The sequence below is a fragment of the Budorcas taxicolor genome, chromosome 9, assembly GCF_023091745.1.
Source record: "Budorcas taxicolor isolate Tak-1 chromosome 9, Takin1.1, whole genome shotgun sequence".
NCBI classification, from domain to species: Eukaryota; Metazoa; Chordata; class Mammalia; order Artiodactyla; family Bovidae; genus Budorcas; species Budorcas taxicolor.
Genome location: NC_068918.1, coordinates 53,765,974 through 54,054,331, shown reverse-complemented (window position 1 = coordinate 54,054,331; position 288,358 = coordinate 53,765,974). Strand labels below are relative to the sequence as shown.

The 288,358-nt window shown below is 38.9% G+C and overlaps 5 protein-coding genes and 1 non-coding gene across 7 annotated transcripts; 3 read left to right on the top strand and 3 right to left on the bottom strand.

Annotated features, from left to right (window-relative positions):
• Positions 1-29,920: 29,920 nt before the first annotated feature.
• CFAP206 (cilia and flagella associated protein 206) lies at positions 29,921-64,268 on the top strand. Its single transcript, XM_052646032.1, has 12 exons — positions 29,921-30,028; positions 30,675-30,758; positions 33,510-33,600; positions 35,216-35,404; positions 36,199-36,357; positions 37,854-38,062; positions 47,655-47,774; positions 52,162-52,360; positions 54,315-54,455; positions 57,143-57,336; positions 59,430-59,573; positions 64,038-64,268. The coding sequence occupies exons 1-12, from the start codon at positions 29,921-29,923 to the stop codon at positions 64,266-64,268; spliced, it is 1,869 nt and encodes a 622-aa protein (XP_052501992.1).
• A 12,785-nt stretch (positions 64,269-77,053) lies between these two features.
• On the top strand, positions 77,054-106,121 carry SLC35A1 (solute carrier family 35 member A1). Its single transcript, XM_052645884.1, has 8 exons — positions 77,054-77,124; positions 81,245-81,422; positions 92,395-92,554; positions 92,732-92,884; positions 100,586-100,652; positions 102,541-102,717; positions 103,199-103,333; positions 105,321-106,121. Exons 1-8 carry the CDS (start codon positions 77,109-77,111, stop codon positions 105,446-105,448), a joined length of 1,014 nt encoding a protein of 337 aa, XP_052501844.1. The 5' UTR covers positions 77,054-77,108; the 3' UTR covers positions 105,449-106,121.
• Positions 106,122-109,524: 3,403 nt separating this feature from the next.
• RARS2 (arginyl-tRNA synthetase 2, mitochondrial) lies at positions 109,525-182,073 on the bottom strand. The gene is made up of 20 exons (XM_052645784.1): positions 181,997-182,073; positions 163,311-163,384; positions 158,282-158,384; positions 156,764-156,847; positions 149,960-150,057; positions 140,227-140,282; positions 137,523-137,606; positions 134,540-134,616; positions 125,585-125,743; positions 124,413-124,519; positions 123,157-123,252; positions 116,914-116,974; positions 115,172-115,248; positions 114,387-114,511; positions 113,515-113,582; positions 113,319-113,428; positions 112,769-112,864; positions 111,745-111,819; positions 110,130-110,193; positions 109,525-109,664 (listed from the first exon to the last, which is right to left on the bottom strand). The coding sequence occupies exons 1-20, from the start codon at positions 182,030-182,032 to the stop codon at positions 109,578-109,580; spliced, it is 1,737 nt and encodes a 578-aa protein (XP_052501744.1). The 5' UTR covers positions 182,033-182,073; the 3' UTR covers positions 109,525-109,577.
• Positions 182,074-182,214: 141 nt separating this feature from the next.
• ORC3 (origin recognition complex subunit 3) lies at positions 182,215-252,786 on the top strand. Of its 2 annotated transcripts, none has more exons than XM_052645846.1 (20): positions 182,215-182,269; positions 184,962-185,016; positions 189,667-189,764; positions 191,541-191,685; positions 198,800-198,904; positions 200,017-200,168; positions 202,205-202,338; positions 203,982-204,141; positions 205,383-205,496; positions 213,646-213,779; positions 214,208-214,271; positions 227,658-227,774; positions 228,636-228,715; positions 241,475-241,608; positions 244,223-244,299; positions 245,217-245,317; positions 249,111-249,252; positions 250,847-250,963; positions 251,895-251,974; positions 252,488-252,786. In XM_052645846.1, exons 1-20 carry the CDS (start codon positions 182,246-182,248, stop codon positions 252,591-252,593), a joined length of 2,139 nt encoding a protein of 712 aa, XP_052501806.1. In that variant the 5' UTR covers positions 182,215-182,245; the 3' UTR covers positions 252,594-252,786. The 2 variants fall into 2 exon arrangements, with proteins under 2 accessions (XP_052501806.1, XP_052501805.1); XM_052645845.1 differs by having other exon boundaries at positions 244,220-244,299.
• TRNAC-ACA (transfer RNA cysteine (anticodon ACA)) lies at positions 185,618-185,690 on the bottom strand. Its single transcript has one exon. It is a non-coding gene; the product is annotated as a tRNA-Cys (tRNA).
• Positions 252,787-258,633: 5,847 nt separating the features above from the next.
• AKIRIN2 (akirin 2) lies at positions 258,634-283,347 on the bottom strand. The gene is made up of 5 exons (XM_052645602.1): positions 282,570-283,347; positions 264,187-264,330; positions 262,178-262,327; positions 259,597-259,668; positions 258,634-259,336 (listed from the first exon to the last, which is right to left on the bottom strand). The coding sequence occupies exons 1-5, from the start codon at positions 282,802-282,804 to the stop codon at positions 259,326-259,328; spliced, it is 612 nt and encodes a 203-aa protein (XP_052501562.1). The 5' UTR covers positions 282,805-283,347; the 3' UTR covers positions 258,634-259,325.
• Between the last annotated feature and the right edge of the window lie 5,011 nt (positions 283,348-288,358).

Below are 288,358 nucleotides of genomic sequence, written 5' to 3'. Positions count from 1 at the left end.
CCAATTACTCTGAGTATGGTGCCTGGAGAGGCCACGCTAGACCTTTGATACTAAGACCCACATAAGTTATTAAGGCTGGTAGGATCCTACTTACCCAACCAAGGATGGAACCCGTTCTCCCCATGCAGTGGAATCTCAGAGTCTTAACCACCGGACTGTCAGGGAATTCCCTAGAGTTACTTTAAAAAGCGCATAAAGAACGCCTTTTTCTTTGTTGTCTTAGACGCTCCCCGTACAGTAGGAGTCTATGTGGTGTCTATGTGGTTCCTATGGTTTTTTTTAAACTTTTTATTTTGCATTGGGATATATCCAGCTAACAATGTTGTGATAATTTTAGGTGAACAGTGAAGGAACTCAGCCATGTACATGCATCCATTCTCCCCCAAACTCCCCTCCCATCCAGACTGCCACATAACGTTGAGCAGAGTTCCCTGTGCTGTATAGTAGGTCCTTGTCGGTTATCCTTTTTTTTTTTTTACTTTTTTATTTAATACTTTTTAAAAAATTTATTTTTGGCGTGCTGGATCTTTATTGCTGCTCAGGCTACTCTGTAGTTGTAGTGTGCAGGCTTCTCACTGCAGTGGCTTCTCTTGTTGCCAGGCACAGGTTCTGAGGTGTGCAGGTTTCAGTAGCTGCAGCTCCTGGGCCAGGATCTAGAGCACAGGCTTAACAGTTGCAGTACATGGGCTTAGTTGCTCCGTGGCACATGGGACCTTCCCAGATCAGGCATCAAACCCATGCCTCCTGCATTGGCAAGTGGATTCTTTACCACTGAGCCCCCAGGGAAGCCCTGGTTATCCATTTTAAATATAGCAGTGTGTACATGTCCATCCCCAACTACTTATCTCCTCCCCTCACCTTCCCCCTGCCACACCTTTGCAACCATAAGCTCATTCTCAAAATCTGTAAGTCTGTTTCTGTGTTGTTGTTTAGTTCTCTCTCTTTTAAAGCAAATTTTATTTATTTATTTATTTATTGGCTGCATCCTGCACGTGGATCTAGCTCCCAGATCAGAGATCGAATGCACATCCCCTGCATTGGAAGCAGTAGTCTTAACCAATGGACCACCAGGGAAGTCCAGCTTCCATGGTTTCTAATACTTAGGAAGGTATGTTAATTCCTAGAGACCATCTGAAAACTTAATATGAAGACCCTTAGAAACTGTAGTTTAATTACTGTAGTTTAATTTTATAGAAGTTATTCCACCAAGGCAAGAACCTAGTTTTTAGAGGCAATAACCCTGTGAGCTGGGAAACAGGTGCCTAGCATCCCTAGGAGAGATGAAGAAGCTGCTGCTACTGCTGCTGCTGCCAAGTCGCGTCAGTTGTGTCCGACTCTGTGCGACCCCATAGACGGCAGCCCACCAGGCTCCCCCGTCCCTGGGATTCTCCAGGCAAGAACACTGGAGTGGGTTGCCATGTCCTTCTCCAATGCATGAAAGTGAAAAGTGAAAGTGAAGTCGCTCAGTCGTGTCTGACCCTGAGCAACCCCATGGACTGCAGCCTACCAGGCTCCTCCATCCATGGGATTTTCCAGGCAAGAGTACTGGAGTGGGGTGCCATTGCCTTCTCCAGATGAAGCTACCCACACCCATAACAGTCACAAAACACTGAGATCGGACTGTATAGTATCCCTCGGCTTTTATGTGACCAAGAAGTCACTCTGATATTGTCTTTCTCTAACTTTGGTTTCCATTTGACCTATTAAAGCCTGCATAGCCTAGCTTCGGGGGCCTTATTTCCACTGAAGCCATAGTAGAATAGTAGGCACTATTTGGCACAACTCCAGTTTGTTTACAGAACAGAGGATTTTGACATTCTGCTACCTCTAATAAGCTCTCCTTTCTGCTTGACTGCTTGGCTGAAATCACTCAGAAGAAAAAAGAAGAAACCATTGGCATTTGCTGTCCAGTATCAGAAGTCAGGCCATGCATGAGTGCTTCACCTGTATTATTCAACTTTTGCCTCACAATAACCAGGTAAAGAAATTTAAGCACATTGAGGTTGGGTATTCTGCATCAAGTCACTCCATTTGAAAAGTACAAATGCATTAAGCTCATTGCCATCTGATTCCAAATAGCAGGATTGAAAACAAATGATTTTACTCTCAGTCAGTTTAGTTCAGTTCAGTTCAGTCGCTCAGTTGTGTCTGACTCTTTGTGACCCCATGAATCGCAGCACGCCAGGCCTCTCTGTCCATCACCAACTCCCGGAGTCCACCCAAACTCATGTGTATTGAGTCAGTCATGCCATCCAGCCATCTCATCCTCTGTCGTCCCCTTCTCCTCCTGCCCACAATCCCTCCCAGCATCAGAATCTTTTCCAATGAGTCAACTCTTCGCATGAGGTGGCCAAAGTATTGGAGTTTCAGCCTCAGCATTAGTCCTTCCAATGAACACCCAGGACTGATCTCCTTTAGGATGGACTGGTTGGATCTCCTTGCAGTCCAAGGGACTCTCAAGAGTCTTCTCCAACATCACAGTTTAAAAGCAACAATTCTTTAGCGCTCAGCTTTCTTCACAGTCCAACTCTCACATCCATACATGACTACTGACTAGACGGACCTTTGTTGGCAAAGTAATGTCTCTGCTTTTGAATATGCTATCTAGGTTGGTCATAACTTTTCTTCCAAGGAGGAAGCGTCTTTTAATTTCATGGCTGCAGTCACCATCTGCAGTGATTTTGGAGCCCAGAAAAATAAAGTCTGACACTGTTTCCACTGTTTCCCCATCTATTTGCCATGAAGTGAGGGGACCAGATGCCGTGATCTTCATTTTCTGAATGTTGAGCTTTAAGCCAACTTTTTCACTCTCCTCTTTCACTTTCATCAAGAGGCTTTTTAGTTCCTCTTCACTTTCTGCCATAAGGGTGGTGTCATCTGCATATCTGAGGTTACTGATATTTTTCCCGGTAATCTTGATTCCAGCTTGTGCTTCTTCCAGCCCAGCGTTTCTCAGGATGTACTCTGCATAAAAGTTAAATAAGCAGGGTGACAATATACAGCCTTGACGTACTCCTTTTCCTATTTGGAACCAGTCTGTTGTTCCATGTCCAGTTCTCACTGTTGCTTCCTGACCTACATATAGGTTTCTCAAGAGGCAGGTCAGGTGGTCTGGTATTCCCATCTCTTGAAGAATGTTCCACAGTTTATTGTGATGCACACAGTCAAAGGCTTTGGCATAGTCAATAAAGCAGAAACAGATGTTTTTCTAGAACTCTCCTGCTTTTTCGATGATCCAGCGGATGTTGGCAGTTTGATCTCTGGTTCCTCTGCCATTTCTAAAACCACCTTGAACATTTGGAAGTGCACGGCTCACATATTGCTGAAGCCTGGCTTGGAGAATTTTGAGCATTACTTGACTAGCGTGTGAGATGAGTGCAATTGTGCGGTAGTTTGAGCATTCCTTGGCATTGCCTTTCTTTGGAATTGGAATGAAAACTGACCTTTTCCAGTCCTGTGGCCACTGCTGGGTTTTCCAAATTTGCTGGCATATTGAGTGCAGCACTTTCACAGCATCATCTTTCAGGATTTGAAATAGCTCAACTGGAATTCCATCACCTCCACTAGCTTTTTCATAGTGATGCTTTCTAAGGCCCACTTGACTTCACATTCCAGGTAGTTAGTTCTAAATACAAATACTTTAATGTTGAATTGAACAAAGTTCAAATTTTTCTTTAATACTTAGCAACTGCATGCTAGGCCTTAAAATTGGCAGGGATCCAAGTTCATTGGTCTGCCTTTCCCTGTTTGTAACTATATGTGATACTTACTGTTTCTCATAGCACTCTTTCCATCTCACCTGCTTTGGGTGTCTATTTCCTACGGCTGAACCTTAAAATTCACTGGCCAGACAGTGTCCTTGACATATCACTCTATGCACAAGTATTTTTCATCTCCTCACTGCACACCGCCCCCCCCCCCCCCCCACACACACACACTCAGTGTTCCCAAGAAAGGTTATTTCTATTATTGGTCCATTTGAAGGATTATCACTTAATTACATAATAGGATATATCCACAGAGTTGTGCATTTTAACTAGAAATATACTTATCTTTAGAAGCTCTACAATCTGTTTTAAAGAATCTATATCTTTAGAAAGCATAGAGATGTATGTGATATTAGTGACTGACTTTGTTTATTCAACATGCAGTAGGGAGCAACCTACTGTATCAGGTACTGTGTTAGATGCTCAGGTTCTTGGTATAAGAAGTAAGGGTGGTCCTTAGTCTTAGGGAAATCAGTTAAGTAGGTACAAGGATATTGAATACATGTATTATAACATTGTTGAAGGTTGAAGAAGTAGCAATAACGTGCTCACAGCTCACTTCCTAACTCATGTCATGTTGTACTGCCAAGGGGTTAATATCTACCATCAGTAGCCTTCTAGCCAAATTGGTAGTCTTGCTTTGTGCTAAGTCCTGTCCACAATAGTGACAAAATGGCTTGATTTTTAAATGTTCAGAGTCTTAGAAAAGTTCAATCTTCCAAGACTGAACCAGGAAGAAATAGAAATTATGAACAACCCAATTACAAGCACTGAAATTGAAGCTGTGATTAAAAAAAAAAAATCTCCCCAAAACAAAAGCCCAGATGGCTTCACAGGAGAATTCTATCAAACATTTAGAGAAGAGCTAATGCCTATCCTTCTAAAACTCTTTCAAAAAATTGTACAGGAAGGGATACTTCCATATTCATTCTACAAGACCACCATCACCCTGATACCAAAATCAGACAAAGACAACACAAAAAAAGAAAACTATAGGCCAATATCACTGATGAACATAGATGCAAAAATCTTCAACAAAATTTTAGCAAACAGAATTCAGCAACACATCAAAAAGCTCACCCACCATGATCAAGTTGGGTTTATTTTAGGGAGGCAAGGATTCTTCTATATATGGAAATCAATCAATGTGATACACCATTTTAACAAATTGAAAGATAAAAACCATATGATCATCTCAATAGATGCAGAAAAAGTCTTTGACAAAATTCAGCACCTATTTATAATTAAAACTCTTTAAAAAATGGGCATAGAAGGAAACTACCTCAACATAGTAAAGGCCATATATGATAAGCGTATAGCAAACATTATTCTCAATGGTGCAAAAGTGAAAGCATTCCCCCTGAGATAATTTGCTGCTATTATTCAACATCGTTCAAGAAATTCTAACTTCAGCAATCAGAGAAGAAAAAGAAATAAAAGAAACCCAGATCAGAAAACAAGAAGTAAAGCTTTCACTATTTGCAGATGACATGATACTGTACATAGAAAACCTTAAAGATAGTATCAGAAAATTATTAGAGCTAATCAGTCAGTGAATTTAGCAAAGTTGCAGGATACAAAATCAATACACAGAAATCACTTGTATTTCTATATACTAACAATGAAAAATCAGAAACAGTAATTAAGGAATCAATCCCATTCACCATTGCAACAAAAAATTAAATATCTAGGAATAAACTTACCAAAGGAGATGAAAGAACTGTACACAGAAAATTATAAGACAATAATGAAAGAAATCAAAGATGACATAAACAGATGGAGGGATATTCCATGTTCCTGAGTAGGAAGAATCAATATTGTGAAAATGACTAATCTACTGAATGCAATCTATGATTCAATGTGATCCCTATCAAATTACCAAAGGCATTTTTCACAGAACTAGAACAAAAAATTTCACAATTCATATGGAAACACAAAAGACCCCGAATAGCCAAAGCAGTCTTGAGAAAGAAGAATGGAGCTGGAGGAATTAAGCTTCCTGACTTCAGATCATACTACAAAGCTACAGTCATCAAGACAGTATGGTACTGGCACAAAAGCAGAAATATAGACAAATGGAACAAGATCGAAAGCCCAGAAATAAACCCATTCACCTATGGGTACCTTATCTTTGACAAAGGAGGCAAGAATATACAATGGGGCAAAGATAGCCTCTTCAATAAATGGTGCTGGGAAAACTGGACAGCTACATGAGAAAGAATGAAATCAGAACACTTCCTAACACCATACACAAAGATAAACTCAAAATGGATTAAAGATCTAAATGTAAGACCAGAGACTATAAAACTCTTAGAGGAGAACATAGGCAGAACGTTCAATGACATAAATCAAAGCAAGATCCTCTATGACCCACCTCCTAGAGTAACAGAAATAAAAACAAAAGTAAACAAGTGGTACCTGATTAAATATAAAAGCTTTTGCATAGCAAAGGAAACTATAAGCAAAGTGAAAAGAAAACCCTCAAAATGGGAGAAAATAGCAAATTTTTGAAATTTTGAAAGAACTGACAAAAGATTAATTTCCAAATTATACAAGCATCTCATACAACTCAATACCAGAAAAATAAACAACTCAATCAAAAAGTGGGAAAAATACCTAAACAGACATTTCTCCAAAGAAGACATACAGATGGCTGACAAACACATGAAAAGATACTCAACATCACTCATTAGTAGAGAAGTGCCAATCAAAACTACAGTGAGGTATGACCTCACACTGGTCAGAATGGCCCTCATCATAAAGTGTACAAACAAAAAGTGCTGGAGAGGGTGTGGAGAAAAGGGAACACTCTTGCACTGTTGGTGGGGATGTAAATTGATACAGCCACTATGAAAGACAGTATGGAGATTCCTTAAAAACTAGAAACAAAACCACCATATGACCCAGCAATTCTACTCTTAGGCATATAACCTGAGGAAACTGAAATTGAAAGAGATACATGTAGCCATTGTTCATTGCAGCACTATTTACAATAGCTAGAATGTGGAAGCAACCTAGATGTCCCTGGACATCCACCCATGTCCATGAATGGATACAGAAGTTGTGGTATATATACACAACGGAATATTACTCAGCCATAAAAAGGAATGCATTTGAGTCCGTTCTGATGAGGTGGATGAACCTAGAACCTATTATACAGAGTGAAGTGAGTCAGAAACAGAAAGATAAATACCATATTCTAACACATATATACAGAATCCAGAAAAATGGTACTAAAGAATTTATTTACAGAGCAGCAATGGAGAAACAGAGTATAGACTTATGGACATGGGAGAGGGGAGGAGAGGGTGAGATGTATGGAAAGAATAACATGGAAACTTACATTACCATATGTAAAATAGATAGCCAAAGAGAATTTACTGTATGGCTCAGGAAATTCAAACAGGGGCTCTGTATCAACCTAGAGGAGTGGGATGGGGAGGGAGATGGGAGGGAGTTTCAAAAGGGAGGGGATATATGTATACCCATGGCTGATTCATGTTGAGGTTTGACAGAAAACAGCAAAATTCTGTAAAGCAATTATCCTTCAATAAAAAATTAATTGAAAACAATAGTGCTCCTTCATTCTTTCTTTTAAACATTTAATTTTATATTGGAGTATAACTGATTATACCCCAATACAAACCAGAGATCAAGTTGCCAACATCTGTTGGATCACAGAAAAAGCAAGAGAATTTCAGAAAAACATCTGCTTTATTGACTATGCCAAAGCCTTTGACTGTGTGGATCATAACAAACTGTGAAACATTCTTAAAAAGATGGGAATACGCACCACCAGACCTGCCTCCTGAGAAATCTGTATGTAGGTCAAGAAACAACAGTTAGAACTGGACATGGAACAACAGACTGGGTCCAGATCAGGAAAGGAGTACGTCAAGGCTATATATTGTCACCCTGCTTATTTAACTTGTATGTAGAGTACATCATGAGAAATGCTGGACTGAATGAAGCACGAGCTGGAATCAAGATTGCTGGGAGAAATATCAATAATCTCAGATACACAGATGACACCACATTTATGGCAGAAAGCGAAGAAGATCTAAAGAGCCTCTTGATCAAAGTGAAAGAAGAGAGTGAAAAAGTTGGCTTAAAACTCCGCACTCAAAAAACGAAGATCATGGCATCTGGTCCCATCACTTCATGGCCAATAGATGGGGAAACAATGGAAACCATGGCCGAATTTATTTTGGGAGGCTCCAAAATCACTGCACATAGTGATTAAATTAAACGATGCTTGCTCCTTGGAAGAAAAGCTATGACCAACCTAGACAGCATATTAAAAAGCAGAGACATTACTTTGTCAAAGGTCCACCTAGTCAACGCTATGGTTTTTCCAGTAGTCATGTATGGATGTGAGAGTTGGACCATAAAGAAAGCTGAGCGCCAAAGAATTGATGCTTTTGAGCTGTAGTGTTGGAGAAGACTCTTGAGAGTCCCTTGGACTGCAAGGAGATCCAACCAGTCCATCCTAAAGGAAATCAGTCCTGAATATTTATCAGAAAGACAGATGCTGAAGCTGAAATTCCAATACCTTGGCCACCTGATTTGAAGAACTGACTCATTTGAAAAGACCCTGATGCTGGGAAAGATTGAAGGCCAGAGGAGAAGGGGACGACAGAGGATGAGATGGTTGAATGGCTTCATGACTCAATGGACATGAGTTGGGGTAAGCTCCAGGAGTTGATGATGGACAGGGAAGCCTGGAGTGCTGCAGACCATGGGGTTGCAAGGCGTCGGACACGACTGAGCAACTGAATTGAACTGATTACTGATTAACAATATTATGGTAGTTTCAGGTGAACAGTGAAGGGAATCAGCCATATATATACATGTATCCATTCTTCCCCAAACTCCCCTCCCATCTAGGCTGAGGAATGGCTTGATTTAAATTTGGTTTGCTGCAAAGCGGAGTCTACAATCTCAAAGTTAAATTTTTCTAGTTCTCATATGGTTTTGTTCATCTCGAGGTGGTCAGTTGGCCAAGAGAAGATGGTTTTTTCCTTCACTGGTTCAGGCTGACAGATTCTTACTTAACCAAATACCATCTCTGGTTCTTCAGAATACAAGGGAATTCCCGCATCTCTGGGAGAGGCCTCAGGAAGACACAAAAGACAATGCTGCAACTGCTGTCACCCATTCCAGAGAGTCCGGGACATGGTCTGGCTTCATACTCTCTGGTCTCACAGATACACTCAGTGGACTTTTACCAGCGAGCCCCCTCCACGTAATGAGAGCGTTGCAGGAATAAACCCCACTGTTCTTTTGCTGAATGATTTAGATAAGTTGCCCAGGGAGAGTGCCACTTTAGAAGGGTATGACCAAGTCACTCCTTGGGTCTTATCTCCAGGCCGTTCTCTGCCTCTTCTAGTCATCAACATAAGGAAACATGCCTAAAAAGACTCCTTGACAAACAAGTAGTATTTGGTAACTGTTAGTTATTATTTTTCATCCCTACAAATATAAGCCCACAAGTCATATATGACTCGTCATCTCTCATGCAGATCCTATAGCCACTGATTCTAATTTTTAAAATGTAACAATTTTATTAGTCTTGCTTCTTCAGTCTTTTATGGAACTAGATGGGTGTGAATTATCGTTTATCTACTGTTTGAAAATTCTAAAGTCTATTTAGTCAATGTAATATAACTTTATTTTAGCTTTAAAAATTTAATCTTATGAGGTGCCTGCTGACATTTAAAATTGTTCTATTCAGTTCCTTTATCTCTGTACCCTGTGGAGTCTGTTTATTGACTGTAGATGTTAAGCACTTTGTTAAGGAACAGACAGCTGCAAGATGAAATGTGTACTTCACCTGAGTGGTGGCATAGAAACCAGCATGTGTCTGAATCTATAAGAACTCAAATGGAAAGTATGTTTACAAGTTTAAAGGGCATAATCACAACCTACAGATTGGATTGGAATGACTGCAAGATTGTTTCAGGTTGTAAGATTTCCAAGTAAAAGAAGTTAATAAAAGGCATATTAAGGTAAGTCCCTTATAATTGTGATTTTGAACAAGCTACTTTAAATTATACAATAGCATGAACTGACAAGAAAAAAATAAATAGAGGGACATCAGGATTGTTGGGGCTCAGAGCCCAAAACAACTTTGCAAGGCAGTCATAAAGATGAAACTGTGCATGTCCCTGAAACCAGAAGTCCAGCAAGAATTAGCTCAGAGACAAAACCGAAAAAGCCTGTTTTTCATTGATTTCAATACACTAAAGGCAATAGCTAAAACTGGACATGGAGAGTGTGAATGTAATAGAAACCCACCGAAATACCACAGGGTTGCTGTTGTTACTGTTGTTTTGAGCTCAGTCTTGGTATTGTTTGAGACATAATAGATAAGCTGATTCCAAATTTTAGGTGGAAAAATAAGCTCAAGTCTTTTAAGGGAAATTCTGACAATAAATGCAATGATGGGCCACTCACCTTTTCACTCTGTGCCATTAGAATCTGAAACAGTAGTCCTGGGGCATGAACAGAGAATAAATGTCACAGATTAGGATCTGAGAATAAAGTGTAAAGGTATAGGAGAAACTTAGGGATGCTGCCCCAAATTATGCAATATTCCATTCTGAATCTCCTTAATATCGCTTATTAATTCAGCACATGACAAAAATGGCATTTTGAAGAAGTGAAAAAAAGATGCCTTATTTAATTAATTGTTTGGAGGTAACCAGGTAGTCTTTGAGGGCAGAAATGATTGAATCCTATTTTTCAGTTCATCAGAGTATATTCAGTTGGAAGAAGTGAAAAAGTGAAAATATTAGTCGCTCAGTTGTGTCTGACTCTTTGCGACTCCATGGACTGTAACCCAGCAGGATCCCCTGTCCTTGGAATTAACCAGGCAAGAATACTGGACTGGGTTGCCATTCCCTTCTCCAGGAGATTTTCCCCACCCAGGGAGCAAACCCATGCCTCTGGCATTGCAGGTGGATTCTTTGCCTTCTGAGCCACCAGGGAAGCCCACTCTAGGTGGATCAAAGGTTTAAAAGTAAAATCAAAGCTGTAAAAATATTAGAAGAAGCCATTTGAGAACGTTTATTTCAGACTGAGGAGAGCCTTTTAGGTTTGACATAAAGCCTAGAAGAAAAAAGTATTAATAAAAATGATAAATTTAACTTAATAAAAATTTAAAAAATATGCTAGGTCAAAATCATAAGCAAGGACAAAAGACAAACCATAAATAAGAGGAAAATATTTGCATTTCCTATTAAGGCAAAGGGATAATTTCTTTATATATCTAGGAATGAATAAGGAATGGATCAACAATCCAATATAAAAATAGATTAAAAATATAAGTGGAAAATGGAAAAAGTCAAACATCATTTAAACTTATGAAAAAATGTTATAATCAAAATAAGAGGAATGTGAATTAAAATTACATTAAAAATTTATTTCCTACCTATTAGACTGGAAAAGATAAGAAATTATAAAACTGTGCTGGTTAAAGTGTGAGAAAAACACTCTCATGCATTGCTGGAAGGAACATAAATTATACAGTTCTATGAGATTCAATTTGGCAATACCTGTTGAAATTATTAAGCATATATTGTTTGACCCAGCAATTCCACTTCTAGGAGTTTATCCTACAGATATTCTTATATATGTAAAATAATATATGGACCAGATGGTCATTACAGTATTATTTGTAAAAGCGAAAGACTAGAAACAATAGAACTGGTTATGTCAATTATGGTACATCTTTCCAATGATGCAGTTCCAATGAAATAATAAGCTTCTGTAAGAAAGGAGGAAAAAAAACATATGTGCTGATTAAAAAAAACTTCCAAGACTTCTAAGACTATTTGTTGAATGAATGTCATTAAGTGTAAAGTCAAGGTGTGAATGATATGCACAGTCTAATCTACGTATATGTTCATCTATTAGGCAAATACCGTTGAGCATCTGCTGTGTATCAGGCATCATGCTCCACACTTCGGATGTGCTGTAGCCACACAGGCAAAGATCTCACCCATAGTGGAGCTTACATTCTGGTAAAGGGGACAGAGCTCTGGGAGCCATGGAGGCAGTGATCCGGTCAAGGGGTGGTTGGCCACCATCTGGGAGACAGTAGAGGAGAGGCAAGCAGAGACCAGATTCCAGAAACATTTTCCAAGTAGTCAGCAGGCTTTTCTGAGAGACTGGATGTAGCCCATGAAAGAGAGGAGTCAGGGATGGCTGAGCAGCTTGAAGGCTGGGGTCGTGATGGGCCGGGGTCATGATGGGCTAGACGAACACAGGCCGGCAGGGACAGGATAGGAAAGCTGCAGGAGGAGTTTTTCTGGGGCGAAGAGTAGGAATTCAGCTTGAACAAGTTGAATCTGAAACATCAGTAGACATCCAAACAAGTGTTTAATCAATGTCATCTCTAGATGGCACATAGAGCCAAGAGTACAAGTATGCTACTGTACTCTTGAATTTGAACCTATGAATTTGTGTATCTGGCCCCACAACTTGGTGTACAACTACAGTAATTTCAGGCAGAGTTCCTCCAAGAAACTAATTAGAATAGCCTCAAAAATCTGTCTACTTCATTGATAAAATAGGGAACACCTGAAAGGAATAGTTTAGTGTTTTAAATCTCTGGCAAACTGCCTAAGATAGTATCTAAATTGTTTTCTGGCAGTTTTCTGGCAGCCCGGTGGTTAAAACTGTGCTTCCAATGCAGGAGGCCTGAGTCTGATTCCTGGTCAGGGAACTAAGATCCCACATGGTATGTGGTGTGGTCACAACACATACACACACACACACACACACACACACACAGAGAGAAAATGCTTCAAATAAATGTTTTTCACCAAAAATGCCCCTCAGCCTATGCTAAACCTTAAATGTGCATGTAGTTATTTATTTGTACCAGAAGTAGGGCAAGCATTGGGAGAGGGTCAGAGGGGAAACGTTGAAGAAAAGCAAGATTTTGGGCATGGTTTTTAATGATTAACAAATCAGCCAGATTTTACTCATAAGCCCTATTTCTGAAGATTTAACCTATAAGTCATTCCTTCCAAGAAACCAGGAACTCGGCTTGGGGAATATTATGGAATACTTAAGACCCATTTCATCCCAAAGGATGCCTTCAGGGACCTTGGTTTAGGAATGCTTGCATTCCTGCTTACTACCACTAGGGGCGCTGTCAGGGACACTCAGGTCTCCTGCAGAGGGAGAAGGTGACTGAGAAGACAGGAACGATGGCAATGACTTTCTCCTCCATCACAGATTCATCACACCCTCTGTAATCCCAGGGCCAAGTCCACCTCCCTTGGTTTTCTGGTTCCTATTTTACATAAAGTCAATATAGTGTTGCTGCCCCGTATGGCAGAAAGTGAAGAGGAACTAAAAAGCCTCTTGATGAAAGTAAAAGAGGAGAGTGAAAAAGCTGGCTTAAAGCTCAACATTCAGAAAACGATGATCATGGCATCCGGTCATGGGAAATAGATGGGATAACAGTGGAAACAGTGTCAGACTTTATTTTTGGGGGCTCCAAAATCACTGCAGATGGTGATTGCAGCCATGAAATTAAAAGACGCTTACTCCTTGGAAGAAAAGTTATAACCAACCTAGATAGTATATTAAAAAGCAGAGACATTACTTTGCCAACAAAGTTCCGTTTAGTCAAGGCTATGGTTTTTCCAGTAGTCATGTATGGATGTGAGAGTTGGACTGTGAAGAAGGCTGAGCGCCGAAGAATTGATGCGTTTGAACTGTGGTGTTGGAGAAGACTCTTGAGAGTCCCTTGGACTGCAAGGAGATCCAACCAGTCCATTCTGAAGATCAGCCCTGGGATTTCTTTGGAAGGAATGATGCTAAAGCTGAAACTCCAGTACTCTGGCCACCTCATGCGAAGAGTTGACTCATTGGAAAAGACTTTGATGCTGGGAGGGATTGGGGGCAGGAGGAGAAGGGGACGACAGAGGACAAGATGGCTGGATGGCATCACTGACTCGATGGACATGAATCTGAGTGAACTCCGGGAGTTGGTGATGGACAGGGAGGCCTGGTGTGCTGCGATTCATGGGGTCGAAAAGAGTCGGACACAACTGAGCGACTGAACTGAACTGAACTGATACGTTTATTTCTATTTAGATAGAAAGAACCTTGTAAAAGAAAAAAAGCCAGGGGGTGGGGATGGAGGATGGCTTCCCTGGTGGCTCAGACAGTAAAGAATCTGCCTGCAATGCAAGAGACCTGGGTTCAATTCCTGGGTTGAGAAGATCACCTGGCAGAGGGAACAGCTACTCACTCCAGTATTCTTGTCTGGAGAATTCTATGGACAGAGGAATTTGACGGGCTACAGTCTATGGGTCACAAAGAGTCCAACACAACTGAATGTCTAACAAGAGAAAAAAAGAGTTTTTACTTCTAAAATGTCATGGAAAAGGCTTGGTTTGGGAGGAAATTGCTGAACTTGAAAAGAGAAAAAAACAGCAGATTTTAGAATAACTTTTTATTTTAACAAAATTAATTTATGTTGCTAAGAAATCTGAGACAAAAATATATTGCTTTTGCTTTGTGAGTAAATGATATACATCTCTCAAAGGACCATCTCTGGTCATTATGATGTCACCTTGGCAGAAACTTCAGAACATTAGTGGATCAGATGTCTTGAGTCTTAATAAAGCACCAATAACATTTGAAAACAAATGAATATATAATTTATTCTTACTTTCTTTGTAGAGAGGGGCACTTCCAAAAAATACCATCAACCTTATTGTCTTTCAATTATAAATGGATTCAAACGTAATTTTTTCCAGGATGTTAACGTCACATTTTAAGATCCATTACAGAGAAATAAATAATTCAGAATGTTTTCTGGATTACTGGAATTTAGAAGTAAAGCCAGCTTTGAGGTCATGTAATAGTTTTGCCAAACCTAAAGCCGTCCTAAAGGTCACAATCAGATTCATAGTCATGTTTTTCCAATCTGTGATTATGGCGCTTGAATAAGTACCAATGGCAGATGTTTTTATTTTTCCCAGAACTAAGATTTTAGGTAGAGAACCACCTAGCAGTGGCATACCAAGCTCATTTCAAAAATACTAATGTAAAATCTGGTATTATATAAGGATTTGACTCCTAAATGGAATGAAAATAAAAAATGAAAACATTTTTAATTAAAATTTTTTTCAGATCTTAAATAAGGAATCTAGGTTGGAGATGGTAGGTTGTTCTTTCTTTAAGCATTCACAGAAAACCTACTGTGTGCTGTCATTGTGTAAGTTCGTAGGGATCATAGAGATAGATCAGAGAGTAGTGGGAGAGGATGCATTCATAAACAATGATAGAAACAACACAATTCCAAATCTGGGGACTGCCCCAATGGAGGAGTTAATAAAGGGGTACAGGAGTTCAGGGCCTTCCCAGGTGGTGCTAGTGGTAAAGAACCTGCCTGCCAATGCAGGAGCCAGAAGAGATGTGGGTTCAGTCCCTGGGTGGGGAAGATCCCCTGGAGGATGGCATAGCAACACACTCCAGTATTCTTGTCTGGAGAACCCTGTGTACAGAGGAGCCTGGTGAGCTACAGTCCATAAGGTCGTAGAGAGTCAGACGCGACAGAAGTGACAGCATGCACACAGGAGTTCAGAGAAATACAATGGCTAGTTTTGATCTGGGCTGAAAGACCAGTTCAATCTCAGTTGGCAGATTTGGTGAAAGAAGGTAGGGTATTCCAAGCAGAGAGAAACTGAGGAGGAAAGGCACAGTCAGGAAAAGTCACCTGATGTGGTACATAAAGTGAAGGTTGTGAGAAATAAGGCTAGACAGTGAAGTCAAGGTTAACCAGAGACCCTCTCCCACACCATCCTGGAGAATTCAGAATTTATTTGCTAGGCAATGGCATTAGTATGAACACCTTCAAAATGGATCAGAGAAAGATGTCCACAATAAAATGCAAAAATGAAGAGCTAAATTAACCAAATGATACTCCAAGTTCACAATGCAGGAAGCTCTTTTGTTGTCAAGAGACACTTTCCTATTTAGGAAAAAAAATAGAGTGAAAGCTATCAATAATCACTTTTGTAACTTGGAACACTATTTTCCAATAGGGATTTGAGAGAAACTATTATTAACAAAACAACATATTTGCAAACAATAAAGTCCTATTTATTTAATTTTTATTTCTTAAGTAACAAGAACAATAATTTACATGACAGGAAGAATAATATAACATTAAGGACATGGAATAGTGTTTTATCCTACAAAAAGTAATAATAAATAACATTTTTCAGACAAAGTGAGAAAGAAGGAGAGGCAGGATGGAGTGGGGGAAGAGAGACAGAAGAAGGAAACAGGGAAGACAGGAGGAGAAAGAAAGATGAGGAAGAAAGGAAGGTGGATTGATGGAGATAACGAGAGTCCTTAGGAGAGAGACATGGGGTGGGTAGTTGAGTAATGGTTAGGTACACAGATAGCAAGAAGCTTAAAAAAATCCCTGATCTTTTCACTTCCCTCTGCTGACAACTTCCTCTCTTTTTCACTGGCACCCTTTCCAAAGTTCTGCTTGTGTTTGCTATGTGCTAAGTCGCTTCAGTCATGTCTGACTCTGTGCAACCCCATGGACTGTAGCCCACCAGGTTTCTCTCTCCATGGGATTCTCCAGGCAGGAATACTGGAGTGGGTTGCCATTTCCTTCTCCAAAAGTTCTGCTTGCTCCTCTCCAAATCAAGAAATAAAGAAAACCTAAGGGTTATATTTCGGAGAAGGCAATGGCACCCCACTCCAGTACTCTTGCCTGGAAAATCCCATGGGCGGAGGAGCCTGGTAGGTTGCAGTCCATGGGGTCGCTAAGAGTCAGATACGGCTGAGTGACTTCACTTTGACTTTTCACTTTCATGCGTTGGAGAAGGAAATGGCAACCCACTCCAGTGTTCTTGCCTGGAGAATCCCAGGGACGGTGGAGCCTGGTGGGCTGCCGTCTATGGGGTCGCACAGAGTCAAACACGACTGAAGCGATTTAGCACAAACAAGGGTTATATTTAGGTCATAGTTCACATGATGACAAGCCTCCTGATGGCCAATAAAAGGATAACGATTTTAGGAATTGCCTACTTTTGCAAAAGACATCATAGATGTATAGTTTTACTGTGCCTTCCTGTCTCTCATCTCCTTTGAGCTTTCAGTTATGTAAAACAAGCATTCTCCTCCTTTTACAGATCAGAAAAGGTAAAATGGTCCTAGGATCTTCCTGAGTCAGTGATATCCATCTCCCCACAAGCCATCTGTAGCCATTATGATGTCACCTTGGTAGAAACTTGAGCACATGAGTGGATTAGATGTCTGGAGAATGAGTGGAAACTATCTAGGGTCTTGATAAAACACAACATTTTAAAGCCAATAATTGTATAACCTGGTTTTTTTGAGTTTATGATAATGAAAATGGTACTGAAGCAGAAGAGCTGAGTTTTAATAGTAATAAGGATATTATTAACTAATAAAGATAGCTCTGTTTATTAAGCCCTGATGCACAGACACTGTGCTAACCCTCATATATATGCACTATTTCCTTCCACCTCCACCCCAGCTGTATGAGGTCAATGCTATTTTTTAATAAGTGATGCAACTAAGGTTTAGAGAATTTAAATGATTTGGCCAAATGTTTTATTAAAGCTTTAGATCATTTTGTTTATAACCTCTTTGGGCCTCTTCTTTGTCTGTAAAATAAAGCCACTAAGGTAATTTGAAAAAGAATGAAGATGTAGTTTACGCATCAAAGGAAAAGTGTCTTTCACACTGTCAGGAGTTGCTAAACTTTTTCTGTTAAGCATCAAATATGGACTATTTCAGCTTTGCAGACCCTATCATCTCTGTTGCAGCTATTCAACTCTGCCCTTGTGGAGCAAAAGCGGCCTTAAACTTAGGATGAACGTGGCTGTGTCCCAATCAAACTTTATTAGGGACATCAACATTTGAATTTCACATGTCAGAAAATATCGTTCTTTGTTTTTTTTTCCCCCAACTGTTTAAGAAAGTATAAAAATCCTCCTTAGCCATACATAAACAGGCAGGGGGATGGATTTGCTGTCATCCTGTCATTTGCAGACCTTCCTTTAAGTGAAGTAAGGCTGTCATTTGCAGACTTTACTTTATGTGAAGGTATCACAAATGTCTGTGTCCACAGAAGCTTTTCTTAGAAGACTGGTGACATTATTTCTAAGTAATCAGGAAGGAAATTTTTTTCAAGTGAAAGAAACCGTTCAATCTATTCTCATCAGTAACTGCTGGCTCTGCAGTGTCTTCTACTTGTGGTGTTCCTGTATTAGAAGGAATTGCTGGACCACTTGAGTGTCTATCTTTATGTTATCCTGACCTAGACGGGGTGCATTGGAGAGGCAAAAAGCAAATTAATCCCAGATTTAAGCTCCAGAGGAAGAAACTGCAAAGTAAAGCATTGTTGCTGGATTCAGAAATAGTTGGTTTTAAAAGATAAATTGCATCACGTCAGCATTCAGTAAAACTAGCGAATAGCTTTTTGAGCATCAACAATTACAGGTCTGGTTCTTCTCAAAGCAGTCAGGCTCCTGGCAGCTTAGGAGGCAGTATTACCAGGTGTGATCAGAGACGCACTGTCCTTGATCTGTCTCCACATGCAGCCTTCTTGGTGGTCTCTCATTCATTAGCACCTGAAATTAGTGTATCTGGAAACAAACCGTGTATCCCCGGCCCCTAGACTGTGTTCACAGGCGCATGCGCAGATGTACCCTGGAGGGTCCGGCTGTGTGCCTATGCGTTTCGCTGGTTTCTCCAATCTTTCAGCCGTCCTAGTGTGAGCATTCCTTTCATCTCTTACCAAAGGAGTTGGTGTGTGACCACCTACCACGTGTAAATATCTTATACAGACGTTGGACTTGTCCTGCTGAGGCCTAAGATTAGGTCTCCTTTCTGGGGGAGTGGCTGAAGGGGAGGCATCTCCCAAGAGGGCACTCATCTCCCGTGTCCATCGTCTGTGGGAAAGGCAGACCCTTGTCCAGGAAACAGGAATTGTGAATTCTGTCTCAACCCACGGGAGAGCCCCACCTTGCCCTGGACCCAGCCTCTAATAGCCTGAGTTTGAAGAGGACAGGTGCCAGGTTAGTGTTTTTCAGTGGTAGACATAAGGATGGAGCCTCAGCAGGAAGGAACCTCAAGAGTTTCCACTTTGTTCAAGCCTTAGAGAGAGGGCCACACCTTGTAACCAGGTTGTGGTACTTTTTGCTATGCTTTCTTTACTTTGTGTTACTACCCTTTGTGTTAGTGTTAATCACTCAGTCGTGTCCAAATCTTTGTGACCCCATGGACTGTACCCTGCCAGGTTCCTCTGTCCATGGAATTCTCCAGGCAAGAATACTGGAGTGGATTGCCATTTCTTTCTCCAGGGAATCTTCCCAACGCAAAGATCAAACCCAGGTCTCAGTTAATACCCTTGACTGTGGTAAATTCTGATTTAAATGTCCCAGCCTTGCTTCAGGATTGCCACTGTTTAAAAGCAAGCATGTAAAAACTGAGGTGTTAAAAGGGAAGCAGTGCCCCCCTGAGGCCAGTTTAGTGCTGCCAGCAATAACCAGAGGAATCCCTAAAGACCTGTGCAAACCTACTGAGAGATTGGGATTAAGAGTTGGTGTTCAATGGGGAAAGCCATCTTTATCACTGTGTGTTCTCCACAATTTCTAAATCCATTGCAAATAAACATCCTTTTACAGTAAGTGTGTAATGCTGATAGATAGCATACAGGTTAGGCTTAGGCTGGAGTCTGTGTGACCTCAAGCAAGTTATTTCATCTCTCTGTGCTTCAGTTTCCTTATTGATAGAATATGTGTAATACGACCTCTCTGAAATGATTTATTAATAGGATTAAATAGGTTACTATATAAAATTACTCAGCACAGCGCCAGGCTTACAGTACGTCCTCAGTTCCAGTCCTCTGTTATTACTGTAGTCTCTCCCCAGACTTGTTTTATATCATGCTGATTAACAGGACCAAACCATCTTCTTCCATGGGTCTTCTGACTTCTTGGAAACTTAACAAACTGTAGTAAAACTATAAACATCAGCTCCTAAGATTCCAGCACCAGCCTACGCACTGTGAGAACTCAAAAAAAATTTATAACACAGTTCTTGTCCTCTGGGGCCTTACAAACAAGTTGGAAAGGTAGATACATGGGTTTAATTGTGGCTCCATTGCTTAATAACCTTGATGATGTTGGACAAGATCTTTTTTTAATCTCTCTAGAACTCAGTTTCCCCTTTTGAAAAATGTGGATTATAATAGTGACTATGTCATAGGGTTAATGTGAGAAGTAAATAAGTTCATAAAGGTAAAATGCTTACAACAGTGCTGGCATATGGTAAATGTTAGTTTCCTGGCATATAGCACCCTGAAGCAGTGCATGTATGATGAAGTACCAATAAGAGGGGTGTCTCGGGGATAGAGCAGGGGTTCATGCAGCTTCATGAAGCCTCATGGAAGAGATAAGACTCAAGCTGAGGTTGTAGGTTGGATAGCACTGGGATAGGCAAGACAAGTTCATAGTATTCCCCAAAACACTGAGAAGGAAATTGGCAGGGACATTTGTTATTTGTATTTGTTAAAATACAGACTGCTTCATTATTTCCTACATGCCAGAAACTTGAGAATTTCAATGTGTTAATAAATGGATATAGATGCTTAACAAATATTTTCTGACTTGCAAAAGAGACAGGGAAGGTACTGTGTGTTACTTATCCCTAAAAGTTATGTTGGTTTCTTAAATTCTATAAAATATTTGGTCTGAATTACTGGAGCTAAACTTACGCAGTTTATGTAGTTCGGAAAAAAAAAGGAAGAAATTGTAGCTATAGGATCCTATTTCAACAGCAGGTGGCTCCCTCACAGACAGGTAACAAAAGTGGCCCTGTGGTCTACACAGGGATCATTTAAGTCATCTGAGCAGTTGTATGTCATTGAGGCTGGATTTGGAAATAGTTTTTTGCACTGATTTTTTTTTTTGAATTGATTTTTGTCTGAAAGATGACATTCATACTGCAAGAAGGAATGTCTTCTTTCTTGGGAGCTATGCTTACCTCTGAGGATCACAATCTGATTACTGTTCTTTCTGTGAATGAAAGTCATACTTGGCAGTACATGTTCCCTTATTTCTATCATTGAAGGACTTTAGTAGTACTTCACTTATACCTGCTGGGAGCATCACAAATTTGGACTTCCAACTTTCAACACTAGAATACAATTTTTGTAACAGCACCAATGGCGTACCAATCACCTTTCATTTAATCACTTCTTGATATTTCAGTTCCACAGACCTCAACTTCATTTCATTTGGCATGAGAAGGAACAGTTTTCTGCCAATTGGGCCTCCTGACACCCACCGGGGTAATCATAGTTCCACCCTGATCAGCTCAGCCCCTGTCTGGTATCGTTTCTCCACCTCAGCTTAAGCTTTGCTACAGATCTCTGTTTTAGGATGCTGCTGGAGAAAGTCCACAGATAGAGCAAATATAGGCCACTGTAGATTTAAAATAACATAATTACAGAGCTGAGAGGTTACTTAGGGCTCCTGTGGTTCATACAGAAACCTTCTATGGTTTCCTAAAATGAGGAAGTCAGGGAAGTTACTTTGTCTATACACACACAAATATGTCCATATATAAATGTACATATACATATATATATGATCACTCTGCTGTTCACTCCAAACTAGCATGACATTGTAAATTAACTATACATCAATAAAAATTTTTAAACACGAAAAGACTGTGCCACAGTGGCAAAAGTGGGATTGGTTTCCTCATATATTCTTTTTCAGATTCTTTTCCACCATAGGTTATTCCAAGTCCAAGAATAAAGGGGAAGAGGACAGAGGAAGTTGTGGGAGGGGAACCAGAGAGGGACTTACAGATCTTGGCGGTGTCCTTCAGCAGCAATGAGGGACATCTCTGTCAGAGAGTCCTGAAGGGCAGTGTTATGACCTGAATGTTTTGTCCTCCCCAAATTATTATGTTGAAGCCCACCATGAAGCAGTGCATGTATGATGAAGTACCAGTAAGAGGGGTGTGGGGATAGAGCAGGGGTTCATGCAGCTTAGTGAAGCCTCATGGAAGAGATAGGACTTGAGCTGAGGTTGCAGGTTGGATAGCAATATAATGGTATTGGGAAGTTCTGCCTTTGGGAGGTGTTAGGTTTAGTTAAACTCATGAGGGTGGAGCTCCTGTGATGGAATTAGTGTGTTTATAAGAGACACCAAAGGACTTGCTGCCCCGCTCCACCCTCAGTGTGTGGATATGTCTTTCATACCCATGAGAAATGGGTTGGAGAAATGTCTGTTTAGGTCTTCTGTCCATTTTCTGATTGGGTTGTGTTGGGAATTTTTTTTTTTTTTTGTCCCAACAAACTATTTTTATACTAGGCACTTAATAAATATTAAAACACTAGCCAAATTTTCATGCTTTTAATATTACAGGTGTGTATCTAATAATTGTTGAAACCAGAATTGCTTCCTTGTACAGTTAGTCTCACCTTGCTATACCTGTCAAAATACTTCAATTACCTGCTCAAGGATTAATTTTAAATGAAATGCATCTCTAGCATAAGACTGTGATTTAAGAGAGGATATACAGTATTTTGATGACCTGACTGACAACATATTTCTTCTTCCAGATTTTTACCTTTCAGTGAAGGATTTAAATTGGAATGTTAGCCATTTATGAAGACTCTTGACCTTTTGAATATTTATTTGTAATATGTATTCACTCACAAAAAATTGAGTGTGTATTATATGTCAGGCTTTGGTCTAGGAGCTAGGAATACAAAGATAAGTATGATCGGGCCCATTCCCCCACCGAGCAAGCTCACACCATAGTAAAGGGAATCAGATATGAACACCAGTAGGTGACAAGGAGGTTAGGAGGGCCAGGGTAGAGGTCTGCATAGAGTGCAATGGAGGCCCAAAGGGGGAATCAGCCAACCATATGAGGGTGGGAGATTTGGTTGGGAATGACTCCACCAAATAGGGTGACATTTGAGCTTTGTCTTGAAAAGCTCAGTTGGGTAGGGCAAGTAATCTGATTAAAGGAAGTTGCTTTAGCCAAAGCATAGAATGCTCAAGGGTGTGAGTCATTTGGAAGTTTGAGTTCAGGTTCAGCAGGCATGGGCTTCCCTTATGGCTCAGTGGTAAAGAACATGCCTGCCAAGGGAGGAGATGAGGGTTCAATCCCTGGGTTGGGAAGATCCCCTGGAGAGAAAATGACAACTTGTTCTAGTTTTCTTGCCTGGGAAATCCCATGGACAGAAAAGCCTGGCAGGCTACAGTCCGTGGGGTCGCAAAAGAGTCGGATATGACTTAGTGACTAAACAACAACAGCAGGCATAAGTGCCCAGTAGAACTTTCTGCAATGATGGAAAAATTCTATTACCTTCACTGTCAAATATGGTAGCCACTAACTGAATGTGGCTCATGCAACTGAGGAATTAAGTTTTAAATTTCATGTAATTTTGACTAATTGATATAGATTCTTATGGTTGATGGCTACCATATTAGACAGTGCAGGTAGAGAGACAAGAGGTCAGATCGGGGAAGAACTTATATCTCATTCTAGTAGGACTGACTGTTTTCTTGTAGGTAGTGGGAAGTCTTCAAAGAGTTGCACATAGGAAATCATTTGATCAGCTTTGCATTTAGGAGGGGCTGCAGACAAGAAGCAGAAGAAACATTTAAAAGCCCTCAGAACACAGTAACTAGGAAAGTAATTAGGGAAGGGAATGGACTTTAGACATGGTCAGCAGGAAGAAGAGCCTGGCTTGGTGACAAGTCTGCATGTGAAGGGTGATGGAGAGAGAGAATTATCTGAAGCAGGTTTGGGCTGCTTCAGTCTTTCTTCAGTCATTGTGTCTGCTTCTAATTACTGACAATTCATCCCAATAAAGAATGTCGAGTGGGATGGGTTTTGAGAGAAGATTCAAATTAGAGATAATGAGTTGGATCATGTTAGAGATAATGAGCTTGGAATGCGTCAGGCATTCGGCTGAATTGTTACTGTCTTCCTTCTTGTAGTGAGCCGGGAGGGACTGGCAGTCCAGAGCTCACCACTGGAGGAACAACTGTATTAAAATAAACTGATGGACTCTTTGACCATTATCTAGCCACAACAAAATAGTTCCTGAAAGTGGAGTGCAGCTCTATTATAATTTCAGCAAACTGGTCAAAAAAATTCCTCCTCAAAAAAATGAAGACTCACGGACTACAGAGTCAGGTGAGTTCTTTGATAACTGAGAAAAAAATCATTTCATTTTTAAAGATTAAAGTATCGTTGACTTATAGTTGGGTTAGTTTCAGGTATACAGGAAAGGGAGTTGTACAGATTGTTCTTTTTCAGATTCTTTTCCATTGTAGGTTATTACAAGATATTGGATATAGTTGCCTGTGCTATACAGTAGGTGCCAGTTGTTTCCCTATTTAATATATAGTAGCATGTATCTATTAATCCCAAACTCCTAATTTATTCCTTTTCCCTTTGGTAACCATAAGTTTATTTTCTATGTCTGTGATCCTGAAAAAAAAATTTTTTTAAATAAGAGTTAAGACTTTACAAAATTAAAGTTTGTCCTTGGGAGCCAATAAGCTATATTGTCCTTCACAGAGGAAGAGAAGCACAAAGATGATATCAGTCTGGATCCCAATCACCAGGCACCATCCCCACCTCCAGCACCTGCTATTCCAAGAAACCTGTAAGCCTAGAGGTCCCACCCTTCTAAAGCCCAGGCACCACTGGAAACCGTAGACTCTAGTTTGAGGCATGGTCAAAAGGAGCAAACCTGAGAGCAACCTTTCTTTCTTCCTGGGGACACAGAAAAGGGTGCTTAGAGGTGGGTAGGAGATTCTAAAGCACGAGAGTCAAAAGTGGAGTCAGAGGAAGATCTTCTGAAAACCTGTCATTTAAATGCCTCCTTTTTCCCCTCCACAATTATAACTCCCTCCAAAATCACCCTAACTTTTCAGTAAAGATAGTAGAGAATCTAAAATTTCTCTCTCTCTCTCTTGTTTTTTTTTTTTTTTTTTCACTCTCCCACTGCTAAACTCGCGTCCCTAACCCAGACTGTCTTGCACGACTCTTATATCCCAGGCTGTTCTTAGGTGCTGGGGATTCTGCAGAATATGTTCCCTGCCTTCAAGGAGTTTGTGGTCTAGTTGGGGGACAGAAAAGAAAACAGACTCCCTGAGAGTACTGAGAACCCTGTTGGGTGTATGTACTGGGGGACAGGCATGGGGAGTGACTGCTTAGTGACTGTGGACATTCTTCTTGGGGTAGGTGGAAATATTTTGGAATCAGATGAAGGTGAAGGTTTAGGACCCTAACCCCAATTGACAGGTCAAAGAAAGTCTCATAGGAGACATGGCTTCTGACAACATGGAGGAATTAACCAGATGAAGAGGGAAGAAGGACATTCAGATAGAGGAAGTGACCTCTGCAGAGATCTGGAGGCCAGTGAGTAATGCAGCATGGCCAGTGAGCAGAAGGAGTGTGGTCTGGAGCCGGGGGAAGTAGTTGTGAGAGCTGATGTTGGGTGGGTGAGCTGAGAGCAGGTCGTGGGTGTCTTATATGCCACGCCAAGAAGTTTGCACTTTGCCGCAAAGCCACTGAGAAGCCTTCATACGCTTTTAGGCAGGGAAACGACTTGATCAGATTTTCATTGTTTAAGTATCATTTTGGGATAGGCAAGGATTTGGAGGGGTCTCTGGCTGGAGAGGGGAGCTCATTTAGTTGGCTGTTGTTGTAGTCCAGGCCAAAAAAAACAAAGAAAAAGTAGTTGCTTTAATCAGTTCAGAAGTGGGAATGGAGAGACTTGCATTGATTCAAGAGACAATAATGAAGACTGGGTTGTTAATTTAAGGATTGAGGAGATGAGTGTGGGAGTGAATGGGTGAAAGACAGGGAGAAACTCACCTTTTAAAAAGCTATCTAGTAACATTATCTGCATATACAAAGTAGGTAAATAGATCTCAGAATTCATCACGGGGGGACTCCCAAGGAATTTCTGATATGCTATTTCTCACTCTCTAGTGTTGAGAATCACTGTCACAGAGGCTATAATGTAAAGGGTTTTATGCTTTAGATCCTGTTTTATTCATTAGGACTATGTATATGAAATTTACCTCATTTGAGGGGAAAATACATTTAAGAAAGAACCACTAGCCTCCACCCTTTTTTAGAGGTTTGGTTTTGATTGTAACAGAATTTGCTGATTTAATTTTTCTCATTTTGTGTTCTTGTAATTTCATTTCTCTTTTAACACTTGAAAGAACAGGACCCCATGCTTGGGGAGCTGCAGTATGTGTTTCAAGTCACCCCCTAGCCCCACCCCCACCTAGGTTATGAAAATCTGACCCTAAGCTTTGCTGTTTCCCCGAGGGCTGAGGCATGTGATGGAGAAAAAGATGGGAAACCAATAAGCTCATCCTTCTTCTCACCTTTAAAGGTAATTGACAACCATAAAGAAAGGCCAATTTTTAGCGGTAAGTCTAATGAACTTGGGCTTCCCAGGTGGTGCCAGTGGTAAAGAACCTTCCTGCCATTGCAGGAGATGTAAGAGACATGGGTTTGATCCCTGGGTTGGGAGGATCACCTGGAGAAGGGTATAGCAATCCACTCCAGTATTCTTGCCTGGAGAATCCCATGGACAGAGGAGCCTAACAGGCTACAGTCCATAGGGTCATACAGAGTCAGACACAACTGAAGCAACTTAGCATGCATGCACACTAATGAACTTAAGAAGCTTGCTGTTTTTGTGTCAGGAAACTCAAATTTTGCTTTTTTTCTGGCTCTTCATATCTGTGCCCATGTAACTAACTCTAAAGAGGAATCTCTCTAAGGAAGATGATTAAGAAATGATCTTGTGAATCTTGACTGAAAGGATGTGGGAAAGCAGACTAAAAATAGTTAATGCTTTTTCTAAGGGAAACTTCAGTAAGAATGACTTGCATTGTCTTCCTTGGGCAATGGTTTCTTTTTCATCATTACTCTGAAAATTCAGCTACCCACTCCATCATCAAGCATTTCTGTGGAGAAGGAAGGTTAAACTGGAAAAGTAAATTGTCAGCTAATTCTTAGACTATGGCTTCCTCCATTTCAAAACTGGTAAACCACACATATTACATAGACTAACATGATGGTTTGTGTTTTGAAAAAAACAAAGCCAACTGTTGCATAGTGCATGGATAATAATAGAGAACATGAGTGAGGTAGGTGAAAAGCACGAGATCTGAATTTTTACCTTAACTTTGAGGATTTCTGGAAACCAGGATGCAGCTCTATTTTAATGATCTATATAGCCCAAAAGCATAACCCAAAGTGGAGAATTCTCCATTATTGTGCCTTTTCTTTACTTTTTATTATGAGATATATACAGAAAAGGTTAAGGTAACATATGCACCATTGAATAGTTATAAAGTGAACATCCATATAAATACTGTTCAGATGCATTAGAGATTCTTAATCATGAGTCTACTGATACTTGCAGAGAATTTGCCCATATCTCCTTTTTTTTTTTTTAACACTGCATAGGTTTCCACGCTGCTAAGTTAATACGGTTGTTTAAGAAATCTAGTTTTTGACATCCTTTAGTTCACCGAGGTGTAGTGAACCTGTCTTCTTCTGTCTGGGCTTTGGGTCTCTCTATATCTCGTCTTTTTTTTTTTTTTTTAAGTTATCCTCGCCCGTCCCTTCCAGTAAAGGCTCTTTTGGACCCAGCCACGCCTCCCCACCTTGGCTCTACCCACGCCCAGGTCCCGCCCCTTTCGGGCCCTAGAGTTTGGTCTCCATGGTTACGCCGAGTGCTGGGCTGCCGTGAAAGCCCCAGGGAAGAATTGGGTAGACCCGGCTCAGGCTCTTCACTACAGCCAAGGTCAGCCCAGCCCGGGCTCCGCGCCCTTGATCCCGGAGTGTACCTCGCGAGGAGGCGAGCATGGGTCAGCGGACGGAGCCTGGGCCGCGGGAGCATGTCTTCTAAACTGGTTCAGGCGAAACTGACAGTAAGGACTCTTCAGGCCCCGCCGCTGAGCGTAAAGAGCTGTCGCTTCCGGTCGGAGGCTCACAGGTCCCCAGGTCAGATCGCTAACCCGTGCTGCTCACCGCTGTTCGGCACCGCTCGCTGCCCCGCCGGCCGGAACTCGGGAGGTTTAGGCTGAAGCGGTGGGTGTGGGGAGGGTCGGGAGGCGGGGACTGAGGAGAACCGGGAGAGACCTGTACCGGGTGCCCGACGGCGCACGCGCACACGCGCGGCTTCTATTCATTGAGTCGGCGTTCGTTAGTTACCAGCTGCTGTTTGATGCTCTTACTTTCTGCCAACACTATGTTAACCACTAAGTATATAGACTGGGAAAGGAGTACGTCAAGGCTGTGTATTGTCACCCTGCTTATTTAACGTATATGCGGAGTACATCTTGCGAAATGCCCGGCTGGATAAAGCACAAGCTGGAATCAGGATTGCTGGGAGAAATATCAATAACCACAGACACACAAATGACACCACCCTAATGGCGGAAAGTGAAGAGGAACTAAAGAGCCTCTTGATGAAAGTGAGAGAGGAGACTGAAAAAGTTGGTTTAAAACTCAACATTCAGAAAACTGAGATCTTGGCATCTGGTCCCCTCACTTCATGGCAAATAGATGGGGAAACAATGGAAACAGTGACAGACTATATTCTTGGGCTCCAAAATCACTGCAGATGGTGACTGCAGCCATGAAATTAAAATATGCTTGCTCCTTGGAAGAAAAGCAATGACCAATCTAGACAGCATATTGAAAAGCAGAGACATTACTTTGCCAGCAAAGGTCTGTCTAGTCAAAGCTATGGTTTTTCCAGTAGTCATGTATGGATGTGAGAGTTGGACTATAAAGAAAGCTAAGCGCCGAAGAATTGATGCTTTTGAAATGTGGTGTTGGCAAAGGTTCTTGAGAGTTCCTTGGACTGAAAGGAAATCAAACCAGTCAATCCTAAGGGAAATCAACCCAGAATATCCATTGGAAGGACTGATGTTGAAGCTGAAACTCCAATACTTTGGCCACCTGATGAAAAGACCTTGATGCAGGGAAAGATTGAAGGCGGGAGGGAAAGGGGAGGACAGAGGATGAGATGGTTGGATGCCATCACCGACTCAATGGACATGAGTTTGAGTAAACTCCGGGAGTTAGTGATGGACAGGGAGGCTTGGTGTGCTGTAGTCCATGGGGCCGCAAAGAATGGGACACGACTGAGCTGAACTGAATTGATATAGAACTCAGTCCTCAGGACAGCTCCAGGGAGAGAGTAGTAGTCGGATTTATACTTTTCAGATGAGAAAATCACTTCAAAGAGAAGTTAGAGAAATGGCCAAGGTTTCAGCTAGAAAACGGGGCACGATGGAAACCAGGCTCTCCGGTTCTCCTGGACTAGATGCCAGGTGTTGTTAACCTTACCTGAACCCTAATATGCTGAAAGTGATCTTTACCTACCTGGGATTGCCTTTGTTATTCTCTGCATGCTAATTTCCCCTGTGCTTAGATCGGAAAACCTGATCACTATTAAAACCTACCACCTTTTCACCAGGAATTCTTTTTTTTCCCCGTGATCCATGACTTGTTATATATTTTGCTTTTTTTGCTTTTATGCTTTTAATCAAGAGTATAAACCTTCACTTGGATGTGCAAGAAATAGAATTTTGATGATCCGAGCAAGAATTGTGTTCCAAGAGTCTCTGATAATTATGAAAGGTCATTTAGTGAATGTGATGAAATAAGCATGTCCTGTTTCAAGCTGACTTTGCCACCTACATAGTGGAATTTCTCACTAATTCTACTCCTACACCCATCCTCCATCTCTAATACTGGTTAACATTTTTTTTTAATTAAAAAAATCATGTTATAGGGGTACTTTTGATGACCACCATCATTTAAATAAAGAGGAAATGTTTCAGTCATTAAATCCCAATTGCTCTCACTGTTATCATTAGTCCTTCATTTTTATAAATATGAAACCAACTAATGAAAAACAAGAGGGGCCTATATACTAGTAAATATTATTAAGTTAATAAATAATATGACTCTTTACACATATATTAGTGGTGAAATCTCAAAAGGAAAAAATAATATATAAATACAATTAAAAAAAAATCTTTTTATTTAGAATGCCTCCCACTCAGGCTGAAAGTGTTATAAAGAATATCATTAGAGAAATAGGACAAGAATGTGCAGCCCATGGAGAGATTGTTCCTGAAACTCTGGTTGCTTTTATGGTAAGAATAAATATTTTTGTGAATTACTGCTTTATTAAAAAATTTTTTTCAGCAGTGCCTATCTTGCTCTTAGAATTCTGTGATGTTCTCTTAACTTGTTGCATTGAAAACCTATGGCGATTGGTAGACAAATTGTGTCTGTGTGTGCTCAGTCGCGTCTAACTGCATGGACTGTAGCCTGCGAGGCTCCTCTGTCCATGGGATTTTTCCAGGCAAAAATACTGTTTGTTTGTTTTTTAAGTCTATAAAGCATGTTAGTTCTAGATTTAAGAGACTGATCTAGAAGATCTCAAAGAATCTAAGAAACATCAATTATGTTTTTCCTGTGTTGTAAGTTTTTTTCTTTTTAACATGTGTTGTTCACTGCTGTAAAAATTACTCATTTCCTTGATATCTCTCTATTCTTGCTTTTGGTATAATAATACACAATAAAAATATGGTAAAAATATTCAAATTAGTTTCCCAAGGTAAAATTGCTCCCTTTCTCCAGTTTCTGATGAAGATGCTGAGGAACTGGGTTGTAAGAAACTCAGCTGAATGATCCACCCCTGGGTAATCAAGAGGGAGTTATTTAAAAAATGGAAAAATATTAAACTAATGTTGTAGTAATATGAAATAAATGTAATGGACTTTTTCCTACTCTCAGGTGAAAGCTGTTGTTCTGGATCCGAGTAATGGCTTTAACACGGATAGAACGCTCACAAAAAGTGATGTGCAGAAATTGGTGAAGGTGATTATCCAACATTTCTCAAATTTTGAATGATTTACTCACAATTCTAAATATTTGATTTGTGTTGCTCAATAGTGCCTTCAGCTCCATGAAATAAAACCCCACCAAACAGTGGTGCAAACAAATGAGAGATTAAATTTTTTCTCATAGAATGAAGTCTAGAGGTTCATAGGTTGTTTTTCCTGACTTCCTAGGTCACTATCATGCATGTATTTTCACCCCAGGGTCACAAGAAAGCTCTTCCACCTTTGGGCAGGTATAAGGTGAGAGGACAAAGGTCAACATGTGTGTGCAATTGGATCTGTCACTTTGTTTTTGGAAAATAATGGGCTTTCCCAGAATCCCTCCCATCTCTTTCCATTTGTGGCCTGCCTGCATGCTCAGTCGTGTCTGACTCTTTGCCAGCCCATGCACTGTGGCCTACCAGGCTCCTCTGTCTGTGGAATTTTCCAGGCAAGAATACTGGAGTGGGCTGTCATTTCCTTCTCTAGGGGACCTTCCCAACCCAGGGACTGAACCGTATCTCCTGTGTCTCCTGCATTGGCAGGTGGATTCTTTATCACTGTGCCTCCTGGGAAGCCCTTGCATTTATTGAATAGAATGATATTTCAAGTGAGCCTAGGATATTGATTGTTTTCCTCTTTCCTTTTTTAGCTGAAAGAAAATCTCTGCCTTAATCCAGATTGAGGCTTTGTTAGTAAGGAAGGAGGGGCATGGATGCTGGCAGGTAGCAGTGTCTGCCAGTATTTTAGAGACATCTTATTCATCTAATGAGACATTGAGAAAATTAACTGACTTATATACAGTTAAGTTATATACAAATTCATATTCATATAATTTTTGATTCAACACAATTTGTGTTTTCTAAAAGGAAAATTGAACCTAAGAGCAAAATGATTCATAGGATAGTTTGGGAATTTGAGATTGGCATCTATACACTGCTGTATTTAAAACAGATGAAGAGCTAACCGTAAAGGATCTACTATAAAATAAAGAAAAAAAAGAAATCAAGTAAATGTGCCTGAAAAGCAGTTGTAAGAACTAAAGAAGGCAGGAATTTTAGATACTATTAATTTTTCCATATGTTTTAAGTTTGACTCACTGGGTTTAGATGCTTAAATGTTTATTTTCTAAATATTTGTGAGTGGATTTCCTAAAATTTCAACATTATTTTTTCCCCTGGGCTTAATGATTTGAATTCCCTCCTTCACACAAAAGACTTGAAACAAGCTTTCCCAAACTCTTATGTGGATATTTTCTGAGCTCAAACAAATGGCGGAGAAAATTTTCATCATCTCAATCTTCTCTCTCAGCTAGCAATTTGCATAGTGAAACACAGGTCTGTCCGCAGATGTTAGAGGGTCAAGAAGAGCTTTGGAAGCTTGAAACTAGGGAATATTTTGTTAGGATAACCATGCAGAAGAAATGCCATGATTCTCTATGGCAGCTGAGAGCTGGGTCTTTTTGTGCTGAAACTGAGAATGTGCTATAAAGCCTGTTCTTAGCAATAGGGGAAATGACTAATGGTCAGTCAGAAATTTTGTTGGAAAGCCGTGGAGAAGAACCAAGGAGGGGCAGAAAGTGTTTTTCTCCTTTTCATGGCTCAAGAAGCAATTTCCCCCCCACCAACTCAACTAAGTTGGCAGGAGTTTGATATATTTTTTGAATCTTATTTTTCTTATTGAAGTGTAGTTGATTTACAATATTGTATTAATTTCCGCTGCACAGCAAAGTGAATCAGTTATACACACATATATAAATTCTTTTTTATATTCTTTTCCATTATGGTTTATCCCAGGATATTGAATATAGTTCCCTATGCTCAGTGTACTTTTAATGTGACAGGGACATTAATTGTCAATTTATATCATAATTCAAGTGATAAAAAGTGTGTTTCCTTTTTCTCAATTAAGAACCATGTGGATGAGCTAAGTTTTGCATTTGTAAAGTCTGTGCTTGGACCGGCACCTCTCCACCTGGAACAGTCCAGGTGTCCCATCTTCACTCCTGCTTTCTCCTCTCCCTTCTCCCAGGAAAGCAGTGTTGGTGCCCTGGGAGGTGGGCTGAGGGAAGCTGTTGATGTGCCTGCCAGGTACAGACATAAAGTCTAACATGAGATAGGGAAGAGTGGGGTTGGGGGATGGAGAAGAGAGGAGAAAAGAAAAATTCAGGTTAACTGTCTATCATAAGCTATCTACGTGTGTGTCGGTGCGGGGAGGGGGCAGGGGAGGGCAGACAGGAGAAAATGGACCAGAGGAAGAAATTTTGAAACAGAAGGCAGGGTCAGAGATTGTCCGTGAGCAGAGGATGGTAGCCACAGCAGCTTCTTATAAAATGGACATGACCTTCAGCATCAGCTAAAAAAAAAGGAGCATGAAGGTTCAAATAAATGGTAATGAGGAACTCAAGAAGAGCTCCAGACATGAGCATAAGCTTCATGCAGTGTCCACCCACATTCAGAGACTAACCTTGTCGAGGTCCTTGCCTCCAACTAGACTATTAGCCACCTGGGTATGGTAATATTGGCTAATTCAGGGGAAATCGCTTATTACTTAATAAATGTTATTGGTTAAATGATCTATAAAGCATGAAGTTCTGAGGAAAAAAAAAAAATAAAAGGGCTTATTGGTAGATAAATATCAGAAGCTATTGCTTTGATGTTTCTCTTTGATTTTAAAAATAACATTGGAAAATACTTCTAATTGCTTCAGAAAATATAACTAGAAGCATTTATGGGATATTCTCTTTTAGCTTTGTGTGAATCGGCTATTGGACAGCAAAAATCCTTCCCTGGACACCATTAAGATGCAAGTCTATTTTGATATGAATTATACAAGTCGAGGTAATGTCTATCTACCTATACCGATACCCTTTAAAAGAAGATTCATATTGTATTTCAGGTTATAGGGCTTCATTTGGTTGATGAAGAACAATTTAACTTTTTTGTCTGTCTTTTGAAATTTTTTCCAACTTTGAAGAATGTAATAATATTGGAGATGCTAAATGAGACCATTGGCCTTAATGAGTGTCAAAAGTTTCTGAGTCTATTGTGCTTTAACTGTTATATGACTAATACATAATACAGTAAAGCAGCCAGCCTAAAAATTTTAATTTGCTGATTTTTTGGTTCCTGGTTTATATTGTTATCTCATAATGCTTTCCTAAATTAAATAACTTACCTAAAAATGAAGTTAATGATGGGAAATATAAGCTCAGAACATATTTTGTATGTAAATCGTTTATTACATACATCCAAGATAACTTGGAAATAAGATAAAAAGGAAAATAAAGATTGCCTCTGCTGACTGTAATGATATAATTATTAACCATTTGGTTATTTTAACTGTCTTTTTTCCCTCTATGTATTAAACTTTTAGTTATGCTATATGTGTAAAATCATGTATCTTGCTTTTTTGATTAATAATAATGACATTTTAGGGCTTCCCTCGTAGCTCAGTTGGTAAAGAATCTGCCTGCAATGCAGAAGACCTGGGTTTGCTTCCTGGGTTGGGAAGATCCCCTGGAGAAGGAGCTGCCAACCCACTCCAGTATTCTTGCCTAGAGAATCCACATGGACAGAGGAGCCTGGCAGGCTACAGTACATGGGGTCACAAGCTGGACACAACTTAGTGACTAAACCATCACAATGACATTATAAAATAATAGTCATGAATTGATGTAATTTAGATTTTTCTTAATTTCAAAGTTTGAGGTTTTGTGTAAAGTTATAGCTATGAATTGTGTATGGTTGATATTTTAATTATTGCCCTTGTTAAAGGGTGTCTAATTGACTTAGTTGCAAAAATTATAGTGCTGGTGAAGTGTGGCTCCTGCCACAATTAAGCTTAAACCTCATTGTATCACAGGAAGAAGGGTGGGGGATACAGTTCTTGATGCTACATTGTATTACAGTAATGCCATTCAAAGGAAATTTATCTAGAACTAAAATGGAAACACACATAGTTGAAGAGGAAAATTTATACTATCTTTATGGGTATTCATATTTGCTTACATACAGTATACTATATGTGCTTACCAATAGCATATAGATAGTACATATAATTTATACTGTATATGTTTATAATGTGTATACATACATAATGTATGTATATAATGTTTATAATGTATATTATAAAATGTCTTGTATACTTCCTGTTTAACTAGGAGGTTTTAGCCCTATCTATTATGGTTTGGATTGTCTGTTTAAAAATCTTACGTGTTTTGACAAAGTATGCCATTTAAATCACTGTAGTACATCTTTGCCACCAGATTTTTGTCTTGAAGTTACTTGCTGGCCACTATTTATTTTTTTGTTTTGATGACTATATCCTAAGAAAATACTTGTTTTCATGCAGTAGAATTGCCATACCATGCCATTTCCCCCTCTGGTCCTATTTTCTTGTTGGAGAAGAATTCTAAGTATCAATATATGGAACATTGTCTATTGCCATTTTTAGAGGAATTTCTTGAAGAACATCACCGGGTCATAGAGTCTAGATTAAGTTCTGTTAGCAGAGAGATTACAGACAGTCGAGCATGTGTCCGAGAGGAGCTGGAAAGCCTCTACCGCAAGATCGTCAGCTACGTGTTACTGCGTTCTGGGCTGGGGTCCCCAACAGACATCAAGATTGTCAGAGAGGCAACAGGTAAAAAATGTACACCATTTCCATTCCATGTGTGAACATACATGAACATCATATCTTATAAAACATGGTGAATTACATGTGTTGAACATTGAAGTTTTCTCCTTTGGTCTGAAAAAAAAATAGCACAAATAAGAGGTTAAAATTTACCCACATCCCTCTTACACAATGTAGCATCACTAAAACTCAAGTAGCACCTCTGGGAAGTGAATATGTTCATCTTCTTAGAGCTATATGTACCTAGGGACCTATTATTCCTCACTAGAGAAGCACTGGCAGTATGATTAAGAGTACCAGGCTGGCTGAGGAGTGGGAAATGTTGGGAGAGTAAATTTCATACTGGTGAAAGGAGTTGAGTCTGTCATCTAGGATGGATGAAGGTAAACAACACTATTTTATCCTTAGGAAATACTTGCCCAGTTTCATATATAAGATAAGGAATAGGCCATATCTCTAATCTTCCCACAGCTTTCTTCCATAATGCTTTTAAAGCATCATTTTTTTTTCTACTCAGAATCCTACTTAGAAAGCTTGTTTTAATGCCCATTGCCAAAAAATTACTGATGGATGCATAATTGTAGAAAAAGATGTGAGGCAATGGCATTATTTTTAGCAGCTTAGCTTTGATGTATGCTAAATTTTGCCAAGTATTCTGGAATCAGGTATCAGACAGTTAAAGAATCATCTAAGTAACTCTATAAAGACAAGCCCCTTAGCTTTCTGCTGAAAGAGACTCATTATTTAAGTTTTGGTGTCTTTATTCTATCATTTTGTTGTCCTTTTTGTGGTTTGTTTAGCTGCCCTACAGAGTGTATTTCCTCAAACTGAACTTGGGACATTTCTAACCCTTTCTAAGAAGGACAAAGAACGCCAGCTGAAAGAACTCACCATGATTGTGACTGGGATTCGTTTATTTAACCGAGACTGTGGAAAGGGAGGAGAAGGCATTGATGACTGTAGGTATATCATTAGGTTAATTCTATAGGTTACACAGGGTTAAATTTTAATGGGAACAGAGGAAAATAAAACACAGTACACCACTGGCATTCTTAGATTTAACATTTGTAGTTTTGACTATACCTTAGGTACTGCTACTGTTCATAATGTACAGTAATCTTTCATTTTATTGGGGCAAGACCATACATTTTTAAGTATCATGAAGCTAGGGGCTTTGATCCCTGCATTGGGAAGGTCCCCTGGAGTAGGAAATGACAACCCACTCCAGTATTCTTACCTGGAAATTCCATGGACAAAGGAGCTTGGTGGGCTACAGTCCATTAGGTTGCAAAGAGTCAGACACGACTGAGCACACCCCGCACACGAAGCTGGTATGGGATGTGAATCAGTACAAGGATTGAGAGGGCCTCCTGGAGTCCAGCCTCCCCAATTCAATGGACCTCTATGTTCTTTGCATGCATATATGCTCAGTTATGTCTGACTCTTTGCGATCCCGTGGACTGTAGCCCACCAGGCTCTTCTGTCCATGGGATTTTCCAGGCAAGAAAACCAGAGTGATTGCTATTTCCTACTCTAGGGGATCTTCCCAAACCAGAGATCGAACTTGCACCTCTTGCATCTCCTGCATTGGCAGGTGGATTTTTTACTGTTGGTACCACCTGGGAAGCCCTCCAAGCCAAATAACCAAAATGGAATAAAATTCAGTGATTCAAAAAGAGAAAATCACCCTGAAAACTTGCTGAGGTGGTTAATGGAATGAAATAGAATAAGAGGAGAATATTTGCAAGTCTATAAATCCAGAGCCTCTACTATGCTGTTACATACTTAATGCATTCATTATCTAAGTTTGAAAGTGTTTGTTCAAACATTTGCTCAAAGACCAACCAGTAGGAGTAAATTCCTTGTGTACGTGGTGCACATGTAGGCCCACTGAGAAGGTGTTAGTGTCTATTACCAGATCACTGATCTAGTACAATAGGGTAATTGTTTTTGCAATTTAAAAAGTATTCTAAAAAGTCCAATTCCCATTCCTCATACATTTCCCTGCTTTGCTAGATGATTCTATTGTTTTTCTGTATCCCAGTGAGCTTCTTAAGTGGTACTCTTTTATTTCCTTTTTTACAAACAGTAAAGAAGATTCACAGAAGAGATACAGTGGCTTTTCTAGAAGCACGTAATTAATAGCACAAAACACCAAAGCCTGTCTGTTCTTTAGACTCTTCTATATTTTATTGACAAAAGGTGATCTGCTTTAACTTTTGGTTCTTATTCTGGCAGTGTGGTGTTTTGCTTTATTTGTTTTTTGATAGGTTTTTCTTTTTTGTTCTTTTCCTCCTGATATAGAAGTGATGAAACACCTGCCTCTTTATTATTAATTTGGTTAAAAAAAAAAACTGACTCAACCTACTGGTTTAAATATGACTACTTTCTAGGCTTTTTTTCCTGAATTCTTTTAGCTTGCCTCATGTTTGTTTTATTATACCTTTCAAACCAGTGCCAGCTATTCTACAGGAAGCAATCCCAGCCACCACTCAGCATGTTGATTCCCAGCTTGAGGCGGTTCAGGACCAGGCACACCGCTACACAGCCATCCTGGAGAAGGTAGCAACGAATCCCCTCATGAGTCAAGAACTTCAGCCCTATATGTTAAGAGAAGCCCTATATAATGTGCGGCAATGCGAGATCTTCCTTCAGGTCATTTTGGTGAGTTATTGTCTTAAGAGCTGGCCATTTCCACAGAATGCAGCCTCATATATGTATATATGTGTATATATGTACATATATACACTTGCTTTGAATTAAATGTTTAGCTTAATTTAAAAAAAGCCACTGATTAAATAGGGGTTTTTTTTTAGCACTTTCTATGATCCAGGTTCCAACTTTTTCACTTACTGTGATCCAGGTTCCAACTTTTTAAACATTCTTTTCCATAATGGTTTATCATAGGATATTGAATATAGTTCCTCATGCTATATAGTAGGGCCTTGTTTGTTGTTTATCACAACCTCCTTATATATTATAGGGTGACCAGGTCATTGATAAAGAAAGCAACCTTAATAAGTGTTCAGCATATATTGCATCTGTAGGATCAAGGACTAAAATAGAAATGGGAGAGTTGGATGCTGATTTTAATGAAGGTGTGTTGAGAGGGTTTTTGATGGTTGATTCTCTTTGGTCCTCGGTAATATGATTGTTGCATGGTTGCTATGGTAATACAGCTATATGTCTGCGTATAAGACATGTTGCATTGTTTGCTTTCATTCAGAACAAGTGTCTAACATATAGTTTGGCAGGTTGTTGGCATTCAAATCACTTTTATATAATTACTTGTTCTAATTGTAAAATTTGGTGGAGAAGATTTTTTTCCCTGCTTCTCTAGATCTAATAAACAAACCTATCGGGAGCCAGCACAGGAGATCCCACCTATGACAAGGTCATGTGGGAGAGCCTGACAGGGCAAGGCGGATCAGGTCTCAAGGGGTCCTCTGCCTGAGCATCTACCCCGAAACCAGAATCTGTCTGTTTTATTATTTTATGTCTCTCACCAACACCTCTGACATTAATGGGGGGCTATCCCCGACCACCTTTCTCTAAAGAAAATTAACTTAGAGCTCTAGTTAATAAGTCTCCTGGGAGTAATTGGAGTGTTTCAATTCAAACCCTTCTGATAGCTTTCTAACTTTTACAACTGCACATATGATTGTTTACAGCCTCCCAACTTTGAGAGGCACAGGAAGCTTAAAAATTCTAGGAATGTAGAGCCTTTTGAGGAGTTAAAAATCATTAGAATAGAACTGATTAAGGGTTTCATTGTTGAGCCAATACTTGCTGCCAAGTTTTCATATCCTTTATTTGTTGTGTACCCGGGAGTGCATTAATTAATATAGTTGGTATATAGAAAAAACAAGTAGCAACATAGATCTTTGAGTTAAGTACTTTCTTTCTTGTAACCCACTGCACCTTTGTTCTATAAGGATGTAACTTTATTTAGTACTTTGAGGGTGATGCAGATTAAAGAAAAACACTTCAGGGAAAATGAGATTAACATTCATCAAGGAAGAGAGCCATAAAATGTTAACAGGCCTCTTGGTCAGAAGATAATGTAAATCACCTGAGACCTTTTGTATACAGAAAGATATGCAAAAAGAAAGCCTGGTATCGATAAGGGTTAGGACTGCTGCCCCTGCATGACTCTGCATCTTCCATTATGTACAACGTAGGGTATATAAGCACCTTTTGAAAATAAAGTTATGGGGTTTTTACACAAGTTTGGCCTCCCCCATGTCAACTCTCTCTCTCTCTTTCTCCCTCTCCCTCCCTCTCTTTCTCAGGTTGATCCCTTGGAACACAGAGGCTCTCTGCATTCACTTTTCTGCCCGGGCTTCTAAGACCCACGCGAGAGGGAGCCCAAGGTGGGGCACTCTCCGCTATTCAAGCAGGTGCCTGTGGCCTACGTGAACAGAGCAAGTCTCTTGTCTTGAGACTTTATTAGCTTTCTGTGTAAACCAAGGAATATCATCCTCTTTTCTCCTCTATTTTTTTCACTACATTATTCTTTCCTAATCTCTCTTTATATCTCTAAATAAATAAATCGCTCCTCGCCGACGCTGTCTCCCCTTCGAATTCCCTGGATCCACAGGGGCTGGACCCCGGCACAAACCAAACACTCTCCCTGCAAAGAGTTGGAAAATATGGTATGGTAAAGTGGTGGTTTTCAACTTTTTTAAAAAAAGCATCAGAGCCCTTTCTGACAGAAACTTACTCAGAAGAAATTTACTTACTCCTAAAAATATAAAACAAGTATCTAGACCAAAGGATCAGAGGCCCTTTTCTTCAAGGAGCATTCCCAAGCCATCCTAAGATTCCAGGAAACACAGTTTCTTAACTGTGTCACGGCAGCAAACTAAGTTTCTACCAGTTACTGTTTTGTTTTCTGGCTTTTTCCTCCTAGCTATACTGGAGAAGAAAATGGCAACCCACTCCAGTGTTCTTGCCTGGAGAATCCCAGGGACAGAGGAGCTGGGTGGGCTGCCGTCTATGGGGTTGCACAGAGTCGGACATGACTGAAGCGACTTAGCAGCAGTAGCAGCAGCATACTGAGGTGTAATTGACAAAGTTGTAGGATATTTAAATTGTACAACGTTTTGATTTAATATACCTCTATATTCCCCCACTGAATTAACACATCCATCCCCCTGGTCACTGTTTACCTTCACACAGCCTCTCATAAGACCACAGGATTGGTGGAACTGTCTTTTGTGCAAGCAAATACTAATGTCTTGGATACAACAGGCTGTGTTCTGCCCCCCTTTTTGTTTTCACTTGTATTTTGATTGCTAAATAGTACTTTGTTTGTTTTGGTATGGCTGTGTCAGGTCTTTGTTGCGGCACTCCTGATCCTCATTGTGCCATGTGAAATCTTTCATTGCGATGCATGGACTCTCTACTTGTGGCTTGCAGGCACAGTAGTTGCAGCATGCATGCTCCAGAGCACACGGGCTTCAGTAGTTGTGGCACACGGGGTCTCTCTTTGTGGCGTACCAGCTGAGTTGCTCCACAGCACGTGGCATCCTAGTTCCTGACCAGGGATTGAACCCACGTCCCCCACCTTGCAAGATGGGTTCCCAACCACTGGACCACCAGGGAAATCCCTTCATACTACTCTTGGATGCCCTAGGTCTGTCTTCTCTCCTTACCTCTGCTACAGAGGAGAGAAGGATAACATCCAAAGACATGAATGCATGGCAACAAACTAGGAGGGTTCCTCACAGCTGGCCTACTATCTGTTTGCCTTCAGAAGGGAGGACTCTAAATCAACTCTGTGAAACCAAACCATTCTTTAGGGTAGGTGTTCCCCTGATGTGGACTTGCGGCTAGTAGCCTCATGTAACTAGTCAGATACTAAGAGGATTTCACAGTCAGTTTGAGTGTGTAGGGGTCCACAGGAGCAGAATCTCAAATTTACTTTTGTCCTTTATGCTCAAAAGGGATATTATAAGAAAGAACTTTGGGAAACTGTCACATATACTCTAAGGATGTTGTGGAGGATGTGTTCATTCTATAGTATCTTCTCACAGCTTTTGCTCATGAATCATATTCAGCCAACTGACAGTCTTAAAATCTTTTTGGTGCTGTGCCTTTCAATGCGATCTTATCTCCTCGATCAAGGATTGAACCTGTGCCCCCTGCTTTGGAAACAAGGAGTCTTAGCCACTGTACCACCAGGAAAGTCTTAAATTCCCTGACAGTCTTGAATTCTCATTGGAGTTCTCACTCTTACATCTCTTACTAGAGAGATGGTGAGTAGAGGGTTGAAGTGCTAAGTGTGGGTCTTGCAGCCAGACTTCCTAGGTTCTAATCCTGCCATTGCTACTTACTAAATCTGTGTCCTTGATGAAGTTGCTTGACTTCTCTGTGCCTTAGTCCTCACATCTGTAAAAAGGGGTTACTGATAGTCCCCACTAGGTAAATAAAGTAGAGCAGTGTTATCAGACAGATGAAGATGACGACAACAAACACAGTGTTTACCATCATCATTGTCAGGGCATTAGCAGAGCAGTTCTAACTTCATTTCAGTAGGGGCACAAGCTAAAGGGCTCTTACCTTTCTTGGAATATCTCATTTCCAAACCCTTTGTTGCTCATGTTATTGAGAAAGTTCACATTCTGATCTTAGCACTCTTCACGACCTTTCGTACTCCCTTTAGTCAGAGTCAGAATGAGTGTTCTTTAAGTTTCTGACTTTCTTGCTGCTTAATCACTGTTTCTTTTTGTTGTTATTGTTTTTACTTTTATTGAAACATACTTGAATTACAATGTTAGTTTCAGGTGTACAACATAGTCATTCAAAATTTTTAAAGATAGTACTCTATTTTTAGTTATTATAGAATATTGGCTATGTTCCTTGTGCTATAAAAATGTATCCCTGTAGCTTATTTATTTTCTACATTGTAGTTTTTATCTCTTAATCCCCTATCCCTATTTTGCCCTTCCCTCTTCTCCACTAGTAGCTACTAGATTGTTCTCTATATCTGTGAGTCTTTTTTTTAAATATTCACTAGTCTGTTTTATTGGAGAAGGCAATGGCACCCCACTCCAGCACTCTTGCCTGGAAAATCCCATGGACAGAGGAGCCTGGTGGGCTGCAGTCCATGGGGTTGCTAAGAGTCGGACACAACTGAGTGACTTCACTTTCACTTTTCACTTTCATGCATTAGAGAAGGGAAATGGCAACCCACTCCAGTGTTCTTGCCTGGAGAATCTCAGGGATGGGGGAGCCTGGTGGGCTGCCATCTATGGAGTCGTACAGAGTTGGACACGGCTGAAGCGACTTAGCAGCAGCAGCAGCAGCAGTCTGTTTTATTTTGTGAATTCCACATATAAGCAGTAACATACTTTTCTTTTTCTATCTGACTTATTTCACTAAGCATGATACCTTCCAGGTCCATCCATGCCACTGTAGATGGCAAAATTTCTTTTTATGGCTGACTAGGGTATGGTAGTTTTTGATACTCCAGCCTTCCATCATCAATCTGCCTTAGTTACAGTTTAAGGTTGATTGTTACAGAATGGATACAATTTAATGAGCATTGGTGGCTCAGAGGTTAAAGTGTCTGCCTGCAATGCAGGAGACCCGGGTTCGATCCCTGGGTCGGGAAGATCCTCTGGAGAAGGAAATGGCAGCCCACTCCAGTATTCTTGCCTGGAGAATCCCATGGATGGAAGAGCCTGGTAGGCTACAGTCCACGGGGTCGCGAAGAGTCGGACACGACTGAGTAACTTCACTTTCACTTTCATAAAATACCTCAGTTTATATTTAGCTGAAACTTTTTCCTATCCATGAAATCTATGAATACTCTTTTTTAAAGTTACATTATTTGAACAAATATTAATAAGATTTTTTGAAATATTGATTTTGATTCAAAAATTTTTCTTTTGCCAATGCTACATTCAGTTTATGTAGACATTTGGAAAATCCAGTTATATCCTGGGTAAGATGGTGAGTTATTGTCTTTTGATCAGGACTTTATCTGCAATAGTGAACAAATTCAAATATTCTGGAAGAGAAAGGAAGGGGTGATTGCAGTCTTGCTGACTGTCTTAGCTGAGAGAACAGAATTCCACCCTCTGTGGGCTTTTGATGAGCACGGCAGTTACCAAAGAGAGAAAGCCACTTATTGTTATTGTACCAGTAAAAGCTGCATGACACATAACATTTCTTAAAATATATAAGTCAAGACTTTTGTATGCTTCTTCTGCCCAAGCTGTGTTTGCAGGGCCATTCACAGAATAGATTGCACAGGGATTCTTGATTTTTCTGAAAATGCAAGTAAAATGTCTGTTAGGTGGAATTTGTGCTTGTTTTAGATTTGTTGAAAAATGGTCATAGAAGAAAGTATGAGAAACTTATAATTTAAAAAGTGGGGGAGAGGAAGAATAATGCTAGGTACACATGCTTTCCCCAAGCATTTTTTGGACTGCACTATGAAAGAAGGTTTGTGACTTAATCCTTTTTTTTTTTGCCTCCAACAGTCTCATTAGAAATAGCTTTGTGTTAGGATGCTGTCAAATTTGTGGTGGCAGATATAAGTTTTTCAAAATGTGAATTTCATCATGGGTAACAAAAACCATCCTTTTCATAAAATGATGGACTCATTTCATTGACTCTGAGGAAACTATCTGCCAATAGATAAGGCTCAAAAATCATAGGTTGTCTGCCAGTTGTCCTTTTCATATAAAAGTGCTTTTCTGCTAGAGAAGGGAGAAAAAGGCTAGTTCAGCTTGCAACCCAGTCATGTAAGAGAACTGTGTGCAGGATAGCTTGACTGGTTAAGAATCTGCCTGCAACACAGGAGACCCTGGTTCGATTCTTGGGTCGGGAAGGGATAGGCTACCTGCTAGAGAAGGGATAGGCTACTTACTCCAATATTCTTGGGCTTCCCTTGTGGCTCAGCTGGTAAAGAATCTACCTTCAATGCGGGAGACCTGGGTTCGATCCCTGGGTTGGGAAGATCCCCTGGAGAGGGAAAGGCTACCCACTCCAGTATTCTGGCCTAGAGAATTCCATGGAGTCCATGGGGTCACAGTGAGTTGGACATGGTTGAGCAACTTTCACTTCCACTTTCACAGAAGTGTTTTATGTATATTTTCTATTTGATCTGATTGTTAAAAAAATATGCACATAAAGATCAAAATTCAATAAAATTAATACTTGTTACTGCAATATCAAGGATAGTGAAAGGATAGTGAAAATAGCTTTTTTATTGAGATACTATTGATATATAAGATTATAATTGTTTCAGATATATAACATAAATGATTCCATATATGTGTATACTGCAAAATGGTGACCACAATAAATCTAGTTAAACTTTTCAGCACATATAGTTTCAGTTTTTTTTTCTTGTGATGAGAACTTTTAAGATCTCCTCTCTTAACAACTTTCAATTGTACAATACAGTATTATGCACTACAGTCATAGTCAGCATGCTGTGTGTTACATCCCCATGACATATATCTTATAAGTGGAAATGTGTACCTTTTGATCCCCTTCACCCATTTTGCCCACCTCATCCCCCACCAATGGTAATTACCAATCTGTTCTCTGTATCTATGAGCTCAGTTTTTAAAAAAAGATTCCACATATAACAACAAGGTCCTATTATAGAGCACAGGGAACAATATCCAATACATAGTAATAATCTATCATGGAAAAAGACCTGAAAAAGTTGTATATGTGCAACTGGATCACTTTCGGTATATGAAAAATTAACACAAAATTGTGAATCAACTATCCTTCAATTTTTAAAAAATTCCTCATAGAAGTGAGATCATATGATATTTGTCTTTGTCAGACTTACTTCCCTTAGTAAAATTCCTGCAAGTTTCATTCATGTTGCTGCAAATGGCAGGATTTCCTTGTAAATGATGCTGCAATGAATATGGGGGCACATGTATCTTTTTGAGTTAGTGTATTCATTTTCTTCAGGTAAATACCCAGAAATGGAATTGTTGGGTCATATGGTGGGTCTATTTTAATTTTTTGAGGAACCTCTCTACAAATTTTCCATACTGGCTGCACTGAGTTACATTCCCACCAGCAGTGCACAAGTGTTCCCTTCCCCCCACCCCCATATCGTTGCCAATGCTTGTTCTTTCTTGTCATTTTGATAGTAGCCATTCTGTCAGATGTGAAGTGATACATCATTCTGGTTTTGATTTGCATTTTCCTGGTGATTAGTGATGCTGAGCAATTTTTCATGTATTTGTTGTCCATCTATATGTCTTCTTTGGAAAAATGTCTATTCAGATTCTTTGGCCATTTTAAAATTTTATTGTTTTTGCTAGAGTTGAATGGGTTCTTTATATGTTTTTGATCAGATACATGATTTGTGAATATTTTCTCCCGTCCCATTGGTTGCCTTTTTATTTTATTGATGGTTTCCTTTTACTGTGCAGCTTTTTAATTTGATACAGTTCTACCTGTTGATTTTTGCTTTTGTTGCCTTTGTTTCTGGTGTCAGAAAAAAAAAAAGTCACCAAGACTGAGGTCAAGACTTTACTGCTTATGTTTTCTTCTAGGAGTTTTATGTTTTCAGGTCTGACATTCAAGTCCTTGATTCACTTTGAATTGCTTTTTGTGTGTGGTGTAAAATAGTGGTGCAGTTTCATTCTTCGCAGGTGGCTGAACAGTTTCCCCAGCACCATTTATTGAAGAGACTATCCTCTCTCCATTGAATATTCTTGATGCTTTGTGGTAAATTAATTGACTGTATATGTGTGGGTTATTTCTGCACTCTCTGTTCTGTTTTATGGGTCTATGTGTCTGTTTTGATGCCAACACCATGTTGTTTCGGTTACTGTGACTTTGTGACTTTGCAGTAGTTTGAAACCAGTTAGCATGATGCCTTCTGCTTTATTCTTCTTTCTTAAGATGCTTTGGCTATTTGAAGTCTTTTGTGATTCCATACAAATGTGAGGATTGTTCATTCTATCTCTTTGAAAATGCCATTGGAATCTTGATAGGGATCATATTGAATCTGTAGGTAGCTTTGGGTAGTACGGTCATTTTAACAGTATTAATTATTCTAATCCCGGAGCATGGAATCCCTTTATTTATGAGAACTTGCTTTGCAATTAAAATTCTACATAGTTGTGAAAAAGTTCTTTTCGGTAAAATGTTAACAGTGTGATTGTTCTAGGACACTGTCAGGAAAAATCAAGAAGTTCTGTGTGTCTAATCTGTAGATGGAGCCTACAGGCACAGCTTGCGGGAGTAGCTCTGGAGTAGCTTTACTTAATACATCACACCTCTTAAAACCTGTAGTAAAGCTACTCCAGACCTACTGGAGTAGACAGATTTATTTGTTTCTGGTTCTTTGTATATAAATCTAAGTAAGTTAAGTACTGCATTTTCATATTTTGATTTCTAAAACAAAAGTAGCAGTCAAGGGGGAAAAACAGAAGGGTAGACGAGAGACTTATTAGATAGGATAAATTATATGTAAATTATATATAATTTTGAGAAAATATTTATAAAATTATAATAAATAAATAATGGGAGAATGAGGAAAGAGGAGGGGAGATGTTTAAAGAATAGTACAGGTAAAATTAAAACAGGATACATATTACAGAAGTGAATGAAAAAATTCATTAGTTGAAATGCAGGGCTAATTGATATTTCTTATAATTATTTTTTGTCATTTAAAAATAGTCTAGTAAAGCATGTCATTAGTCTACAGATATCTGAGAACTCAAATGCAGCTTTTTTTCTCTTCCTGTAATTGTTACTCTTGAACACTGTTTGTACTAATAAACCTATACACTGCCATTTCTGGTCACAGCTTGGGGTAGGAGCCAGGGGCTCAGGTGATCTGGTGTAGAACCATGATTCTATCCCTCATTCACTGTGTATCCTTGGGCAGTTTACTTACCTTTCTGTGCCTTACTTTTCTTATTTGTACTTGCCTCTTTTTGTACTTCTAAATACTTATTGTGGGGCTAATGTGTCACAGGATTCACTGCTTAGAGATGCAGTTATGCTGAATATCAAAGAGTACCTGTATGCATTTGAGAAAAATTATAGCCACTGTACTTCAAAGGGTTTATCAGTCCATCAGATGTTTCTGGAGCCCCATTCATATGTTAGTACTCTTCTTGGTGTTCAGGATACCCCAGAGGGCAGAATCCTTGCCCTCACTGAGCTCACCTTCAGGAGATGTGGGGAGCAAGTAGGGCTTAAGACATGTATAATTGTGTAAAGCAAAATATTAATGCAAATTATGTTGTCTTCACAGTCAGATATAATTACCTGTGCTCAAGAAGTGGAAATGATGATAAAGCAGTTAGAAGCCCAGCTGGAACAATTAAAATTGACTGTAAAGTCAAAGACGGCTATCCCGACATCACAAGTCTTTGTAAGCATTTGTCATCAGCTTTGAAACTTGTTTAAGGGTAAAGGAGCTTTGAAGTCCCATAAAATTGGATGAAAAGTAATTTTAATTGTATTTAATATGGAAAATATAATATTAGTTTTATACAAGTTGATCCTGTTCTTTTTGCTTATTTTGTAGTTAATAATCATAGAACTGGGTTGTTTTAAGTTGAATGAGAGGATTCTCTTAGTAGGCAATTGCTACCAAAGTACATGATACCAGCATTGTCTGTCAGTTCAGTTGCTCAGTCTTGTCTGACTCTCTGCAACCCCATGGACGGAAGCATGCTAGGCTTCCCTGTCCATCACTAATTCCCAGAGCTTGCTCAAACTCCTGTCCAACAAGTCGGTGATGCCATCCAACCGTCTCATCCCCTGTCATCCCCATTTCTCCTGATTCAATCTTTCCCAGCATCAGCGATCTTTCCCTGATTCAACTGACTCTTTTACAGTGAGTCAGTTCTTCATATCAGGTGGCCAAAATATTGGAGTCTCAGCTTCAGCATCAGTCCTTCCAATAAATATTCAGAATAGGGCTGATTTCCTTTAGGATGGACTGGTTTGATATCCTTACAGTCCAAGGGATTCTCAAGAGTATTCTCCAACACCACAGTTTAAAAGCATCAATTCTTCAGTGCTCAGCTTTCATGGTCCAACTCTCACATCCATGACTACTGGAAAAACCATAGCTTTGACTAGACAGACCTTTGTTGGCAAAGTAACATCTCTGCTTTTGTTGGTCATAGCTTTTCTTGACTTTTAACTTCATGGCTGCAGTCACCATCTACAGTGATTTTGAAGCCAAAAAAAAAAAAAAAAAAAAAAGTCTGTCACTGTTTCTACTGTTTCCCCATCTATTTTCCATGAAGTGATAGGACTGGATGCCATCATCTTCGATTTTGAGTGCTGAGTGTTAAGCCAAGTTTTTCACTCTCCTCTTTCACTTTCATCAAGAAGCTCTTTAGTTCTTCACTTTTTGCCATAAGTGTGGTGTCATCTGTGTGTCTGAGATTGATATTTCTCCCAGCAGTCTTGATTTCACCTTGTGCTTCATCCAGCCTGGCATTTTGCATGATGTACTCTGCGTATAAGTTAAATAAGCAGGGTGACAATATACAGCTTTCATGTACTCCTTTCCCAATTTGGAACCAGTCTGCTGTTCCGTTTCCAGTTCTAACTGTTGCTTCTTGACCTGCATACAGATTTCTCAGGAGGCAGGTCAGGTGATCTGGTATTCCCTTCTCTTGAAGAATTTTCCACAATTTGTTGTGATCCACACAGTAAAAGGCTTTGGCATAGTCAAAAAGCAGAAGTAGATGTTTTTCTGGAGCTCTCTTGCTTTTTCCATGATCCAACAGATGTTGGCAATTTGATCTCTGGTTTCTCTGCCTTTTCTAAAACCAGCTTGAACATCTGGAAGTTCACGGTTCATGTACCTGGCTTGGAGAATTTTGAGCATTACTTTGCTATCATGTGAGATGAGTGCAGTTATGCAGTAGTTTGAACATTCTTTGGCATCGCTTTCTTTGGAGTTGATAAACTGACCTTTTCCAGTCCTGTGGCCACTGCTGAGTTTTCCAAATTTACTGGCATAATGAGTGCAGCACTTTCACAGCATCATCTTTCAGGATATGAAGTAGCTCAACTGGAATTCCATCATCTCCACTAGCTTTGTTCATAGTGATGCTTCCTAAGCCCCATTTGACTTCACATTCCAGGATGTCTGGCTCTAGGTGAGTGATCACACCATCATGGTTATCTGGGCTATGAAGATCTTTTTTGTGTGGTTCTTCTGTGTTTTCTTGCCACCTCTTCTTAATATCTTCTGCTTCTGTTAAGTCCATACCATTTCTGTCCTTTACCGTGCCCATCTTTGCATGAAATGTTCCCTTGGTATCTCTAATTTTCTTGAAGAGATCTCTAATCATTCCCATTCTATTGTTTTTCTCTATTTCTTTGCACTGATCACTGAGGAAGGTTTTCTTAGCTCTCCTTGCTATTCTTTGGAACTCTGCATTCAAATGGGTATATCTTTCCTTTTCTCCTTTGCCTTTCACTTCTCTTTCTCTTCTCAACTATTTGTAAGGCCTCCTCAGACAACCATTTTGCCTTTTTGCATTTCTTTTTCTTTGAGGTGGTCTTGATCACCACCTCCTGTGCAATGTCACGAACCTCCGTCCATAGTTCTTCAGGCACTCTATCAGATCTAATCCCTGGAATCTGTTTGTCACTTCTACTGTATAATCGTAAGGGTTTTGATTTAAGTTATACCTGAATGGTCTAGTGGTTTTCCCTACTTTCTTCAATTTAAGTCTTTATTTTGCAATAAGGAGTTCATGATCTGAGCCACAGTCAGCTCCTGGTCTTGTTTTCATTGACTGTATAGAGCTTCTCCATCTTTGGATGCAAAGAATTTAATCAGTCTGATTTCAGTGTTGACCATCTGGTGATGTTCATGTGTAGAGTCTTCTCTTGGGTTTTGAAAGAGGGTGTTTGCTATGACCAGTGTGTTCTCTTGGAAATACTCTGTTAGTTTTTGCCCTGCTTCATTCTGTACTCCAAGGCTAAATTTGCCTGTTATTCCAGATATTTCTGGACTTTCTACTTTTGCATTCCAGTCCCCTATAATGAAAAGGGCGTCTTTTTTGGGTGTTAGTTCTAGAAGGTCTTGTAGGTATTCATAGAACTGTTCAACTTCAGCTTATTCAGCATTACTGGTTGGTTTATAGACTTGGATCATTGCAATATTGAATGGTTTGCCTTGAAAACGAACAGAGATCATTCTGTCATTTTTGGAATTGCACCCAAGAACTGCATTTTGGACGCTTTGGACTATAAGGGCTATGCCATTTCTTCTAAGGGATTCTTTCCCACAGTAGTAGATATAATGATCATCTGAGTTAAGTTCGCCCATTCCAGTCCATTTTAGTTCACTGGGTCCTAAAATATCGATGTTCATTCTTGCCATCTCCTGTTTGATCACTTCCAGTTTGCCTTGATTCATGGACCTAACATTCCAGGTTCCTATGCAATATTGGTCTTTACAGCATCAGACTTTACTTCCATCATCAGTCACGTCCACAACTGGGTGTTATTTTGCTTTGGCTCCATCTCTTCATTCTTTCTGGAGTTATTTCTCCACTCTTTTCCAGTAGCATTTTGGGCACCTACCAACCTGAGGAGTTCATCTTTCAGTATCATATCTTTTTGCCTTTTCATGCTGTTCATGGGGTTCTCAAGGCAAGGATACAGAAGTGGTTTGCCATTCCCTTCTCCAGTGGAACACATTTTGTCAGAACTCTTCACCATGACCCATCTGTCTTGGTTGGCCCTACGCAGCATGGCTCATAGCTTCATTGAGTTAGGTAAGGCTGTGGTCCATACTATTGTCTGTGGCAACAGAAATAATCCATAGTGCAGTGTTGAAAGCATGTTTACAGTAGCTAGTTAGAAATTGCCTCCAGCAAAGAAGTGATGTAACTTGTGACCTTTCTGAAAAGATAGATAAAATCACTTTGTTTACAAGACCTGCATGTATTCCGACTTTCTGATTATCTGTATCACCTTTTAGGCAAATCTGGGAGTGAGCACTGGGTTGGGAAGATCCCCTGGAGGAGGCCATGGTAACCCACTCCAGTGTTCTTGCCTAAAGAATCCCCATGGACAGAGGAGCCTGGAGGGTTACAGTCCATGGGGTCACAAAGAGTCAGACATGAGTGAGCAATTAAGGACAGGGAGCCCCAAAGACATACAAGATGCATTTACAATATTTCATGGAGCATTTTGATTTTCTGATAATTTTCTGTAATCATTCCCAATATTTGATTTTAAAAACCAAGGAACAAAAGCCTAAGTTATTTCACTTATAATTAGGGCCTGACTAATTTTTTGTTATATGAATATGAAAAAGAAATATTTTATCTCATTACCACAAAATCTCTAACTTATAGCTTACAAGAAAATGCCCCAAGATGTATCCCTGACTTTCCAAGTTCTTTTGAATCATAATTGAGTCAGATAAATCTAAATGAGTCATATTTAGCTATTTTTTTAAAAAAAGATTTTTTTCCTCTAGACCTTTTGAGGTGAAGTGTCCGTGAATGTTTCTCACATAATCATATGTCTTTGGTTCTTTTGAATAAACTAACTTTCTAACAATTATACCAAAATAATATACTTTGAAATACAAGCTTATTTTCTAGTTTGTGAATCCAATTTCTACTGATTCTATTGTCTAACTTCATGAGACTTTCAGTTGTCTTACGAGAGAATTAATCTCTTTATCACAACATAAATTTGTACTGATTTTTAAGAGTGATTTATAATTTTATTAAACAGTAACATTTTGAACATTTTTGTCTCTTGTGCAGCCTATCTTCATTGCCCTTTCCAACCTGTGGACTAGCTTTCAAGATGAAACTGTCTTGATTAGCATCCTTAGTAATTTAACTACTCATCTTGAGCCATTCCTGGGGGCTCATGACCTGTTCTTTCCTGAGAAAGTGATGCAAGTTCTTCTCGATGGAGTGACTGTGAAAACTGACGTGTGTAGAATAAAAGAGCACATAGGTAATAGAAATCATCTATTATTTCCTCTTCCTGTTAAAATTACCTCTAGAATAAAGTCACTCTTTTGTTTTAAAATTTTCATCTTTTATCTTTCTGATAAAGTTTGGAATATCTTTCTTGATTATAAGACTACTAATGTTCATTATAGAAAATGTAGAAAACTGTAAATATATAAACTGAAGAGTCTGCTATCCAGCAATAACCACTGGACCATAAAGAAGGCTGATGCTGAAGAATTAATGCTTTCAAACTGTGGTGTTGGAGAAGACTCTTGAGAGTCCCTTGGACTGCAAGGAGATTCAACCAGTCCATCCTAAAGGAAATCAGTCCTGAATATTCACTGGAAGGACTGATGCTGAAGCTGAAGCTCCAATACTTTGGTCACCTGAAGCAAAGAGCCGACCCATTGGAAAAGACCCTGATGCTGAGAAAGAGTGAAGGCAAAAGGAGAAGGGGGGAGTAGAGGATGAGATGGTTAGATTTCATCACCAACTCAATGTACATAAATTTGAGCAAACTCCAGAAGATAGTGAAGGACATGGAAGCCTGGCATGCTGCAGTCCATGGGGTCACAGAGTCAGACATGACTTAGCGACCGAACAACAATAATCATTCCTGATGTTATTATTGGTGTTTTGGTTAAGAGTGATTTCATGTGCTTATGGGTTTCAGTTGTAATCTTAGTGATTTTGTTAATTGGTTTGTAGTAGAAAAGGATGTTAATCCTTGCTCTATTTGTGCAAACAAAGCTCCACTTTTTCAGGGTGCTGTTTCCCATATATCTACCCCAGATTCAAATGGAAACTTATGAATCAATAAATGTTACTCCTGTAAAATTGAGCTTATTTTAGACCCTTTAAGAGATGCACTGATTCTTATATAAAGGCTGTCTTTACCAATAAACTTCTTTTTATGTTTGTAGCCCCTTCTATAATTTGAGTTAAATACAACTCAAAATTCATAAGAAATGTCAAAATAGAGTTTGGGAATTGAATTGTTGTCTAAAATGGAAAGTTTTTTAAGAAAATGAAATTAAATAGTTTACTCTTTAAATTTTCTTTTCAAATTCTATTTTTTTGAAAGTGAAAAATAAAATATAGTGGTAACACTCACTCTTAAACTGCTAGAATATGTAAAACCTGAACACTAAATCAGAAAGACTTTAAAAACATCCTCCCAGTTAGTTTTTCCTACTCATGTCATTTTGTTAAAACAGCATATCTATGCAAATACTAAATAAAATTGAAAAGTTAAAGCCACTTCAGCAGTAGATATTAAAGTCAACCATATTGGCAAGGTGTGTCATCTCCTACTATAAATCAGAATTGTTTATGCACTAGAACACAATTTATCAAGTCACTGCTCCAGTGAATTGGGAGACCCAGTGTTCTTCTTAAAAAATTTAATTTATACTTGCCACATCTCATCACTGTTTGAAGCTTTCAGGCACATCAGGAAAGAAGAGGGAAGAAGGTTTGTTTTTTTCTAAAGTATGCATTTACTTCCAGCTGTAGCCACAGGGTCATTTATAGTGTCTACTGTTTGGATACAGAGCCAGAAACAGAAGTGTAGGTAGCATTGCAAAAGCAAAGAAGCTCAGGCATCAGTGCTTTGTAAATGCTCATTTTTATTTGTGTAAAAAAAAAAAGTAGCAACATGAAGAAGACTTTTTATAAGTGTGAAGAACAAAAATTGCATTCCTTGTATCAAAATTAAGTTACTGAAAGATGTTTTTGTGACTCTTTCTGCTCATTCTCAACCATTTCAAGAAGGGACAGTCCTAGTATATAAGCATCATATTCAGAGTATTTTGTCACCTCACATGTTATGTTTCTAAGAGCTATGCTGTCTTGAATGAAGTTAATTTATTTCTGTTTTAGTCACATAGCAGTCAGTCTCTTCTGCTCATTTACCCAATGAATAAGGTTTCTCTTGTACTCCTCTTTCATTTTAGAAGATAAAGTAAATGTGGCAGATTTCAAAAAACTGGAGTGGCTTTTCCCAGAAACAACAGCCAATTTTGATAAATTATTGATTCAGTATCGGGGATTTTGTGCTTACACTTTTGCTACAACAGATGGTCTTCTCCTTCCAGGTACGTCATTGGAAATAATACTGTTCTCCCTTCTCCAATTTTTTTGATTTAAATGAAGTGTGCTTATTGTCACTCATTCACTTTGTAAAACTTTATGGAATCTAATGTTGAACTAGGAAAGGAGCTACAAATGTGATCCAAATGAAGTATTTATCTTTGAAGCGCTTGCAGCATAACCTGATAAACTGACACAAATAAGTTACAATACAAGTGATAAGTGATGGAACGTATATAATGAAATATAAGCGCTGCAATGTCATAAGAGGGGGATGACTCATATTTCAGTGAAGGATTCCAGAAACATTTTATGGCATTCCTAAAATATGTCATTTTCCAAAGTGATTACTTGAAAGAGCAACACTAGTGTGACTGATATATTTATTAAAAAATATTTTTTGTCATTTTATGGCTCTATTCCATTAACATAGATCAGTATTTCTATATAAGTCAGATCCCAGTAAAGAAATGGCCAGTATTTTATCAAGTCAAATTCCCCTATGAGCTATACATATATATTACTGGAGCTTCTTCAGAACAAAGTAAATCAGAAATTGAGAGGAAAATAAATGATTATTCAAAAAGTGCCATGTGAATTAGAAATAGAATCATTACAAAGAATTATTGGGATTGTATATATGCAGGGTAGAGAACATACACACTGACTCATTTTTTTATGGTAGTAGATATTTTTATTATGGGGGTAATAAAAGGTTTACCTTGGGGAACTGAGAGAATAGTATTCTGAGGTCCCATGAGGGTCACTGATCGTGGAGAGAAACCAAACAAGAGCCATGAGGAAGTGAAAGCAATGGAATGGAGGTGGTTTCTTTCTTCTCTGTTCTGTTTTTTCCTTCCCTTTCCTCCCCCTCCCCAATTTCTCTCTCTCTCTCTGTTCACAAATACAAAAGGAAGGGAGTCATGAGATAAAGACAACAGAGAAACATGGATGCGGACTGAAGAGAGCAGTACCACCATGTGGCTGGAAACCTATGGATGGAGGAGCCTGGTAGGCTCAGTCCATGGGGTCGCAAAGAGTAAGACATGACTGAGCGACTTCACTTTCATTTTTCACTTTCATGCATTGGAGAAGGAAATGGCAACCCACTCCAGTGTTCTTGCCTGAAGAATCCCAGGGACGGGGGAGCCTGGTGGGCTGCCATCTGTGGGGTCGCACAGAGTCGGACACGACTGAAGCGACTTAGCAGCAGCAGCAGCAGCAGCACTTGGAGAGCCTTGTTTCTAGTCCCCATTGTCTGTTGGTAAACAGGGTAACTTTGAGCAAATCTTGTGCTTTGGACCTCAGTTTCCAGGTCCAGAAAAGGAGAAGGACCAATTAGGAAATCTCTTTGTTCCCTTCCAGCTCCCATCGACTATGATGCTAAGAAAGGGGGAGAATGAGAAAAGTAGACAGACTTATGGGGCGGTGCGTTTTAGCATCTTTTCTGAATCAGCTAGTCTGGAGGCTTTATTTCTGCTTATTCAATGTAGGCTTTATTTCTACATTGTTTTCTGGGCAGTAGCCACCTACACTGCCTGGGAGAAATGCTCTAGGAGTCCCTCCTTCCTCATGACTGCAGATCACAGGGCTTGAGTCCCCAGGTGATGCTGGGGCTTACCTGATAGAGTCCTTTCAGATGACATCGTTGACTTTATTGTCTGCCCCTTCTTCCCCTGCACACTGCTTCAGCCCCACTGGCCTTCTTGCTATTCCCGAACATTCCAAGCCCATTTCTCACCTCAGAGCTTTTGCACTGACTATTCCCTCTACTTGGACCACTCTCCCCCCAACCCCCACATAGCTACATACCTTGCTCCCTCATCTTATTCAGCCTTCTCTGTTCACCTACTTTAAAATATCAATCCCACCCTCCTTCCTTTGACTGTTCAAACTGCTTTACTTTAACTTTAACCTGTTTACTTATTTGTTTTCTGTAGCACTGATCACTCTCTTGCCTATGTTATATTTATTGATTTGTTTTCACTGTATTCTCAGTGCCAAGAACAGGGTCAATAAATATTTGTGAATAAGTGAAAGAATGAATAATTAAGAGTGTTACTGTTTCCCACATAATTCCCACAAACTGTGGATACTTATAACCCATATTTTATGTAGTATCTTTTCATAGTGGGAAATACTTCCTAACATGCAAATGTACATCTTGGGAAAAATGTCTCATTTTTGTAGTTCTTACCAAATTATTTTTAAAACAATGCTTCTAGTAGTTGGTTTGGTTTAAGAGATTTGAAAAACCTGCTAGATGACTAAGTGGCTTCCCATAGAAGATTTTTAAGCAACTTATATCTGGATAGTGAACTATATTTAGATAAAATCATAATTTAAAGCTTAACAATATGGTACGTCCCTAGCAGTCCAGTGGTTAAGACTCCATGCTTCCAATGCAGGAGGCATAGTTTCAATCCCTAGTCAGGGAACGAAGATCCTGTATGTGGCATGGTGTGGTCCCTCCCCCCAAAATTAAAAATATAAAATAAATTTCTTTTGAATTTTACATAAATATAATTTAACAAAATGTGTAACTTCAAACTGCTAGTTGTAACATTTTAGTTAAATAAAGACATGTGATGTGTTAAAAATGGAGTATGAGGGAAGGGTTCTATGAGTGTATTATAAACATAGAATCACTGAATATTTCCTATCTAATTTAGTTCCTTTTCTTAATTTTCAGGAAATCCATCAATTGGAATTTTGAAATATAAAGATAAGTATTATACTTTCAATACCAGAGATGCTGCATATTCATTTGCAGAAAATCCTGAAAATTACATTGATATAATTAGAGAAAAAGCCAAAAAAAATGCAGAATTGATTCAGCTACTGGAACTTCATCAACAGTTTGAAACCTTTATTCAGTATTCTCAGGTAAGCAGGGTCATCATTTTAAGAATTTATGACATTTAAAAATGTAGTTAATAAAAAGGTTACATTTTGTTGTAGAATGCTCCCCAAGTCCAGGCAGGAGACATGGTCAGATGAGGGCCTTTGCAGATGAGGGCCTTTCCAAAGATGGAAACTAAGGAAATCCACAAAGAATAAATGAAAACAAGATAAGGAGTCAAACTGGTGAATTAGACTGGAAAAAATCTGGAAGGACAAGACTGCTGCTGTTGCTGCTAAGTCGCCTCAGTCGTGTCTGACTCTGTGTGACCCCATAGACAGCAGCCTACCAGGCTCCTCCGTCCATGGGATTTTCCAGGCAAGAGTACTGGAGTGGGGGGCCAATTGAGATAAATCACTGAAACTACAGTATTTCCTTGTGTAAAACTGAAGGAGCTCAGTACAGGTAATACAGGTGATAACTCATGCTCAGAGGTGTGAAATCATTTAACAAGTTTAAATGGCAGTAGTCTGAAAGGCCGCAGAATGAATCTGAAGGTGTGTTTCTGTGTGAATTGGTGCCTATCCCCTAATTCATTCAACAGATATTTCCTGAACTGCTTGCCATGTGCCAGGCACGATTCTTGGCACAGTGAACAAAGCAGGTAACAATCCCTGCCTGCAGGAGTTCCATTCTGCTGTTGTAGATCCTTGTTTTCTTCTTGCCTCTCATTTTCACTGTTCCAACTTTTAATTGCTCTGTCATCCTCTCTGGTTTAATTTACCCCTTTTAAACTCACTAAAGTAAAACCCTGCAATACACAATTTATGAATTTTTTAATATGCATCAACATTCCAATGATCAAGCAGGTGGGTTTGGGCTGGGCTAACTGGGTTGGCAAGGACCCCAGCAGTAACTGGTAGGGGGAAGATGGGGCTGGTAACTGTGAGCACAGAGGGTGGTCTGAACGCTTGGGAAAGGAGACTGAGAACTAGCCAGGGATGACATGGTTGAAAGGGATCTGCTGCTGGCACTCTTGTTCTGACACCCCTCTGCCAGTCTGTTGATGTGACGCTGCAGCTGTCCTCTTAAGGTAGCAGGAAGACAGGGAAAGACTAGACTCAGATAATCAGAAAGGTATGCAGCTGTCCTCTTAAGGTAGCAGGAAGACAGGGAAAGGCTAGACTCAGATAATCAGAAAGGTATGCTTAGTGTGGATATCTTTTCTATTAACGGACAATTTCCCCCTATATTCCTGGTTTTCCCTTTCTGTGTATTTAATCCTTCACTAACTTTCACTGCCCTTAGAAGTGAGTATTCCCTCTACATATTTCAATACTGTATTCATAATTTTTACTTGCCATTTACTTGTATTGATATAATATTGTTATCTTTCAGCATCTTTTAATCTACCTAATTATATCATAAGGTCATTTTGAAGGCAGAAATTATATCTTATGCTAAATAGTAAGCATTTAGTAAATCATCTGTTTCTTGATTTGGAGAAAGAAGTTAATCTATTTGCCCTCCTCTTCTCTAGGACTGGAGTTTCTTAAGCCTCTCCACCTGCTCCAGCAGCCTCATTTCCAGCATAATCATAACTTGTTTAGCCTGGAATTATTGAATACTCAATATTTTAATACTGTAGTGAGCTTCTGGGTGCTTTGGCAGAAAAATAAATCTATTTAAAATGTATAATAATCTGCTGTGTATACATTGTTTAAGATATATTCTAAAGGTGTTCTGATACCTTAAACATGGTTTATACCTAATACTTAATAGCTATTCTAAGCTTCAATCCATTTCCCATAAGGTATTCACTTCTTCAATTGTGAAAATTAGAGAGGGGCATTTGATTTGGGAATGAGTGATGTTATGTTTTCTCCTTTCAAAATATACCTCCTACATTAAGGAGGTACAAAATAAAATTGAGCACAAATCCACAATGCCCAGGAAATTAATTACATTTGGCTTACTTTAATTATGAAGTTTTCTTTTTTTTTCTTTGCTGATATTTACAAGTAAGTTTCATATTCTTCTTTTCTAATGTTTTGTTAATTTTAGCTAAATATTTTAGTTATCTGTAAAATAATGTTTATTTTTGTAGAAATATTAATTATAAACTCTACTTCTTTAGATGAAAGAGGTTGACAAACGTTATATAAAACCAATTACAAAATGTGAAACTGGCACTCAGACGGATACGCACTTGTTGCCACCAACAATTGTGAGATCGTATGAGTGGAATGAATGGGAATTAAGAAGAAAAGCTATAAAATTGGTTTGTAACAATATTATCTTCTAAATTATTTATAGTTGGAGAATTTTGAAGAATTTTAATCTGTTATTCATAGAGTTGGTATGCTAAATTATTTACATGAAAAAGTGAGTTGTACAGTTTTTTTGCTAAAATAAAAATAATTAGCATAATTTATAATTTTTTAGCTTTACAACGTTAGCTTCTAGTATTAAGCATATGTAGAAATATAAAAGCCTGAAGCTGCTCTCAAATTTTATCAGTCAGTAACTTTAACAGTAATAGTTGCTATCCTTCTGTCTCTCTATTGATCTATATAATGGTTTTAATCTATCGTGCCAACCTATGGGGTGCTAGTATTTAAAGCCCTCCAGCTTCTTCTAATCATTTAAAGCATGCTCTTCTCCTTTTTGGACTTTCTTGAGAAGCAGAATGCTACCTCTATTATATCACAGATACATTCTCCTCTTATTGTCTACTTGTTCTTTCCAGACACTTGACACACCTGTCCTTCTGATTCTTAGTCATCTTGATCACAGCAGATACCTACCCTTGAGGGCTTCCCAGGTGATGCTAGTGCTAAAGAACCTGCCTGCCAATGCAGGAGACATAAGAGATGCAAGTTCAATCCCTGGGTCGGAAAGATCCCCTGGAGGAGGGCATGGTAATCCACTTCAGTATTCTTGCCTGAAGAATCCTTTGGACAGAGGATCCTGGAGAGCTATAGTCCATGGGGTTGCAAAGAGTTGGACGTGACTGAAGTAACTTAGCACTCAGGCATGCACCTACCCTTGAAGTCTGTCTTTAAAACTTTCATCCTTATCTGACTCAGTGGAATTCCTTCCACTCATCCTTTTTATAGCACCTTGTCATTTTAAACAGCAAATACAGTGTGAAGGAACAGACTCTCTTTTATCTGTAGCCTTTTCTTAGTATATTTTACCCATCTCTTTAACTGAAATAAGGTATGGAAATAAACGAAGACTACTCATGTGAGAACAGAGGCTATTTATTTAAAGATTGCTGTATCCAGGGAGTCAGTCACCATCACTTGCGTTGGGCAGGGACTCAGAGTTGGGGAGAGGAGTGAAAAAGTTTTATAGTGAAAAAGGGGGAGGCTTGGGTATTCCTCTGGAGGAAGTTGACAGGAAACTCAGTTCAGTTCAGTCCCTCAATCATGTCTGACGCTTTGCAACCCCATGGACTGCAGCACACCAGGCTTCCCTGTCCATCATCAACTCCCAGAGCTTGCTCAACTCATGTCCATCAAGTCAGTGATGTCATCCAGCCATCTCATCCTCTGTCGTCCCCTTCTCTTCCTGCCTTCAATCTTTCCCAGCTTCAGGGTTTTTTCCAGTGAGTCAGTTCTTTGCATCAGGTGGCCAAAGACCTTGAGTTTCAGCTTCAGCATCTGTCCTTCCAATGAATATTCAGGACTGATTTCCTTTAGGATTGACTGGTTTGATCTTCTTGCAGTCCAAGGGACAGGAAACAAGAGGCAGGCTAACTAGAGGTGGACTAATTAGCAGCAGGGCATCTTATGTGATTGGCTTAGTGAGCATTAGGCTTTCTCTGATTGGTTCAGAGTTGGAAGGGGAGGCAGCCAAAAAAAAAAAAAATAGGGCTGTTCTGAGCAGATTGCTACAGCTACTGAGGTTGTAGTTTATCTTCTGAGACTGGTTGCTGCAGAGGTTGTAGGTTAGAGTACTATTTCATATAAAGTGAAAGTGAAGTCGTTCAGTCATGTCTGACTCTTTGCGACCCGTGGACTGTAGCCCACCAAGCTCCTCCATCCATGGGATTCTCCAGGCAAGAATACTGGAGTGGGCTGCCATTTTCTTCTCCAGGGGTTAGGGTCAGGGTTAGGGTCCAGCCTATGTCTGTTTGTATATTCAGTCTCTCTTGTCACTAACCATATCAATTCCCTTGTTATCCTCTCTGGTGGCAACTTTTCAGCCCCTGATTTCTTGAGATGAGAAAGCTGCAGCTTCCTGGTGTGTCTTCCAATCATCATCCCATTAGCATTCTCACCAGTTACTCTTTGTAGTTCTTGAAGCTCCCATTCCCTGTATTCTTTTCTATCATCTGCTAGACTGGCACGAAGTCATCAGATGTGTACTGGGTAGCTTACATACCCTGCTGCTTTGTTCTTCAGGAACTAATAGTCTAGCAGGTGACGTTGATACATTTCTGTTAAGTGGTTTAACAGAAGTGAAATAAAAATTCTAGCCCATTGACATAGGTGATTTATTAAGTTGACCTCGAGGTACAGATAGGCAATGGAGAAGAGAGGAGTGATGGTTAGACAGACTGTGAGAAGTAAATGTTAGATCTGGGCTGGAAATTTTAAGAAGAGAATGGAGTGTTCAGTGGGGCAGAACTTTGTGCTAACTGGACTCTCTGTTCTCATTCTTCAACTTCATTCTGATCCCCACCTTAGACCAAATTACCCCTAGATTTGCAGCATGTTGAAGGCCAGCTCCCCATATATTACCCAGTACAACTTGTTAATAAGACAAAACTGAGTATATCGCTTACAGTGATAAGGGAAACCACCCCGTCAGCAGAGCTTTGCAGTGTCTCGGAGTGGGGAAGAGTAAGGTCAGGATTTATTGAGACTTCGAAGTTTAGTTGAAGGTAGGTGTTCCAATGCCTGGGATCAACTGGGGGATGGGTTGGGGGCTTGAATTGGGTTGGGTAAAATCATGAACAAGCAGTCCAGGATTGATGGAAATAAGCAAGGTGAATCTGAAGGCAACTGATACAAAGAGTCCTAGGGTTTCTTCTCTGTGTTAATGCTTACAACTGAAGAGTTGATGCATCTTTCAGGATGCTCTATAATGAAGTCAAGTGATTTGCTTTGGCAAGAGACTCTCCGAATAGTAAAATTATGCTAATGAAGACATAGGAATAGTAAAGCCCTACTAATGTAGACAATAAGTTGTGGGCAGAAGTGGTTCTTCATCATCTGCAGTTTCTCAAACTCTGAAATGTTTCCTCTAATTCTAGGTCTCTCTTTCTTAACTCACATGTTCTAATCCCTTCTGAGTTTTTTCCTGGGGCTTCACCACAGCTTCAGTAAAACCCTTATTCTCCTTTATATAAACTCTTCCTTGCTTCCCAGCTGGAGTAATCTGTTTAACCTCATGTTTACTAGTAATCTTTAAAAGGAGCAAGCAAAATATAGAATAATATAAAATATTATCTGGAAACATCTGAGCATTTCAAATTAAGTGCTGGGTGAAGCCCATTTAAGTAAGACAATGGAAATCTTAAATTTTTTGTCTTTTAAACAAATAAACCAAGAATGGTAGAGAAAAAAAAATCCAAGTGGTATGACTCTCGAAGTATAATAATGAATTGAGCTCACTGTACATTTGAATCTGTATGTTTTCTCTTTAGGTTTTTATGTCCATTTTCATTTATCTATTTTCCTACTTCTCAGCAAAGGGTATTTATTTTCTAATATGCTCTAAATTGTCTAATATTTTAATGTTTTGTAGAAACATGCTGTGTTGTAGGACTAATTTCTTTGTGGATGGAGAGGAGGAAAAAGAAAAGGCAGATATTAGCTATTCAGTTCAGTTCAGTTCAGTCGCTCAGTCGTGTCTGACTCTTTGAGACTCCGTGAATTGCAGCATGCCAGGCCTCCCTGTCCATCACCAACTCCTGGAGTCTACTCAAACTCATGTCCATTGAGTCGGTGATGCCATCCAGCCATCTCATCCTCTGTTGTCCCCTCCTCCTCCTGCCCCCAATCCCTCCCAGCATCAGGGGCTTTTCCAGTGAGTCAACTCTTTGCATGAGGTGGCCAAAGTACTGGAGTTTCAGCTTTAGCATCAGTCCTTCCACTGAACACCCAGGACCGACCTCCTTTAGAATGGACTGGTTTGATCTCCTTGCAGTCCAGGGGACTCTCAAGAGTCTTCTCCAACACCACAGTTCAAAAGCATCAATTCTTCCGTGCTCAGCTTTCTTCACAGTCCGACTCTCACATCCATACATGACCACTGGAAAAACCATAGCCTTGACTAGATGGACCTTTGTTGGCAAAGTAATATATCTGCTTTTTAATATGCTATCTAGGTTGGTCATTGGAGAAGGCAATAGCAACCCACTCCAGTACTCCTGCCTGGAAAATCCCATGGACGGAGGAGCCTGGTAGGCTGCAGTCCATGGGGTCGCTAAGAGTTGGACACGACTGAGCGACTTCACTTTCACGCATTGGAGAAGGAAATGGCAACCCACTCCAGTGTTCTTGCCTGGAGAATCCCAGGGACGGCGGAGCCTGGTGGGCTGCCATCTATGGGGTCGCACAGAGTCGGACACAACTGAAGCGACTTAGCAGCAGCAGCAGCAGGTTGGTCATAACTTTGCTTTTATTAGCTTTTACCTTAGAGTAAAAAGCAGATATTAACTAATATCTTAGAGTATTTTATTTGTTCTTTAGAGGAATGTTCATTCCAGTGTAATTCTCTTTCTGCTTAGGCCAATTTGCGTCGGAAAGTTACTCACTCGGTACAGACTGATCATAGTCACATGAGAAGAGAAAACTATTCCCAGGTGTACCCTTCAAAGGATGTTGGTACTCAGTCCATGAGGGAGGGCAGCAGCCGAGTGCCCCGGCCCCAGATTTACATAGCTGGTCTCCGCGGGGGCCAAACTAAGACCACCTATGGAGTCAAGGTGAACTTAACTAGAGCGGTTGATGAAACCTAGTTAGAGACTGGGTTTTTAATGTGGATGCCACAACTGATGAACAGTGGCAAGTATTTAAGAGTATGTTTGCATCTGTGAAAATTCACTGATTTTGGGGGGGGCTGGTACATTCATTGGTGGTATGAATGTCTTTGGATTCTCATTTATATGCACTGTCAAACTCCAACAATAAAGGAAACATTGTTTTCTGTAATACATTTTTCATTCTATTAAAATTGAAAAGTAAAACTCTGTCCATTCCTCTTTGACTTCTTAGAAAACGTTTGGCAGCATCAAGACTGAAATTATTAGATATTAATATATTAACATATGATTAGATATTTATATATATAATATTATTATGCTTGGGATGGAATTTTATTTAGATAACTTTTTATACATTAATATCAGATTATTATGCCTGGGACAGAAGTTTATCTCTAAAATCAGTTAATGTTGAACATTAAAAATTTAAAATGTAGTTAACATTTTCAGCTTCATTAGCTATCCAATGTAACATGAATTAAATTGGTATAAGACTTCATTAATTTGGAACAGTTAGAACAAAGGGCCACATAATGTTTTTATTTTTATTTATTTATCCCAATTGAGGCCTTGATTTTAATACTTCAGTATTCCTTCACTCAGATTATTTTTCTGTTTATCTTTTATCTAGCACAAATTTGTTGAACACTTCTTCATTATTTTAACCTCTCATTTCTCTTTTCTACTTGTAATAGTACTTAAAATGTAATCCTAAATCATAGTTGTGATCACATGATGTCTTTTAAAATCTGAAAATTTTATATGGAGTCTGGCTTATGGCTCCTTGAAAAGACTGGAATATCTGGCAGCACTCGGTCAGCCTTCCGTAAGTAGTGGCTCTGCCCTTTTGTAGGGCAGGTGCATCTGGTTGCAATGTAAGGCAGCAGGGGCAACTCCTGCTGCCTTACGGGGCTCCCACTTCACTCCTTTGCCCTGTTTGCCTGACTCCACGGCAGCTGTGTTTCAGGTCCCTGTGAATTACTGATAGCTGAATTTTAGAGCCATTGTTTTGTTACTGTCTTACGTACTCCCAATACACATGGATGGGTAATGAAAACTCTCAGATGGACGGGCTGTTCAAACTTGCCTCGGCAGCTGGGGGTTCATTTATATTTAATACATTTTTTTGACTTAGGTGACTCTTACACCTAAGTTTGTATAGTTTGTTTTCTATATAGGTTAAATATTACTTATATTAATAGCATGATATGCTTCAAAATCCATTTTACACATATATTATAGAGGTAAACTTCAAAAAACAGATCTACTTCTAAGTTGTCATTATTTTCACACCTATAGTTTAATTTTTTAATTGATGTATAGTTGATTTACAATGTTAAGCAAAGGGATTAATTTATATCTTTTTTATATTCTTTTCCATTATGGTTTATCACAAGATACTGAATTTAGTTCCCTCTGTTATACAGTAGGACATTGCTGTTTATCATACCTGTAATTTAAAAGTGATGTTAAAGATAGGTTGGCTAGCTGTTGAGGCAAAACCCTGGGGGTGAGAGTCGGGGTGAGAGGGCTCTGTCCCTGAAGACGGTGGATGGTTAAAGGTAGTACTAAACTTTACAAATTCAGGAATTTGATTTTACCTATTCTAATCAACCCTCTTTTGATCTTACAAGATTCCTAAACACAGAAAAGAATGACCGATAAACCACAATTTGGGGTTCTGAAGTTAGGGCTGAAAGTAGAATTGCCAAGTAAATAAAAACACGAAATACGATTTGAAAAGCTAATATCAGAAAGTCATCTGGTAAGAATAAAAGAATCAGAATAAAGGGAGCTATGTCACATGGTCAACTCATCTTCTCCCAGGACCTCTCTAAAGAGTTCTAACTGCATGTTGGACCCAGTGTCAGTTGGTCAACACCATTTCAGAAGGTCATAGCCCAAATTCATTTTCTCTACCAAACTTGTTTCTCCCTCTGTATTTCCTTCTGTGGTCAAAGGTATCACCACCTACTCAGTAGCATAGATTAAAAACTTCTGGACTGTCTCCCACAGCCCCTACATTTAACTAGTCATTGCACCCCATTGATTTGGCTTTAGCTGCCTTCAAGATCCATGTCTTCCTATTCTTACTGCTGTTGTCATGATTTAGATTTAGAACTATTGCCTGATTCACTAGCATAATTTTTGTAACATATAAATCTGATCAGATCACCTGGCTCTCTCCCCGCCAACTCTCACTTCCCTTACTTAAAAAGACACTTTTTTCATTATCTAGGGGATAAAGTAAAAATTGCTTAACACATGTGAGACTTTACAAAATATATCCCTTTATCTTTTAGTCACATATTCTGCCTCCATGCTCTCTGTACATATTATATACATAGTAGGCAGAGTCCAAACAGTCGGAATATATTAGAGTCTTTAATATACTTTTGTCCCCTGGAATAGACTCCACAGACAGCCCTAGGAAATGTTTGTCCCCATAAAATCTGTTCATTAGTTCAGTTCAGTTGCTCAGTTGTGTCCAACTCTTTGCGACCCCATGGACTGCAGCACGCCAAGCCTCCCTGTTCATCACCAACTCCCGGAGTTTACTCAAACTCATGTCCATTGAGTCAGTGATGCCATCCAACCATCTCATCCTCTGTCATCCCCTTCACCTCTTGACTTCAATCTTTCCCAGCATCAGGATCTTTTCCATTGAGTCAGTTCTTTGCATTAGGTGGCCAAAGTATTGGAGTTTCAGCTTCAGCATCAGTCCTTCCAATGAATATTCAGGACTGATTTCCTTTAGGATCTCCTTGCTGTCCAAGGGACTCTCAAGAGTCTTCTCCAACACTACAGTTCAAAAGCATCAATTCTTGGGCACTCAGCTTTCTTTATAGTCCAACTCTGACATCCATATCTGACTACTGGAAAAACCATAGTTTTGATTAGACGGACCTTTGTAGGCAAAGTAATGTCTCTGCTTTTTAATATTCTGTCTAGGTTGGTCATTAAAGCTCAACATTCAGAAAACAAAGATCATGGCATCGGTCCCATCACTTCATGGGAAATAGATGGGGAAACAGTTGAAACAGTGTCAGACTTTATTTTTTTGGGCTCCAAAACCACTGCAGATGGTGACTGCAGCCATGAAATTAAAAGATGCTTACTCCTTGGAAGAAAAGTGATGACCAACCTAGATAGCATATTCAAAAGCAGAGACATTACTTTGCTGACTAAGGTCTGTCTAGTCAAGGCTATGGTTTTTCCAGTGGTCATGTATGGATGTGAGAGTTGGACTGTGAAGAAAGCTGAGTGCTGAAGAATTGATGCTTTTGAACTGTGGTGTTGGAGAAGACTCTTGAGAGTCCCTTGGACTGCAAGGAGATCCAACCAGTCCATTCTGAAGGAGATCAGCCCTAGGATTTCTTTGGAAGGACTGATGCTAAAGCTGAAACTCCAGTACTTTGGCCACCTCATGTGAAGAGTTGACTCATTGGAAAAGACTCTGATGCTGGGAGGGATTGGGGGCAGGAGGAGAAGGGGACAACAGAGGATGAGATGGCTGGATGGCATCACGGACTCGATGGACATGAATCTGAGTGAACTCTGGGAGTTGGTGATGGACAGGGAAGCCTGGCGTGCTGTGATTCATGGGGTCGCAAAGAGTCGGACACAACTGAGTGACTGAACTGAACTGAACTGAACTGAGGTTGGTCATAACTTTTCTTCCAAGGAGCAAGCGTCTTTTAATTTCACGGCTTCAGTCACCATATGCAGTGATTTTGGAGCACAAAAAAATAAAGTCTGCCATCTATTTGCCCCATCTATGAAGTGATGGGGTCAGCTGCCATGATCTTAGTTTTCTGAATGTTGAATTTTAAGCCAACTTTTCACTCTCCTCTTTCACTTTCATCAAGAGGCTTTTTAGTTCTTCTTCACTTTCTGCCATAAGGGTGGTGTCATCTGCATATCTGAGGTTATTGATAGTTCCCCCAGCAATCTTGATTCCAGCTTGTGCTTCATCCAGTCCAGCATTTCTCATGATGTACTCTGCATAGAAGTTAAATAAGCAGGGTGACAATATACAGCCTTGATGTACTTCTTTCCTGATTTGGAACCAGTCTGTTGTTCCATGTCCAGTTCTAACTGTTGTTTCTTGACCTGCATACAGATTTCTCAGGAGGCAGGTTAGGTGGTCTGGTATTCCCATCTCTTTAAGAATTTTCCATGGTTTGTTGTGATCCACACAGTCAAAGGCTCTGAGTGCTGCCAGATATTCCAGTCAATAAAGCAGAAATAGATATTTTTCTGGAACTCTCTTGCTTTTTTGATGATCCAGTGGATGTTGGCAATTTGATCTCTGGTTCCTCTGCCTTTTCTAAATCCAGCTTGAGCATCTATTTATCAGATTTCATTTTTTCAGTGAAGGTTTTCCCCATCACCTTTGAGATAATTTTTTTTCCCTTGGGTTTTCACAGGAATTTATACATACTTTTACTATAATAGCACTTGAAGTAAAAAGGTTTATATGTGTCCCTCTGTGTTCTCCCTGTTAGACCATGCATTTCTTGAGATCTAAGTTGTATTTTAGCCATTTTTACATCCCTAGTATTGTTACTGTATCTTGTTGGATGAATGAGTGTTTTCAAAAAGGAATGAAAGAAAGGACAGACTGGAAGCAGCATATTGGTTGAGTGATTATTTTAATAGTCAAGGTGGTAGTTCAGTGGCAAAGTAGTTATTGGAAAATAAAAGGAAGAAACAGAGAGGAAAAAGGAAATCATCTTTGGGGAAGTTGGTGGAAAATAAAGCTGGATGAGGAGGGTTGGCATAGATTTTGGAGAACTCTGAAAGACAGAGGAATGTGTTGCCTTTCTGTAGTATGATATTAAAAAAACACACACAAAAAAAAAACTGTGGCTGATCCTGGAACAGAAGATCCACTGAGGGAGAGAGATGCTGGAATTGGTGAGATGGAGAAAAGTGAAAGTGAGAGTCACTCAGTCGTGTCCGACTCTTTGTGACCCCATAGACTATATAGTCCATAGAATTCTCTAGGCCAGAATACTGGAATGGGTACCCTTTCCCTTCTGCAGGGCATCTTCCCAACCCAGGGATCAAACCCAGGTCTCCCGCATTGCAGGTGGATTCTTTACCAGTTAAGCCACAAGGGTGAGATGGAGAAGAAGCTGTTAACAAGGGTTAAGGCATCATGGTTTTGGATGACAGGAAGGGACAAATGTGAGATTTAAGGAAGGAGATATAACAGCCCAGGACAGAGAAGAGAAAATCAGAGTTTCTACCCTGAGAAACAGAGGATGATGTGAGAAGGGGAAGTGGTTGGTCAAAAAAGATAATGTGTGCAGTACTAGAAATTTTGAATTTAAGAAATGACAAAGAAAACCAGAGGTGACTAGAATTTGATCTGGAGAAGGGTAGTTTGGGGGATCATCACCAATGAATGGGGATGGAATGAGGAGGAAGAGAGAAGACAGAGAAGCAGTCAGAAGAGTAGGAAAAAATCTAAAGTAATCTCTGTGATCACGGAAGTATGGTCTAGGTCTTCTACTTATTGTTAGCTGTGTTATCTGGTCTCTCCCTGATGAGTTTCTTCATCATCAAAATTGGGATAATGGTTCCCAACTCATTGGCTTGTCTGAGAGGATTAAACCAGTTCAGTTCAGTCGCTCAGTCATGTCCAACCCTTTGTGACCCCATGGACTGCTACACTCCAGGCCTCCCTGTGCATCACCAGCTCCTGGAGTTTACTTAAACTCATGTCCATTGAGTCGGTGATGCCATCCAGCCTTCTCATCCTATGTTGTTCTCTTCTCCTCCCGCCTTTAATCTTTCCCAGCATCAGGGTCTTTTCCATTGAGTCAGTTCTTCACATCAGGTGGCCAAAGTATTGGAGTTTCAGCTTCAACATGAGTCCTTCCAATGAATATTTAGAACTGATTTCCTTTAGGATGACTGGTTGGATCTCCCTGCTATCCAAGGCACCCTCAAGAGTCTTCTCCAACACCGCAGTTCAAAAGCATCAGTTCTTCAGCACCCAACTTTCTTTACAGTCCAACTCTCACATCCATAGATGACTATTGGAAAATCCATAGCTTTGACTAGATGGACCTTTGTTGGCAAAGTAATGTCTCACTTTTTAATATGCTGTCTACATTGGTCATATCTTTTCTTCCAAGAAGAAAGTGACTGTTAATTTCATGGCTGCAGTCACCATCTGCAGTGATTTTGGAGCCCCCCAAAATAAGGTATGTCGCTGGTTTCCATTATTTCTCTATCTTTTGTCATGATGTGATGGGACCATGATCTTAGTTTTCTGACCAGTTAGCTAACATGTGTGAAGCATTTGTCTGGTAAGTGCCTTGTTAATATCAGCCAAGAGAGGAAGGATCCCCCAGTGTTTTGTTTCTGCTGCACCCCATCCTCATTTTTCCTGATTTTTTTTTCTAGATCTCAGTACTTAGAATAATGTTTGGCACATTAGGACTTTCCTTAAATGTCTGATGAACAAACACAAGAGGATGAAGAATGGAGTTGGCAACTGCCAGGCTGTTTTAACAGTGTTGGCCTGAGTTGAAATAAGATTGCAGCCAGCAAAGCAGAAAATTGTAGAACTAAGTACAGACTACTTATCAGTGACTGTTTGGCAGGAAAGGAGAAATGAGATTATGGTAACTAAAAATGGCAGCAGAGGGAAGGGAGAGTTAAGCTCAAATAAGAAATGTTTAACCTGGAGTGAGGGGAGGAGGGGATGAGGGGTTAGGGTGAGAGACAGAGGTCCAAGAGGGAGGGGATCTATGTAGACATATGGCCGATTTACTTCATTGTGCAGCAGAAACTAAGACAACATTGTAAAACCATTATATTCTAATAAAAAGAAAAAATAAAATTTATTAACTTAAATAAATATTTAGATACTGACGATTATTACTCATTTAACTCTTTCAGTTCAGACACTGAATTTTACATTGTGTCTTTGTATTTTTAAAACAAATTTTCTCAGTTCTAAAATGCAACAATCCTTCTGATTTGTCTTTGGTAATTTTTATACCACAGGAAAGAGTTGTTTTAAAATCACAGTGAAAGTGAAAGTCATTCAGTTGTGTCTGACTCTTTGCAACCCCATGGACTATACAGTCCATGGAATTCTCCAGGCCAGAATACTGAAGTGGGTAGCCTTTCCCTTCTCCAGAGGATCTTCCCAACCCAGGAAGGGAACCCAGGTTTCAGATTAGTTTGGGATTTTTTTTCAAATAGGAGAATGAGAGTAATATGCTTAATCTGCATTTGTCTACACAGTTCTTTAATGGTTTACTATACTTTAAACCTTGCCACTTTTAATAATCTATCGTACAAATACCATACTTGAATTGAGCTACAATCCCCTTAAGCCTTTTGGTATTTGCTTTCTGCACAGTCTTTTTGTTTAAAGAAGTTCATACTTTTACTTTGTTACTAATGGAGATAGTAGTGGGCTTCCTTTCATACAATTCATTGAGACTAGGGTAGCTCTCAGAGAAGGCAATGGTACCCCACTCCAGTACTCTTGCCTGGAAAATCCCATGGACGGAGGGCCTGGTGGGCTGCAGTCTATGGGGTCGCTAAGAGTCAGACACGACTGAGCGACTTCACTTTCACTTTTCACTTTCATGCATTGGAGAAGGAAATGGCAACCCACTCCAGTGTTCTTGCCTGGAGAATCCCAGGGACGGCGGAGCCTGGTGGGCTGCTGTCTATGGGGTCACACAGAGTCAGACATGCCTGAAGCAACTTAGCAGCAGCAGCAGCAGCAGCAGCAGGGTAGCTCTGATACCTAAGCAGAGATAGAAGTGACAGGGTATCGAGACAAATACTTCAATGTGATAGTGACAATCAGAAAAATCATTGGGGTCTCAGATGGAAAGAGCAACAGCTGCTGTAAGGTTATTTCATCATCAGGCAAATGATCTCATGGCTCACATGACGGAGATGTCTGTTCCTTGCTCTAACCAAGGTTTGTACAGAAAACTAGACATACATAAAAGAAACACATTGAACTGATACTTGTCTTGGAAGACTTAGGATAATTCGAAATGAGAAAGTAAAAATTACCTTAAACTAAGAATGTAAATATCTGCTTGGCCATTCACTGGGCTGGGATGAGAAATAAAAAAATTCCAGCTTCAAAGTTAACAGGAAATAATATATCTCTCAAGAATATGCTACAGTTGTAAAGTATAATAACACCCCCCTTTTTTGAGTGTCTACTTTCTAATTCACTGAAAAGTTTTGTTCTCTAAAATCACACACTACTAGGAACACTGCTGTGAAAATTGTATCAGTAACAATGAAACACTCTATTCTTGCTTGAAGGATTTAAGTCACTTTGATCCAACGACGCAGCTTTAGTTTCCAACCTAGTTCCAAAGCCTTCATTTAGGGGACTCCTGAGTGTAACAGTCCACATATATAGTAACTTTGGAGTTTCCAAGAAACAGGATCCTGAGACTATTCGGGTCTGATGTTGAGTTTTTCACACACAGCCCTTCTTTGAATCTAACAAAGTACTGCTTTTTAAATTTCACCCACTCTAATATTCATGTCTAGAAAATCCCACGGACAGAGGAGCCTGATGGGCTACAGTCCATGTGGTCGCAAAGAGTTGGACATGATTGAGCAAACATACACAGTAAGTCCATCCTTCCCTCAGATTCTGTAACTGTCTTTTCCTTTGTTTCCCGAGACCTCCTACAGTTATTCTGATATGCAGTCTCCTTCACTGGAATGGACCAATCATCCTGACGTGATCTGACTATAGGTTTGTCCCTGGTGGGTTTTGGGCTGATCATGTTAGGACAAAAGGCATCAGAATCTAGTCAAGGCTCATGGTAATGGAGCCTTTGCAGGCAATGAAAATTTTAAGAAGGAAAATTTACATTATGTGAACCAGAAATGCCACAAACTAGCTCTAAAACATTTTACCCACCACCCTAATTATGATCAATGTGTATGTGTGTAATACTGTTCTCCCCCAGAAGGAACCATAGTTTCTTGAAGTGCAGTTGATCCCATGGCTTAGAAGAGGGAAAAATCAAGATTAGCCTGGAACCTGGGACCTTGTTGTCAGAAATCAAAAATGTTTCAAAAAGTTTCTGCAGATTTAAAGAAAGGAGTGGACCTATAGGGTCCATATTGCAGCAATTTGAGTGTCCAAAGAATAATTATAGTTAATTGAAGTAAGTTGAGACTATAATGATGCTCCAAAATAGGAGAGAAATAAACCATATAAAACAATATAGAACAAAATAAATGTATGATAGAATATTTTTAATTTTTACAATTAATTTCAAGTACAGATATGAGTTTTTAAGTGTATATGAGTACGTATAAGAACATACAGCAGGGAACTGAATAATTGCATAAGTGAGAACTGTACCAGTTACAAGAAGAGGTGATCAGCACCAGTCAGCACATATACAACCAGGCAGAGGGAAGGAAGATTCAACATTGCTCTGAACTGAGATTAATCAAATGTCTCACTATATAAACTATGGTCTCCTGCTGTGAGTTCCTTCTGATATTGTTGTTTAGTTGCTAAGTCATGTTTATTTGCCAAGTCCTACTCTTTTGATACTCCATGGACTGTAGCCCACCAGGCTACTCTGTCCATGGGGTTTCCTAGGCAAGAATACTGGAGTGGGTTGCCATTTCCTTCTCCAGGGGATCTTCCCCACCTAGGGATAGAACCTGCCTTCTTTACACTGAGCTATCTGGGAAGCCCCACTCCCCCCTATTAATGTGATGCTAATAAGGAATGAAAAATTTTGCAATAATGTTAATAGGATATATATATAAAATGATCTTAGGTTCAATTCAGTCGCTTAGTCGTGTCCAACCTTTTGCAACCCCATGGAGTGCAGCATGCCAAGCCTCCCTGTCCATCACCAACTCCTGGAGTTTACTCAAACTCATGTCCATTGAGTCGGTGATGCCACCCAACCATCTTATCTTCTGTTGTCCCCTTTTCCTCCTGCAATCAATCTTTCCCAGCATCAGGGTCTTTTCAAGTGAGTCAGTTCTTCACATCAGGTGGCCAAAGTATTGGAGTTTCAGCTTCAGCATTAGTCCTTCCAATGAACATTCAGGACTGATTTCCTTTAGGATGGACTGGTTGGATCTCCTTGTTCTCCAAGGGACCCTTAAGAGTCTTCTGCAACACCACAGTTCAAAAGCATCAGTTCTTTGGTGCTCAGCTTTCTTTATAGTCTTTATTTCTTTATAGAGAAATATCCATATATGCCTACTGGAAAAACCATAGCTTTGACTAGACGGACCTTTGTTGGTATAGTAATGTCTCTGCTTTTTAATATGCTGTCTAGGTTGGTCATAGCTTTTCTTTGAAGGAGCAAGTGTCTTTTAATTTCCTGGCTGCAGTCACCTTCTGCAGTGATTTTGGAGCAAAAAAAAAAAAAAAAAAAAAAAGTCTGTCACTGTTTTCACTGTTTCCCCATCTACTTGCCATGAAATGATGGCATCAGATGCCATGATCTTAGTTTTCTGAATGTTGAGTTTTAAACCAACTTTTTCACTCTCCTCTTTCACTTTCATTAGGAAAGTTTAGTTCTTCTTCACTTTCTGCCATAAGCATGGTGTCATCTGCATATCTGAGGTTATTGATATTTCCCCCAGCAATCTTGATTCCAGCTTGTGCTTCATCCAGCCCAGCATTTCTCATGATGTACTCTGCATAGAAGTTAAATAAGCAGGGTGACAATATACAGCCTTGATGTACTCCTTTCCCTATTTGGAACCAGTCTGTTTTTTCATGTCCAGTTCTAACTGTTGTTTCTTGACCTGCATACAGATTTCTCAGGAGGCAGGTCAGGTGGTCTGGTATTCCTGTCTCTTTAAGAATTTTCCACAGTTTGTTGTGATCCACATAGTCAAAGGCTTTGGCATAGTCAATAAAGCAAAAATAAATGTTTTTCTGGAACTCTCTTGCTTTTTCCATGACCCAGCAGATGTTGGCAATTTGATCTCTGGTTCCTCTGCTTTTTCTAAAACCAGCTTGAACATCTGGAAGTTCATGGTTCATGTACTGTTGAAGCCTGGCTTGGAGAATTTTGAGCATCACTTTGCTAGTGTGTGAGATGAGTGCAATTGTGCGGTAGTTTGAGCATTCTTTGGCAATGCCTTTCTTTGGAGTTGAAATGAAAACTGACCTTTTCCAGTCCTGTGGCCACAGCTGAATTTTCCAAATTTGCTGGCATATTGAGTGTAGCACTTTCACAGCATCATCTTTTAGGATTTGAAATAGCTCAACTGGAATTCTGTCACTTCCACTAGCTTTGTTTGTACTGATGCTTCCTAAGGCCCACTTGACTTTGAATTCCAGGATGTTTGGCTCTAGGTGAGTGATCACACCATAGTGGTCATGATGGGTCATGAAGATCTTTTTTTGTACAGTTCTTCTGTGTATTCTTGCCACCTCTTCTCAATATCTTCTGCTTCTGTTAGGTTCATACCATTTCTGTCGTTTATTGTGCCCATCTTTATGTGAAATGTTCCCTTGGTATCTCTAATTTTCTTGAAGAGATCTCTAGTCTTTCCCATTTTATTGTTTTCCTCTATTTCTTTGCATTGATCACTGAGGAAGGTTTCTTCTCTTTCCTTGCTAGTCTTTGGAACTCTGAATTTAGATGGGTATATCTTTCTTTTTCCCCTTGCCTTTCACGTCTCTCCTTTTCACAGCTGTTTGTAAGGTCTCCTCAGACAACCATTTTGCCTTTTTGCATTTCTTTTTCTTGGGAATGGTCTTGATCACTGCCTCCTGTACAATGTCATGAACCTCGGTCCATTTAGTTCTCAGGCACTCTGTCTATCAGATCTAATCCATTGAATCTTATCTGTTGCTTCTAGTCTGTATAAGGGATTTGATTTAGGTCATACCTGAATGGTCTAGTGGTTTTCCCTACTTTCTTCAATTAAGTCTGAAAGTCATGTAGGGGAAAGATCATGCTACAGAAGGTGTAGGCTGCTGGGCATCTCAGACTATTGTACCCATGTTCCTGTAAGAATGGAGGTACTTATATACAACAGTATTTTTAGCCAATCCACATATCTTGAAAACCATTTGACAGTGAATTATTTCTAATATCGCTTATGCCAATTAACATGCTTCAGTGATCATGGAGATTATAGCGGTTGAAGTCAGTGCCTGTTGATATGCCTAAGGTTTTGAAGCAAAGATTGTGCAATTAGAATGTCTGGTAAGGTAAATATAATCAAAGATGATGCTGACGATGAGGACACAGCCACAGACTTTGAACAATATATAATATCAACTATAAGCTTAAATAAGAGGTAACAACAGAAGTTAACGAGTGAGGAAGTTAATGCAAGTTACAGAAGTTGTCTAGTTTCTGTTACTTTCCGGGTTTTGGGAGGATCTACAACAGCTTTGCCAGAATCCTTAAATCGAAGACCAATTCCTATTTGCCGCCGAATCACCTGGTGAGGACTACAGCTCCCAGAAGGCAACGCTCGGCTCTCGCGACTCAGCCTTCTTAGCCGGCCGGGAGTTGTAGTTTTACAAAAGAGCGCTGTGGAACCTAAGTTTTACGCGCTTGTCAACAGAAACTGGGCGGTACCGGTCTCTTCTCTATCCGGGTCCGCCCCTTTTCTGCAGCGGTCGAATTCGTGAACCTAGTCCAGGTGCTTGGCTGGGCGGGAAGCCGCGGCCTGTCGGCTGGCGGGGCGCTCTAGGCCGCGCGGGTTCGTCTCTATGACCCCAGGAGGCGGTCCCCGATGCCCTCAGCGCGCGCGGAGCGGGTGCGGGTCAGTTCCGCGCGGCGCTGTCGGGGAACCATGGCAGCCCCAAGAGGTGAGGCCGGGGCCCGGCGGGACTGGGGAACCCGGGTCGGGGGCGCTATGCAGAGCGAGCCTCAGCGCTTGTCTGCATCTGTCTGAGGGCGAGCATCCTCCGCGCCTGCGGGGCTCAGGTCTCCGAGGGGTAGGCCCGGGCGTCGGGGATCAGGGGTTTGTGTTGAGCTGCTCCCGGGCTTGAGCGCGCGCTGTCACGGGTCAGGGCAGCGCTGGGCAGCTAGCCTCCCACTGCGGCTGCCTTCCCGGCGGGCGGACTCAGGGCCAGCTGGTTTGGCGTCCGGAGACCGCAGCTGCCTGGGCAAGTAGGTGGGAACAGAATCTAGACAGGCCTGGGCTGTAGCAGACCGGGTGAGGGGTCGGTGCGCCGGGACCGGGCTGGAGCCGCATCACCCAGCGGGAGGCAGGACAGGTCTCAGTGCGGGCCGGGGTCACCGCGGTTGCGGTCTCCGCGGTGACTTCTACACTGGGATGCTCAGAGCCTTAAGGGTATGCTCCGGGTGCAAAACCTAAGCAGCGGCTAGTCCACCTAACAGACACTGAAAACATCCTTGGGGCAGGAGAACAGCCTTGCAATGTGACGAGACGGAGAAAGCTGTTGTTAACAGTTACTCTCCAGAATGTTACGTGGTTAGAAAGAACACTTGAATGTGGGAAGGGCGATATCCATCCTCCGCCCCTGCCCTTGCCCCTTCCCCAGGGATAGCTCATTAGAGTAATAATGTTTAATGACTAATTGCCTTTTCCTGAGTGTAAGTATCATTAACTCTGCAGCTCGTTTGCTTTGCTGAATGGGATAAGTTAAAACCGGAGTTGAGTTTCTGGATGGTGAAGCTACGAGAGATTGGGCAACACCCGGATTCTTCTGCACATTTCCTCCATAGAGCTGTTGGCTTCACCCCTGAATATACGTTGAACAAATATTTGAACAATACCTTTTTGCGTGGGTGGCGAATTATTTTCCTGGTTGGAGAGGCCACGTTTTCCTTCAAGCCCTGCTCAGGGGCGTTGTCTGCAATTGCATATGCTTCTCGCATTTCAAATAAGCCCACCCTTAAGAGTCTTTTATAGCAGTACCCGAAATAAAGGAAAAAAGTAGAATTATTTTGATAATTGACATAAAATGAAAATAGCAAGGTGAATGGTGAAGGCAATTGTAGAATTACCTAAGTCAAATAATCTGAAATAGTTGCTCAATTTACAGATTTAGGTTTATTGCCAATACATATTTGTTGTGCCTGGGTCGTGTGATAAATCTTACATGTCCGCTAGAACTGTGTAATACAAAATTGCAATCCTGAACTTCCTGATATTCGCAAAGGGTTTATTTATCTGGGACTTCCTAATTTCCACCTTCTCAGGTGTTACAAATAATGTCTCCTCTAAAATATAGTAAACTATAACTGAGAAATGGCACCCCACTCCAGTATTCTTGCCTGGAAAATCCCATGGACAGAGGAGCCTGGTAGGCTGCAGTCTATAGGGTCGCTAAGAGTCGGACACGACTGAGCGACTTCACCTTCACTTTTCACTTTCATGCATTGGAGAAGGAAATGGCAACCCACTCCAGTGTTCTTGCCTGGAGAATCCCAGGGACGGGGGAGCCTGGTGGGCTGCCGTCTATGGGGTCGCACAGAGTCAGACACGACTGAAGCGACTTAGCAGCAGCAGCGTAACTGAGAAAAATATACAACTCCAGGTTGTAAATTTCTTTTGCCGGGCGGGGTGGTGGGATTCTCCACATAGAAACAGAGGTTGTGTGGGAGCTAATGGGAGCTTTGAGAGAAGGAGAAAACAGTGCTGATGTGCCACTGCGCCCACTCACAATGCAGGTGAGCTGTGGACTTTTTGCCACCGCATGGATCTTAGTCCCCGTCTAACGATTGAACCTTTGCTCCCTGCAGTGAAGCTCAGGAGTCTTAACCATTGCACCCTCAGGGAAGTCCCTGTATGGACTTGTGATATTACCTTGAAACAAACTGAAATTGCTAATAATTGCACTTTCATTATACAGATATCTAAACTTATTTGCCTGCTCTTCTATTTAATCGGTATTTTCAGGAATATCATATATATTCCCATTTAATCACTATGCTAATAGGTGTATTTTCAAAATTTTAACCATTCATTGTGTTGTTTTGGAATCAGGAACCTATATAATCGCTGACATAGTTTTTAGTTTAGCAGTCCTAACCTCTCTTATTTATGAAAGTATTGATAATCTAGGACATGTGGGTTGGTAAACTTTTTCTGATGGCTGATGGTCTCTGTCATAACTACTCACTCAGCTGTTGCAGGGCAAAAATAGCCATACATAATTTGGAAACAAAGGATATAAGTATGTTCTAATAAAACTTTTTTTTGTGACACTGTGATTTGAATTTCATATAATGTTCATACATCACAAAAGGTTATTTAAAAACTTTTTTCCAACCATTTAAAAATGTAAACCTATTCTCAGCTTTCAGATCATAGAAAAATGAGAGGAAATGTACTTTGTTCACCCCTGATCAAGAAGATGGGAAATGCTTTCTCCTGTACTGCTGTTTATTTTTTGTCTTACATTTCCTCTTTGTGTAGGAGAGTTTTAGGGCAAGTGAAGTATTACAGTGATGCCCTTCAATCTCTTTTACATTGACATTGCCTTTTGGGTCCTCAAGATCGATTGAAACTTTAGGCAGAGAAAAGCTCTATCTTTTCTGTTCTGCCTTTTGCAAATAATTCTTTAATTCACCCAGGGAAAAATATTTATATTGAAGAACCTGTTTTCCTAGTAAGTTTCCACCTTACCATAATAAAGATTATTTGTTTGAAACTTTTATTTTCCTGTGCAAGTCACCTTTGAATTGTGGTTAGGCTTCCAAAGTAGTCAAGAAGCATACTTAGATGTAATGTAGTTATAGTAGCAGCCCAGAGCAACCTCTGTCCCCCTGGTTCTTAACCCAGGTTGTCAAAGTATGGCCCATTGGTCAAACCCAGCCTATCACTTGTTTTTTTTATGGCCTGTGAGCTAAGAATGGTTTTTACAGATGAACGTTTGCAGTTGATCTAATGGAACACCAACTTTGAAGACCAGTGAAGCATAATGTTACCTGCCTCCACTTCCACCCCCAGAATTCCCGTCTTCTCAATACAAGAAAGCATTGTACTTAATTATTATTATATTTTGAATTTTTCCAATTAAATATGTTAAATGTGAAAATATGTTTTCTCTCTTGTCACCTAAGTACCTACATGATACCCTTAATTTTGCCTCGTGGCCTAAAAAACCTAAAATATTTACTGTTGGCCCTTACAGAAAAAAACTTGTGGATCCCTGTTTAACATGTGCCTGAAGATTTGAAAGAAGGTTAAATATAGCTGGGGATGAGGGAAGTATGAAGTAGGTAAAAAAGTAGAAGAAATAGTTTGAGTATTAGGTGATGGCTGTCTCATAACAGGGCTGGGAGTACTGAAGGAGACCTGGCTCCCCACTGCTTGTGGTTTTACTGAAGTTGGTGGACCGGCCTTGGTGCCTGAGTGATGGCTGATGCTCAGATATACTTAAAATAAGTACTTAAATTGAGTGTTCATAAGAAGTGTATATTTCCTGGATTTCAGGTTTACAGAACTTCATTCTTAATACTCTTCTTTTGTGTGTGTTATGAGTTATCTTTCATATAATGCTGTGAAATGAGAGGCTGGATGTAATTTATAAAATTATTATTTTATCGTTCACTTATTCCTTTTGTTTTCTTCCTACTGTCTCTCTGTTTAGAATATACATTGCTGTTATTGTTTTTATCCTGCCATCATGTTTTGCTTTCACAAGTATGAGTTATAAAGATACATAAAGTGTGTAATCTATAACATCCTAAATTAGAGTTAGTTAAGCCAGATATCTCGCAATTGAGCCCTCCCCAGGAACAAAATCTGTGCCTAACCAGTTGATATTGAAAGTCAGCTGTGTATTGTGTGTGTGTGTTTGTTTCTTTTCATGTAGTTAGAGAGCACTGTTTTGAAAAAAAAATTTTTAATGTATTTTGTGCTTGAAATTGGAAAGCATCTTGAAGTATAACACTGATTAACTTTTATATACACAATGTTGCCTATTAAATAATATCTTTGCACATATTTTCCAGAAAATGTCAATTTATTATTCAAGTTATACTGCTTGGCAGTGATGACCCTGGTGGCTGCAACTTATACCATAGCTTTAAGATACACAAGGACATCAGACAAAGAACTCTACTTTTCAACCACAGCCGTGTGTATCACAGAAGTTATAAAGTTATTGCTAAGTGTGGGCATTTTAGCTAAGTGAGTATAAATACTTTTTAGTGTATTAAATTATTGCTTTTTACTCAGTTACGTTCTTTGTTAGAAAATTCAAGCTATATCTTCATATGTTTGGTTGCGCTAGAGCAAGCTTTCTCAGCTCAGGTCATTTTTGCTCCCCAGGAGGTATAATTTTGGTTGACCCAACTTGGGGGATGCTACTTACATCAAGCGGGTGGAGGTCAAGGGTGCTGATAAACATCCTGTGATGCCGTGTCCTCCAGGGCAGCAATCCATAACAAAGAAGTCTCCATCCCTAAACATCAGTGGTGCCAAAGTTGAAAGAACCACCGTAAAGCAGGTGGAGTTGGCTAACTATGGCCCACTGGTTAATCCAGTTTTCTGCTTGTTTTTGTTGCAACACAGACTGTATGGCTCACACAGCCTAAACAACCATAGGGTTCTTACAGAAAATGTGCTGACTTCTGTTATAGAGGAATAAAGCGATCATAATAGCTAACATTTCTTTAGTATTTTCTATGTTAATTGTTAGACACTGTACTAAGTGCTTTTCATTAGTTATCTCATTTGGTCTAATACATTCTTTAGGTAAGTATGATAATTACCCTTATTTTACCTGTGCAGTGTCTGAGGTTCCTCACGATCATGCTGTTAATATGTGGTAGCACTGGGGGCTTTGGATCAGAAATATTGGGTGAAAATTGTTTTAGCAAGGCTGAAATATAAGATGGGGTTGAGAATAGTGCCTTTGGAGTGATACAGACCTAATTTTAGTCCTAGACTCATTGGGATTATGACTTTCCATATATCCCTTAGCTTCTCTTCTCCTAAACTTCAGTTTCTCTATTTCTTTTTCTTTTTTTAAAGTTCACGTTTTAAGTCTTCAGTGCTGCCCATAAGCCCAGCAGTTTTTTACTTGTCTATTTTCATTTCCCACATTATATTCATAGACTGGAATATTTTAAGTTTAATAAAAATCAGGTGACTTTCTCACCACCAGTGAAGAAAAGTGGGAAATATATGCAAAGGGAAGTTCTGGACACTGTGTCTATAAAACCAGGGGTAAGAGTCCATTCAAGATAGAGGAAAATAGCCATAGGCTGTGGATCAGAGAAAACAGTAACAAAAGTCAAAAGAAATGAGACAAACAAAAGAAGGCAAGCTTCGAGTTACATTGTATAGTTTCTCTTCAGTTTGTAACTGGAAAAAACAGAGTTGTGAGAATTAAAATCTGGTAGGAAATTACTTGAAAAGTTTTTTTAACCTTTTTTTTTTTTTAAAATTTACTTTTTTGGCTCTGCCGGGTCTTAGTTGTGGCACGTGGGATCTAGTTCCCTGATCAGCGATCGACCAGGCCCCCTGCACTGGGAGCCCAGAGTCTTAACCACTGGACCACCAGGCCCCATACTTGGGAAAGATGTATGAGATGGGGACTCACCTGGGTCATGTGGACAAGTGAATTCATATAGGTTTCAAGATGTAGGCTGGTGAACGTAAGAAGCAGTGAAGAATAGGATGTGTATAGGTTTAAATTACATTTAAACACTTTAAATTTCATTTAACAAATATTTATTAAGTGATTTCTGTGTGACAGTCTTATAATAGGTGCTGGATATAGAAATAGACTGGAGAAGGAAATGGCAACCCACTCCAGTATTCTTGCCTGGGAAATCCCATGGACAGAGGAGCCTGGTGGGCTATACATTTCATGGGGTCGCAAAGAGTTGGACAGGACTGAGCGACTAAACAGAGAAGGCAATGGCAACCCACTCCAGTGTTCTTGCCTGGAGAATCCCAGGGACGGGGGAGCCTGGTGGGCTGCCGTCTACGGGGTCACACAGAGTCGGGCACGACTGACGTGACTTAGCAGCTTAGCAGCAGCAGGGCTCCCTGTCGGCTAATTTGTTAAAGTACATATCATTTTACACTGTGTGGAGATGGGGGCAGAGACTCAGGACAGTTGTTAAAAGGTCTTAACGTCTTGCTTATAATTAAGTTCACTTAAAGAGAAATGTGTCAGTGCCATGTCCAAATAATCTGTGTCTCACTACCTTCAAACATTTTTTTCTAAATTTTTTTTAGATGTGGACTATTTTTAAAGTCTTTATTGAATTTTTTTACAATATTGCTTCTGTTTTATGTTTCGTTTTTTTTTAAAGTTGAATTTGTTACAGTATTGCCTCTGTTTTATGTGTGTGTGTGTGTTGTTTTTTTTTTTTTGGTCTGTTTCTATGTTTTATGCTTTGGCGATGCATGTGGGGTCTTAGCTCCCTGACCAGGGATGCAACCCTTGGCCCCTGCATTGGAAGGCAAAGTCCCAAGCACTGGACCAGTAGGGAAGTCCTAAACAAACATTTTAAATAGTCATGCTTTGTTTCAATATATTGCTAAAAAGATGTAGTGTGATAGTCAGATTCATTCATTTATCAAGCCTCAGCTATTTGCTCAGCACTTCTCAGGATGTAAGAAATAGAGCTGCAAATTAAAAAGATCTATTCTGTTCTCATGGAGCTTGAGTCTGGTGGAGAACTGGATATTAAGCAAATGAATAGTCAGTGGGTGGTGTTAAGAGGATAAGTAGTTGGTTGCATAGTCGCTCAGTCGTGTCTAACTCTTTTGCAACCCAATGGACTGTGGCCCACCTGGCTCTTCTGTCCATGGGATTTCTCAGGCAAGAATACTGGAGTGGGTTGCCATTTCCTTCTCCAGGGAATCTTCCTGACAGGGATGGAACCCATGTCTCCTGCTTGGCAGGTGGATTCTTCACTGCTGAGTCACCAGAGGATAAATAGAGGATGCTGTAAATAAGTAAGAGGGGGGGGTCTCCATTTGAATATGAGGAGGTTATATTTAACATAGACCTGAAGATCAAGCAGAAGATGGGCAAGAAAAGAGCAGAGAGAAGGTAAAGAGATCAGTGTGTTAAAGAACAACAGCAGATCACTGGAGTGCTGTGAGAGTGGAGTGGTACTAACATGAAGCAGGAAAGGTGGGCAGGGTATCAAGAGGAACTGTGTGCCTGTGAAGGAGTTCAGATTTTATCTCAAGTGCATTAGGAAATCACCAAAAGGATGAAACCAGGGACTAACAAGGCGACCCATATTATGGTGAGTCACTTTGACTCCTTTGAGGAGAATGGGCAAGAAGGGTGTAAGAGTTGGGAGTAAAGAAGCTTATTAGAGCCTGGGGATTGTGGGCATGATGACAGTGTGATGAAGAGAAGTCAATGAAGAGAAGGTTCTGCCTCTCAAAAGTAGAAGCTACAGGACTGGTGATGGCTTTGGATAAACAATTGATTATGACTATCTCAGTAATTCCCACCAACACTGAATTAGTGATTACTGAACTTGCTCCTAGAGGAGCAGGGATAGGTTCCTGTGAGCCTCTGGTCACATTTTCATCAGCTGATCACCAAAGAACCTTGTTTCTGTTTAAAGACATCGCATTTAATATGTATTGTTGACTTACTAGCATTCAACTCAGGGACAGGAGTGCTGTAATTCATGCCTGGACAAAGCTTATCTAATGTGTTTTCTCCATAAGGCACACCACAACTTTCTGGCACTAAGGAACACTAGCCAGCACTTGAGCACTATTGCTGTAATCTATAGTAAGTTGAAATTTGGTTAGAAAAACCAAAGAATAATACTTCTTTGGGTGTCTGTTGAGAAAAAAATTTTTGAAAACCCAATGAGCATATATCTAACTGCTTTTCTTTGGAAAGGAAGTGACCACTCTGTGGAATACTGGCTGTTAATCACTGTCAAAATGTGTTATGTAAAGTGCCAAACATCCTCTTTTAAGATTGCAGCAACTGCTCTTGCTGTCTTCAGACAGTCAGGATTGTTGCTGTTGAGAGTGGCAGGCTGCCAGAGAGTAAAGGTGTTAAGGAAACATTCTCCGCTTAAGAACAGGTGAGGGAGACACACAGGTAAACACAGCTTATTTTCGTTTGATTCTTGTTCCACTGTTTTAGCCTTAGGTATTATTTCATCTTCTGTAATGAGAAATCTGAGGCTGAGGGAAGTTTTAATTTGCCAAAGATCCCTAGAAAGTGACTGGCAGGGACAGCATTAGAAAGTTCCCTGATTTTTGCTTTTCAAATTATTAGTCTTTTAGAACAATGAAATAATTGAGCTGTTATGTGATTAGCCAGGGCAAAGATAAGCATTGTTAGACACCTCAGTAATTTTATTTTTTGTTTTCTTAAGTTTTCATTTCCAAATGTTAACATTTTACCATGTGTGTTTTATCATATTTTTGATTTCTGTGCATTTGTACGTGTGTATAAAGTTTCTATGAACTGTTTGAGAGCAAGTTTTATACAAGATGCCCTTGTCCCTAAATTCTTCAGTGCATGTTTTCTAAAAAGCATAACATTCTCGTACATACTCACATATATCAAATTTGAGGCATTAGTATTGGCGTGATACTGTTACCTAATTCACAGGCCTTAGATAATTTTGCCAGTTGCCCACTGGTGTCCTTTAATAGTAAAATAATCACACTTTAGTTTTATCTCTAGCTGCCTGTAACCTGAGACTGTTCCTCCATCTTTTTTTTTTCTCACGTGTTTGCCACTGTTAAAGAGCATAGTCCATTTGCTTTGTAGAATATCCTTCAGTTTGTTTGTTGAATGCTTTGTTATGATTAGGTTTTTGGTTAGGAATATCACAGAAGTGATACTGCTTCTCAGTGCAGCTTATCAAGAAGCACATAATGTCTATTTGCCCCCATTACTGGTGATTTAACTTTGATTTCTTGATTAAGGTAGTGCCTGCTGTGTTTCTCCAAATAAAGTCACCAATTTTCTCTTTGTAACTAATAAGTATCTTATGGAGAGATATTTTGAAACTAGGTAAATTTCCTCTTTCTCTTCATTTTTTGATTTGATGTTTCCAAGTGGTAATTTCCCAATTCTAACACTCTCTACACATTGATTGGTTGGCCTTCTACTCTGAGGGTTTTCCGTGGTGGCTCAGACAGTAAAAAATCTGCCTGCAATGCAGGAGACCCAGGTTCAATTCTTCGGTCGAAGATCCCCTGGAGGGAGAGCAAGGCAACCCACTGCAGTATTCTTGCCTGGAGATCCCACGGACAGAGGAGCCTGGCGGGCTGCAGCCCACGGGGTTGCATGAGTTGGAAACGATTGAGCAACTAACACATACACATTGTACTCTAAGAAGCTTTTCCTTCTTTCTGTCCTTCACTCCCTCCATCCACCTCTCACTCTCAGTGTAGAGTCATGGATTATTTTATTATGATGGCTGGAATCCATTATTATCACTCTTTATTTCTGTGCTCACGTTGTCCAGATTGGGACAGTGGGATCATCCTCAAGCTTCCCCTTTTTTTGTGTGTGTGTCTTTTTTCCCTTCTTCTGTCTTTCTCATATTCTTACCAATCTTTGAGTAGTTTCTTTTAGCATAACAAAGGGTGCATTCCCTGCCCCAGTCCTGAAATCATACATTTCTCTAGGAAACCTTTCTTTTTTACAAGGATGGTTTCTAGAAACCAGAATCTGGATGCATGATGTGCACATTGGTACTGGAGGGATATCATTACTTCTGGGTCCTTTCAGTAAACAGAGCTGGGTAACATGTGTTAAATGTATCTGTTACTCCATTTCTATATATGTATGTATATAACTATGAGTTATATATTGTTTGATACCTGCAATTCTGACCCACTACCACAGAGTTCATTACAACTTCCCCCTTTTCTGTATTTTTCTTTTCCAATGATGGTAAGTTTGACTTTCATTATCTTAAAGATATTTACTTATTTGCTCAGTCCTAGAATATATAATAAGTAGATTCAGAATTTCTAACACAGCTGTGGAAAAGCAAACCTACTAACTAAAGTTCAGTATTTGTATGTAGTTCTTTTTGCATTTAGTTTTGGAGCATACAGTAAAAAGACTTGTGTTTTAGAATACTTGGGTTAGTTCTGTTTTTCTCCATCAGTGTTATTTTGGTATTCATGAAAAAAACCGACAGGTTTGTTTCTTCTTTTTGATTTGTTTGTTTGTAATTAATTTGGAGTTTTCCACCATCTTTGTTTGATTTTACTTTTAAGTTTCAGTAATTTCTGGAATATGAAATTATACTTGTTTTTATCATAAGTTAGAACTGCAAAAAAAATGGGGACTGGGGGGAAGAATTGATGGAAGGAAATGGCAACCCACTTCAGTACTCTTGCCTGGAGAATCCTATGGAGGGAGGAGCCTGGTAGGCTACCGTCCATGGGGTCGCAAAGAGTCGGACACGACTGAGCGACTTCACTCACTCACTCACTCACTCACTCACTCACTCTACCTTACTTTGATAAATAAGGTTTAAGGTTTACATGGTCTGACGGGAATTTTAGGGCATGTGACTAAAGTGCATGTACATGTATGTATGTACAGTGCTTGTAATTTTGTGTGCATACAAAGTTTACACTGTGCTTTGCTTTTTAACTTTTTTCCACTTAAATGTTTTATCTTAGAGATGGTTCCATGTCCATACATAGAAATCTGTCTTATTTTTAAGAGCTGTGTGGTATTCTGTTATACAGATGTATTATATAGACCAGTTGCTATTGATGGACATTTGGATTGTATCTAGCCTTCTGCAACTATAAAACAAAGATGTAATAATTATTTTTTAATATACACTGTTGTGCATATGTATGAATTATGTCAGACCATTCTCATATGGCAAAGGAAATAAACATCCTATTTTGTGGAGAGGGGAGCAGCTTAGCAGTGGGATGCAAAAGCAAGTATTTGAATGTTAAGCTATTGATTTCTAAGTTATAATCCAGTTGAAACATAACACAAATACATGTAAAAATGTTTTAGGTTCATAAAATAATTACAACAACAATTCACAGGAAAATTGCTAGTTAGCTTTACTAAACTCTGCAATAGCTACTACTAAAATTAACACTTTTGATTTACATCTGTCATTTGTGATATGAAAAAGGAAGTGCAAACACTGTCACATTGTCTTAGAACAAGGTCAGCTTTTTGTTATTTGCTGTCCACCACAGCCTGTAAAGACTAAAGAAACCTGGAAGGATGTGTAAATATACATATTACTTTGGGTGTGTCTAGTAATAAATACATCTTAAATCTTTGAACTACTTATCCATATAAGACTGGAGAAAATTATTTTACTATTTCATAGTATTACCTAGAATAATGAATGAAGGTTAACTTTGCAGATAAGAAATTTGTAAGCAAAACTGAAATTTCTTAAGCTCATGAGTAACTTGTGCTGTATTATTATTCCATTTTGCACAGTGCCTTGGTAACCTAGCCAAGGATTTTAGGTCTCCTAGTAGTTCTCGTCAGATCAGGAGCTGGAAGAATGAGGCCTACTTTTGACCAAACATAGATCAGAAAGAATTGGTTTCAGCTGGTTGGTAGGAAATTTAGGGGGATAGGCAGCAGCAGAAACTGTCTACAATCAACACGGAGCTTCAGCATTTCTTCAGGTAACAAGAAGTTGAACATAGATTCTTTTCCAGTGATAAAAATCAAACAGTAAATTTAATGGGACAGACTGTTTTTTTTAAATATGCTTTTTGATTTTAGACATGCTTTCTCTTATCTCATAATGTCATTTATATAATTAAATTGAATAAATTTGTTTTTAGCACAATGTACTCATTAAAGTGCATGGGATTTGATTTCCAAGAAAATATCAGGGTGGGAAAATGAAGAAAAAATGGCCTTTGGTTTTTATGTGTTCCTTTCACTAGTATATTCAAGGCTGTAGTATATTTAAAATTGATCATTTATCTTTGTCTGCTTAACAGTAAAACTATGTGTTTTCTGGAAGATTCATTGGTGTGTATATATATATAAACTTTCATGAGTAAAACTGTAAGTTTTAGAGCTGTTTTCTTAATGTTAAAATTAAGCAAGATTTAATCTCATACTGAACTATTTCAGCTCTTCCTTTAAAACTTTCTGTGTGTTAAGATTCCCATATATTCTGTTATACCTCTTAAGTCTCTTTATTCCACTGTTGTTGTTCAGTTGCTAAGTGGTGTCCAACTCTTCACGAACCCATGGAATGCAGCATGCCAGGCTTTCCTGTCCTTCACTATCTCTCGGAGTTTGCTCAGACTCATGTCCATTGAGTCAGTGATGCAATCTATCTCATCCTCTGCCACCCTCTTCTTTTGCTTTCAATCTTACCCAGCATCAGGGTCTTTTTCAGTGAGTTGGCTCTTTGCATCAAGTGGCCAAGGTATTGGAGCTTCAGCATCAGTCCTTCCAATGAATATTCAGGGTTGATTTCCTTTAGGATTGACTGGTTTGATCTCCTTGCAGTCCAGGGGACTAAGAGTCTTCTCCAACACCACAGTTTAAAAGCATCAATCCTTTGGCGCTCAGCCTTCTTTATGGTCCAACTCTCACATCCATACATGACTACTGGAAAAATCATAGCTTTGACTATATGGACCTTTATTTTACTATACAATGTCATTAATTATTCTTGAGCTTTTGTTTTCTTTTACAAGTTCTTCTAGCAATCTCTGCTATTTTTTGTACCTTATTTCCAAATGTCTTGTTATAATTACATAATATTGATATAATCCTATGGTGAAGCTTGAGCTTTCAACTAATAACATTCTGGTAGACCTTGGCTTCTCTAATATCTGAATTAGAGAAGAAACCAGAAAAAGATACTAAAGCCTTCTTGGCAGTGAAGAAGTAGTAATTCCTAAGCATCCAAGAAAAAAGATCCAATAAAAAGGATCTAATAAGGAGCCACAGACCTGAAGGACACAGTACACCATACTCTGCTGGTTTGCCACATTGAAGAAGTGGAGTATTCAGATTGACTGGTGGTGTCTCACAGCCCTTCTTTTGATGTGAAAGCTGACAAGTGTAGAAGTGATAAGAAAAAGTGACATGGAGAAAAGGTGCCACAGCAACCCTGATTATTGTTGCAGGCATGGTGGTTAATAGAAGCAATCAGATCTCTAAGCAGCCCATATTCATGCAGAGCAAGAGAGTCAGTGATAAAGAGACCAACTCTGGTCTCTGGATAGCCAGTAGTTCACTTGATACTCTTGAGGGTTTAGAGTATCTCTATGGAGTGGATGTGAGGTGGCATTGCCCATACATGGGGATTAGAGGAGGGGTAAATAGCCACTAAACTAGAGCTTGAGGAATCATATATGGGAGATAAATAGACATGAAAGGAAGTAGAACATAAAAGATGGGTACAAACTGGTACCTATCTTTCAGGAGTTCCTTAAGGAACCACTCTGAAGACACATCAGTAGAAAAGTAAGTATTCTGGAAGGACATAAAGTAATGGTTCAGTGAAAGCAGTGTTCTGTAAGATTTATATTTCTTCTATCATAAGGTGCTTCTTAGAATTATGACAAAATGTTCAGTTATGTTTTCTAATATATCACCTGTTAAAATGGTTCTTTGAGTTGGACCTCTGTGATTCTTTTTAATCTTTTTTTTTATCTTCAGTTTTATAACGGGAAATTTGAGAAATTTTTCTTTATACTCTTTTAAGATGTGGAGAATTATATAGAACATCATAGATTTGTGTTTAAAAAAAAAAAAAAAGAATGTTAAAGGTTTAAAGGGCCAAACTTCAGGTGTCTGGAAATCTCTATGTAGATTTTCCCAGTACAGTCATCTTTCTTATATTCTCTCCCTCTTCTGGACGGCATTTGTCCTCTCTAGGCTGTGTGTGTGTTACTTTTCAGCATGAGGGTTTCCCATTGTGGTGTGGAGTGTATTGAATTTGGCAGCAGACGGTCTGTAACTAAGGACATTTTGTGTTTCTGTGGTCCAGGCCAACTTTCCTGTCTTAAGTATTTTCTTGGAGGCTGTAGTGTTCTGTGGTGAAAAAGCATGAGTAGTCAGTTCAACATTATGGACTTCTTGCTCCCTCTCAGAACCTGGGTAATTATTTTTGCCCTATTTAATATGAAAATACCCAGTTAGTGACTGTTGATTCTAATATGTTAACCAAAAATTTGGAGGCTCATTTTGAGTTGACATAGATCGGTCTTCCCAATGAAGCATTATGGTCCTCTTAAGGATATTTTGAGCTGTAGATAGGAGCCTTTTGATGTAACATTTTTTGGTGTTGATGCTTATAAAAGTGTTCCTTTGGTATGTATTTTCAGGGAATAAATGAGCTGATTTATAGCAGGGGAAAGTATGAATCAGATTAGCTATTAATAGTTCCTCTTGCAGAAAAATAAGAATACTTAAGAGCATGCATTAATCAATATGCAGTCAAGTAGTGAACTTTATGTACATTGTAGATATAGTTTACCTTTACTGGTATTAATTATTCAGATTTCCTGCAAAGTTATATAGATACATACTTGAGTTTTATGAGAATATGGTTATCTAAAGATTTACTGTCCACCATATTGCACAAACACTGAATTAGTTTACAAATAATATTGACCTACATCACTCAATTCCTATTCCTATCTCATTGAGTGATGCAGGTCAATATTTATAAATTAATCTCAGGTAACTTCTTTAAGTACTAAAGCTTTTTTCTTTTGTTTGCAATGTAAATCTATTGTAATTACAATTGTTTAAAATGGATATGCAGTCTGATTAATCTAAAAAATAAGCGGGGTAAACTTGATGTAATGGCAGTTAAAGTGGCAGGGATTAATATTTTATGGGTAATATCAGCAATTCTGGTTTCCTGTTATTTGATAACTTCATATACTAGAAGCCTCTGGAGCTTTGACCAGAGGTGGATGATGGTAAACCAAGTTGTCATTTTCCCAAATAGAAATTGTAATTGTTTTCCACTTATTGCTGGTATATTTCTTTTAATAAATCTAAAATTAGTCAAAAATTCTAAAAATAAACTTAAGTTTGCTAAATTCTATCAGTGAACTTAACACATTGTAGCTACCCTACCTGTGATGGTATCTAACAGGATGACCTTTCACTTTCTTCCTCACCTCCTCTCATTTCCCCTTTTTGTTTTCAAAGAGAAACTGGTAATCTGGGTAGATTCAAGGCATCTTTAAGAGAGAATGTCTTGGGGAGCCCCAAGGAACTGATGAAGTTGAGTGTGCCTTCCTTAGTGTATGCTGTGCAGAACAACATGGCTTTTCTAGCTCTGAGCAATCTGGATGCAGCGGTGTACCAGGTAGGTGGTAATCAAAAGTGCAGAATCTCTAAAAAACATGTTTTTATGGTGAAAGGATTTTTATTAACCCTTAATCTCACTATCAAATATTTTTCTCAATTCTGTTAATGATACCAGATATATTTGTGTCAGACTCTAATGTTAGCTGAGTTGATTAGTTCATTGTTTTGTTCTTAGGTGACGTACCAATTGAAGATTCCCTGCACTGCTCTATGTACTGTTTTAATGTTAAACCGGACGCTGAGCAAGTTACAGTGGATTTCAGTTTTTATGCTGTGTGGGGGAGTCATACTCGTACAGTGGAAACCAGCCCAAGCCACAAAAGTCGTGGTAAGAAACAAAATGCTTCATGTAACTAAACTAGGAAACTTTTTAAAGTCTTATGCACTTCAGACAGTCACACTGATGCATGGAGCTTGATTCTATTTCTTTGAGTGAAAATAACCTTTGCCTTACATATATCCTTTTTCCCCCTCAGGAAAATGATATTGTTAAGGAGAGGTATACTGGCTTTTTTTTTTAAGAGGAGAATATGCATAAAATACGTTAGAGATGGATGGTATCTTAAACTCAGTATAATGCCCCTCCTTCATTTATGGATAACAAAATTGAAGTAACTTCAAATAGAGGAAGTAACTTATCCAAAGTTCCACAGTTAACAGCTAACCTGTGACTCAGACTGCGCAAACTTCTACACAGTGTATATGTTCAGAACTTCTAGGCCTCTTTTAGACGTTTTCTCAGAAATACTGGGCAAAGTTTTCTCCATCTAATTTTCGTGTTCTCCTGAGGTCACAAAAATTTTTGCTTTGTATATATAACCACTGTCAACAATTGGGCTTATAGAGGGGTAGTAGTGGTTTTCCCGATAATTGATAACTAAAATAGGGCAAAAGGTGCCTTCACGTCTTTTAGTCCAAGAATTAAATATTAAGGTTTATACCTGATTTTTTTTAAAAAAAGTATTATATGCTTTAATTGCTTGTTTTCCCAAAGAGAAGTAGGAAGTAGAACCACAGTGGAGGACCTGAAGGTCAGGAGCTTCCTTCTGCATATTCTTCCCAAATGAGAGACCATGGGTTCTCCCATCCAAGTACTAACCAGGTCCCACTCTGCTTGGCCTCCAAGATCAGAGGAGTTCAGAGTGGTATGACCATAGGGGGCCCATGGTCTTTTAGGAGCAGAGGGCAGCCAGGGAGGTATGCAGAGCTTGTGAAAGGAGAAAAAGTCAGCTTTTTACGTACTTTCTGGTCTGGTGGAAGAATTTTTTTTTTCTCAGAAAGTGAGTTTTAAGTTAGTTTTTATTGTCTTTACATGATGTTTAAATGTGCTTATATTCTTGCTGACATTTCAAACACTGATCAAATATGTACTGCACTGTAACTCGGATGTAGACCACTGGAGAAATAATGTTTTGGGAAATAATACAAACACTTAAAAGTTAAGTATGAACTTCCAGGACCACTTTACATGTTTAGCAAATGTCCACCTCACATAGGTAATGTGTATGAAAAGCTTAGTAAACTAAAGAGAGAATTCGACTACTGGAGCACTCTAGAAAGTTCTTTCGTATCTTGAACGGAGTGCAGCTTCCTGTAACTGCCTCTTGTTCCCTGCTCTCGTCAAGAGTAACTCAGATCCCTGCTAGCTCCACATGATGGTCCCTGGAATGTCTGAGGACAGTGTCACAACCCTACCCTCTGTGTCTTTTTCTGTCCCCCTATTGAGGGAACCTTCTTTCTATAATATGCCTTCTGGAGACTTTGTGATCCCTGGCTCGTGCCAGTGCTGCCTTGTATTTCTTTTCTGGATGCCTTTATCCATTGTTTTTCCTCAGTATGTCCCGAAAGCTCATACCATCTCCAGATGTTGACTGAATAGTGTGGGTTGTGGTGGTGGTTGGTGGTGGTTTAGTTGCTAAGTTGTGTCTGACTCTTATGACCCCATGGACTGTAGTCTACCAGGCTCCTCTGTCCATGAGATTCTCCAGGCGACAATACTGGAGTGCGTTGCCATTTCCTTCTCTAGGGGATCTTCCTGAGCCAGGGACAGAACCCGGGTCTCCTGCATTGTAGGCACATTCTTTACCAACTGAACTGAGTTGTAGTTCACGAATTACCTCTTTTTTTTTTGGTTGGAGGTGGCTATCCATTCTGTAACTGATTATATAGCCACATGTAGCTGTTTGACACACACACACACACAGTTTTTCTCAGATGTGTTTTGTGCAGCAGGCTTCTAAGCCAAAGTGCAAGATGTGTTTATATTTATTAAGACCATCTTGTTAGCTTTGGGTTAATGTTCAAGCCTCTGAGGTCTTTCCAGTCCTTACCGGTTGTTAGCTTTTTCTTGAAATGTTATTATGCTTTCTGCAGGTGCAACACATATATCTTCTGGGTCTTCACTGAAAATTTTAGACAGGACAGGATCAGAGTTCTGTGGACATGCCTTTAGATCTCTCTTTGACTATTTTTTTCTTCTTGCTTAAGAAACATTTGTTATCTCTCACAGTTTTCATGAATCAGGAATTCAAAGGTGCCTGAGCTCTGGCTTCTTTTAGACATTCTAGCTTGAGGGGTCTCATAAGAGGCTGCAGTCAAGACATCAGCCAGGGCTGCAGGCAGCTGAAGACTTGCCTAGGCTGAGAGGAGCTCTTTCTCTGGTGGCTCATTCATATGCCTGGCTGGTTGATAGTGGTTGTGGGTCTAGCTTGGTTTTATTCTGTTTATTAGCACTTTGCTATATAAGCATTCACTCAGCTATGAATAGAACTAGTTATTCTCACTCCATTTCTCTTAGTAACAAAAATACTACGCAAATCTGTCAGATTTCTTACTGAACATTCAGTTCAGTCACTCAGTTGTGTTCGACTCTTTGCAACCCCATGAATCACAGCACGCCAGGCCTCCCTGTCTATCACCAACACCCAGAGTTCACTCAGACTCATGTCCGTCGAGTCAGTGATGCCATCCAGCCATCTCATCCTCTGTTGTCCCCTTCTCCTCCTGCCCCCAGTCCCTCCCAGCATCAGAGTCTTTTCCAATGAGTCAGCTCTTCGCATGAGGTGGCCAAAGTACTGGAGCTTCAGCTTTAGCATCAGTCCTTCCAAAGAAATCCCTGGACTGATCTCCTTCAAAATGGACTGGTTGGATCTCCTTGCAGTCCAGGGGACTCTCAAGAGTCTTCTCCAACACCACAGGTCAAAAGCATCAATTCTTCAGCACTCAGCTTTCTTCACAGTCCAACTCTCACATCCGTACATGACCACTGGAAAAACCATAGCCTTGACTAGATGGACCTTTGTAGGCAGAGTAATGTCTCTCCTTTTTAATATACTATCTAGGTTGGTCATAACTTTTCTTCTAAGGAGTAAGCGTCTTTTAATTTTATGGCTGCAGTCACCATCTGCAGTGATTTTGGAGCCCCCCAAAAATAAAATCTGATATTGTTTCCACTGTTTCCCCATCTATTTCCCATGAAGTGATGGGATCAGATGCCATGATCTTTGTTTTCTGAATGCTTAGCTTTAAGCCAACTTTTTCACTCTCCTCTTTTACCGTCATCAAGAGCCTTTTTAGTTCCTCTTCACTTTCTGCCATAAGGGTGGTGTCATCTGCATATCTGAAGTTATTGATATTTCTCCCGGCAATCTTGATTCCAGCAAGTGCTTCTTCCAGCCCGGCGTTTCTCATGATGTACTCTGCATATAAGTTAAATAAGCAGGATGACAATATACAGCCTTGACGTACTCCTTTTCCTTGTTCCTGTTGTTCCATGTCCAGTTCTAATGGTTGCTTCCTGACCTGCATATAGGTTTCTCAAGAGGCAGGTCAGGTGGTCTGGTATTCCCATCTCTTTCAGAATTTTCCACAGTTTCTTGTGATCCACACAGTCAAAGGCTTTGGCATAGTCAATAAAGCAGAAATAGATGTTTTTTCTGGAACTCTCTTGCTTTTTCCATGATCCAGCGGATGATGGCAATTTGATCTCTGGTTCCTCTGCCTTTTCTAAAACCAGCTTGAATATCTGGAACTTCACGGTTCACGTATTGCTGAAGCCTGGCTTGGAGAATTTTGAGCATTACTTTACTAGCATGTGAGATGAGTGCAATTGTGCGGTAGTTTGCGCATTCTTTGGCATTGCCTTTCTTTGGGATTGGAATGAAAACTGACCTTTTCCAGTCCTGTGGTCACTGCTGAGTTTTCCAACTTTTCTGGCATATTGAGTGCAGCACTTTCACAGCATCATCCTTCAGGATTTGAAATAGCTCACCTGGAATTCCATCACCTCCACTAGCTTTGTTCGTAGTGACGCTTTCTAAGGCCCACTTGACTTCACATTCCAGGATGTCTGGCTCTAGGTGAGTGATCACACCATCGTGATGATCTTGGTCTTGAAAATCTTTTTTGTACAGTTCTTCTGTGTATTCTTGCCACCTCTTCATAATATCTTCTGCTTCTGTTAGGTCCATACCATTTCTGTCCTTTATCAAGCCCATCTTTGCGTGAAATGTTCCCTTGGTATCTCTAATTTTCTTGAAGAGATCTCTAGTCTTCCCATTCTGTTGTTTTCCTCTGTTTCTTTGCATTGATCGCTGAGGAAGGCTTTCTTATATCTTCTTGCTATTCTTTGGAACTCTGCATTCAGATGCTTATATCTTTCCTTTTCTCCTTTGCTTTTTGCTTCTCTTCTTTTCACAGCTATTTTAAGGCCTCCCCAGGCAGCCATTTTGCTTTTTTGCATTTCTTTTCCATGGGGATGGTCTTGATCCCTGTCTCCTGTACAATGTCACGAACCTCTCAGGCACTCTATCTATCAGATCGAGTCCCTTAAAAATATTTCTCACTTGCACTGTTTAATCATAAGGGATTTGATTTAGGTCATAGCTGAATGGCCTAGTGGTTTTCCCTACTTTCTTCAATTTAAGTCTGAATTTGGCAATAAGGAGTTCATGATCTGAGTGACAGTCAGCTCCTGGTCTTGTTTTTGCTGACTCTATAGAGCTTCTCCATCTTTGGCTGCAAAGAATATAATCAGTCTGATTTCGGTGTTGACTATCTGGTGATGTCCATGTGTAGAGTCTTCTCTTGTGTTGTTGGAAGAAGGTGTTTGCTATGACCAGTGCATTTTCTTGGCAAAACCCTATTAGTCTTTGCCCTGCTTCATTCCGTATTCCAAGGCCAAACTTGCCTGTTATGCCAGGTGTTTCTTGACTTCCTACTTTTGCATTCCAGTCCCCTATAATGAAAAGGACATCTTTTTTGGGTGTTAGTTCTAAAAGGTCTTGTAGGTCTTCATAGAACTGTTCAACTTCAGCTTCTTCAGTGTTACTGGTTGGGGCACAGACTTGGATTACTGTGATATTGAATGGTATTGAACATGGTAATGATATTGAACATTATCTCTGTGGAATTCCCCTCATCATGTAACTAGGAATCCTTTCAGTAAGACAGTTTGGTATGTTGTCTTCTTATTGAAGCCACACCATTTTGTGTGTGTGTGTGTGTGTGTGTGTGTGTGTGTGTGTGTGTGATGACCATTAGACTTTTTAAGCTCTACAAGTCATCTGTTCTGTGATTTTGCTTGTATTCAGTAACAACACTGCAGTCACATTAGTTATTAGCAATGTTCTAAATGCTTTACACACATTAACTCACTTATGCCCACACCAATCATATGAGATGTGTGTCTTTATTTTCATTTTCATATGAGGAAACTGATAGGCAAAGAAGCTTAGGAGTGGGTCCACAGTGACCTTGCTTGATCCCAGGCAGTGTGGCTCTAGAGTCTGTGCTTTTGGTAAGTGTACTGGCCTGCTTTCAACGTCTCAAGCTGCTGTTGATAATTTCTGCAGGTTTTCCTCCCTTCTGCCTTTCTGAAAACCAGGACAGTATTTGCCCAATTCAGATTTTCTGGCATAGTTTCCATGCCCTAGTAATCTTCACAGACATAGTGAACACTACCTTGACTTGCTACTGTTCTTGGTCAAGATGCTTCTGAGTTTAGGTAGGTGCTTTTATGACAGCAAACCACACATCTTGGACTTAACTTCCCATTCACTCATTCATTTAAAATCATTATTCACAGAGAAAGTGGAAACTGTATTTGGGTAACTTTTATTTTCTTGCCCTCTAATAGTATGTCATTTAGCCAAACAAACACTTTTTTCTTCTCTTTTAAAGGCCTTGAAAGATTTAAAGTATTTTTGTAAGCCTCCACTTATTCTGAGTTTTCAATTTTTTGATACTAAAATTCCTGGTTGGTTCCTCTTGGTTTTGTATACTGTAGTTTTAATTTTTTTTCTTAGTGTTCCTATAAAATGAGAATTCATCTAAGATGCCCTTAACTAGTGACACCTGACTTCTTTCATGAGAATCTCCTTCTTATGAAACTCTTATCCTTCTTGAACCATCTTCCCACTAGCTATGGAATTTCTCTGTTTTATTTCTTTGAATTTTCATTTATTCAAGACTGGAGCTCAGGTCTTAACTATCCTGTGTTTGGCTGTTGCTCATCCTCTTAAAACACTGTCCTTAAGTTTCCATGACTTCTGCTTCATTGCCTGGTAGTTTATCAGTTAGAGCAGTCAGTGTCTATCACCATTTTTCCTAACTGTAGAGATTAAACTGGCAGAAAAGCCAAGAATTTGTCAGACATTATATTTAGTAGCTTGAGCTTTCTAGTGTCCTTCCATTATTTTTTCTCATCTCTATGCCAGTCTTATAGTTTATATTAGGAAAGCATCCATGTTTATCCACTGTAGTCTGTAGCAGTGGTCCTCAAAACAACAGTGTGCATCAGAATTAACAGGAAGGTTAAACAGATGATGAGGGTGGAGGCTAACAGTTTATGATTCGGTAGGTCTGGGGAATGCCTGTCAGTTTTCATTTCTAACAGGTGATGCTGCTGCTGCTGCTGTTCCAGGGGCCATACTTTCAGAATCATTAGTTAATAATATCTTGTATTTCTTTTATCTTCATGCAGATATTTTCTCTCTCAGGTCCTTAAAGTAATACTCTCCTTATATCAGGCTTATTTGTTTTGAACAAGGTATGTGCTTATCACATTAAAGGGTGAGACACGTGACTGTAGTTTCTGAGTGCTACCACTCAGATAATATTGATCTCTGAGAAAAGACTGATGAAAGCTCCTGAGGATTAGTGTAGGAAAGAGGAAATAAAGTTGGAACAATAGGTTGGGGGGTCATATACCTGTATCTGTTAGCAAAGTATTATAAATATATATACATGTTAATCTTTTACATTAGTGACCTGTTTAAGAATCAGAGCTGTGTATCAGCTTCCTCTTTATTCATTTAGTATCTAAAATAGTGCATATAGTACATAAAAGTCATGCTATTAATATCTGATAAAAATTCAGTAAAGCTGGAAATCTTACAAGTCCTTTATCCCATAGATGATAGGGAATAAAACAGGTCAAAGTGTCATCATTTCCATGATTGATCCTATAAGGGCTTGAGTTATGGTGGTGTCAGAAGTTAAAGCTGCTTGCATGCTAAATTGTTGCAGTCGTGTTTGACTCTTTGTGATTCCATGGACTGTAGCCCACTAGGCTCCTCTGTCCATGGGATTCTCCTGGCAAGGATACTGGAGGGGTTGCCATGCCCTCCTCCAGATCTTCCCAACCCAGGGAGCGAACCCGTGTTGCTTATGTCTCTTGCCTTGGCAGGCAGGTTCTTTACCACTAGCGCCGCCTGGGAAGGCCAACAGGTGGTTGACTATGCACAATTCTGTGCTTGGGTGCCATTAGGGTGTTATTAGGAAGAAGGTACACATGGTTATCAAGCATTTATTGTGGCTGTGATTTGACCAGTATGTTTTTAACTTAATTCTTTTGTTTGTCCCTGGGATGGCATTTTGTTTGGTCCTGTCTTATTCTCTGGAAAATCTGTGTCTGATACACATACTTTCAGTAGAACTATAAACAGATTTTTGTATTCATTTATTTGATCTCTTGGATGAGTTGTATTTTTAGTCACTAGGAATAACTTTTAAAACATTACTATTGCAGGTGGAACAGAATCCACTATTAGGATTTGGCGCTATAGCTGTTGCTGTATTGTGCTCAGGATTTGCAGGTAAATCATAAAAGCACCACTTTATTCAGTTGTCAAATTGTTTTTCTAGGAAGCATGTAATAGTGTTAACTCAGCTTAGATCTCAGTCCTTACTCATTTTTGCAGTTATCTAAGAATGTATTTGTCATCGTTGACTATCCCCAGTCCATCTAAGAACCCCAAAATAAATGAAAAAAGTCCTCTGAAAATGGAGTAAGTTAGCCATCAGAAAGCTCAAGTACTTTTCTATTTTTCTGACACTGACCTCAGGCTAGATTCAGCTGCTTTAGGTTGCTAGTTACCAGCCTGCTATGTGTATTTCCCTGGTAATCTCAATTTCTTCCTCTGCTTCAACAGATTAGGAATTATGGAGTAGGGAGGAAAGGGAGGTGAAAAATACCTCAGAAAACCTAGTACCCAGAAGTAAGAGCCAAAAAGGGAGAGAAGAATCAAAACCACTAATATCAGATAAACTTGGAAGTCTGGACTCACATGTGTGGGGAAAAGCAATCCTTCACTGAATCAAGAAGAGACAAAAGTATGAGTGTTAAGTGCAATATAAGAAATGAGATGTTTTAGAAATAGTTCCTACAGAGAAGAAACTGAAAGGGTTTATTAGTTATAGCTATACATCTTGATTATTTATTTGTGCTATTTCAAGAGTTAAGACTATTTTTTTATTTTATAGTACTTTATTTTTGACTGGGAAAGTAATCTTTTTCTCTTTTCATCTAGTCATTTGATAAGAGGGGAAAATCTAAATTTAGGAATAAACTTAATGACAGCATTATGCTAGACTTTTATTCTTAAACAACAAATCAGAAACAAAAATTGACTTACACTTGGAATAATATACTGTTTGATTTTTAGCACTATTTTGAACAGTTAAAGTGTGTCCAACATTCTGTTTAGCTCAACCTCTCAGTACACAAGTGAGGAAACAGTAGGTGGTTTAATACCCCTCTATGCTTGGAGTAACTGAGAACTGAATAGTTAAATGGTTTTTCCAGATGAGGAAAATCAAAGTTAGAAATAGGAGTAGCCATTATGTTCGTTTCCATTCTGTGGCTCTTTCCAACACAGGTTCATCAAAGAAAAAAATCTTGGTTTTCATTTCATTTTAATTGAGGGGTACTCCAGTGGCAGAGTCGCTAGCGTTTGTAACAAAACTCTTTAATGTTCTTGTTAAACACGCATTCATTTTAAGTACAAAACTTAGAGCTGTGCTATGTGACTTTTTGAGGGAGAAGTTATGTGCTCTCTTGGAGTACCTAAAAAGCTACGGATCATCAACCGCAGAAAAACGCACATATACACAAAACATATTGTCTAGTTAGGGAATTCATGCTCCTTCTGACAGTGTGTATGAGCTTGGCCTGTGGACCCCTGCTTGAAAGGAAAGTGGCTTCACTCAGCAAGTTCTATTTAAATTTTATTTTGGTTGTGTTACTTATTCTGAAAAAAATTCCCGGTGGTGATTATATAGATTATTTTGCAAAGTGGAGAGTATTCATCATTAAGCAGATACTATAGGAGTATGATTCAGATAATTGACTCTTAACAGTATAGTTTTCTAGCCGACCACACCAGGTGTTTCAGCGGCATTAGTAGACAGCTTTGGTGATCTAGCTCACTGCTGTAATAAAGGCAGAAACTTAAGAATTTCTCATTAAGTGTGGGTTAGAAAGCTCCCTCTTGGTTATTAATTCTATATGCTTTGTAAAAACAAACTGGTAATATTCAGTGTGCCATGTGTCATAACCAGCATAATAAACATGCATTAAATTAATGTGAAATGTTTTGTTTCCTAAATCATATACTTTATATCTTTAGATTTTTATTCTAAATGAAAGACATTTTAATTTCTAATAATATCTATTTCATATTTGCATGCTTAATTTTCTTTCAGGAGTATATTTTGAAAAAGTTTTAAAGAGTTCAGACACTTCCCTCTGGGTGAGAAACATTCAGATGTATCTATCGGGGATTGTTGTGACATTAGTTGGCGTCTACTTGTCAGATGGAGCTGAAATTAAAGAAAAAGGATTTTTCTTTGGTTACACATATTATGTCTGGTTTGTCATCTGTAAGTATCCAGGAATTAAAGGTTCTAGGTAGATCGTTTTTAAAAAAAATATTAAATATAATAATATAGTATATATTATGTAATATAAGTTAGATGTCATTTAAGCCTTTATAGCATTTTAAAATTGTTCCTTTGATACTGAGAATACTAGGTTGAAAATGTAATTTTGATTTTATTGACTTACTTTTGTGGCAAAGCTATCCCAAAGCAATTTTTGCCTTCACAATCAAAAGTACCTAATGTGTTAGCAATAAGTGTGTACAGTTTAGTAGTAGAGTACGTAGCCCTTTGGGTATCTGAAAAACAATGTTTCATAGGAATTACGACTCACTTTTAGTACAGACTCTCTCAGATGGCTGCTTCTAAGGAAAATAGCATTTTCCTAGGTAAATTAGTATGGCATCTCTGAGGATGAAAAGTGCCCCACTGTCATAGAATGTTTCATATGAGTGTTAAGATTCTCTTTCTTTTTGTACACAAGTCCTTGCCAGTGTTGGAGGCCTCTACACGTCTATTGTGGTCAAATACACAGACAATATCATGAAAGGTTTTTCGGCGGCAGCTGCTATTGTCCTGTCTACCATCGCTTCAGTGATGCTGTTCGGATTACAGATAAGTATGTTTTAGTTTGTACTGTAAGTTTTTAACAGGGAAGAGCTCCTCATTTCCTTGGTTCATCTTTTATTAAATATGGCAGTTGCTTATAGTGTTAACAGAAATTCCTTAGTTTTGCTATAATTTATCCTAGAAGTACAGCAGTTCATATATGTGTGGAATGTGGGGTTCACGGTACTTAGGTTATTTAAGTGGTTCCAGAGCTTAAACCAAGGGTGTTACTTCTGTGTGAGAGTGAGCAGGCTACTCAGTAGGAAGAGCAGTTTTGCAGTCAGGGCCTTCCTGTTTCCCAGGTATCATCTACAAGACAGCTTAAGTGCTTCAGTGTGAATACAGTATGACTAGGTACACCAGGAAAGAAACAGGACTTGAGGAACTGCTTACCACAGGGAATTACAGTAAACTTGGCTTTTTTTTTTTTGAGGGAAAGAATAGTTAAAACTTCTTTCATTTCCCCCTTAGTTTGTACCTTCCTGTTTTAGACTTGGGTATAAACTGCTTTTGAAACTACAAATCTAAATTTTCTTTCATAAAGCTATCTTTATTTCATTTAATATGTAAGTAATAAATTCATTACTGTAGCTGGCATTCTGGCACCTCCTTTATGCTTGTCCTTCTAATATAATTTTCCCTAGCCATATCCACTATTAGTTGGCTTCTGAATTATTTAAGCAGAGATACTGACTTATCAGTTATACCATAAACTAATACATGAGGAAAATCTGTCAAATACCAACATTCAGTAAAAGAATCAGATCTGGCCTATATTTACATTTCATTTTAAAACTGACTTTTGTTATAAATGCAAATAGAAGAACATCAATGTTGTACATATCTTAGAAAAAAAATTGATAGTATGGTTCAAATCTTGCTTTTACCATTTATTAGCTGAACAGCCTCGGGGAAGTTACTTAACCCATGTCTCAGTTTCTGTGTCTGTAAATTGGGAACAAGATCACCCATCTCCTAGGGTTATTTTAGGTGAAGTGCTTATTCGAACAGTGCCTGGCACACAGGTGTTCTGTATAGAGGCAGCCGCTTACCATTTCTAGGCCCTCCTTTAGATGTTTTTTCTTCTCTTATTTTCCCTTTGCATTTTGATCCCTCTTTATGCTCAACAGATCCTATGCCTGTACTCCTAATGAATATCTGGGAACAGTGTAAATGCTTTCTGGTCAGTGTTCTGGCTGACTGATGTCAAGGAACTTAAGAATGTCTTAGCAATCTTAGGTTTCTATTTAATTTACCCTCTTCTCCCCTTTCTGAAGGAAAAAAGCTATTCTGTCTTAGTTAGGGATGAATTAAAATCCATGGCTCGATGTCATTTCTCTGCATGACATTTTTTTTAAAGATAGTAAGACTGTGCCGTTGTACTCCCTAAGATAGAATATGGCTTAGTTTTGAACAGAATATACAGTTTGACACAATATTTAGTTATATAATGCCTACGTTGGGCAAGTAATTCAATTATGTCCTGATTTTCAGAATTACGATTAAAAAAAAGGTTAGCAGAAAATATAAGTTTACTGATTAAATCACCACCTCATTTGCTACTCAGGAATCCTCAAAGGTTTGAATCATTAGTCACCTAACTTTTTGAATTTGCTAACTACCTTTTACTCTAAACTTTAACTCTAGTATCATGGAAAATCCATACTTCCCTGCTCTTTCAGTCAGCATATAGGGATGCTCGTATGCTCTTGGTCAGTGACCCAAGACGGTGATATGTGTGTTCCTGAAAAGTGTGTAGTCAGTGATTGTCACTCCCTTGACTTTACCACGTTTTTCTGCGGTGGGGGGGTGGCGCTCGAATTGATTACTTTTCTAAACCTTACCATCAAAATACAGAACACTTAAAATTTATTTTCCATACAATCTGATAGTGTAAACCCACAGTTGAAAGTCTTCAAAGTTTTAAACTGATCATTGTTACGTAGTTTTAAGGGCACAAGTACAGATTAAGCTCTTTTTTTTTTTTTCCTTTCCAGCACTCACCTTTGCTCTGGGTACTCTTCTTGTTTGTGTTTCTATATATCTCTATGGCTTACCCAGACAAGACACTACATCCGTCCAACAAGGAGAAACAGATTCAAAAGAGAGAGTCATCGGTGTGTGACTTTAGCCTCAAAAGAGAATCCTACTAAGACTAAACCATTTATATTAAACTAGAGCCTTAAGTCAATTTCAGAAGGTAGATTTAAAAAACAAAAACTGTTGGCCTAAGAATTAAGAAAGCTATGTGAATGAATTGCAGAGTTTTAATGTGACCTGTTTGGAATCAACCTGTTTTAAGAATGAAGGATTTTTATTATTGTATATATAATAATGTATATATAAAAGTATGGAGATGATGTGGTGTTTAAAAAAAAATCATGCGAGGCTGCAATATTCAATTAATGAGGTTTGGGGTTATGTTAAAGGTTAAAGTGCCAAAGCCATTTCTGTACTAACTGTTCTCTTGTTCAGGTACCAGGGGAGAAGGGTTGACCCCTCCTTATTCTCCAAGGCATGTACAGTATTTAGTCCCAGCAGCAATGCACCTAACTCTTTTCTTACAAAAGGGAGGCAAAAACAAGACAGGCTAGTTCAGAAACAAACTGAATGTGTAACTTCAACTGAATCTATTTAGAAACTCAGACAATGATGTATGGGTGGTGACTGAATACCCCTTTAAGTGCTGTCTTTGTGCCATTCATTGTCTGGATTCATATTTCTTTGCTGTTAGAGGATATACTTTTCTTCAAAAAATATTTCTAATGTCACTTTTGTACTTTTTTTAATAAAGTATGTAACTGTCAGGCTCTCAATAATTTGTGAAATTTCAGTGTTTTTTAAAAAAATTTCTATGATATGGGAAAATTCAGCAATAAACTTAATTTATTATATGAAATCGGTTTGCTCACTACTTGTATTGTAGATATGACCATTAAGATAATACTTAAGCATAAACACAAACCAAACCATTAAGTTTTTTACTTTCTATATGTGGACTTCCATCAAGTTGCAAAAAAGGGCTATAAAGCAACTCTGCTGCTGCTATTGCTATCGCTTCAGTTGTGTCCGACTCTGCACAACTCTAGCTAGCATTAAACAACAACAAAAGGAATTTGTAAGACTGTAGAGCTCTAGGCTGGATCATCGAAAAAGCAAGAGAGTTCCAGAAAAACTTCTATTTCTGCTTTATTGACTATGCCAAAGCCTTTGACTGTGTGGATCACGACAAACTGTGGAAAATTCTGAAAGAGATGGGAATCCCAGACCACCTGACCTGTCTCTTGAGAAACCTGTATGCAGGTCAGGAAGCAACAGTTAGAACTGGACATGGAACAACAGACTGGTTCCAAATAGGAAAAGGAGTACGTCAAGGCTGTATATTGTCACCCTGCTTATTTAACTTATATGCAGAGTACATCATGAGAAACACTGGGCTGGAAGAAGCACAAGCTGGAATCAAGATTGCCGGGAGAAATATCAATAACCTCAGATATGCAGATGATACCACCCTTACGGCAGAAAATGAAGAGGAACTAAAAAGCCTCTTGATGAAAGTGAAAGGAGAGGGGAAGAAGTTGGCTTAAAGCTCAACATTCGGAAAACTAAGATCATGGCCTCTGGTCTCATCACTTCACGGGAAATAGATGGGGAAACAGTGTAAACAGTGTCAGACTTCATTTTTTTGGGCTCCAAAATCACTGTGGCTGGTGACTGCAGCCATGAAATTAAAAGACGCTTACTTTTTGGAAGGAAAGTTATTACCAACCTAGATAGCATATTAAAAAGCAGAGACATTACTTTGCCAACAAAGGTCCGTCTAGTCAAGGCTATGGTTTTTCTAGTGGTCATGTATGGATGTGAGAGTTGGACTGTGAAGAAGGCTGAGTGCCGAAGAATTGATGAGTAGACTCCGGGAGTTGGTGATGGACAGAGGGGCCTTGCGTGCTGTGATTCACGGGGTTGCGAAGAATCGGACATGACTGAGCGACTGAACTGAACTGAATTGAGGGCTCTAGGCTGTAGGAATTAATGTACATTTCTTTCAGGGAGCTACTTTTTCAAAGACTTGGCTCTAACAATCATTGCCCCTGTGTCATTTTACTCAAGATTCAAATACTAAGGAAGCTAGGAATACTAAGGATCTGGGAAGGGGAATGTTTTTTCAAAGAAGAGGCGGGGGATACTAGACCTGTAAAACATGTCCCAATTTATGTTTTTATTCCATAGCTGATTTATGCTGAAGAAATATTGATACTTTAAGTAGAGAATTAGCAATCTGGAAGCTAATTCACTTAAACTTGGAGTCTTTTCTAGGATTAACAATGTATACGATACTTGGCCAATATAAACCTAAGCTCACTCAACTAAAGAAGCTTTAGTTCATGCTAATTGGCTTCTCTATGCATAAAAATAGACTGTCATTGGTATTCAGAAGACTTCTAGTAGCAATAGTTAGAATAAATTTTAGCAGATCAGAATGGAAATTCTCAGATGAGGATAGCTGAACCTATCAAACAGGTCACATCCTACTCATGTTCCCTAAGCAGGTAAATGTACTTAACAATATGCAGATACACGAAACTGGGAAACTCCATTTCAAATATGCTTTAATGGACTAATTTACAAAGATCCTAAGTCGGTATCTGTAAAGTAATTCCTTGTTATTCAAATGTATTCAGTGCCCCAGTTCATGTAGTGTGCTAACAGTTACCTGTACACAGCAATGAAAAGATAAGTACAAGACCTGTTCTCTGGGAGTAGTCAACTGTATTGGCAAAAAAGCTTAATTTTGGTCCCCCTAAATTTATTAAGAATACTCATAATCCTAAGAAAATTGAGATTTTTCTTCACAAGTTTTAAAAAAAAACAAATAATCTTATTTATAAGAAGAGTTTCTGGATGAATGGTCTAGTAAGAAACCTCAAGCCAGAATTCACCTCACCCCACGAACACACATACATCAGCATGTGGAACAGGTCTCACTGAGAAATAACTGGAAATGGGCAGAAAGACTTATACACCAAGGTTGTAAGAAACATCCAGAATCAGTAGGAAGGGAGGAGAAGCAGCAGTTTGGGACTGGTGCCCCAGGGAGGGGACTCAGAAGAAGGGAGATCACACGGGTGGAGAATCCTGGGAGTGAGCAGTTCAACACACATACTGGGCACCTCAGCCCTGGGTCAGACACAGCCAGCCCCCTTGGCTGGTCGGGGGGCTGGTGGGACAGGAGGGCCGGGGCAGGCCTAGGTGCCACTAGAGTGGAGTGTGTGCACCTGTGCTCAGAGACAGTAGGGACTACCTCCCCCTGTTGGTGGGAATCTAAATGGGTGCAGCCACTTTGGAAAACCATATGGAGGTTCCTCAAAAAACTAAAAATAGAGCTATGATCCAGCAATTCTACTCCTGGGTATATCCAAAGAAAACAAAAACACCCAAGAGCTATGCCCCCCACCCCCACCCCCAGATTCACAGCAGCATTGTTTGTAATAGCAAAAATGTGGAAGCAACATAGTATCCAGCAACAGAAGATGTGTATATACATGAATATTAGCCATAAAAAAATGAAATTTTGACATTTTTGGCATTTTCAACAATATGGACGGGCCTAGAGTTATTATGCTTAGTGAAATAAGTCAGACAAAGACAGATACTCCTATTATCACTTATATGTGGAATCTTAGAAGTAAAACAAATGAATACAACAAAGACAGATACTGAGAACAAACCAGCGGTCACCACTGGGAAGTGGGGAGAAGCGAAACGGGTAGAGCTTAAGAGATACAAACTACTATGTATAAAACAAGTAAAGAGGAAAGATATGTTGCGTTGCACAGGGAAATACAGTCATTATTTTGTATTAACTTTAAATACAGTGTAATTTATAAAAATAGTGAATCACTACGTACACCTGAAAATAATGTAATATTATAAATCAACTATACTTCTATTAAAGAACAGAAACCCTCAAGCCAGAGTTTAAACTCTAGTCCTTTGTCTCCAGTAGACCAAAGTGACTTTAAAAAGGCTTCACTTAGTTTTATCAAAGTCTGTTTAGTACTTATTGACCATGAGGGAACTCAGATGATTTTTTTAAAAGATAAAGATTTAATAAGTTGACAAATCACTTAATAAAATATAGACAATAAAATAGATTCTGACACAGAATAATAGTTTCAATTCTATTCTAAATAGCAAGGCATATAAGAATAGATAACTAGAATTTAGTATTTTAAAAGCAATTTAATTAGAAATTACATTCTACATACGGGTGTTATTCCAAGAAGTTTCATTCCGTTGGCTAAGACTGAGCGGACAGCTCTGAAAAGGTGAAGTCTGGCCTACAAAATAAAGAATGATCAAAGGTCAAGCCAGTAACAGACTAACTATAACTGAGTAAGTAAAATTGCTTTTAGAAGTAATTCTAACATGCTTCTAAATTAAAGTAGGAAAAATTTCTCCAGTGCCTGAGGGTTGGGTGTGAGCAAAAAAAGACAAATTCCTAGAGTTTGTTTTAGGAAGACTGGTACTCAAGGGTGCTGGGATGGGAGTGACGGAAACACCGTCAAGTACAGCTTCAGATGAGGGGAACTCATCACTCCATCACCTGATGCAGGAAAACGTCTTGTCGTATGTTGGAAAGAAATGTTGATTGTTACAGCCTAATTCCAGTTACTGCCTGAGTATATAAGTACACTGTTGTAGTCTGACAACAGGATGCTATTTTAGGAACATTTACAAGACTGAGTCAGTAGTAACAGTCTGCGGATGCTAGAGATGACAGTGAGAAACTGGATACGACATACCCCGGCCACCTCAGGAGGACTGTTTCTGATGTGTAGTGTTCTGTGTGCCACCGCAGCGAGGTGACTGAAACAGCAAGAGAGAAAGGATCAGAACCAGCGGGAGTTTCCTGGGTGACATATAAGCTTGACATCTAATCGCACTCCTTCAATTTGGACAAGTCAAAGCCTAGAGCCACTGAAGGGATTTCCAAAGCTGAACAGATGAGACTGAATTCACTGCTTGTCGCTAACTGGCAAAGTGAAACACACGAAACCCCGGTCTTAGACTTTTGGTCCTGGTTCTACTACTGGGGCTTCCCTGGTGGCTCAGACGGTAAAGAATCTGCAATGCAGGAGGCCCAGGGAAGATCCCCGGATCGGGAAGACCCCCTGGAGGAGGGCATGGCAACCCACTCCAGTATTCTTGCCTGGAGAATCCCAAGGACAGAGGAGCCTGGTGGGCTACAGTCCATGGGGTCACAAAGAGACACGACTGAGCAACTAACACTACTATTAATAATACTGGGTGGCATTATGATTACAAGTTTGTTGTTCTTCAAGGTTATGATTTCACTGTTTTATAAGCACAGGGGATTATTTTCTAATAATTAGCTTTCCTTTATTTAGGCATCCCTCAGGATGAGATGTAACACTGCCTGGCCTGTCTCCTCTGTATAGTGAGGTGGTGGCGTAAGACTAGTTGTCAACCTACTCTGCACACACTGGCCACTCTTAAAGTATTTTTTCTGTTTAGGTTACGGCAGCAAGAAGAATACTGTGCCACAGAAATGATGCTTATGACATTGGTTTCAATGATTAAGTGACAATAAAGATTTTCTGGCTTCTTCATCTCTATATGTCTAAGTGAAAATTAAAAGAAAACTAAAATCTATAAACCTGGTAAAAAGCATGATCAAGAAAAAAGTCCCAGTAAATCTCTGATTTCAATAAACCTTGAGTAAAAGCAAATACTTCCTTTCTTAAATAGCTTTATGAGAAGCTACAACTTTGTTGCTATAAGACGCAACCTCTATTCAGAGTTTCTAAAACAGCCACTGCGAAACTTCTATCAAAGTGTCACCTGTTTGCTTTCCAATTCATCCTCTACCCTCTATCAGACCGACTTTCCTGTGCCTCTGCTTAAAACTTTGTTTATGGGCCTCACTGTCCTGAACATAAGCTGGAACGCTTCAGAAGGCCGCGCGTGTTTCTCATTCTCCCAGAACTGCGTTTGTAGTTCCCTGAGTGTGTCATGTTCTTGCCCAGCTCTGGGCTCTTCCCTCCTCTGCCACCTTGTCTCTCCTGGCTCACATCTACTCCCCTCCTCTGATCCCTCGAGCCTAGGCTGCGAGCCCTAACCTCGCCCCTCATGTCCACTCTGTCCTAACATGCACTCTACTGTGACCATCCATGATTTGGTTCCCATTCACTGGACGATAGTGACGGGACCTTCAATCACTGAGTGAATGAACATTAACTGCTAACGTGCAAAGATGAAGCAAGAAGTCCTGTAACTTGAAGTGTGTAATTTTTTAGGCTGACGGATTTGTCTATGGGAAACCTTTAGAAAGAAAGGTCCTTTGTCATATCAGGTCTCAAACACTTAATGCCTGAAAATAGCAAGTTTATAAAGTACCTTAGAGTTAGAAGGTAGCTGACAATGTGCCTGGGCTGAAGGTCTTGAGATGACCTATAAAGTACCTCGTCGAACCTAAAAGAAATATGAGAGGAGTGTTTGGCAGGGGAAGGGTGGGCACGTATTACACTCAGCTAAGATGCTAAGACAAAGATGGTGAAAGGTTGACTTGATATCATTAACAGTATTAGACATATGAAAAACAACCTTGTGTAAATTTGAAGGTGAAGGCATATTTTTCTTTCTTACAAATTCCTCCATGGCAGGTACTTTTAAAATTATCTTGAAATCCTGTAGGCCTAGCCTAAAGCAAGGACTTAAATCATATCTGTTAAATGTACACAGTCTCCAGCCATGTTTAGGAACATAATCGAGCAGAGGCTATTCACTGCCAAGAAAACCAGGTTGGCTTATTTTTTCCTCAAAAGTAAGATAAATGTAAGTAAACTAACCCCTCTTCCCAGGAAAGAACCACAGACCACTGTGTGGCAATCAGAGAAAATGCCCTTGTTGTCAAGCATCCACATCTCTTCCAGATATTCCGTAGATTAGTCAGTTTCTCCTGACAAGTACGGCTTCACTGATGATTCTGGTGAGAGCTCAGAAGTATGGTCTCCCGCCCAGTGTATTTAAGGCTGCACTGAAGCCAAGAGGCAAATGAAAGGCTTATGGTCTCAGGGAAGGTGCCCAAAGGCAGGGATTTTCCTCCACTTATCACAGGGTGAGAAGATGATCGCTTCTGAAACTTAAAAGTTTTTGCTTTTACTAGGCTTTACGTTCTCATACTTTGATCTAAAGGATGTTAGGCATCTGGGCTAATTTAATGGTGATACTGTATTTAAAGCCTCAGGATTAGCCGTGAGCATGCCCTCTGTCTGCTCTCAAAGGGTAGGCACTCACTTTTTGGTCACATCTTTGGAGAAGTGCTGTCTATAGTCACTGGCCTGTTCACCTCAGTGGTCAGCAAATGACAACAGTCCCTTCACGGGGCAGAAGCAGACTGGATCTTGTTAGGACACCATACCTGAGAAGATGCTGGAGAATGGAAACAGATTGTGGCTCCTGTAAGCAGGCAGTGTTGAAGTCATTGAGATAACCGCATCCAAAAGTCTCTTCCAGACTGTTGTCAAAAGTTTAAACACAACAAAGGATTAAGCAAGTCAGCTGTGGTATGAATAATTGCAAGTAAGGAACATCATCCCAGCATGCATACTCTCACTCTCCTTAACCTAGTCCCAGACTTGGAAGCTAACATCATTTGACTCAATGCCTCAATTTTTCCTAAATCTGTTTCTTCATCTGAAAATGGAGTATATTCCTTGGCGGGATTATTCTGAGTGCTAAATAAGGTAATACACAGAAAAGCACTGTTATATAGGTGTGCAATAAATAAATGTTCAAAAACCCCCTCAAGATGCAAATATAACAGGAGGTCCACCGGACTTCACCTAGCTTTGAATGTTAGATGTTGGAGAAGTGCAGAAAACAGAGCCTTTGGTCTTGGAATCACTCCACCCAGGCCTCACCCTGAGAAGGCCAGAGCCATCCTGTATTTCCCTGCAGCCCCTTGTCACCTGTGGAGGCGGGCGTGTGTGTACTGCAGGAAGACTCCCGTGTCCCCGCGGCTCTGGAAAACCCGATCCCAGCTGAACTGATAGTCAGACAGCAGGAAACCTCTGAAGTCCTAAAACGACAGGAAATCTTCAGCGTGAGGAGTTGTTACAGCACCAAATCAAACGCTTTCCCTCCCAGGAAGCAGTTTACACAGACCTGAATGATGAGGGCTGCAAGTCCCACTTGCTCTGCTGTCTCCTGGGGATTCTCCAGCTCTTTGGTCGCTGAAACAGACAAAGGTAGCTACTTTCACCTTGCGTGAAACTGTACAAAACCCAGGACTGAAGTGGAGATGTGCTGTGTGTGCTAAGTTGCTTCAGTTGTGTTCAACTCTTTGCGACCCTGTGACTGTAGCCTGCCAGGCTCCTCTGTCCATGGGATTCTCCAGGCAAGAATACTGGGGTGGGTGGCCATTCCCTTCTCCAGGGGATCTTCCCAACCCAGGGATCAAACCTCTGTCTCTTATATTGGCAGGCGGTTCTTTCCCACTAATGCCACCTGGGGAAACCTGCCAAAACATATGTGGACAGCATCAGGAACAAACAGGTGCACAGTGGGTACTTTACTTGCCTAATTTGGGCGGACTTAACTTTGCTAATGATGTTTCCCAAGCCTTCTTTAAAAGGGAAGAGACATGATTTTTCTTACAAATATCCCATGTAAGACATTAGACTTCTTTACTTCTGTTACTTCTTTTTCCAAAGGTGAAGCTTACACAAAGCCATGAGGACTTGTGACTTGCTTCAATTATGGAATACAGGGACTCTGCATAACCACTCCAGCTGTGGAGTGACGATGCTGGAGCTGCCTGGGCAAAGAGGCTCAGGGTGTATCGATTCACATTACTGGACCAAGCCACAGCCAAGTAGCAAGCACCAAACCCTAGCACCCTGAATTAGTGAAGCTATTTTTGACAAGGTTAGTGAAAGTTCCAAGAAGGATGGTCAGAATAAATCACACTGCACAAGAAGTCCAGCAAAACATAAGAGTGGACGTGAGTTATGCCTGTAACAAAACAATGAATTTACTCTTAATAGAAGCCATGTTCTGTAGCATCCTCAATCGAATCTCATTTAGAACATCTTCCAGAAAAGTAACATCTCCTCTCCGAGTTTTCATTCCCTGCACTACGCCAAAGGGCACGTGCTGGCACCTGAAATGGAGCAGCAGGCATTTAGTTCACTGAAAACTGAAAAGGAGCTGCTGATCAAAGTGTGTAACAAGACACTTACAGAGAACAGTTTGAACTTTTAACTCCTGTAATCAATAAAAAGTGAAACATGCTGTGATGTGTTGTGTGCCACAGAAGACGTTAAACACACAACCTCATTTCATAGTCACAGGATATGATTAGATTGTTAGTTGCTTTTATGAAAAAAGGAGATGGGAATTAAGCATTCTGAAAATCAAACCATTGAGAGCAGTTATCTAATAAAACCATTTATTAAATGTTTAGATGATAGAAATTTAATTAACCATGTAAAACTAAGTGCAAAGAACAAGTGTTTTTCCACACTAACAGCTTGAAACAAAAAAGTAAAGTTTGAATGAAAATCTTTAACAACTTGGTACATTTTTGGATATGGCTGACCTAGCAACAGTTGAATGCTTTTGAGAAGGCAATTTAGAATCACGTGGCGGATTCATGTTGATGTATGGCAAAACCAATACAATATTATAAAGTAATCAGCCTCCAATTAAAATAAATAAATCTATATTAAAAAAAAGTAGAACTCAAAAAAAAAATGTTCGTCAAATTAAAGAAATTAATTTTGTATAATAAAAAAAAAAAAAAGAATCACGCAGACTGTACCTTTCTGCCCAGTCATATCCCATAATCTGCAGCATCTGGAACACTTGCTGAAAATGCTTTTTTTGCCCTTTATCTGTCTTGAGAAAAAAAAGTGTATTTAAGTCAAAGAACAGTGATAAGTTAAATCTACAGTGTTGTTGTTTAGCTGCTAAGTTGTGTCCAACTCTTTGCGGCCCCATGAACTGTAGCCTACTATGGTCTTCTGTCCATGGGATTTCCCAGGCAAGAATACTGGAGTAGGTTGCCATTTCCTTCTCCAGTTGATCTTCCAGACCTAAGGGATCAAACCCATGTCTCTGGCATTGGCAGGTGGATTCTTTATGACTGAGTCACCAGGGAAGCCCATTAAATCTAAAATACGTTGGACATAAATAATATTAAAATATTTGAGTTTTGACAGTCTAGAGTCATTATCAGTGGATCAGTTTTAAATAAACATACAAGGAGGATGTCACTGGAAGAATGTCTAAGCAGAGTGCTCTACAAGAGCAGGAAGAGCTGCAGCACTCCACTGAGTATTCTACCTAAATTACTCCTTTCTCAGCTATTGTGACCTTTATCTCCAAGAAGGCCAGAACTAAGCACTAAAAAGACATTTAATAGCAATTTCTCCCCCTTAGGAGAAACGAAGGTTTCACATGGAAAGAAAGGAAGGGAAGAGGAGACCAGAATATTACTCAGCATAAAAGGAACAAACCACTGACATATGCAAGAGTTTGGGTGGATCTCAAGGGCATTCATTATACTGAGTGAAAAGAGCCAATCTCAAAAGGTTACCTAGTGTGAATCCATTTATAGAACATTCTCAAAGTGACAAAACTGTATTATGAAGAACAGGGCAGTGGCTGCCAGGGGTGAGGGTCGGGGGAAGGCACGATTACTAAGTGGTTGCCATGAAAGAAGTTGTTTTGTGATGGCACAGTTCTGTATCATGAATGTGGTGAAGGTTACCCGAACATACATGTGATAAAATTTCACAACCATCCCCCCATCCTTCCACAAACCAGGCCCTAACATAAGTGTCTGTAAATATTGCTGAAATTTAATTAGGGTCTCTACCAATGTTAGTTTCCTGGTATCAACAAAGTATCATTGTTATATAAGATATTATCTTTGAGGAAGACTGAAGGTAATATGCTGCTGCTGCTGCTAAGTTGCTTCAGTCATGTCTGACTGTGTGTGACCCCATAGACAGCAGCCCACCAGGCTCCCCCGTCCCTGGGATTCTCCAGGCAAGAACACCGGAGTGGGTTGCCATTTCCTTCTCCAATGTATGAAAGTGAAGCTGCTCAGTCGTGTCCGACTCTTAGTGACCCTGTGAACTACAGCCTACCAGGCTCCTCTGTCCATGGGATTTTCAGGCAAGAGTACTGGAGTGGGGTGCCACTGCCTTCTCCGGAAGGTAATATGGAAACTGTACTATTCTGAAACTTGTGAGTCCTAAAATATTTAAAGTAAAAAGTTTTTTTTAAAAAATGCATTATGACACATATATATTCATTACACATAACCATTCTTTTGTGTAATTTTCTTTTAATATGAAGCAATGTGAACTCTTTCATTTTTAAAGTTTTTTTTTAAACATAGTGGTTGCCACCATAAACACACTTACCACTGAATTCTTTCTATAGTTTGACAAATTATTTTTGCATAGTTTTTCAACAAGGCTTTCAGTTTCTATCTTTGCACTTTTCATGAGGCAGGCATCATAACCTCTTGTTTTTTTTACTGTGATTACTTACCACATAGATCATTTTATCAAAATTATACTTTTCCATTCTATCTATAGCAGCTGCAAGATCTCTGAAAAAAAAAAAGGCCATAGATTAACTTACTATGCAGATCTGGGTAATGATTTGTTTCACCTATTTAACAGTAATGAAACTTTTCTAATTAAGAGCTACTGTTACTCCTCAGCCTCAGGTACAGTACCCATGCTTCTATAATCCCAATACCATGCTTAGCTACAAAGCAATTAATAACACAATCAGCTTTGGGAAAAGAATTATGGAAGTGCTGTGAAAAGATCAAAAATAAATAAAAGCTCTGGAACAAGTAGTAATAATAACTAAATAGCTCTAGGCAAAGTGTTTCTAGGTAAACGCTTTATGATTTGTTAAGCTTTTACTGGAAAGAATCGCCTTCCTGTCACTTTTCTGCAATATGCTTTCCTAAAGAACATATTTAAAGCATAGGTAATACAACACCTGAACAGGTATCTTCTAGCTACTCTTCCAAAGCCTTGGATCACTCATAAGCAATATTTTCTAAAATATCTGAAAAATACCATAAATTCTTTGACTAAAATTCTACTTTATCTCTGGTTAAGTATCCAGTTTGCACACAGTATGAAATATTAAAAGTAACAAACCAATAAACTATGAAATTTTAAGTAAACATTATTTAAATATTGAACTTCAAAATTATTTTAATTACCTTATGGGGAATACAGTCAATAACTAAGTAATACCTTGTATGGTGACATACTGTACCTAGACTTACCATGGTGATCATTTTGAATATATAGGAAAACAAAATCACTTACACTGCTGTGAACTGGGAACTAACAGTGTAGTAGGTCAATTATAATTAAAAAACAAAATCACAGAAAAAGAGATCAGATTTGTAGAATTTCAGAGGGAAGGGATTGGGGGGTAGAATTGGGTAATGGTAGTCAAAAGGTATAAACTCATAGGTAAAAGATAAATCTAAGAACTAGGGATATAATGTACAAAATGATAAATTCACACTGCCATATCTTACATAATGAAGTTGTTAAGAGAGTAAATCCTAACAGTTCTCATCACAAGAAAAAAAATTAAAGATATTTTTGCTTCACACTACATGACGCTGGAAGAATTTTTAAAGTTCCTAGGTCTTTCGAAATGTTGAGTCATCAATATGTCATCTGTACTCACCTCATGCTCCTGATAAAACAGAGCATGCATCCTGAATGGAGGCAACAACTGTCTTGTGCGGGGCCAAAAAAAAATCTTACATGTGTATAAAACACATATGTATATAATCTAGACAAATATGTGGTATTAAAATTTCATGAGGGTGGGCACAAAGAAAAATATGGCTAAAAAAGCTCTTGAGAAGGGTTATAACAAAAGATGGTTGTAAAACACTGATATAGATCATCCCCAAAATGAAGTCACAAATATATACCTTCATTATATTTTTCTATTTGACTCAAGGACAAAAATAAAGAGAAACTTTTTGATCCAATGAAAAAAAGAGATGAATGCAAGACAAAGTCCTAGGCTGAGTTTGTAGAATCTGAAGTTGAAAGCTGAAAGCAATGCCAGGTCATTTAGTTCAGGTCTCTTTTCACCAAGCAGGGAATCATGGCCCAGAGAAGTTACGTGATTGATGACTACGGTCTCAAAACAAAAATTGAGGTCTCTAGTCTCACCCTGTGCTCTTGTTGGTACCATCCTGTACTTTCGTTTGTCTGTTACAACAATTCTTTTAACTCACATGCACACACATAGTTTTATTCTGTAAGAAAACCATCAAAAGGACAGAAACAACTGAAATTAGAGCAAGGTGAAAAATCAAACATTTCTACACCTGGCAAAAAGACAGTTATTCTCCTAAAGAAAAAGTGGAAAGTACAGGTATTAAGGTAAATACATAGAAAAATCTGGACCTAATGATAGCTCTGCAAAAGATATCAGATAAGAATAGTTACAGAGTCTCCATTCTGAGTGGACACATTTCTTTCTTTTTTGAGTACAGTGGACTTGCAATATTGTATTAGTTTAAGATGTACAGCATAGGAATTCAGTATTCGTGAAGAATTTAGTCCAGATCAGTGTAGAAACAACTCCAGAAAGAATGAAGAGACGGAGCCAAAGCAAAAACAACACCCAGTCCTGGACGTGACTGGTGATGGAAGTAAGGTCTGATGCTTTAAACAGCAAATTGTATAGGAACCTGGAATGTTAGGTCCATAAATCAAGGCAAACTGGAAGTGCTCAAACAGGAGATGGCAAGAGTGAATGTCAACATTTTAGGAATCAGTGAACTAAAATGGACTGGAATGGGTGAATTTAACTCAGATGACCATTATATCTACTACTGTGTGCAAGAATCCCTTAGAAGAAATGGAGTAGCCATCACAGTCAACGAGAGTCCAAAATGCAGTACTTGGATGCAATCTCAAAAAGGACAGAATGATCTCTGTTCATTTCTAAGGCAAACCATTCAATGTCACAGTAATCCAAGTCTCGGCCCCGACTAGAAACACTGTAGAAGCTGAAGTTGAACAGTTCTATGAAGACCTACAAGACCTTTTAGAACTAACACCCAAAAAAGATATCCTTTTTGTTATAGGGGACTGGAATGCAAAAGTAGGAAGTCAAGAAACACCTGGAGTAACAGGCAAATTTGGCCTTGGAATGCGGAATGAAGCAGGGCAAAGGCTAACAGAGTTTTGCTGAGAGAACGCACTGGTCATAGCAAACACCCTCTTCCAACAACACAAGAGAAGACTCTACACATGGACATCACCAGATGGTCAACACCGAAATCAGATTGATTATATTCTTTGCAGCCAAAGATGGAGAAGCTCTATAGAGTCAGCAAAAACAAGACTGGAAGCTGACTGTGGCTCAGATCATGAACTCCTTATTGCCAAATTCAGACTTAAATTGAAGAAAGTAGGGAAAACCTCTAGACCATTCAGGTATGGCCTCAATCAAATCCCTTACAATTATACAGTGGAAGTGAGAAATAGAATTAAGGGACTAAATCTGATAGAGTGCCTGATGAACTATGGAATGAGGTTCGTGACATTGTACAGGAGACAGGGATCAAGACCATCCCCAAGAAAAAGAAATGCAAAAAAGCAAAATGGCTGCCTGAGGAGGCCTTACAAATAGCTGTGAAAAGAGAAGCGAAAAGGAAAAATATACCCATTTGAATGCAGAATTCCAAAGAACAGCAAGGAGAGATAAGAGAGCCTTCCTCAGCGATCAATGCAAAGAACTAGAGGAAAACAACAGAATGGGAAGACTAGAAATCTCGTCAAGAAAATCAGAGATACCAAGGGAACATTTCACGCAAAGATGGGCTCGATAAAGAACAGAAATGGTATGGACCTAACAGAAGCAGAAGATATTAAGAAGAGGTGGCAAGAATACACAGAAGAACTGTACAAAAAATATCTTTAAGACCAAGATAATCACGATGGTGTGATCACTCACCTAGAGCCAGATATCCTGGAATGTGAAGTCAAGTGGGCCTTAGGAAGCATCACAATGAACAAAGCTAGTGGACATGATGGAATTCCAGCTGAGCTATTTCAAATCCTAAAAGCTGATGCTGTGAAAGTGCTGCACTCAATATGCCAGAAAAGTTGGAAAACTCAGCAGTGGTTCCAGGACTGGAAAAGGTCAGTTTTCATTCCAATCCCAAAGAAAGGCAATGCCAAAGAATGCTCAAACTACTGCATAATTGCACTCATCTCACATGCTAGTAAAGTAATGCTCAAAATTCTCCAAGCCAGGCTTCAGCAATAACGTGAATTGTGAACTTCCAGATGTTCAAACTGGTTTTAGAAAAGGCAGAGGAATCAGAGACCAAACTGCCAACATCTGCTGGATCATCAGAAAAGCAAGAGAGTTCCAGAAAAACATCTACTTCTCCTTTACTGACTATGCCAAAGCCTTTGATTGTGTGGATCACATAAACTGTGGAAAATTCTGAGAGAGATGGGAATACCAGACCACCTGACCTAACTCTTGAGAAATCGGTATGCAGGTCAGGAAGCAACAGTTAGAACTGGACATGGAACAACAGACTGGTTCCAAATAGGAAAAGGAGTACGTCAAGGCTGTATATCGTCACCCTGCTTATTTAACTTACAAGCAGAGTACATCATGAGAAATGCTGGGCTGGAGGAAGCACAAGCTGGAATCAAGATTGCTGGGAGAAATATCAGTAACCTCAGATATGCAGATGACACCATGCTTATGGCAGAAAGTGAAGAGGAACTAAACAGCCTCTTGATGAAAGTGAAAGAGGAGAGTGAAAAAAGTTGGCTTAAAGCTCAACATTCAGAAAACTAAGATCATGGCATCTGGTCCCATCACTTCATGGGAAATAGATGGAGAAACAGTGGAAACAGTGTCAGACTTTATTTTTTTGGGCTCCAAAATCACTGCAGATGGTGACTGCAGCCATGAAGTTAAAAGACGCTTACTCACTGGAAGAAAAGTTATTATCAACCTAGACAGCATATTAAAAAGCAGAGACATTACTTTGCCAACAAATGTCCGTCTAATCAAGGCTATGGTCTTTCCAGTAGTCATGTATGGATGTGAGAGTTGGACTGTGAAGAAAGCTGAGCGCTCAAGAATTGATGCTTTTGACCTGTGGTGTTGGAGAAGACTCTTAAGAGTCCCTTGGACTGCAAGGAGATCCAACCAGTCCATCCTAAAGGAAATCAGTCCTGAATATTCATTGGAAGGACTGATGTTGAAACTTAAACTCCAATACTTTGGTCACCTGATGCGAAGAGCTGACTCATTTGGTAAGATCCTGATGCTAGGAAAGTTTGAGGGTGGGAGGAGAAGGGGATGACAGTGGATGAGATGGTTAGATGACATCACTGACTCAATGGACATGAGTTTGAGTAAACTCCGGGATTTGATGATGGACAGGGAGGCCTGGCGTGCTGCAGTCCATGGGGTCGCAAAGAGTCGGACACAACTGAGCAACTGAACTGAACTAATAGCTTATTACAAGATAATAGATTTAATTCCCTATTGCTTATGAGTAAACACATTTCTTATAACAACTACTCAAAGGTTTATTTAATCTGTCCAGCAATAATTGGCTAGCATCAAAAAAAATTTCTACTGTACATCTTTGTATCTAGAAAAAGAAATGTACCTCTCAGATATATAGGTGCCTGAGTCCAATTATATGGAACTGATAAAAGGAAATGCCGAAAGTAACAGAAAATAAGAATTTTCTAAGGGACAGTAAGATATTGGATGGTTGTTTACAGTTGTCTGGGGAAAAAATGATGATAGTTAACAACAACAACAAAATATCACAACTTTATGCTAAAGAAGTGGCTTGTCATCTAAGACTCTAGGATGGGAGACACTAGAACCTTCTGCCAGCAGTGCTCGATTCTGGCTGTGTTTTGCTTGTGTGGTTTTTGTATTGTCCTGCCTTCTCCTTCCTATTAGCTTTGTCTCAGAAATAAGGGTGCTTGATAAACCTGTGCTGTACTTAGTTACTCAGTCATATCTATCTGACTCTTTGCGACCCCATGGACTGTAGCCTGCCAGGCTCCTCTGTCTATGGGGATTCTCCAGGACAGAATACTGGAGTGGGTTGGCATGCCCTCCTCCAAGGGATCTTCCCGACCCAGGGATTGAACCCAGGCCTCCTGCATTGCAGGCAGATTCTTTACCGTCTGAGCCACCAGGGAAGCCTGATAAATAAAGACTGCTCCTTTCCACAGGGCTTGGTCATAGAGACAGATGACAATATGTAAGCGACATGGCCTACTTCCCCGTGGCCTATTTTACCAAAAATCAGAATGCGGACTGGCACTCATGTGCCTGTTAGATGATCTTTACAGAGTGAGGATACCACTGAGCCAACATGAGCTCCTTGTAGAGTACATATTCTGGCAATGTGCAAATATAAAATATTTATAGTCAGCAACAAGGTACTTCAATTTTATAGTCTGTAGAACAGTATTCATCTCTGGAAGTCTTATGATGTTTAATGATAAACAGTTTTCCACTTACTTTTCTGATGATATTAAACCTTTCCAGGAACTATAAATGGCAATAAATATAAACTCAATAAATATATCTTGAGTGATGAGAAGAGATTTTAAGAAAGTAGGATTTGGTAACAGTTTTGAGAATGAAATGATTTGTCTTAGCATTAATCCTAGAACAAAGAACATGAAATCATACATTCTAATGACGAGCTTCATATAAGACACAAACCTGGTTGCATACAGAGACGTCCCATCACTTCGCATTACAGTACAAATTGAGGAGGGGTCACCATTCCCTGAAAGATCTACTACAGCAGTGCCTTTTCTAGAAAATGCAAAAAAAAAAAAGGTAATTCTGAAACAACATAATGAATTAAGACCTTTAACAATATAGTATCTATAATCTTATCTTTGGCAAACTGGAAGCTATTTTTATTCCTTATGTAGCAATAAGCAGTATAACCAACAATGAAGAAAAACAGGAGGCAATCTGCACTGAATGACTATTAAGAGTAGGTATCTGGTTTAATATTTACTTATCTTTTAAAATTCTGTAGCTTTGGATGAGGTAACTGAAGTCTTTAACAAACTGAGTTGAAAACGAGATTTCAACTGCAGTTTTAACCATGAAACATGTTCTTCAAATCCAAGTTATTATAACACTCAATATTGGGTTAGTTTTTAACATGCAAGAGTAACTATGAGTAATAAATTAACCAAATTTTGTTACTGTCTTTCCTGCCCAATCAAAAATTAGAATCTGTACAAGGCAATCTAAAAATTTTCCTTAAGGACACTACTGAGGATTCTGTGAACCACATCCTCTTGTCTTTCTTAAAAGGATGAGAGAAGCTGCTCTTTGGTGATACGAAAAATGGTACATCTAAACAACTGGTTTGCTTCTGTGTTACACATGCCTGGGCTCCTGTGAAGGTACCATTTCTCTGGCTGATGAGCTAAAGTGCAAACCTACCGTAAGCAAAGCAGCAGAATCCCAGTGTGTGTCGCATGATGCACTAATATCATTCCTGACTTATTATTTTTTCTGCTCCTGCTTCTTGATTTCCTCATTTTACTCTTTCAAAAGCTTCGGGTTGTATTATAGCTATTCTCAGAAGCTGTTTTAAATCCTTTTGAACAGGATGGGATCTTTTTAAAGAGGCAGGATTGAGTATGAAGAGTTCATTTCCCTATTCCAGTTATACCATGATCAGCTTGTGCAAGCTTAGACAGATCACTTTACACTTTCTGTGCTTGTTTCCTCATATGTAAAGACAAGATAATAGTCTTTCTCCCAAGCTTACCAGGATTTTGCTTTGGCAGCACAAAACAGCATGTGGGAAACTAGTCTGAATGGCAAAAAGCATGATAACAAATGCCAGGAAAGCTGCACACAAGACTCTGCTGTCTTTACTGAGAGAATACATCAATACTAACTTCAAAGAACTACAAAGAACTTTCTAAAGAACAGGAACCTGATCATACAGTGTTTTCTGCAGGAGTCCTTTACTGTCCAGCAACTTTAAGACTTCTTGAGATTTTTCACGATAAAACGATTCTCCTGAATATTCATCAAAGTGTACTCCTAGACGCTAAGAGGGTTCAGAAACAAAAGGAAAAAGAGTTACTTACAAGTCCTATTATCTTACCCTAAGACAAAACAGGATGCTCTACAGTCTGTCATACAGATGGGGAAAATAAGAATTAAATCAAGTTACTCTGGCACTCCAACCTTCTAGTGGCTCCCCCATATCAGTCAAGCCCCCACAGTGGTACTGTGCTGTCCAGGAGGGGAGTTGCTAGGCACCTGTGGTTATTCAAATGCACATGAAAGAAAAGTGAATATTCAGTTTCTCTGTCACACTACTCACACTGAAGTGTGAGCCCTTGAAAGCGCTCAATGGCCACGTGCGGCAGGAGGCCACCATACTGGACAGCATGATATGGGACGTTTCCACCGCAGCAGGATGCTAGCCATTTCCACTGCACAGTCCTGGAAAATGTCCTATCTCCTGCCCTACTCTACAACCCCTCGGACCCTGCTCCTACTGTTTTTCATCTCGCTTCCTTACTCCAGCCATGTGGGTTCTTTGCTGAAACCCTGCTCAGGCAGCCCATCTGATCCTCCCTCCTCAGTTTCACTTTTCTCCATGCATGCATCACCATTGAACACACTCTCAAAGTTCTTCTTTAATCTGTATTGCCGTGAATTTGTTTAATTTGCTGTGTCCATGTGAGAATGTAAAGTCCATGAGAAAAGAACTTCTATGTCTTTTACTATGTGTTGTATTTCTCCCATTCCCAACAGGTTATTAGATGAACAAATTTATAGCCATCACATATATGCCTAAGGAAGCAAGAGAAGAAACAATGGTTAAGAAAAAGTGAAGGGATGATAGAAGAAAGAAAAGAAATGCCAGACTGAAACGAAGTATCAGGATATCACTTCATATTCAGCCTGTGAAGTTCTTTTTTAAAATTTATTTCATAGCTCTAACTTTCAGCCTAAAGAACAATATGTGAGTCCCAACAATATGTATGTCACTATCAACTCAGTGACAAACAACAAATCTGAGCTTCAGAAGCAACCTTTCCGGCCAGGAGTGCCAATGAAGAGCTGTATTACATGACAGGATAGCAGGAGAGTGGGTGGGCACCTTGTAAATCCGCATGTACTCGTCTATGCTCAGGTCCCGAAATTTCCGCCACAGTGCAAGTGCTTGCATGTCGCCTAGTTCCAGTCGCTGGAAGAACTCATGTGCTGATTGTGCTATGTTTTTATTGTCCGCTGCTTCTTTATTAACTTGTACATAAACCTAAAGGCATAATAGTATATTAAATGAAGTACACTACTAGTCACTGTTACCTTCAAAACAGAAAAGAGGAAAACAAAACAATCTGGAGAATTTTCATTTAAAGGTTACACAAGTGCCCTTCTCACGAGTGTAACCTTTTTTTTTTTTTTTGCTATGGACCCTTAGTGAGCCCTACCTACCTGTTCTCAAAATGCATATACATAGGATTATACAATACAGGAAATAATCACATTGAAATATTAATGTTCAAATATTTAAAAATATTTGTGATATAGTAACAGAGGAAAACATTAAATTTCTGATTGAGGTTAATGAAAATAATGCATAATTTTTTTCTTCTCATACAAGTTCATATACTGTTAGATCAAGAATGCCTAGTTTAGACTAAGCTAGCATTTCTTCTTAAAAAAAAAAAAAAAGTGAAATTATTATTGCTGTGACTTCTCTGAGAAAAGGCTGAAGACAGTAGACTAGTTCAGTCTGGGAAAGAAAAGGCCAAAGGATGATTTAGCAGTTATTTAGCAGTAATGAAAAACATTTTGAACTCTTCTCTAAATCTGCAAAGACCAGGGGAAAAAAAAACCAAAACAGGTGATACAGAAAGACCTTCGGGATAGTTAGCTTAATTATGCTCCAACTTGGGCTCTTGAGAACCGTGAGAAGCACTCATTTCAGTGTGCTTTTGCACGATCCGTCCTGGCTGGCTTAGCTCTGCCCCACTCAGTGATGGGAGTGCAGGTGGATGGCTTATTAAGGGCCCTTCCAGTGCGAGGATTTTGTGTTCACAGAATCATTTTCCAGTCTCTAAACCACAAGGTTGGTAAGTGATATAAAAACATCAACAATATAGCTCAAGTAATATTGAAGTGATGCATTATGGACTATAAAGTTGTAACTCACTTGCAGGGTGAAACATGAACAATAAATTTACTATCCTCATATTTTTTCCAGCAAGCTATTAAAGTAGCATGATATTAAAAAAAGAATTGGCAAATAAGCCACCCAAAAATATGAGACCTCTAAACCCTTACATACTCTTAAAATATCATGGTAGCAGACCTTAGGTAGAAAAAAGTGATTTTATTGCTAGAGAATACTTTAGGACAACCATAATGTGGTTTATGGCCTCTCAGGTGGCTCAATGGTAAAGAATCCACCTGCCAACGTGGGTTTGATTCCTGGGTCGCGAAGATTTCCTGGAGAAGAGAATGGTAACCCCCTCCAGTATTCTTGTTTGGGAAATCCCATGGACAGAGGAACCTGGAGGGTTACAGTCCATGGGGTCGCAGAGAGACAGACATGACTTAGAGACTAAACAACAACAATGTGGCTTATACCCTCTAGACACTACTAACGAAAGGAACAGGGTATTGAACACTTATCTCAAGCTAAAAAGGCCTCAGCTTTCATAGATGGCTCATGTTAATTAATGGAATTGCAAAAGTGAACAAATAAGTGCTTTCAAATACAGGTTGCTGTTGTTTAGTTGCTAAGTTGTGTCCAACTCTGAAAAGAGTTAATAACACAGCAGGTCTAGAAACTGCTATCCTTAAAATGTGTTGTCTGCAAGGTTAGCTCTTGGCTGCCATCTGGGGAACCTGAATTTTGACAATGCTCCTACCAATCCAACCAGTAAGAGTGGATCACAGTGCCTCTAAACTGCTTGTTCAAACAATATGGTTTATGCTAAACACCCGCTTTTCTTCCAGGAGTTTGGAATTTTAGTACCAAGCTACAAAGAGGGGGGCTACGTAATCAGCCTCCAAGGAGCTTCCCTGGTAGACAACATTTCACACAGGCTGTCACAATTTGTTGTAGGAGGAATTAAGTACATCCTGGGTGACTCTATTAGCAAAGGACTTGGAGGCTTAGGCCTGATTTCCTCTGGACTTGCCCCCATGTGCCTTTTCCCTTGGCTGATTTTGTTTGGCATCTTTTTACTATAACAGATCTTAGCTGTGAGTTCAACCATATGCTGAGTGTTGTGAATCCTTCTAGTGAGTCCTTAACTTAAGGGTGGTTTAGGGAGACCTGATACTTATCATAAAGAATTAATTTCTACATGGTCCTATGAATAAGTCAGTCAGAACACAGAGAAAGATTTTTGGTAAGGTGTAGGAAAAAAGAGAGTCGCTGCAAAACAGTAATCTGCAGACTTCCTGACTTTTGAATGACCTATCCAATGACAACTGCTTAATAGTCCAGCCTGCAGAAGTAAAGGCATACATATGTCTATAAATGGCTTGTTACTCAAAATTAATACCTCCACCCTCTCCCTCTCTCTTGCCCCTCTTCTCTCCATCTCTCCCTCACATACATGTATGTGTGGTGTGTGTGTGTGCATGCACATTCAGCTTAGAAGCGAATATATTAAAAACCCTTATTTTCAGAAGAGGAAAGGTATTAGTTTTTTTTAAAAAATCTAGGATCCTAAACTCAAACAGTCAAACATTAAAAAATCTAAATATACACTCAAAATACTGATAAGAATATTTTAGGAAAAACATCACCAGAATCTTTTTCTCCCTTCCTTAAAATTTAAAATAGAAATAATTAAAACAAAAAACCATTCCTAATTCATGAAGACAAGCTTGGCATTTCAGCAATTTGTAGGGAGAAACCAAACATTACTGAGAATCAACTGACATTATCAAACAGAACAATAGAAGAGCCTTAATTGGCATTTAACAATCTGCCTGTAAACGTACTATATAAAACTATTAACATTCATTAGCATATTAGAAAAGAAATACTTTTTCCTTCAAAGTAAAATTTTACACAATGCATTTCTGAAATTACACTTTTCAATTTACAGTTACTTTGAATCCATTACCCTCAGAAAGTATGTATTCTGAAGACAGCCCCCTTCTGAGGTTAGATTCAGACTCAAAGGGAATAAAAAGGAAAATTTAAAATTGCATTTGATATGTAACAATGTGGCTGAATAAAAGTGTTTTAGAGGATGGTTGAAGAAAAATGTTTTTGAGGATGGAGATGCAATTTTTCTTTTAGGTTACTAGAATGCAAAAGCCAGCTGTATTACTAGTTAAGAGAATAAAATAAATGTCTGAGACTTCCTGAAAGGAGTATTAATCATTCCTTCTATTTCTAAATGTTGGGATTGCCAAAAAGCATGACATTTTATTCCTAATTTAATTGATTAATTATAATCAGCTATTGGGATGACCTGCCCAAATGTAAGAAATAAGTGTGAAAACTTAAAGTAGTAGATAATGCTCTCTCACTCCCCGCTCAGTCCTTAAATTTGATTCTAGAATACAAGAGCTGCATAGGCACACCTGAATTCCTTGATGCAGGGTTCTAACCCCACTCCTGGTTATTTTTGTTTTTAAAACTGAAAGTAACTGCTAAGGATGGTTAGCATAACTTTGACACTAAAGATTCTTTTATCTCAATATTTGTTTGTCCTCTATCTTAAAATGCGTTTAATTTTGATCTCATATTTTAGAAAATAACATGTAACAAATTCCTGACTATAATCCAAACAAGTTCATTTAATGTTTCATGTATTGATTAGAAATTTCTCTGGTTGAGACCAATTCCTAATATTAAATGAAATATCAAATAAATTTAAATTCATGTTATTACAATTTAATATATCAGTTAATACAGTCAAAACTTCCTAGGTAAAAAAAGAAATCATTTGATGTAACTAATGTATTAATCACCAAACTTCTCATTAGAACATCATTAGCAGCATATAAACAGCATTTTACCATCCCTTTATCTTCTTTTAATGTTTGGAATTTCTGATTTTTATTCTCTGCGTATATATAATTACATTCATGGTACCTTACACCTCTATCAAAGGGTGACAGTTACTGACTTGCTGTGGGTCACCATGCACATGCCTAATAAATACTGCTCTCTGCTGAAAAACCTGTTCTTCCCACATTTCAGTGGGGTGAGATAATGGCTGAGTTCTTAACATGTTTAGTCTGGCCTTGCTTGGTATTTCCATTCTTGTTCTAAGAACACCCAGAGAACAATGGGACACTGTAGCGCTGTCTGAGGGGAGTGAGGGTGAGGGAGAAAGCATGTGGCTTTGAGGAAGACACGTCATGAGCAACGGTGAAGCAGAGAAGTTGCCAGGAGAGAGGAGAGAATTGCCCAGACTGAGAAGGACCTGAGGGAAAAACTCCTGGGGATAGCATAGGCTGGGCAGCCCCTCAGGTGGCGGCAGGCCCTCACAGGGCAGCGGTTCACAGTGTCCCCACACATGGAGGCTGGTCTCCGGGCCTGTGGAACTGAGACACAGCAAGACCTCCCAGGTGAAGTCTGTCACACAAGCAGAGCTGGGTGCCTCCAGGGCATCATATAGGCTTGGATCCTGGGCATGTGAGTCAAGAGTAGTGTGCACTGAAGCCAAGAAGAGGACTCGACAGCTCCCTTGGGATGCACACAAGAGCCTCTGTGTGACTTGGGAGGTGGGAAATCCCTAACCTAACTTGAGTTGGCTCCCACCACTCTCAAAAGTGATGGCTGGGTTCATACTCAGGTTTATAATTTAAAAGCTATTTCTTGTAGATGTTGTAACAAGTAAAATCCACCTCAATCACAACAATCATTTTCCCTGAAAAAAGTAATGTGGATTAAATCAACAGATTACATTTGAATTAAATTCTTTAAACAGTATGAATATTAACTGCATATATAATCCTATATATGTCTAGAATTGATTTAGGCTTGATTTACTTTGAGAAATTGTTTTGAGATTCTTAAGTCAGAAAAAGACATGGTCTTTTGATTTTAAAAAATGGGAGCAAGTAAACATTATCACTTATTAAATTCATGGTTTGGTCCTGCCTTATCTTGTTTTTATTATTTTACTACTGATATCAGGAAACTCAGGGTAAAATCTCTTACATACACATTACCTAGTAATACATTATCTCCAACTTTCTATGTCTCTTTTGCTAAATGCCCATCACTGTGATTACCTCAAATCCTTTTAGAAAAGGGGCAGGGTAAAAATAACGAAATACTACAGGGATCATCCTGAATCTTTACAGATGCCAGTGCTAGGGGACTTCCCTGGTGGTCCAGTGGTTAGTACACGGTGCTTTCCTTGCTGGTGCCCAGCTTTGTTCCCTGATCAGGGAACTAAGATCCCACAAATTGTGTGGCATGACCAAAGGGAAAAAAAAAGCCAGTGATAGGGTACAAGGCTAATGCATACTGTATTGGCATTTTTACCTCTTATGAGAGGCTGCTCATATTTCAGAGGAATCTCTATAGTTCTCAAAATACAATTAATATGCAACATCAACAAGTGAAGCTCTAAAATCTTCTGTAGCAAAAAACAAGCAAGCAAAAAAAGCCACCAAACCAAAAAACCGAAAACAGAAAAAAGTGACTGGGTTCTCTGTTCTTGAAGGTACAGAGTTAGCTTTTATTAAGGTCCATTCAAGTAGCTTAAATCTAGGAGGAACTCTGAGAAATTACTTTTAAAAATCATTAAACCTGAGTAAATGATGACCCCCATACCTATGATTTAGATTTAACATTATTAACATCGTAAGAACTATTTCTTTTATGTTAGTGGGAAGGCTTTTTGAAAAGTATTTCAAAACTTACTACTAATGTTTTCTTTGAATCAGTAGTGTGAATTTTAAACAGCAAAAATATTATTTAACTCATCAGCCAATCTGGGGGAGGGGAGGAACTATTAAAAGCCACTTCTCTGGTTCGTGAGAAATTAGTAGAACAATGAAAAGGAAAGGTTTCGAATGTTGGCTAAAAAATAGTCCTAGGTCAATGCACAGCATGGCCAGATGTCCTGGTTAAAGAATGACTACAGGTGCAGAGAACAACCATTTTAGATAGAGCAAAGCACAAGCATGGAAATGCAGCAGAGAAATGACTACATTAAATATTTTCATCACAGAAAACAAATGCTAAAACTATGATATAATTTCTAACCTGGCTAAGAAACTGAAACTGGGGGGATACTGATCATGGTGCAAATTAGAGGCACCCAGGCCATGAAATCTGCTCCTGGATGGCCAAAGCCAAATTTAAAACAAATACACTAGAAGACTGAAACTGTGACAGCTAAACTACTAATTGCGCCTGGGGCACAGCAATTTAATTTTGAAAGAAAGGAAAATGCTTTGTAAATAATGACAGCCAGTGGAAGCGACTGGCTCAGAAAGGCACTCTGCAGAGCCAGTGGTGGGGTGAGGCAGGGCAGCACACAGAGCACTCTGGAGCAAAGTTGCCTGTGGTGGATTCTTGGGCTTGGCACTTGGCTTCTTCACCAGTAAACTGTATGGTAAGTTAAATTTTGGACAAATGCTAAATAGTGTATCCTATGATAGTTAGCCCTTCCTTGGAGCTTTACAAAAGGTTTCTTTATGCCACAACTTAAACAGAAGAAGCAAATTCATTCAAGCATTTACTGTAAGGCACGGTGTCTGAGGCTGCAGATAAAAGACCAAGAAGACAGATCCTTCCTCTAAAAGAGCTCCATCTGTAACTTGAGAAGGAAAAAAATGGGTTTGACCAAGGTTCAGGTTTTCTGTTTAGAAACAGGACAAAATCATTAACATTTGCTTACCACTCAAAAAGGGACAAACGTTCTCATTTATATTAAAAGCTGTTGCTGGAAGTAACCTACAGTGACAACTATAATTTTAAAATGAAACTGGGTCTGCAAAAATAGCACAAAGATAAAATAACCTAGAGTCTGCCATAGTAGGTTCTGCATTTTTCTCCATTCAGCAAAGGAAGGAGGAAGAAAGCAGATAAGTGCTCTAATGGATTGCTGTCTACTATTACAAACAGCAAGGTGGGTGTATTTGACTAGCTCTCTTTTGCCTATAAACACTGCTCCTCTGTGAAGCTATTAGGGCTTCCCAGGTAGTTCAGTGGTAAAGAATCACCTCCTAAGCAGGAGACACAGGTTCGATCCTTGCGTTGGAAAGATCCCCTGGAGAAGGAAATGACAACCCACTCCAGTAATCTTGCCTAGAAAACCCCATGGGCAGAGTAGTTTGGCAGGTTACAGTCCATGGGGTCACAGAAGAGTCAGACATGACTTAGCAACTAAAACAACAACACCATGAAGCTATTAGGCAAAAGAACACTTTATGAAAGCAATACTATTATGCCTTGAGTTTTTTGTTATTCATGAAAGTACCCCCTTCGCCTGTCCCTTATGTGTGTCTGTCAATCAACAATCTCTAATGTAGATGTATGATACTCCTCTTCTTATGAGTCTCAAGAGGCTGGAAACTATATTAAACTGCATAGAATAAAATGTATGTTTAGGTTGCCAGAGAGTTTAAGAACAAATTTTACTACAATATTTAAAAGATTATGGGACACAAACATTTACTATTGTCAGGATTAAATAAAAAACTTCTGAAATTGGGTGGGAGAAAATGCCAGGAGTAACTCTCATATGTCAAACTGTACTCTATCTTAAAGAATGTGCTCTGAACAACACAAGGTCTCCAAGTGGTTTCTTGCCTTTCTTGCACTGTGAGTTTGTCTCTGAGGCCTGGATCTGATGAAAGGTTCACTAAGCTCATGGTAAAAATACTCATGATTATTCATAGTTTTAGAAAATAATACAGTAAAATGCCAGGCACTAAGGCAGCATACGTTATTGACAACCATAAAGATTTACTAATTTTTAAACTCTCGACTATCCATAAAACTCTCAATGGGAAAGAGGGGGTAAAAATCTTTTGGTTAACAGTATAAATCAAATGGCTCAGATGGTAAGAGACTCGGGTTCAGTCTCTGGGTCAGGAAGATCCCCTGAAGAAGGGAATGGCAACCCACTTCAGTATTCTCACCTGGAGAATTCCATGGACAGAGCAGTCCATGGGTTTGCAAAGAGTCGGACACGACTGAGTGACTAACACTTTCACTTTCATAAATCAAAACATAGGCATTTGAAATGCAACTGAAGGTACAAACTCGGGAGGAAATCACAAATGTTAAAGATCTTTAAGAATCAGATGTGTTTTGTTAAATACAAAATAATATAATAAAAATGAAAACGACGCGCTCTCTGTGGCTCTGGCTAGAGGGGTAAAGCGTTGCTTGGCAAGCGCGCTTCCTTACACACAACCTTAGTCTGATCCCCCATATGTCACCGAAGTGGCTGGTAATATCTGTGCTCTTTGTCAGGCCCAGAGATAACTGGGACAATGAAAAGGAAACACATTCCTGGAGATTAATTGGACAGGAAGAGCTTTATTAATAAGCTCCAGGAAGAACTGAGGACAGAAAAGCAGAGTGAATGGATTAAATGAGGTAGAACAGAAAGACGTGCGCATTGGGCAAAAGCCAGGAAAAGGAGCTGAAAGACAGATGACAAAGGATACACAAATTTGGAGAAACACATATATGCCTTCCCTCTACAACAGAACAAGGGCAAAAACGTATATACTCATGTTTCTTCAAGTCTAAATGAATTATAGTTATTAGAGCAAAGGAAGCTGCAGTACATAACAATAAATAATAGACCAAAAGAATTCTTAGCTGAATCTGATATTCTGTATGTTTATGCCAAGATTCCATACCTGAATAAATACTGTCCCAAATCAACTAAAATAGTTATAAAAGAAGTATTTGGACAAGAAAATTAAAGTAAGTCCTTAGTAAAATATAAGCAATATTTTCAATAATTTTGGGTCCTTGTTTTAAGAACAGTTCCGTTGTTTTTTTTTTAAAGCCCCTGGGAGTAAAAATGTGTTACCAAGCTGCACTGTACTCTGAAAAAAGATGAAGCATTTTCTAATTCTTTTTTCATCAACTTACTTCAAAGAGATGCTGTAAAGGACTGGACTGGAGTTTTTCTTCATAGCCAAACAGCTGGAAGCCAGTTCCCAGAAGACCTACCACAATAATCCATAAATGAGAAAATTAAAAAATGGAACAGTAGAGAACAGTCATGGCAAGCAACAGGTATGCATCCTAAGAATACTGCAAAATATACACTATCATGTCCTGCTACCCCATAAACTGACACAAGTCAAATTCAATATATTGAATCACAAATTCAATATATATAGAATAGCTCACTGAAATTAATTCCACAGAAACCAAAGACTATGAGCTCAAAGGGAGAGTCTGGGACTAATTTATCTTTGTGCTAACAGTGCCCAACACCTACCTCCCTACAAGACATCAGTAAAACAAGCGTTTATTGAGCCACTACTCTGCGGAAGGACATCGTGCTACCAGGCACTAGAAACACTAGACACTCAAAATTTGTGAAAAGACAATGATGGGAAGTGATTTCAAGTATCTTTCAAAATTTGTAGATGTGAAAATAAAGATAAGAATCAGATTAGTGTTACAATTATTAGTTCTCAAATAACTGAAAGTAAAACTCTGATTACTCTTCTCATTCAAGGTGACAAAATGCTTTTATCTGACTATATATTTGTCTTTCACTTGCCATTGTTTGTTTTTTTTTAGTCTTTTGTAAGTTCAAAATTCAGAGATGGTATTAATTTGAACTTTTAAAAAAATAATAGTTGAGGTTTGAAAATGACAATGAAAATTCTTAATACAGACTGTCAATACTTATGTTCTTAAGACATTTTGCTAAAAGGTGACTGCAATTTTGGATTTGAAGGGTATATGTAGCCTGGGCCAAGAGTAATTATAGGTAGTACAATTTTAAAAAACTAATTTGTTTCTATGTCAGTTACGTAGCTTTAGATCTAAAGAAGCTACTGCTGCTGGGCCTTGCTGATGTATGTTTTTCTATACAGCCTCGGCAGAAAGTGGAATGTTGCTAAACACAGGGTAGGTAATCTTTGGAGCTTAGACAGGAACTAGAAGGATGACTAAAATAAGTACCAGCACTATTCACTTTTAAGCAAAAGCAAATGTGATCATGATTCCGGGTCCTAGAAGTTGGGTGTGAAAAGACACCCAAAGCATTCTAAAAAATGGAGACAGGAAAAGTAAAGGCCAATTCCATTTGACATTCAACCTAATACATTTTCAAAAATTAATTCTGTACTTAAGAACTGTTGGCCAACTTTTAATCTGGGATAGGTGAACAGCTAAAATTAAAACTCTTTTAACAATGATGGTTTGATGGAAATGTTGACAGACCATTAACCATAGTAGTCCATTAGAGAAAAATCACTACAATAAAACCCTGCAGCTAAAATTTAATGAATATCATAATCACATATTTGCTAATGGCTGTGAAGTGCCTGAATCAGTCAAACTCATATAAAGTGGATGCCATCTATTAAATCTGACTGTTCAGCTTAGAGCCCCAAACTCTAAGTGCCCACTGTGAGCCGCAGGTGGATTTTTTAAATGCAAGGCATGTTTTCTGTTCCTCCACAATGAATAGTAAGGGCACTGTTAGGTTCAAGTTCTATTCTTTTTAGTGTCTAAAAAAGATTTTTATTAACTGAGAGGATAACATTCATAAGAGAAGATCATGATAAATTTATCTTTCAAAAACTCTGATTTCATTTCAGTAGATATGGAACATGGTATTTAGTATTGAAAACGTTACCTAGCCTTTCTTTTGGAATAGATTGTGAAAGACTTTCCAAGACAGATTCTTTCATCAATCTGAGTGCCTATTATGTGCTAAGCATGATGGATACAAAAATAACTAAGACATAGCCCATGCCTTCATGGAACATTTCACCTATCAGGGGAGAGCAGCATACAGAAGAATACAGTTAGAAGAGAAGCCCATTTGGGTAGAACTGGATACTAGGAACTTGGTGATGTGAGAAGGTGGGCAAGGGTGTGTCGGGGTGTCAGAGAATGCTTTTCCGAGATGACACAAGGGCTAGATCTTAAAATGCACATGGTAGCAGCCTGAGATTTTAATAAAAACTTTGCATTTTACATGCTACTAGTCCTTCCCTACCACATCAACGTCATTTATCTTGTCATTCCACACCTTAACCACGGCAGTATATGAGCTGCCAACGGTTCTCAGTGAACTCAAGACATTAGACATAATCTGTGGCATTCAACTCTTTGGGTCTCACTCTTTTCTTCCTCTTTTCATTTGGACCAATCACCCACTCCATGACTTGTGCAATTTAAGAGGAAGCCAAAATATTCCAGGTTGTTTTTCTTCTAGGCCACTGGCTCAGGGTATGACAAATCCCATTTCCTGTAGGTTGGCCTGGGGAGGCTGTTGAAAAGGGTGTATAACTAGTCTTGCTGCTGCTGCTGCTGGTGCTAAGTTGCTTCAGTCGTGTCTGACTCTGTGCGACCCCATAGACAGCAGCCCACCAGGCTCACCTGTCCCTGGGATTCTCCAGGCAAGAACACTGGAGTGGGTTGCCATTTCCTCCTCCAATGCGTGAAAGTGAAAAGCGAAAGTGAAGTCACCCAGTCGTGTCCGACTCGTAGCAACCCCATGGACCGCAGCCTACCAGGCTCCTCTGTCCATGGGATTTTCTAGGAGTGGCTTGCCATTGTCTTACTTTTCCTCTAATACTTACATCTACATTTAACTAATGAATGTAAGCTACTTTAATAAAAGCACAAAAGTCTGTATTTTTCAGGACTTGTTCTGTATGTATGAAGTTTCCTCCCCCCAAAACTTACTTGTATGATGAGAATTATTCTAATAAGCAAAATACAACATTTATGGAAAAGAGCCATCAGGAAAAAAAACAGGTAGGAGGCACTACTTCATCCAATGGGAGTTTGACCATATTTTGTCCAGATGATCAAGTAACGTGATATTAAAACAAATTAAACTTAACAATGATGTGAAAAATAAAACCTCAGACTTACTTACCAAACTGCATGCCCCAATCGCCAAGATAATTTATTCTTGTTACTTGATGTCCTAAAGCTTCTTTGAGATTTGCTATAAAATTTCCTAGTAATCAATAAAATACATAGTTTCTCATTCTTATATGTTTTGGCATAAGAACCATCTAATATCAAAGCATAAGAGAAAATTCTCTTGACAAAATCTACTAACTTTTTTTAAAAACAAAAACATTCATTATTGTGTTTTCATCTATATTACGGAAAGGGAGTAAAAATTATTTTGGAGGATGTAGTTATTCTAAATCTCACAATTTTCATCAACATTAATGGAGGTTATGAATACACAGAGTAATTGTGATTCCAAGTCAATTCCAAGGCCAGAAAATAACAGAATCTCAGTAATTAACAAAGAATATATAATTTGGTTGTTCCCTAAAGAACTTAGCCATATGGTTTTTTTTTTTTTTTTTTTTTTTAAGTAGCTCACTCCACCTTCTTTCAGTTATGAAGTCCAACATCTCATGCTGCTCCCTAAATAACGGCACACAGGAATCCAAGGTTTCTACCTTTCTGTACTGCTGATGCATTCAGGTTTGACATTTGACATCTATTCCATTCTGCACATACTAAAGCTAAAAGTAACAGACCCCAGAACCTCTTGCAGTTAGGGTTCCAGAAGTCATGAGCAATCAGATACACTTTGCTTGTGATCTAGAAGGTGAAAAGCGAGTTACCTTTATTTTTTTCGGAAAAGCACAGCGGTGGAGGCTTTGACTTTTAGTGGCATCACTACTAGAGGTCCCAGTGTCCTGCCATATAACTTCCAAGGGAAGTGAAAGATAGGATACGGGTGACCTCTTTTGCTTCTCTGAATTCTCAAAGGTACAATAAACCAGGAATAATGGCAGGTTCCTGACTCTGGCAGCAGCAGTAATCGAAGAAAAGGCAGAAGCTCCCTTGATGATGAAGTTCTGTGGTAGTTTTGGGCATCATCTATGTCAATTTAATCCAAAGCGTCTTTAGCACTCCCAACAACTCTGCAAGCTATTCAATATCCCATTGTAAATTCCCTCCTGCTTTTACTAGAGGAGATCTAGTTTTCTGCAAATAACCACTAACCAATAGGTATAGCTGACAAATTACAGTAGCTACTTCTCCAGTTTCCCTACTTCTAGACTTCCCCAAACTCTATAGTCCCAGCAACAGAATTCACCTTTTGCAGCTGGTACTCAGACTGTATCCCTATCTTTTTGTAGTACCTTACTATCTTATGTGTGTGCTTAGTCATTTAATCGAGTCCAACTCTTTGCAACACCATGGACTGTAGCCTGTCAGACTCCTCTGTCCATTGCTCGGGGATTCTCCAAGCAAGAATACTGGAGTAGGTTGCCATGCCCTCCTCCAGGGGATCTTCCCAACCCAGGGATCAAACCCAGGTCTCCCGCATTGCAGACAGATTCTTTACCATCTGATCCACCAGGGAAGCCCATGAACACTGGTGTGGATAGCCTATCCCTTCTCCAGGGGATCTTGCCGACCCAGGAATCGAACTGGGGTCTCCTGCATAGCAGGCAGATTTTACCAGCTAAGCTACCAGGGAAGCACCTATTATCTTATAAATCCAACTAAATGCCTGAACCTAGGCTTTCGGAATTAGGCTACCTAATTTCAAATCCTTGCTGCTATACTTTACTAGCATTGTGATTTGGGGAAAGTTACTTTTGGTGTCTGAGTTTCCTCATCTATAACCAATAGAACTTACTAATCAGGGCTACTGTGAAACTAGTTCAGATAATACATGAAAACACTTAACATGGTAAGTTTCAATAAATATTATCTCTTCCTGGTTCAAGCATTTCCCTTAACAACTGTCAAACAAGTTTATCATGCTTTACTCATCAATTACTCCTATGCTTTTAACTTATGTAGTTTTTCTTATACAGTATATTTCTTTTATTCTTTTTCATCAAGTCCTGTCATTTCCTCTCTTATAATGCTGCTTGAGAACTCTAACAACAAAAGTTGACTGTAGTGCAATATAACCTATTCCAGAAGTACAGACATTCTCCAAATCTTTAGAGTATTCCAGTATGGATTAAATCACTTTCTTATAAGTATGCAAAAGACAGATTTCTATACTGGAAGACAGATTATATGAGATAAACTCTAAAGTCCCTTCCAATTCTAATATTACACAATTCTAATTGCAGTTTTAAGATGGGCTACTATATAATGTCATGTTTTAATAGAAATCATAAGTCTACTGTACACTCAAACATTACAACCAAGAAGTATTACAGTAATCTTTGATAGGATAGTCCTGTTTCAGTTTTCAGTCTTGAAAACTCCAGTTAGTACTCATATGACTCAGACTGAGTTTATTTTTTAAAACAAAATATATGGACAAAAAAATTGGGAGGATGACCATCAATCCCATAAAACTGTTTTCATTTATGAATTTTCAGTTCTTCTTTATATGCATACATACTTTTAACAAGTTAAAAATCAAAATATACATACCTGGTTTCTGAGTCAATCTTTTGGTTTTGAAACAAATTTCTGTCATTTTTAAAACAATTTTTTTCATTTTAGGGTCATATTTAATTAGCATTAAGCTCATATACATTTCACTTTTTTGTTTCTTTGTCCTTTTGCTACTTAAGCATTAAACCAATACTGCTCCAAAAGTCATGTTCAGTACTTTCTGTGAAACTAACAGCACTTACCTATGATGGTAGAACGCAAATGTCCAACGTGAAATTTTTTGGCAACATTAGGTGAACTGCAAGATAATTGTAAAAGTTATTTTTTTCTGTTCTACAAACAAGAGTTCTAAAATGAATTAGGTCATAGCTCTACAGTTTAATATAATTGTGGACTAAAGCCTTTGGTATTTTGGACAAAGACAGTTAAAAATTAGACATTTAGAGTGCTTCCCTGCTGGTACAGTGGATAAGAATCTGCCTACCAGTGAAGGAGACACAGGTTTGATCCCTAAGCCAGGAAGATTTCACATGCCAAGGAGCAACTAAGCTTACATACCACATCTACTGAAGCCCATGAGCCTAGAGCGTGTGGTCCACTGCAATGAGAAGCCCGTGTACTGCAACAAAGATTGGCCCCTGCTCGCCAAAACTAGATAAAGCCCGTGCGCAGCAAAGACACAGTGCAACCAAAAATAAATTATTTTTAAAATCAGACATTTAGAGCAAAGATAAATTAGATCTCAGAAAGAACCACTTTTAGGGAATTGATCCTGTGACTCAAGAGGTAGTCACATAACATACACAGAAGTGGCACACTCAGCAAGTAGATACAGTAGGGGCTTGGTAAAAAGATGAAGAAATTCAGAGAGGATTGTTTTGACACAAATAAGGTACATTATTAGGAATTAAGTTTAGTGTGCTAGTTCTCAATTCTTTAGTGTCTAAAAATTATTGTGGACCCCCAAATAATCTTATTTATATGAGTAATATCTATCAATATTTATAGTATCAGAAATTAAAACAAAAATATAAATATTTATGTGGAAAGCTTCCCAGGATAACCAGAAATAGAATTTACCATTCCAAATTCTCAAGCAACACATTTGTTACTCTTGGTGGTTGAGAAGTTGCAATTAAGATTTAACAATACCTAATGCTTTTCACTTTCATGCACTGGAGAAGGAAATGGCAACGCCCTCCAGTGTTCTTGCCTGTAGAATCCCAGGGACGGGGGAGCATGGTGGGCTGCAGTCTATGGGGTCGCACAGAGTTGGACACGACTGAAGCGACTTAGCAGCAGCAGCAGCAGCAGCAATGCTAGCCGAAGAAGACTCTTGAGAGCCCCTTGGACTGCAAGGAGATCCAACTAGTCCATCCTAAAGGAGATCAGTCCTCGGTGTTCACTGGAAGGACTGATGCTAAAGCTGAAACTCCAATACTTTGGCCACCTCATGCGAAGAGTTGACTCATTGGAAAAGACTCTGATGCTGAGAGGGATTGGGGGCAGGAGGAGAAGGGGACGACAGAGGATGAGATGGCTGGATGGCATTACTGACTCGACGGACATGAGTTTGAGTGAGGTCCGGGAGTTGGTGATGGACAGGGAGGGTCGCGGAGTCGGACATGACTGAGCGACTGAACTGAACTGAATGCTAGTAAAGTAATGCTCAAAATTCTCCAAGTCAGGCTTCAGCAATACGTGAACCGTGAACTTCAGATGTTCAAGCTGGTTTTAGAAAAGGCGGAGGAACCAGAGATCAAATTGCCAGCATCTGCTGGATCATGGAAACAGCAAGAGAGTTCCAGAAAAACATCTATTTCTGCTTTATTGACTATGCCAAAGCCTTTGACTGTGTGCATCACAATAAACTGTGGAAAATTCTTCAAGAGATGGGAATCCCAGACCACCTGACCTGCCTCTTGAGAAACCCATATGCAGGTCAGGAAGCAACAGTTAGAACTGGACATGGAACAACAGACTGGTTCCAAATAGGAAAAGGAGTATGTCAAGGCTGTATATTGTCACCCTGTTTATTTAACTTATATGCAGAGTACATCATGAGAAATGCTGGACTGGAAGAAGCACAAGCTGGAATCAAGATTGATGGGAGAAATATCAATAACCTCAGATATGCAGATGATACCACTCTTATGGCAGAAAGTGAAGAAGAACTAAAAAGCCTCTTGATGAAAGTGAAAGAGGAGAGTGAAAAAGTTGGCTTAAAGCTCAACATTCAGAAAACGAAGATCATGGCATCTGGTCCCATCACTTCATGGCAAATAGATGGAGAAACAGTGGTAACAGTGTCAGACTTTATTTTTTGGGGGCTCCAAAATCACTGCAGATGGTGACTGCAGCCATGAAATTAAAAGATGCTTACTCCTTGGAAGGAAAGTTATGACCAACATAGATAGCATATTAAAAAGCAGAGACATTACTTTGCCTACAAAGGTCCGTCTAGTCAAGGCTATGGTTTTTCCAGTGGTCATGTATGGATCTGAGAGTTCGACTGTGAAGAAAGCTGACCGCTGAACAGTTGATGCTTTGGAACTGTGGTGTTGGAGAAGACTCTTGAGAGTCCCTTGGACTGCAGGGAGATCCAAGCAGTCCATCCTAAAGGAGATCAGTCCTGGGTGTTCATTGGAGGGACTGATGCTGAAGCTGAAGCTAAAATACTTTGGCCACCTCATGCGAGGAGCCGACTCATTGGAAAAGACCCTGATGCTGGGAGGGATTGGGGGCAGGAGGAGAAGGGGATGACAGAGGATGAGATGGCTGGATGGCATCACTGACTCGATGGACATGAGTTTGAGTGAACTCTGGAAGTTGGTGATGGACAGGGAGGCCTGGTGTGCTGTGATTCACGGGGTTGCAAAGAGTAGGACATGACTGAGCGACTGAACTGACTGAATGCTTCTAGAGCACATTCCCTCTCTGACAGGCACAGTCTGATACACTTTACAAGCATTAACTCAACAGTCAGAAGAACTGTGATGTAATCTCTTATTTTTGATGAGAAAATTGAGACACACAAAGCAAAAATGATAATGAAGTACATTTGGCAATATCTTGAGGACTCTTGAACCTAGATGATGAGCATATGGGGCTTAATATACATTTACTCTCTTTTGTGTATGTTTGAAAATTTCCTAAGTTTTTCAATATTAAAAAAGATATTAACTAGGACACAGCTGGTTAAAAGTGGTAAAAACAAGAGCTTACTTGTGGTCTGTCTCCAGAGCCTTGTTATTTATCTTTTTTAAGGGTATTACAATTTAAAACCTTGATCTGACAGATACCTGTATACAATTGTGAAATTATGAAACTATAAGGAAATTCATGTAATCATTATTTAGAAAGAAAGCAAATGTTCTTCTATGGGATTAAAAAATAAGTAATCTCCTGCTTCTAGTCAAGAGAGAAGAACAAGGCTTAGGCTTAATTACCCTTTTGCCTTAAACAACTAGAAAACTAAAGATTTATGGAACACTGGTTTCATGAAACTGAACAGGACAGTGAAGGACTGTGATCCCTAGGAGAAGGTCAGCCAACAGGGTGACCCTTAGCACTGCTTTACTAGCAAATTCATGAGATGTAGCTAAAGCAGACCAATCTATACCATGAAAGTGTGTATATCAGAACAGAAGAAAGGTTTCAAATCAATGACTGAAGACTCTCCTTTAAGAAACTAGAAAGGGAGGCTTAAACTAAATCCCAAGTAAGCAGAATAAAAGGGAGTAATACAGATGAAGGTTAAAAAAATAAAAGAGAAACTGTGCTATCATAACTGGTAGTGGTTGTTATGTGACCTGGTATCTTTGATAAAACTCATTAAACTGCATGTTGAAATATAGTGATTTGTACTATACTATATACCTCAATGGAAAAGGCAATGGCAACCCACTCCAGTACTCATGCCTGGAAAATCCCATGGATGGAGGAGCCTGGTAGGTTGCGGTCCATGGGGTTGCTAAGAGTCAGACATGACTGAGCGATTTCACTTTCACTTTTCACCTTCATTCATTGGAGAAGGAAATGGCAACCCACTCCAGTGTCCTTGCCTGGAGAATCCCAGGGGCGGGGGAGCCTGGTGGGCTGACGTCTATGGGGTCGCAAAGAATCGGACACGACTGAAGCGACTTAGCAGCAGCAGCATATAACTCAATAAAGCTGATTTTAAAAAAATACTATAAAAAACTAAAAATAAACTGGCCATGGATGTGCTGATATTAAAGGAATATATAAGATACATTGTTTAATGAAAAAAGGAGAACAATGTATAATGTGTATGATCTCTAGATGGGTAAGCAAGAAACTGATATTGGTGAATGTCTGTATAAAGAGAACCAGGAAACTGGGGTAGGGAGGACACTGCCTTCTCACTGCACTCCCTTTTGTCACCTTTGAATTTTCAAAAACTAAAGTTATTACCTAATAAAAATGTCATCTAATAATATAGTTTTTGCATAGCTTTTGCATTTTTAAAAATGCAAAAAGGTATAGTTGATTTACATTTTATGTTTCAGATGTACAACACTGAATCACAACCTTTAAAGAAAATATTCCATTTAAAGTTATTATAAAATGTTGCCCTGTGTGGCACAGTATATCCATGTAGCTTATTTCATACATAGTAGTCTGTATGTCTTAATCCCCTATTCCTACCTTGCCCCTCCCCACTGGTAACTCCAAGTTTGTGGTCTGTATCTGGGATTGTTTCTTTTTTGTTGTATTCATTAGTTTATTTTTTAGATTCCACATATAAATAATAACATAAGTATTTGTCTTCCTCTGACTTATTTCATTTAGTACAATGCCCTCCAAGCCCATCTATGCTATTGCAAATGGTAAACTTTCATTCTTTGTTATGGCTGAGTGGTATTCCACACAAACCTCATCTTTATCCATTCATCTGGTGATGGACACTTAGATTATTTCCATATCTTGGCTATTGTAAATAACGCTGCTGTGAATGTTGGGGTGCATGAATGTTTTTAAATTAGTGTTTCTTTCTTCAGATATATACCCAGGAGTGATACTGCTGGATCATATGGTAGTTTTATTCTTAGTTTTTTGAGAAACCTCCATACTGTTTTCCACAGTGGCTTTACCAACTTACATTCTCTCCAACAGTGCACCAGCATTCCCTTTTCTCACATCTTTGCCAACATTTGTTATTTGTGATATTTCTGATGATACCCATTCTGACAGGTGTAAGGTGATATCTCATTGTAGTTTTGATTTGCATTTCTCTGATGATTAGCAGTGTTGAACATCTTTTAACGTTCCTGTTGGCTAGAACTTTTGTACTTTTTTTTTTAGAATTAGAAGAACTGAATCTGTCTAGAGCTTCAAAAAACCTCCGTTGAACTATCAATTTGACATTCTCCGGCACCACATTCCTACTCAGAAGGGAATACAATGAAATGGAAAATACAAATTCAATTCCTTTGGCAACCAAAGTAACTACTGTGGATTACAACTTGTATGCTTTACTAGAACTCTGAAATATTACTTCATGTAATTTCCTCAATCTTGTAAGAAAAGAGATATTATTACTCTTATTTTCCACATATAAGAGACTAGAGAAATAAACTGTCCCATCCCAGATGACCAAATCAGTTACTAAGTGAAAACTAGTACCCTGATCTCCTGGACTCCCATTTTCCCAGAGGTCAATTTGTTTTGTGGGAACACTTCACATCGAGGAACAGCAGGGTGGGAGAACACGTGTTGATAAAAGAGAAGAATGGCTACCACTGCTGACTGTGCTCCTGCAGATTTGATCTGAACACAATAGGAAGGGCTGACTCAGGAGAGAGGCAACCGCTGCTGATGCTTCAAGTCTTACTCTACCCACCAGGTAGAGCCAAAGTCCGAGGCAGACAGTCATCTACCCTGGCACTTTATCACACTCCTCCTGGATCTGACAAAATATAGGGAAACCAACCATATATCACTATATCAGGGAGGCAGTAAAGGTTAAACATATAGGATTCAGAGTTAGCTCTGTGACCCTGAGCAAGCTCCTTGACCTAGCATCACCATCATCATCTCAATTTAAGGCCCAAGTTTCTATTTTGCAAAGATTTCTTTTGATGTGGACCATTTTAAAAGTTTTCACTGAACCTGTTACAATACTGCTTCTGTTTTATGTTTTGGTATTTTGGCCCCAAGGCATGTGAGATCTTAGGTTCCTGACCAGGGATTGAACCCTCACCCCTTGCACTGGAAGGAGAACTCTCAAGCACTGGACCACCAGGGAAGTCCCTGGGGCAAGTTTCTTGAACATAGTATTTCTATCTCTTTACTTTGGGGTGAAGTCACCTGGTCTATTAAAGATACTATATATTTAAAGAAATTCTATCTTCCCATCTCTTTCATTTTCAGAAGAAATTCAGGAAGGATGTTTTCTATCAATTTTTACCCTCCTGTCTACCTCTCTGTCTCCCTTTTGAAACCACAATAAGAATCACAGATCTGGAATACTTCTAAGGGAGGAAGCAGCTCTAGTCCCTCACCAATGCCAGATGAAAAACAACAGAAAGCAGAGATGACTGCTGGGAAATGGACTCTGCTTTCATTCATGATCAGATGCTTATAAAAGTTCCAGCCTTCCTTAACTGCTCTGGAAAAAAGTTGAGAGAGGCAAATCTGTAAGTAAATAAACTGCAGTTCAAAAAGCCTCCAGAATACAACTCAAACGGAACAGGCTATTTTTAGACATTTCTTATAAGCATAAACAAAAAGGAGTATTATATGGGAAACAAAAACTTTGGAGAAAAACCAGAGAATCAATGACTGACAAAGACTAGTCTTGGTATTTTGATTTTGGTTGGGGAGAAGGGATGGTAAAGAGGAAGTGAACATTAAGAAGGTGCATGGGTGGCAACTTTTCACACTTCAAGAAACTGGCAATAGCACTATTTCAAGGGTAAATGTGCAGCAACATACTATTCTGCTTTCCTACTGATATTCCTTTACTGCTAGTTAGGTAAGAGCAAGGAGTGTAAGAGTACTGAAGTGCCTCCCCAGAGAAGGGTATGTATACTGCATCACTGCAAATATATAAGGAAAAGAATTAAAAGTGTCTACAAACTCTCTGCCACTCTCGTTAAGAGATATAATCTACTTCCCTGGCCTGAGTCAGGGATGATCTTGTTACTTGCTTTCACCAGCAGTGACATAAGTGATGATATACCTGTTACAAGACCAGATATTTTACTATTTTGGAGTCTTGAGCACCTTTGTAAAGAGGTCTGGCTACTCTGCTGGAGAGAGAATACAGGGAGAGGCCTGGCCAGCCCACAGGTGAGACACCAGAAAAGTAAATGAGTTTCCTGGATTTCTAGTCCTCGTATAATGTCTAGATGACCGGAGTTGCTTAAGTGACCACAGGCAAGCAAAAAAACCATTAGGCTATGCTCTTCCCAATTTCCTGGTCTATACATGAAACATAAAACAACTGGTTGTTGTTTTAAAACACTAATCAGTAGTGTGGTAAACTTTTTCTTAAAGAGACAGACAGTAGATATTTTAGGTCATCTGGTCTCTATCTCAATTATTTGTCAGTTGTAGTCAACTGCCATTAGAGTATCAAAGCAGCCACTCTGAAAATAGGTAAATGAATATCTAAGACTGTATTCCAAATTTACAAAAATATAGCAGGCTGGATTTTGCCCATGAGCTAAAGTTTGCCATTCCCTGTATCAAGTCTTATAGTGGCTTGTTAAGCAAGAGATAACTGAAACGACAAGCAACTTTCTTTGGGGGATGGCCTTAGTGTAGTTCCTCTCTGGTGTGAGGATACAGCTGAAGTCTCTGTTCTTTTGATGCAACAACATTTAAACTTTAACTATCTTGATTGGAGCATACTGGTAGCATAAGATTTATTCATAATTTATATCTGCTCCATAAGAAGATTAGCTTACTCAACAATCAATCCTTGTCATAAACAGATGAGTTTACCAAGTCTTAGAGGGTCTGCTTTTTCTAAGAACAGGATTGAGTGGCAGAAGACAGTACAAATAAATCCCATTCACCTCTGATTATCCAGGTGCTAATCATAACTAAGTTTAAGTTATCACCGTAAATTATAATAATGAATTAAGAAACCAGAAATAGTATTTACCACGTCCACTTAAAAAAATCTTCCACAAAAACATATACTAAGACAAAGGCTCTAGCAAGTTCTAGCTAAGTGAGAAAACAGCTCATCGACACTTTTCCTTAGCTTTGAAAAAGGCAAATACAATTTCTCCAATAATGGTCATGAGCGGTCACCTGCCAGCCATACTCCAAAAGTGATCTTTTTCTTTTTTGGTTACCTAAGAACAGTTCAAAAGATTAGACGGTTTTATTGATGGCATGGCATATAAGAAAGTTATCATGAAGACTATTTAGAGCCATACAAACATCAAGCTATTTTTCTGGTAATTTTAAATAATGTGCATTTCATGTAATGGACCCTGGGATGTTGGATCTGAATTGGTAACATCAGTAAAAATTGAGTTCCAGTAGTAATAAGCACTCCTATAGCCAGAACTTGGCTTCTAAATACCTTCCCTCACAAAAAGGGAACTAGGACTTCTTGGGGGAAATGGACAATTCCAGGTCTGAGTAAGACTGGAACATCTTATGCCAAAAAGAAAGTACACCAGGACTTAAGGGAACATGCAAAGAGAATAAAGGAGCCTGATCTGGGATAATTTGAATATGTATGTGCTTAGTCACTCAGCTGTGTCCAACTCTTTGCAACCTGCCAGGCTCCTCTGTCCATGGGGATTCTCCAGGCAAGAATACTGGAGTGGGTTGCCATGCCCTTCTCCAGGGGATCTTCCCAACCCAGGGATTGAAGCCAGGTCTCCGGCATTGCAGGTGGATTCTTTACCGTTTGAGCCACCAGCAGGCCCACTTCTGGGCATATATCCAAAGGAAACAAAATCATTATCTTGAAGAGATGTCTGTTCTCCCATGTGCACTGCGGCATTATTCACAATTGCCAAGGTATGGAAACAGCCTAGGTGTCCATCAGTAGATGAATGGATAAGGAAAATGTGGTATGTACATATAACGGAATATTATTCAGCTTTAACAATGAAGGAAATTCTGTCATTTGCAACAACACGGATGAAACTGTAAGGCATTGTGCTAAGTAAAATGAGCCAGACAGACAAAGACAAATACTGTGTGCTACCATTTAAATGTCAGATCTAAAGACTAAAAAGTCAAACTCTTAGAAACAGAATAGAGAAGTAGTTGTCAGAGGCTGGAGGCTAGGGGAAACAGGAAGAGGCTGGTAAAAGGTTCAGACTTTCAGCTGTAAGACAGTAAGTACTGAGGATCTAATGTATAACGTGGGGAATATAGTTGATAACACTGTCTTGTATAATTGAAATTTGCTAAACAAGTAGAACAAATGTTCTCACACAAACAAAGAAGTAAATATGAAAGGTGACAGAGCTATCAACTAACTCAATTGGGGAAATCCTCCCACAGTGTGTGTGTGTGTATATATATATATCAAATCATGCTGTACACTTTACCTTATAATTTGGTCAATTATACCTCAATAAAGCTAAAATACATACACATACATCACAAACACAACAAAGCTTGTCTTCTGGTAATTATATTAATTTGCAATTCTTAATATGATAGTAACCATTATATGTACCTTAAGAGTCTACTAAAATGAAGAACTAGATCTTCTAAAAAAAAACAAATAAAAAAAATCTATCAATACATAATTAGTAATGGAAAAAACCCATAATAACCATTAGGTACTTTTTCGATTAAAGTTAAAAAGTTTTATTCATGGTTTAATGATCAACTCACTGTGACTTTAATTAAATAATCTCACTGGTTTTTCATTTTTCCACGTGTAATTTTGTGAGACCCAGATGATAACAGTAAAATACCCACCTGCCCAGTCAGTTGATCAACCAAAGCTTATGATCAGTAGGTACTCACCTGAATTCCACCACGATCCTCTTCTGGGGGAGGCCAGAAAAAAGTTCACTTTTTAATCCATATTTTGAGCCATCTTCAATCACCTGTTGCAGTACTGTCTGTAAAGTAAAAGGTATGGGATTTAACGATACAGAAATATTGCAATTTTCTTAATTACTTTGTTACTGGGAACTAATTCTTGCTAATTTTCTCATTCTAATTTACGGAGCTGAGAATTTTACAGCATTGTTGGCAGCACTGCCTTCTTTGATCGCTAATGCTAATCAGAGCAGTCATGACACAAGTTAACATCTAGGGGCCTCTGTGCCCTGTTATACATCATGTCTATTCATCCTTACAGCAGCCAGTGACGTAGATATTTTACAGGTGGAGAAACTTAAGTTTAGAGAGGTAACTGCCACGAGTCCCATAGCAAATAGCAACAATAATACTAGAAGCAGCATCTAATATGCATTGAATGCAGATTTCAAGCCAGGCACTGTACTAAACATTTTATATGTATTATATATATTACTCCTCACAACTACCCTGAAATGAGTATTATTTTTACAAGTGAGGGGACAGAAGCTCAGACTGGTTAAGTAACTTTCCCAAGGTCACACTGCAAAAACTTTGCTCACTCCACAGCCTAAGTGTTAACTTGGCATGGTGCTGCTACTTCTGTGATACTGATGATCTCAGTAATAGTAGAAAACAAATAAAAAAACATAATTCAAGTGCCTCTTGGCTACATAAATAAGAAATGAGGCAATACCACAGAAACTGTCAAAACATATTCCAGGTTAACTTTTAGTTATTAACCACAGAATTACTACATAGGTTACAAAATTCATACTTTATTTTTTGCTAAGAGTGATGATGCATTTATTCATTATTTATTTTTTATTGTAGGATTCTGAAATGACTGATAGATTTTTATTTACTCTTATATTGATTTTGTTTCACAAACAGGATTTTAAGTCCTAAAAATGTAGTTTCTGACATGAAGAATTCTATCATTAGAGCTGGTTAAGACAGTCACTAAGTCAAAAAGGCAGAAAGGGAGTAGGAGGCAATAAAGCAACACTTTTAAGAAGCCTTTATAGAGTGCCAGGTTCAAGTCTAGAAGCTTCTTTGTTATCTTTAAGCCTTACAATCTTAAAATGGGCAACATTTCCCATTTAACTGATGCAAGAACTAGGATCAGACATAGAGAAAATCCTTCACTGACACTGTGCATTAAGCCACATAGAGAAAGGATTATATAGACATTAAATACAGTATTGTCTATTGTACACGAGGGACTCATTCAATGTTTGTTATTCCAAGAATATGGGTCACAAGAAGATTGCAAGTAGGGCAGTAAACATTATAGGTAATTCATACTTGGATCATTCAGAAGTTAAGGCTTATCCATCCTGTTCACCTTCTATCTCTTTTTATGTAAGGGATGGCAGACTCCAAAAAAGGTAGTAGCAGTTAGTTAGAATTCTCTTTTAACAAATGACTCTTGAATAATTGATTTCTCTGGCATAAACAAACAAACAAAAACTTTAAGACTATCTTGTGTGCGTCACTTTCAAAGCATTCACTGACAATTGAACCCACCTGCTAACTAGTTTTTTCTTTACTACTTCACTGAAGGTGCTCTCAAAATCAGTATTTTAAAAGTCAACCCAGCTGAATACTTAAGTTGTGTTTATTAATCAATGCATTTTTTGTAAAATTTAAAAAATTAAACAAATTAAGATAGGGCTAAAGTTTCTCTAATCCTTGTCCCTTTCTGCCTTCCCCAGGGGTAACCACTTTTAAGCATCATTTTGGTGGATGACGACTCCCTCCTCCTTGAAACAAGCCTTCCTTCCTTGGTTGCAGTGACATCATTCTACTGACTTTCGCTTTCCTTTGCAGATCCCTCTTTCAATGCCCACCCTGAGTCCCTCGCTGCACTCTTTTCTCACTTCTAGCTCCTTACTTACACTTCTCCTAGGTGTCAAGTCCTAAGACTTCACCACTTACCTACCAGAATCTTGTGCTACAGACTGATCTACACAACTCAGGATTGAGCAACTCTCTCAGGCACTTCAAACAGAACATACTCTTCTTCCTTTTACATTCTTCATTTCCACAAACTTCACTCTGAACCCTCCAGCGAACCAAGTCAGAGACCTGGGAGTTCCTAAGATCTGCTTTTCCCCCTCAACCTCCAGAATCAATCATCTGTTAATCACCAAGCTGTCTCCTACATATCACTCTAGTTTTCTCCTCTGGTTTAGGCCCTCATCATCTGTCAGCTACACTACGTCTGTCAGCAAAAACTAAAACAGAAAAGTAACACCATCTTACATAATATACATATTTAATCAGGTCTATGGGCTTTCCTAGTGGCTCAATGATAGAGAATCCCACTGCCAATATGCAAGACACAGGTTCAGTCTCTGGATTGGAAAGAGCCTCTGGAGAAGGAAATGGCAATCAACTCCAGTATTCTTGCCTGGGAATCCCATGGACAGAGGAGCCTGGTGGGCTAAAGGCCATGGGGTCACAAAAGAGTCAGACATGATTTACTTTCTGTTTAAAGGTTTCAATGATTTCTTACCACTTAAGTGATTTTACCAGTTTCTGGTTTGATTTTTAAATGCATATCATTTTTACTTTTTTAATTTTGAGGAAATTGATTTGTTGAAAAGCACACTGTAATACTGATAAAAACCACAAGTTAGAAGTGTTTTATAATAACAGATAATATATAATGATTAAAATGAAATAAATGTCATTAGCATAATACCAAAAATCGTAACAGGTACCACCTTTGGTACACATAACATACCATGGAAATAATGACACAGGAAAAAGCTGAAACTGTTATGCAGAGCATGTAAGGCCCTTCCCACTGTGTAATTTCATATCCTTCCCCACACCATCCAATGCACAAATCATACTCAATCACCTTCTGACTTCCAAACAACGCCATATTTTTATTTCTACCCTGGCCCAACTGTCCCCTCTTCCTGGAATGCCTGCCCTCCTATCTCCCAAGTATATTCTTTATTTTCATTCTAATTCAAGGTTATCTTTTGCCTCAAGACGGATTTACTTTGAGGGAGTAAAGGAAAAAAAGAAAAGATTTATGTGCTTCTTTCTTTCCACTGGGGCTGCATCTTATACACACCTTCATTATGTGATTCATCCCAGTGTCTAGCCATTACACATTACCTTGTGATTTTTTTATGCTTTTCTTTCCTTGAGGCCAGGACACATGCCATTTTGTCTCTATATTTCAGTAATATAGTCCCTGGCAAATAATAAGCAAGGAGTTTATTGAATTAGTGGGCACAAAGAAGAATGTCAGAGAGCTAGTAAAGTTACCTGATATTACAAAAGAGAATTAAGTTAGGGGCCATCTATTCACCAATATTTAAGTTTAAAGGTAAGATATACTTGGTAATATAAATGCAGGTACATAAAGAACTTATCAGAAATTAAATCTTTCAAAAGTTTCACTTTTTGGAATGCTTTAGCCACCCACTCCAGTATTCTTGCCTGGAGAATCCCAGGGATGGAGGAGCCCAGTGGGCTGCCGTCTATGGGGTCGCAGAGAGTCGGACACTACTGAAGCGACTTAGCAGCAGCAGCCAATTAATGACTATTCCAATTGGCTGGTACTTTCTGTTTACCTACCACCATTCCATTTTCTGTGGATGAATTTTGCCATTTTATTGAATTCTTTATTGGTTGGTATTTCTCTACAACGTTCAACAGAACTTCTAATGAAGCTACCACTGCTTGATTAACAGGTCAGTTCCTTAGTCAGTAGCTGAAACGTGCTTAATCATTCATTCTTTCCCTGTGTTCCACTGACACTACACATGACTTGAATGTAACCACTGCCTACTGACATAAACTCAATTAGTGAAATAATGAGCAAAGTTAGAGCCACTGAAATCAGTGTTTTTTTTTTTTTTTCTTTTCCTTAAGTTTTGGAAGAGCATGCACAATTGAATTTGGCAAATAAAACTGCATGTATGTGAAATAAAAAATGAGGTTATTCATTGTGTCTTTCTAAGGCACACCAAAAAAAAAACCCCCAGAAAAACCAAATAGGATTTTGTTTGCTTTTTCCCTATGTGGTTAAACTCGTTTTCTGTTTTTCCTCCCTGTAAACCAAATTAACTATTAATTGAAGCTACAGTTCCTTCTGAAAGTCATCTGTGAAAAGTGAAAGTTGCTCAGTCATGTCTGACTCTCTGTGACTCTATGGGCTATATAGTCCATGGAATTCTCTAGGCCAGAATACTGGAGTGGGTAGCCTTCCCCTTCTCCAGGGGATCTTCCCAAACCAGGGATGAAACCCAGGTGTCCCGCACTGCAGGCAGATTCTTTTACCAGCTGAGCCACAAGGGAAGCCCAAGAATACTGGAGTAGGTAGCCTATCCCTTCTCTAGCAGATCTTCCCAACTCAGGAACTGAACTGGGGTCTCCTGCATTGCAGGCATATTCTTTACCAATTTAGCTATCAGGGAAGCCCAAGGAACAAGTTTGGTACCAAAGTGATAGTTCTTCATAGAGATAAGTTCTTCTAGCACTGAAAAATATATTATCTAGTCCCAAAGATTTGGCAGTTTGCACTACTTTTAATTTCACATTTTAGCCTCCTACCCTTGAGGATGATTTATATGAAGACAGTATAAACTGCTATTAGTGATCCAAATCTAAGCTAACATTTAATCATCCCAATTCTGCCAGTATTAATAACTCAATTGCAATGCATGAAAGACACATTTTATGCAATGCTAAATTTGTACATGTGTAAGCAATGACAAACTCATAATTCTCTGCTTGATGATTAAGTTTTAGACATAGATCATTGGCTACATGTTAATCTTGATAACTGCAAAGTGGAAAAAAGAAGTTTTATAATGGTCCTGAGAGGGTTGAATTTTCTTTTTAATGTGATCTGGAAACTTGAGACTCACAAATGAATATTGTTTAAGGCCCAAAAATAATGGAGCCAAGTGTAGAAGAAATTAGGCTTTGAGCAGATAAGAATTACTATTAAATCATAACTTATAATACAGGTAAAATGCTTAATATTCCTTTCTCAAACTATGGGTACTGCTCTAGGATGTATCTTTACTGTGACACTGAGCAGGGCTGCTGTAAGCAATCTGCTTGTCCGTTAATGAAAATCACATTATTATCCAGATCCTCAAAGTTGTTACAAAGAAGAGAGGGTTTCCATGTGAGGAAGAGCAGCTGGACCTCAAAGCTCTCACTCTTTCCCTGCCTTGTCAACTGAGAAGGATTCGCAAATATTTTTAATAAGTGAGCCAGTGGGCATCCTTATATCACAGAAAAACCTCATAATTAATTGTAATAAAGTATGAAAACTCACAACCATTGAAATTTTAAATTATTAACAAAATATATGCCTTGCCTCAAAATATAAACCACATTTCCTTCAGCTAAGCTGGCTATAAAGGCAAATTTGATCTACCACAGCACATTGTCCCATCTCAGGGAAAACAAAACAAGTAAAATACTGGCGTCTATCAAGGGGTCTAAAATTTGGAAGGCACACTGGTGAGCTGCCTTTCTCCTTCTACAAACACTGAAACAGCAACTAGGAAGAAAGAGTCATTTATTTCAAAATGGGACATTAGACTCACTGGTTTGATAAGTTAACATGAAATGTTATCAAGAGCCCAACAAGATAAAGACACTTTTTAACAAGCTCATAACAACTTTCTTTCTTGTTCCTGTGACAGATTTTGGTTTAACATGTTTAATCTTGAAATAACAGTGGAAAAAAAGATAAAAGAAAAAAGTTCAAAGATCTAAAGACAAGCATGAAACACCAACTCTTTCAGAATTATAGGGCTGATGGGTAAATATCTGTAAACTACATAACGTTGGTAAGAAACTATATTAAAAGTTTTGGTTTTATCCTTATTTGCAATTAAAGACCATAGTATATACAAAGTCTGACCTACCCAACAATCGTGGTTTTTTTTTTTTTTTAATAATAGACCAAACAATGCATTATGAGAAATTGTAAAGTTCAACTGAGATAAAACTCAAAGGGTCTCACACCACTGCTTATCTAGGATTACCTGTCCTCCACACTCACTCAACAGAGACCCAATTCCTCTAGGAGGTGTCCCCAACTCCTTCAGGTCATCCTATTTCGCCATCTCTTACGCTTACTGTACCAATCACTTTAAGAAAATTCATATTGTTTTATTAAAAGAAAAAGAGTCTTATGGTTTTTCTCATATACATCTTATGCTTCCAATAGATTACAGGCTACTAAAGAGTGGCAACCAGCTACTGCTTTCACTGTATTCAATGTACTACTTTGTACTTTGTACAATGTACTTTCAATGTACTGCTTTCCTGTATTCAATATGGAGTCCAATGATTCATTTAAAAATGGTTATCTCGCACTTACTGCATGCCTGGTGCTGTGCTAGGAACCGGATATGTGAGAAAAAGACGCTATAAGCCCTAATGGAAATTAGAGTTTAAAGGGCAAAAGGCATTCATCAAATAAGAAAAATAGCAACTACAGTTAAGTTTTGTCAAGGAGGCATATACAGTGTTAAGAGCATGTATAAATGAAGAGGTCAGAAAGGCACTGCTAGGGAAATCAAGATGTGCAGGATAAGCGGAACTTGGGGTGATTTCCAGGCAGTGGGATCAGAATGTGTAAAAGTTCTGAGGCAAGAGGAGGCAGGATAAGTTTAAGAACCGGAGGGAAAACACTGTAGCTGAAGCAGAGGCAATGAGAGAAGGTGCAACAGCTGCACCGTAACCTGTTCTTACCTTTGTTAACAGTTCTCTGTTGATTTTGAAATTTACAGTCCCTTGACCAGTGCTGATTTCACTCACCACTGTGTCACATTTTAGCTGAAAAGATATAAAGTAAAACAGGGATGTTATAAAACAGGCCTAATGAGTTTTGCGGTTCTAATCCTATGGGACTGGCTTCAAAGGACAGCAGATGTGTCCTTTCTCATAGTCATGTGTCCGGACTTGGGCTTAGCTCTGTCATTATATTTGTGTTCATATGTTTTCTTCTTTCCCGGCTGGAATGCTACTCTATTCAGAGACTCTCTCTCCTCTTTCCCATTCTTTCACTTCAAATTCTCTAATGTGGGAAAAAGGGAGCCATCCCTTTACCCCCACCTTATGTACTGTAACATGCAATGAACTCTTTATTTTACCCACCTTTTGCAAGAGTGATAGAACATGATGCTCTGTTCAGGCCTCAGCTAAAACAACTTACACCCCCATAAAATATGTAAAAAAGTTTAAATATTTGGTCTTTAATGAACACGCTTTACATTTTTAACCAACCAGATGTTCAAAGCAGCCGGGAGACTCATGGAGTTTATTTAAAGAGATACCTGCTGTTACTGAGGAGCCACCAGCTTTCATTTTTGAGAACTCACAGAAGGAGGAGGAAATAAATATTGTAGTTAGGAGAATTTTATTCCTGGTATGCTTCCTGATAAAAATCTGGGTTGAGAGACTATGGGTTCAACCCCTAGCTGGGGAACTAAGGTTCCGTGTGCAGTGTGGCAAAAAAAGAAAAAAAACCTGGGGTGATTTCTGTGGTCAAATACACATTTACTTAGCTACCAGAGCCTCTTTATCATATTCATTCTTTAAACATTTTTCCTGTGAAAGTGACTTTCATTGTTTGGACTCTTCAGTGTGCCCATGCCTTCCTCAGTGTCACAGGTAGTAATCCTATTTAAAACAAAAACAAAACAACTTTGTCCCAAACCTTCCTTTTTCTTTCTGAAGGTATTAAACACTAACAATTTAGATGCGGTCATTCTCCACAGTCCTTTCAATTGCTCTCTTAGATACTGAGCCCATCAGAGAAATTAGAAATGAAAGAGGATTATTAAATTAACCACTTCTTCTCTGAAATCATGGTTCTATTTACATCTAATAATTTCTTCTCATATTTTAATGTTCATCTTCTCAGAAACTCATTTTTAAAACTGCAGCCCACTGTTCTAATTTATCAAACTTGTTCTCCTCAATTCAGAACTCCATCCAGCTTCAATCTATAAATTTAATTAACACTCAGTCTTCCTATAAGTAGTTAATAAAAAAACAATATTGTCAGCTCAAGAGGGTTTCATAACTAATTTCAAAAACCATCCTAACCTTATAGTATGCAGCTAAAGTAAATTTAAATTATACTTTCCAAGGTGTCTTGAACAAAAATACTATTAAATCCATTACTGTGGCTGACATAGCCTGCAGAATATTTTTTTATTTAACATGTTTATTATAATGTCAAAAGAGATAATAGTGCCAAAGTACCTTCTCTGCCAGTCTCATGGCTTGAGTTTGAATATCTGGTCTTGAATGGTCATTGTTGTTTTCCAATAGAGAATCCACAGAAAGCTGGAAGTCAGCTACCTCTCTAAAGACAGATGTGAAACAGGAAAAGACTGTTACCTTAAAAACGTTACCAGAGTAAAAACAACAACAACAAAAAGACTAATCACTTTGACTTCTCTACACTGACATAATCTTATCAGAAGAAGTTACACTTTCAAAATATAAAGCAAAGCAATTAGAAATATCATCACTATGTACTGATTGAGGACTTTATCTTATAAAATTCTTCCTCTTCCATCACCCAGCTGTAGCCTTATGGCATCTCTGTAAGAGACACACAGCAACTACCTTATTTGACAAATGTGAAAAATGATGTCTGGCAAGTTCATTGTCTCCCCTAGAAGTCTACTGCAACTAAACAGAGTCAGAAAAAAGTTCAAGTCTCTTGACCTCTTCTACAAATCTTCCTCCACTATTTCAAATACTTCCTTCTTTCAAGCCTCTTCATTGGCCTTCAGATGACCAAAGCAAAATTTTTACAAACTGGTGAAATTTGAATTTTAACATGAGAAAAGTATTATTCTTAACAGTCAGTAGTTCTTTAAAGAGACAGACACTGCCATTCTTTTCACTGGGTTGGTGATGAAACAATGCAAAAACAAAGAAACCAAGAAAGAAACTAGGCAACCGGTCAGTGAAAACAATCATTTGCTTCAAACAGCAATTATCTCTAAGGAAGGATGGTATACAGGTGGCTTCAACAGTAATTAATGTTTGATTTGTAGAAAACAAAATTTGGAAAAAATTAAGACCTAACATGTTAGAAAGTGAGCGTGAGTGTTCATTACATTATTCTCTATAAATTTTCTATAGTTTGAAATTTTTCAAGGTATAAAAATAATCTACAAACATCCACATAATTACCGACACTGAATGTTTAATAACAAAGTAGAGAATTAGACTCTCTGGGCAAAATAGGTGGGCTGAATTACTGTCTGTCTAGCCCATTTCTAACCCCTTCACCTGCTCTTGGGCTTCCCTGGTGGCTCAGCTGGTAAAGAATCCACTTGCAATGTGGGAGACTTGGGTTTGATCCCTGGGTTGGGAAGATCCCCTGGAGAAGGGAATGACTACCCACTCCAGTATTCTGGCCTGGAGAATTCCATGGACTGTGTAGTCCATGGGGTCGCAAAGAGCTGGACACGACTGAGCGACTTTCACTTCAACATAAAACAGAAGCACAAATGACTTCTTATTATTTTTGAAATCCAGGCACATGTCTAAAAAATTGTGTAACTTCTGATCACATTAAGGAATCTGGTCAATAATAACCACTAAGAATTTTCCTGAGCCTTGAGCAGTGACCAAGGTGGCAGAATAAAAAGACCCTGAGCTAACCTCCTTCTGCATGCACACAAAAACTGCAACTATTTAACAGAGCAACTATCCACTGAAGTCACTGGATGACTAGGAGAAAAAACCTGGCGGCTCAGACAGTAAAGAATCCGCCTGCAACGGATCCATTACGATCTCTAGGTTGGGAAGATCCCCTGGAGAAGGAAATGGCTACCCACTCCAGAATTCTTGCTGGGAGAATTCCAAGGACAGAGGAGCGTGGTGGGCTACAGTCTACGGGGTCACAAAAGAGTTGGACACAACTGAGTGACTAAGTACGGCAGCACAACTTGGGACAGAGATACGGACAGCAGTCAATTTAGGGAGCTCATTCATGACGATACTAGTGCTAGTAAATACCGTTTTGAAATTTGCATTCAAGCTTATTAGTGCTGGGTCCCAGCTTCAGGTACCAGCCAGTCCTCACCAGTTCGGGGGTATTCCAGGCCAGGTACATGGCTCCACCCAACAATGGGCTGACAATAGCTAAGGGATCCCCAGGCTGCCACACGTGGTCATAGGGATCCTCCTTCCTCACTGGGGTGGGCATCAGCCCTGGGACTCCTGGGCCCTGCAGCAAAAGATATGGCTCAGCCCACCAGTGGGCCAGCCCACTAGGACACAGCCTTACTCAACATAAGGCTGACACCACCTCCAGGATACCCTGGGCACCTCAGCCAGCCGGGTCAGGACATGGCCACACTCACCAGTGGGCGATCACCAGCCTTGGGTTACTTTGACCCTGCCCTCCAGGAGGCCATCACCAGCCCCAGGACTATTCAAGGCTGTGGCCCTGTTCATGAGCAGGCTAACACTGGCTCTGGGACTGCGGGCCCTGCAGCTAGCCACCCTAGGACTTGCTCCCTAACAGAGAGGCAGTACTAGTCTCAGGATCCCTGGGGCCCTGTAGCCAGTCGTCTTGTGACCCAGCCCTACCCATCTGCTGGCTTGTACCAGGCCCTGGGGTCCCCTGGCCATACAGCCAGCCACCTCAGGACCTAGCCCTGTTGACCAGCTTGTCAGCATCAATAATGGGACACATCAGGCCAAGTACATCTCTGGGCAGGAACACAGCCCCCCCCCAACTGAAGGTCAGGTATCTCAGAACCTCCAGAGTCCCAAGCTTCCCTGAGACTTGGTCCTGACCACCAGAGGGCCCAGGACCCACCCCCTCATTGCTGGCACTACTCCTGGACCCTCAGGTTACATTAGACCCAGTACCACCTACCAGTGGGCTGACACACTGGGACCACTAGGGGGGCCTTGCAGCTATAGACTCCAGGACCTGGCTCTGCCACCAATGGGCCAACACTAGCCCTTGGACCCACTGGGGCTCTGTAGTCAATTGACTTCAACCAACCATGGATCACAAAGTACCGCAGTTCATGCTAGCTAAAAAATCCACATATAGCTGCAACCATGCAGTTCAAACCCAGGCTGTTAAAGGGTCGACTATATAATTCAGAAAATTAGACTACCTGAACAAATAGATCCATATCACATTAAATAAACCACACTAACAAAAATAGTATTTCTTAATTTTCCTGGCATGTTATAGCACTTTAGAATCAAATCAGAAATACAGAACAGTTAGGCTTTGTTTCAGTACTCTAACGGATAACTGGGGTTATGAAGACAAAGCAGTAGCAATTCCTTTATTTTAAACAATTTCAATATGCAGAATTTTCGACTGGTAGACTAGAGAAATTGAGGCCCTCCTATTATTTATTGTCTATGAAACAAAGTCTTAGTATTTCAGACTGCTAAAGTAGAACTGCCTAAAGGAACTCAAAGCAGGTATAGAAAATCTTATTCAAAAGAGGGGCCAAGACAACAGGCAAGTGAAAAGATGCCCAGCTTCACTATTCACTAGGAAAATGTAAATCAAAATGAAGGTATCACCTCTCATCAGAATAGGTACTGTCAAAAAAGTGAGAAATATCAAGTGTTGACAAGAATGTGGATAAAAAGGAACACTCACACACTGTTGGTGGGAATGTAGATTGGTGCAGCCTCTATGGAGATTGCTCAAAAAGACTAGAACTACCGTATAATCCAGCAACTTCTGGGTATTTATCCAAAGAATATGAAAACAATAATTTGAAAAGATATAAGCACCTATATGCATACTGCAGCATTATTTATAGCAGCCAAGGTATAAAACAAACTACTGCCCATAAATGAATTGATACAGAAGATGTATACACACACACACGAACAATGGAATGCTACTCAGCCATAGAAAAAGACGAGATCTTGCCATTTGGGACAATGTGGATGGACCTTGAGGATATTATGCTTAATGAATTAAGTCCAACCAAGAAAGAAAAATATCATATGATTTTGCCCACATGTGGAGTATAAAGAACAAAAAATAAGTGAACAAATCAAATCAAACATGAAGATACAGAGGTCCAGTTACTAGAGGGGAAGGGGTGGTGGGGAGAATTAAATGGGTAAAGGGGATCAGCTGTATGATGACAGATGGAACACTAAATTTTTGGTGGTGACATAGCATGCTATAATGTATACAGAATATTGTCCACGTGAAATATATATAATGTTACCTCATTTAAAAAAAAGAAACAAAAGATGGGTCAAGACAGTTCAGCTTACTAAAGGTCTTTGAAACATAAAATAAAAACTGAGACATTTCCATTATTATGCAAAATGCCCTTTACAGATTCATAAAGTAGGTAACTGTTTGCAACATTGTATCAGTTTACATATAAGGCCCATCTTTTGGGCAGTGGTTTCCTCTATTCTTGGAACTCACTACAGATGAAGTTGTAACAGGCTATTTTAAAGATGCTCTTTTACAAGACCATATGTAGCCTTTCTTTCTTTTCTACTTATCCATTGTCTTAAAATCCTAACAAAGTTAAGGGGACAAAATATTTAAGGACGTGATGGTATAGTAATAATGGTATCATTATATGCTAACAGTATAATGACAATTTAAGCTTAAAGCATTAAGCCTACTATGTAGCTAATTTCTTGCCAGTATTAATTAACTGAGAGGTATTTTATTCAAATATTGAAATTTTCTAGTCAACTGGTAAACAAGTATCAATGAGAACGACCAAACTCACAAAACAGATCTCTCTGAATCCAAGTAGCAACTATATAGATCATATGTAGCCCTAACCAGTAGTTCTCTATCACTGGGGGGTTCTCAAATGGAAACAAGCAAAACAACTGAAACAAACAAAAAAAACCACCAAAAATCTAGCAGTAAACATGGCACAATAGTATTCAGACATTAGACAGGTGTTTAATCTCTAAGATCTCTTCAAAAACTCTGATTTTCTAACTAGAATCATAGTTCTTTTATTTGCTGTTACATAATTAAATCATATCTCATTCCAAATTTCTCAAAGACTGCCATATAGTTATTACACTAACATCAAAACAACATGAGAATATTAATATAATCTGCCATGTCAGAGTATTAAAGTACAGAATTTTGATTATTTAAAGCCATGCTAATAACACATGAAATCATATATTAAAGGATAATTTCAAGGACTATTTTGTAAACTGGAGAGTAACTGCATTTTTTGCTTAACTGACAAAATCAATCACATTCTAGATCATTACAAATATACTTAACTCTTTTCTGGAAATCGGAACTGCAGATATTGACTTGATCAAGTTTTCTGGTGGAAGATCCAACACTCTGGAAAGCTAGAAATAAAAAAAAAAGAATAAAACAGAGCAAGATTGTTAATATATTTGTTCCACATTAACAGAATGTTACTCAACAATTAAAAAAAAATGCTGAACCACAACACAAATGAGCTTCAAATGTACTTTGTTTCGTGACAAGCGCCAGACTCAAAAGACTGTATAATGTACGATTCAACTTATTAGACATTCTGGAAAGCCCAAAACTCTAAGATTGAAGATTAGATCAGTGGTTGCCAGGAGTTGAGGATGAGAAGAGGGTTTGACCATATATTGGCAAACAGAACTGTTTACTAAAAAGGAAGAAATTTCATATTTGCAAATTTAAAAACCTTTTCTTCAAAGAGTAGGGATAAACCACTGAGGACCAAAGATAATTTCCTTTTATTCATTCACAAAGTCTTTTTGTGCTAGACACTGTTTTAGGAGTTGTGGATACAGCAGTGAATAAAAGACAAAAATCTCATGCTACTTAAACAAGCAAACAAATAAATAATGTGGGGGGAGGGGGGACCCTGACCCCCAGGCTCTACCAAGTTTCCTCCCTTGCATTTTTGAAAAGCTCACTTACTGACTATAATACAGTCACAGTGAACTATTGCCCTCATCAAAAACTCAAAGTTTGTTGGAGGAGACATTCCTACTTATCGCATGATTCTCAAATGACAGAGATTTCTTACATGCCTAGTTTTTCTCCCAAACAATCCCATGGATCACTATCATAGACTTCACTTCATGAGTGATGAAACTGAAGTTCAGAGAATTTATGTAATTTGCTTAAGCAGAAAAGCAGAGATGTGAACACAAGCTATCCTATAAGCAGAACCTACATTTTTAATCTCTATGTCATATCTATATCCTTTCAAAGAGAAATGCATCAAAACAAAACAGTGAAACAGCAGTACAGTCATAATGAATTTATAACTGTCTTCACTGTTCTCCCCTAATTCCTCAATCTTTATGCAGCCTCTGCAATGATCAAGTCATAGCTGGTGAGAGCAACGGGGTGAATAAAAAAAGAACGTACGAAGAGATTAAGAGGCCATCTTAATCCTCTTCAGAGGTGTTTGTAAGTGTTCAGAAAGAGAGGAATAAAACTAAAGCCACTACATTATGAGTAATAATAAACTAAAGCCATTATGAGTTATAATATCTATCCTCCTAATATCAAAAGAAATTAGTAAATTTCATAAACCTAAAAATGGTTAAAACTTGCAGACCTGGAGCTATCATTTATGTTTAGGATACTCTGTATTTCTACTTTGATCTAGCATACGCTTATTCTTTAAGTTTAAATCTCAGAGTGCAGTCTTTATTTTTAAATTCTAGCCTTTAGCAACTGAATTACTGTATACCTGACAAAAAAGGGTTTTTTCCTTAATACCCTTGCCCAGAAGTGGATAAATAGTTCCAAAGCATTTACCAAATAAAGACTGTAATAGTTCATGTTTATATTGCAAAATGTTCCTGCCAGTACAGCTACATCAATAATAAAGGGTCCACTTTTACTATCTATGAGTCCTTGAGAAAGTCATTTTACATCAATGAGCTTAAGTTTTCCTATCTGAAAAGCAGGGATAACAAATCTATTAATAATAAACTAGGGCTCTTGTGGGGAGAAGGCAGTGGCACCCCACTCCAGTACTCTTGCCTGGAAAATCTCATGGGCGGAGGAGCCTGGTGGGCTGCAGTCCATGGAGTTGCTATGAGTCGGACATGACTGAGGGCCTTCACTTTCACTTTTCACTTTCATACATTGGAGAAGGAAATGGCAACCCACTCCAGTGTTCTTGCCTGGAGAATCCCAGGGACGGGGGAGCCTGGTGGGCTGCCGTCTATGGGGTTGCAGAGAGTCGGACAGGCCTGAAGTGACTTAGCAGTAGCAGGGCTCTTGTGAGGACTAACAAAATTGTGTCACATAACAAGCATATAATAAATATTATTTCCTTCTTCCTTTAAAGGGTTTTATTTTGGCCATGACTTTCAAACTTACCCATAGCAATAAGATCTTCTGCCTATTCTTCTATTATATTTTTGCCTATTTTAAATATATCTAAACTCTGCTGAAAAATAAAAGACTGTCACTCACCATGCAGTAATACACAAATTAAGTCATTAGCCACTGTAGTTGCTGACCAATAATACACCCGACAAAAAACAGAATGAGGCACTCAGTGCTTTGGAAAATCAGGCCCCTTAGAAAGGTCTATGTACATCTCAGCAAGAATTTTAAGTCCAGATTCTTGAATCTTCCCATATCCGAAGCAGCACTGAAATAATTAACTGAGACATTTGTTCCTTGTGATGAGCTGTAATCTCTTACTGAGATGTAAGCTTGATCGTATGCATTCCCTAGCCAACAACCATGAGTCAACTGGCTTCTCTCCCTACCTCTTTAGAGCAATTCACTCAGCGCTGCGAAGTGGCGGTCTCCCAGGCTACAGTCATCAGTAAGGTCCCTGAGTAAAACTGAAACTCACACAATGGAATACTACTTAGCCATAAAAAGCATAAAGCCAACTGCAGCAACATGGATGCAACCAGAATTTATCATAATAAGTGAAGTAAGCCAAAGAGAAAGACAAATAACATATTACTTATATGTGTAATCTCCAGGAGATGGTGAAGGACAGGGAAACCTGGCGTGCTGCAGTCCATGGGGTCACAAAGAGTCGGACACAACAGGGCGAATGAACAACAAATATGTGGAATCTAAAAATATGACACAAATGAACTTATCTACAAGACAGAAAGAGACTCATGGACAAACAGAACAGACTTGTGGAGGAGAGGTGGAGGGGGAGGCTGGAGTTAGTAGATGTAAGCTATTATATATGGAATGGATAAATAATATCTTACTGTGTAACATAAAGAACGACTGACATAGTATCCTATCATAAACCATCATGAAAACATAAGAGAATGTATATATATATGTATAACTGAATTACTTTGATGTACAGTAGAAATGAAACACTATAAATGTTTACAGTGTTTAAATGTTTACAATGTTTAAACACTGTAAATCAACTGTACTTCAATAACAAAATACTATAAAAAACATGGTGAATTTGGTTATGTGTTGTTGTTCAGTTGCTCAGTCGTGTCCGACTCTGCCACCCCAATGAATTGCAGCACACTATGCTTTCCTGTCCTTCACTATCCTGGAGTTTGCTCAAACTCATGTCCATGGAGTCAGTGACGCCATCCAACTATGTGTATTTGCCCACTATGTGTATTTTCCCACAATTAAAACCCAAAAGACAGACCTGGGGATTAAGTAGTAGAAAGAAGTCTTCTTTAATCATCTCCCATTTCCTACCCATTAACAAATTAAAATAAAAAGGAAGGAAGAAAGAAGAGGAGAAAGGAGGGAAGGTTAGAGGCTGGTTGGTTCTCCATCAACAAATACACATGATAGGCACGGCTCAAAGTTACAAACTTCAAGAATGGAAACCAAGGAAAGATACAGCAGATTCTGAGAAGAAATGGAGCAGCCCTGTTTGGCAAGCCTCCTAAACTGAATTAACAATCTCATTAATACACCGAATCTGGAGAGAAAACATTGAATTCTTCCCCCCACCCCCTAACAACCCATCTATAACTGATAGATGCTACAGAACTGCAGGCAAGAACGGGTAAAACAGAGAAGTGATTCAGGGCACTTTCCAGCAGAAGTGAAGATCCTAGGGCTAGAATCTGAGGGTCTCCACAATGGAAACACAACATACTCCCCAATCACAGGCAGTAAATGCTGATATTGTGTTGCATGGGCAGGAAGAGTCATAGGAGAAATTTTTATGTCAGAACTAGCAGCAAAAATATGCCAAGTCAGAGTTCAGAAGTAATGTGTAAAGGTCACCACGACCTCCTGGAGAGACAGAAGAGGAGTGGAAAGCTGCAGAGTGTATATTTTGTAACCACATAAGTGAGCTGAGCCAAGAATAATGCTGATATGGAGAGTAAGGAAGTTGCCCACACACTGTGGAATCAAATACAAAGTCTGGGCAGAGGTGTCAAGCACTAGTAAGATGAAAAAGAACAGGCATGAAAAACAGACAAACTGAAAGAGAGCTCGATAAGGAGAGAGAAGGGGTCCCTACGGAAAGGGAAAAAAAGACAGAATGAGAGGAATGTGGCATACAAGAGATCAAAGAACTCTAGAAGCAAAATACAACTTAATACAAAGACATTCTTCACAAGGGTTTCAAGATGTCTGAATAACAAGAACTAAACGACTGAAACAGAGTGAAATAAAAAGGGAGTCTGATGATCAAATATTATAGAACTAATAATTAAATACAAAGGAAGAGTGTAGTCAGAACTGAAAATAGAACATAAAAGGGCTAAGATAATCAGAGAATATACATTTTAAAAAACATAAAGCACAGACAAAGGTAAATAAAACTGGGTACAAGATAACTCAACCTTAGAGTAACTTATGTCCCTAAAATAATAGATAGCCAACGGAAATTTGCTGTAGGACTTAGGGAACTCAAACTAGGACTCTAACAGCTTAGAGGGGTGGCAAAGAGCAGGAGGTGGGAGGGAGGGTAAAGAGGGAGGGGACATATGTCACCTCTGGCTAATTCATGTTGATGTACGGCAGAAATCAAACCAACACTGTAAAGCAATCATCCTTCACTTAAAAATTTAAAAAAACAAAACAAAACACCAGCAGCAAGAAAGCAAGTGAATAGGAAGCAGAGGTACACTGGCTCTACAGCTGCAGTAAGTCTAGAGAGACAAAGCACAAACCCACGCTCCAGCGTGTCAAGAAGAGATGCAAACGATTCTCAAGCAGAATGGAGCAGCCTTATTTAGCAGGGCTCCTACTTTAGTCTCATTTACCAGCAGTCATAGAAAAGGATGAACAAAACCTAAGAAAAATAGAAAGTACTCATATATATCGTGGCTCCCCCAGAAGCAGGGCCTGGGAAAAGGATTGCATGCAGGCAGTTTATCTGGGAAGTGATTCCTGAGGGCAGAAGTGATTTATTGGGGAGAGTGAGAGAAGAGAAAAAGTAAATATAAGATAATGCTATCAAGGTCACTGATACAGGCAATAGTGGCTTAATTTCTATCTTACTTTTGAATACAACGTATACTGAAAGTGTCTATCCAAAAGTAGGGAACAGGAGCCTCCATCCCTCAGTGGTCCAGCGGGAGGTCCTTGAGAGTGTTCACTCCACTCCACCCGAGCTGAGTCTGTGTTGGTAGCAGGCTTTTTGACAGGAGGAAGTGCTGTCGATGGTAAGTAAATGGAAGCACATGTGAAACTGTTCACATCAGTGGCAGCTAGAATCAGGTATGACACAGGTAACAGGGCATAATTGTCAATAAAAGGGAAAGCATCCCTGAAATAAAGAACTAAATCTAAATTGTGGTGTATTACTAAGGTTAAAGCGTCTGCCCGCAATGCGGGAGACCTGGGTTCGATCCCTGGGTTGGGAAGATCCCCTGGAGAAGGAAATGGCAACCCACTCCAGTATTCTTGCCTGGAGAATCCCATGGACGGAGGAGCCCGGAGGGCTACAGTCCATGGGGTCGCAAAGAGTCGGACACGACTGAGCGACTTCACTTCACTTTCACTGCCATGGCACACCACTCACCAGTAAAATGAAGGAACTCGATCTCTGTGCACCATTATGGAGAAATCTTTTAATATTTGAAACAAAGAAACAAAAAAAAACACCCCAACATGCAGAAGGATAACTAAAGTTTGCTTACTGCCTATATAAAATTTAATAACTTGCAAAAGAATACTATATAGGAGTACTTTGGTAGGTAGTAAGTCACACGCACAGATATGATAAACACAAAACCTCATATGTGAAGAGAGTTTGCAACCAGAGATGGATACCCAGGGGATTTTAATAGTATTTGTAACAGTTTATTTCTCAGGTTGGGTGATGGGTACATGGGTATTAAAAGTATTCTTCTCCATGATTAAAGATTGTCCTAAAAAGAAAAAAAGAGACAAACAAATGGAATCTACAGATAAAAATAAATGACTACATCAGCAAAACGCAATACAGAAAATGACACATCCTGGTCAAGTCACTACATTTCAAAAATAAAGCACCCAATCAAGAAGACTCCCGAGATGAAATAAATGTATTTTACTTTGTTACCATGTTACTTATTCACAAAGATCACATTCTGGTTAAAGCAAATAACTTAGAATTTATATAGGGTGAGTTTCATCTACTGGAGAAGCTACAAAATGATACACTTGTTTCATCTGCTCAGTTGGTTTTTAAATTGAATTAGTTGCCAATATATGAAAATCAGAAAAATTTAAAATAACATTAGATTATTGTATGGTGTTTGCATCTGCGGTATCAGACTTCGGAAAATCAAAATCAGAACTAAACAACCTGGTGTTATTGCTTTATTTCTAAAATGAAGATTTTTAATATTATTTCTAAATCTACTATTTTCATTTTATTTTAAAACATGCTAATTTTCCAGTGATTAACCCTCCTTTTGATATGTCTAGGATTTTTTATCTGAAAAGTCATAATTTCTTTTTAAAAAAGTTAAAAAAGTAATGCCCTTCTTGAAAAATCTACTCATAAAGAAAGGCAGCCAATTAAGCCATATATCAGGAAGACTGGTCATATACCAGGTAAGCACTGTATTTAATTAAAGAGAATAGAGGTATGCAGATATCATTAATAAGTGTTAATAACTTTGACAAAGTTACTGAAACAAATTAGGAAAGGTAGAGGAAAGTTACACCAGCCATAAGAGTGTCATGTATACTGCCTAAATCTGAAACATCAAGATTTTAAGAAATTTATTAACATTCAATGTTATATTAGTTTCAGGTGTACAACACAGTGATGCATGAAATGACAGCCAAAATAAGTGCAGCTAGTATCCATCACCATACAAAGTTGCTACAATATTACTGACTATATTCCTTATGTATACATTGTGTCTGGTGACTTAATTATTTTACAGCTGGAAGCTTGTACCTCTCAATTCCCTTTACCTCTTTTGTCTGATTTCCCCAGCCCCTCCCCTTTGGTAATCACCAGTTTGTTCTCTGTAGAGATGAATCTCTGAAACATTAAGATTAAAAACAAAAACAAAACGCTCCAAATTGTGATGCTGTTCATTATCTCTTAACTGCTCATTAGAAAATGAGGGCTCATTTAGAAAATATATCAATAATTCTTTGAAATGTACTTTTGTTGCTGCTGTTAAATTCACGCTAAACTGTGTTTAAGACTTTTTACTTAAAACTACATTTAGGTTATGAATATATGAGGAATCATGATAGCATACTTTTAGCAGTCGGACATTATTCATTGTAAAACTTAAAAAAAAAAACCTGGTTACAATACAGCCCAATTTTTATAAAAAGCCTATCTATCCTTCCTTTTTTCCACCTGTATACCTGCAAAGAAATGTATCTAAAATAAAGGTCAACATTAGTGATGATAACTACTTATGGGGGAGATTTTAAAAGATATTCTTGGTAACTTTTTTATTGTAATTCTTTACAATAAGCAGGTATTACTTTTGCAAAAATGAGAAAGGTTTTCTCTTTTATGCACAACTTTATAAAAGTATCTGCTGCTGCTGCTAAGTTGTGTCAGTCGTGTCTGATTCTGTGTGACCCCGTAGACGGCAGCCCACCAGGCTCCCCCGTCCCTGGGATTCTCCAGGCAAGAACACTGGAGTGGGGTGCCATTTCCTTCTCCAATGTATGAAAGTGAAAAATGAAAGTGAAGTCGCTCAGCCGTGTCTGACTCTTAGCGACTCCATGGACTGTAGCCTACCAGGCTCCTCCATCCATGGGATTTCCCAGGCAAGAGTACTGGAGTGGGGTGCCGTTGCCTTCTCCGATAAAAGTATTAGGAAGGAATACTAAGGAATTCCTGCTGAAAATTAAGCAGTATGGTTCAGATACACAGTTCTCTGGTTACCTAACTTCATGTAGGGTTGTTGCACCGCACCCTGCAGGCCTGAAAGCCTTGTGGTTGCCCAACCTGGAGACCAAAGAAAGGGACCAGGAGACAATGACAGACACTAATGATTTATCAGTTAGAAAAATCTTACATGTCTGAAGCCTGGGACCTGGAAAACATCCCACCCTGTAGAGCAGACAAGACACGGCAGCCATTTTTGCTACTTGCGGGAAGGAGGAGCTACCATTTAGAGGAGGAACTGCCGCCAGGTTGGCTCACCAGTTACCAGAAAAACCAGCAGCTGAGGGAGGGGGCAAGAAACTAGGCGGTAACTGATTAAGCCCTATAATTAAGAGGACTGGACAGTCATGTGAGTGAAGCAGGGCCTGGTCAGCAGAGAATACAGAGAGCAAGGGAACAGCCATCTTGAATGGCCTGACCAAACAGGTGCTAAAGTTTTTACCTAGGCTAGTGGATAATGATTAGGTCCCCAACTCCAGCCTCTGGGGGTAGTGGTGTGGAAAGGTGGTTCAAAACACCACATCCTCACAACTTTAAGAAAATAATGACTAATGAGTACTGCATTTATACAATATATAAAACACAATCCTGAGCACTCTATTAATTCATTGAATCTTAATGACAAGTCTATAAGGTAGCTAAATAATTTTCCATTTTACAAATGAAGTACAGTGAACTTACCTACTTATCAGAGAAGCTGGATTTAAACCTGAATCTTCTGTTCTTAATCACTATACCAGGGATTCCCACATTTTGCTGCCCATGGGAATGACCCAGGGATCTTTAGAAAACTCTGGTGTCTGGCTCCCACATGCAAATATTCTAATTAATACAGGGTGTGACCTGAGCAACAGATGTTAAAAAGTTCTTGGGATTGATTTCAATGTGAGGTAAAACAGGGGGACCACTATACTATACCTTTCCGCTGCTGGTCGTCCTTAGCTAGCTGCTATCAAGCCTGAGTGAATATCAGAATCACCTGATAAGGTTTAGAACTTCAAGGCCCCTACCCCATCACAGCCCAAGGGACCTGGGCTGAGGTATTGTTTTTAATGCTTCTCAGGTGATTCTCACCTCATGTAGACAAAGTGAAAGTGAAAGTGAAGTCGTGTCCGACCATTTGCGACCCCATGGACTGTAGCCTACCAGCCTCCTCTGTCCACGGGATTTTCCAGGCAATAGTACTGGAGTGGACTGCCATTTCCTTCTGCAAGCTAGAGACAAACTGCATAGGGAGATACCAGCTGGCTCCTGTGTTAACAATCAGTGCCCAACTGAGGGAGGGTTTTTAATTAATTCGAAGAGTATAATTCAAATGGATGGGGCACACACACAAAAATAAGAAAACGTTAAGAACCACTGTCAAATATTGGAGAGCATGGTTTTTCATTTCCTTATGGTCTTATAGGTTCCGAATTATTCTGGAAATAATAGGACTTTCTTCAACTGTCTCAGATTGAAATTAGTGTTTTCTCTGATGAGAAAGTGACCTAAGAGTTTCCTTGGCTACAGATTTCCTTTTATTCCCCTTTAGGTAAAGGTGTTCTCCTGGGTTTCATCTGGGGCTACCACAGATACAACAAGGGCATTTTGCTAGCCATCCATTTGAGGCCTCATAATAGTGAAAGGAAAAATTTTTTAAGAATATGTCAGAAATTTACTTAGTTGAAAATAAAACACTAAAAGAAGACTAAGGTTCAAAAATTTAAACCTGAAGACAGAGGAATAAAATCCACAAAACGTTAGGCACAGTCCTTGAAAAATAAACTAAATAACTTACAACTGAGCAAAGAGAAAACCTGAGGTTGAAAGCAGAACCACGTCTAAAAGGGAGAATCAAAGTGGAAATTCACATATGCCAGATCTGGTTTGGGAACCTATCACCAGAGAGTCTCATGTATTACACAATAACAACACCTACTGAATGCTTACAGTGTGCCAGGTACAATTCTAAGCCTTGGACTTGGCAACCTAAAGTCAAAGATTCTAATGTAACAGAACCTGGCTCCAGGATACCTGGCATTAAAAAGACAATAATTAATCAGCTTGAGGGCAGTTCTCAACAATTTGTTTCCCTTACACACAGGCACACATAAGTCCCACATTTGACAGTCAGGAACTGAACACAGAGTCAAAAAAATATACTATCAGTGTGGCTAGTCTACATAGACTTGAGATTCAGTTAGGAGTTTAACTTGCCAGGTTCAAGATCAAAATCTCCAATAACCACATAAAAAATCCTAATTTAGCTGATGAAAAAAAGATCCTTATGCGTTAGCAACCATATAGGTGGCAGAACTGATACCTTATGAAAATTAGTTCTATATTTTTATCCAGACAACAGTCTACAAGGCAATGAGTTTCAAAATTCTTGAAAGATCAATCACTTTTCAAGATTCTGAATTACTTAAACTATAAATTATCCTTGGTTATTCCTCATTTCTGACTCTACTATAACCAGATCCTAGGTGTATGTCTGCCAGCAAGAGCCAGTGCACCAGTATTACCATACATGCAGAATTTCTTTCGGTCTGAACTAGTTCAAAGACTCAAACAATCAGCAAACAAGGTATCAACTGAAACTTCAGTTCAGTTCAGCCACTCAGTCATGTCTGAGTCTTTGTGACCCCATGGACTGCAGCACACCAGGACTCCCTGTCCATCAACAACCCCTGGAGTTTACTCAAACTCATGTCCACTGAGTCAGTGATGCCACCCAACCATCTCATCCTCTGTCATCCCCTTCTTCTCGTGTCTTCAATCTTTCCCAGCATCAGGGTCTTTTCAAATGAATCAGTTCTTCACATCAGGTGGCCAAAGTATTGGAGTTTCAGCTTCAGCATCGGTCCTTCCAATGAATATTCAGGACTGATTTCCTTTAGGATGGACTGGTTGGATCGCCTTGCAGTCCAAGGGACTCTCAAGAGTCTTCTCCAGCACCACAGTTCAAAAGCATTAATTCTTTGGCACTCAGCTTTCTTTATAGTCCAACTCTCACATCCATACATGACTACTGGAAAAACCATAGCCTTGACTAGACGGACCTTTGTTGGCAAAATAATGTCTCTGCTTTTTATTATGCTGTCTAGGTTGGTCATAACTTTTCTTCCAAGGAGCAAGCATCTTTTAATTTCATGGCTCCAGTCACTATCTGCAGTGATTTTGGAACCCCCCAAAATAAAGTCTGTCACTGTTTCCATTGCTTCCCCATCTATATGCCATGAAGTGATGGGACCAGATGCCATGATCTTAGTTTTCTGAATGTTGAGTTTTAAACCAACTTTTTCACTCTCCTCTTTCACTTTCACCAAGGGGCTCTTTCATTCTTCACTTTCTGCCATAAGGATGGTGTCATCTGCATATCTGAAGTTATTGATATCTTCTGCCAGCAATCTTGATTCCAGTTTGCGCTTCATCCAGCCCAGCACTTCTTATGATGTACTCTGAATATAAGTTAAAGAAGCAGGGTGACAATATACAGCCTTGATGTACTCCCTTCCTGATTTGGAACCAGTCCATTGTTCCGTGTCCAGTTCTAACTGTTGCTTCCTGATCTGCATACAGATTTCTCAGGAGGCAGGTCAGGTGGTCTGGTAGTCTCACCTCTTGAGGAATTTTCCACAGTTTGTTCTGATCCACACAGTCAAAGGCTTTGGCATAGTCAAAGGTATGACCTAAATCAAAAAAGAACTTCCCAAATGATTTGACAGTAAGTTACCTGCAGTTAAAGAAATTTAGCATGGCTCTTACAGAACTTGTGCTTTGAAGCTGAACCGAATGCGGGTGAGCCTGTGAGAATAGGTTGGAACCAAAGTACACACTTAGATAATACAGTCGTTGCTGTGGTTCACCCAAATGTGTGAGAGTATCTTCCTAAATTACCAGGCCTAAAATTACCAGGCAAAATTTATGTTGGGGAGATACTCCAGCTTAGGACTAGATGACAACTGGACTGGTTTAACGGCTGCTTCAGGTCATGAGATTTGACAACACAACTCCGCAGTCAGGGAGCCGTGTCTGCTATTCACTGTTATCAGTGTATCTCCTCTATCAATTTATATATTCAATAGATAATAAATTAATGAGGAGGGGAGCTTAAGGTCTTTAAAACGTAACAGTCATATAACAATGAAATGCAGTGAACCTATACTGGAAAAAAAGGCTGTTGAAAAACATCAGCAAAACTGGAATGGACTGTAAATTAAATTTTAGAAAAAGTCTATCAGTGTGATATGAATCTAGTAACTGAACTGTGGTTATCTAAGGTAAGCCTTGTTCTTAGAAGTAAACAATTGGGTATTAGGAGGTTCAGGAATATAATTTATGAAACCTACTTTCAAATGATACAGCAAAACAGATCATACAAATATAAAGATAATGATGAAGCAAATGTGTAACACATTTATTGGTGAATCTGGAAAAAGGGTGAATGGAATTATCTCTACTACTCTTACAACTTTTCCATAAGTTTGAAATTGCTTCAAAATTAAAAGGAATTAAAATGAACTAGCTTAATTTATCCTGAACATCAAAACCTAAAGGACAAACAAGTGAGAAAGGGAAACAAATCTATACTGTGTCATTATGTTTCTGAGCCAGAGAGTGCTGAACATTTTACCAAGGTTATTGTACAGAATCCAAACAATTTGTGTTTTGAGTCAGTTGGGTTGGCTAGTCACTGAACTCCACAGTTTTGTAGCTCTGTGACTTTATTCTCTCCATCTTCTTGAGTCTAAGTGTCCTCCTCTATGGAGGACATTATGCTGCCAAGAGCACAAGATGAGTGAGATGATTAAATGAGATGCTAATATCAAGTATTGAACACCTCATCTGCATACCACTGTGCTGAGGGTTGGGAGACAAATCTCTATGGGACTCTAAGTTTCTGCAAGTCTTATGTAAAACCCAACTGCTCTTTGTCCTGGACTATCTTTTCAAGGATGCTTGTATTACAAATAGCTTTGTGAGACAAAAACAGTGTTGCACATCAGAATAAAGGGGAAAATGCCTGCTGTCATTACAAAAGTCTCAGGGTCCTCTCCTATATAATACACATCATCTGACCCTCTGCACAGAGCCCTCTGGGAAGAGTTGGAGCTTGGGGAATCCACACAAGAAAATGTTGATACTCTGGCTACTACTTTTGCTGGGAATAATGAAATAATATAATCCTTTCTCCCAGGGCTCTTATAATATTTTCTGCCACTGTCCATGAACTGTGGCTGACTAATTTGTATGGTAAAATCACAAACTCTTCACAGTTTTCAACACCAAGCCCTCTGTGTTAACATTACATTATTAAAGCTTATCAATAGCCCTGTAAAGTTCTGCAAAATGCTGCGTGGTACAAGTAAGATATTCCATATCATCATCATCATCAATCCTTGCAATAAATTAGCAATCAATACATCATCTGATAGCTGACAGATTAATTAAAAGCTGCCAAGAGTAAATCTGTTACATTAATGAAAGGATTGGAGTTTGAATTCTTTGCACTTTTACCATGTCATCTCACAGTTTTAAAATTATGAACTTATTTGGAGAAGCTGAAAAGTTTATTACATCCCAACAGGTATGATTCAGGCACTTTGCTGATCTGGGGAAAGAAAAGTGAAGAAAACAGGCTGACTTCATGACGCTTATAACATACACCAAAACAAGTAAAACATGACTAAATAATTAACTCAAGTGTTATGACAGAAGCAGACAAGGGACTGAGATAGAGAATAACTGGAGGACCGTATTTATCAAACTATAGGTTGTCAGTTGGGAATAATTCAGTGAGTTACAACCAGCATTTCTGAAGAAAAATGAAGCAGTACAGAATAGAAAAGAATGCACACAGATTACAAACTATTGTTCTGTGCAACTTCCATCTAGTATAGGAAGTCATAGTACAAAGTGCATTTCTTCAAGGCACAGGGAATAATCTATGCAATCCGAATGTGATGGCAATGGAAAGAACTTACTAGGTTGGAAAACAAGAAAATTATAGTGTGGTTACAATCCTACAGAAAGAAGGGCTAGAGTGGCATGAATTACTGTTAAGGTTCTGACAGTGAGTTTGTGTAGTTTTAAACAGATAAGTGATCTGATTTATGCTCTAGAAGTCACTTTTGTTGCTATAAAGAGAATGCATTGGAGAGAGGGCAAGAATGGAGGCAGAAAGACCCATCAGAATGCTGCTGTAAGTAGCTGGTGCAGGTGACAATGGTAGTTTGGCCTGGGGTGGAGGAAAGAAGGAACAGCAGCAATGGGAAAAGAGTGGATGAATTCAAGATATTATTTTGAAAACAGAATCAAAAGAACTTCATGAAGTAAGCATCAGAGGTATACTCTAAAGAATCAGTCATACCCAGATATTGTGGTTCCATGAGCATGCCATGCTCTCTTATGTATCTATGGATATGCTCTCCATGAAAAATCCTATCCCCACCAAGCTCTCACTCTCCTCACTTAGTATACTGCTACTCAACCTCTCCTCAACAGCACCTTTTCCACAAAGCCTTCTCTGACACTAACAGGTTATCTTCTCCATATTCCCTCAGCATTTCACACATGGTTTTAATACAGTGGTTACAGACTGCACTGCAGCAACCTGTTTATATGACTGTTTCTCAAGTTAGTCTGGAGCCATGCCAGGAAAGAACCCATATTCCATTTACTTTCAGCTTTGGGTCTGAGGTGCTTAAAAACTTTAGGTGCTTAGAAAGTGCTTAGAAAACTTTAGACTCCGAGAACCAGAGAAATGGCAACATAAAAAGATCTCAGCTGGGTCGCTAGTGTTGAAGATGGAAAGATGAGACCATGAACCAGTTAGTAGGAATGTCCAAGATGACCGGGTAGGAAGACCCTGAACTCACCTCCTACCGTGGGTATAGCAAAATTACAACTATTTACAGATCAACTATTGAAGAGAAAGACCTGAAGACTAGCAGAAAATGTCTTCTTATAATTAACGATATAAAGAAGGAACCACAACTACAATGGGTAGGAGAGGTGGAGAATAGTATAATCCCATACTCCCAAACCGACAGGAAAATTACAAGACCAGAGGTTCTTCCAAAGGAGCGGGGGATCTGAGCCTCACATCAGGCTCCCCAGCCTGGAGGTCTTGCACCAGAAAAATAAGTTCTCAGAACATGTGGCTTTGAACGGTGGAGGGGTTAACTTTCGGGAGAGCCAGAGGTTTGCAGGAAACAGACTCCACTCTTAACAGGTGCACACAAAATCTCATACACGCTGAGACCTATGGCAGAAGCAGTACGTCAAAAGGAGCAAAAAATAAGTGAGTGAGCCTGCACAAAACTAAATAACTCTTGCACCGCAAAACAAAAAAGGTCACCTACTGAATGGGAGAAGATAATTGCAAACGATACACCAGACAAGGGGATGCTGCTGCTGCTAAGTTGCTTCAGTCGTGTCCGACTCTGTGCGACCCCATAGACGGCAGCCCACCAGGCTCCCCTGTCCCTGGGATTCTCCAGGCAAGAGTACTGGAGTGGGGTGCCATTGCCTTCTCCAGACAAGGGATTAGCATCTGAAATATATAAAGAATTCATACAATTCAAAACAAACAAACAAAAAAAACCTAATTAAAAAATGGGCAGAGGACTCGAACAGACGTTTTTCCAAGATATACAGAGGGTCAATAGGCACATGAAAAGATGTTCAGCATAACTAATCATCAGGTACATGCAGATCAAAACCACAATGAGATGTCAATTCACATCTGGCAGAATGGCTATTATCAAAAGACAACAAATAAATAACAAGCGTTAGTGAGGATACGGAGAAAGAAAACCCTTGTGCACTGATGTTGGGAATGTAAATTGGTGAAGCCTCTATGGAAAACAGTATGGAGATTTTTCAAAAAATTGAAACTAGAACTGCCATGGTGCTGCTGCTGCTAAGTCGCTTCAGTCGTGTTCGACTCTGTGCGACCCCACAGACAGCAGCCTACCAGGGTCCCCCATCCCTGGGATCCTCCAGGCAAGAACACTGGCGTGGGTTGCCATTTCCTTCTCCAATGCATGAAAGTGAAAAGTGAAAGTGAAGTCGCTCAGTCGTCTCTGATTCTTCGCGACCACATGGACTGCAGCCTACCAGGTTCCTCCACCCATGGGATTTTCCAGGCAAGAGTACTGGAGTGGGTTGTCATTGCCTTCTCTGAGAACTGCCATACAATGTATGAATTTCACTTCTAGGTATATCTTCAAACAAAATAAAAACCCTAGTTCAAAAAGATATATGCACTCTTATGTTCATTACAGCATTATTTACTATAGCCAAGATATGAAAGTAATGTAAGTGCCCATCAATAAATGTATGGATAAAGAGCATGTGGTATATGTATACCATGGACTATTATCCAGCCATTAAAATTAAAAAAAGGAGTCTTGCCATTTGCGATGGCAAGGATGGATCTAGCAGATATTACACTATGTGATATGTCACACAGAGAAAGGCAAATATTGTATGGTTTCACTTTTATGTGGAATCTAAAATGCAAAACAAATGATCAAACATAAGCAAAAAGAAACAGTTACAGCTACAGAGAACAATCAACTGGTTGTCGGTGGGGAGGTGCTGAAGAAAAATATCAATAGGTAAGGGCGATTTAAAAAAAAACTAGACTCATTAATCAAAATTTGCAGAATTAATGTGTTCTTTCATGTAACACATTCCTTCATTTCTAAATGAGGTAAGGAACACCATTCATAAAGGTATGTATTGCACATATTATTTTTATCCTTGTCTCAGATCATCTCTCAATTATCTTGTTTGGGGAAAGATGTTTGCTTAGTCTTAGTTTATGTTGTCACACAACTCTGCTACATTCTGTTTAATGATCAGATTGTGCTCCTCACCTTCACAAACTAAACAGCACAGTGTATAGGAAGGAGCTGATTTCAAATTTAGATCTCTGTTCATGAACCAACACTTCGGTAGCTTATTTAATCTCTCTGAATCTCAATTTGCTCAACTGTATCACAAGGTTAATACTTCTCTATTGTAGGGGTGTCCCAAGGTTTAAATGTGAAGTAATTAGCACAAATATAATCAATACATATTTATTCCTGTTTCCCCAGCTTGGTTTCTCTATAAGGAAGAACACAGCCTTTGCAAAACTAAACATAAAATGTTTCTGGTAATGGCACTATCTTGACCTCAGGGCTTTGAATGAAAACCAACTCACATACACGCAAAAGCTTGGATGCTGAGGTCCAAAGCTACCTACCCCAGACATAGTTTACGTGATTAACATGTTTTTATTATTCATGTTAACATGATTTTATTATTTCTTTGCTTTCAATAGCATGATTTTACTTTCTTGGAAGAGTGAAAAAAAAACTATTTTTGATGAACTCTAACGTTCCAGTGTTTTATTCCCATCCTTACTACAGAGTTGTTTAAATAGTGAAACTGATTCTCCCTAAAACCGAGTTCCTCTGCCAAGTTCACGATTAACCTCTCAATCCAAAATATTATTCCCTTTCTTGTCTAAGGAAGATCCCCTGATCCCCTCAAGACTGAGGAGGAGCATCAAAGAAAAGGATTGAAACCAACCAGGACCTTGTGGGTCCCTCTTGGGTATAAAAAAACTTTCTAGTTCCCTTCAGCCCTCTAGCTCTTCCTCGAGTTCCAAATAGGCAGTTCAAAAAGTTATAAATCCGGAAAGTGAGGGAATACAGAAAAAAAGGAAAAGAAGTCAATCAGGCAGGGAGAAGGCAGAATCCTAATTACCCCTCAGGGGATACACAAAACAATCTACTTTGAATTCCTCTACTGGAACTAGGTGTCCACTCAGGTTAAGGAGGGTAACTACCTACTAGTTAAGAACTCGGACTGTTCAGAACCTAAGGAATGAAGATGTTGATCTTTTCTGACCCTGGTGATTTCAACTAAACCTTATACTCTCAACCACTGAGTCAATCTGATATGGAATTCACCTGCTCAAACACCTCATGAAAATGCACAATACCTTTAGCTTAAAACCTCCCCGATTTTGCCACCTGAGAAAATACTGCTTTGGGAAAGGTAACCCTTGGCAAACCCCACTTCTCCGTACTTGAGGCAAGTAATAAATCCTTCCTTCTCATCTTTGGTTTGGCTGCCTCTTCTGCCCCTACACCCCTCAAGAGGCAAACTGTTTTCCAGGAACAATATGCCTCAGAATCAAGACAAATAGGACCTCGTGTTACATTTGGAGTTAGCAAAAATAACGCTAGGACGGGCAGCCGAAATGACTGCAAGAGAAATAACTGGTTTTGAAGTTAGCTCTTTTCAAATGGAAATTCAGATCCATCATCAACTACACTTAAGAGAACGGAACACTAACTTCTAGAGGGTCTAGGCATGGCCCACTTACTTTCTATCCAGCTAACGCTCACTGAGCTGCGGGGCGGTAAGCAGTGAGCGAAGCAATGTGCGCCTTTCAAGATTTACTTTTCACCCTGAAAACTGGTGATCTGGGCCGCAGGCTCAACCCTCTACCGGGTTTGCCTCGGCCGCTCCAGCACCTCCTGAAAGCCGAAAGCAAGCGGGAAAAACAAACAGGGTATCAGCAGAACCCGCGCGGCCTCCCGGTGACTGGGGGCTGGCTCGCAGCGGTGAAAGGGGCTTCGTGGCTCAGGGGTCCACCATATGCCAGTTCCCGTGCCCGTACCTGACTGGCGATGGACCTGCGGAAACCGCACGCCATGTCTGACTCCACGAAGCGGGTTCCAGCTGGAAGGTCCAGAACTTCGCTCCTCCCTTCTCTGCACGCCCCGCCTACGCGCGCCGGAAGCCCGCCCCGAAGGGTGCTTCCAGCCAATCAAACAGCAGCGTGGCCCGCTACTAACCTCCGCCCCGCTGCCGCGAGGGAGCGCGGGAAATCCCGAGTGCATCTGGAGTTCCACGGGTTGCTGGAGCCATGGCTACCTCTTCGGTGTCCAAGGTATGTGGGGGCGGGCGCCCATTAGGACTCCATAGCTGCCTCATTCTCTTGTGAAGGAAGGACGAAGCGGAGGTTACATTGTCCAGTTGTCCTGGCTCGAGGGGCAGGAGCGGCGGGCGGAGCTGAGGCATCTTTGCTCCGCGTCTAGTGGAGGCCAACTTTGCTTGGAGAGCGAAGACGCCGAAATGCCTTAGTGTTTTGCCTCGGAGGAGGTTTTAAGTTCTGCTTTGTGGAGGTCGGATCCCGGGAGGATGTGCCCTAGTCTGCCCTCTTTTTTACTTCTGTTGTTCGTTGTACGCCAAACGCTGTGAGGTACCGAGATACAAGTGGTAAACAAAATAGACGCAGATATTTTCATTATTACCAAAAGTTCTTTTAGGGCCTCTTTAGACACTAAGTGCCGCTTAGTAATATTAGGAGTACAGCTGGAAGCTCCTGAAACTTAAGTTGTGTGATAAACCTGTGAATGCAGATATAGTTGCAAAGACTTTTATCCCGTTCAAACAGTAAATTAATGAAGGATATACCATGGATTTAATTTTTAATTTTAATTAAAACCACGTTAGAATAAAATTATGAGATTCAGTACTTTGCAAGACTACATATTTGGGAAAAACTACAAACCATAGGATTCAAGCATACTGAAGTTTGAGCGACTGTGATGCTAGGTGCAAATGCCAGAAGAGCTGTCACTGCTAGTATTTTTTTTTTTAGGGTTGATGCTGTTTGTATTTTGCCCTGGTTATAAAGTTCATACGTTTTAAAAAAAGTTTTATTGGGAGTATAGTTGTTTTACAGTGTTGTGTTCGTTTCTGTTGTTGTTCAGTTGCTAAGTCCTGTCCTTGTACAACAAATGAATCAGCTATATGTATACCTAAATCCCCTCTTTTTTGAATTTCTTTCCTGTTGGTTCCATAGGTTTTGAGTGGTCTGTCCCCTAATCCTTTTTGTTGCTTAAGCTTTTCTTATTTTGTATATTTTGCAGGATTGTGAGAGTTTTATGGTTTTTTCTTTTTTCAGGAAAGCATTTATGACATAAGAGATGCTTGTATTGACATAATTATGAAGGACACCTTACGTGAATGAGAATCTTTAAGGACTGTTTCACTGGTTTATGGAACTGTCATATTCCTTTTTGCTTTAAACTAAACTTCTCTTTCCTTGTCATGTTTTCTGGCTGTTGGCTTTCCTCCCGTCTTCTTCCATCTCCAACACCATTTCTTGACCAGTAGTTCAAAGTGAATAATGGTATTACTCCCGCTGCCATATATTGGGATCCATTCCCAGGGCTCTTCATGGTTCCTTTTCCTGCTCCTGAATTGCATGTGGCTATAGAAAGGAGGCAGTGACAAGCTTGTCATGGCACCAAAAGATTTTTCTTAAAAAAAAAATTAAAAATACTTGTGTATTTTAAATCATTCTGTTAGTTGCAGATAAAATTGTTCAAGGCACAATTCTTATTTTGGACCCTGCTTCCTAGGTAGCTCAGTGGTAAACAATCTGCCTGCCAATACAGGAGACATGGGTTCAATCCTTGGGCCAGGAAGATTCCCTGGAGAAGAAAATGGCAACCCACTCCAGTATTCTTGCCTGGAAAATCCCATGAAACAGAGGAGCCTGGCAGGCTACTGTCCATGGAGTCATGAAAGAGTCAGACACAACTTAGCGACTCAACAACAATTCACATGGCCAGTTTATATTTGTACAGCAGTCCTTGGATCTATCCTGAGATGGGTTTTCCTAGATATATTTCTTTCATTTTCCATAGAAATGGAAATCTTGAAGAAGCTGTCCATGATACAACTTTAGGATTGTAGAGCAAACGTAGGACCAGCAGCTGGTGGCCTGTGTATCACTAGTCAAATAATATGAAACTCAGTGTAGCTAGGAAATTACCAAAAAAATTATTTGACGAGTATTCATCCATTTTGTATACTGATTGCCTAATGTATATGTTAACACTGTCCTAAACACTGGGAAGACAGTTATGAGTTAAATGCAGTCTGTACTCTGAAGGTGCTTACTAACTGGGGAGACACTCATAAATAGCTATCTTACACAGGGAAGATAATTTAAAACAAAGCAAAATAAAGATATACAAGTACTGTGAGATATTAAGGGAAGGAATAATTCTTCTGATTAGAGAAATTGGGAAAGGGTTCCCAAAGCAGGTGAATTGGAGTCGAACTTTAATGGATAAATGAATAAGGATTTTTTCAGGTGAAGAAAGATATGTAAGGTGAATCAGTAGCCAGAATTGTCTGCCCTGCCAAGGTTCTAGATACTTGGAATTTAATTAAGTAATGAATGTTTCTTTAGAGATGGGAAGGTGTCAGTATTTTTTATCATCTTGATGTTCATATTAATGTTCTTTTTTCACTAGGTTTTATAAAAATGGAGCTTTAATGGGTTTAAATTTCATCAGTTTTTATTTTCTTTGTCTCTTAGATTAGCTCGCAAAGAGTAAAATCAAAGAAGAGCTTCCCATGGGAGGGAGGAGAAAGAAGTGTTAAATTCCCTTGTTGTTTAAAAATTTCCCTTCTATAATTCAGATTGAAGAAAGATGATTTCTTAGCACTTTAAAGAAATGACTTAAAAAAATCTGTTTATTCATAAAATACTTTGTTAATCAGATTTGTCTACTCCTTGGCTGCTTTGACTTTATGCTATTTTTTCTCTGTCTTTTTTGTAGGGTTGCTTTGTGTTTAAGCCAAACTTCAAGAAGAGAAAGATCTCTGTGCCAATAGGTAAAATATCTTAATATGAGATTTGTTAGTTTTCCTCCCTCAAGTGTGAACTAACCTAACTTTTAATGAATTAGTAATTCTCTTGCCTAAGCTTGCTTCACTTACTGTGTTGATATAGCAGTTATGTTCGAAGGCATAGGACAAAGTGGTAAGGGCACTGCCCTAGGCTCTAAAAGAGGATGCATATGTACCTTCAAAAGACAAATTGAAATTTCCTTCAAAGGGTTACCGTTCTTCAAGAGAGATTGTCTTAAAAATCCCAGTGATTTCTTGGAATGAGGTAGGGAGAATTGACTGCACAAATGCAAGAGGGATTTTTTTGAGTGATGGGTATGTTCTCTAGATAGGATGATTACGTAAGTGTAAACCTTGGTTAGGACATATCAAACTCTTAAATGGGCATATTTTATTATTTGTAAGTTATACTTCAATAAAATTAAATTATTAAAAAAATACTATCTTCTTCTTCTGAAAGTGAAGTGGCTCAGTCATGTCCGACTCTTTGTGACCCCATGGACTGTAGCCCACTAGGCTCTTCCGTCCATGGAATTTTCAAGGCAAGAGTACTGGAGTGGGTTGCCATTTCCTTCTCCAGGATATCTTCCCAACCCAGGGATCGAGCCTGGGTCTCCTGCATTGTAGGCAGACGCTCTTACCATCTGAGCCACCAAGGAAGTCCTCTTCTTCTTCTATTTATATCCAAATATCTGTTTAGTGGTCAAGTTAGAAGGCTTGACTACTTCAAACAAATCAAGATGTTGTTATCAGTCAGAAAATGTTTATTGCACTGGTTCTCAATTGGGACTGCAGATTATTAGTTATTTTTACATATTTATTTAGTTGCTCTGGGTCTTAGTTGTGGCACACAGGATCTTCATTTGCCACATTCGAATTCTTAATTGCAGCATGTGGGATCTAGTTCCCTAACAAGGGATCGAACCTGGGCCCCCTGGCATTGGGAGCATGGAGGCTTAGCCAGTGGACCACCAGGGAAGTCCCAAGATTAGAATCACTTGAGCAACTTGAAAAAAAAAACAAAACTGATTTTTTCGGTGTAATTGTAGATTCATGTGCAGTTGTAAGAAAAAGTGGAGAGAGTTCCCTTGAACTCTCACTCAGTTATCCCTGTTGGTAGCATATCTCGTGCCTGTAGTACAGTTTCACAGCTAGCAAGCTGACAGCGGTACAGTCTGTCAACCTTTTTCATATGTCAACTTTCTTAAAAACACTGATGCCCAGACCCTATCCCAGACCAATTGAATCAGATTCTTTGGAAGTAGGACCCAGGTGTTTATATTTTTTAAAAGCTCCTCTCAGGCATATTGAGTATTTCCACTCAATATTCAGTACTATGAAGATTCATTCTGATGGGAAAATTAGGTGCAGTTAAGTATACTCATGCGAAGAGTTGACTTATTGGAAAAGACTCTGGTGCTGGAAGGGATTGGGGGCAGGAGAAGAAGGGGACGACCAAGGATGAGATGGCTGGATGGCATCACTGACTCCGTGGATGTGAGTCTGGGTGAACTCTGGGAGTTGGTGATGGACAGGGAGGCCTGGCATGCTGCGATTCATGGGGTCGCAGTCAGACACGACTGAGCAACTGAACTGAACTGAAGTATACTCATGCACTAATTTCATATTAAAAAAGAAAAACTGGACTATCCTATTGTTTGACTAAGAAAATAAACAGTTCAAATATATAAAATTGGATTTTTCTAAATCATCACAGAAAGTAGATCTTCAGAGTGTTAATCCTTCAGTTTGAGACCAGCTGGGCTTCCCTGATGGCTCAGTCTGTGAAGAAGCCACCTGCAGTGCAGGAGACTGGGGTTTGATCCCCGGGTTGGGAAGATCCCCTGGAGAAGGAAATGGCTACCCACTCCAGTATTCTTGCCTGGGAAATCCTGTGAACAGAGGAGCCTGCTGGGATACACTCTATGGGGTGGCTGAGAGCTGGACACGGCTGAGCAACTGACACACACACACACACACACACACACACGTGTTAATTTGTTTAATCCTCTCAGCAAACTATGAAATCAGTTTTAAACTGTTTTCTCCACTAAAGTATGTGAGGATACTTAGACTAGAAAGAACTTTCTCAGTGATAGTGCTAGCAAGTGGCAGAGCTGAGATTTGAAATGAGGCTGATTCCAGAGCCTATCGTCTAACCACTACTTAATACTGTCTCTCATAATGTGAGGCAAGTTTTTGCTTAGAACTTTTTGTGTTGAATTTCACCTGTAACTTACTAAGATTTGTTTAAAGATTTTTAGTATTAATGAAGCTAATATGTATAATTGTATAGTTTGAACTTTGAAGTACCTGAGTTGGTTTTTTTTTGGGGGGGGGGGCGGTATTTATGTGCTGATTAAAGGCCAACAGATACTGTTTTAATATGAAACTCTTAGGGGGAATTGACCCTGATTATAAGATGGAGCAGAAATGAGGAAAATAAATCCAGATTTTAGCACTTGCTTTTGCTGGCTTCAGTTCTTGAAACAAATTGCCTGAAGAAGTAGGAAGATTCTCTGCATTCCTCACCGTCTGTCCCCTTGGCTTGAAGACACTTGGGCATATATATAAAAGAATGGTACCTCTCCCTTGCCTCCACATTGTGCGGATGACTGCACATCTGTAACCCAACTGGGTAAGGGGTGGAGAGGGAGACAGGGAGGGCCAGGCAGCCTGGCACTGTAGGGGGTGTTCACCCGAGTAAAGCCTCTAGAGTAGGAGCAGGAAGGAATCTCAACAGCAAGAGCTTACCTCTTTAGTTCATCTTAATACCTACTTTTTTAACTTTTTACCTACCAGATCTACAAATGACAGCAGGTTAAAGTGTCCTACTGGTGTTTTTTCCCCTCCAAATTCTAATAGTTAAAATTATATATTTTGTTGTAGCATAAAAAGTACTATCTTGATTTACCAGTTTAATGTTTTATATGCTTTTACTCTTCAAATTATAATGACTTTTTCACAATTAAAAAATAGATAAATTTAAAACATCAATAAAATAGCTTTTTCTATTTAAGGGCCTGTGTTGTTCTCTTTTATCTCTTAATAATAATGTATCTTCTTGCTTTTATTTGGTTTGCATTTTTATTCTATATTGTCTATCCTTTTACCATATGATGACTTCAGTATATTCTAAGGCTTTTGATAAATTTTAAAAATCAGTACTTGTCAAAAATTGAGTAACAATTAGAAAGAAGAGTTCCTCAACTTGAAAGAAAATTTCTATTCCAAACTATCAATTAACTTTAAAACTTGTTCAAAGGATACTAGCAGCATCTCAGTGGAATCAGAAAAAAATATGTACTTTCCCAATTATTTTTTAATACCATGACACTTGTAGCTGCTGCAATAAAATATCTATCAGTAAACAACAGGAAATATGAAGAGAAGTGGAAAACTATAAAGCATATAAAATATTTGAATATTTTACATAGTATTTTGGGATGTGAATTTTTTTTAGCATATTAAAAATGTCACTTCTTCCCTAGTCAGTCTATAGATTTTACTTTATGCAGTCCAACACCAGTATAATTGTTTTTGAGAAGTGACAAAATTAATTTGAAAGAATGTCTTAAATTTTTTTGAAAGAGAATAATGTTTGATGGTGGTAGGAAGAAGCTGGATCTATTTGATATTAGAATGTACTACACAGCTACAATAATTAAAAGAGTTCAGAATTGGTATGGGAGTAGAGTTGGATTTGATAGAACAAAAGAAGTTCAAAAACAGTTTCAAGTGTATTTGTAAGTATTCAGACCATAAGGGCATCTTACATTGGTGGGAGCAAGGATGGATTATTCAATAAGTGAGTATTTTTTAAACTGAAAGTTTGCAACCCAAGTGTGAGTCATGAAATCAATTCAGTGGGTCCTGACAGTTTTAAAAACAGGTTGGAAAATGTTTGCTATCACATGAAAATGAAAAGTACTTTTATAGGACTCTTTGTTTTTCGTAGATGTACGTGTATAGGATGTAAATGTGTTCCTTAGTACGGATCATGGTTTAAAGAGTTTGAAAACTGTTGCAATAAATAGTATGTTGATAAATGTCTAACCATTTAGAGGAAAACATTCAAGAAGGATGTAAAATGCGGACTAAATAAAAGACTGTGCTATGCTATTTCAGCTGAACAAAGAATAAGAATAGTAGCAGTTAAATGAATGAGAATTAAATGAATGAAAATAGGAAAAGAATAGTAGCAGAAAAATTAATGAGAATCATTTAGTAAAGGAGAATTAAATGAATGAGAATCACTTAATAAAGGAGAGTTCAAATATGTGAAGTATACAGAACCTTATAATAAGAGCAAATAGAGAAAATATATTAATAGTAAATGTATGTACCTCAAACCAAAACCATTAAATAAACTATTAGAAATTTTTTAAAAATGATAGAAATAAAATCAAAATTAAAAAGATTTTTGAACTTACAAATACCATTAGTATAATAAAAATATAGCTATAAATAAAATTAAATATAAAGGATACTGAATGTTACTTATTCTAAAATATATATATTTCTGGTGTTTATTAAAAAATTCAATCCTGTCACTTCCTGTGTGATTTTGCACAGAGATTTCTTAAGTGTTACCATGTAAAAAAGAAACTGACTGATTTCTTCCTGTGTTTTTAGAGGACTATTTTAATAAAGGGAAAAATGCATCTGAGGACAGTAAGCTTCGCTTTGAAACTTACCAGTTAATATGGCAGCAGATGAAATCTGAAACTGAGGTGAATCCCTTTTATTTTTTTAAATAAATAAGGTTTCTTTAATATCATACATCTCATGTTTGTTGGCTTCCCATTTTACTTTCTACCAATTTATAAGAGTATTGATGACATATAGTTAATCTTGGTTAAGCATAATATGTATATCCTAAAACCACAACACCCTTGTTTCAAGTATTAAGCCTAGCTTCAGGTATTGGGATATATATTTACTGTGGTGGCTCCTATGCATAGGCCATTTTCATATCGTCACTACTTTTAATAGTGGCACTCTTTTTATTTTTTCAATTAGTTTAATTGGAGGCTACTTACTTTCCAATACTGTGGTGGTTTTTGCCATACAGCGACATGAATCAGGTATGGGTATACATGCGTCCCCCATCCCAACCCTGTGAACCCACCTCCCTCCCCATCCCATCCCTCTGGGTTGTCCTAGAGTGCTGGCTTTGAGTGCCTTGCTTCATGCATCGAACTTGCACTGGTCATCTGTTTTACATATGGTAATACACATGCTTCAGTGTAAATAGTGGCACTCTTTAAATTATCCATTCAGTTACACATTTAAGAAATCAAGCTAATTCTAAGCTACTTCATTCTCTCATCCCCTTTTTCAGTTGCCATGTTCTTAATATTTCAGCTCTGAAAAGTTTCTCCACCATAGTGGATTTATAGATGTGGGGCCAGCATCTTGAGGGGACTTGTTTGGTTCTACCACACAGGATTGTATTTCTTGTTCTTTTGTGTCTTTAGGGGGCAGAGTTGTGCACTTCCAGTGTATTACTGCTCCCCACCGCCCTCTGTTGCTTTCCCCCTGATGGCTTTGCTCCTTCCTGTATTCTGTGGGACCCCTGAAGCAGTTTGGATTTATGGTTTCTAGTTTAAAAAATCTAAATGGTCCTAATAGATTGTCATTGTATCCTCTTAACTGATGTCCCTGCCTCTGATGTCAAACCCTTCGGGTCTGTCGCTTATCCCTATGCCACCACTGGCCAAATCCCGTGGGGGCAGATCAAGCCCTATGCCAGGCTACAGGGGTTTTCCAGCCCCACTACCAGTACAGCTCCTATGATCCCGTCTAATCTGGCCTTCACAGATTAACCAGATTAACCCTTCTTAACCCCAATTTAATCATACCTCTGCTCCAAATCCCTTTAATGGTTCTCCCCGCAGGACAAAATCCTAAGGCTTCAACATCAGGTATATATTTCCTTGGTCTGGTCCCTTGAGTGTTTTGTCCAGTCTCATCATTCCTGCCCACTTCTCATGTTCTTTATGCTTAGGTATGTCTTTGGTTCTCCAGATGATTGGTGCTTTCTTCCTTGTTTGCCTTCTCCATTGCCCATTCCTATTCCTTGTTCATTTTTTTTCATCCACCATCACCTCCTGCATCACCTGCTCGGTGCTTTGGCTTAAGTATATTACCTGCTCAGCTTAAGTTGGATGGTCCTACTTTTTGCATAGATTTCTACAACAATATTGGAACAGTGTATTTTAATTTAGTTGTAAGTGTTCTATCTCAGTTCTTCTCTTTTCTTAGGGAAGAGATCTTTTCATTTGTAAGGTGATTAGAAAATGCTTGTTGAATAAATAAATCAGATATTTTAAAGGAAAGAATCCCAAACACTGGATATTTAAGGAAAAGAATTTTTAAATTTCATCTAATAATCATTTTATATGTGATCTTTGGAATTGAAATTGTGACTTTTCTTTCTCAGATTTGGAAAGATGTATCAGATTACTGCTAAAAATAACTTGTGAAGTTTTGTGTGTTCTTTGTAGCGACTACAGGAGGAATTAAATAAAAACCTATTTGACAGTCTCATTGAGTTTCTGCAAACATCTCATTCTGGGCTCTGGAAGAATTCTGAAGACTGGAGCTGTGAAATAAAACTCAGAGAAATTCCAACTGCTGCTCTTATTCTAGGTACAAATGTGTGTGTTTGTTTTTTTGTAAATAGTGGTTTTGTTGTTGAGAATAGAATGGAATCACCTGTTCTGATAAATTTGTTTTGTCTTTTTCATTTGCATAGTTACATTGATCAAAATTTGCATACTTTGAAAACCAATTAAGTGTTCTTACATTAATCATACATCTGTAAATTAAAACAATTGACCAAGGGTTAGTCCTCACCTTTTTGTCAGAAAAATGAAGGGGCAATAAATTTGTATTACTATTACTCTTTCTTCATTAGTTATTTTGATATGAGATTTGAATTCAGTAATAAACTATCAGTATATTGATAGATGTGACTTTTATATATTTTAAGTCATATCTTCAGTGAAGTTACTCTGACCTTAATTTTATTTCCCTGTGCTTATTTTTAAAAATTTTGTATTGTAATATTGTGTTAATATTAACTGTTTGGAGGGGGAGGTTGGATGAAATATATATGTTACTTTCAGACTGCTGCTAAGTCACTTCAGTCATGTCCGACTCTGTGTGACCCCATAGACGGCAGCCCACAAGGCTCCCCCATCCCTGGGATTCTTCAGACTGCAGATTGTAAATTTTTTAGGTGCTTAAGTATCCATCACTAATATCTCATTTTAATTAAACATCTGGAATGCAGGATATTGGAAACAACTCTTTGGAATCAGTTCAGTTCAGTTCAGTCGCTCAGTCGTGTCCGACTCTTTGCGACCCCATGAATCGCAGCACGCCAGGCCTCCCTGTCCATCACCAACTCCCGGACTTCACTCAGACTCGCGTTCATCCAGTCAGTGAAGCCATCCAGCCATCTCATCCTCTGTCGTCCCCTTCTCCTGCCCCCAATCCCTCCCAGCATCAAAATCTTTTCCAATGAATCAACTCTTCGCATGAGGTGGCCAAATTACTGGAGTTTCAGCTTTAGCATCATTCCTTCCAAAGAAATAATAGCAACTTTTCTTCATTCCTTTTGAAAGGAAAGTTGGATTTATTTGGATTCAAAGCATACTCTTCATTGTATTTCCAATTTATTATTTATTCAAGGTATTAGTGAGCTCTCAGATAAGAAATTAATTCTGTTATTTAATACTGCCTCTAACACTGTTCATTACCTAAATATTCTTCCTGATACTCATGTCAATACCTCTCAAACTTTAATGTACCTACAAATAATCTCCAGGGATCTTAGTAACCACAGATTTTCATTAATAAGTCTAGGGTGGGGCCAGACTTATTTGCTGGTTATTTAAGCTTGCTCATTTCTAACAGGCGTCCGGCTGATGCCCATATTGCCAACCCCAGGACCACTCTGAGTAACAAAATTCCAGTGAATGATTGTTGTAATGCTGTGGACCAGTTTTTCAGTGCAGTTTTAGTTTTAAACCCCTTCTATCTGCTGATGAGAAACAGAGGCCTAGTGATGGCTGGCTTGTACTGTCGGGTGTTTTGTTTCTCTCCTGCCAGGTTATACAGCCTGATAGATGGCTGTTGTTGTTCAGTCACTCACCTGTGTCCAGCTCTTTGTGACCCCATGGACTGCAGCATGCCAGGCTGCCCTTTCTTCACCATCTCCTGGAGCTTGCTTTTTAAACTCATGTCCATTGAGAAGGTGATGCCATCCAGGCATCTCATCCTTTGTCCTCCCCTTCTCCTATTGCCCTCAATCTTTCCCAGCATCAGGGTCTTTTCTGATAAGTCAGCTCTTAGCATCAGGCAGCCAGAGTATTGGAGCTTCAGCATCAGTCCTTCCAGTGAATATTCAGGACTGATTGCCTTTAGGATTGACTGGTTTGATCTCCTTGTAGTCCAAGGGACTCTCAAGAGACTTTTCCAGCACCACAGTTCAAAAGCATAAATTCTTTGGCACTCAGCCTTCTTTATGTTCCAGCTCTCACATCTGTACATGACTACTGGAAAAACTATAGCTGTGACTATATGAACCTTTGTTGGCAAAGTAATATCTCTGCTTTTTAGTATTCTGTCTAGGTTTGGTATAGCTTTTCTTCCAAGGAGCAAGTATCTTTTAATTTCATGGCTGCAGTCACCACCTGCAGTGATTTTGGAAGAAGGAAAAAACTCACTGTTTCCACTGTTTAACCATGAAGTGATGGGACTGGATGCCATGATGTTAGTTTTCTGAATGTTGAGTTTTAAACAAGCCTTTTCACTTTCTTCTTTTACTTTCACAAAGAGGCTCTTTAGTACCTCTTCGCTTTCTGCCATAAGGGTAGTGTCATCTGCATATCTGAGGTTATTGATGTTTCTCCTGGCAATCTTGATTCCAGCTTGTGCTTCATCCAGCCCGGCATTTCGCATGATGTACTCTGCATATAAATTAAATAAGGAGAATGACAGTATACAGCCTTGATGTACTCCTTTCCCAATTTGAAACTTGTCCATTGTTCCACGTCTGATTCTAATTGTTGCTTCCTGACCTGCTTACAGGTTTCTCTGGAGGCAGGTCAGGTGGTCTGGTATTCCCGTTTCTTGAAGAATTTGCCACAGTTTGTTGTGATCCATGTAGTCAAAGGCTTTAGCATAGTCAATAAAGTAGAAATAGATGTTTTTCTGGAATTCTTTTGCTTTTTCTGTGATCCAGTGGATGGTTGCAATTTGATCTCTGGTTCCTCTGCCTTTTCTAAATCCAGCTTGAACATCTGGAAGTTCTCGATTCATAGACTGTTGAAGCCTAGTTTGGAAAATTTTGAGCATTACTTTGCTAGCGTGGGAAATGTGTGCCATTCTGCAGTGGTTTGAACATACTTTGGCATTGCCTTTCTTGGGATTAGAATGAAAACTGACCTTTTCGAGTCCTTTGGCCAGTGCTGAGTTTTCCAAATTTGCTGGCATATTGAGTACAGCACTTTCACAGCATCATCTTTCAGGATTTGGAATAGCTCTACTGGAATTCCATCACCTCGACTAGCTTTGTAGTGATGCTTTGTAAGAGCCACTTAACTTCACACTACAGGATGTCCAACTCTAGGTGAGTGATCACACTGTCATGGTTATCTGGGTCATTAAGATCTCTTTTGTATAGTTCTCTGTATTCTTGCCACTTCTTCCTAATATCTTCTGCTTCTGTTAGGTCCATACCGTTTCTGTCCTTTTTTGTGCTCATCTTTGCATGAAAAGTTCCCTTCAGTTCAGTTCACTTCAGTCGCTCAGTCGTGTCCGACTCTTTGCGACCCCATGAATTACAGCACGCCAGGCCTCCCTGTCCATTACCAACTCTTGGAGTTCACCCAGACTCATGCCCATCGAGTCAGTGATGCCATCCAGCCATCCCATCCTCTGTCGTCCCCTTCTCCTCCTGCCCCCAATCTCTCCCAGCATCAGGGTCTTTTCCAATGAGTCAACTCTTCTCATGAGGTGGCCAAAGTATTGGAGTTTCAGCTTTAGCATCAGTCCTTCCAGAGAACACCCAGGACTGATCTCCTTTAGAATGGACTGGTTGGATCTCCTTGCAGTCCAAGGGACTCTCAAGAGTCTTCTCCAACACCACAGTTCAAAAGCATCAATTCTTCGGTGCTCAGCTTTCTTCACAGTCCAATTCTCACATCCGTACATGACCGCTGGAAAAACCATAGCCTTGACTAGATGGACCTTTGTTGGCAAAGTAATGTCTCTGCTTTTTATTATGCTGTCTGGGTTGGTCATAACTTTCCTTCCAAGGAGTAAGCATCTTTTAATTTCATGGCTGCAATCACCATCTGCAGTGATTTTGGAGCCCCAAAAAATAAAGTCTGACACTGTTTCCACTGTTTCCCCATCTATTTGCTATGAAGTGATGGGACCAGATCCCATGATCTTAGTTTTCTGAAGTGCCTCTATTTTTTTGAAGAGATCTCTAGTCTTTCCCATTCTATTCTTTTCCTCTATTTTTTTACATTGATCATTTAGGAAGGCTTTCTTATCCCTCCTTGCTCTTCTTTGGAACTCTGTATTCAGATGGATTTATCTTTCCTTTTCTCCTTTGCCTTTTGCATCTCTTGTTCTCTCAGCTATTTGTAAGTCCTCCTTAGATAACCATTTTGCCTTTTACATTTCTTTTTCTTGGATGTGGTTTTGATCACCACCTCCTGTACAATGTTGGAAACATCCATCCATAGTTCTTCAGGCACTCTATCAGGTCTAATCCCTTGAATCTGTTTGCCTAATATATGGTTGTTTGATTAAGTCAGGGGTCTGAGGAGAACATTTTTCCAGTTAAAGACAATGTTGATTATCATGTTTCCAGTAGACAAATCTGTTGTTTTAAGGAACTAGTGTTAAATAGCTAATGAAGGCAGTCAGTGAAAGATAAGATAAGCCATTGTTTTATTAAACTCCCAACTTTGTTCAGAGATGCATTGTCACATTTGTTGGCCTTTTGTTCAGTCCAGTTCAGTCGCTCAATTGTGTCCGACTCTTTGCGACCCCATGAATTGCAGCACGCCAGGCCTCCCTGTCCATCACCAACTCCAGGAGTTCACTCAGACTCACGTCCATTGAGTCAGTGATGCCATCCAGCCATCCCATCCTCTGTCATCCCCTTCTCCTGCCCCCAATCCCTCCCAGCATCAGAGTCTTTTCCAGTGAGTCAACTCTTCGCATGAGGTGGCCAAATTACTGGAGCTTCAGCTTTAGCATCATTCCTTCCAAAGAAAACCCAGGGCTGATCTCCTTCAGAATGGACTGGTTGGATCTCCTTGCAGTCCAAGGGACTCTCAAGAGTCTTCTCCAACACCACAGTTCAAATGCATCAATTCTTTGGCGCTCAGCCTTCTTCACAGTCCAACTCTCACAGCCATACATGACCACAGGAAAAACCATAGCCTTGACTAGATGGACCTTAGTTGGCAAAGTAATGCGTCTGCTTTTGAATATGCTATCTAGGTTGGTCATAACTTTTCTTCCAAGGAGGAAGTGTCTTTTAATTTCATGGCTGCAGTCACCATCTGCAGTGATTTTGGAGCCCCCCAAAATAAAGTGTGACACTGTTTCCACTGTTTCCCCATCTATTTGCTATGAAGTGATGGGACTGGATGCCATGATCTTCGTTTTCTGAATGTTGAGCTTTAAGCCAACTTTTTCACTCTCCTCTTTGACTTTTATCAAGAGGCTTTTTAGTTCCTCTTCACTTTCTGCCAGAAGGGTGGTGTCATCTGCATATCTGAGGTTATTGATATTTCTCCCAGCAATCTTGATTCCAGCTTGTGTTTCTTCCAGCCCAGCGTTTCTCATGATGTACTCTGCATATAAGTTAAATAAGCAGGGTGACAATATACAGCCTTGACGTACTCCTTTTCCTATTTGGAACCAGTCTGTTCCATGTCCAGTTCTAACGGTTGCTTCCTGACCTGCATACAGGTTTCTCAAGAGGCAGGTCAGGTGGTCTGGTATTCCCATCTCTTGAAAAATTTTCCACAGTTTTTTGTGTTCCACACAGTCAAAGGCTTTGGCATAGTCAATAAAGCAAAAGTAGATGTTTTTCTGGAACTCTCTTGCTTTTTCCATGATCCAGCGGATGTTGGCAATTTGATCTCTGGTTCCTCCGCCTTTTCTAAAACCAGCTTGAACATCAAGGAGTTCTCGGTTCACGTATTGCTGAAGCCTGGCTTGGAGAATTTTGAGCATTACTTGACTAGCATGTGGAGGATGAGTGCAATTGTACGGTAGTTTCAGCACTCTTTGGTATTGCCTTTCTTTGGGATTGGAATGAAAACTGACCTTTTCCAGTTCTGTGGCCACTGCTGAGTTTTCCAAATTTGCTGGCATTTTGAGTGCAGCACTTTCACAGCGTCATCTTTCAGGATTTGAAATAGCTCCACTGGAATTCCATCACTTCCACTAGCTTTGTTCATAGTGATTCTTTCTAAGGCCCACTTGAGTTCACATTCCAGGATGGCTGGCTCTAGATGAGTGGTCACACCATTGTGATTATCCGGGTCATGAAGATCTTTTTTGTACAGTTCTTCTGTGTATTCTTGCCACCTGTTCTTAATATCTTCTGCTTCTGTTAGGTCCATACCATTTCTGTCCTTTATCGAGCCCATCTGTGCATGAAATGTTCATTTTCTTGAAGAGATCTCTAGTCTTTGCCATTCTGTTGTTTTCCTCTATGTCTTTGCATTGATCACTGAAGAAGGGTTTCTTATCTCTTCTTGCTATTCTTTGGAACTCTGCATTCAGATGCTTATATCTTCCCTTTTCTCCTTGGCTTTTCACTTCTCTTCTTTTCACAGTTATTTGTAAGGCCTCCCCAGACAGCCATTTTGCATGCTAAATATCATTTTGATATCTACTCAGAGGATCAGAAATATATCCATTTAAAAATAGCCTGCCAGCATTTTCATTTGTTTCCTGGTAAAAAAAATTGCTTACTGGTGGTCTAGATAACTCTGAACTTTTTTTTTTTCCTTCCAAGCAGTTAAAGTTTTATAGTAGCAAGTCTTTCCCGGGGTCTGCTATTGGAACTTGCCTAAGCATCAAGGCACCATCTAGAAATCACAGATTATGATGTTAGGGAACTTACCAATAGATAGAATATTTTTTAGTGGGGAAATGGCCAGTCAACTCTGATAACTGCATGCAGAGCACCCAAACTGATTTGTGGAAATGAGACCCAGGGATACAATAAATTCTTAAAGAACCTAAAGTTTTAATTTATTTTTAGACTCTTCCCTCAAAAATCAACATAGCACGACTTATCTTTTGTATTTTGCTATGGTCATTTAGTAGTAGTAATGTTTGGATTCTTCTCAGTTGTTAAGTTAGGGTCACACTAAGGGCCTTATTTTTGAATGATTATTTTAAAAGCTCTTTATGAGTTTGAAATTCCTCCTAAGATGTTTTCACGGGTCATCTACACATCCCCAGTAGTTTTTTTTTTCTTTCTTAAAGAAAAGTTGTGTTAAATACCTTTCCTGACAGGTATAGTGCCTGCCTCTTTGAATCTGTTTGTAATGGAGATGTTTTCATTTATGCAGTATATTTTCTTATTTTCTATTATTAATCATGTTTTGAAAATGTTTTACTTAGTAATTCACTTGGTGTGTAAAGTTGCTTTTCTTGTAGTTAAATTATTAATGATAAAAATGATGGTATATATTGGTTTATTATCCCATAGGTGTGAATGTAACAGATCATGATTTAACACTCAGAAGTCTAACAGAAGTACTTCAGAATAATGTCACTCCTTATGTAGTCTCATTGCAAGCTAAAGATTGTCCAGGTAAAATATAAATGCTCTAACAGCCTTGATAAGATTTTGCAGATCTTCTCCATCCTTTTCTGTTTCTCGCTTTCATTATCCTTTTTTATTTGTGGGAACGGTGTGGCACTGCACTTTTGGCAGGATGAGGTTTTTTAAGTGCCTCTCAGAGTAACCTTGACTTTTGCAAGACTCTTGACCACTTTTGTTCAGTTTATTCTTGCCCCACCCCTACCATATCAGCTTCACTACCAGTGATCATTCAGGCACGTCCCAAGATGTGTTCCTGAAGCCAGTAAAATTTTAATAAGTTGGACAGTTTGGAACAGGAAGTTGAGAATTGAGGAACTTTTTATTTAGCCCAACAGAGAAGAGACTACATACGTAGGCTCATATTTATAGCCTCAAATCATTGTATCATCCCACTTTGGTCAAAAAAAAAATAGTCCATTGCCAGAGCTAATCTCGATGGAGCCATTAAATCATGAAAAATGTGGACACTAACAGAGTCAGATGTGCTTAGATTTGGATTGACAAAAGGGCTTTAAGTGGTTACATTCGTGTTCATATACTATTAGAAATTAAAAGTCCTTGGGACATCTTTAAAATGACTATAGGGACTTCACTGGCGGTCCAGTGTTTAAGACTGCACACTTCCAGTGCAGGGGGCACGAGATTGATCCCTGGTTGGAGAACTAAGGTCCCACATGCTGCATAGCACGGCCACCAAAAAATAAAAAAGATGATTATAAGGAAGAGTTTAATCAGTAAAATAACTTACGTAAGTAATATTGTTGATCTCTTTTTAGGGGCCTTAAAAACCTTTTGCTGTCCAGTGTAATTTAAATGTATATTTTTCCTAATATAATTTGTAGTTTTCATGTTTACACATTTGCTTAGGTAACACTTTTATTACAATAAATAAATACAAACTTTGTCCTAGTATTAGTCTGAATTCGTAAAATTTAAATATTAAGGAGAGAATACTGATGAACCTTAATAGTTAATATGTTAAATGTTATGTTAATATTAAGTGTAGGAAAACACGTTCTACTGAGATAGTGATCAGAAGGTTTCAGGTGTCTTAGATTTGTTTTAAGGGAATATTCTTTCTTATGTTTTATGTTCTGTAGATATGAAACATTTTTTGCAAAAGCTGGTCTCACAGTTGATGGACTGCAAAGTAGATGTGCAATCCAAAGAAAAAGAAAGTGTTCAGGTCATCCAGAAAAATGTACATTATTCAATGGATTCTCTTTCCGCTTGGTATATGAGTGTCACACAGGTAAATGTAAACTGACAATTTTTTTTTTTTGCCAAGAAATTGGTGTATGATTGAAGAGGCTTGTAATTACAGTGAACTTAGTACTGTTTTCATCTACTAATGGTATGTTTATGCAGCACTAGGTAGCTAATTTAGTAGTAGCTACTTATTTTTCCTAAGGTTACTAGAATCTAGAAGTTTTCTTTTATTGGTATGCAACCTAGTTCCTGGGAAGTGTTTAGTTTTTTACAGGATCATTTTATTTGTGGGAGAATGTTATCTAATGACAAGACAGCATCAGGAATTTGTTCTGCTGTAGATTCTATCTCTATGACAGTGGCTTTGGGTTCCTCGTTATTTACTTTGGTGCAGTAGAACCATGCTTTCAGTACCCATTGTTTGATGAGGAATAGTCATATATGTATATATTCAGTTGAGTTCATTCGCTTAGTCGTGTCCAACTCTTTGTGACCTCATGGACTGCAGCACGCCAGTTTTCCCTGTCCATCACTAACTCCCGGAGCTTCTTAACTCATGTCAGTCGAGTTGGTGATGTCATCCAACCATCTCGTCCTCCATCGTCCCCTTCTCCTGCCCTAAATCTTTCCCAATATCAGGGTCTTTTCCAGTGAGTTAGTTCTTTGCATCAGGTGGCCAAAGTATTGGCGTTTGAGCTTCAGCATCAGTCATTCCGGTGAATATTCAGGACTGACTTCCATTAGGATGGACTGGTTGGATCTCCTTGTAGTCCAGGGGACTCTGTAGAGTCTTCTCCAACACCATAGGTCAAAAGCATCAATTCTTCAGTGCTCAGCTTTCTTCACAGTCCAACTCTCACATCCATACATGACTACTGGCAAAACCATAGCTTTGACTATACGGACCTTTGTTGGCAAAGTAGTGTCCCTGCTTTTTAATATGCTGTCTAAGTTTTTCATAGCTTTTCTTCCAAGGAGTAAGCGTCTTTTAATTTCATGGCTGCAGTCACCATCTGCAGTGATTTTGGAGCCCATAAAAATAAAGTTTCTCAATGTTTTCATTGTTTACTCATCTATTTGCCATGAAGTTATGGGACCTGATGCCATGATCTTTGTTTTTTGAATGTTGAGTTTTAAGCCAGCTTTTTCACTCTCCTTTTTCACTTTTCATCAGTAGGTACACACACAGATATGTATATATACACACACACATAATGTATACATGTATAAATCTCATGTGTTCCATGTTTGGAGTTCTCGAGGAATAAATGCTCTGTAAGTAAGGTAGGTTTAACAGGCAGATAATATAAATAGAAGTTTCATTCTACCATGACATCTCTGGTGAAACTGAATAACCTTGATGATTCATGAGTAACTGCACCATAAAAACCACAGTCTTAGTTTATAATGCTGTTGTAGCCAGATAGTATGGGAAAAGTTACTGTAGTAACGTTTTCTGCTGAATGCATTTGCTGAAGTCATCATAAATGAAGTTTGTTTTGCTTTATATAGGGATTAAACTGATTCTAATGCTTACCAGAATATGTTAATTTGATCCACAGTTTGTTTCTGGAAATCAAATACTGCCTGATATTTAGGTCAGAAATCTTAAAAGTTGGGATTGAATCAGATGATATTTAAGATGTTTTTCAACTTGAAATTTCACAGTAGTGGAGCAGCAAGTAGTGTTACTCATTACAGTTTTTAATTAGAAACACTGGTTCTCCCCGTAAAGCAAAGCAAAATATAACATTTTGTGAACAGAAAAATCAATTTTATAGAAAAGATTCTCTTCTCCCCATGCTTTTCCTGTCATTTTCTCAGATTGAAGAAAATATAAATATTTCATATGAGTTATAGATTTTATGAATTTTTTTCTTCTTGGTTATTATTCCCATGTCAGACACAAAATGATTCTGCTAATAACTGTTGGAATGAATTTCTCTTTATTATGTGGGAGAAATAAAAGAAATAATGTTACTGTGAAATATGAAGGACAGTATATCAACTTGTGGCATTATAGCATTGTTTGGGTGGTAAAGCTTACTTTTAACTCTTTTTTTCCACACGGCTCGTAAGAAGACAGACCCCAAAATGCCAAGAAAAAAGAGGACTTTTTCTAGCCAGTGGCAGTCTCCTCCTGTTGTGCTTATCCTAAAGGATATGGAAAGCTTCACCACAAAAGTACTCCAAGATTTTATAATTATCAGCAGGTAGATGGTGTATCTTTTGGCTTTTTCACAAAACTTTTTATTAAGAAGACGTATAATTTTTAACTCAAAAAACAACCTTTTGCAGAGAAAATGCATAGCAGTTTAATCTTCATTTTGATGCTAATGGGTTGAAACCAGGATGGTTTCAAATTGTTTATAAAATTGAATGTTTAAAACCACCTATCAGATTTTCATGTGCTTTTTGATCCAAAAATGAGACTCAAAAGACTAGTTAGCCAGTTTTTAATTAGAATGATAAAGCAGAATGAAATGTAGTTTCTCTCCCAAGGTTGTCTGTTTCTTACTTGCCCACTAGATGGATAAGCTACTCCAGGTTGAGCTAGTCTTGTCGTGTCTTATTTTCTGATACCTATCCACTTAGAAGGTCTGAGTTACGTATGTCTCTACTGAGCAAGAAATTTCCTTTTTAATATTATTTTATATGGATTTCTAATGAGAAACAACTTTTATGACCTTACTGGAACTTCAAGACAATCCTGTGAGACTTGGAATTAAAATAAATAGCCCTATTTAAAAACCCAGTGACATGCTTTTCTCATGGTACATTTTTTTCGATGTAATTTATATTGGCATCTTCTGTATGTTAACTTGCTTAATAGTTATGGCTACATTTGCCTAAACCTATATTGTGTGAGAATCTACTAATATTAATATAATTCTTACTTTGATAGTCCTTCCCCAACCCCCCATTTGAAACTAACATTTCCAGATTCTTAAGACGTCTCTTAATGTTGACACTGAACAGATTTAACATGCTGAAAAAATGCACAGTACAGAATAGTGATATAAAAGCTTTACCTTTTAGAACTCAGACTTGTGACTGCTTTTACTATCGAAAGTAAGGGAGAGAACCTTAAGCAGTAAGAGAGTGCCAGTGCTTTATACCATGACGATAGACCTGCATCTGGTAGAACACTGAGAAGCAGGAGCTAATATGAGGGAGCAAACAAATGATCAGCCACGATACAGAGGCTCTGACCCACAGTGGCTCTAAGGGATATTGCTGCTCTAGTCTGTGGAAGTCATTTGTGTTCATACTGGTAATGCTAAGAGTAAATCATGCTCAGTAAGTTTGAGTTAAGAATGCAGGGAAAGGATGTAGCATTTTTAAATGATGTCCATTAAAAATATCTTACATGTTTTTAAGAAAATTTTTCTAAAGCTTAGCTATTATGGCGGGATTGACATAGCGTGTAAAAATGTCCATAAATTAGTGAGCTTCATGTCACTGAACTCTTAGGCTAGATGTCTGACCATGAGGAAGACTGTAGGTATGGCTCAAACTTTGGATGAGAGTTTGAATAGTATCTGACACTTCTTTTAACACTTGATTTTGTATAACCTAAGAGGGAAGCACTTGATCTCTCTGGACCACCATGTTCTTATTGCTAATCTATTAAATAGATTGATTTCAGAGCTAAAATATCCGGGAAATAGCTAGTTCTGTGCTGCCGTAACAGAGGAAAATGAGTGACCTAAAATTTTTTATTATTTAGAATGATCTTCCTTAGCAATGTGTTATAAAGTAGGCATTAAACAAAGTTTGTCTTATTTTAAAATATGATGTATTGAAATGTATTTGCTAAAGACTTTCAATTTTTGTCACTTCCTTTGAAAACTAGTCAACATCTACATGAATTTCCACTAATACTCATTTTTGGAATTGCCACATCCCCTGTTGTCATCCATCGGTTGCTTCCTCATGCAGTATCATCTCTATTGTGTATAGAACTGTTCCAGTCTTTGTCTTGTAAGGAGCACCTGACTACGGTACTTAATAAGGTAAAAAGAAAAAATTGTACCAGTGCAATAGGATGAAAGGAAAACTTCGAAGAATAGACTATAAATATAAACGTTAGTGATAAATTTCTGTGTCTCTCACTATGATATTGTATATGTTCCTACACATATTTTTGTATTTTTATTTATTTTATAATGTATAGTTTGGCCTCTTCACTTAAAATATAAGCTTTATGGAAAAAGTAATCATATCTTTCTATATTTACCTACCTATTAACCCTATTAACTAGTCATTACTCAATGGAAAATTACAGGTTTTTTAAATAAATTTTTACAGAATTTAATGACTCCCTAGTAACAGTAGCAATGTTTTGACACTTACATTTTGTGTTAAATGACTTGGAGTGTTTATGGACTCTTTCTTGTCATGCTGCTCATGACAAAAAGTAAATACTAAGGTATTCCCAGACCTTAGCTCTGTGTTTCTACCTAAGTGGAAATACTCTACGTTAGTATTGACCTTCTGTGAATTGTTGCTGAACTCAGCTCCTTGAAGATGTGCTTTGTGCTGCTATGTAACTTAATAATGACATTCCACTTATTTAATAACCACCTTGACATTTTTTCCCCTTAAAGGTGGTATCCACTGACAGTTTAGGGAAATTTTTCTAGCTATAGTATTTAAAGTTGCTTGGTTGTGACCAAATTCAGTTGGCCTTCTATAACTCTGCTTCAGCTTGAAAAGCCTAGTATGACTTCATTTTCAGATTTAAAAACTTCAGTGTAGCCACTGAAAATTAGCTGAGTGATACAAATTTACCAATTTAATATTTTTTAAATAGACACCTGTTAATTTTAGGTTTCTCATTCAACAGTACATAATGCGTTACTCTTCATTACTGTGCATAGATGAAAAAGAAATCTTATTAAATAAAAATTGCCAAAGCCTACAGCTTCTTCAGTGACTTCTGATGGGAGAAAAGAGACTATATAGATGAGATTTTTTGATAGAATTTAATAGAACTTTTACAAAGTAGGAATTGAATGAAGGATGATGGACATCTTTGATTTGAAGATGTAGAATGAATAGCTACTTGTGTTGTTACTGTTTTATAAATTATTTTAAAGTTTTGGTTGATATTTGTCATACAAAAATCTAGCTACTGGTATAGCTTTCATAGGTACTGTGTTACAGTATCACTTTTTGCCTCATTATTTACTTGATGTTTATGAAGAGTCAAGACTAACAGGGAGTATGTCCTGCCTTCCTTTCTCTCTTTCAGCTTCTTCTTACAACTCAGTTTCCATTTAAGCTAAGTGAAAAAGTGTTGCAGATTCTGACCAACATCTTTTTGTATCATGATTTCTCAATTCAAAACTTTATAAAAGGACTTCAGGTAAGAAGACACTAGTAGGTTTGAAAGTTCACAGGCTGATTCTAAATAAATTTGTGTGTTATTTCAGACTGACTTTTGAGTGTAATAATTAGGCATTTTAAATGACAAGATCTGGATAAGTAAATTCAAGTTATATTATTCTGTGTTCAATGAATCCTTTGCTATTTTGCATCAAAATGTAGAGAATATGTTAATTCGAATATTAAAACTTGAAAAAGACCTCTCTCCTTTGCAGTGATTCTTAATCATTTGGTGGGGGATGTGGGGAGGACATACTTTTTTGAGAATCTGATGAGCACTAATGGGCTTTTCTACCCAAGAAATGATATATATAAAGGGTCAGCAAAGTTTTTCTTTAAAGGGCTGTATATTAAATATTTTTGGCTTTGCATGGTACATGTGGTCTCTGTTGAACGTCTTCTTATTTTTTAAACATAACCATATTGGGACTTCCCTGGTGGTCCAGCGGTTAAAAATCTGCCTTGCAGTGCAGATGTGGGTTTTATCCCTTGTTGGGGAACTTAGATCCCAAATGCCTGGGAGCAGCGAAGCCCATACACTGTAGAGAGCCGGTGTGCTGCAGCTAGAGAGTCCATGCACCTCAGCAAAAGATCCTCCATGGTACAACAAAGATTCCACATGCCACAACCGAGACCCCACGTAGTCAAGTAAATATATTTTTAAAACAATCCTTTTAAGGTATAAAAATGATTCATAGTTCTTGCTGCTGATGCTGCTGCTAAGTCGCTTCACTCGTGTCTGACTCTGCGCGACCCCCATAGACGGCAGCCCACCAGGCTCCCCCGTGCCTGGGATTCTCCAGGCAAGAATATTGGAGTGGGTTGCCATTTCCTTCTCCAGTGCATGAAAGTGAAAAGTGAAAGTGAACTCGCTCAGTTGTGTCTGACTCCTAGCGACCTCATGGACTGCAGCCTACCAGGCTCTTCTGTCCATGGAATTTTCCAGGCAAGAGTACTGGAGTGGGTGCCATTACCTTCTCCGTCATAGTTCCTGAGTCATATAAAAACTGGCTATAGACTGTAGCTTGCGGTGCCCTACACATGTGTTTGTGTTCGTTTTATTTATTCCTGTATACTGTGAATGCATTTTCACTAAGGTTTCATAACTTGCCAGAAGAAAATTCATGAACCTAGTCTAAATAACACCTAATCTAAAAACGGACTCCATTCTCAGTAATTTAAAAGTTAATAGTACTTCCTTTTCTTGGCAATTACCTAAAATACCTTAGCAAAGTGTAATTGTTGTGAACACATGCTATTTGTCAAGTTCATTAAAACCTATGTATTAGTAATCTTTAGCCCAAGAGTATAGTAGGATATTTCATGTTCATGTAGTGCCTTAAAGATTACAAATTATTTCGTTTCTCTTATGTATTCTTCCTTTACATTAAACACAATAGTGTTTTATTACATAAGAGTATTAGCTCTTATGGCGAATATGTGTCTTGTTTTTTCAACTTAGACTTTTTAAAAAGAGTATTTTAAACCAAGAAAATATTATTTACCTTAGCAGTGAAAAGAAAGTGAAAGTCGCTCAGTTCAGTTCAGTCGCTCAGTCATGTCTGACTCTTTGCGACCCCATGATTCCCAGCATGCCAGGCCTCCCTGTCCATCACCAACTCCCGGAGTTCACCCAAATTCATCTCCATCGAGTTGGTGATGCCATCCAGCCATCTCATCCTCTGTCGTCTCCTTCTCCTCGTGCCCCCATCCCTCCCAGCATCAGTCTTTTTCCAGTGAGTCAACTCTTCGCATGAGGTGTCCAAAGTATTGGAGTTTCAGCTTTAGCATCAGTCCTTCCAATGAACACCCAGGACTATTCTCCTTTAGGATGGACTGGTTGGATCTCCTTGCAGTCCAAGGGACTCGCAAGAGTCTTCTCCAGCACCACAGTTCAAATGCATCAATTCTTCGGCATTCAGCTTTCTTTATAGTCCAACTCTCACAGCCATACATGACCATAGGAAAAACCATAGCCTTGACTAGACGGAACTTTGTTGGCAAAGTAATGTCTCTGCTTTCTAATATGCTGTCTGGGTTGGTCATAACTTTCCTTCCAAGGAGTGTCTTTTAATTTCATGGCTGCAGTCACCATCTGCAGTGATTTTGGAGCCCAAATAAATAAAGTCAGCCACTGTTTCCACTGTTTCCCCATCTATTTGCCATGAAGTGATGGGACTGGATGCCATGATCTTCGTTTTCTGAATGTTTAGCTTTAAGCCAACTTTTTCACTTTCCTCTTTCACTCATCAAGAGGATCTTTAGTTCTTCACTGCCATAAGGGTAGTGTCATCTGCATATCTGAGGTTATTGATATTTCTCCCAGCAGTCTTGATTCCAGATTGTGCTTCATCCAGCCCAGCGTTTCTCATGATGTACCCTGCATAGAAGTTAAATAAGTAGGGTGACAATATTACACCCTTGACATACTCCTTTTCCTATTTGGAACCAGTCTGTTGTTCCATGTCCATGTCTATATGCTTCCTGACCTGCATATAGGTTTCTCAAGAGGCAGGTCAGGTGGTCTGGTATTCCCATCTCTTTCAGAATTTTCCGCAGTTTATTGTGATCTACACAGTCCAAGGCTTTGGCATAGTCAATAAAGCAGAAATAGATGTTTTTCTGGAACTCTCTTGCTTTTTCCATGATACAGCAGATGTTGGCAATTTAATCTCTGGTTCCTCTGCCTTTTCTAAAACCAGCTTGAACATCTGGAACTTCACGGTTCACGTATTGCTGAAGCCTGGCCTGGAGAATTTCAAGCATTACTTGACTAGCATGTGAGATGAGTGCAATTGTGCAGTAGTTTGAGCATTCTTTGGCCTTGCCATTCTTTGGGATTGGAATGAAAACACATTTTCCAGTCCTGTGGCCACTGCTGAGTTTTCCAAATTTGCTGGCATATTGAGTGCAGCACTTTCACAGCATTATCTTTGAGGATTTGAAATAGCTCAACTGGAATTCCATCACTTCCACTAGCTTTATTTGTAGTGATGCTTTCTAACACCCACTTGACTTCACATTCCAGGATGGCTGGCTCTAGATGAGTGATCACACCATCGTGATTATCTGGGTCATGAAGCTCTTTTTCGTACAGTTCTTCTGTGTATTCTTGCCACCTCTTCTTAATATCTTCTGCTTCTGTTATGTCCAGACCACTTCTGTCCTTTATCGAGCCCGTCTTTGCATGAAATATTCCCTTGGTATCTCTAATTTTCTTGAGGAGATCTCTAGTCTTTCCCATTCTGTTGTTTTCCTCTATTTCTTTGCATTGATCGCTAAGAAGGCTTTCTTATCTCTTCTTGCAGTTCTTTGGAACTCTGCATTCAGATGCTTATATCTTTCCTTTTCTTCTTTGCTTTTCACTTCTCTTCTCTTCACAGCTATTTGTAAGGCCTTCTCAGACAGCCATTTTGCTTTTTTGCATTTCTTTTCTATGGGAATGTTCTTGATCCTTGTCTCCTGTACAATGTCAGGAACCTCCATCCATAGTTCAGGCATTCTGTCTGTCAGATGTAATCCCTTAAATCTATTTCTCACTTCCACTGTATAATCATAAGGGATTTGATTTAGGTCATACCTGAATGGTCTAGTGGTTTTCCCCACTTTCTTCAATTTAAGTCTGAATTTAGCAATAAGGAGTTCATGATCTGAGTCACAGTCAGCTCCCTGTCTTGTTTTTGCTGACTGTAGAGAGCTTCTCTATCTTTGGCTGCAAAGAATATAAGAAAGTCTGATTTTGGTGTTGACCATCTGGTGATGTCCATGTGTAGAGTCTTCTCTTGTGTTGTTGGAAGAGAGTGTTTGCTATGATCATGCATTCTCTTGGCAAAACTCTATTAGCCTTTGGTCTGTTTCATTCCATATTTCACGGCCAAATTTGCCTGTTACTCCAGGTGTTTCTTGACTTCCTACTTTTGCATTCCAGTCCCTTATAATGAAAAAGACATCTTTTTTGGGTGTTAGTTCTAAAAGGTCTTATAGGTCTTCATAGAACCGTTCAACTTCAGCTTCTTCAGCATTACTGGTTGGGGCATAGGCTTGGATAATTGTGATATTGAATGGTTTGCCTTGGAAACGAACAGAGATCATTCTGTCGTTTTTGAGATTGCAACCAAGTACTACATTTCAGACTCTCTTGTTGACCATGATGGCTACTCCATTTCTTCTGAGGGATTCCTGCCCACAGTAGTAGATATAATGGTCATCTGAGTTAAATTCACCCATTCCAGTCCATTTTAGAAAGTCGCTCAGTCGTGTCCAATTCTTTCCAACCCTTTAGACTCCAGAGTCCATGGAATTCTCCAGCCAGAATACCGGAGTGGGTATCCTTCCCTTCTCCAGGGCATTTTCCCAACCCAGGGATCGAACCCAGTCTCCTGCATTGCAGGTGGATTCCTTACCAGTTTAGCCACCAGGGAAGTGTGATGTTAAATGAAATTGAGATATAACAACTTTCTAATTTTACTTCTCTCATTCATTTCATTTATTTGTTTATTTACTTCATAAGTGTTTATTGAGAGTCTATTCTTAAGCGCTGGGCTACCCCTGGAGATACAGAGGACAAAGAAATCTCTGTCTTCAAATTGCTTATTGTTTACTGAAGGAGGCAGAAAAGTAGAACTGCAGCTCTTGAGTAGTCAGTGCTATTAGAGAAACATGCCTGGGGATTCCATAGAGAACAGAAGTGTATCCTAAGGAACAGGAGCTTGCTGGGTCAAAGCTGGAAAGGCAACAGTAGAGAGAGAGAGAGCTCTGTTGGAGGGGTACTACTTCCCTGGTGGCTCAGAAGGTAAAGAATCCACCTGCAATACAGGAGACCCAGGTTTGATCCCTGGGTTGGAAAAATCTGGAGAAGGAAATGTTTACCCACTCCAGTAGTTCTTGCCTGGAGAATCCCATGGACAGAGGAGCCTGGCAGGCTACAGTCCATGGTTTGCAAAGAGTTGGACACAACTAAGCACAGGATAATAGTCTAGACAAGTTAGGAGAAGGGCTAAACTCAGGTAGTGATGATGAGACTAGGGAGAAGGAGACAGATTTAAAGATGAGACAGAATCTTGTGGCTGATGGGATACGTAAGAGAGGAGCATCTTACACACAGGTTCTAGCTTAGCAGATGGTTTGGTACCATTTATTAAGTGTACATGTTTAAATAAAGCCTAGAACCCATTTGTCAGAAAAGGATGTTTCTTTCTATGTATGGTAAATTTAGGGCACTTTGGATATAAAAATTTGTACCCAGGAGAAAGATCTGGACTATAAATACTTAGGATTTATCATTGAAAGGTAGGTGGTTGAAGCTGTGTCATGAGGATGAAGTATCACCTAGAGGAGTGAGGAAAGAGCTAAGAACAGAACCCTAAAGCAAGCTAAGTATAAGAGTGAGCAACGGAAAAGGAGACTAGAAACAGTAAGGAAAGCCAACAGGAAAATGTTTCACTGAAGTCAAAGGAAAAGGAAATATACACTGTAGGCTCACATACAATTGAGAAAGTGAGTAGAAAAAAAAGCATGTTAGGGCTTTCCTGGTGGTCCAGTGGTTGGGAACCCACCTGCCAATGCTAGGGACACGAAGTTGATCCCTGGTTGGGGAAGATGGCACGAGAGCATTAAGCCCTGGTGCTGCAACTACTGAAACCCATGTGCCTAGTGCCTGTGTTTGCAACAAGAGAAGCCACTGTAGTGAGAATCCTGCATACGACAACTAGAGAATAGCCCCCACTCACTGCAACTAGGGAAAGTCTGTGCAGCAATGAAGACCCAACGCAGCCAAAAATAGAAATAAATGCATATGAATAAAGATTATTTTTTAATGTATTAACCAGGTTACTTAATCTTTCTGTGTCTCAGTTTTCTCATCTGTAAAATGAAGGGATCTGATTAGATGATTTTTTTAGGTTCCTGATTATTTATGTTAGGTACTTTATTAAGTATTAACATTGCTCCATTGATATGTATTATTATCTCCAGTTTTGCACTTGAGAAACAGAGACTAAGATTAAGTAGCTTGGCCAAGATCAGACAGCAGAATCTCAGTACCCCATTTGTCCAGTTTTCCTAATCATCAGTTGTTCCATTGCTCAGTCATGTTTGACTCTTTGTGACCCGATGGACTGCAGCATGCCAGGTCTTCTTGTCCTTCACCATCTCCTGGAGGTTGCTCAAACCTCATGTCCATTGAATCGGTGATGCCATCCAACCATCTCGTCCTCTGTTGTCTCCTTCTCCTCCTCCTGCTTTCAGTCTTTCCCAGCATCAGGGTGTTTTCTAATGAGTCAGCTCTTCGCATCAGGTGGCCAAAGTACTGGAGCTTCAGCATCAGTCCTTCCAGTGAAATTCAGGATTGATTTCTTTAGTATTGACTGGTTTGATCTAGGGACTCTCAAGAGTCTTCTCCAACACCACAGTTCAAAAGCATCAGTTCTAAGGCTCTCAGCCTTTTTTATGGTCCAGCTCTCACATCCATACCTGACTCCTGGAAAAACCATAGCCTTGACTATATGGACCTTTGTCAACAAAGTAATGTCTCTGCTTTTAGTACGCTTTCTAGGTTTGTCATAGCTTTTCTTCCAAGGAGCAAGTGTCTGCAGTCACCATCTGCAGTGATTTTGGAGCCCAGGAAAATAAAGTCTGTCACTGTTTGCACATCTGTTCGCCTTGAAATGATGGGACTGGATGCCATGATTTTCATGTTTTGAATGTTTAAAGTTTAGTTTTTGAATGTAAATTTTAATCATCAGTGGGAAATACTCTGTGTAAGTCTTTATTTCTATAGAAGGTGCAATAGGGCATATAATCACTGTATGTTTAAGTCCTTCCCTCATTAGGTAGATATAACCAACTTGTTAATTGACCCAAATATTGACAACACACTTGAACTAAATAGCTGAGTGTCACTGGGTTCTTGACTTTATCTACAGCTGTCCTCTAACTTAGGTGATTTATTTCTAGCCCTCTTCCCCAGCAAGTCCCATATTGTGTTTGGTTTTTACTTTTCTCGTGTTTAAAAAGTAGTATTAACATTGAAATAAATATAATCACATTAATATAACTGTATATAAGCAAGGAAGAAGACTATGTTAGTATGTGGAACGATAATGTAGCATTTGGCACAAACAGTCTTTTTATTTTGTACTTGTTTCCAACTTAGGCTGCCCCTTTGCTTTATAGCCCTATACCTCCTGTAGAATGGACTGTTCTGGAGGATTTTCTTTAGTCTTGGATATTTGGTCTTCAGCTCTACAGGCTCAAAAATTCATTATTAGTTTATGCATGAAAGGTCAAGCTCAAACACCTTAAGACTAATATATAGGCTAGCATGTTAATTTATTAATTTGTGGTGGGGAATCTATTTTCCAATGACCAGAATTTGTTTTCTACCCTATCTAGGGAGCTCTCTCTTCGGTACAAGGTACCTGGAAAAACCAAACTGGTCATGAGAAGCTTGCTTAGAGTCAGGAATTTTTAAACATGTGCATAGTCTTGTAAAATACATCTTACGAGTTATGGTAGAAGCTGGAAAATCAGTCCCCCTTGTACTGGAGAGGCCACAGCATTCTTCTTATAGGACTACACGTAGCTACCAAATATGTGCTGTCTTTTCCTCCATGACAAAACTGAGTTTTAAAAGATACACTTTCTTTGGACATGTCTCATTTTTTGTTATTTATTTATTTTTTATCAGTAAGCAAGGCTTCTGCTATTGTAGCATTTTTTTTTAATTTAGCAGACCAGTTTTTACCCCAATTTTAGATTGGTATTTTTTTAGGAATATTTGAGCATCTGTTAGACTATTAGATCACACCACAGTCACATTTCCATCACAACTATTGTTAATTGTAAGTGAGCAGCTTCTGCAGATAGCTGATCTATCCCCTTACGTTCGTTTCTTTCAGTTTATACTTCAGAGACTACAATTTTCTGACCTTGTCTGCAAAAAAATTGGAGCCCTAAAATATTCTAGTTGTATAGCCATGTATGCATTGTTTGTAGTTTTATTGTGACATTGTTAAATATATTAGTGCCATAAATACTTTTGCTGTTTAAAAAGTAATATTGAGCAGACATGGGGCAAGAGATTTACTGTCAAATATAGCAACTATATTTAATCTTCACTTTTCTTTCAGCTTTCTCTATTAGAACATTTTTATTCCCAGCCCCTCAGTGTTCTGTGCTGTAATCTCCCAGAAGCCAAGAGAAGAACACATTTTTTATCTGCTAATCAATGTGAAAACATCCGACGTCTGCCATCATTTAGAAGGTAAAAAGAGAAGTACATATTTAGTATATCTTGTAAAAGAGTTGGGGCAAAATAAGGGATTTCAGAGCCAGTTAATTTTGAAGTGGGTAAAGGAAAAAGAACTTTTTTTTTAGAGCAAAATAAAACACTTTGTTTTTAATTGAGATATTTGGCATAAAGAAATTTTTGCAGGGGGGCATAATTTGCAGTATTGTTACTTTTTATAAGTAACATTTCCTGTTTGTGAAGTTTATGGCCTTTGTTTAGTATTAGACCCCTAGACTAAGAAATGCACCTGATTTAAGGACTTGACCATGACTTGAATTTATTTTTGAAAAGAAATAAAAGATTGTAGCCACCAATCTAGGTAGTTCTTTATTTCCATATGCTATTCAAGTATTTAAAATTTTCATTCTCTGTTTTTGTGTATGCGGTGGTAAAAATTTTAGGTATGTGGAAAAGCAATCTTCACAAAAGCAAGTTGCACTGTTGACCAGTGACAAATCTTTGAAGGTAGGAATATGGATATATTTGTTGCTGTTTTATTCTTTTTTTTTCCTTCATGAAAAAGAATATGCACAAAAATTTACTGAGTTTATTTTTAACAAAACTGTACACTCTAATATGCATTGCATAGTGAAGTATTGGATCTTGATAATCCTATAGAAATGTGATTGTTAAAGGTGGTATAAAACCTCAGTTCTAAAGGAAGACTTTTTTTTTTTTTTAATCAAGAAGGAAAAGCTAGAACATGAGGTTTCTCCTGTGGTCTGTTTTGGAAACACTTGCAGATCTCAACTTTCTTTTCCACATAGTGGTTTTGGAATCTGTAGGTGGTCTCATTTTAATGTTCTTGTAAGGGCTGTCAGAAATAGAAGCCATGCAACTTTGGGCCCTACTGCTAAGTGGATATTGATTTGATTTGGAAAAATATATATCATTACATATTGATAATATAGTGCCAGGAAAGATGTAATGAGCTTAGAAAATTATGAGTTAACTATACAGCATGGGGAATATCAAAAGAGGGAGTTTTTTTCTTTCTTAAATAAATAATACTTGGACCTGGTACATAATTCAAAGATAAAGATAATATACAGTGAAAAGGTTCCCTCCCACCTTAGTCCTCCACTACCCACTTACCCTCCCTGGATACAGCCAGTGTTGCTAGTTTCTTATGTATTAGTCTTTAGATATTTTCCACATATACAAGTAACAAGTAATTATATATATTTTGGAGGTTTATTCCCCTGTCTTACAGAAGATAAATACATACACTATTTTGTATTTTGTTTTCTTAATCTTGGAAATCATTTTATATCACTACTAAAGAGTGGCATTGTATTATTTTTTTTTAGATTAACTTTCTTTATTGTGATGTAGTTGATATGCAATATTATATACGTTTCAGGTGTACATCATACAGCTATTTATAATTTTTAAAGGCTACACTCCACTTACAGTTGTAAAATATTGGCCATATTCCCTGTTGTACAGTATATCCTAGTAGCTTATTTTATACATTGTAGTTTGTACCTCTTAATCACATTCCCCTAACCCTTCCTTCTCTCTACTGGTAACCATGTCTGTGAGTCTGTTTCTTTTTCATAGCATTCACTAGTTTATTGTTTAGATTCTAGGTATAAGTGATACATAGTATTTGTCTGACATATTTCCCTTAGCATAATACCCTATAAGTGCATCCATGTTGTTGCAAATGGTAAAAGTTTCATTCTTTTTTGTGGCTGAGTAGTATTCTACTGTATATGTATTCCCACATCTTTTATCCATTTATCTATTGATGGACACTTAGGTTAAACATTCAGTGCATATATCATTTCAAGTTAGTAGTTTGGGGTTTTTTTCAGATACATATCAAGAAGTGGAATTGCTAGGTCATATAGTAGTTCTGTTTTTAGTTTCCTGAGAAACCTCCATACTATTTTTCACATTGTCTGAACCAATTTACATTCCCCTTAACAGTGTACAAGAGTTTCCTTTCCTCCACATCCTTGCCAGCATTGGTTATTTGTGTTCTTTTTGATGATAGCCATTCTGATAGGTGTGAGGTGCTACCTCATTGTGGTTTTGATTTGCATTTCCTGGTTGATTAGTGTTGAAAATCTTCATGTGACTGTTGGCTGTCTGCATTTACTCTCTGGAAAAATGACTCTTCAGTTCTGCCCATTTTTTAATCAGATTATTTATCTTTTTTTGAAGTTGAGTTGTATGAGCTGTTTATATATGTTGGATATTAATCCCTTATCAGTAGTATCATTTGTAAATATTGACTCCCATTCAAAAGTTGTCTTTTCGTTTTGTTGGTTTTCTTTGCAAAAGCCTTAAGTTTAATTTAGGTCCCATTTGTTTGTTCTTGTTTTTGTTTCCTTTGCCTTAGGAGACAGAGCCAAGCAAATACTACTATGATTTATGTCAGTGTTCTGCCTGTTTTCTTCTAAGAGTTTTATGGTTTTCAGTCTTATATTTAGGTCTTTAATTCATTTTGAGCTTATTTTCATATTTAGTGTTATAGAATGTTCTAATTTTATTCTTTTACACATAGCTGTAAGAGTGGCATCATATTTTATTGAATGAATGTACCTTCACGTATTTAACAAGTCCCTTACAATTAGAATGTGTGATGTCACACTTATTTTCAGACTCTTTATACCTTTTTAAGGAAAAAGTTTATTAGAAAATTGTAGTAAAATTAAGATGAGATTGAGGTTAAGCCCTAGCACTCTGTGGGTTTAACTGATACAAACTTTTCTTTTTTATTGGAGGATAATTGCTTTATAATGTTATGGTGGTCTCTGCCATACATCAATGTGAATCAGTCATAATTATATATATTAATATATCCCTTCCCTCTTAAGCCTCCCTCCCCTGCCACTCCACCCATCTAGGTTGTCACAAAGCACCAGGTTGGGCTCCCTATGTATTAAATTTTGAATAAAAGAATATTAGTTCCTGGAGGGCATGTGTTCTATATAGGTAAAGACTAATTTACCTCCTTTTAAAAAAATTCTCAAAATATATTGAGAATGGCTTCTTTTTGATGTTGTTCAGCTATAGTTTACATACGTAATTACAATGCAAAATGGCTTTTATCAAAAATTATTTCTGATGCAGAATCCACACTAGGCCATAATATAAAATCACTTCTAGATTGGATTTAATAATCATTTTAATAAACTCTGTAATCTTTTCAGAGCAGTATAGGAAGTCTTCAGACACTAAAGTAGGTTATTTCGATAGAGAGGAAATTTAAGAACCAGTGGGAAAGGATGTGTGCATGTTATTGAGTTTTTTGAGATTAGACAACTTAGCTGTATTGAGTCAGTGAGTTGCCAAGTGTATTTCCAGCTAGAAGTTTCTGTCAAGAGTGTACTTTCAGAGGTCAAGAAGAGATTTTTAAAGAGTACCTTTAACCATTGAGATGACAAAAGGAGAGAATGTCTAGGCTGGCCTGTTGCAGAAATTTGCTGTATTCAGTGGCTCAGTAGTGTCTGACTCTTTGCTATTTCATGGACTGCAGCACTCCAGGCTTCCCTGTCCTTCACTGTCTCCCTGAGTTTGCTCAAACTCATGTCCATTGAGTCGCTGATGCCATCCAACCATCTCATCCTCTGTTGCCCACTTCTCCTCCTGCCCTCAATCTTTGCCTGCATATTGGTCTTTTCCAGTGAGTCAGTTCTTCACATCAGGTGGCCAAAGGACTGGAGCTTCAGCTTGAGCATCAGTCCTTCCAATGAATATTCAGGGTTAATTTCCTTTAATCTCCTTGCTGTCCAAGGGACTTTGAAGAGTCTTCTCCAGCAGCATAATTTGAAAGCATCAGTTCTTCAGCATTCAGCGTTCTTTTTGATCCAGCTCTTATATCCATACATGCTGCTGCTGCTAAGTTGCTTCAGTCGTGTCCAACTCTGTGCGACCCCATAGATGGCAGCCCACCAGGCTCCTCTGTCCCTGGGATTCTCCAGGCAAGAATAACTGGAGTGGGTTGCCATTTCCTTCTCCAGTGCATGAAAGTGAAAAGTGAAAGTGAACTCACTCAGTTGTGCCCGACTCTTAGTGACCCCATGGACTGCAGCCTACCAGGCTCCTCCGTCCATGGGATTTTCCAGGCAAGAGTACTATTAGGGTCCATGACTACTGGAAAAACCATAGCTTCAACTATATGGACCTTTTGTTGGCAAAAATTATCTCTGGTTTTTAATATGCTGTTCAGATTTGTCATAACTTTCCTTCCAAGGAGCAAGCATCTTTTAATTTCATGGCTGCATTCACCATCCACAGTGATTTTGGAGCCCCCCAAAATAAAATCTGTCACTGTTTCCACTTTTTCCCCATCTGTTTGCCATGAAGTGATGAGACCGGAGGCCATGATCTTTGTTTCTTGAATGTTGAGTTTTAAGCCAGCTTTTTCACTCTCCTCTTTATTAGAGTGGTATCATCTGCATATCTGAGGTTGTTGACATTTCTCCTGGCATTCCTAATTCCAGCTTGTGATTTATCCAACCCGGCATTTTACATGATGTACTCTGCCTGTAAGTTAAATAAGCAGGGTGGCAGTAAACAGCCTTGGCATACTCCTTTCCCAATTTTGAACCTGTTCATTATAGTCTAATATTAACTTTGCTTTTCAATAACTTTGTGTATTTTCTAAGCATTTATTTATACTGTGCTTATGTGTCTTACAGTTTTCAGACCTGTTTGTTATCATCTTTGCCATATTCACTTTGGGATTGCATATTTAATCATTTAGAGGTATATTTTCTTGGGACTTACATAGTAAGAAATATGAAGGAGCAACAAAGATTTGCACCTTTAACCTGAAAAAATTTTATGTTGGCTACCTGCTGAATTCAAGGGACAGAAGTTATCTCTGAAAAATTAATGTGCTGGTTTTTCTAGTTTAGACCAAAAGTATCTTTGAATATTTTATTCTTATTATAGTGCTTTTCTTTTTATCTTTTTATAAAAAGTTTTGGTTTAAAATTCATGATAATTTTATATGTATTTTTCTACAATAAAAAAAAATTGGAAAGAAATGCCAGATGATAATCAATAACATAGTGCTGCATGATACAGGGGAAGATTCATCTCAGAAATCTTGTGTTTGAACTCCAGCTGCTTAAGGAAATCACTTACCCTGTATATCCTTAATATCCTTGTCTCTGAATTTAGATTAATCCCTAGTAATGATTTCTCCATAGGGTTAGTGTTAATCAGTCTATTCAGCAAATGAGAGTGAGTTTAAAACAAACAGAACAATAAAACTTTTATAAATGTAAATCAGAAATAGTTACTATTTATTTTTCACCATGAAAAAAATTAAGATATAAATTAAATATACTGTTTTATATATTGTATAACATATATACAAAGTGTATATAATACTCTTATATAGTCATATAGAGTATATAATTATATAGACTTACCTCCTATTAGTTTTGTGCTCATTTTCTACATTTATATTTCTGAGACATAGATCTCAAAGTGTAATCTAGTGAAATTTATATTTTTTATATCAGGATTGTTTCTGCCCTAAAAATCTACTGGCTGTCTACTCTGATGAACTAAGTGATTGCTCGAGACCATAGCATATATCAGAATCACTCAGAGCGCTTGTAAAATGCAGGTATCTAGGCTCCATCCCGAGTTTCTGATTGTGTAGCCCGGTGCTCTGACCCAGGAATTTGCGTTTCTAGAAGGGTCCCAGGCAGTGCTGATGCTGCTGGTCTGAAGGCCGTTCTTTGAGAACCGCTGACGTAGACCACTCCCTAGAAGAGAACATCATTTATTGTCTCTCTTTACCTTGTTTTCTTAAGTCTAGAAATAAGCTAGTAAATGCCAGCCTAAACAAATGATTCATCTCAACTGTCTTCTGACTAGACTCAAGATGTAAAAAAAAAAAAAAAAAGGTAGAGAAACTCACTTCAACTCCCTTAAGATTAGGGACCCTTAGTTTCATAGATAACTGCTTTAAAATTGTATACCAGCTTTGTATTTCATAAACTTCAGGAATGAGTTTTTTGAATGTACTTAAATCTAAAAATTTAGCTAACTCAACCATGTACATTTGTAGAAGATTCATTAAGAAGTTCAAACTAAGATGAGATATTAGAACGCACATATAGTTGATGAAAGAGTCAAGATTCTGTGCATTTTCTCATTTCTGAGTAGTCTGTCCCTTGAGCAGCTGTACAGTGCAGCTGTGTACAATGCCTGGAAAGTATACTCTCATAGCTAACAATTAGGTTCTTCTAAGTTTAAACAGAATAAGATTGTTCAAGCTCCGATTAATTCAAACTCTGATGTCCCAATAGCTTTCAAAGCCTATAATAGAAGTTTAACAAATAATCTTTGAAGTTTCTTTTAGAATACTAAGATTTTATTTACTTGTTCATTAAACAGATTAATAACTTTTCTTCTGACTGGTTAAATCATTTACATTCCTCATTGAAAGTTCATTTTAGTGTATAGGTTTAAATGAAATTAAATCAGGCAGTCTATTATGGTAAACAGCTATAGGATTTAAATGAAACAGCAAGAACAGTGACTGGATATATTTTTACAGTGTTTTGTCCCAAAGTTTTGCTTTAGTAATGAAGCTTTCTTTTTTTTTTTAATTTTAATCTTTAATTTATGAAACTCTGTTTCATGAAAAATTGAGCTTTCAGACATGCCTTAAATGGAACTTTCAAATTCACCATGATAAGAGATAAAATTTTTATTCTTTCTTGTGCCTGAAATTTTGTTTGAAGTCAAATATTAAGGAGAGTTTAGATTTTAGCCTCATATCATATTTGCATAATTTTTATCTGATAATAAAAAAACTGGTTTTTGATATACTGAAAAGATTTTTTTTAGTAAGTAGTGGAAAATTATCTTGCTTTCTATGAGAAAATGTTTCGGTGGCAGGAGAATATTAACAGCTTTTCCCCATTAGTAGTTTTTATGTCTGTCCCAACACTGTATGTAAGATTAGGTCTATTTTAATCTTGTGCCCTCTAAACCAGCTGCATTCTATATTAGTAATAATGATTTGCTATGCATGTTGATCCTGTCTTGTTAAGTAATTACTTATGCTCATTATGTAATGAGTGACTAATTTCATATACCTTGTGTAAGAAAATAAATTTATGTATTTTTATTCAAATCTTATTTAAAGCTGTGTGGCATCTTCTTAAAGCATTAAACTTCATGGTATGTAGAAAACTGAAATTCAGTCTCTTGCAGGTGACAGCTGAAGTTTTATTATTTTGACTAGTCAGTATTTCATGTCTCTAAGCTTACGTGCCTAAGTTGATTTAAAGGCATAGATCATGGCATCTGGTCCCATCACTTCATGGGAAATAGATGGGGAAAGAGTGGAAATAGTGTCAGACTTTATTTTTTGGGGCTCCAAAATCGCTGCAGATGGTGACTGCAGCCATGAAATTAAAAGACGCTTACTCCTTGGAAGAAAAGTTATGACCAACCTAGATAGCATATTGAAAAGCAGACGCATTACTTTGCCAACAAAGGTCTGTCTAGTCAAGGCTATGGTTTTTCCTGTGGTCATGTATGGATGTGAGAGTTGGACTGTGAAGAAAGCTGAGCACCGAAGAATTGATGCTTTTGAACTGTGCTGTTGGAGAAGACTCTTGAGAGTCCCTTGGACTGCAAGAAGATCCAACCAGTCCATTCTGAAGGAGATCAGCCCTGGGATTTCTTTGGAAGGAATGATGCTAAAGCTGAAGCTCTAGTACTTTGGCCACCTCATGCGAAGAGTTGACTCATTGGAAAAGACTTTGATGCTGGGAGGGATTGGGGGCAGGAGGAGAAGGGGATGACAGAGGATGAGATGGCTGGATGGCATCACTGACTCGATGGACGTGAGTCTGAGTGAACTCCGGGAGATGGTGATGGACAGGGAGGCCTGGCGTGCTGCGATTCATGGGGTTGCAAAGAGTCGGACACAACTGGGCGACTGAACTGAACTGAACTGAACTGAAGAGCTGGGAGTAAGAGAATGTCTTAAAAGTTGTAACATAATTACTATTAGAAAGATAACCTGGTACAGCATGCTTATTTTATTGAATTCAAGTGAGGAACTGGAGGATGAGTTAGAGGTAGTTTAGTATGCTTATCACAAGTTTGGTGGAGACCTGCCTTTCACCTTTCTGCCTACCTCTTCTTTCTGTTTTTTGTTTTGTTTTGTTTTGATATAGAACTAAAGGACAAGAGGAGGGGAAAATCTATTTGAAAAAATAATAAAAGGGGAGGAAAAGAGAAAATCTCTCCAAACAAACTACCAAGTGTGATCAGACAAGCTAGGCGTTAGCAGGGTAATGTGTGAGAAATTGGCAGTTTCAATCCAAACCCTTCCTCAAGTGTTTCTGATATAAATGCCAGGGTAGCAGTATGGAGGCCAAAGGACTGGGAGAGACAAGAAGATTAGCACTCCTTCCACCCAGGGAACTAGGAGAAAGCCATGGTTTGCTGTTCTCTAGGTAGCTACCATGTGAGAATTCAAGCCTGGAATCATCTTCAGCTAAAATTTCTCTCTAATGAGAAAAATAACGTTTAGTTCTATCAAGATGATAAATAAGAAAATGCTGTGTTCTTGGACAGCTGATGCATTTTAATCCTAAAATTTGTTTGTTTTACCAGCTTTCAATGAGCAGTGAATTAATTGAAAGGAATAAGTTGCATAAATTTAGTCACTTTTACATACTTTGATTTAGTTTTCTTGAGCTCACCTTTCACCCCATGCATATAATTCTAGACACGAAAGTGATAAGTACTCTGGAAAGAAGAGAAATAAATGCAAGAACTAAGTATCATGGCACATATTATTCTACTAATCATGTTTTATTTACCTATATATATATTTAAGTTTTACATAGTCATTGGCTTCTGTAAAAAAATGTAAATAATCCTTAATGATGGAGGCCTTGTCATATGAGTAAACAGTAATGATTTTTGAATGAATGAGAGACAGACATAATTTATGTGACTGGAAATGGCATATTTAAATGGTTGTATTACACATTGCCAGCACTCAATATGCCAGCAAATTGGGAAAACTCAGCAGTGGCCACAGGACTGGAAAAAGTCAGAGCTCATTCCAATCCCAAAGAAAAGCAATGCCAAAGAATGCTCAAACTACCACACAGTTGTACTCATCTCACACGCTAGTAAAGTAATGCTCAAAATTCTCCAAGCCAGGCTTCAATCGTACGTGAACTGTGAACTTCCAGATATTCAAGCTGGTTTTAGAAAAGGCAGAGGAACCAGAGATCAAATTGCCAACATCTGCTGGATCATTAAGAAAGCAAGAAAGTTCCAGAAAAATATCTATTTCCAGTTTATTGACTATGCCAAAGCCTTTGATTGTGTGGATCACAATAAACTGTGGAAAATTCTTCAAGAGATGGGAATCCCAGACCACCTGACCTGCCTCTTGAGAAACCTGTATGCAGGTCTGGAAGCAACAGTTAGAACTGTGCATGGAACAACAGACGGGTTCCAAATAGGAAAAAGAGTCTGTCAAGGCTGTATATTGTCACCCTGCTTATTTAACTTATATGCAGAGTACATCATAAGAAATGCTAGGCTGGATGAAGTACAAGCTGGAATCAAGATTGCTGGGAGAAGTATCAATAACCTCAGATATGCAGATGATACCACCCTTATGGCAGAAAGTGAAGAAGAACTAAAGAGCCTCTTGATGAAAGTGAAAGAGGAGAGTGAAAAAGTTGGCTTAAAGCTCAACATTCGGAAAATAAAGATCATGGCATCTGGTCCCATCACTTCATGGCAAATAGATGGGGAAACAGTGGAAACAGTGGCTGACTTTATTTTTTTTTTGGCTCCAAAATCACTGCAGATGGTGACTGCAGCCTTGAAATTAAAAGACACTCCTTGGAAGGAAAGTTGTGACCAACCTAGATAGCATATTAAAAAACAGAGACATTACTTTGTCAACAAAGGTCCATCTAGTCAACGCTATGGTTTTTCCAGTAGTCATGTATGGATGTGAGAGTTGGACTATAAAAAAAGCTGAGTGCCGAAGAATTGATGCTTTTGAACTGTGGTGTTGGAGAAGACTCTTGAGAGTCTCTTGGACTGCAAGGAGATCCAACCAGTCCATCCTAAAAGAGATCAGTCCTGGGTGTTCATTGAAAGAACTGATGTTAAAGCTGAAACTCAGTACTTTGGCCACCTGATGTGAAGAGCTGACCCATTTGAAAAGACCCTGATGCTGGGAAAGATTGAAGGCAGGAGAAGGAGACGACAGAGGATGAGATGGTTGGATGGCATCACCAACTCAATGGACATGAGTTTGGGTAAACTCCCAGAGTTGTTGATGGACAAGGAGGCCTGGCGTGCTGTAGTTCATGGGGTTGCAGAGAGTCAGACATGGCTGAGTGACTGAACTGAACGCACATTGACTGGCAACTGACAGCTGGCTATCAGTGTGATTTTTTAGGTTCTTGGTGGTTTTATTTTTTTAATCTTAGCCAGCATTTGCAAATAGAGAAATTTTATATCACAAATTCAGACTTCTGTCTTCTTTTGAAAAACTACTAAATCTGGCTCATATCCGGCAAGACAACAGTGGTTGGTCTTTTTTTTCCAGCAGTTGCTCTTACTGAAGAGAGAGACTGCATGTTGGCCTCCATTCATTCATGTACTACTTCATTCAACAAATACTTCTTGAGTGCCTACTGTGGGCCAAGTATTAATCTAGTACAGGAGTGAACAAAGCAGGCAAACCTCCCTGCCTTTGTGGAGCTTACCTGCTATCAAAGTGAGTAGGTAAAACATTTTTGTGAGTAATAATTGCTAAGAAGAAAACAGTGAAAGAGAGAAAGGGAGTACTGGCAGTGTGCACAGGGAATGAAATTGAAACTTTAAATAAGAGCCTCTTCAAGAAGGTGAGCTTTGAGTAAAGAGGAAGTTATAGGGCATCCCATTCAGGAATCCGGAGGAAGAAAATTCTAAGCAGAGCCACAAGTGGAAGGGACGTGAGATTGGAGCTTGTCTGGCATGTTTGGGGAAGAGCAAGGGGACTGTGTTTGCTGTTTTTCCTACAGCTCACTGTTTTCCCATATCTGTCTCAAAGATCAGTAGAGACCAAGAGGTCTTCATGTTTTAAGAAAAGAAGAAAACATTTCTTTGGTAAACAATAAATATTTCCAGGCAGTGCATCTCTGTTGAAAAGACCATCCGAACACAGTTAAGAAATAAAACTGTGGAAGCTATGACTATGGTATGGAAAAGATTCTGGAGGAAAAATTTAATGAATAGAAAACAGGAGAACTATTTCAACAGGCTATGTTTCTGCATGAGCGTGATGTGATGCTGCTGTAATGTATGAAGAGGGAGATTTTCTCATGCATCAGGACCTCTTACGGGCTGAAGTTTTTGAAAGTACGTTCATACAGTGCTTTAGGAATTGTTGCCCTGCACACATAAAGGCATTTGCAGGTAGCTGTCACAGTAAGACAAAGAACTTAGAGGACAGGTTACATGAAAAAGTTAAATTAGTCATTGGTGATGTTTTCTGTTGCAGCTGATAAACACACAGATATAAATAACAGTGGAATCTTTCTTATATGGAGTTAGGTTCTGAAGTCAGGACATTAAGTCAGAGATTTTAGATGGTCAAAATTACTGTTGAAGATCCCTTAGAAAGGTATAACAGATCTCTCAATTAGTCCAGTGTAGCCAGTTTTATTTCCAGTGTTGGAATCATAACTCCCATATCCTCAGATGAAATAGTCTGCCATGTTATAGGAACAAAACAAAAGAAGACAAAATGTTTTTTAAAGGCTAGAAGTCTAATCATCACAGGGATGTGAGGCACAGTGGAAAATGTGAAGGTACTAAGACTGTCTGGGAGAAAACATGTTTGTATCTTTCCTTTTCCACTTACTCCAGGGCATCTAGTTCTTGGAGTGTGCAACATTGCCCATACTGTGTCAAGTATTTCTTTTCTTTCCGCATCCGAGTAAATTTAGTGAAGATGTCATTCATTTCTACTGTATCACCCAGTTATTTGTATTCATAGTTAGTCCACAAAGCAAAAGTAAGAGGTAGTACATGAAGTATAGTTATTATTCAGCAATAGATTCCTTTTTCTCCAGAATATTGCCCTGTTTACTCACGTATCAAGGTGAGCCATTAGTGGCTTAATGCAGTCTCTATGTTATAGCTTACAGTGAAAATAGAAATTAAGTATACTCTGACAGTGGCAGTTAAAATACTCGTTGTTATGATAGAAGACCTAGATTTTTGAAATTACCAACTAACTCAAATACTGGTGGGAAAAAACTTTGATACTAAAAGCTTTTCTTTCATTTGCCCTATGCTTTCAGGTAATGACTCAGATTGCTGACCAGGGAATTGATTTCTAAGTGAGTTAGAGTTCAGGAAAATATATCAGATTTGTTATATTAGATAGTTTAGATTTGTTTGAATTTATTGATATCTGGTTGCTTTCCGGGTAGCACAGCTGGTAAAGAATCTGCCTGCAATGCAGGAAACCCAGTTCAATTCCTGGGTTGGGAAGATCCCTTGGAGAAGGGTATGCCAACCCACTCCAGTATTCTTGGGCTTCCCTGGTGGCTCAGATGATAAATAATCCGCCTGCAATGCGGGAGACCTGGGTTTGATCTCTAGATTGGGAAGGGCTCTGGTGCCCTGGTGGAGGGCATGGCAACCCACTCCAGTATTCTTGTCTGGAGAATTCCCAGGGACAGAGGAACCTGGCAGGCTATAGTCTATGGGGTTGCAAAGAGTTGGACACAACTGAGTGACTAAACGCAGCACATTGATATCTGGAGGTGTTATTTTCTGCATGGTTGACCACTGAAATATTGAGTATCTGCAGAATATTGCAGGAAAAAAGACAGCTCAGTACTTTTGAAGATGGTACCACAGATCATAATCCTCTTAAGAAAATATTACAGAAATAAGTGATAAAAAGTGTTTGAAGTACGAAAAATGCATGATAGGGTGTAGTATTTTAAAATCCCTTTTAAAACATTTCATAAAGTTCTAGAAAACTCTGCTAATCACCCCTCCAAAGAAAATCCTTTTGAAACTGATTTGTGAGATTGGTCATCCTATAGATTTCTTAAGACTGCCTCCCATATCACACTTCTTAGATTCTAAATTATAAAGCTTGTTGGCTTCAGGGTTCTAATTTTCAGTTTCATCTGCTTAATTGGTAAAGTGAACAAAACCGGTATTGGAGAATCCCAATGAAAAAGCAGTCAGCTGCAGTGTTTCTACTAGTCTCCCCTTCCCTTTCAACACAACTTTAGTAGGACTATGAGAAAAGCATACAGGGACTTCCCTGGTAGTCCAGTGGTTAAGACTCCGTGCTCCCATTGCAGAGGGCATTGGTTTGATTCCAGGTCAGAGAACTGAGTTCCTATAATGCTGCATGGTGTGGCTTAAAACATCATGGAACCACAGCAACCATTAATTACATTGGTCCTGGGGGCTCTGGTGATCTCTTCACCCTTCTAATGCCACTGAAGCTAGAGGATGATGGCCATCCCTTGCTGTGGTATATACTAGGTGACTGACATAGGCAAGCATCCAGCAGGTGCTCTTGCGCACACTTGTATTTTGGAGGGGCCAAGTCTTTGTGGCAGTGCTTTAGACAAGAGGAAATTAAATTAGTTACAAAGTTAGTTTTGGTATGTGTAAAATATCACCAGACTTGATACTAAATAAAAAGTATCCAACTGTTATCCTAGATTTTGTGTGCATGATGAATTCTCAGACTTAAAGTTAATTTGTAATTCTGAATCTTCTCTCATCAGTTTTCTGGAAATTAGATTTTATTATTCTACTAATTGCTGACTTACATATTTGTAATGACTTTTTTAGGAGGAAACACAATCATTACTAGAAAACCTGCATGTTTACCATACAAATTACTTCCTGGCTTTGAGATGTCTTCATCAGTTCACCTCTTCTCTTCCCAAGTACCCATTGGGTCGACAGGTAAGCAGAACTTACTCGTTTGGAATCTCTGATGTAGGACTATTACTGGTTTTTCCCTTTGAGTTTAGTAGCATTCAGGCCTCAGAATTTGCAGTGGATCCACATCTTGCTGTGTGTGCACAATCTAAATCCATTCCAGCTGTACATGTTACTGGTAATTGAAACAATATTTTTTGTTCTGATGGCCACAACTAGAAACAGCCATGTGAATCCAAGTGGTGGTGCTTTCCCTTCAGTGTGTTTGTGCTAAGTCATTTTAATTTATTTTCTTTAATACTTTGTCACTTACACTGAGAGAGCTGATCCTCCACTTCAGTGAAATAAAAAAGGAATCTGTTTGAGACCACCTAATGGTTAACCTTGCATTATACCCAGAACTAAAGGAAAGTAGTACTTTTGCTTCTTGCAGAATTATGCTCTGCTGGCATTTGGGTCATAACATAAGCCTGTGAACCATCTTTAGAGTGGATGCAAGGGAAGAATTCTGTATTCCTAAATCTTTGCATTCTTAACTCAGAGGTTTAGAGAACAAATATAAATATGTAAGAATGACTTGTTTGTTTTCTGCCATTAAACCTTCTTTTTAGTAATCACGTCATCATTTTAATAATTTACTTATTGCAAAGTGACCAGTGATATCAGCCAATCCCAATATGATCTCATTTTGCTACCATGTGAATGATGTTTTATGTAAATGCCTGATCCATGTGATATGTGCCCAGTCTGTTGTCATCTATAGAAAATGGCTGTTTTTAAAAAGAAATTTTTTTTGACCTGCTCATTTATGATTTTCCCAAACTAGTAATGTGCAAACTTAGTAGATCATTTTTGGTCCCTCACAAGTATGCTGTTCACTTCCAGATCAGAGAGCTGTACTGCATGTGTTTAGAAAAGAACATATGGGATTCAGAGGAGTATGCATCAGTCTTGCAGCTGCTGAGGTAGTTTGTTTTTTTTCCTTTTTTATCTACTCTAAGCCTGCCAATAAATAACACCTGCTTCCAGAACTCTGCCTGCCAAGGAATTTCATAAGTAGCCACGTTGTAACTAATATTTGTATATATCTTGAATTTTATGTTTGTAGTTAATGTAGAAACCATCCATTTCTTGCTAGTTTTACCTTGTTTCTGAACTTTTGATTTTTTTAAGTAAAATCAGTGTTTGCTTTGTGAATTGTTGATACCACACAGGGAGAACCTTGTTATTGATCAGTTCAGCCAGCTTGCTGTTATGATAGGGAAGGTAGTCACAGCAAGCACGCTCACGTGGCTCCAACCTGGTTGGGTTGAGGAGCAGCATCACTGAGTGAAATGCATCCTGTGAAGGAGCCCACTGCTGACCCAGATGAGGAGTGGCTGCCACTGGGCAGTGGTCTTGATGCCTTCCCCAACCTGAGCTGACTGTCAGCATTAACACTGGCTAAGCTGTAAATTTTTTCCAGTATTATATGAATAAATAAGGTATCTTGGTGCTATTATCAGATATCAAAGATCACTTATTCCTGACAAATTTATCTTTTAAAGTTATAATTATTTGTTTTCTTTGGCTTTACGCCATATATGTATGGTGACTTCTTAGTCTTTCATAAAAATAATGACCACTTGGGTAGTGAAAGAAGGGAATCCAAGTGTGAGTTGTTTTTTGCACACAGTCTTATAATTTTCCTCAGTGGATATAAATGTTCATATGAAAATATCATAAAGAAGTCCAAGAACTGAATATTTACTAAGCCTTGGCTTCCCCTGGGTCCATAAGAAAAGAACAGATGGGCACAGTAGGAGGAAAATTCTCATTGAAAGCACTTTCAGTCCTGAGGCTTAATAATACAAATGTTAGTTATCCAGCAGGTGCAGCTTAAGATAGGAAACTAATTTTATGCTATCTGGAAAAATAACTCCCCATGGAAACTAGATTGCCACTAAAAAGCTATGTTTTATTTCATTTTCTTTAAATGCCAGTAAGAGATTTCTGTATATTTATATACTTCAACTGGAATGTTCCTGAGATTTCTTTTGTTTTCTATTCAAGTCAGCATACTTATCTCAAGCACCCAGTTGATTCTTGCTGGGTTTCCTCTTTAACCTTCATGATTAGTAACTGCCTTCCTTGTCCAGTTGGGTATTTCTAAATTCATAGATTTCTTTGTCAGGGAGAGTCACAGATCAAGAATGCCAATTCTAAATAAGAGTAAGGAAATGTCAACAATGATAGTTATGGTATGCACTATTGGATAGTACCAATCAGGGGTCATGAAGTCTTGCTGTGTCAGGCACTGTCGGTACATTTTCCAGTCTAATACTCAAGTGCGCCTTTGTGGCAGACACCATTAGCCACACTTTATAGCAGGTGAAACTAAAGCACAGATAGGGTTTAAGTAATTTGCCTGAGATCTTACAGCTGTTGATAGAACTAGGATTCTAATTCAGATCTGACTTTAAAATTTTTATACTTTCCACTTTTCTTTGCTCAGGTTTAAAATAGGGATTTGGGGATCTGGGTAAAGCAGAACCAGTGAATAGAAAGCAAAGTTTCAATCATATTGCTAATCTGAGGTCAGAAACAGGATTATTAAAACCACTAAGGATAAATACAGCAGTTACAGCAAGGACAGACAAGAATCTGGGAACTACCAGAGAAAAAGAAATCTGCCACCCTTCAAACTGGAATTCTTCTTTTCCCCTTTGTATAGATAAGATGTTGACAAAAAATCCGGGACACTTGTCGATTTAGTCATTCTAAATAGGAAACATCTGAATTTAGGAAACCAGACATTCTTGTCTCCTGTCTTCAAATAATTGAAGTCATAAGAGAAAATTAAGTTAAAAATGATCACTGAATGTTTCTTTGGAATGAAAATATGTAGTACTATTAGAAACATAGTCAAGTAACATTTCCAATTTGAACTTTCTGTTAAGAGTTACTTGAATGGCAGTATTTCTCTTGAAAAATCCCTTTTATCTGGAAACTGACATGTTTAAATAACCAGAGGTCTACTTGATGAAATATTTTGTGACCATTAAAAAGTACGAAATTCCTAACATTTGTATGGAACTGCAAAAGACCCTGAAGAACCAAAACAGTTTTGAGGAAGAACATAGGTGGAGACATCCTTCTTGATTTCAGTGTATATTACAAAACTATAGTAATCAAAACAGTATGATATTGGCATGAAAACAGACGCACAGATGAATGGAGCATAATAGAGAACCCAGAAATAAACTCATGCTTACGTGGGCAGTTAATTTATGACAAAGGAGACAAGAATATACAGTGGGGCAAGAACAGCCATCAACAAATGGAATTTAAAAAACTGGACCACTAATCAACTCAGAATGGATTAAAGATGAACACAGAGTTAAAACCATAAAACTAGAAGAAAACATAAGCAGTGAGCTCTTTGACATTGGTCTTGGCAGTGGTTTTTAGGCTTTGACACCAAAAGCAAAGACATAGGAGTGGGATTATATTAAACTAAAAAGCTTCTGCACAGCATAGGGAACCATCAACAAGATGAAAAGGCACCCTACAGAATAGGAGAAAATATTTGTAAATCATATATCTGATGAGGGATTAATATCTAAAATATATAGAGAACTCTTACAATGCAATAGAAAAAAAATCTGATTAAAAAATGAGCAGAGGATATGAGTAGACATTTTTCCAAAGAGGACATACAGATGGCCAGCAGGTACATGAAAAAGTGCTAAACAGCACTAATCATCAAGGAAATGCAAATCAAAACCACAATTAAGATATCACCCATTAGAATGACTGTTATCAAAAAGACAAGAAACAACCAGTGTTGGTGAGGGTATGAAGAAAAGGGAACCCTTCTTCCCTGTTGGTCGGAATGTAAATTGTGCAGCCACTATGGAAGACAGAATGGAGATTCCTCCAAAAGTTAAAAATAGAGCTCCTTTATGATGCAGCATTTCCACATCTGCATGTTTATAAGAAGGAGAGGAAAGCAGTAACTCAAAAAGATACCAGCACTGTGTTTACTACAACATTGTTTACAATAGCCAAAACATGGAATGAACCTAAGTGTCCATCAGTGGATGAATGGATAGGCAGATGTGTGTGTGTGTGTCTGTGTGTGTTATTCAGAAATAAAAAGAAGGAAATGCTGCCTTAACACTGAACTTAACAGAATCAGAGAACAAATTGGTGGTTGCCACGGGTAGGGGGTGGTCAAAATCAGTACAAACTTCCAGTTACAAAGGAACCCTAGGATTGTAATGTACAGCATGTTTACTATTAATAATACTGTATTGTGCATTTGAGAGTTGCTTATAGAAACTATTTGAGATGACAGATGTTAACCAGATTTATTGTGGTGATCATTTCACAGTATATACATATACTGAATCATGTCATATACCTGTAACTAATGTTATATGTCAGTTATATTTCAATTAAAAGATACTTACAAGGAACTTACAAGAATGTTGAAAATGTCAACTATTCGTAATTGGAAAAAGACCTATAGAATTTTTTATCAGTTATTTTTAAGTGTAAATAACAGATATTGATGTGTGGAGAGTATGCATTTATAATATGTCATAATCTGACATGAGTGCAGTGGTTCTGCATGTCTTCTATAACCTTTCCTCTGTCAGTCAACTCTTGGAGCCTAAAGACCACATTCCTATACAGGATATGAGTTGGTTAATTTTCACTCAACCATGTGTCATTATAAAAGGATATATTTAAGTTTAAACACTGTTGGGGAACAGAAAGTGGTAAAAAAAAAAAAAAAAGTTACGCTAACTAAGCAGTAAGCTAGGTGAGTGTCTTTTTCTGGTCAGCTGTGAAAGACCTTAAGGGGAAAATTTTAGCTTTCTATTGGAGAGAATTTCTGGACAGCCACCTAAATATCAAACACTAGACCAAGAATTTTTCAGATTTTAAAATTTGAAAAGTCATGCTTCAATAATAAGATTTAAAGGGTTAACATAAATCATAAAGTCCTCCACTTCTAGGCCACTGATGGCTCAGCTGGATGGAGGCACACTGCCCTACCCCAGCAGTACCAGTGGAGCCCCATAGCAATGGTTCTCAGACTGGGCCCTTCTTCTTATGAGAATTTACTGTCCCTTGGCCCCTCTGCCATCAACTGAGAATCACTCACCTAGAGTTATCACATTGTTCTTCTCTAATAAGGAAACCAAAGCCAGAAACATTGAGTGACTTTTCTGCGGTTGGTAGAGCTGGAATTTAACTCCAGATCTTCCATGTTCAGTCAGTTTTTCAGCCCTGTTCCAATTATTTGAGTGGTGGTACAAAAGGAAATTTATATAGGTTTGTGGCCAGAAGTCCACGTTGAGAGGGTACCCCAAATTTTAAAATGAGCCAGCTGAGCAAGCTCCTGTGGACTCAGCCCACACTCCATCTTGAGGACATGTTGGCACAGTGTGCAGACATCTTTAATGAATGGAGCCACAGTGTCTAGTCTGCTTATCCCAAGTGGAACCTTATGAGCTTGCTGCAGAAACAGATTTTTAAATTCAAGTTGATTGATAGGTGAGGAATTTACTTTAGGCTGAAAGAGATTATTTTAATTTCTGAATAAGGCTTTTGAATTAAACAGTAATATATTGGCAGGTCAGCTCAGCTTTCATTGAGTTTAGGAAAAAAAATGACTAAAGTAATAATACTGACATTTGATCACTTTCAGTTCAGTTCAGTCTCTCAGTTGTGTCCAACTCTTTGCGACCCCATGAATCGCAGCACGCCAGGCCTTCCTGTCCATCACCAACTCCTGGAGTTCACCCAAATTCATGTGCATCAAATCGGTGATGCCATCCAGCCATCTCATCCTCTGTCGTCCCCTTCTCCTCCTGCCCAATCCCTCCCAGCATCAGGGTCTTTTCCAATGAGTCAACTCATCACATGAGGTGGCCAAAGTATTGGAGTTTCAGCCTCAGCATCAGTCCTTAGCTTAGTTCAAAGAGACTAGAGATTTAAGATCTTGTTATGAAAAATGACACAACTCCACAGTCTGTGAGGCACTTGCTTAATAATAATAATCTGACTTCTCATGATCAAGACTTATCCATGCAAAAGCTCTCTGAGACTGCAGCACTAAAATGCAATTTCTTTATAACAGGGATTGCTAATCCTCAGTTTGCATCGTATCAAGCCCCTCACAGTTTTCTGTGGGCTGCTGCTTAACTCAGCTGAATTGTTGAAGCTCATTTTAAAGCAAAAGATGCTGAGTGGCTTTAGTGTATGTAAAAATCAGCTGAAGCATTAAACATACAGATTCTGCCCTCTCCCCAAAGATTCTGAGTGTGACTGCTGGAAACTTGAGTGTAATGGTCAGCAGAAATCAGAATTTAAGAAGCACTTTACATTTGGACAGGTGGTCTAGGGGCCACACTTTGAAAAATGTGCTTCTAAATAATAATGGAGAATAAGAAAGGAATACAAAAAAATTGAGAGAAGAAATGAAGCCGAAAAAGAAGCTGGATGGCTTTAGGCAGTTGGTGTCAAATTAGTTTCAAAACTAGACCAAGGTATTCTGCTGCTAATAGTGAGCTGTGGTTTTTATCTCAACAGATAGAAAAATGATCTGCATTTGTGTTTTAAGTTTTTCTTTATTAAACATTTAGTGCTTACTACCACCTTTCTGCTAGTAAAATGAATGGGTAGTTAAGAAATGATTAATTTTAAAAATTCAGAAATAGCTAATTAAACTGTTTGAAAGCTTTACTTCTGATTTCAGGGTTATACCTTTGTAGTGCATCAGTAAAAGTATTTACGTATTTTATCTTGCAGAAGTGTCTCTAACCATATGGTAGAATTGACTTATTTTGACATAGTACAAAAAGCTTGAAAGTGAAAGTGTTGGTTGCTCAGTCATGTCTGACTCTTTTGTGAGCCCATGGACTGTAACCCACCAGGCTCTTCTGTGCATGGGATTCTTCAGGCAAAATACTGGAGTGGGTTGCCATTCCTTTCTCTAGGGGATCTTCCTGACCCCAGGGATCAAGCCTGGGTCTCCTGCATTGCAGGCAGATTTTTTACCATCTGAGCTGCAAAGAGCATGGTGCTCCATGAGCCCCGTGACTTCAGGGTACTCCCTCCAGGAACCAATTTGAAAATAGAGAAATTATTCTTCACCTGAGGTCGTGAAATTCTTTTTCACTGCATGGCCACTATCTTGTTTACCCATTCAAAAAATGTTTTTAATACTCTGTATGTGGAGTCACTGACCTGCTGACAGTGATGACCCTGGTCCTTACCCACATTGAATCTTGGCTGAGTAGGGAGATTAAGGTGGATAAGTAGACAGACAGGTACAATACAGGATAATAAGGCCTGTGTTGGGTAAGGTCTAGTGCGCTAAGGAACTAATAGACTGGACAGTTACCCTCTGTTTCTTGGAGGAAATGACCTCTAATATGAAATATCAAGGCTTAGAAGGAATTATGCATATTTTGATTTCTATTTCACTTGTTACGATCATATGTGATTGCTTTGTTATGTTGTCTTGGAAGAAGACAGTCTCTGTGAATGTGTTTTTGGCAAGCCTTTTTGCTTTCTTCTGGTCTTTGTTGATGTACTTGCAGGTTTGAGTCTTTAATATCTGAGTATTTTTCAAAGCTGTGCTGGTAGTGTCTGTCTAGAACTTGAGAACTCATTATTCAGAAGATCTTTGCGTTAGCCATGGATTGACCAGTTTCTCCTCTATCCTGTTCTCAATCAGATGTTTATATAATTAGTACTTAACCGGAAATGACTGCCTTTCTGCATGATGAAACAGAACACTCATTGCTCTTCAGGGTGATTGCTCTTAATGGTTGCTAAATGATTCTCTTTCTATCTTAGTTTAGGGAACTTTTTTTTTTTTAATAACAAGCTATAAAACTTTTAACACATTAAGTATCACAAGCCTTTTTTGAACCATTTACCCTAAAGTGATATAATCACTTAATCAAGTTGGTTCAAGATAGAATAGCTTTTTCAGCACTAATGAGACCTGTCTTAGATGTGTTATTTTTTCTTTCTCTTTAAAGTGGTGGTCCCCAACCTTTTTTGCCACCAGAGATCAGTTTTGTGGCAGACCACTTTTCCACGGATTCTGGGTTGGGTCGAGGGGATGGTTTCAGGATGATTCAAGCACATTGCATTTATTGTGCAGTTTATTTCTGTTACTAGTACACCTCAGATCATCAGACATTAGATCTTGGAGGCTAGGGACCCCTACTTCAAACTGGTCTGGTGTGCTGACTTTCAAACTTGTAAATTTTGATGCAGTTTGTCCTCCATATCTGCAGGTTCCACATCCATGGATTCAAGCAGCCACAGGTTGAAAATATTTTTTAAAATTCTAAAAAGTTCCAAAAAGCAGGGGGGAAAATGCATGTGAGTTTACTGTGCACTGGCAGCTATTTACTTTGTATTCATATTGTATTTGCAACTATGTGCATAGCATTTACATTGTATTAGATTCTATAAGTAATCTAGAGATAATTTAAAGTATCTAGGAGGATATGTGTAGGAGATATGCAAATACTGTACCATATAATATAAAGGATTCCAGCATCCTCAGATTTTTGTGGAACCCATCCCCCACAGTACAGTAAGGACAACAGTATTTTCTTCTCAGTTTTACTCTGTTTCAAATGTAGGTGGAATTCACAACAGTTTGAAGTGTCTCACACTGCCTCCAGGTTCCCTTCAGTCTCTCCGTAGCTGATTTAGTTTCCGCACGCTTTCGGTCAGGGTCCCCAGTGACCCTCATGTTTCTAAGTCTCGTGGTCAATTCTGTCTTCATTTGCGTTAACCTATTGTCAGCATCTAACACAGTTCACCACTCCTCATTAATGACTTTCTAGGGCCTAGATTCTTCTGGTGTTCCTCATACTTCAGTGCATGCTCCTCCCCCTCAGTCCTCTTTGGTGATTTCTCTTCTCCCTAACATTGCAGTCCCTCAGGGCTTAATCAAAAGCCCACACTTTTCTCCTGAGTGTCAGACTCTTAGGTCCATCTACCTGTTTACATCTCCACTTGGATATCTGTATATATCTTACAATTGGCATGGTTAGAACTGAATGCCTGATTTTCCCCAGAAACCTAGAATCTTCCCGCATTCTTTCTATCCTTCCAGTTGTTCAAAGCTGAAAACTTGCAATCTGCCTTCAAAATATTTCAAGAACCAAACCTCTTCTTAAGACCTTTCCCATTGGTACCACCATTGTCCAAGTCACTGCCCTCTCTCATTTGGATTATTGCCATCACCTCCTAACTGACTTCCTTGCTTCAATGCATGCTCCCTTCCAGGCTTGTCTCAAAATAGAAGTCGGAATAATCCTTTTAAAATATGCCAGATAAGGACATTCCCTGGCAGTCCAGGAGTTAGGATTCTGTACTTACAGTGTCAGGGCCTGGGTTCAATCCCTGGTCAGGGAACTAAGATCCTGCAGGTGGCATGGTGTGGCCAGAAAACGAAATGAGATGACATGAGATGAAATATAGTCAAATCATGTCCCTCCTTTGCTCAAAACTCCCATTTTCACTCAGTAAAATCACAATCTATACAGTGACTCTGTGTGATCTAGCCTTCCTTTCCCTCTCTCTGATTTCATCTTCTGCTTCTTGTTCTTGCCTTCCGCTTGTGTGGCAAGTAATTTAAATGAGAACATAATGCTACTTTTCTGACATTAATACTTATGTTACATAACTCTAAAAGCCAGTCACTTGCTGGTGGCAATTTGTACTTTGAGATTTTTCCTGGTACAAACATGTTAAGTTGTACTATATACAGTGTTCCACAGCTTGGATTTTTTTGTTGTTGTTTTTTGGATTTGTCTGGTTGGTTTTTATCGTTGTAGTTACTTGTTTTGCATCTAGTATTCTACTTAAGGTGCTTCTATAATGTCGTTGGTAAAAGCATAGATGCCAAGCCAGACTGGGTTCAGAGCCCAGCTTGCCAGTTACCAGACTCTGGACAAATTGCCTAAGTTTTCTGTGCTTCTGTTTTTTTGTTTCTTAACATGATAATAATAATAGTATCTTTATCATGCAGTGTTGTGGAGATCAAATGATGCCTGGTATATTGTGTGCTCAGAAATATTAGCTGTCGTCACTTGCATTACTTCATTGTTTATCACTGCTATAAAGTATCCCTTGTTTTGAAAGTGTAGCACTTGATTTTATTAGTCCCTTGTTTGAAATATGTTTAGGTTGTTTATAATTATCTGTTGTTACAGTTATCACTGAGGGTGAGTTTGTGTTTGCACATTAGTATAATTATTTTCACAAAGTACACATATAGAATTTTTGAGTCCAAAATATAAACACAATTGTATTAAAGTACACTTGCCCCAACAGTGTATCAGTGTTTGTTTCCCCACGCCTTTGCTGTTGCTGGATATTATCAGACTTAAAAAGCTTTCTTTTTTCTTCTAGTATTTCATGATTGATGGAATAGTTCTTTCCCCACTTCTCACACCGCATTCACATTTTTATTCTTTCTGAAAAATGCTGAGGTAGTGGTCAATTTTTTTCAAGCTAGTTATTTCTAATACTCCCATCTCTTCCCCACTGATTTGAAGTGCTACCATTATGTCATGTACCGAATTCTCATATATACCTCTCTTTCTAGACCCTTATTTCATTCTGTTGGTCTGTTTCTGTACAAAGTACCATCTGACTTTAATCACTGTAATGTATCCTTTTTGATATATTAGTAGCCCCACTACACATATCCAAGTATACAAACATTGTTCCTTAGTTTTAGAAACATGAATTTTTTTTCTAGATAAATTTTAGACTGTTTCTTTAGGCTTTTAAAATATGCCCACTGGAATTTTGTTTCAGAAAGTGTTGAGATATGGATTAATTTGGAATGAATTTATTTACAGTATTGAAGGTTAGAACTGGAAATGTCTGTTCAGGATTTTAATATTTTGCTGTCTTACACATTTGTTATAACACTCTATAGTTTTTGTTGCCATTTTGAACATGCTCTTTTTTTCCATAGTTAGGCTTCCCTTGTGGCTCAGCTGGTAAAGAATCTGCCTGCAATGCGGGAGACCTGGGTTCGATCCCTGGGTTGGGAAGATCCCCTGGAGAAGGGAACTGCTATCCACTCTAGTATTCGGGCCTGGAGAATTCCATGGACTGGATAGTCCATGAGGTCGCAAAGATTCAGACATGACTGAGGGATTTTCACTTTCACCTGTAAGATATTAATGTGTGTGTACATATACACACATATATGTATTTATCTTATATCCAGACACCTTTTTATATGCGTTAATACTTTTGTAGCTTTCTTAGACTTTCTAACCCTACAGTCATATTATATGCAAATAATAAATTTCATCTTCCTTGCTTATATTTGTACCACTTGCTTCTTTTTTCTTAATTCGTTATAGAATAGATTCTAGAACGATGTTGAAGAGTAGCGATGATAGCAAGTATCTTTGTTCGTTCGTTTTATGTAAATAGCTGAACTGAAAATTTTTAATTAATAATTTTATTGGATTGATCACATTGCTAGCTCTAATCAGTGTTACTTCAGGTCTTATTTTTTATTAAACCTGGAAGTACTTAAGAAAGTGTAAGGTCATTTCTTATTCTGGAAACAATAGGAACATAGTCTTTGGCTAATAATAAAAAGAGGAATAAGTATCCAAATCTCTAGAAGTCTTCTATACCTGAGATGAAAGAGCCACCCTTTCCAATCAAATGTCATATTAAAAATTATGGCTAGTAAAGTTTGATTTCAAAATTATATGACACAGTGCCATTTTCCCTGCATCCTGAAGATGAATAATAGGGTTCACTCTCATCAATATTCAGTTTTGTAAGCTGCCCAGGGGTAAGAGGTGTGGCTGCCTGTGGCCTGAGAAGCTGGTTAGTCCTCAGGGGCTGCTGGTGTGGGTTCCACCAGCATTTCCTCAGCCCTGCCAGCAAGCCAGTGCCTGTGATTACTTGGAGCCTGGCAATGCAGCTCTCGCCTGAGTCTCTCATCCGTCTGAGTGGGGCTAAAGGTCGGGGATGACAGGTTGTTCAGGTGTGTCTGACTTTGAGTTAACTCTCTTCTCGTCATAGTTTGACTCTGTCTGGGCAATAGGAAGCCAGAAGTTTTTAATAATCTCAAATGTAATCAAGATTTTAATGTGTTGGCTTGGTTTTCTTTAACCTGTTAACTGCCTTTCATTCAGAGATAAAGATTACACTTTGGGTAATTATTTCATTGCTGTAGAATGAGGAAGAGATTTTTTCTTAAAATGAGGAAAAAGTTTACTTTTTGTCCACCCCTCTCAGTTTCTACATTTATTGGTTATTTTCTTCATTTGTTTTTGTTTTAGAGTCTTTGTGGTGGGGCTTTGTTTTTCTGGTTTGGGTTTAAATTCTAGTTGAAGTAATCAGCTTAATTTCTAGGTAATCATAGTCTACTTAGCTTTATTTTTCTCTAACTTAATACTATTAAATTTTTATTTTGAAAAATTAATTTTTTACCTTGAAAATTTCAAACATAAGATAGTTTTTACAGAATCATTCAGATTCTGAATTTGGTTGTTTTTTCCTGATTAATTTAAGAACTGGTAATCACTGTCCTGTTACTGTGATCTTAGGGGAGAGATCCTCTAAGTAATGACCCTGAAAACAGGATCTTACTTTTAGAATATGTGTTTATTCTCTGTTTCCTTTAAAATTTTCTTTCATTTTATTTAATTTTTTTGGTTGTGCTGGGTCTTCGTTGCTATGCATGGGCTTTCTAGTTGAAGCAAGTGGCGGCTTCTCTTTGTTGTGGTGCCCAGGCTCTAAGGCACACGGAGTTCAGTAGTTGCAGCTAGTGGGCCCTGGAGGGTAGACCCAGGAACACAGGCTTTAGTTGCTCCATGGCATGTGCAGTCTTTCCAGGCCGGGGATCGAACCTGTGTCCCCTGAATTGGCAGGCGAATTCTTACCCACGATACCACCAGGAAAGTCCCCTTCTCTATTTCTAACAAAGATTTTTCTCTGTGACCTTGAAGGAGTTGTGCGATCATTCTGCCTATGCTATAGAATAAACGCAGTTGCCTACCAGTTTAAAGTTCAGCAGATTTACTGATTGGTGTTAATAAAGCTCATAGAAGACATAAAACCTAGCCAAATTGATAATAGGGAAATCATTGATACACTTTTTGGTCATTTCAAATGAGCTTTCATTTAGCATGTGTTGTTATATCCTCAGTGGATGTTTCTTGTCTCTTAATTTACATTTAGATATGAAGGAAAGGAAAACTAACTTCCAGTGCCTGCTGTGTGATAAATAAGCACTGTGCTAGTCTTCAGCTGCATCTTCTCATTGAGTCCTTAAGGCTCCATCTCACTTGTGAAATCTGTGAGTTCCTGTTTCCACTTTAGAGACAAGGAAGCCAAGGATCAAAGATGTTTAGTAACATGTTCTTTATTACATAATAGCAAGTGCCAGAGCCAGGCTACAGACCCAGATCTTTCTTCGTAAACTTTCCAAGTTGAGCTTCAACTTTTCAAGTTGAGAACTCTTCTGAGTACTTTTCAGTACTTCTGAATATCACATCCCTTGAGGAAAATCTCTCCAAAAATAGTTGGTAGCTACAAATAAAGGATTTTACACTGTCTTCTTCTGAGCAGAAACATTTAATATGTAAGCACTGTTTTTTAAGTATATTGATTTTCCAGTTATATTACATCTCTTGTCACTGATTCTGTTCTAGGTTGTTGGCAAAGGATGAACTGATGGCCATGCTTCAGAACTGTTTCAAGGTTTTTCAGTCCTCTTCTGCAAAGGAGCTTGGCAACACAGCAAAGAAAATAGAGGAGTTCCTGGCCCAGTTTCAGAGCCTTGATGGTGAGAATATAATATCTTGCCAATTCTACTGGCTATGACAGTCATTTGACTAGAATAACATGGAAAACCCCGTGTTTTGATGCACTGAAAGATGAAGAGATAATGAGTTTTTGATCAATCAGTATACCAAGCCTCAGAATAGCACATCTTGGACAATCACAACTAGGCCAAATGGTTCTCTTCCAGCTTTGGTTAAAACAATGAAAACTGTCAAATGGGCAAGAAAAAATATTACTTTCTGCAGATGGACTGTTTGGAGCACTTACCTTTAAAAAAAAAAGGCAGCAAAAAGAAATAAAAAAGATTAGAGGGAGTAGAAGGGCATCATAATTAAGAACTCCTTTTAGATGTTGTTTCTTAAGCATTTCACCAGTTCTTTATAGATTTCAAAAACAGTGCATAAATTATTTGTAGGCCTGAAAATTAATAGCTGTGAACTGCTTTCCCAGCAGTGAGGCTCATTGGTATGCTGATTACCAAAATATGCTTGAGGTTTGCTTTAATCAGATTTACAAAGCTTGGATCTCTCAGTCCTCAGTGAATTGCAGCAGCCTGGCATTCCTCAGTGTTGGAGGGCACAGTTTGCTTTATCTTGCATGATCTGCACAGGAATTGGTATGTTTGCTGAATGCTGGAGCGCCTGCTTGTGTGCAGGCAGCGTGTCTTGTGCTCTGATGCGCCAGGACTTCTTTGTTCTAAGGGGGCTCCATGAGTTGATACTGACGTTTAATTTTTCGTGGGCTCTTTTGCTTCAATTCTAGCACCAAAGTATGGTACTCCTTTGGTAAAACAAAATGACTATGCCCTTCTTATTTTCCCCTATTTAGGAAATTTTAGTGGAGCCTTGGGAAAAGAAACAATCTGGTGCGTATAAGCACATAGATTGGACATGGCATGGTGAAAACATTTCACGTGGAATGTCTCTGTCAATTTTTCCTGTGTTTGGCAAGTGTTCCTTTGTCTTGAAATCCTTTGGATTTAGGAAACTGCTTTTGCTGAAGCCAGTGGGAGATGAAAGAGCCAGTCTGCTTGACTGGACGGCCACCCCACAGTACAGGGACTCTCTTCAGGTCATGCTCAGGCTTTGCTCTATACTGCATTTGCACAACAGTCTGAGCTGAACCAGTTTCAAATCATAAACATTGTAAAGGACTAAAAACTGGTATCACAGAGATTATTGAGTCCAGCTGCAACAGAAACTAAAGCCCAGGAAGAGAAGCCTCTGAATTGAGATCTCACCCAGGATAGCATTCAGCCTAGAGCTCACGTATTTCTTAACAACCATCTCATTATTTTTTTCTCTCCGATTCAGTCACCACCTAATTATGGTCACTACGACAGTGAGGGACCACCCTTAAGCATATAAATAGGGCAGAAGACTTAGAAGAATATAAGATAAATTAGCTAAATTTCAATCTTTTACAAAATTGGACTTGGATTTTTGTGAAATGAAATTGCAGATATAATCATTTTAATTAGAATTTATGTAACATAAGCTAGTGAACAAATCTTGTGATGTGCTAATACTAAATAAAGGAATGTGGCTTTTAGAAATGGGAAGGTTGGTAATTAAGAAAACAGTCTTCTTCAGAAGAATTTTATAAGTTGAAGCAAAACCAGTGTCTTGAATAAATGTGCTTCTCTGTTTTCAAAAGCGCCATGTTGTCAATAATAAAGTGAAATTAACCCTCCCCTCCCATACTGGACCAGTAGTAATATTTGACTATATTCTATCTCTGGTTCCTTGACAGTTATTACGTATTACAGTTTAGGTTTAAAATTACATTTGGAGGGTTTGGTAGGTGAGAGTGTCATGAGATTTATTTTTAAGGCTCTGCAACATGTTATTGAAATCAGATAAAGAGTTTATTAGGTGTTTTAACTTTAAATCATGTCTTTCTTGAACCAGGAATTATCACTAGCTAAAAAAGAAATTTATTCTTTGAGAACAAAGCAGATTCTCCAGCTGCATCTTAGGTTTGGCCAAATAAGCCTTGAAAGTGTGAGATTCCAAAACCTGCCCTGCACCAGGAAGAGGCTTTCAGAGTTTCATGATCTTTAGAAACACAACTACACCTTTTATAAGATATAGTTTTCTGTTTCCTATGCTAAAGAACCATGCTGCATTTTGTGTTTTCATAGATTATCTCAAAACTTTTACGTACTGCCCATTTTAGATGTAAGTAGCATTGTGTCCAATATAGTGAATCAGAAGATTGAGGCTAAGTTTGCCAGGGTGTTGGTTTGTATTGTTTACATCAATCATGGCATAGTCAGAGGAACACAGTTTTACTTTTTTTAAAAGCTATTTATAATAATACAAACATTTGGAAATTATTTTCCTGTCAGTTTGGAGGAGTTTATTTTCATTGTGGTCACATGTTTAAAATTCAGTAGCTGCTTTTTTCAGTAGACCTCTCTGTAGCATAACTTACGTAATGTTTATTGACCTTCAGTCTCTGGAAGAGATCATTTATCTGATGGAACCTTGATCTCTTGCCACATTATAAAAAGAAAAAGGATGAAACTTTATTCCCCTTGAAGTAGTAGAAATGTTTGTTCTCTTGAGTGGATTTACCCAAGCTGCTGTATATCGGTTTTGTATTAAAAGCAGAAACCAAAGAGGAAGAAGATACTTCTCAGTCACAGTCAAAGGGGCTTCAGAAGACAGACCTCTATCATCTTCAGAAGGTCAGATCACTCTCTTTTCCTTCCAGCTACATCCCCTGATGCTCCTGTGTGCTCTTGATTAGCTCTGCCCGGATGTTTTTGTTTTCAGTTTTAAAATCACAGCTAGGAACAAAGCGGACTTTGTAACTCACTTATAAATTGAGCATCCTGTTTATCCCATAGCTATCTTCATTCTCCTTGTAGAAATCTGGAACTTACTAACCAATAAAGATAGAACTTGTTCTGATAGCCTCAGGGAGAAAGAATTAATTAATATCAATAACGGAAAATGAGAACATGGTTGCAAAAAGAAATCTGATTATTTATCTGATGTATTTGATTTTCAGTTTGGTCACACTGAGACTCCAAAGAGACTAACTCAATTTTATATATGTTCCTTGATTTATTTATTTTTTAATGTATATTGATCCATACAGTGTGTCCAATATAGCCTTTTTCAGATAGTTCTCACTTTAGGATCTTGGTTGGCAAAATAAAGAACCTTCTCTGTACCATGATACCAAGTTATGATCACATAGAATAAAACATCAATCTAAGCAAAACAAAACACTTGGAGTCCATCCTGTTAATATGGCAAAGAGCAAGGATTTTTTCTTCTTCTTGGAAGTCCTTTTCTTAAATGAAGAGTTGTGGCTAGTTAGTGCACTGCCGTATAACACAGTAATGAAGTAAACTGCCCATCTCCTCATTCCTTGAAAAGTCACTTGATGTTTTTTTGAAGCAATACGCCTAGGAGGAGAGATTCTTCCCAGTTCTTAAAGATGACAGATAAACACAACCCATCTTGATTTGGTTCTGTCTCTATACACCCTGTCATACGGAAGGCATTGACTGCTTCTGCCTGAGCAACAGAGCTCCCCCTCTGAGGGGCTTCCTGTCTCCGAATCACCACAGAAGGTCTGTTCTTTCCTCCATAGTCCTTACTGGAAATGAAGGAGTTAAGAAGTACCAGTAAGAGGCAGACCAAGTTTGAAGTCCTCAGAGAACAAGTTGTGAGCTTCGTTGACAGTCTGGTGAGGTGAGTTTGTTGTTGCTCTTCAGAGCTAGAAATCAGGCTTTTTGCCCAAATGACACTGGTGTGATAGTCGTTTTCATTCAGCGCAGGACTCTTCTGGTGTAGGCTTTATGCTTCTCACCTCCCTATGTGCAGCTTATACTTGTAATGTTGATTCCTTTCCCATCTGTATTAAAGCAGCTAACCAGATGACTTAGTTCACTCTTGAATAGAATGCAGGCTTAAATTTAACCCTGATCATTATGCTGATGGTGGAGAGGGGAAGTGGGGTTGGAAATACAAAAGGATTTTTCCCCTTTCTAGTAACAAGGTGTTTTCATTGTGCTTTATCCTTGCTGCGTCTTTGCTCAGAGCATGCTGGATCTCGGCCAAGCCCAGAAAACAGACAACCCAGCCCAGCCAAGCCGTAATGCCCTATTTTATTCTGAGTGAAGGGTTTCTAAGGGAGATCAGTGCAGCTCATGATCATGTCAGCACCAGTGTATGCTGAGAAAGGCACTCAGAGTCCATTTAGAAGTACACCACTCCTACCTGTATTTTAAGATGATCCCTTTCTTGAGAAACTCAAATCATTCTGAGTTTGAATTTCCCAAAAGCCAGTGAGAAGTCATAAAAATTAAATGATCAAATAGTTTAAAAATAGGGAAAGGACTATTCTTTACCATTGCTTATGCTATTTTTTAATGGCAGTTCAGTCTTCGCAGCAGACCGGGTACTGAATAGAATCAAGTACTAAAAAAGCAATTCAGCTATTGAAGATGAAGAGTGGTTTTCTGATAAATTACCTGTCCTTCTTGTAAGTGAACAGTTCCATTTTCCAGGACTGTGTGGGAGCAGTCATTGTTCCTGGTCACTGGGGAGAAATTACTAATGTCAGGACAGAAGTCAAAAGGATCAACCAAGTGTGACAAAAGGAAGGTTAAAGTGAGAGAAATGTGTCACATAAAAGTGATACAGTGCAACACTAAAGTGACCTCCTGGCTAAAAATGACCTTGGAGAACTCACAGAATTAACCTTGCCCTACCGGGCTTTCCTGTGCTTATAGTTTCTAGACCCACGTGCCTAGTTCTCTTTTCCCAAGTTGTGACCATTATAGTTGCTAAAACTAATTTTACAGTGTAATGTGGCATAATTTGTAGGTCGAATGTCATGTTCTTTCCTGAATTCCCACAGATCCCAAATTGTAGCCTCTGCAACCAACCAGCCACTCCCTTTTCATGACCTTTGATCTAATTAATATGTCTGACTTTTCACCTTTCTGAGTAGTTACTGAAATAAAACTGACCATGATTGAACTGCATTGTGTTGTGAAATCACAAAAATTTCCATACCAGGATTTATTATCTTTCCCAAGATTGAGTGTCCCTGCAGGGAAGAGGATAGGACTGCATAGCATGTTAGAGCTAAACAGGACCAAGTCATGTGGCAGCTAAAGCCCAGAGAGAGGTTGTGACCTGTGCAAAGTCAAACAACCGCAGTCTGCTGACATCTGACAGAAGGCCCATTCCATTTCCCCAACTGTCCCCAAGGCTCACACCACAGAGGTTTACAACAGAGCTTGGAGTTCTGGAGAAAAGGAGTCCTTAAAAGATAAATAACAACCTTTAGACTCCAAGAAGCAAGCAGAGTTCCTAGGATACCATGAGCAGCTTTTGCTCAAACTACTGAGAAATGAAAATAACTTGCCACTGAGTTAACTGTTTTCACCAGAATGCAAGCTTCAGCTTTGTAACCCTTGTGGATACTAAAGTGGTCATACCAGTTCCCTTCATACCACCTCTTTTGCTTGTAGACTCTGATCTGAGCGTCATGTAGAGTTCCAGTGCCAGACTCACTGCTGATTTCTGTGCCAGTCTCCATATTTGTATTTGGATTAAGAATTCTAATACATGGTGATGTTTTATCACTGTTGTGCAACTAACATAGTCCAGTGGAAACAAAATACAGGCAAATATTTAGACTCTGATGGAAGTCCTTCAGATACCCATCTAAAAAGTTCATCGACCTTGGTAATTACCTGAATCTCTAAACATTAAATATGAGGATTTTGAAAAGGGAGAGAAGGACAAATATGAGACAGTCTCTTTTCTGAAACTGACCTGATTTGGTTGCCTTGCTAGATTTCCAGTCCTTATTACAGAGTAGGGACTCCAGGATGATCTTTTAATGACCATCATGTATGATGATTGGGGACAGCCTGAGGTTCAGATGGGAAGTTTGTGGTCAGAAATTACAAATGGGTAGCCAGCCATCCAGGTAGGCAGCTGGCATCGCAGAAACCATTCCCAGGGCTACAGCTAAACCACCTGATCCAGTTGACTTGAGAAGGAGCAGCATCTTGGAGCAGGGGGTCTGGGGCACTTGAGATGGGCAGGATGGAGTTGGTGGGGCATGATATGTATATGGTTCGGACCCTCTCCGCTTCCTCTCTTCCTCAAAGCCAGACCACGCAGGTGGAGCAAGTGTCGTGGGATTTTTCTAGGCAGTGTTATCCTCTCCGGGGGGAAGAAAGCCAGAACACTGGAAAGAAGAGTAATTTCCCTGCTGGATGGGCTGAAGAAGCTGCTTAGCTCTGCCTGCACTGGTGGGAAAAGGAGCTGATACAAATCTGTCATGTGACCAAAATACTTCAGGCCCAGGACTGGCTAAACTCCAGGAATCTTTATGAAGGCATTGTAAATTAAATGCTTTAATCGAGTTTGTGACTTACTACTCTGCCTTTGGGTTATGGATGCCAAAGTTTCCCCTTTCTGATTTGCAACCCACTGGGCCACCCAGGAACCATGTACTTTCATGGCTGAGACCAGCTGACAGACTTATTATATATTCAGAGTGAAGTTTTTAATGCTTTTTTAAAAAAATTCAGATTTCATTAAAATTGGTTTATTACTTAGTCAAATAAGACAGAAGATTCTCAAATTAGTGATTTTTTTCAGTAATTGAAATTTTAATGATAAATGATTTGTTTTTTTAATACTCTGAAGTGAAACTTTAGCCTTTTCTGCTTATAAAGAGGAATTCTAACACATAAAAACTTCACATATATTTTCTTCTATGAGAGATATCTCCATGATCCAAAAAGATTTCCTAAACTCTTAATTCCAGGTCTGAGGCCTGTGTTTAACACTGCCAAGAGTTAAATGTTTGCTGTGGTAAGAAATATGACATGTTTCCTAAATAATTTAAGAAAGTATTCATTGACACTTTAAGAAATGCTACCTTAAAGATTTTGAGCAAAAATGTAATTTGTATACATTTGTTCCTAGAGATTTGAATCAGAACTAAGATATAGTTTCCTTTACTCCAGAGAGTAGAAGTTTTAAACAATATTACATGGAAGAGGTGGAATTGAGGACAGCTGCACTGGATTTTTGGAGAAGGCAATGGCACCCCACTCCAGTACTCTTGCCTAGAAAATTCCATGGATGGAGGAGCCTGGTGGGCTGCAGTCCATGGGGTCGGGAAGAGTCAGACACAACTGGGCGAATTCACTTTCACTTTTCACTTTTATGCATTGGAGAACGAAATGGCAACCCACTCCAGTGTTCTTGCCTGGAGAATCTCAGGGACGGGGGAATCTGGTGGTCTTCCATCTATGGGGTCGCACAGAGTCGGACACGACTGAAGCGACTTAGCAGCAGCAGCGCTAGATTTTATACTTATTTTGTTTTGGCTGTTGTTGATTTTGCTTTTTAAGTAAATTGCTCAGTCCTCCACAGAAGAGTAACAAAAATATTATATTGAAAATGAACCTGTGCTCATCTACAAGCTGATACCTGACTTTGACGGTTTCAGAGAGTACCTCCTGCCTCCAGACACCCAGCCTCTGCACGAGACGCTGTACTTCAGCTCTGCCCACACCCTTCGCCAGCACCTGAACGCCGCCCCTCGCATAGCCCTCCACACCGCACTCAATAACCCCTATTACTACCTCAAGGTAAGAAGCGGACATTTCTCTGACAGTTCAGTTCAGATTCCAGGCTTTATGTAACTTAGTGTAAATTTGCTGTTCTAATGAGCAGGGAGCAGGCAGTTCAGGGTTGTACCTTTTTGAGATATTTTTAAAAACTCTGTTTAGATTTTAGAGGGCTTTTTTCTAAGCCTGTGAACTAACACTACCAGCTTTTGATCATGTGTGATTGTCTTCTCTTTCATGTAATAAAACCAGGCCATAGGAGTAACTTGAGTATAATGCTACTACTCTTGAAAATAAGGGAAAGGCTTCTTACAGATGTAACAGCAGATAATTGGTCAAACCTTGTGACTCAGTGAAATTACTTTAAAAAATCCAAATGATTATTTCTGATGGAAAAAGGAAAAACTTTGCAATTTCATCTTGGATTTTAAACCAAAGAAAGATCTACCCTGAGAGTATCTCCAAAACTGAATGTAGAGGCCAGCCAGCAATCTGCTGGAAATAAAACTCCTAAACTCCAGACATATCTGCCAGTTCCAGGTTGTTCTTTAAACAAAAGAGTTCAATGAGAGATAACATGATCACTTTAAACATTTCAAAAAGCTGAAAGTGTCAGTTTTTATAGACACACATAAAATAATTTGTTGATAATTTGCTAAGTTAATATTAAATTGCTAATTTGTTAATAAGTTATCAACTCAAGCACCTGGAAATCTTACAATAGAGGATACTTAAGAAGTGACTCCATAAAACCTATGAAGAGAGTTCTAATGTACTGGTTTCCTGTCTGAAAGGGCACTCAAACTAACATGCTAAGTAAGCATTGTGAGAGAATGCTGAGTAGGAAAGTGTATGTAAATCATGGTTTTCAGTAATGTCAGTAGTGGGGTAATTGAATAATTTCATGTTTAAGGCACAGAATATCAATTATTTTTATTATGTAAGCCACGAATTGAAACTCTACAAAATCCATCTGTTTTTTGGCTAGTATCAAGTCACAGAAGAGAACTGGTGTGATTTCAGAAGTTTGGGGAAGTATATAATTCATGTGTGTATATGAAAGAGATTTTGTTTCTTAAGAAGAACCATCGATTTCAAATAGGTTGAAAAAACACTGATGGTTTTGCGGGGGATAGGATCTGCAATGCTGACAACACAGTCTTCTTTGAGTGACAATCTATAGTCCTGGTAGTGGTATGTTGGTATTTACTAGTACAGTATAGTAATTGCTAGAATTCAGGTAATTAGCATTGTTGGAAGTGGCAGTTTATTGAAAATCTACAATTCCATAAAATTTATGGAAACCAGAAATGCATCAGAGTCTCAGTAATGAATAATGTATGATTTAAATGAAAAAAAGATTAATAATTAATGATGAAAATGAAAAATATTCCTGTTTTTTGATCCCGGCAATATCCATCCAGTGACTAGGCACTAGGGAGATTTTGACCAACAACCAGTTAACTACTGGAGAATAAATACAACTCACAAAATAAAGAAAAACAAAGACTTCAGTTATTAGCTTAATAATTTCAGGTTAGGAGGTTAATTAATTTGTGATTTTGTTCCTCATGATTTCTGAAAGGTAGTTATCTTAGTTTACTGTTATTTTTAGAATGAAGCACTGAGAAGTGAAGAAGGTTGCATTCCAAATGTTGCCCCAGACATCTGCATAGCATATAAACTGCACCTGGAGTGCAGCAGGCTAATCAACCTTGTGGACTGGTCGGAGGTAGGTCGGGGGAAGGAGCATGCTGTCTGTGTGTCTAACCAACCATGACACCTTTCTTGGGCTGTTTTTATACTTTTGGTACTTTGGAGGTCATCTCTTATTTTCTCAGTCGCCTGTCTTTGGTTTGGAAAGCATTATAAATCACCTGGCAAGTTTCTCCAAAAAGGCACCTAATGGCTCAGCAGTTTCCCCAAGCCCCAGAACGCTGATCCCACATGCCTCAACCAAGCTAATTCTGTTAATAATGCTGTATCCTTGCCAGGTCAAAATAAGTACATTTTAGTATGTTTAACAAAAGCTAAACAGTTGAGGTCAGTTCTGTTATCCCACAAGATGAAACAGTATATTATTAACTAGCATTTCCCTTATTGGATGAAAGAAAAGAAAATATTGGAATAACTGTATAACAGATTGTCAGAAAGTACAAGGAATACTTGGCAAGGCAAAGGACAACTGTTATTATTCTTTAATAATTATTCTTTCCCTCTTCAGAATATGAAAAGTTAACTTTGTTAAAGGTCCTATTTGAAGTATGTCTTGTCACTATTTAAATATATGGTAATTGGTTGCTTCCAAGAAAAATAGGCATTTTCCTGAGTGATAGAGGTTGGGAGTAGAGGATACAGGACAGCCTCATGCTTTTCAACTTTTTCAGCCTCTCAACTTTTATTTCTTCTTTTTCTCTGCACATTTCTTAGTTCTCTGAAATATAAGATTATTTGTGAACATTCCACTTTCTTTTAATGTGTACTTATTTAAAGTGATCATCAATGTAGCTCTAAGACCCTGAAATTTGGTACAATTTTTAAAAATGTGTCAGCTACCAGCAGCAGCAGTGTTTGGCTTAAAAATACAGAGCCTTTAAGTGCAAAAAAATAAAAGATGTTTGACAACAGCAGATTTTATCTTCTTCTGTCCTGTCTCTCAAAAGGCTTTTGCAACAGTTGTGACAGCTGCTGAAAAAATGGATGCAAATTCTGTAACCTCAGAAGAAAGGAATGAAGTTATCCAGTATCCTTTTAAAATCAATTCTACAACGTCCAAGTAAGCATACAGAATACTTTATAGTTTCTCCAGATCTACACTAGAGATAGAACCATACCATACCAGAATAAGTTGTTCCTTAATACTTATTTCAAATTTAAAATGAGACAAATTGAAACTGTTTGGTCTAAAACTTATATAAAGGTCATTTTTCAGAGTTCACCAAAAATGTCCCAGAACCATCATTTTTGAATTCTCTGTTTCTTAGGTTATTGACGTAGTTTAAGAAGTTGGCAGGGAACCAATTTCCATACTCCTTGAAAGATAAGAACTAGATAAGTGGTAAGCACTTTTCCATTTGTATCTTACTGACAGTGGAGTCTAATTATACTTAATGTTTTCCAATAAGAGTTATAGTTTAATTTAGTAATGCATTTGAACTGTACTTCAGCTTACCAACTAACGTTTTAACACTGAGATTTTAACTCCCTTTTTTGGGTCAGAAATAACGTGGTGAATTTCCTTAGCTATAGCCTCCAGTGCTCGATTTATTAGAGCTGTCTCTGAATTAGAACTTTTGGGATTTATAAAGCCTACCAAACAGAAGACTGACCATGTGGCAAGGCTAACATGGGGAGGCTGCTAGACAGCAAATGAGCAAAGCCAGAAAGATAACAGTTAGCTTAAGAAGACCAGTCATATTTACACACGGCTCAAAGAAGATTGTCTGGCAAGAAGAGAAGTGTGGAATCCCTGTGTGGTGTTTAAACAGAAAAGTAGACTGGTAAACCCAAATAGGAATGTATCAAAGCCCCTTTGGAGAACTTTGAAATCCAACAAGTAACACGCAACTAGAAACTTTCTCAGAATATAACTGCAATTCTCAGTCATGGAGAAATTATGAATAAATTGTTCTTGAACATGAATAATATATAAATGTAATAAATTCCTTTACCTAGGAGAATCAGTTGATCTGCAGTTGATCTAATAGTATTAATACTTATTTTTGTTCTACCAGTTTCTTGCACTGGTATTCTTCACTTGTGTAAATTATGTAATAAGATGAATATTCTAGAGGATTTTCTCCTCCAGAGGTTCTAAAACTGCCTCTACTGCCCCATTTCCTTTAGTCTTACAGCTTAAAAAGTCTCAAGTTGTTTGGCTTTCTGATTAAAGGCAGTAAATATTGTACTTCAGGTTGACCCATCATGGAGTCTTAAGAGCCTCAAAGATCTTTACAAATCACATGAACCCTTAAGGCTCAGATGAAATGACACCTGAATGTCTTCCATAATAAGAAGATAGTGAAACAAAGAGACCTCAAGTTCATTATTTAATGTTCTGGTTCCAAGAGAATTCTGTGATGTGTCTTTAAGTATACTAACATACCAAAATTACCATGCAAATATGACTGGGAGGGGAAAAGTCCAAATTCAGTGAGAACTATTATAGTTGAAGACCTTAGAACTATGCACTTGTAGGTCTGTGTGTTTAGAGGACAAATTTAATATAAATAGACTTAATATATAACTTAAGCCTCATTAATTCTAGAGTAAAAGGAGGTATTATGTAAGTATAAAGGGCTCCTTAGCCCTGTGGCAACAAGGTGAGCTGAGATGACATTAATGGATAACCGCTCCCTTCCCCACTTCCCGCTTCAAAAACTTTTACATGCTAGATGAAATGTACCCCCTGACAAATTGTCATAATGTTGCCAGGGTTAAAAAGAAAAGTAAATCCCAACGTAGCAGAAATAATCAATTGCAAGCCAGAGCAGAGTGTCTAGCCCGACAAAGCCTTGAGATAATTACCAGAGTTGCATTAGTTCAGATAGGTTAAATGTCTTATCTTCATCTAGGAGATACTAGGATTTCTTATTCAGCAGAATTGAAACACATGTACATATGCACAAAGGGCTGTCAACTTGGAAATTAAGGAATTCATGATGCACATGAATGTGTAAACACAAACACAAGAGGCTTTGACACCTTGGAATCCATGTGTTAGAGGCAGAACTTATAGGGGTCATCTAGTGGTCCCTGAAATGAGGGTATAAGCAGAGCCTTTGCCAAATGGACGTGATCAAAGACTAGATTTCTGTCGTGAGACATTTTCCAGTGTATCTTCACAACAACTAGGTCACTATTTTTTCCTCAGCATTTCCAGCCATTCCCCTTCAGAGACGTGCCCTCAATCATCTGTTTCATTTTTGACTATGGTTGGTAAAATCTAGGTAAAGAATGTGATTGATTTGTTCACAGATTTATTGAACATGTATCATGGGACACTGTTGGAGCACTTGCAGTACTTCAGTGAGCATAGATCTATGCCCTCACTGCATTCTATAAATAGCAAAGAACAATTATACAGTGTTAAAAAAAAAACAGCAAAAGGGAAGCAGATCGTGCTGAACATGGCTGCCTGAGATGGCATTTTAATAAAAAGATTTAGCCATGATTTTTTGGAAGAAGTGCATTTTAGATAGAGAACAGCAATAACAAAGGTCCTAAGGGAAGTACACAAGCTGCACTGGAGGAACAGCGAAGTTGGCCAGCGTGGGACACACAGTGAGCAAGAGGGAAACTCAGAACTGGATGAGGTGGGGTGGAGAGCAGGAAAGTTACGGGCGTAGACCACTGTAAGGTCTTTTTTAGGTAGGAAGCCATCTAAGCCATCCTTTCAGTTCAGTTCAGTCACTCAGTTGTGCCTGACTCTTTGTGACCCCATGAATCACAGCACGCCAGGCCTCCCTGTCCATCACCAACTCCCGGAGTTCACTCAAACTCATGTCCATCGAGTCAGTGACGCCATCCAGCCATCTCATCCTCTGTCGTCCCCTTCTCCTCCTGCCCCCAATCCCTCCCAGCATCAGAGTCTTTTTCCAATGAGTCAGTTCTTCGCATGAGGTGGCCAAAGTACTGGAGCTTTAGCTTTAGCATCATTCCTTCCAAAGAAATCCCAGGGCTGATCTCCTTCAGAATGGACTGGTTGGATCTCCTTGCAGTCCAAGGGACTCTCAAGAGTCTTTTCCAACACCACAGTTCAAAAGCAGCAATTCTTTGGCGCTCAGCTTTCTTCACAGTCCCAACTCTCACATCCATACATGACCACAGGAAAAACCATAGCCTTGACTAGATGGACCTTTGTTGGCAAAGTAATGTCTCTGCTTTTTAATATGCTGTCTAGGTTGGTCATAACTTTCCTTCCAAGGAGTAAGCGTCTTATAATTTCATGGCTGCAGTCACCATCTGCAGTGATTTTGGAGCCCAAAAAATAACGTCTGACACTGTTTCCACTGTTTCCCCATCTATTACCCCTGTTTCCCCATCTATTTCCCATGAAGTGATGGGACCAGATGCCATATCTTCATTTTCTGAATGTTGAGCTTTAAGCCAACTTTGTCACCCTCCTCTTTCACTTTCATCAAGAGGCTTTTTAGTTCCTCTTCACTTTCTGCCATAAGGGTGGTGTCATCTGCCTATCTGAGGTTATTGATATTTCTCCCAGCAATCTTGATTCCAGCTGTGCTTCTTCCAGCCCAGTGTTTCTCATGATGTACTCTGCATAGAAGTTAAATAAGCAAGGTGACAATATACAGCCTTGATGTACTCCTTTTTCTATTTGGAACCAGTCTGTTGTTTAGAAAGACCTTTAAAGGATCACTGGCTATGAGAATAGACTGGAATAGGTGAGGAGACACAAATGAGGCAAAACAAAGACCAATTTGGAGGTCACTGAAATAATCCAGGCAAGACACAAATGTCTCCTACAAGGGTAGTAGTAGACATGGTTGAGATTTTAGATGGAAATCAAGATTGGATGAAGGATGTGGGGAATTCAGGACTCTTTGAAAAGCTTCTGAATGGTGATGCCATCAACTGAGGAGTTGATACTCACCAAAGTGAGTTATGAGCAGAGGCAAGGAGCCCAGGTCAACTCTAGGCATGCTTCAGAGAAAGACTGGGCCAGCAACCAGCAAAGCAAAGAAAATCAGGCCAGTGTGGTGGTATCTTGCCACCAACTGGACAAAGTGTTTCAAATGTTGATTAGATTAGCAATGCACAAAATGTTGGTGGCTAATGAGTGGCTGAAGAGTGAAGACAAAGCCTGGCAGGCATCACCTATCATAGCACTTTGTGTGATATAATAACAGAGATCATAGCATCATCTTATACTGTGAAGTCTTAACATGAAATTAATAAATGCTTTAGACTTAACTTCCAGATTACAGTATGTTTAAAGGAATAGAAGAGTTTAATGACGTTAATTAACAACAAATATTCAATAAGATGACAAGCTTAGTTGTTCCAGAAGTCAGAATCTTAATTGAATTCTGCTTTAGGGAGGAAAAAAAGCTGCAAAAGACATTTTGAGGACAAATGGGAAAACCTGAATATGGATTAGATGTTAAATTAATTATTATTAAATTAATTAAATTCCTTTAAGTAGGAGGTAAAAGAATCCACCTGCTAGTGCAGGAGACCCGGGTTCAATCCTTGGGTCAGAAAAATGACAACCCACTCCAACAGTCTTGCTTGGGAAATCCCATGGACAGAGGAGCCTGGTGGGCTACATGTTCTTATACAAAGCAAAAAGGGGCAATAATTGGTCCCTTTAAGAGGATTGTTGGACTGTATTTTTAGCTTTTGACTTCCTAGTAAAAATTGACCAAAAAAGTGGGAGAAGAATGGAAGTTTAGAAAGTTCTCCTGAGTTTTCCTTTAAAGATTATAGAACACAAAAATAGGTAACACCTAGAGAGGGATTATAGGATCAAAGACTTAGTCTGTTGTTAGGTTTTTAATGAGAACTACATATATAAGGAAAATGGGTGCAGGAGAGAGGACTGTTGGCCCTACCTTTGAATGAGCTAATGCTCCCCAGCGGGCAAAGGTAGGAGTCGATAACTGCTGGAGCCCTATCTATGAGTAGACAGGGACAGGCTCATCAAGTGCTTTAGCAGGATATTCACTTATTAACACCAGTTACTGTGTAATTTTGAAGTAAGGGAGTAACCCAAAAAGCAGATACAATCATTTCCAACCTTGGATCAGCTGGGGAACATGTCAAACAGATTCCAACAGTCTTCACCTCCCCTCAGTCTTCTAAAGCAGTTGCTAGGGGTAGAACCTGTAAAGGGCTCCAGTTAACATTGCTGATGCAATAAATGTCTCATTTGGAAATCATTTTCTTTAGGATGTAAGTTCTTGCCATAGGCCAAAGATAGCATTGATATTTTTAAACTTACTGTATTTTTTTCACATTGCCTGTGCCTGTTTTTCCTATACAGAGAATTATATTTGATTTACCCTAGTTACATTACAGTAACTTGAGTACAGCACAATACCAGCACTGCCTTTTACTGTAAAGAATGAGATGACTGTTGGCTGACTAAATTCTGTACTTATTGGAAGCAATTTCAGAGCTTTTTGGGAATTCAAAGTGTGGCTTGTATCTGTACTAATCACCACCTACTGGGTCCATCTAAATCTTAACTGTTAATAAATCCAAGAAGTTGCCCACATTTTTCATTTTCTGAAATTACGTCACACACTAAATCAGTTAAAATCAGGAAGCAGCCCATAAGACAGAATTTTGGGGTAAGGTGGGATAAGCAGAAATGTGGCTGTAGGGGAAATTTTGTTCTTGATCAAAGTTGAATCTAGAATTAAAGTTTTATTTCAGGTTCCATTCAGACTGCCAGCACTAGTTTTCCTTATAGCATATCCTCTAAAACAGACCAGTTCTTTTATAAACTTTAAATCTACATGAAAACCTACATGTGCTTATTATATAAAAAGAATGTTCATTTTGGAGTGAAGAAGAGGTAAAGCATATTTACATTCTATCCTCACGCCTCTATAATTTTTACTTACTCTTGCATTCTAAAATGCTGTCCCACTAGACCAGTGGTTCTCAGCTGGGACCATTTTAATCCCCCTGCCCTGACATTTGTCACCGTCTGGAGGCACATTTTTTGGCTGTCAGGACTGGGGGAGGGTGTTACTGGCATCTAGTGGTAGAGGCCAGAGATGCTGCTGAACATCCTACATGCAGGAGTGTCCCTACAACAAAGACTGAATCTGGCCCCAATTGTCAGTAATATGCTGAGGCTGAGAATCCATCAGTCCATTAAAACCAGGTAGGATTATCCACCTTACTTATGGCCACCCTGTGCTATACCAATGTTTCGAAAGCACTTAATGGACATATGGATTACCGGAGGATCTTGCAAAGGCCCTATACCACTTTTTGGCCTTGTTTTAGACAAAGAATATAATTTTGGTGAAATATCATCACTAAAGTTAAAAAGGAAGAAAAATCCCTTTTGTCTTCCACTAATTAGGTCAATTATAAACATATCCCAGTATATTTATGACTTAATTAGTAGAAATATGTTAATAGAATTTAAAAATTCACTGAAGCACCTTTTGGTCACTTCATTATAGGAGAGCTGTGTCTGGAAAGCATGTATGGAATGGGAATTAGATGTATACAGTTTTTAAGTATACAGTTGTTAAAACTAACCTATCAGGCAATGAGAAGAGAGACAATTTGGAATCAGAACTCAGTTTATGAAAAGACTGACTTTGATTCTTATCAGAAAATCGATTCCTGGAAAATGCTTACATTTAAAACACTGGCTTTATTCAAATACTACCCATCTGTACATTAAAAACAAGCAGATTAGAAGTAAATGTTTTATTCTTCCAACTAAATTCCAGTACTACAAGGGTAGTAAAACAATGATACACTGGGTGGGGGGTGGGGAGGGAAATGCAGCTATAAACATTCGTTAAAAAGACTGATAGAATAAATAAAAACTACCCCCCCCCAAAAAAAAATCCCAACAGGGAAATCATATAAACCCATTTGAAACCCCAAGAAGTCCTGGAATACAGAAATGCCCTCCTCCTTCACTAGTTCGTAGGAAGCACTGTAGGCTATTTGCTTAATAATGTCCTGGAATTACATCTAAATTATTAACAACTGGTTATAGCTTGGTTGTAGTGCACAATTAAAATCACACTAACTTCATCTGAAGTGTCTTTCTACAGTTTTATTTACACAACCAATGAAGGGCATGTTCTTAGAATACCAGCTTTAATCCTTTCCAAACATTAATAGAAGCCAAATTGTAATGATACAGCAAATGAGGCCACTGGCATTAATACAGGTAGCAAAGGTCCACATCCGGGTGGTATTGACATCAAGGAAATTTCCAAATCCGGTTGCTGCCTAAGAGTGGTTGCCACTGACGAAAGCTTGAAATAACCTGTATTCACAGAGGGGTATTGGCATTGCTGCATGTCATAATTGGGACCTCTTGCAACAACTCAACAAGGAACAAGGCAGCCCATAAATGCAGAAAACGTGATTCATGAAACATCTAAAGGGAGAGAAAAGGAAAATGAGTGCAAAGTTCAGATCAAAATTTAAACACACGCCAAAGCTTCATCCCTAATATACTGCCCTAGATATTTAAGTAAGCAAAAGTAATAAGCCGAGTACAATTTTACTGCCTATTTCCTCCAAACTTTTTCTGCTTGATATTGTTAAGTTCTCTTGTGTATGAAGATAATTATAATAAATTATAACAAACATCTCCATAAGATTGTCTTGTATTTGGTTCAAAGATGAAATACTTACAACTAGCAGGCTGTTCTCCATATCGTCGCATTATCTGATCATGTGTAAACTTCACAAATGCATCATATTGTTCTATAAATAAAGGTAATTATCAATTACATGATTTGTAAAAATGCCCTCTTAATATATCAAGGCCAGAGAAACTCAAAAGTCCAATATATATAGTGAAATAATTTTAAGTTGGCACTTAGACACACAACCTCAGTAGTAATAGCTTATCAAATGGAAAGAGCATGGAGCTTAGGAAACCCACATCAGCTCAAATCACACAACCTCATGTATAAGCTGGGTGGGGCTTATTTCTTTCCTTATTAAAAGTAAAGATATTTTTCCTCTGAAAATTATTATAAGTGGTCTATGAATGGTAATGTACTGCAATGAGAGGAAACAGGACAAAAAAGCATAGTAAAGTATGTAATTAATCCAAATATCCACCTGTAACCTAATTAGATGCCACAGAAAAAGATGTTATATAACTAACAAATTCTCTCACCTGTATTAGCACTTCAACTCCCTAATCATGAAGTTTACAATATCAATATCCATTAAATCTGTGGCTTAAAAATCAGGGGGGAAAGTCTGATTATGTTAGCATACATATTTTATTTACTACACTTAATTATCAAATTTTACGGAAAAAAATTCTGGATAATTAAAAGAATGCAGCAGATTGATACTCTAATAAAATTAGGTACACAGTGCCACTTAAATTTCAAGTGTTCAGACTGATGCAAAATTATAATGAAAGGTACAAAATCAAAAACTTTTGCAAACAATGTGACCAATAATTAATCTCCAAAATTTACAAGCAGCTTATGACAGTAGCATCAAAACAAACAATCCACTCAAAATGGGCAGAAGACCTGAACAGACATTTCTCCAAAGAGGACAAACAGACGGCCAATATGCACATGAAAAGATGTTCAACATGGCTAGTTATTAGAGAAATGCAAATCAAAACTACACCTCACAGTGGTCAGAATGGCTATTACCAAAAAATCCAAAAACATGCTAGAAGGTGTGGAGAGAAGGGAACCCTTCTACACTGTTGGTGGAATGTAAATTGGTAGAGCCACTATGGAGAACAGTTTGGAGGTTCCATAAAAAAGTAAAAATAGAGCTATCATGCTGCTGCTGCTGCTAAGTCACTTCAGTCATGTCCGACCGTGCGACCCCATAGACAGCAGCCCACCAGGCTCCCCCGTCCCTGGGATTCTCCAGGCAAGAAGGCTGGAGTGGGTTGCCATGTCCTTCTCCAGTGCATAAAAGTGAAGTCATTCAGTCGTGTCCGACTCTTAGCCACCCCATGGACTGCAGCCTACCAGGCTCCTCCACCCATGGGATTTTCCAGGCAGAAGTATAGAGTGGGGTGCCACTGCCTTCTCCATATGACCCTGCAATCCCACTCATGGGCATATATCTGGAGAAAAACGTGATCCAAAAGCACACATGCACTACTGCAGCACTGTTTACAGTAAGACATGGAAGCCACCTAAATATCCACTGACAGAGGAATGGATAAAGATGTGGTATATATATACAATGGAGTATTACTCAACCATTAATAATTGTGAAACAGTGTCATTCACAGCAACATGGGTGGACCAGAGAGTGTCATACTAAGTGAAGTCAGAGAAGGAGAAATTATATTATATATATCTGGAATCTAAAAAGAAACAATACAAACTTAAGAAAATGAACTTATGATTGCTGAGGAGAAGGAAGAAAGGGTTAGTCACTCAGTCAAGTCCAACTCTTTGCAATCCCATGGACTGTAACCCACCAGGCTCCTCTGTTCATGGGATTTTTCCAGGCAAGAAAACTGGAGTGGGTTGCCATTTCCTTCTCCAGAGGATCTTCCCATGCAAGGATTGAACCCACACATCCTGCACTGCAGGCAGATTTGTTACTGTCTGAGCTACCAGGGAAGCCTGAGGAGAAGAGTTAGTTAGGGGCTTTGGGAAGGTCATGTACACACTCCTATACTTAAAATGGATAACCAACAAGGCCCTATTGTATAGCACATGAAACTCTGCTCAAAGTTATGTGCCAGCTTAGATGGGAGGGAGGAGTTGGGAAGAATGGATACATGTATATGTATGGCTGAGTCCCTTCACTCTTCACCTGAAACTACCTCAAACATTGTTAATTGGCTAATACCCCAATACAAGATAAAAAGTTCAAAGTTTGGAAAAGTAAAATAACTTAAAGAAAAAAAGGTAGAAGCAGAACCTAAAAATAGAAAAAAACGAGTTAAAAAAAAAAACCCACAAGCAAACTGTAGCCCGCCAGGCTTCTCTGTAGACAGCCAAAGGATAGGGTATTATCCAAAGAAATATCTAGTTTCCTAATATTGCTGTTCATCTACATGGCTAACAAATACTATTTCTTAAAGTCACTAAGGAGGGCCATGAGCTATAGCCAAGTTCATTTCCTTTCTTGAACTGAAATTCTCTGGTTCTTAGAGAATATGCCTACCAGAGTATAGACGGGGTAATTTAATTGATGTGTAAAATGTATGTGAGAAAGAATGCATTTCTTTGGATGAGTTTCTGGAAAGACTCTAAAACTCATCTCTTACCTGCAAGTTTTGTGTTCAATATTTCTTCATATTCTTCTCGAACTTTCTCCTCACGTTCTTTCAATAAACGTTCACAGATCATCCCAACCTGCCGTAGAGTGAATAAGGGCTGTTCTTTTTTTAATGGTGAGGATGTTCCTGATGGAGTCCCTATGCACAACATGAACAAAAACCTCATCAGATTTAGAGCCATCACAGAAAAGCATCATCTAACTGAGGTAGTTTCATGTGAGTATTTTCAGTGCTCATATAAAAGCATTTTTCTATCAGTCTTTAGCACAGTTATTTCCCTAGTCTTAAATCAGGTTTAATCCTATCAGCTTACAACTTTGGAAAGAAACAGCAAGACGTATGCCATCAAGTATAAGGGGGGAAAGTGTGAAGGTGAGTTGAGAGAATAACAAAATATAAACAATAAATTTTTTGGTTTTAAAATAATTATTAGCTATGAGAGACTTTGTAAAAATAAATACTGAGAATATATTCCTAATATTCAACATTAAATTTTACAGTTCAGCATCCTTAAAGACTATTAATGTAGCAGCCACTTAGACAGTGATAGATTTCTTCAGAATGCATTCCTCTTGATGTATTTACTTAGGGTACTTTTATTTTCCAAAAACATCATTCCTCTTTTCTTGAAAAGAACATCTGAAATTAATATTTTTTAGAACTCAGGGTTATTGACAGTCACCCATGATTAACACTACTGCAAGTATTCTATAAACAGAAATACACAGATTTGCAATCAATTGTTTGTCCTGTTTATCTGCCCCAATTCCTCTTTATACTTGCTCTTTATTAACTTGATGGCTGGAACCAGTAACTAAGTATGTTTGTCCTGTGTCCAGCATCAGCTCTTAACAGAATACCAGAATTCTTGTGTACTGACATAAAAGAATAAAGCATACCAGCTTTAGTCCACAGTTACCAAACTAAGTCTATCTTTATTTACTTTCAAAATCTCAGCTTTGCTGAGGCTGCCAATTTAATTGATCTTATAAGAAGTAAACTGACAAATGAGAGGAGCTTGCTTTCCCATGATACAATCCCGTCTCTACCCTCACCTCCCCTTACCAAAATTTCACCAACTTATCCCCTTCACTTGAGAGTCCCTTGGACAGCAAGGAGATCAAACCAGTCAATCCTAAAGGAAATCAGTCCTAAATATTCACTGGAAAGATTGCTGCTGAAGCTGTAACTCCAACACTTTGGCCACCTGATGCGGAGAACTGACTCACTGGAAAAGACCGAGATGCTGGAAAAGACTGAAGGCAGGAGAAGGGGACGACAGAGGATAAGATGGCTGGATGGCATCACCGACTAGATGGACATGAGTTTGAACAAGCTCCAGCAGCTGGTGATGGACAGGGAACCCTGGTGTGCTACAGTCCATGGGGCTGCAAAGAGTCAGACCGAGTGACTGAAATGACTGACTGATCCCCTTCACTTCAAATAGCCCTGTTTTACACCTTAAATTTTAAGAAGTGTATTTGCAAACTATCCTCTCCAATAAAAGGTAGGTAAAAACAGATGTAGCATCGAAATAATCAACCTTTAGGCATTATCCTAAAAGACAAGTGTGTGTGAGGGTTTATGTTCAGGGACATTTTTGTAAATATGGTAATAGGAGAAATTTCAAGTCTATCATTATTAAATAATTATGGGAAATCCATAGAATGCAGTATTTAGCCAAGACAAGGTACATCTATACCTGACAGAGAAGCATATGGCTGTATTTTTTTTTCTTTAATAGAGGCTACGAATCATAGCATTTATGGGGAAGTCCACTTAGGGGATGTTACCTACAGATGGCTGTCTTTGAGTCATGGGAATCCAAGTGGCTATTACCTTTTTTGTACCATATTTTTAAGAGATCATGAGTTACCTGTATAAATGTTTTTTCAAAAATCAAGGAGAAATAAGAGCTTGATGACTAAAGGCAATTTGTTTTCCTTTTTCCCATGCTAAGTAACATTTCCTTTCACACTTATCAATTCTTTTATTACCTGGTGAAGCTGGTCCACTGAGGAGAAATGCATGTGGCTGTGCATCAGAAGTACAACATGGATCTGTCTGTTGAAAACTAGTTTCTAAATGTCTTCTTTTCTGCATGCGCTTATACTCTTGTTTTATGTTGTACAGAATTTGTTCTAGAAGAAAAAACGTCAATATTTGGCAAGACAAACACTTTCAAGTTAAAAAATAGGTTGGGTTCTACTGAAAATATTCTCTTCAAATATCTAGAAAACTTATGTTTTGGGAGGAATTCATTTCAGCATAATGGGGACACTCAATCAGAAATAGCACATACATACCACCTGGAATCCAGCTATTCCAAAATGCCATTCTTTCTGAGCGGTCATTAGTTAAAAAAAAAAAAAAAAGTTTTTTATTCAATGGTAAAGATAAGGGAGTCTGAACTGAAACATGTATTTCACTCATATTCTAAGAGTATCAGACTCAAAGGTCATTTATTCACCACACAGAGAACTATTAAACAGGCTTTTCCAAGACCATAAATAATTAGAAGCAGGGAGAAGTATGTAAAATACAGGTACACAAGAGTGACAGGTGGCAGCAACAGGTCAACAAAATGACAGAGCTGATGTGAACTAAAAAACCATTATACATTAAGCAACCATGGGCAAAAGTAAACAAAACTAACAGGCAATAAAATGTTTCGTAAATATAATGGAGTGTAATTCCACACCATTCTAAAATGATGCAATTTAAAAATAAACTGAAATGCAACTGAAGGCTAAAGATGTATGTAAAATGAAAACAATCCTTTTTGAAAAATTTAATACTAGAAGTTGTTTTTAGGTATACACTTAAATCTCACATCTCTTTTCTCAGTTTATTTCCCCAGCAAGAACTTTTAGAGCTTTTGAGAGAGAGACTGTGAGGGGTATCAATCAGTCCCTTAACCATTTAGATTCTGCCAGTTTCATTACTATAACTAGAAAGTAATTAAAAAATAAAGTCTTGCAAAAAAAAAAAAATTTTTAATGTCTTGCAAAAGACATCTAGTGAAGATTCCATTTATGTAAAATTTTGTGCGTAAACAAATCTGTTTTAAATATACATGAATACAAAAATCACACACTGGAATGACTAACCTCAGGATGGTTGAATGTCTATATTTAACATTTCTCAAAATGTTTTAACATTTGTTTATTATTAAACATGGTCATCATTTTCAGTCCTTTTCCATTTATGTGAAATTGTAATTTAAAACAAAGTTAGCAATGTGAAATAAAATAGCTGTCTACCGAACAGCTAAGCACCATAAGAGAAACACGCTTCCTAAGATTCAGAGGTGTCCAATAAACCAGTGCAACATCCTGTACCAACCAGGTCAGGCACACATATCCTTTTTTAAAAAAATAACTCTTTCAGTAGCAAAATTCTTTAAGAGGTTTCTAAAATAATGATGTTTCGATCTCACAGCAAGCTTCACTCATTTATCATTTTATGTTCAGTTACCATCATGCTGATCAAAAGTGCCATTCAAGGCATTCAAAGTTTACTCATGAAGACTTCAAATATAGCAGCACAAAGTAATTTGGCCTTAACTTCTTTTGTGTGACTTACTCTTTGATCAGTATGGTGACACAACTGTTCTCAAGATTACTTATTCTTCCTTTTGCTTCACCTGAAGCACAACCAAAATGTACCAAAAGATAGCTGTAACAATTTGTTCATTTGAAAGTCTTGAACAAGTTCTAGCCTAAGAAGAAAGATATGGTAAAACTTTTAAAAATTTAGCTTTATACATCTCTGTACCATCTAATGAAAGTAGGGAAAACCGCTAGACCATTCAGGTATGACCTAAATCAAATCCCTTATGATTATACAGTGGAAGTGAGAAATAGATTTAAGGGCCTAGATCTGATATAGTGCCTGATGAACTATGGAATGAGGTTCCTTACATTGTACAGGAGACACGGATCAAGACCATCCCCATGGAAAAGAAATGCAAAAAAGCAAAATGGCTGTCTGGGGAGGCCTTAGAAATAGCTGTGAAAAGAAGAGAGGTGAAAAGGAAAGATATAAGCATCTGAATGCAGAGTTCCAGAGAATAGCAAAAAGAGATAAGAAAGACTTCTTCAGCGATCAATGCAAAGAAAAAGAGGAAAACAACAGAATGGGAAAGACTAGAGATCTCTTCAAGAAAATTAAGAGATACCAAGGAAACATTTCATGCAAAGATGGGCTCAATAAAGGACAGAAATGGTATGGACCTAACAGAAGCAGAAGATATTAAGAACAGGTGGCAAGAATACACAGAAGAACTGTACAAAAAAGATCTTCACGACCCAGATAATCATGATGGTGTGATCATTCACCTAGAGCCAGACATCCTGGAATGTGAAGTCAAGTGGGTCTTCGAAAGCATCGCTGTGATGGAATTCCAGTCGAGCTGTTTCAAATCCTGAAAGATGATGCTGTGACAAGTGCTGCACTCAATATGCCAGAAAATTTGGGAAACTCAGCAGTGGCCACAGGACTGGAAAAGGTCAGTTTTCATTCCAATCCCAAAGAAAGGCAATGCCAAAGAATGCTCAAACTACCGCACAATTGCACTCATCTCACATGCTAGTAAAGTAATGCTCAAAATTCTCCAAGCCAGGCTTCAGCAATACGTGAACTGTGAACTTGCTTATGTTTAAGCTGGTTTTAGAAAAGGCAGAGGAACCAGAGATCAAACTGCCAACATCCGCTGGATTATCAAAAAAGCAAGAGAGTTCCAGAAAAATATCTATTTCTGCTTTATTGACTATGCCAAAGCCTTTGACTGTGTGGAACACAAAAAACTGTGGAAAATTCTGAAAGAGATGGGAATACCAGACCACCTGACCTGCCTCTTGAGAAATCTGTATGCAGATCAGGAAGAAGCAGTTAGAACTGGACATGGAACAACAGACTGGTTCCAAATAGGAAAAGGACTACGTCAAGGCTGTATATTGTCACCCTGCTTATTTAACTTATATGCAGAGTACATCATGAGAAACGCTAGGCCAGAGGAAAACACAAGCTGGAATCAAGATTGACGGGAGAAATATCAATAACCTCAGATATGCAGATGACACCAACCTTATGGCAGAAAGTGAAGAGGAACTAAAAAGCCTCTTGATGAAAGTGAAAGTGGAGTGAAAAAGTTGGCCTAAAGCTCAACATTCAGAAAACGAAGATCGTGGCATCTGATCCCATCACTTCATGGGAAACAGATGGGGAAACGGGAAAAAGTGTCAGACTTTATTTTTGGGGGCTCCAAAATCACTGCAGATGGTGACTGCAACCATGAAATTAAAAGACGCTTACTCCTTGGAAGAAAAGTTATGACCAACCCTAGACAGTATATTCAAAAGCAGAGACATTACTTTGCCGACTAAGGTCCGTCTAGTCAAGGCTATAGTTTTTCCTGTGGTCATGTATGGATGTGAGAGTTGGACTGTGAAGAAGGCTGAGCACCGAAGAATTGATGCGTTTGAACTGTGGTGTTGGAGAAGACTCTTGAGTCTCCTGAACTGCAAGGAGATCCAACCAGTCCATTCTTAAGGAGATCAGCCCTTGGATTTCTTTGGAAGGACTGATGCTAAAGCTGAAACTCCAGTACTTTGGCCACCTCATGCGAAGAGTTGACTCCTTGGAAAAGACTCTGATCCTGGGAGGGATTGGGGGCAGGAGGAGAAAGGGACGACAGAGGATGAGATGGCTGGATGGCACCACTGACTCGATGGACGTGAGTCTGAGTGAACTCCGGGAGTTGGTGATGGACAGGGAGGCCTGGCGTGCTGCGATTCATGGGGTCGCAAAGAGTCGGACACGACTGAGCGAATGAACTGAACTGAAGGCATAACTTACAAATGAATTCACCAATTTAAATGTACAATTTGATGAGTTCTGACAAGTGCATACATAGAACCACCACACCACAATAAAGAACTTTCTCACCCTAGCTGTTCTCAGTCACCACCTTTACCACCACCACTTTCTCTGCTGCCATCTTAAAGAGAAGATTTTTGTCTTCACCCAGCAAAATGGTTTTGAGATTCATACACGATGTTACATCAACCAGTAATCCCTTTTTATTAATTCGTATTTCATTGTGTACATATGGTATACATCACACCTTATCCATTCTCCTTTTGGTGGACATTTGGACTGTTTCCAACTGGGGGCTATTACAAATATTCAAGTACAAGCCCATAGGCGGACAGGTTTTTATTTCACTTAAGTAAATACCTAGGAGTGGAACTGGATGGACTGATTATACAGCTAAGAAATTGACAAACCATTTTCAAGAGTAACTGTATGTTCTGCATTCCCACCAGCAATGTGAGTTTCAGGTGCTCCACATCTTTGTCAACACTTGTCAGAGCTGAAGAATTCTGAATGCTACGGCACTCCTTTTTATACCCATTAAGATAGAACTATGTCATCTAAGCCTCACTGTGCTCTTAAGATGCTTTAATACTGGTAACGTGTGATCAACAATGTTACTTAGTGAATAGTCCAATTTCAGTTCAGTCAGTTCAGTCACTCAGTCATGTCGGACTCCTTGCGACCCCACAGACTGCAGCAAGCCAGGCTTCCCTGTCCATCACCAACTCCCACAGTTATTCAAACTCATGTCCATTGAGTCAGTGATGCCATCCAGCCATCTCATCCTCTGTAGTCCCCCTCTCCTCCTGCCTTCAATCACTCCCAGCATTAGGGTCTTTCAAATGAGTCACTACTTTGCACCAGGTGGCCAAAGTACTGGAGTTTCAGCTTTAGCATCAGTCCTTCCCAATGAATATTCAGGACTAACTTCTTTTAGGATGGACCGGTTGGATCTCCTTGCAGTCCAAGGGACTCTCAAGAGTCTTCTCCAGCACCACAGTTCAAAAGCATCAATCCTTCGGTGCTCAGCTTTCTTCATAGTCCAACTCTCACACCCATACATGACCACTGGAAAAACCAAAGCTTTGACTAGACAGACCTTTGTTGGAAAAGTAGTGTCTCTGCTTTTTAATATGCTGTCTAAGTTTGTCATAGCTTTTCTTCCAAGGAGTAAGCGTCTTTTAATTTCATGGCTGCAATCACCATCTGCAGTGATTTTGGAGCCCCCAAAAATCAACTCTCTCACTGTTTCCACTGTTTCCCCATCTATTTGACATGAAGTGATGGGACCAGATGCCATGATCTTAGTTTTCTAAATATTGAGCTTTAAGCCAACTTTTTCACACTCCTCTTTCACTTTCATCAAGAGGCTCTTTCACTTTCTGCCATAAGGGTGGTGTCATCTGCATATCTGAGGTTATTGATATTTCTCCCAGCAATCTTGTTTCCAGCTTGTGCTTCATCCAGCCCGGCAGTTCTCATGATGTACTCTGCATATAAGTTAAATAAGCAGTGATGTACTCCTTTTCCTATTTGGAACCAGTCTATTGTTCCATGTCCAGTTCTAACTGCTGCTTCCTGACCTGCATACAGATTTCTCAGGAGACAGGTCAAGTGGTCTGGTATTCCCATCTCTTGAAGAATTTTCCACAGTTTGTTGTCACACACACAGTCAAAGGCTTTGGCGTAGTCCATAAACCAGAAGTAGATGTTTTTCCTAAATCAACCCTGAATATTCATTGGAAGGACTGATGCTGAAGCTGAAGTTCCAATATTTTGGCCACCTGATGCGAAGGGCTGACTCACCGGAAAAGACCCTGATGCTAGGAAAGATTGAGGGCAGGAGAAGAGGGTGACAGAGGCTGAGGTGGTAGATGGCATCACTGACTTAAAGCACATAAGTTTGAGCAAACTCTGGGAGATGGTGAAGGACAGAGAAACCTGGTGTGCTGCACTCCATGGAGTTACAGAGAGTCTGACACCACTGAGTGACTGAACAACAACAAAGTAGCAAACAGCTAACTAGTAATACAAGCCTCAAGTTCAATTTCTATCGGTTCAGAGGTCTATGCAGTTTTGAAGCTGATAACCAAGAAATCTCCCAAGATTCAGTATTCCAGAATTCACAAGTTCAATTTACATATCTGGTCAACTTAAGTTGCTTCCATATCAGCAAGATAAAGGCCTTACATACATCAACAATGTACCTATATTCACTTAATCTTAAACTAAAATCTAGCCATCTCTTATGGAACTAAAATGACATTCTATTCCAAGTACATGTAACATCTGACACTGTGTTGCCAACAAATTTACTAGTCCATTGAAGAAAGTCAAGTGAAGCTTCACTAACATTATCAGTTGCACATTCCAGTTTTAATCATGCAGACTTCATATTTGGTTTGTGAAGCATAGATTAAATTCGCAGCAAATCACAGAGCAAAGAATGTATTTTCACGACAATCTACACTCAAATGATTGTGGTATATCCCTTTCCTAAATCCTTAAAACTACATCATCCTTGTTCTTACATATACTTATATCTTGAACAACATGGGGATTTTCAGGGTGCAGAATTCCTGCTGTTTAAAGTCTATGTAACTTGTAGTTCGACCCTGTATCCAAGGGTATGGTTCCTCCACATCAGCTTGGTTCCACATCCTTGGATTTAACCACCTTTGGATTGTGTATTTACTATTTACTAGTGAACATTGTTCGCTAGTAAACACTGTTGTATTTACTAGTACACATTGTTCAAAGGTTAACTGTAAAATATTAAGACTTTTTGCACTTATTAGGTTAAGTGAAAGTCAGTATTAGCAGATTTATGACTAAGGGCATTTTTATTCCCAAATCTAGTAAATATCACTGAGGTTGCTAAAGAAATTCTCTGTAATAAGCAGATTATCAATGAGCCTATTCCTTTGGAATATTTGAAATATATATATATATAAGCAAAAAGCTTAGGTAAATGTGAAAAGAAAAGGCCTGGCCTGAGACAATGAAGCCTGTTTACTCATCTTAGTTGCCAATGACTGCTTTAAAGACCCTGGACACAATGAACAAGGTCAACAATATAAACAGGAGAAAGCAGGGATTAAAAAAAAAAACAAGCTGCTGATGATGGTAAAAGAAATAGCATCAAGACAGGACTGAGAGTGAAGGGAAAATGGAATTAGAAGCAATCAGAAATGTGTTTAAAGGAGAATCTCGAAATGGGGGATCGGGTGCAGGGTCATCACCAAGTATCTTTCTAGAGTAGAGTCCATAACCGTAAAATGTCTAAAAATTGGTGATACGTGAAAACTAATTTTTTTGCTCCAGACCTGTAGGGACTTCCTGTTTTCCAACTGACATAGTTACTAGATCAAACATTAACAGTTTCAAATTAGGCATGAAAGACCCACTTATTATCACCTTACATGCTAATTTCTCTATGGAGTATCTTTGGAAAGAAGCTAAAAGTTCATCTAAACAGATTAGCTCAAACAATGGGATTAAAAATGAAATAAATCTTGAAAGCCTGTCAGTTCTAGGGAGGAACACAAATGAAATGGAAAATCTGTACACAATTAAGTACAGAAAACCTGCAGTAGCTATTAAGACATAAAACTGAACTGTTCCAAATAAATTAACAGACCAAATCTAGAGCTCTGAACTACAGACACTACCATGTCTGTATTTTAATTTATCAAGTAGACAATTCGGAGTTGCTATGGAGACCCACCTTTGTAATTTCAACTATTCTCCTAGATCATCTGATCAGAAACTAGAATAGTTCTTAAGCAGTCGTTTGAGGGAAACTTAAGGATAATATTCTTATCCAGTCAAGAGCTATCCAATTTTAAAAAATGAGCTGATGCCATTTTCAATTTACTTTACAATTATTGCTATGTTAAAGGAACCTGGAACCAAATTTTAACAGAAGATTGTCAAGGTATATCTACAGTTTTAACTTCTGTTTGGATTACCATGAATCCTAATAAGCATAATATAGCTGCATATATTTATATGCACACCAGGGTATTGGCTACAGTATTTTAAAGGCAACTGACTCAGATTCTAAATTTATATTATATTTCACTGCATTAGAGTCATCCATTTATCCCCTACAAGAAGAAGGATAACTATAATTAGTACAGGTCAAATTCTATTACTTCACTGGTACTACACAGTAATTACTTATTTGAGGTAAATGGCTCAATTTATTAAATTCTTCAGGTCTAAATATAAATTACAAGTTAACTGCACAATATGAGTCATTAATGCAAGGAATCCAAACCATGCTCAGTCAGCAGGTAGCGCCTCCCTGATACACGTGAAGTTTCATACCTCCTATTTTATATTACATTAGATTCTATGTGCTAAACATGATGCTTTTGTTGTTTACTTCTTTACTATCTTCTCCAGTAGCTTACAAGCTAGAAAAAGAGTAATAAGAACAAAAAATGAAAGTAAATGGTGAAGAGAAAAAGGAAACTGAACTATCCAAAACCAAATATGCAAGCTTTGGAAAACATTTAGTGCCAAGTTTCAGCTTATATTTCAAATAACCATGGGCCATCAAAACAAGATAAGGTCTGGAAGGACAAAGAGCAGACTCCTTGAGGAGGACTGTAGGGCAACACAATCAAGCTAAACAACTAACCTGTTTTTCAAAACAACTTATCAGGGCCCCCAAAACACACTTACCCACATAAATATCGAGATACGGCCTATCTGGAAACCAGAGGTTGCAAACTGATGATTCATGAATTAAATGGAGTCCAAAGACATGTCTGGCCTGAAGTTTTTTCAAAACAATGTGGCCAACATTCAAGAGTTGAATGATCAGATTTCTGGCTACTATTGATGGGGAGGGAGTGGCTGGGGGTGGGTATTGGACTATGTGGCAAAGTTCAGTTCAGAGTGGCTGCTGCCTTTTGGGTGTAAGTTCTCAAGTGCTTCTAAAACTTTAACGCACACACAAATCACCTAGGGATTCTGTTAAAATGAACCCTATAAAGGATGGAGCCTGGGTTAAGCATTTTCTAATGAGTTTCCAGGTGATGCAGCAGGTCAGGAGCAAGACTGGAATTCACAAGTCCCCATCTTGTTTATTTCACTCATTACTTGCCTGGAACTATGGACATTTAAGTTTCTATCCCCTGCTTAAAATAACTCTACTGGCAATTAAAAAGTGTTTGGTTTATGTACTATTGGACATGACAGGAAATGGGAGAGGAAGAGAAGGAAAGCAGTAGCAGCTGAGATTATTACAAGCACAAAAACATTAAGGATGATCTAATTTATTTTGCCACTCTCACCTGGATGGTTTTCGTAATTTTAACACATATCCTTCCCGAGCAGGAAAATACCTTGTAAACCAATTTAAACTTCACTGGCCCTACTTAAGGAGATTCATCACATGACATTAACATAATCACTATGTTCATTATGTGACTGATAGTGAATAAACACGTTTGCTTTTTGATGTCTGCTTTATATATATGCGTGTGTGTATATATATAGGTATATACACTTAAAGGAGCTATTAAGCCAGCCAGGAGTGGAGCTGAATGAACTTAGAACTAATGAACTCATGGCCAGATGAAAACAAAAAGAACACCTGGAGAAGTGGAAGAAAACAGTGCTGTCAAAGAAGATTAAAATACACAAGTTATTTCAAAAAGAAGGGAGCGTCAGCAGTGTAAATGCTATAAGGAAGGTCAAACAAGATGGGGACTGATTGTGTGCATGGAAGTCATCACTGGCTTGACAAAAGCCATCTGAGGTACAAATATACTAGGAGTAAGTTGAGAGCCCAGTGGAATTAAGCAGACTATCTGAAATCTAGTTTTGAAATGGAGGAATCTGAATGACTGCTGGAGGAAAAATAAGGATGCTTCATTTCCTTCATAATGGGAGGCTTGACACTATTTAAAGCCAAAAAAGCAAAGATCTGGTTGACAGACAAAAACCAGAGGATAAAAGGTTCCTCTGGAGACAAGTGGGATCCTTCCCTCACTATGTAAAGGGCTTTAATTATCTCATTTAATCTTCCTCAGTGATACTAAAAACAAAATATGCAAAAACACTGGTAGAGTAGGTACTGGGAAAATTAAGACACTGCCATTTGATGGCCTCTATTTTTTCCATGAAGTAGAAGTAAAAGGCAAGGTTATTCACTGAATGAACGGCAGGACTGCTCGACAACGAAAAAATCCCATTTGAGGTTGCCCAACTGCCCTGGGATTTCTTTGGAAGGAATGATGCTAAAGCTGAAACTCCAGTACTTTGGCCACCTCATGCGAAGAGTTGACTCATTGGAAAAGACTCTGATCCTGGGAGGGATTGGGGGCAGGAGAAGGGGATGACCGAGGATGAGATGGCTGGATGGCATCACTGACTCGATGGATATGAGTCTAAGTGAACTCCGGGAGTTGGTGATGGACAGGGAGGCCTGGCATGCTGTGATTCATGGGGTCGCAAAGAGTCGGACACGACTAAGCAACTAAACTGTTAACTATCTCCAGTACGCAGGGGCAGGAAATGCTCTTAATTCTCATGACATCCCCAGAAGGCAGATACTACTATCAAATGCATACTTTTACAGATGAGGAAATTTAATGCAATGTCTTCTGAAAGATCATACAGCTGGAATAAGGCAAACCCAAGCCTTATTTAACTTATATGCAGAGTACATAAAGAGAAACGCTGGGCTGGATGAAGCACAAGCTGGCATCAAGCCAGGAGAAATATCAATAACCTCAGATATGCAGATGACTCCACCCTTACGGCAGAAAGCGAACAACTAAAGAGCCTCTTGATGAAAGTGATAGAGGAGAGTGAAAAAGTTGGCTTAAACAACATTCAGAAAACTAAGATCATGGCATCTGGTCCCATCACTTCATGGCAAATAGATGGGGAAGCAATGGAAACAGTGAGAGAGTTGATTTTGGGGGGCTCCAAAATCAATGCAGATGGTGACTACAGCCATGAAATTAAAAGACGCTTGCTCCTTGGGAAAAAAGACCAACCTAGACAGCGTATTAAAAAGCAGAGACAATTACTTTGCCAACAAAGGTCCATCTAGTCAAAGCTTTGGTTTTTCCAGTAGTCATGTATGGATGTGAGAATTGGACTATAACGAAAGCTGAGCGCTGAAAAATTGGTGTTTTTGAACTGTGGTGTTGGAGAAGACTCCTGAGAGTCCCTTGGACTGCAAGGAGAGCAAACCAGCCCATCCTAAAGGAAATCAGTCCTGAGCATTCACTGGAAGGACTGATGCTGAAGCTGAAACTCCAATACTTTGGCCACCTGATGTGAAGAACTGACTCTTTTGAAAAGACCCTGATGCTGGGAAAGACTGAAGACAGGAGAAGTAAACTCTGGGAGTTGGTGATGGACAGGGAGGCCTGGCTTGCTGCAGTCCATGGGGTTGCAAAGTGTTGGACACGATTGAGCGACTGAACTGAACTGAAGCCTGATCTCAGAGCCTAACCTCTTAACATCTACTACCCTTCTCCAGTATCATACTAGCACACCTAGTCAATATTCTATGAGTACCTAAAGTGAAAATAAATCAGAAAAACAATGTCAGAACAGAGGAATCCACCGCCATGTACTACTAAGACTTCATACAATGAAACATCAAACTTGTTAAGGTAGTAAGCTTTTGGCACATAACTCTCATCTACTTAGAACCCTGCAAATACAATCATTGACTGTAACAGGATAATTATAAAAAATGTCTGTATTACATTCAGATATTTATACAAGGGATGCTTCAAGTGTCTTTAAACTGCTTCCTCTCAGGATAGGCATCTGTAACTAACCAGAATGATTTATTGGTGTTTCAACAGTTAGGAATTATTCTAAACTGACAAGTCAGCGTTACCACACATGCTGAGTACAAGAACAGCCTCTGATAATGTACTATTTCACCCTGAGCCATGGATCAGGTTCCCCCATCTGTCACAACCACCTAAAACCTCCTACAGTTTTAACCAATTATACTGCTTAGAAAAGTTTTTCTTCCAGAGAATTATGCATCAGCATTAGGAACAAGGCAATATTTTGTAACAAAAGGCAAAGTTCAAGGAAAGTAATGTTTGAAAAGCTGGCTTTCTGCAACCTTTCAAATTCTATTCCCATTCTATTAAACTGCTACATCAGTTCAATTATGCTATGCTTTTAAAAAAAAAGAAAAGAAAGAAAAGCAACTCTTCCAGGTCCATCTCTCCAAACTTCCTCCCTTTAGTTCGATTTTTAGAGCGAGTTTTCTAAGAATTAACATTAAGGGAAATGAAAATAAATACCAAACCAAAGTCTGAATGTACACTACAGACAAACAATTTCAGAAACAGTCAATAAATAAGCTTCAGTAGTAAGAGTGTGATGTACTCAGTAAGCCAATTTCAATGCTCAAGCTGTCAAAGGTGAAAATAATGGTAATATGGACAACTGTCCACAGAGAATTAAAATAGGTATTTGATTAAGTTTATGGTATTTTTCCTCACATTTAAATAGTTTTATAAGTACCAGCAGTTGCAGCTCTTGTCAGTACCCAGAGACAGTCTTTTCTTTGCCTAACCAGCCTAGAATCTGAAACTCAGAGAGGGTTCACAAAAACCTGAGTAAGTGACTTTCAGAGGAAGTACTTACATTTTTTAATAATGGTAAGAAAATCCAGGTACATAGCAGAGAATTAAAAAATACAGTCAAATTCAAAAACTGTATTACTGAAAAAAAAATCATAGGTTTAATAAAATCAAAATGTTGTAAAGCATTTATACTTCAGGATGACCTATGATATCTGTGACATATAAAAATTAGTGACTTACAGTTTGTAAAGAGAAGAAAGCAGTTATACTCTAAGACAAACTACAAGGATATTGTGAGCTATTTTTCTAGTGCTGGAAGGATAAAAACCACTACCACTACCCTCAAAAACCTATCATCACAAGAAAGAATATACAATCTGGCACGATGCAAAACTATGACCAAAGGGCTCAAAGCTGACACTAGAATTTTAATTTACCTGCAAGGATTCTCTCCCTGCTCAATTATAATTGCAGTATCGTCCCATCAAAAAAAAAATTGTTTTAACTTAAATCATTCAATTCCTTTAGAAATGAAAGCTCAGAACTTCATATTACAAATTATTTTTCCTAAAAATCATGTAAAGTCTTTGAAAACGGTAAAATCCTTGTAAATGGGGCTATTTCAAATATTGTAATACACATAACCATGTGGAGAAGGAAATGGCACCCCACTCCAGTACTCTCGCCTGGAAAATCCCATGTATGGAGGAGCCTGGTAGTCTACAGTCCATGGGGTCAGGAAGAGTTGGACATGACTGAGCAACTTCACTTTCACTTTTCACTTTCATGCAATGAAGGAAATGGCCACCCACTCCAGTGTTCTTGCCTGGAGAATCCCAGGGACAGGGGAGCCTGGTGGGCTGCCGTCTATGGGGTCGCACAGAGTCGGACACGACTGAAGCGACTTAGCAGCAGCAGCATAACCAGGTTTATCATCACTATTCACTTTTGGTGTACTTCAAGAGCCTCAAAATACTATTCAAAGTCTTAAAACTAAAATAAATGCTGTATTTCTTGTTACTACTCATCTGTCTGAGTCACAGTTTTAAAAAATGTTGTCACATATTGTGGCTTTACTGTCACAGAAGGAGAAGTGAAATTATATTTTTTTCTTAAAACTGCCCAAACCTTAATTCAACAAATACATTCAGTAGATATTTTAAAACTCTATATAAGACATTAACTGAGAGAAGGTATAGCAGGTAATTCTCAAACTAGACAAGTCCCAACCATCCTCTCAAAATTCAGAGGACATTCCTTTTCACTAAGTCTTTGCTCCAAAACTGCCACTGGTATTTCTTAGGTGTGTTTAAAAAGTTGAGAAACAAGGTAAGCTGCTGAGTTCTAGAAGTCCTATGCTCAGTAGTAAAACTGAAGATGCATCTCTTAAACTAAGGTCATTTATGAAGACCTCTTCACCACCTGCAGATGCCAGACAGGTTCATATAGGCTTTAACAAGTATTCCACTCTTCATATTTTCTGAAAGTAGGCAGTCTCCTCAAAGTCAAGAAATGCACTGTGGTTTCACATATGCATAGACAACATTTTGTACTAGCATAGGGTTAGCAGTAGTAACTGTTAATGCTACTAAGTACTAGCAAGGACCGTAAGTTGCTGGTTAATTCACCTATGGGGCTTCCCAGGTGGCTCAGTGGTAAAGAATCCACCTGCCAAGGTAGGAGACGCAGGTTTGAAACCAGGGTTGGGAATGGAGGAGGGCAGAGCAACCCACTCCAGTATTCTTGCCTGGAAAATCCCATGGACAGAGGATCCTGGTGGGCTACAGTCCATGACGTCGCAGAGTCAGACACAACTCAACCTTGTACACAATTCATTTATGGGCACTTGAAAAGACCCAACACCTTTCATTTTCTTGTTTTGTGAACCAACTACCCAAGAGGTCCACACTTAACCTATGCTATCATTCTCTTTTTTAAGTGGAAGAGAATCATCGAAGGTTTCTTTTCAAAAAGCAAAAACATACAAAAATGGGCACTTCCAATGAACCTCTTTCTCAACCTTTCAAAACTAAAGCATTTTTATCACTGTCTTCCTGTCTATCTAAACACTTAGGAAAAGGCCTAATACACAATATATTCTTTTTCCTATAAAGCCATTCAAGAAAACTGAATAAATTTCTTTTTTCTCCTTTACATTGGAGCATTTTCACCTAACAAAGAGTTAGCAAATCTCTTCTCTAATCTAGACATGTTTACACTATGTGTTTCTGTGCTCAAGATAGGCTTTCATTTTTCTACTTTCAAAACAAAATGCTTAATAATGAATACAACTGCACTCTGCTTTTAATGGCGTATAGACTTACATGATTCTTAAATGCATAATTCATAGAACTATTAAATAACTGCAGCTACATACGCAGTCCTAAATAAAATATCAGGTTTAAAATCCAAAGTACAAAGACCATTAAAAACAGTTTATTTGCCAAATCCACTGAGAAACCAGAAGCAACCTAACAGCTGTCTAAATAACCACAAAATATTAAAAACACTTCTGGCTCGATATAAATGACATCTGAAGTGAAATGTTGCCTCCTCCAACAGACATCTCATTTGTTTGTGTAGAACCATTTATACTTCATTTAAGCCAGCTGGTGTCTCCATTTGCAGGCATGCATCAATGTCTACAGAACAATCTAAGTTCCTGTAAACCCTTCCCCATTCACAAGCTGCAATTTCCATTCTTAATGGCAAGTTTCCAGCAAATACAATGAGCTCTTACAAAGGAATTTAACTCTTCATCCAACTCAATTCCTAAGGCAGACTAGAGCAATGGTAGCAAGTCAAATGATGTGTATAAACCTGTCTAGCAAATTCACAAATAGGTTGAGTTCACAGAAGGATCACTTCATTCAGCCACTCATTCATTCACTACACAATTATGAATAACAATGTGTTGGGTTTGATCGACAGTCTCATACATTTTGATTTTATTAAAATACGTTTGCTCTAGGGAATGTCATGATAATCTTTTGTCTAAGTGATAATATTGAGAGGTTTCAAAAACCAATCAACAAGGATAGAACTCTTTTAAATCAGTTTTCAATAAACTTGCCAGGATGAGTACTAATAAAGCTAAGTAGAGGCATTCATTTTTCCAACCACAGCAAATGGTTCCCGCCACTCCCCATCTCCAGTTATCATGCACTTTTCTTTTTCCGCATCCTGAGATTACTACAAACCGCCAACACCCTCAATGAGGATTGGACAAACGTTTTCTGAAAAGAACCAGACAGTAAATATTTGATCTTTGGGAAAATACAATCTCTATCACAACTACTTGACCCCTCTGTTGTAACCGGCAAGGGATATGGACAATACTTAAAAAAAAAAAAAAAATGAACATGGTTGTGTTCCAATAAAACTTTAATTGCCAGTTCTTTTCTTTGTCCTATTAAGTCGCAATAGTTTGAAAAATATTGATTTAAATAACAGTCATCAAGTCAAACCTTCCTGAGATGACTAACAACCAAAAGAAACAAAGCTAGAGTTTAAAAGATACCCAGTTCCTGAAGTGATAACATGACTTCTGCAACATATCAGAAAACACATATATAAATATATCCAGAGAACAAAAGTAAATTCATAATAAATTATACACATGCTCTGAAAAAAACTGCACTTCAGTAGTCTAGTTGTAAATTGTTTAAATTATATTTGAACCCACAGAAATGAAAACTCCATAAAGAACTTCCATAGAGCCCCAGTCAATTTCATTTTGGTAAGCTGCTTTCCATTTCCAACCCTAGCTACTTATTTCTGCTAAAGATATATGGTATTCACTCTAGACAAGTTTAAAGAATCACCACTTTTAAAACAGGAATTTAAAAATTAGGTACTAAGTTAGAGGACATGAAAACTGGGAAGCTCTTTGATACCTGCACAACACTGCAGCTCCCATTATGACACCATTACCAAAACCATACAAGAGCAAGCCCAAAACTGGCCGTGTAAACATAAGGCTAAATTACATGTAAAATGTCATTCCAAGACCACAGTTAAAAAGGTAAATTTTAGCAACTCAAAAGTTAATCAATTTTAAGTGCTGTTTTTCTAATTGAAATAGCTAGGAAAAAAAAACTTTTCAGAGACTCAATAAATATCACTTAGTGTGTGACTTTAGAATTCAGGATATGATCAAAGTTACAGCAGATGCCAAAAACACCTTGAAAAACAGAAAACATACCAATATTTTGGGAAAATGTGAATTTGAATCAGCCGGCTTAAACAATTTCAATAATTCCAGTCATTTTACTATTATAATAGTAATGGTCCACTTAACCAAAATATAAGAAAATGTGGAGTCACCTGCATTAGTGAATGCTTTAAATACATCAACGAAATGACAGATCTGCAAAGAATCACAATTCTTTCTGAATTAATTCCCTTTGAAGTGAGGACAAATATAGCCCCTAGCTGAAATTACTTTATATGCTCAAGACTATTTTAGCACTGCAATATACTTTAACTCCCAAACCTAACACTGTATTAATTCACCCCCCTCAAATGAAATTTATTGCTGGTTAGCTAGAGCTATTTTTAAGTGGCCTTATTAAGTACAGATTCCACAGTATCATTTCAATTTTCAGTGATAGTCTTTCACTAAAAAGACAAACTCTGAAAATAGTATTAATCCCAGGAACTCATTCTTGACACTGTTCCAACAGCAAAAGATGGTAGCCTAGGCATCTGAGAATCTCCCCATGTATTTGGAAAAAGATATTTTAAAAGTATGACCTGAAAAATTACAAAACTTATGTCAATTCCAAATCAAGTTACCAGTAGAGTTAAATACTGCCCACAGATTTTCTTTTTAAAGCTGACGATAGAAAAGTAAATCAAGCTACGAAAAGGCTTTGTCTACAGATCTTATTATCACCAAACGGTCACACATGAAACCTTTGCATGCTACACACACAAAGGAAACATTTACACTACTAGTCCACATAAGCCTATCTTAAGACTATGCCAGGGGCACACAAAGATTTTCAAAGTACAGGAAAAAACGGACACAAACGCAGTACAAAGCAGTCAAGAGGTAGCTGCCCAGTCACTTTCAGGAAATGTTTCAAGATGAACAGCAAAAATATTCTGAAGTCCCTTGGAATCTTGGGTTGATTTATTATTTTCAAGGCCTAGCCCTTTCCTTCCAAAGTACTTTCATGGGCAGAAATAAAGCACTTTTAACTAAAGCAACTACTCAGCCCCGAATTTCAATACAACTTACTTTTCATTGAAAGTTCAAGTTTCTCAAGGTCTAGACATATATAGTGTGATCGTATTACAGTATTCGGGAAGAGCATTTTCTTTGTTGTTGACCCTGCTAGGGAAACAGGTCTTGACTCAGCCAAAGTGGCGTTCTTGTGGGTGATTAATGACAGGCCTAGATCTCGCCCCAGTGACATCCCTCCCCCACCCCACGCCCTCCGTACTAAAATCAGCCCTGTCTGAACTGGAAGAGGGGCGGCCGCCTAGCCTCAAACCACCCAGTTCCAGAGTTAATAGGTGCAACCCATCGATTCTGGGAGACAGCCATCGAGATTCGGGTGAAATGTGTGACCCTTCGTTTGCCTCGATTTCCGTGTAGCACTCTCTCTGATCATTTCCGCTGGGGCTCTCCAGACTACGGAAACGCTCGATTCCAGTCATTCGGCCCAAAGAAAAAGACCTTCCTCTACCCTACAATACCCGGCAAGGCACCATCCCTACCCACCCCACCCCCGACCCCTCCCCCGATATCAGGCTATTCCTATTGTGTCTCCGACACTGAAAGAGCTCCTTAAGAGAAATGTGGCCGCCGAGGACTCCGCTAAGAACGGGGAGCCGTCCTGCACCCCCAGTCCCGCGGCCTCATCCCTCGCCCTCCACCCCCGGGCGGCCGCAAGACCGAGTCCCACCTGTGGTGAGACGGGAGGAGACGTCGCCGAAGGGTGATGGCTCCATTCGGAGATACTTCTGCGGCGAGGCGGCGGCGGCCGAGAAGGAAGCGGCGGTGGCCGCGGCGGCCGACGACGGGGTGGCGGCGGCAGAGGTGGGCGCCGACAATGGCGCACATCGCCTCCGCTTCGGGGACGCCGGGCTCAGCAGCGGGTCGAAATCCAGAGTCCGTTTCAGAGTGGCTCCGCACGCCATGGCCGGGGCGCCGGGCTCGGGTGGAGTCAGGAAGGGAGGGCGAAGGAAGCGGGTAAAAGCGGAGCCCCGAAGAGAGCCTAGCCGACGGGCTCAAGAGTGGGAAACCGGGTGGCGGAGCGCCGGCGAGGGGAGCAGAGCCGCTGCCGCCGCCTCCGCGGCAGGGGCAGTGGCCCGGGCCGGCCGGGGCGAGAGCAGGAGGGGCGGTGGCGGCGGCTCACGCTGGCCGCGTCAGGGGGGCTCTTTCGCCTCCTCAGGCACGGCTCCCCCGGGAGACGCTCCGGCCGCCCCCGCCGTCCGTTCGGGCTTTGCGCCGCGCCTGAGGCGCTCCTGCGCGGAGACCGGCTCCTTCAGAAGTCAATACCAGCCCCGTGAGATGTGAGGCTAGAACGCGGCTCCTAAGACGCTCGAACAGCGGCCGAAGTTAGAGAGCGGTGGTCGATGCGGCGAGATTGAGAGGCTGCGGCAGCGGCAGGAGCTCCAGCAAACACGTCCAGCCGCTTCCCCCTCCACTGTCTGACTTCCACCCGCCGCCGGCCCCAATATGGCGTCAATAACAACGCCGCCGATTCAAATCCTGCGGCCTCAGGGCGCGTGCGCATAGCGGGGGGGCGGGAGCCCGAGCATGCATTCTGGGAGTTGTAGTTTATCACTGGAGGAAGGACTCTGCGTGAAAAGCGGTTAAGGAGAAGTCACGAAAACTACGAGTCCCGTCATTCAAGGCCAGCGATTCCGAGTTCCGGATTGGAATTTAAATCCCCCTACACATCTTGAGTGTAAAAGGAACTGAGGGTAAGAGAAAAGAAAAACCCGTTAGAGATTGGGAGAAAAGAAAGCCGACCGGTGGGGAAAGCAGGTTTTGAAAAACCTTTAATATTCAGGTAGTAGTTGTCGTGGTACGCTCCCACAGTGAGTTACCAACCGGGAACTTGAAAACGAAGCTAACCTAACAGTTCAAGACTGATTAAAACAGTGCCAGAAACAAACCCTGTCACATCGACTGGCTAGGAAATACTAAGATTTTTGGGACCTATTTAGAATTGCAGGAGAGAACAGTGGTACTATCAGGTTACAGGAACCTTGAATTGAACTTTATGCGTTGCCCTTTCCAGATAGCTGCTTGCAGCCACTTATTCGGCAAAGCCAGCTGTACCCTGTAAATGACTAGGATTTGAACGACGTACAGAACTAAATTGTTCTGCTTTGAATAAAAAGCTAATAGCAGAAGTTGTACTATCTCAATATTGGTGTATATCTTGTGAACGGTAAAAATTAAATCGAAAGACAATGGAAAGTCTAGAGAGTAGATATTAGACCCATTTTGTAAGCAGAGAAAAAATTTTTTAATAAAAGTTCTACTAGTTTTGTATTGGACTGGTGATAGCTTCCATATGCAAAGGCCAAAGAATAGTTTTTCACGCTTTACCGGCTGAGCCACCAATTTGGGACGCACCATACTTCTAACCAGGTACCTAAAATGCAAATCAAATACAGCATTAGTAAAAAAAAAAAAAAAAAAAAAAAATTATTTATGTGAAAATCTATCCTTTGTCCTTTGCATACGGAAGCTATCACCAGTCCAATACAAAACTAGTTATCTATGTGAATGCCATAATTATCTAATGATAAGTATAAAATACAGGCTTCCAATGCTTATTCTTGTTATTTATTAAGTAACTAAAAGATGTACCATTTTGTGTATTATTCTTTACACCATTTTTGGACAATAGTTTAATACATTTATTCTTGTTTTACAAACTGTTCAACTCCTCAAAGATCAGCAGTCATCACTCTGTGTCAACAGCTAAGCTGTGCTAATTTTAACATACTGTTTGGAAAATAATCTTTGGGAAAAGATCAACATTTAATGCAATAGCAGCTGAACTATGACATCTAATAGATACATATTTACTAAATTCTAAATACTCCATGGAATCTATGATTTGATGAAAATAACACAATATACATATTTTATGTAAATGAGTAGAAAAAGCTAGGTTAACCTATGGAAAACAAGCAACAAAGCATTTATATTCCTGGTAAATATTTTCTGAAATTAAGATTTAACCTGAAATTATGGAACTTACATTGGAAAAGGAGTGTTAGGAGTTGAATTGTGTCTCCTCAAAATGTATATGTAGTCCTAATTCCAAGTATCTTGGAATGTGAGGTATTTGGAAATAGGATCATTTCAGATTTAATTAGTTAAGATGATGTCATACTGGAATAGGGTGGGTCCCTAATCCAATATGACTGGTATCTTCTGTCAAAAGGGGAGATTTGGACACAGATAGGGAGAACACCATGGCACGTGAAGGCGGAAACCTAGATAATGCATCTGCAAACCAAAGAAAGCCAAAGATTGCCAGAGAAGCGTGGGACAGATCCTTCCGCATAGCCCTTGGAAGGAACTAACCCTGCTGATAATCTTGACCTCGGTGTTCTAGTCTCCTCACAATGAGACAATAAAACTGAAAACTGTGTTGTTTAAGCCACCCACTTTGTGGTACTCTGTTATTAGAAAACTAATAAAGAGGCTTGTGTTTTTTTGACTTATGATGATTGCCTGGAAAATGAGGAAAGAGTTGTATGTAAAGGTGGCAGGGATTATCTGGTAAACTTGACATTTTAGTCATAATAACTACCCTTGTAATCACCACTGCACTGCATATCTGCTAAAGGCTCTCTATTAGGATTAAAACAGTGGGTGGGCTGGGGCAGCCTCTCCTACCAGTAACTAAGGAACCTGTTCAGCTTAGAGGAACAAGGGGAACTTTGCCAATTTACCTGTGTCTTTGCTCAGGTTCTCTTCCATACCTTTTGTCTAACTACTGTAACACTCAACCTAGGCATTGTCTTCTATAGTAAACCTTCCCCGAGCACATCTAGGCTGAATTCATTTTATAGATTCATAGAAAAAGAGACACCTATCTTCATTATTACCCTCTCCATTGTAGTACTGTTAATTCTTTGCTCTTGACTCTGCCACTCCCACCACTGGGTTAGCTCCTGGCCAATAGCTTAGTACCTTGCACACTTCAAATACTCGTTGACTGTTTCTTAAACATTTTTAAATCACCTTATCCACCCAGTAGTCCACATTATACTTATTCCTTAAGATAGATACCTATGAAAATATTACAGCAACCATTTTAGGGTAGAAGAAAACTGTTGAAGGACAGAAAAAAAAAAAAAAAAACCTAAACAAATTTCTCACACTAAAAAAAAACTTGAAAAGCTGTAAGTCTTAACATGGCCTTAAGTCTTAACAAATTTAAAAATGAATTTTTATTTTGTTAATCAACAGGCAAAGAGAATTATATTTAATGCATTAAGTTGAATCAGGCCACGTGAACCTAAATATACAGTACAGCTAAAGGCTTCACTGACCTACACAGGCCAGAATTCTCTTGTGGCAACTACAAGTCTCCTGCATTGTAGGCAGATTCTTTACTGTCTGAGCCACCAGGGAAGCCCCACAAGGCCTATAACAAGTTTTAAAGGCTTGAAATATTTAGAATAGTTTTGCAACAATCTAGCAAGTATTTTCTGATCGGTACAATCTCAGAAGCCTCTGGAGAAAATCACACTGCTTTACCAAGATGCTAATCTTCGCCTGGTATTAGACTTTCCTGCTGTTGCTAAGTCGCCTCAGTCGTGTCCGACTCTGTGCGACCCCATAGACGGCAGCCCACCAGGCTCCCCCGTCCCTGGGATTCTCCAGGCAAGAACACTGGAGTAGGTTGCCGTTTCCTTCTCCGATGCATGAAAGTGAAAAATAAAAGTGAAGTCGCTCAGTCGTGTCCGACTCCTAGCGACCCCATGGACTGCAGTCTACCAGGCTCCTCCATCCATGGGATTTTCCAGGCAAGAGTACTGGAGTGGGGTGCCATTGCCTTCTCCGAGACTTTCCTAACTACTCCCAAAATATTACCCAGGATCTGATTCTGATGAGTCATTCTTTCTCTAAAGTCAGTAAAAGTATTCATCACTGGATGACACAAAATACCTCATCATCTTGAGCCTGAAGACCATCTTGTACCATAAATCATTTTCTTTCTTTCTTTTTTTTAACTTTACAATATTGTATTGGTTTTGCCATACATTGACATGAATCCGCCCCATCCTGAACCCCCTTCCACCTCCCTCCCCATATCATCCCTCTGGGTCATCCCAGTGCACCAGCCCGGAGCATCCTGTATCATGCATCACACCTGGACTGGTGATAGTATACATGTTTCAATTTTTTTCTGATGTCAAATGAAGGCAAGTGCAAATATGTAAGGTGGGGAGAGGTGTTTGCTGACTTTGCATATTGAGTTTGAGTAATCATATGGTTCAGCATTAAGACTAGCAGCTCTAATTCAGAAGTCACTTCAAATCTATATTCAGAACAGCCATTGCCTAGGGCCAAAGAAATGTTTAATCACTGTGTAAATGAGTGCAATAGGGAAGAATAGACATTGTAATTCCTTCCACATAACATCTTGTAGGCTGGCTGGAGTCTCTTCTAAGCATGTTTGGCATACTATTGTACTTACTCACATACTCTTTTCCACTGTAGATATGATGCTGGCCAGTATTAAATTTTCATTATTTTGGTTGTGGTCATTATTTTGACCTTTTGATTTGATTGGATAGACCATAGTGTTATAAAAATCATGCACAGATACGTGGTTTCTAGAGGTCACCTATTCTAGTCCCCAGCCTCAAGGTGTAGTTAACTAGTGAATTTCTCAAGCCAAATCAGCATGTCTGACTCTTCCTAAATATTTTCAGGAGCAAATTCCAAAATTCTGTTGTATAGGCAACTGCAAAATCCCTAATATTTAGCTTTAACTTCCTCTACATCACAGGCTGGTTTCAACTTGTATAGTACTTTATCAAGAACAATGCAGAAATTAATGCAACTTTGTAAAGCAGTTATACTCCAATTAAAAAAAAAGAACAGTGCACTCCAGGAAATAAGATGATTCATGATTCATTCATCCTGAGGTACTTTGAGAGAAACCACAGAATAATCTCTGGACAGTCAAAATAAGCTTTTACGAAGTCCTTTAAAATTTTTTTTGCATATTTTTCTCAGGTTTGTGCTCTCAAGGACCTGTAGCCTTATAGAAACTATTTACTCTTTACAGAGAAGCCAATTATGTCTAAGGATTTTATTTCTCAGTCCAAACCATTTAGAAGAGGGGAAAGGAAATTGAAGATGCTATGTGCCAACTACAAGTAATGCAATCATTGGATAGCAAAGATAGGCGGTAAAAAATAACTACAAAATTCAAAAACCATTACAGCCTTGAACCTACAGCCTTGAGCCTTGAAACTCAATGACACCTTGACCTCAATGATACCTGAGGAATTGCTGTATTTTTACATCACCATATAATAAGGGTAGGGTTGCCAGATGGAACAAATAAAAATATAAGATGCCCAGTTCACTTTGAATTTCAAATAAGCAAGGTACAATTTGTTAGTACAAGTATGTCTCAAATATTGCCTATGTTTATCTGGAATACAAATTTTACTGAGTGTCCAGTATTTATTTCATCTGGCA

Bases quoted from the DNA above. Each gene is read 5' to 3' on its own strand.
- AKIRIN2 (XM_052645602.1), bottom strand. From the start codon at position 282,804: ATGGCGTGCGGAGCCACTCTGAAACGGACTCTGGATTTCGACCCGCTG. The intron at 264,331-282,569 runs GTGGGACTCGGT...TTTTTCTTCTAG, and splicing joins CTCCTCCCGTCTCACCACAG to AACAAATTCTGTACAACATA. The intron at 262,328-264,186 runs GTAATAAAAGAA...TGTTGTGCATAG, and splicing joins CAGTGGACCAGCTTCACCAG to GGACTCCATCAGGAACATCC.
- RARS2 (XM_052645784.1), bottom strand. From the start codon at position 182,032: ATGGCGTGCGGTTTCCGCAGGTCCATCGCCAGTCAG. The intron at 158,385-163,310 runs GTTAAGTATATT...ATCTGTCTTTAG, and splicing joins GTTCCGATTTCCAGAAAAGA to AGAGGTAGCTGACTTCCAGC. The intron at 137,607-140,226 runs GTAAGTGCTGTT...ATTGATTACTAG, and splicing joins TTTGCGTTCTACCATCATAG to GAAATTTTATAGCAAATCTC.
- ORC3 (XM_052645845.1), top strand. From the start codon at position 182,246: ATGGCTACCTCTTCGGTGTCCAAG. The intron at 244,300-245,216 runs GTCAGATCACTC...TTTCCTCCATAG, and splicing joins ACCTCTATCATCTTCAGAAG to TCCTTACTGGAAATGAAGGA. The intron at 249,253-250,846 runs GTAAGAAGCGGA...TGTTATTTTTAG, and splicing joins ACCCCTATTACTACCTCAAG to AATGAAGCACTGAGAAGTGA.
- CFAP206 (XM_052646032.1), top strand. From the start codon at position 29,921: ATGCCTCCCACTCAGGCTGAAAGTGTTATAAAGAATATCATTAGAGAA. The intron at 30,029-30,674 runs GTAAGAATAAAT...TCCTACTCTCAG, and splicing joins AAACTCTGGTTGCTTTTATG to GTGAAAGCTGTTGTTCTGGA. The intron at 52,361-54,314 runs GTAATAGAAATC...CTTTCATTTTAG, and splicing joins TAGAATAAAAGAGCACATAG to AAGATAAAGTAAATGTGGCA.
- SLC35A1 (XM_052645884.1), top strand. The intron at 92,555-92,731 runs GTAGGTGGTAAT...TTTTGTTCTTAG, and splicing joins TGGATGCAGCGGTGTACCAG to GTGACGTACCAATTGAAGAT. The intron at 92,885-100,585 runs GTAAGAAACAAA...TTACTATTGCAG, and splicing joins CCCAAGCCACAAAAGTCGTG to GTGGAACAGAATCCACTATT.